Source organism: Elgaria multicarinata, chromosome 4 (genome assembly GCF_023053635.1).
Source record: "Elgaria multicarinata webbii isolate HBS135686 ecotype San Diego chromosome 4, rElgMul1.1.pri, whole genome shotgun sequence".
NCBI classification, from domain to species: domain Eukaryota; kingdom Metazoa; phylum Chordata; class Lepidosauria; order Squamata; family Anguidae; genus Elgaria; species Elgaria multicarinata.
Window position 1 is genome coordinate 86,301,620 of NC_086174.1, and position 287,036 is coordinate 86,588,655.

At 41.3% G+C, this 287,036-nt stretch overlaps 1 protein-coding gene across 1 annotated transcript; it reads left to right on the forward strand.

The window, feature by feature from the left end:
• The first annotated feature begins 361 nt into the window (after positions 1-361).
• Positions 362-239,412, forward strand: TRDN (triadin). Its single transcript, XM_063125451.1, has 41 exons — positions 362-740; positions 23,509-23,715; positions 37,476-37,613; positions 40,350-40,379; positions 43,392-43,421; positions 64,019-64,078; positions 65,466-65,525; positions 74,329-74,514; positions 79,749-79,862; positions 87,624-87,689; positions 92,113-92,172; positions 92,909-93,094; positions 102,663-102,722; positions 124,655-124,720; positions 135,457-135,492; positions 139,478-139,540; positions 139,659-139,721; positions 141,313-141,375; positions 142,882-142,944; positions 164,915-164,959; positions 168,057-168,092; positions 170,042-170,092; positions 175,197-175,229; positions 175,331-175,369; positions 177,519-177,566; positions 178,548-178,595; positions 190,281-190,331; positions 190,438-190,488; positions 196,069-196,116; positions 198,475-198,522; positions 202,928-202,978; positions 209,048-209,086; positions 212,376-212,399; positions 219,095-219,142; positions 220,225-220,245; positions 225,979-226,005; positions 226,828-226,866; positions 227,264-227,314; positions 229,538-229,582; positions 231,252-231,281; positions 238,751-239,412. Exons 1-41 carry the CDS (start codon positions 719-721, stop codon positions 238,897-238,899), a joined length of 2,595 nt encoding a protein of 864 aa, XP_062981521.1. The 5' UTR covers positions 362-718; the 3' UTR covers positions 238,900-239,412.
• The last annotated feature ends 47,624 nt before the right edge of the window (positions 239,413-287,036 follow it).

Consider the following 287,036-nt stretch of genomic DNA (forward strand, 5'->3'; position numbering starts at 1 on the left):
TATCTCAGTGGGAAACCAGTGGGGTGTGTGTGTATGGGGGGTGGGGTGGGGTGAAATTTACCTAAGTTTATTTTATTTTCTAGTCATTGTAGCTGACTTCGCTGTGCCCTCCCCAACCCAAATAAGGCCCGGAAAGAATGTGCTAAGAGTGTGCTAAGAATACACTGGAGCTTGGTTGGATAAGATTACCGTCAAGTCTATATTTCATATTTCTGACCTAGACCTCAAAAGAACTGTAATCATATTAAAGAAGCTGTAGGGGGCTTCTTTTGACCGTCCTTTCCCCCCAGCTCCTCTGGGTGATTGCTGCTTCTCCCCCACATTTTGCTGTCTGATTTGGAACCGGACTCTGAGAAATAAATAAATAAGTCAACCCCTGAGTGTGGTGCCTAGGATGCCAAAAAATGCCGTGCTAGAGATCTGCTGAGAGCCATGGCTATTTTTGTTAGAAGCTGATACTTTAGTCGGAGCTGTGAGCCTTGCCTTGGAAAAGGGGTTAGTTTCTTGGGAGGTGGGGAAGGAAGGACAGGGTTTGACAGAGAAGATCGCTCCGAAGAAGAAGAAAAGACCCCAAAGAAAGTAAGAACTGTGCAGAACTTCCCATCTTTTAATTCACCACCTCCTGCCAGAGAGCAGGCAGCACTGACCCTGTCATAGCCTCTCAGCTGCCCATATATAACGTGACCTTTTCACCGGAGTGATTCTTACTGTCACCATTATGACTGAGATTACAGCAGAAGGTACTGTAACAATTCTGATGTTATAATTGTTTTTTTTGGGGGGGGAGATTTCTGCCTTGACATAATAGACTCAGCTGATGAGCATGGTCAATGGTTTTGGAGAAAATTACAGATCTGTTGTAGGCTGAGTGTTTTGTTTTTGGTTTTTTAAGGCTAGAAGCTGTCCTTCTACAGCAGCTGGAATTTGTACTGGTTAGTTAAGCTCGATCATCATCACACACCTCTAAAAATAGCCTTAGTCACATAAGCTCAGCAACTCTAGCTTAGACAGAGAGGCTGAAGGGGTGAAAGTGAGGAGAAATGAGATGTATCGAAACTGTAGCTGGTCAAGTTTAAACCTCAACTCTGTTGCTAAGATTGTGGTTTGGCATTTATTTATGCACACCATGACAAGGCTTCCTTTGCAGAACAAACACACATTTTTAAATAAGATGATTTCCCCCCTTTAAATTCAGCTTTTACCTGTTGAAGACTTTTTAGAGAGCACATTGCATTGTGTTTCCTGTTATTTCATAAATTCCATCTTGCATCTATTATTTGAAAATGTGCCTCTTAGCACATTATGTAGCACCAAACCTGGGCCTGCCGCAAAATGTATACTCCATAGGAAAGCTGATCTGACAAGTCTGCCAAGATATAACATGATTTCAGATGTTGTTTGCCATGCACACACTTTTTATATGAATGATTAAAGGAAAAACTTATGTGTATACCTAAAAAGCAGTAGTGTGTGAAGAGGCTGTTGCTCTACTCAGATCTATGTTGACGGGGTGCAACACACTTACTTACTGTACTAGCGTTTATGTAATACTTTTAATTTTGAAATGTGCCTTACAGGGCAGAACTAGAATCATCGAATAGTAGAGCTGGAAGGGGCCTATAAGGCCATCAAGTCCAACCCCCGTTCAATGCAGGAATCCACCTTAAAGCATCCCTGACAGATGGCTTTCCAGCTGCCTCTTGAAGGCCTGTAGTGTGGGAGAGCCCACAACCTCCCTAGGTAACTGGTTCCATTGTCATACTGCTCTAACAGTCAGGAAGTTTTTCCTGATGTCCAGCCGGAATCTGACTTCCTGTAACTTGAGCTCATTATTCCGTATCCTGCACTCTGGGATGATCGAGAAGAGATCGAGATAGATGGAGATAGATGGGGTTACCCCTCAAAACAGGTACCCCACATCCTGTTCCCCACCTCTCCCAGCAAGTTTAGTTCGGGAATCATATGTCGGGATGTAACAAACAGAGCAAAATGCAGGGAACCCAACTACGAAGTGCCAATGAGTTAAAGACATGACCAAGATTTAAAGATTGCACACTATGCCTCACAGCAAATTAAACCTTTGAAATAAATTCTGTGCTTGATAAGACTACGCAATATTATTCCTGAACGCCTTAAGCAATTGATACACTCTTGGAAGCCCATGAGAGCTTTGCTTAAGCAAGGGGCTACAAAGAATGAAATCGGTTCCTATAAATAAAGAAATGGTTATCTGAAAAAGATGAATAGTTCATGAATAATTTTAATATGTCTGGGCCATTAATATATACAAATAACATTATATCCCACACAATGAAAAAGGGAAACTTTATTTTTTTTAATGCAGGCTTTTCAAGATCGAATGTTCAGTTTTACAATGGAATCTCACACCAGCCTTTTCCATTGTGGATCATTCCATTTTCCTTCCCCAAGCTTATTACTGTCCTTTCTATAAAGAAAAGGCTCTCAGATAATATTCTTTGCACTTTTTATTCACCAATCCAAGACACTGTGCCCCAAGTCACTGTGGTTATTAATTAAATATGAAAGCAAAATATGTTTCATATAAGAGGATTTGCGTTAAGTATTATTGGAGACAGAATCTGTTGCTTTCTAAAGACTGTAAAATTAATGGGGCACTGAAACTCTTCATATTCATGTTCAATAGTGCATTTGCTAATAGCATGCATAAAGCTGATGCAGCCATCTATTTTGATCAGAGTCATGGTGAACCAAATGTAGCATTTATGGAAGAAAACAGAACATTTTCTTACAAATGGTTGGATTTTTTTTAACATTGGTGGTTTACCAGCTTGGGCCTAGTGGCAACACCCTTCTTTTTCTTTTTTTAATGAAGATTGACACAAACTTTATTCAGATATAAATTTAGTGAAAAGTGATCAGCAAGTAAGTTCATATGGGAGAATGGAGTCTTGTGGGTCAGTATTCTATCCCTCCCTTCCTAAAGTCCCATTGTCAGTCAGAACTCTCTCCTCATAGCTCTCGCCTTTGGGTTGCCACCTTGAGGTTTATACTCATGAGTTCAGGGCCAGCCCCACCATAAGTAGAGTGAACTAGCTTGCTCAGGCAGCAGGTTCTGGAGAGTCAGGATCAGCGGCAAGGTGTGTGCCACGTGGCCTGCCCTTATGCCACCTGAGCTGGCCTGCTTCTCTCAAGTGTTGGGGAGGACACTGTCCCATAGCTAGTATTAAAGTAGTTTCCAACTCTCAGACAGGGTAGCTTCTATATGTGGGAGGAAGGGGTGGGTGGGATGGGTCGGTGGGTGCAATCTTACCTTCACTCAGGCAGTAAAACCTATTGGGCCAGCCCTGCCTCAGGTGTGTGTGGCCCAGAGAACCTCCTCTTGCTAATTCCTATTGTAGAATCATAGAATAGTAGAGTTGGAAGGGACCTATAAGGCCATCAAGTCCAACCCCTGCTCAGTCATGACATGAAGGTAGCTCAATTTCATCACTATTATCCACATGGATTGTAATGAAATGTAGTGACAGTTCAAAATAGTACTATTAGGTAAGGTAACACTGACATGAAGGGACACAAAGATCCCATGTCTCAGATTCAAGTAGTAGAAGTCTGGAACATGGAACCAATTTTCCTATTGAGTGATCTTTATTTAAAGTGAAACTAAATGTAAATAAGCATTCCTCTTAAAATACACACACTCACACCAACGCACAAGTGAGCTTTTGTACCAAGTGAGTTATTTCAGCTGCTTTAAATATCTACATTGCTAATCTGTTGTTGTTGCTTGGATCTTGCAATCATTCATTTGAAATCTAATGCTCTGTTAGAGTGTCCTAGTAGAGATAGGCAGGATATAAAAGGTAGAATGGAAGGAGGGGGAAGAAGGAAGGATTTGTTTTGCACAGCACTTAAGACGCCATTCAGCTGCTTTGTTTCTGGGTTTTCGCACCATGGAAAATAATGGAGGCTTATAGATGGCAATACATCTCCATTTGAGAGAAGACTGCCCTTTGGCATGTAGATCAAGCAAGATTTACCAGTGTATGGGGAAAATCTATAGTGTTCGCTTTTTTAAAACACACACAAACTTCCACTTAAGTCATTGTCAAGCGTCATCTAGGCTGTAAGAGAACCAACTGTATGAGATATTACACCTAGATAATTGACTACATAGACTGTAGAGTCTGTCACATGGCAGCTGCAATAATTTTGGACACCCGTGATGTGATGTTTTTTCCAGATAATGGCCACTTAATGCTGCCAGGTTCCTTGGCTGTTGTATTACTGGCCGTCTGTCTGATGGCTACTAAAAGAAAATGCCTTTAGGTTCTCTCTCTCTCTCTCTCTCTCTCTCTCTCTCTCTCTTTCTTGTGTGACATGTAAATGCACATGTAAATGGCTTTGAGTGCTGTTTTTCCTGGTAGAAAGGCAGGGTACAACTCCAATCAATCAATCAATCAATACAATAATGTGTTTGTCATTGCAAGCTAAACAGGGAAATAATCAATCACTCAATTTAATGCTGATGCAATACCACTGAAACAAATTGTGTGTAATAGGCATAAAGCAAAAAATAAAATAAAAATAAAAATAAGAAAAAATAAGGAAGATGCCCAGGGGTAGTATCCAATAGCATAAACCAATGCATGTGCAATGTAATAAGCATTGGTTTACACTAGTGCAGTTTTGCACTAGTGCTAGCACTTGAGCACAATTGGATACTAACCCAGGTGCATAAAATCTTAACACTGATTCTTGCTTGTAGCCTGTGAGATATTCAGAAATGTAACTATTATTATTATTATTATTATTATTATTATTATTTATTTATTTATTTATTTATATAGCACCATCAATGTACATGGTGCTGTACAGAGTAAAACAGTAAATAGCAAGACCCTGCCTCATAGGCTTACAATCTAATAAAATCATAGTAAAACAATAAGGAGGGGAAGAGAATGCAAACAGGTACAGGGTAGGGTAAGCAGGCACAGGGTAGGGAAAAACTAACAGTAGAAAGTAACAGTAGAAGTCTGCACAGCATCAAGTTTTAAAAGCTTTAGGAAAAAGAAAAGTTTTTAGTTGAGCTTTAAAAGCTGAGGTTGAACTTGTAGTTCTCAAATGTTCTGGAAGAGTGTTCCAGGCGTAAGGGGCAGCAGACGAAAATGTGTCAAGTGTCTAGATATTTAATGCAATCCGTTATTGTGAGAGGTCTTGAACTCTCGCAATAGTTCGGTTGACCTCTCCCATTAGCACTGTGGCTTGAGCACAAGGCAGGAGGGTTGGCTGGGCAGGTGTGAGAGAGAACGACCAGCTGAGTTGGCTGGTTGGCAAAACATGTTGGGTGGGAAGGAGGTGGGTCAGCTGCAGGGCTGCTTGGTTGCTCCTTCCTGCCCAACCCATTGCCTGCCCCCTTCTGCCAGCCAGCCAACCCAACTGGCCACTGTCTTTTGCTTGGTCAGGTGGGAGGGTGAGTGGGTGTCTGGGCAACGAGTGGTAGGTGGGTGGGAACCAAGAACTGCCAAGCCCTTTGGAGGGGGAGAGTGCCGCAATTCACTGCTCTTCCCATTCCATCACCTGATGGGCCTGCATCAGGCTGCATCATTATAGGGCTGGTCCTACCTTCTTTATTGTCCACAGCTGCCCATGGCAGTGGTGGAGCTGTGGCAGAGTAGTAGTTCAAACAGACTTTCCTTGATGACTCCAACTTCTAATTTAAGGCATTCAGGCCAAAGATATCTTCACATGGGTCACTACCTTTATCTTAAAAGTATGGACAGATACATGCACTGAGACATGTATCAGTTCATACGTTGGAGCTGTTGGCTCAAACGTCTGTGGGTATAATTTTTGCATGGCATCTAGCTTTGCCATGGTGTGCATGTTGTGCGAACCCAGGCAGCAGGAGATTTTTCAAAGTTAGAAAACCCTCAAATAACTATAAAACAAACCATGTCTAACCCTCAAACAAGTCCTACTGCCTGGATTCGCATGACACAAGAAACCATGGCAAGCCAGCATGATGCAACAGCCCGTCCCAGTTAAATTTAGCCATGGTGGGTTGTTGTGTTGTGTGAACCAGGTCATTCTCTCAAACTGCTCTCCCACATGGGTTGCATGCAGCCAGTTTACATCAGTTGCAGCAGAGCCTGGGAGCAAAAGTATGGCTAAAAATACTTGTGATTAAGCTCTGGCTTGGTGTTGAGCATAATGCCATTGGGAAGCTGGGCTTAGTTTGATTTAGAATTTTAATATATTTCATTTATTGTTTCATCTGTTTGTATATTTTTTAAAATTATATCTAGCCTTTCTGCTGATCAGTCTTTAAAGCAGTGTATAAACATTAAGTTTACACAGGACAATTAAAAATCAAAAGGATAGAAACAATTAAGAAACAATGTGACATCAACCCAGTAAAACAGCAGATATAATAAAAAGCCCATGTTATATCCTTCCAGAGGGTTCAGCGGAAAAATAGTTTTTATCTGGTGCCTAAAAATCTAGGTATCCAGGGAATTGCCTTGGAAATGGTATTCTAGAGTTAGGGTGCCATCACAGGAAAGGCCATGGGCTTTGCTAGACGTACCTGTTAATCCGGGCGTGTGGAAGGGCCAGCCCGTGCTGCAGCTAGCATGGGCTGTCGCTCCTAGCTAGACGTCAGATGCGATGGGGTAAAGGAAGCCCCATTGCGTCGGCCATTTTTTATGTTTGAAAGGGGCAGGAGCACTCAGGTAAGTTGTTGTTTTAAAAAAGGTTTCCCCTGCCCCCAATCTCCCTCCCCCCCCGGCTGCAATCTCCCCACCCTGGCTCCGCTCTTCCCCCCTGGCCCGGATCTCTCCCCCCGCGATTTCCCCCATGGCCCCAATCTCCCCCCCTCTATGATTTCCCCCTGGCCCCAATCTCCCCCCTGTGATTCCCCCCCCCCAGCCCAATGGGCACAGTGGCTTCTCCCAGCTACTCATGAGTAAGTCGCGTAGCCGGGAAAAGCTGTAGAATGGGCTAGACCTTCTGCGGCCCCAGGCTCAGCCCGGGACTGTGGAAATATCGAGCCAAAAGTGGTGCCAGTTATCTCGGGCCAAGGGAGGGTTGACCCCCTGGCTGACCCCAGGATCCCCTGTGTGTCATCTGGATGCACAGGGGTGAGCCCGGGTATCAGCCCGGGCTAAACCTTCATCTAGCAAAGGCCCATGTCTTGGGTAACTTCACACCTAATCTCAGAACTTGGGAGAACCCAGAAATGGGCAGAATTCATACTGGGGCAGGACAGGCTGTCCTATAGATACCCCTTAGGGCTGAATAAAACCAACGTTTTGCATTACTTCCAGAAACAAACTGGGAGCTAATGGATGTGTTACAACATTGGCTGCTGTTTTTTGTTAGGAAAGCCCTACAAATATTCTGAACATTATGAAGGCATGGATAACTGTAGCAATCCCATGTTTTCTCAGTAGAGCTTGCAGCCTCTGTATTAGCCAAAGTTTGTGACATGTGCTCTGAGCAATGGATGCCACTTTTTTGTCCAAATGCAAGTCAGTGTCAGACTCTTTTCCCATTTGGACACATTCTCTCCAAGCTCCCTGCATTCAATATCAAGACAAGTTCACCCAAATTCTCTTGCCATCTTTAATGTTGATGCCAACTAATTTTCAATGTTGCATGGATAGCAGTAGGCTCTCACAGGAGTCTGATGCCAGAGTGTGACGAATCCTAACCAGAAATGGACTTGCTTTTTATGACAGTATGTTATATCCATTTTTTCTTCCTGTTATAATTTTAAAATCTAGAGGATATCTGGCTACCTAGAGCAAGGACCAGTCTGATCAAATATATAAAGTGAGCAACCTAATCCTTTTTGTATAGGAACACCTCTTTATATATAAACATCCCGTTTGCTTTACTTGCAGGGCAACTAAATAATGTGTTTATTTATAGAGTAAGGATGGATAGAAACTGAAAGGAACTGGAAAAGGAAGTCTAAGGATAGAGTCTTGCTCCAGACCATAATAATAAATGTAACCCTATAAACCCCTAACAGTTCTTCTTCCTAGCATCACATCTGTAAATTGTCATTGACATATATTGAAAATCTATCCACTGTTAATATCTTCCTGTAACAGACAAGAATTTAAACCCCTGTTTCATTGCATTTGTTGTTAGCGACGTGAACAGTATTTATACCTTGAAGTTTTTCCTTAGTTTTATAGACAAAGTTTTAGTTTGTCTATAAAACTAAACTAAACTTAGTTTTAGGACAGCACAATATTAAAAAAAAAAAATCCTCTTCGCAAATACATTTCCATCAAGATATATAGAGGTGGCAATCAATGGTCCCTTTTTTGTTACCTTGAGAAAGCTAAATAGACTTGACCTGAAATTAAGATGTTTTCTAGACATCCTTAACTCTGAGTGTCATCACACGGAGGGAAATCAAGTTTCATTACCATCACTTCTCCTGTGCTTTTGTCCTTCATTACTTCTTCTTTCGAAAGAGGAAGTAAACAACCTGCATATGGCCCATTCAGTGGGCCGTTTTGATCGCACTGCTTCTCTCGCACACAGTTCTGTCTCAAAAATAATTCAGATTTACTGGGTTCTTTTTTTGTCAGGCAAAGAAGGCTACAAGGGGCGGGAGGCACATGGGATGCAGATGTTGTTGTGAATATGACCTGCAATAAGTGTACGATAAAATAAGCATGTCCAGTAGTGCGATAAAATAAGTGTGTCCAGCGTGCGATAAAACACTTGTCTGCTGTTGCCCTCTGTTCAGTCCTTTGCAATATGTCAAAATCTCTTTGCACTGCTGAGCTAGACAGAGCATTTCAATATGTTTGTGTTTAATCTACTTTCTCAATACATTGCACTATACTTTTCAAAGGCTAGGATGTTTCCAATAAGTTTCAGCATCACCCTATCTCAAAAGAGGTACAATACAGGAAACTGCCTTCTACCAAGTCATTAGCAAAGTAGATGTGTAGTTAATTGTGCAACTACAATTAACTTGCACTTTTGAAAACGTGTAAGGGTTGCATACCCCTAATACACGTACGCACACACGTGTATAAAAACACAGTATGCGTGTCAGGTCCCATACTTCCATTCACACTTTAGAATTTTATTTATTTATTGCATTTCTATACCGCCCAATAGCCGAAGCTCTCTCAGAATAATCTGAGTCCTTTAGGGATTTTGTTCATCAAATTCTGTTGTGCTTTGGTTTAGTGGAAATATTGTCTCATTTTCCATCTTAAATAAAATGTAGTTCTTTATACACGAGATGTACTTACACTGAATTTCTACTCTATAGGGAGTGGGGCAGGGAAAAACATATATACTCTAAATAAATAAATACCCAACAAAGTCCCAACATGTAATAAGGAGAATGGTGTGTGTATATATATTTGGATAAAATAATCTAAAAGACTGGTGGGAATCATCTTTCATACATTTCTCTGATTCTAAATCAAAGATTGCTATCTAATTTTTACAAGCATCAGTTTGTTATTGAAGAATTGCTGCTAGTGTTGATTATTGTTTCCTTTTTTGTAAAGAGCAATAAAGTATTTTTTTTATTTAAAAAAATACTTTGCTGACAGCAATGACAACAACTAAAAATCCCTTTGATGCTGAAGACTGCCTTAAGGGAAAATACACTAATAAATGTATAAAAAAATTGATTTCCAGGGGTTTAAAATTTATATTTAGTTAGCATACATTTATTTAAGATAACTTCTTCTGTAATTATTCAAGGCTGTGATGCTTTGGGGTTTCTCTTCCTCATTAAAGCTGATTGAAAAAATGTTCCTCGCCAAATTATATTTGCCATATTTTTGTTTGTCAGCTTATGCAGTCCTAATGCATTTCACAGCAAGATGTGCTGAAAGCATGCATACCTAAAGTTGTAAACATACTGCATTGCTTGGTAAATGTATTCTTACCAATTCATCTGTTTTTGCAGTTTTTATTTTTTTATTTATGTCAATGTTTTATATGGCACTTTTCGGGGTAAAAAGTTTTCAAGGCGGCTTCCACAAAACGAATTTAAACGATGAACTTCAGGACAATAAAACATTAAGAAGTCAATGTTAAAAACAAACAATAAAATATCCAGCCCGAACATACTAAAAACCAATAGAAATGTAACTAACATATTTCTAATTGATAAAATAATGCTACACAAGCAAAGTATTAAGAAAGGGGGTAGGGCAATGCAACAGCTAAGGTGGAAAGGAGTCCTAGAATAGAATTTAGCTATGTAATATAATAGGCAATCTTTTCTCTTTCTGATTTTTATTTCTTTCTTCTGTTGCACTTCATTTTGATCAGGACCACCTGCCAGGTACATGCAGAAAAAAATCTATTTGCCCTCAATGGTGCTCTTTGCTGCACTAAACAGAAGCCAGGAAGGGATAACTTCCTGCAGGAAATTGGGCCAGATCTACACGAGACAGGTTATGACAGTCTGAAAATGGCTTGAAAACTGTGTATGGAGTGTGTCCCAGGCCCCAGCAGTTGATACTACTGTTATAAACCATTTGTGTGTGGACTTGAGCCAGATCAGAGCACAATGGCTACCTTTTTCTCCAGAATAAAGTTGCTTGTTTAAGCATGCTTTTAAGATTCACATATTATGAAGTTTGGTCCACTGTGGTCTTGTGCATAGATAGGAGGAAAATCAGTTGTTGCGAGGAACAAAGCACTATAATAATCAGGGATATTAATCGCAGGGATTGTGGGACCTAGTGCTGATGCTTGTATTTATAGGCCCAAAATGTATGTAAGTATATATCTAATAATTCACACGTGCACAAACTGCCATATAACAGGCTATAAATACAAATTAGGTAGCCAGGAATGTTAGGTGGTTAAACAAAGGGAACTTAGGGTGCAATCCTATGGCTGTAAAGGCAGAGCAAAGTCCTAGAACCCCAATGCTGGAAGTTATAGGACCTTTCTCTGTCTAAACATACATAGGATTGTGCCCTAAAAGAAGCTAAAGGACACCAATCTGGCCCCAAACTTTAAATCTGTATCTTTAGATCTGTATCTAGCAGCTACATCTCTCCTCCTTGTCATTTATACTTTAGGGTATTAAAAGCGCCCCCCCCCAACCACCAGGCTAGGGGCCCAATCTGAATCAGCTCCCCTGCACTTACTCTAGAGTAAAAATAAAAACAATAATACAGAGTTAAAATAAGGTCTGTTTTGGCCCTCAGTCCTCCAATTTTTCAAAATTGCTGCAAGGCTTATGCAATACACTAACTAGGAAGGTAGGTGGACAAAAACAAAATGAAAAGGATTTTAATGTAGAAATTGTATGTTTATAAATTGTTCGCAGCCACCTTGGTCCATTAGAATAATAAATAAATAAATCAAAACGTCAATGGATAACACCTTTTTTGGGATTAACTAAAGAATGACAACATAGCCAGCATGTTCTCTAGGATTCTTCCTTTTTAGGCTTGATGATATATTAAACAGAAATAGTAAAAGGCAAAGACGGCATGGCAGAAAATTGCTGTGTAGGCTTTAGTGTATTTGAAAATACAGAAAATGCAATTTCAGAATAAAAATAGAAACTTTTCTTTTATTGCTTATAAGAGTAAATGTATGAAAGGGTATCATGGTCTATGTGTAGGTCAGGATCAATGTTACAAGTTTCTACTGGTTCCAAGAAATAGTTGCTTGAGCCCTATCAGTGGCAAGGAGTCATCACTGGTTAGTTAAAGTTATCAATGTAGATCTAACCACCTACACCTGGTTTTGGGCATATCTCTCTTAGGATGTTTCTACTCCAGCCATTTATCCTGGGATTGTCCGGGGATCATCTCCCTGGGCATCCAAATGACACACAGAGGATCCCTGGAGCAGGCAGAGATGATCCCTCCATTTTCTTAAGATAATCCTTAGGTGTAGAAAGGGCCTTAAACTATAGTGCGTACATTTTCTTCCTGACTTGTTTGCAATCTCCTTGAACTTTGCTATCAGCAAACCAAATTGGTAATGAATTGTTCATTATTATTTTGGTCTGCTGATTACCCAGTTTTACTTAAATTATCCAATCAAGATATCATTCAATCAAGGAATAACTAAGAAGCTATAAAATCCTGGTACTCATCATGAACTGTTTTAAATTCTCTAAAGAGGACACATTTTAAAAAAGAATAGTTATATGGTTTCTATGAAGACATTTAAGTTTTGTTTTGCAATTTGCAGATTACCCAATTTGTGTTGAGAGGAGAACAAGATTCCTTGTATATATTGCTGGCTACAAATTATTGTCTCCACCAATGTATCTATTTTATATAAATGTAACACATTAATGTAACAGAATACAGATAGATGGCTTGTCCGTATATACATTTTCCAAAACGGAGCCATCTATTCTCTATTGAGTCATTTCATTTTGGCTTTTTTTTTTTTTTTGGGCCAGTTCTGTTCTTTAGATTAAATTCACTTTATTTTATACTTTCTCTTCTAAGAATCTGGGTAATAAATATCCCATGAGTCAATTTAGTTATTAACGAAAACAGTATAAATAGTCCCTATTCTCAGATGTCCTTTCATCCCCTACATAAGCTTAGCTAGAGAGAAATGATATATAAGATTCATTCCAATGCTAAACATGGAATCCAATTATGTTATTCCACATACAACTTGCCAGCCCTCTTTTCTCTTCGCCTTCACTACTGGGTCGGGCTAAATGTGTCCAAGTGCTCTGGATCAAAAAGGCATGTGGATATATATATCACACACACACACACACACACACACACACACACACACACACACACAGAGCATTTTGCCTTGGATTCGGGTTACACTTCTGAAGAATTTACAGATGTTAAATGGTTTTGTGTATCTTAGAATGTCACAGTAGTTCCAAGAAAATGGCTTGTTAATTTTATGACAAGATATAGGAGTACCCTTGCCAATGTAACCTGTTCATTTTGCTTTGCATATATGACAGTCCATTTACTAATAATTAATTTTGCATCATACTTATAAATGCCCTTTATTTCCCCCCCAAATAATCTGGGTTGGGCTCTGACTATTTTATTTATTTATTACATTTCTATACCACCCAATAGTCAGAGCTCTATATGGATTCCATCCCCCCTCACTCCCAACCCATAATTAGTTTTCTTTTTCACTGAAAGGAAACAATAAAGGACAGAAGGAACAAAAATGGAAAGTCTGTAATATGACAGTCAGTGCAAGAGGCTACAGTGCTAACTGTATTGTAAATACCCAGTTTCAATGAAAGTGAAAGTATACATTTTTTATGATTATTGCTAATCTAATTAATGTCAGAGTGCAACACTATTTATATAGTAGGAAAGGAAATTCGTAAAGAAAAGTGACATGATGAATAACCACAATCCAGTAAGCTGTGAAATACAGAGAATTGGGTTGAATAAATAAGTAGATTTTTTTATTCTTATTACAAACATCAAACAGACTGATTGAGATCTGGATAACATTATTCCACTGACAAATTTATTATCATGAAAGTAATGTATTAATATTAAGAAAAGCACTTGCAACTTAACTAGGACCATAGTGTATATTTTAAAATCAAAATGGAAGGGTTTATAGACTATTTCATCTTACAGCCTGCATCTACAGGATGCACAAAATTTTGGTGGATGCAATAATGAATTGGTTCGGTTTCACTCCCAAATCCTGGACTATATCTAGAATGACTGCTCCTTATGAAATGAAAAAAATGGATACCATACACCACATAGTACTAGGCGCTACAGCTAAATCTACCATGACTGAAAGCAATCTAGTGGCATTGAAAGAAAACACTGAAGACTGATAACATAAACATTGTAAAATAAAAGGGGAAAAAAAGCAAAAATAGCTGTGTTAGCCATAAGAAAAAAATACTGTTAATCCTGCTGATCTCCTGGTCTCTGCAGAGGTTACCGCACAAAAGATGACATATACTGTGCACAATGACAATATCCCACAAAAGTCTGCTATTCTGTTCTCTTAAGTAGTTAAAACCTGAGCTTTAGGACTTTTATCTCTTCACAGTCATTTAAAATAGAAATGATGGTGTAGGACCATACAATATGCTCGCAATTGTGTGAGAGTGTTTTGACAGGACCAACAATACCGTCTGAAGACTTTTTGATGCTAATCCCCGTTCCTAGTTGTAATGCTTGAATAAAGCTGAAACTCATAAAAGCACTCCCATAAAATCTTGCACAATAGAAACAGTTGCGTTAAAAAAAGGAGGGGGGGGTCAAATGTCTTATAGAAACAATATTCTTTCATAATAAACTCAGGATGCTATTAAAAATTCTCATCTAAGTGGGCCATGAAATTGCTTCTCCAATACATTTTAGGTAGCTGGGGGAAACCATTTTTTTTTAATCTAGAAAATAGCATGGCTGTGGTCCAAATAGTTTGGTGAACTAGTTTGGACTTGGGGTGCCCTTATTTCATGCCACAGACCTCTTGTGTGGCCACAGAAATATCACTTGCATCTTTTCTACACTGTAGCTCAGAGATGGACAGATTCTAAGTTTTATGAGTTGCAGTTTATTATTAAATTGCTGAGGTCCGCCAACCAGAGCCATGTGTAAAAACAGTGGCAATGGGGGAGGGGGCAGAATCATGTGCTGAAAGGTGGGTGCCTTTGAGCACCTGATCAGCATAGGAATTTCTTTTCAGAATTGAGTTCACAGTTCTTTCACACAAATCCACTCCCCAACCTTTCCTCACCTACACACTACAGTCTAATTTAGAAAAAAGGAAGTTGGGGGGTAAGCCAGATATTTGCTGTTGCTATTCTCAAACATTTTCCATTTAGAAATCCTTCACAATCTATTGTAAATTACCCAAAGGTCTACCGGCAGATGCTGATCAACCCTTAGTCTGCCTCTACTGTAGCTTTGGGCAGGGATAGTTAGAAAATGAATCTAGTTTCAGGACTGTCTGATTCTGGTTACTTTTAAAATTATAAAAATGTGAGGCACGGAGCCCTTGAAAAATATTCTATTTAGGGGCACAGTGTGTGGTGTGTGTGTGTGTGTGTGTGTGTGTGTGTAGTCTATATAGTTTACGTTTCTCCTCTTCTTATGAAACATATTTGCATTAAAATAATATGCTTTCAAAAATAAAATTGCAGAATTCTTCACTGCTTTGCTCTGTTAAAGTAATAATAATCCTCACAATAGATTGTTATGGGAATTATTATGACATCAAAAAGACAAGATTATGACTACAGGTGGATGTAGGCAGTGGGAGCTGATGAACTCTTTAGAATGGGAGACCCTGGGCATGTCTAGATGGGGTGATATCCCAGGGATCATCCCTGTGCATCCACATGATGCACAGGGGATCCCACGAAAAGGGAGGGATGATCCCTCCCTTTCCCCAGGATATGGCCCTACACTTTAATCCCATTTTCCCCTCGGTCTCGGGATGATCCCGACACCATGGGAGGTGTGGGCCGCTGTTCTGGTTTATCCCAAGCAGCTGTTAACCAGGGACCAACAAGCAGGACACTCTCCCACCCATGTTCCCCAGCAACATATAGGCTTACTGCCTCTGATACTTCAGTATAAAGGCTTACTGCCTCTGATACTGGAGGTTGCACTTAGCTGTCAGGACTAGTAGCCATTGATACCCTCCTCCTCCAAGAATTTCTCCAACCCCCTTTTAAAACCATCCAAATTGGTGGCCATCACTACATCTTGTAGTAGTGAATTCCATAGCTTAACTCTGCACTGTGTGAAGAAGTACTTCCTTTTATTTGTCCTGGATCTCCCACCAATCAGCTTCATGGGATGACCCTGGGTTCTAGTATTATGGGAGATGGAGAAAAATGTCTCCCTCTCCACATTCTCCATCCTATTTAGTGTTTAAAAAACTATCATGTATTTAGCATCACATATCTTTTCGCACTGATTCACTATTCAGCCTACTGCATGGCTTGAGCTGGAGAGAGCTACACCACCCTCTGGTATTCCCATGACACCATATAGGGACCCAGATGAGTTTGCTTAGGGAGGAGAGGTTCCCCTCACCTTTCTATCCTTTCTTTTGCCATGGACTTGTTCTGACCAGAGTTCCATTCCTCCTTGAATCCTGTTGAACAAGAAGAATTTCTAAAATGAATTCTACTGGAGCACGCCCACCACGCTGCAGCCTGCAATTCCTTCCATTCATTTCCAGCAATCTCTCCAATATTTTATGCTACCCACCCCCCAAAAAAGAGTAATGTAAATGTGATCACACACATGATTGCATCATGGTTCTGACACACAAAATTACCTGAGCATTGGGAAAACAATATCCAAAAGCACATTGGTGTTCTTGGACATACAGCCATATCCAGTTGCCTTTTGATGTTGCTTCTGTATTCTGTTCATACTGGTAATGCAGAGAATGGGGCTGATAACAGAAAAGAAAGGAAGAAACCAAAAACTACCTGGGCATCGTTCTCTGTACATAATTCAGAAGGTGCTGGAGTGTGTGGTGCTTTTTTAGCTCCAGAGATTTCTGGACAAGGCAGTTTTAACTAGATCCATTTCAATCTGGCTCCAGGTCTGCATGTTGGACAGAGACTGCTTTGGTTGTCTGGTGTAGGATCTATGCTGCGAACTGGACAGGGGGTGGGAGTCACCCTGTGGTTTCTGCTGGACCTCTCAGTGGCTTCCAATACATCAACCATGGTATTCTTCTGAGGTGCCTGTTTGAGGCTTGTACTTTGGTTGTACTCCTAGATTTGGCCCTGAACCTGGATGCCCACATCTCGGCGGTGGCCAGAACCACATTTGTGCAACTGAAACAAATACACCAACTGTGCACATTCCTAGAAATGTCTGATATGGCTGTGGTCACACATGCCTTAGTTAAAGCCCTGTTTGGACTACTGCAATGCTCTCTACTTGGAGCAGGATCCAGGAGGTTGGCAACTGCTCCTTGAGAGAGGGAGTGGTTCTGGCTGTTTTAAAGAATGTGGTAATTAGGCCACTCTTGAAAAAACCTAACCTGGACCTAGAAGATCTTAACAGCTATAGGCCAGTTGCTAACATCTCCTTCTTGGGCAAGATGCTTGAGTAGGTGTTTATTGGCCAGCTCCAGGCACTCTTGAATGAAGTGGATTATCTAGATCCATTTCAACCGAGCTTCAGACAAGGGCTAGATCTACACTCCTGCTTTATAATAGTATTGAAGTGCACTGGTAACTGTTGGGGCACATTACTCATCCCATATACCACTTTCATAATGTTATTTCTTGCTTTTTATTCCACATTATCACTATTGCAAATATCATTGTGTGTCCTATGAGTTATAAATGCACAAGAGGGATATAGAGTTACCATGATGGGATTATAGTAATTTGACACAAGGTGTAGATCTGGCCCTGGTTTTGGAACAGAAACTGCCTTGATCCCCCTGTGGGATAACCTTTGCCAAGAAAGGCACAAAGGAGTGAGATCCTTTTGGACCTCTCAGTGGCTTTCATGGTATCCTCCTGGATAGGGTATGTGAGCTGGGTGTTGGAGGTACTGCACTACAGTGGTTCTGCTTCTACTCAGATGGCTGGTTCCAGAAGGTGGTGCTGGGTGATTAGTTCCATGGGCTGCCAAAGGGCTCTATTTTATTCCCCATGCTATTCAACATCTACATGAAACCAGTGGGGGAGGTTATCTGGAGATATGAACCCAAGTGTTATCAATATGCAGATGAGACTGCTTTATTTCTTCTTTTCATCAAATCCAGGTGAGGTAGTGAGTATTCTGAATCACTGCCTGGTAATCTCTCATTTGGATTACTGCAATGCATTATAAATAGAGCTGGCTTTGAAAACAGAATTTCAGCTAGTCTAAAATAGGGCAGCAAGACTAGCCTGGACCCTAAGATTCTCCTCAGAGGCCCTTCTCCAGCTGTTCCCTACCAAATGAGGAAAAGGCAGATCGCTACTACTTTTCTGTGGTGGCTCCCTGGGTGTGAAGTATAATCCTTTTAGTGCTAGGTAAAGACCTTTTTATTTTAACCAGGGCAGGATCTTCACTACTGCTTTAAAACAGTTTATAACAGCAGTGACGACAACTGCTGGGGCTCAGGACGCACACCATGTACAGTTTTCAAACCATTTTCAAACCATCATATCCTGCTTGGTGTAGATCTGGCCCAGGTTTTTAACCCTTGCATTTTTTTAAAAAAATCATGTTAGTGTGTTTTTAGATATTTCGCATTGCTGCTGGCTCTTATCTTGGTCCTTACTTTGGTTTTATTCTGTTTTAAATGTATGGGGTTTATATTCTGTTTTACAATGTTATTGTTAAGTTTGCTTTTTGAGCCATATGCAACACCAAAAAGAGAAGATGGATTTGCATTAAAATGTGCATAAGATAATTCATATCTATAGATGCAAATTTAGAAATAATTAATTTAAACAGAACATTAATTTAAATAAAAATATAATACATTTCGCCCTAGTGTGAAAGACCAGGGCCAGGTGACCTATGTGCCTTACTTTTTTTGCTGTCCAAGGCCCGGTTCTTTTTTCACATGGTTCTTTATTTTTAAACTGGACTTAGGCTGGATAGCCCTTTAAACAGAGGACTGCCCTTGGTAAAAAGGACATGTGGCCACCCTTCCAACATGTAACATCAGATTTGTCTCATGTAGCTTTCTCTCCACAGAAAGCGCTCCAGTTCTTTGCAATGCCTCCTCTCATTACTGGCACTATACATAACAGTCGTTAGCATCATAGTAGTCACAGAAAAAGAAGTCTGTTATGCTTCACCTGTTGCAATCTCAGTTCAACTTTTGCATACATAATACTACTGATTTGGAATTTAGCATCTTGTAGTAGATTTTTGTAGCTGTTTGTTACTTTGCAGGCTTGCCCCGCTGGAGTGATTTGACTCAACCAAAATGATGTTCAGGGAAATGTAAGAAGTGATGTCTTTAAAATGTAGCCAAAAAAAAAAAAAAGCCCTTACAAATTGCATCTAAGTATATGAGAAAGAGTATTCATGAACTGAATGCATATTTCATAAATAAGACCACATTTCATGTAAGTGGCAAAAGCAACGCAGTGTGCCAATCTTGTTCAGCTTACATGACATTACAAATCCTAAGTGTAAAACAAATTGCTTGATCAGCATAGGGATGTCTGAAAAGAACGTGAGATGAAAAGAGGACAAAGAACAGGGGAAATGGTGTACAAATGCAAAATGGGTAGAACCGCAGAGCTGAAAAGGAAGCCAATTACAACGGCTTTTGTCAGCTCTGAAAGCCATTAGAACCTTCCATGGCAATACTGAGAGACCCCGTTATTGTCACAAATGGTTGTAAGGGCACATCTGAAGAGCTCTAATTCTGGCGATGGAGGAAGCTGCTTCAGTGCTTCCAGTCTCTTCGTTTGAACAAGATGTCCCAACACCTGGATTCCTGTCAGTCCACATGGATGACTGGAAACAGTGCAAGACAGCATGGGTTGTCATGCTCATAGAGACACCTGCAGTGATCTCTTGTGGAAAAAATATCTACCTGTCTTTCCTGTAGACATTTTTCAACACTCCTCATTAGGTATGATGATACCTACCTGGGAGTGTGTACAGCTGTAATCCCATTATGCACCAAGTTATTTCGGTATAACAGGGACATTGTAGCAATGTGCTGACTCTACATTGTACAGAGAATCAAATTATGTTCCTGGGAACTTAAGCTTTACCAGGGCTATCTAATCCTAGATTTAATTATTTTTATGTTCATAGATGTACAATGTTCTACAAGGAATTGTCTCAGATTTCTGGTGCAATGTAATCATAGAAAGGAACATGTGAAGCTGCCTTAGAAGGGGTCACACCGTTGATCCACCCATCCCAGTATTGTCGACTCTGGCTGGCAGCGGCTTTCCAAGGTTGCAAGCAGAGTTTTCCTGCTCTACCTGGAGATGCCAGAGATTGAATCCAGGACCTTCTGTATGCAAAGCAGGTGCTCTGCTGCTGAACTTTTGGTTAGGACCAGTGAAGGCTGGTGGCTTTGATTTTGGTAGGGCAGTCAATCAATTCTGGATTTCAGTCAGAACCAGCCAGAAATCTAAAAGAGATATCATAGGTATGGAACCCTACCCCAGAATGGGTTCAGTGCCTTGGATAGCAACTTTAAAGTTCTAGCTGGCTTTGACTAAAACCCAGAATGGATTCACAGACCCACCAAAATCAGAGCCGCCAGTATAGATGGGTGAACTTACCACAGTCTGGGTCATGCACCACTCACTGGACACCTACTGGACACCAGACCATGTTCGTTAAGTGTGACAAGCTGCTGGGCTGTCTATTTAGACCATTTATGCTTGTAATTCTGTATATATGGTCCCTTTATGGCTGCCATTTACATGGAAAGGGGCCAAGCTCCTATTTTTACACATTTTTAGTGACTTGGCAAGGGAGAGGGATCCCAGTGCTTGCCTGACTTGGGGTGCGAAGACTTGCAGGCTGTCTCCCCCCAAATTTTGAAGAAAATTTATGTATAGTTTATGTATTTATGCCTATTTGTGTATGGGGGCAAGAAAAGAAAAATCTAAGGACTTTTATGAGAAACTTGTATCCTGAGAATTTTTATTTCAGCTCCTAGGGCCTTGCTAGAAGACGGGGTAGCTCGGTGCGAGCCCCTGGCCAGCCCCTGTGCATTCAGATGATACACAGGGGATCTCAGGCTCAGGCAGGGATAAACCTCCCTTGGCCCTGGATAACCGGCACCGGTTGTGGCCCAGTATTTCCTGCAGTCTTGGGCTGAGCCCGAGACCGCAGACATGTAGCCCGTTCTGCCGCTTTTCCTGGCTACTGCATTTACTCGCAAGTAGCTGGGTAAAGCAGTGGACAGCACGCAGCGCTCCATAGGAGCACTGCAGCCATCAGGGCAGGGGGGGAGATAGGGGGAAAATGAAACCCGGGGGGATGGGGGGAATCAGAGATTGTGGGGGATGGGGGGATCGGAGATCGTTGGGGATGGGGGAACCAGAGATCGCGGGGGGGAATCGCGGCCAGAGTAGGGAAATCGGGGGCAGGGGGGTGGGGAACCCTGTTTTCAATTTTAAAAATCCCTACCGTAGTCGTTGGTGTGCTGCGCACCTGGCCCCTTTAAGATATTGAACAAAATGGCCGACGCCACAGGGCTTTCCTTTACTCCATCGCGTCTGACGTGTGGACAGGAGCGACATCCCATGCTACATCTAGCACGGCCTGGTCCCTCCACATGCCCGGATTTTAAGGTGGGTCTAGCAAGGCCCCTAGTTGTCATTTTTCAGTGTTCAGCACTTTCCCCAGGGTCTTCCAAGTGTTACATTTCTGAGGGGTGAATGTGGATACATCTTTTCTCTAATACAGGTGCTGGCAACCCTGCTTCTTCCCTGAAAGATCTGAAGCAAGTGTGACTTGGGGGGGGGCAGTATTTCAGTCAGCTCCAGGGAGAGGGTGGAGCTAACCTTGTGCCAAAATCTGTCCTCTAATTCCCTGAAATTTCTCTTCCACCATGGAAGAGTTTTCCATTTTTTTGCTTTTCACTCAGGACATTTAATAATTTATTTTGAATGTGTGTTGGTGGTGTTTTTGACCTTAATCAGTGTAAGGTGATCGAAGGGACTGTCTATATTTTTCTTTTTATTACACATCTCACCATTGCTCTACAGTCTCCCAGGTGGCCTGCACTTCCTGAATGGGAGAAATAAATTCATGATGTCTTCACCTGGGCAGGAAGTGCAGGAAGCCAAGGAGTCTACAGGCTGTCAGAAAGATGATTGTACAATGAAAGACAGGACATTCACACACGCTCCTCAGTCATCTCCTAAGAAAAGCAAGCACAAGAACCCTGAACCAAACCCAGGAGAATTTCTCTGAATTTTTCTCTCCTTTGAATTGCCTTTCAAAAGCAATTTCTTTTCTATCATATTGAATGAAAATGGTTGGAAAATATGTGGGAGAAATTTTCAGCAGAGCACTAGTTAGGACTGATTCAAATGTTCTGTTGTAAATACTTTCAGTGTGAAGGGGTGGGGGCGGAATCTGAAATGTTTCCAGATTTTTATTTTTATTATTTTTTTATTTATTTTTTTATTTTTGTGGCCTAACGGTTTTCACATCTCTTTCCTGGCATTTGCAACCCTGACTGGCTTTTCCTTAAGACAATTTTTCATTGGATTTTCTTTACAGATTGGCTTCTTTCAACTTAGTGACAGCGGCACCATTGCATAGGCGATCAGATTTGGCTACATGACTATGAGGGCAAACCATTCATAGCAAGGGCCATACCTATTTAAGAAGCTTTGTCGTCAGTCACATCATCACGTAACCCAGTCTGAATCCCTGAAGCTTTGGTGGCATCTTGGGGAAATGTGAAAAGTACCTTCCCATTTTGTTTTGTTGCGGGGGGGCATTTAATTTTAGTAGCATGAAATATTAGATAATGAAACCAGACACTGCTATCTCTCTTTTGAACTGTGTGCAGTTTATAGAGTACTTAACTGCTGAAATGGAACTATGCTAAATAATCTGTGGTAAAGATGTAGGTATCACTTAGTCAGTGGACAGGTGGCAGCGACTTTTTTAAAAACTGGCCCATGGGATCTTCTTACTATATATGTCTGAAATCTAGTCTTCAACTTCAGCTTAGCTTGCTCTTCAGTTAGATGGTTAATATTATTCCAACTATCCAAAGATGTTGACACTTTGATTTACAAATGCAAAGAAAGGCAGTATATTGAGTTGAATAAAATGCTGGACTGGAACCAAGGAAACCTGGTCAGTGTGGAGACTAGAGTAAATGTTGTTACTGCATGATGAGGGAAAGGAAGTTAGAAGCTAAGTACCTGGATAGTTCAGAACAGTGGTCTATTTAATTCATCATCCTTTTTCCCACAGTGCCCAGTCAGATGCCCAGGGAAGCCCACAGGCATGAGATGAGTCCAATATTCCTCTCTTGCTGTTGTTTTTCAGCGACTGGTATTCAGAGAAATGTTGCCACCAATCCTGGCAGTCCTAAGCTATGATAAACCCTGGCTCCAATTAACTCCTGCAAATAATATATGTGGTTCTTCTCATAAATAAGTTGACATAATTCAGTTACAGCTTAGTCAACCTTAAGCTCTGAAGGTAAAATAAAATTACTGTGGGTCTCCTTCCTCTCCCATATACTGTTGGCTCTGAGATTTACAAGGCTTTTTTTAGCACCAACAAAATACTTATTTGTTGACCCAGACTTTTGATTGAATTTGTTTTGCTACATTGTGTAAAATGTTTTACCTTCCCCTTCTGTTTGATGGGCGGCTGGTCAATGTATGATTTTATTGTGTTTATTGGTTCTGCCCTATTTTGGGATTATTTTATAATAAAAAGCAGGTAATTCATATCATAAGTAAAAAAAAAAATTCTTAACTGTGCCATAAGTTCTCAGATATGCTGTAGCTGTACTGGGAAAATAATAATTAACATTTGGATGTCAAAGTCCAGTCTTTCTTGTGCATTCACTGCTTTTCTTTTACCTGTTTGATAGGGCCTGCATCCACCACTACTGTGATAGACAACAAGAATGGAGCAGTCCCCTTGCCACATCTGAAAGTGCCCAAGAAATCAGTTTCAGAAGACTTTGCGACGACATTCAGCTCTCCAGCAGCATGGCTCCTTGTTGTTGCTCTTATCGTTACCTGGTCAGCTGTGGCTATTGTCATGTTTGACTTGGTGGATTACAAAACTCTGGCAGGTGAGACTCATGCACGCTACAAAACATAACACCATCATGACTACAGTAGATACTCTTGGGAAGTTCCTTCTGCAAATGACTAAATGATTGCTCTCTCCAAACTACCAAAAACAAACAAAATAAACCTTAAAATGGTATAAGAACGTTTCTAATTCTAAAAGGCCCATATGCCAAATTATTATTTATGTCCAGAGTTGTTTTTTGTATTGCCACCAGCAAAGGAAGACTGGTATTTTAGGCCAGATGGCTATGAAATTTGTATTTACTTTGGAGTTTGGAGGTATATTAATGTTACCAAAGACATTAATGTTGCTGAACAGTATTTAGAATAGAACATCGTCTTTTGAACTGGAGCCAAAATAAGAACATGAATCTGTTTGAGTTAAAATAGCATTTTGTACAAGGTTTGATGTGATGCCCTGTTTCAGGTAGCATTTTCAAAAAAGTGTTTAGCTACTCCAGTGTTGATGCTTTAAACTTGAATTATTTTCACTGAAACTGGACCAATACATAGTCCTCTTCAAGATCCGACTTGGCTTCTAAATTGATAGTGTATGCTTTGCCATTTTCTACTTCACTATGTGTACACCATACAAACCCAGAGGTGCTGCCAAGTATGAAGCCCCCCCAGGCAATCTGTCTTTCAGAGGGGTCCCAGATACCCTACTGCTGCCGTAGCTGCCACTGCCCTGCCTGCCCCACCACTGGCCATTTTAAATTAACGTATTTCCCAAAGTGTGAGAACGGCAGGGAGCTGAACCAATCAGAGGCCACCTTTGTTGGCACCCAGTCAAGGAAGACACTCGAGTAGCAAGGATGCAGGCTGGTGCGGGTGCAGCACTTGCTTTTACAGCATGCCATGGCTTCCTGCCACTGACCTACTGCTATTGCTACCTGTCTTGGGCTCATTTGGGGGGGAACATCATCATCATCATCATCATCAATTTATTTCTTACCCACCTCTTCCTTTGGATCGAGGTGAAGAACAACATTAAATACAAAAATACTATAAAATACAGTAAAATACATAAAACTGATTAAAAACATATAAAAACTAATACATTATTAAAGTAACAGCCAGGCATCTTAAATTTCAACTGGGTAGTATAAAGAGATCAGTCTTTATAGCTTTTTTAAATTCAGAAAGACTGTTAAGTTGGCAAATCTCTCCCAGCAGGCCATTCCACAGTCTGGGAGCGGCAGAAGAGAAGGTCCTCTGGGTAATGGTTGTCAGCCTAGTTTTGGCAGACTGAAGTAAATTCTTTCCAGAGGACCTGAGTGTGCAGGGCGGATTGTACGTTAGAAGGAGATCCTGCAGGTAATCTGGACTCAAACACTTTATACACTTGTGAACCGCCCAGAGAGCTTTGGCTATTGGGCAGTATAAAAATGTAATAAATAAATAAATAAATAAATAAAATAAAATACTTCACCTGGAAACTAATTGGTAGCCAGTGAAGTGATTTTAAAGTTGCCAGTGTCCAACCTGGCTGCCATATGTTCCAGTCCTAGTGGTGTCACTGAATATACTATGCTATATACCATGGGGTAGACAATGTGGTTCCCAATGTTGGCACCAATGTGGCACCAATGTTGCTCTGGACACTTTTCTATTCTTATTCTTATTTGTATTTTTCCAACAGCAACATCTAAACAAGCATCACACATAATACATACACAGACATTGTACATACCCACAAAACTACGTATAACAACTACAATTACTAAAAAACATTTAAGGGTGAGGTTAGGATATATATTTCTTCCATCCTCTCCATGCCTGAAATGCCCCTTATATTCTTAGTTACCCTTCCACCCAAGTTACAGTCTTGAATTCACAGAATTTGTTTTCCCTTCCCACCTCTTAATCTAAAAACCACAAACAAATAAATCAAATAAATTCTCTGTCTCTTTCAAATAATCTATCAGTGGTTTCCATTCCAACATAAACGTGGCTGTTGACCTTTCTCTCATTATCACTGTAAGTTTTGCCATTTCTGCCAGTTCTAACATCTTCAGCATCCACTCCTCCCTTGTCGGTATTACGGGTCTTTCCAGTTCTGTGCAAAAAGTAGTCGTGCTGCCGTCACCATATATAAAAACAGAGTCCCCCCCTTCTCTTGAATTTGTTTATCCATTAATCCAAGTAAGAATGCTTCCGGTTTCCTTTCTATATTTGTCTTCAACATTTTTGGATTAATGAATGTATCTGAATCCAAAAAGCCTTGGCTTTTTTACAAGTCCATCAAAGATGATAAAAAGTTCCTTCTTCTTTTTTACATTTCCAACATTTACTTGACGCCCCTTTAAACATTTTTGCTAGTTTTACCATCTGTACATCATTTTATAGAAATTCTCTTTAAGCTTTACACATAATGTAAATTTTAAACCTTTCCCCCACATATTTTCCCATTCTTCCATTAAAATATTACGGCCCTGGACACTTTTCTTAGCACACACACTTTTCTGAGTACCCAGTGCTCCAACTTGTGCTTTTCGTTTGTTTTTAATTAACACATTTTCTTGCCAGGAGCAGGGATTGCTGGTAATAGGTTTCTTTTTTCCCTTTTTTAAATTTTTATTATTATTATTGATTAACAATACACTAATACAATACTACAATAATCACAACAACACAAGAAAAAAAACATAATACATAAATTGAATAACCTTATAACATTTCTAATTTAATATTTTAACATCATTACATAACATAAAGTGCACCCATCCACCCACCCCCCAGGATCTATTCCTGGAAATAGGTTTCTGTTGGTGCTGAAAACCTTGGATTATACAATACAAATATATAGATCACATAGAAGACAAAAGATGTTTTCATAAAAACATCTTATACAAGACAAGATCTTTGCTTTATGTAAGGTAGCAATGCAATTAGAGATAGTAAAGGTTGTGCATGGAATGGAATGTTTTAAATATAACTCGACTGCTTTTCACCGGATTCCTTTACTCTCTCCATTCAGGTTGTTGTGCCTGACTTATTGGTGGTGGTGGGAAGGGGGACAAAACATAATTTGGCTGATTATTCACTGTCATTGGCAGACTGAAAATATGCATTCTGTGTAGATTAGGTTTAATAAATCTGAGACTGTTCAATATTGCCTGAATTGTTTTTGATGTAGTAAAATAATTTGTGAGGCTAATATTAATCTCATAAATTTGAACTGTACAATGAAGTAGAAACAAGGGGATTTGGCTCAGGTTGCACAGCTTGTGACCCATGAAGCTAAATTCATCATCGTCATTTAATTTATACTCTGCTTTTCCACAAAAAGTGCCCAAAATGGCTAATGAAAGAGCAATACCCAAACAAAAAGCATGCCGATACGTCATTCCAATAGTATATTGTTACAAACATAAAGAGCTCATTTCACTAACACATACATGATAATATTTCAAATTAATTACAAAATGGGCAAAATCAAACCTCACAAAAAATAATCACTATTTTTCAGTAAACCAGAGCCCAATAAACACAATCTTTCATATGCATTAAGGCTTAAAAAATAATAATACAAACTGCAAACAACTTTACCAGGAAAGCAAAGTTAAGAAAATAGCAACTAGATATTATTATTATTTTACAGCTTTCAGCATCTGATCTCTCTCATGCTCCGCTCTCATTCTGGTGCAGTTCTCAAGGCTCTAAGAGAGACAAAGGTGGTGGTGGAGGTGTTCAGTCTCTTCCCCTGTGTTCTGTACCAGCCATGAATTCTGTCCTGCCAAATGCTTGACTCTCCTGCCCCTTCTTTATTTATTTATTTATTTATTTATTTATTTATTTATTTATTACATTTTTATACCGCCCAATAGCCGAAGCTCTCTGGGCGGTTCTTGTTCTTGCAATCCCAGTCAGATAGCAAAAAACTGAGGTATATTGTCACATACATGGTAATGACTTTCTTTGGATGGGTGGGTGACATACTGAGCTCCATCAGACAAGTGTTTTATTGCACGCTCATTGCTGGGCACTCACAGATTTTCATGGTTCCCTTTCACGATGTCGTTTGCCTCCCGTGCATGTCCCGCCCCTTCTGTCCTTCCTTGTGCAACAAAAAAACTCCTCAGAAAGTCCAATATATTTTTAAACACGGAAGTTGCCTCCATCTCCTGCTGTGTGCAGAAGAAGCTGCGCAATTATAATGGCTGACTGAATGGGCCTCATGCACATTGCTTACTTCCTTTTTCAAAAGAGGAAGTAACGAGCAACATAAACGGGCATGATTTTGCCTGTCTGATGGAGCTTGTTGTGTAAAGCAATGTCTGTGCCAGCCAGTTATCCCGGGGTTGGCTTGTGATTATCCCTGTGCATCCAAATGACACACAGGTGATCCTGGGGTCAACCAGGCATGAACTCTCCATTGTTCTAGGATAATTGGAACTGGGTTTTTCACGGTTTTCCTATGGTCCCGGGACAACTCCGAGGTCTGCGGGTGGTGAGGTGCTCACTCATGAGGTTATCCCTCCTCCCCACGAGTAGCAGGGCAACCAGGAAAGGAGCTCTGCAGCGGTGGGGGGGGGAAGTCCATGCCCATTGGAGGGGAGGGGAGGAGCATTTTCGCCATCCCTGGGATGGCTCTTGGTGTTTTCCAGCACTGAGTTTCCAGTTTTGGGTTGTTGTTGTTTTAAAACAACTTACTTTTGGTGCAGGATCACGCCCATGCAATTGTGCAACATCTCCTTCTTAACACCCCCCCCCCCCAAGACCACACTGGAAAGTTCCTCTTCACTTCCGGGATTTGGACTCTGGGGGATGATCCCAGAAGCTGGAAAGCCCAAAATCCTCCCCCCACTGTCCCAGAAGGCCTGCAGGTATAGATTAGGCCTAAGTCTTGCTCAATTGTTGCTCAGTTTTCTCAGTGTTCCTGCAGAAAATGCTACTGGATGACTAGTGGGGGGAAATGGAAGAAGGTGGTTCATGCTTCTAATTGGGATATTTCTATCTGCATATTTTGGGCTACAATCACTTCCATAGTGATTGGCTAAAGTATCAACAGGAGCATGCGAAGCTCCTGACTTGCCATGTCTCGGCAATGAATCATTTTAGTGCAAATTGTCATCCATTTTATAAGATTGTAACCAGCTGTGGAGGAAAATTGTAGACCACCAACTCAACAATTTTCCAGCCAAACAGAGAGACAAGGGAGAAGGGGAATTATACTTTACCTGCTACAAAAAACCTATTGATATTTATCCTCTTTGTGTGTGTGTGTGTGTGTGTGTGTGTGTGTGTGTGTGTGTGTAATTATTTCTTTTCCCCATGCCTATTATTTTGTTATGGATGCATAAGAACATAAGAGCCATGCTAAGTCAGGTCAAAGGTCCATCTAGTCCAGCATTCTGTTCACACAGTGGCTGACCAGCTGTTGACGGGAAACCCACAAGCAGGAAATGAGTGCAATAGGACCTTCCCACCCATGTTCCCCAGCAACTGGTGTACATCAGCATATTGCCTCTGATACTGATAGCCATCAGGATTAAGAACATAAGAACATAAGAAGAGCCATGCTGGATCAGACCAAAGATCCATCTAGTCCAGCACTCTGTTCAAACAGTGGCCAACCAGCCATCGTCCAGGGACCAACAAGCAGGACATGGTGCAACAGCACCCTCCTACCCATGTTCCCCAGCAACTGGTGCACACAGGCTTAATGCCTTGAATCCTGGAGATAGCACACAACCATCAGGGCTAGTAGCCATTGATAGCCTTTTCCTCCAGGAATTAGGCTAGCCCCCTTTTAAAGCCATCTAAATTAGTGGCCATCACTACCGCTTGTGGAAGTGAATTTCATAATTTAACTATGCACTGTGTGAAGAAATACTTCCCCAATCAGCTTCATGGGATGACCCTGGGTTCTAATATTGTGAGAGGGAGAGAAATGTCTCCCTATCCACATTCTCCACACCATGCAGAATTCTGTACACCTCTATCACGTGAGTCTTTCCAAGCCCAGCTCTGTAAACTTTCCTCATAAGGGAGTTGCTCCAGCCCCTTGATAATTTTAGTTGCCCTTTTCTGCCCTTTTCTAACTCAACAATACCTTCTTATTATTTTTTAGGTGGGGTGACCAGAACTGTACACAGTATTCTAAGTGTGGTCACACCATCGATTTGTATAAAGGCAGTATGATACTGGCAGTTTTATTCTCAATTCCTTTCCTAATTATGCCTAACATGAAATTTGCCTTTTTCACAGCAGCCACACACTTGGTCAATGTTTTTATTGGGCTGCCACCACAACCCCAAGATCTCTTTCTTGGTTGGGCACTGCTAGCTCAGATTGCATCATCTTATATTTGAAGTTTGGATTCTTTTGACTCAACATGCATCACTTCACACTTGCTTACATTTCTGTGCTTGTCAAATAATTATAACAGTCATATTATAAAATGTGTTGTTCAGGAACACTTTTCCTTAAATTTCACCCAGTTTTACTAGGATCAAACCTTCACATTCTTTGAGGTTTTGTTCATAGTAAAATATTTACATTCTTATGTACATATATAGTATTCAAAGAGTTTGGTATAGGATAGATGGTTGTATCTAATCATCTACTTAATTTAAGAAGTTTGTACAAGGTATATTGACCTTCTTTTAAATACTGTTAATGAAAAACCTGAATTAGTCAAAATAATGTATATTTTCTTCAGGTAGACATGTATGTTTTGCTAAAATCTTTTGAGTACTCTCTAATGATAAGTTTTTAATATGTTTCAGGTCTGGCAGAGGTTAATCAATAGCTTGCCATTATTAGGGAATCAGACAATATCTAATAAATAAATATGGCTGCATAAATTATTCTCAAGTGCACATTTATTTTTAAATGCACCCAGTATATTCTTCACATATAATTTTTAAAAAATCAATTGTTAAACAAATATTAGTGATCCATATAAAGCCAGTTAAAATTATTTGACAAGCACAGAAATGAACTGAAGACCAAAGTTTAATCCACAGCGTACTCATTAAGATTGGAAAGCTAAGTGATAATTTGCAGAGACAAATTTGTTAGTGATTTACATGCTACAATGATAACTAATTAGGGTTTAGCTGAACTTTTGTGATTTCAAGATTTGTGTTGAAATTTGCATATTCAGGCCAGATCTACACCGATATAGCACTATGAAAGGGGTATGAAAGTAATATATAAGAGGCAGGAGCCACACTACTGCTTTATAGCATTATTGAAGTGCTCTGACAACTGCTGGGGACCATTGACACCTACCACATACCATTTTCATACTGCTATATCCTGCTTGGTGTGGCTCCTGCCTTTTATATACCGCTTTCATACCGCTTTTATAATGAAATATCCTGCTTGGTGTAGATTAGGCCTCAGTGAGGGACAGCCTTCCATCAAACAGATAAACAAATGGCAACCTAATTTTTTCTTCCAAGTACTGTAAGCCAATGAGAGCTTTTAGACAGCGTTGATAAAATTTCCTAAAATGTAACTGTTTTGCAGAGCTTGGGAACTGTGCAATCCCTATGCTTGTCTGACTAAGGCCATAGCTAGATGGGGCGATATCCCGGGGATTGCCCTGGGATCATACCTGTGCATTCACATGATGCACAAGGGATCCTGGGAGCAGGGAGAGATGATCCTTCCCTTTCCCCGGGATATCACCCTACACTTCTAGCCTGCTTTTTCCATGGTCTTGGGATGATCCCAAGACTGCAGAACGTGTTGGCGTGCATTGCAGTTTGTCCCGGCTTCTTGCAAGTAACCATGAGGAGCCGGGCATGGGGCATGGGGCACCTAATGTGGACTGAGTCTTCGTACACAATATTGCGATTTGGCCTCATTTAGCATGATTCAGATGTCATGTATTAACCATAATCTTCACTGAAAATAAACCATCTAGACATATATCTGATAGTGGAGTAGCTGAGGCCCGACCAAAATTGGTTTGTGACAAGATCCAAAACAACAGCAGCAGCAACAACATGATCACATGTCCATCTTCTGATACATTTCTAGCATCCAAACTTTAATTCAAAATGTTGAAGTCCTGTTGCGCAGCTCTAATCAGAGTTGTTGGGTAAGCTAAAATACATCAGATTAAGTTTTAAAATAATTTGACTTGTGACCCTAAACATGTCTTACTATGGACAGGTCACATTGAGCACAGTGAGACTTCTAGTAAATATGTTAATGATTGCACTTCATGAAACAAAAAAAATGAGCCAAAATTAGTTATGAATGGAGACGTGTACTTCATGTGGCTGCTTCCTTTGGGTATAAAATGATAATTTTTGCTTTCACATTTGGACTAAACTGCATTTTGTGCAGCCAAAGTGTTGGAAAGGTACAGACAAAGAATTAGATTAATCCAATTTGGATATAATAAGTATGGAACTTGTTTTCAAATCCATGTGGATTTTCCTGAGATGCAACATTCCCTAATCCTCACAGCAATTCTTAGAAGATAAAGAAAACTGGTTGCCATACTGAATGTGGTTATCAAAGAAAATCCAACTTTCCTGCAGCAAATGGGCATCAAAAGCTCTCTAGAGGAGTGATTTGGGATTCTGTCAGGGATGGCCCAAATATTGGATTAAAGTTTCAGTTGAATTGAATTACGTGCAGTTAATTGAATGGTTTCGGTCATTAAATATTTGCAAACCTTTTCTAAGTCTGTTTTAAAATTAACTTAAAATTAAGATGGCTGAAATCAAATCTCCTGTTTTAATTGCTAGAAAAGTGAGTTTTGCAGATCTAAATCTGACTGAAAACACATTGTTTATAGAGGTCAAATGACACCCTTTATGCCTGTGGAATATTTCAGTTCTAAAAATAGTCAAGCAAATAATGGATTGGATCCAAAGTTGCCCTTGTGTGCACGGAAGGATTCCTTCTGTGAATCGAAGACCACCTTTGTATCCAACCCAGTTTGGGAATTTTACCACAGAATTCAGATTTCGGCATCTAAAAATCAGGTTTCTGGGTACAGGACTCAAATGAATATTTTGTTGGCATTATTTCAACTTCGAGTCAGTTCACATATTGTAATAGAAGTGGGTGAATGGCAAACCTTTGTAACATTTGAAACGGGCCTTAGTTTTGCTGCTAAAGGCCTTTGATACACCTGTGAATAGGTTATCAGTACAATAAAATAATTCATTTGGGGAGTTGCTTCTGCCTTGGTGGCTGTGGAGGCTCTGTAGATTAAAACCATGGGATTTACCAGGAAAATGCCAAGGACCTGTTTGGATTCAGGAAAAGAAGGTATAAAATATGTGTAGCTTAACCTTTCATCTTCCTATTCTTACTTCATGTGTATTTTGTTCTCATAGGAATACATCAACTTGATATTGACAAAGATGTGGGGAATGCTGAGATCCCTAGAGGCAAGGAACCCATTTTCTTTTTTTAAGCATTTCAAACATAGCTGGCATGCTTTTTGGTTGTTTTAAGCTGCACAATTGCTTCTTTTTTCCCTTCCAAATTACAGGAAATATAAGGAAGATCAACCCAACAGCAACAACAAATAATAATAGTAATAAATAACAACAATAATAATATCTCACAGTAGATGTTTTCAGGAGCTTTGCATTATGAGGTTAAGTGTGGGAATGAGTGGTGATCTACAGTCCAATTGAAAAGAAAAAGGAACAAAGATTTAATAATAATTATAATAATAATAATAATAATAATAATAATAATAATAATTTATTTATTACCCGCCTCTCCACTTGGATCGAGGCGGGGAACAAAATGAATACAAAACGCATTAAAAACTGATTAAAAACATAACATACATGATTAAAACATCCTTAAAACCATTAGGGTGGGTCACACAGGCCTTTGTTTATTGCTTGTAAAATCAAGAAGTGACTTGCATGTGGATATGAGTCATAACAAGTCAAACACTGCAGATGGAACCTCAAGGTTTTTTAATGTATTTTTAAAGGAGTCAATTCAAACACTCAGCAGCAATCATCATGGAGAGAAACCATGTGTTCTATGTACATATGTGAACCAGTTCAGAGTAAATAATTCTACTTAATTAGAGAATGGTCTGAAATGCGCAGTTCAAATGCTGAAGCAAAAGGACATATATATGTTGCTCTAAGTTATTTGTGTTATATGTAGAGGGTTGTATCCAATCGTTGTCACTCCACTGATGGAAGGCACCTGGCAGTGGGGAGAGAGGCCATTTATGTGCTGCTCCTTCCAGTCCTCTGTGCTCCCATCTGCACTGAAGGATTGGTCCTCTGGAGTAGATTTGGGGCCTAGTGGACTTTTGTCAATTACCAAAAATGGCTACCTTCCCAACACTGATGGAAGGCACCTGGCAGTAAACTTCTGTTAACAGAGTGACCACAATTGGATACAACCCCATACTGATTAAGTTCAGCAAGGGTAATGTGCTTGTGGAACCTGGCAGGCCTTTGTGCATTCATTCTCTTGCTAGATCCAATATCATATACACAAAGTGGTGCTATGCACGCAGTTTCCAGGACTAAAACTCAATGCCTGGAAGTGTGTGTGTGTGTGTGTGTGTGTGTGTGTGAGAGAGAGAGAGAGAGAGAGAGAGAGAGAGAGAGAGAGAGAGATGCTTGACACTGGTTTGGGAACTGCACACAGAACAGAACCTTAGTGTGGTCAGCTTTGACAGCACCAAACACCTGTCTAGAAAAAGAGGGGACCATCCCAGGATGGCGGGAGGTGTGTAGGTGCCTTCCCCTGCTTCATCCCACCTCCTCGTGAGTAAACGTGAGGAGGCGGGAAACGGGCACAGAGCTCTTCAGGGGCTCTGTGCCCATTGGGGGTGGGGGGGTTGGTGTGTCTATGTGTTTAAAAACAACAACAACAACACCTTACTTTTTTGTTGGGAATGCAATTGCGCTCATCTCCCCTATTTATTTATTTAGTTTAAAAATGGTGAGTGTGACATCCCCCTTCCTCCTGGGATGTAGCACACGCATATGAATCCAGGGGGAGGATCTCGTGAGCAGAATATCATGAGATCCTCCCCACTCCCTCCTGGAAGGCCGGGATGTGTAGAAAGGGCCTCTATCTCTGAGTTGGGGTTAATATGAGCACAATGCATCAAACTGTGTTCTCGTTCAAACTTCATTAAATCCAGTGTGGAATATTAAACTGAAGAGTTCATGTATGAATACCCTACTTTTTCCTATCTAGCAAATAAAATCATATCCTTGTATTTCTCTTTTCAGCATTTTATTTTAACCTTTCTGCCGTTTCTTGTAAAATGTTTATGCTCTTCCTAATAAGCCATAAACTATGTCATTTATTTTAATTTTCTCTCTCTATTACATTATGTGAGCTGCCCTCACAGCCTTGAGGCACTTCAGAGGAAAAGGTGGCAGTAGTAAATTAAAAACTGGTGAAGCTACTTTGAATTAGGCATTTATTATACTTAAAACAATGCATTGTAAAAAAATGATAAAAAAACTGTATAGAATTATATTAGTTAATTTTGCTACAATAGATGTCTCTGTCAGAAATAAAATCCAAGAAAAGGAAACTGTACTTTTAATAGCTAAGCTAGGCAGGGAATTTTGATAGGTGCTGGCACTTTTGTATGCCCATAGTTCTGTAGGGGTGACAAGAGCTGCACTTGGCCCCAAAGCCTAAAGCCATGGTGTTGAACTGCAGCCCCATGGGGCCCCAGTCCAGCCCTCCGGAGTTCTCCAGATGGTTACTTCCCTTCTCCTATCCTCACCCCGTTTCCCTCAATCACTTATCATTTGGCGGTTTCTTGACTTTTCTATGCCCCCCCCTCTTCTAATGGGTGAAATGCCTCTCCTAAGGCAAAGTTACTGGTGGAAAGAGCTTTAAGTTAAATTATGCTGGTGTAGTTGGAATTTTGGTCCCATCTCTTTTATCTTTGACCCCGCCTCCACTAGAATGCTTCTCAAGAGCTTCTACAAACTTGAATTTCACCCTCGGGCTGAAAGAGATCTGACAGCCCTTGATTAAAGATACAGGTGCCCTGTCTTCTTCTGCATTGGGTTTCTTTATCTGAGCTAAAGCAGCAGTTGGTAAGGTTATGAAGTAGGGGTGAGGTGAGAATTCACAGTAGGAATGGTCAACTGTGTGAGTACCTGCTTGAATTCCTATGAGAACATCTTGAGTAGATCTCCTGCTTCATTTCTGCTTGTACCCCCAAACCCACCGCCAACTGCTAACTCATTTCTGGAAAAAAAATCATTGTGGGGAAATGGGATGGGGCTTCAAAAAAGACAATGCCTCTCCTCCTTCAGGGTAGTGATGCTGGTAGCATCTTTTGACACTGGGGACCATAGCTGTAAATGAGTTCGTCATTGTCAATTGACCGAAGTAGAAGTCCCAAAGATGTCATCTTCAAGCCCTCTGCTGCTAGCTACCCCCACCTTCACCTTTCCCCGTGGTGATGGTTTTCTCTCTTGTTTGGGTGATGGAGTTGTATCAATTTAGCCATGTGAGCAATCCTTTTGAACGCTCAAAATATCCCTCAAGGCTTTTTGAGCAGGAACGCTTGAAGCACTTCATTGATTTTGGGGGACAAGCACAAGGCTATTTGCCCACCCTGCCTATGACTAACTAGTATGAGTAAATGCCTGCATATTGATTCTATTGCTAGTCATATTAGAAGATAGCAGACGACCCAAAATATAAATGTCATTCTCTGGGCTATGATGCTTTACTTTTTCTCAGCTTCTGCATCTTCTGCAGGCTCCCACATTCCCAGATTGTTTCAGAAATGGCCATTATTCTCATAATTAGCTTTTATTTTTCATCCCATGTTTTCATATAGTATTGTACAAACAGTAGTGGGGGCGGGTTCCATAGCTCAGAGGTAGAGCACCTGCTTTGCATGGAGAAGGCCCCAAGTTCAATCTTGGAATCTGCAGATGGGGCTAGGAAAGAATCCTGCCTGAAACACTGAAGAGCCACTTCCAGTCAGCGTCAACTATACTGGGCTAGTGGGACCAATGGTCTGACTTAGTATAAGGCAGCTTTCTATGTTCCTGTGTTCGCTTGAGGAATAATAATAGTTTATTCCAGTCTACTAGAAATATAGGTAAGGCTTCTAGGATATGAATAAGAACAAAGAGACCCCATCTGCCAATGGTGGGTCATATTTGATTCAGCAGCAGATTGGTATGGATTGTACCAGTCTGTGGACTGGGGAGCAAAAGCGCCTCAGAGGATTGCAAGAGAATATATATTAGAAATTGAGTTGTGGTGGCAGAACTGCCCATCTGTTAGCATGTACTGAAGCCTTAGCTAGACCTATGGTTTATCCCGGGGTCGTCCCTGCCTGCTCCCAGGATCCCCTGTGTATCATTTACATGAACAGGGATGACCCCTGGGATGATCCTGGGATAAACCTTAGCTAATGGCTTCTGATCTTAACTACTGTGAGTAGAGAGGGTGAGGGAAGGCATTAACAGCTTTCATATAGACTATGGCATTACTTGTTTGGACACTCCAGTTCTTAAAGGTATTCTTCCTGACCAGAACCAAGTTTCCTGGTGTGCAGATCTGCGGCACTGGGCAATGTAATACTCTATCTACACATGTCTGTCCACAGGCAAGGATCGGTGCCTTTGAATGTACTTACATTTTTCTAGATCAGGCTTATTGTCTGCAAACAAACCCCATGTATTTGGGATCTCCTATCAAAACTAACTTTGTAGAATATTATTTTTTATGATGAAAAGTTGGTCTGTTAAAAAGCAATGAGCCCTCTTTCCTAATAGCCTTTGTCTTTATATTTTGCATTCAGGTCAGTCTGTAGACAAGCTTGCCTCTAATCCACTGAGAATCGTATATGGTGCCGTGGAAGACACCACTGATTGGGTTTATGGCTTTCTTTCGTTACTGTCTGACCTCATATTTGAAGATGAAGATGAGAGTGAAAGAGGTACAGTCAAGTTAGAGGCATGGTCTGATGTTTTCAAGTGATTGCTTTTATACTGCTGATTTCTTGGCTTGCCATCAAAGGATAAGAAATGCCTCTCTTTAGTTTTTGACACTCAAATACATGAAGTGGCCACCTTAGCCCCCAAACTGGCTTCTTTGTGAAATTACTTTTGTATCGTATTTAATGCGCTGTTATGGGGAGGATGCCAGCATTAAAACGTTAGCATTATTTTAAACTCGAAGTGTGCTAAAGTATGCAAAAATGGTAGAATCAGGCATGTTGTTTAATTCTGTTAAGAACGGGAACGTTTGAGCAATAAACAGAACTAAATGGACGCTCGATGCATTAGAATCCTAAGCCCCTCCAGCCCACCTTGTATTTAGCAGTAGGTGGCAGTGTTGCTGGAATAAACAATAACAGCCAAGACAGGCTAAAAGGAAGTTTGAATGCTAATGTGCTACCTATGGTTTCAGTAAAATATTATTGGCTGCAATCCAGAGAAACTGCACAACTAACGTCACAAGCTCAAAGAGGCTTTTGATTGTTTTGTCTAAACAGCAATCCATGTTACCTGCTTTGAGGAGTTAGTGACATGACAGGGGCTTCTTTGAAAAAGAAATTAAAAAGCTGGTTAAGCACTAGCCCTTGTGTGCCTCTAATGGAACGCCCTAGTGCCTAACCAATTTATTAAATATATGCAGAGAGAGAGAGAGAGAGAGAGAGAGAGAAGCAGCCTATCACATAAAAATGCTCTCCAATGCATGTAGCATAGATTATTGTTTAAACAAAATAATCAAGTGCACCTTTGGGCCTGTGCTTTTGTGGTTTAGGGACTGTAATTAAAATGCATCATCCAACTGCAGCTAGCTGTTGTGGTCTATGTTCATGAAACATCCAAAAATTATCAGGGCTTCTCTAGATGAGGGGAAAGCTCTGGGATAGATCAATAGTGGCGCTAGGTCATTTATATGATGCAGCAACCATTGCGGAGCCATCCCAGGGCTTTCCCCTGAAGCTCCGAATTGAGAAGTTGGGGATTTACCCTGATGTTTTTCACTAGGAGCGAGGCGACGATGGCATCTGCTGTCTGTTGACTTGCTCCGGAGCTGTGGCGGAGGCATGCCCCAGCTGATGCTGACCCCTGATTGGTCGCATTGGCTGGACAGGAACAGGGGGCAGGCCAGTAATCCAAATTTATTTATTTATTTATTTATTTATTTATTATTAATTACATTTCTGTACTGCCCAATAGCCAGAGCTCTCTGGGCGGTTCACAAAAATTAAAACATTGAAAGTATAAAACAACAGTATAAAACCATAATATAAAATACAATATAACCATAATATAAAATACAATATAAAATGGCTGCTGGGATGCCTCCCTGTCTTCGTGCATCCTCCGGGGACAGCCATATCCTCAGAGAGAGCAACCCTTTCGCCAAGTATAATCACACACACACACACACACACACACATTCAGCTCACTTCTCCCCTGAAGCCAGAAACGCATGAGAGGTAGAGCACACCTAATTTGAGATTTTTTTTTAATGGTCGAAGGTTAAGGGGGGAACTGGGGAGGGACTGTGCCTCTTAGATATATGCTGGGAGCTGGAAAACACTCAATCGGGGAGGGACATGCCGAGGCACAGCAGCACCCATCCGGTGGCACAGCAGTGCGGCTTCTCCCTCCCCTCCTCATTACAACCCCTGAGCTCTCTCCTTCACATGGATATAAGATAGACAGTAGATACAAGATGATATGTATGTTATTCTATATTCTCCTTATGTGCTGCTTTGCATGATGCTCTCAGCAGTGGAGTCTTTACATTATATTTGTTGTTGCTTTGTAGCTTCAGAGAGTTTTTCTTTTTAGCAAATATAATTAAAACCCAGCTGGAACTAAAACATTGTTCCTGCCAAACGTATTTGTTAGTTTGAAGTAGCACCTAATTTCTACCACTGTGGGAGCTCTCAGATCAGTATTGCATGTGAATACTAACCAGCGTGCTTTTATACCACCAAGTTGTATTCTGTGGTATAGCATCCATGTCAGATCATTTACTCCTGCCCCTAAACTCGAAATGGGGTAAAATGTAGTCCTTCACAAACTATAACTTGGGATGCTTTAATTACTGAGAATAAACATGTGTGGAAGCTATAGGCAGGTACTGTTAAGATTTTAATTTCTAAGGATTCCTAGTCTTCTACTTGGAAACAACAAAAAGAAGTAATTGAAATCTCAGAAATTCTTCCTGGAAGAAAAGGGTATACTAAATGTAGTCCATGAAATAATTTAAAAGTTTCTAGATCACATAATTGCAAAGAAAGATCTGAACATTATAGAAAGCATGACCCTAAATGTTCAAAAACAAGGCAGATAAGTATCATGCTTTTGGGAACTTCACGTAGGGAAATTACAGAAGCCCCAGTTGATGAGCAGAAGAGCTTGGGTGTGTGCTCATGGGTCTTTGGTGTTGACTCACATGGTCACCCTAATCCTTTCATTCTGCATGTGATCAAATCAGCTACTACCAACACTTCACCCTCTACACATGCAAATAGAAATGTGAACATCTCAGAATCAACCTGTTTTTTATTTTTATTGTTAAATTCATCATGCTTGAGTGCATTATAACAAGAAAACAACCGAGCACAGAAAAAAAAAGAAAGAAAAAAGAATGCTAATGAATTATCACACTGCTATTCATCTGCTTATCATTTTCTTTCTTGGTTTAGGTGAAGTGGAGTCCTCCATGAAAGCAAAAGGTTGGTTTTGTTCATCTTTATAAAAGGGCACATGCTTTGTTTGATTAAGTGCGTATTAGGCAAGAACAATACAGCTTTGTACTGCTGCTGCTGTTGCTAATTATAGATCTTCTTACTCATGGGTGAATACTCTGTGTAGATAAAAATCATCTGTAAGCCATGCAGAGTAGTGTATTCCTATGCAGTGCATTGGGTACTGTTGAATGATTTTTAGCGTGAAATACACATGATGCTTAAATGAGACAAAAAGGGCATGATCCACTGAATTTAGAAGGTTTGGCAAACTAGGGATGGATGAATCTGTCAATTTCTTTTTTCTTTTTCTTTTCATTTTCCCCCAATTTCAAATTCAGCCCATCCTGAACTTTGAGAATTTTTCTAATCTCAAGTTTGGTTTGTCCCCCAAATGTAGAGGGATATATCTATATCTATATTTATATATCTATAAATCTATATATCACATTTGTATGCATTCCCGTCACATTTCTCCTAATACATTTATTTTTGTGCATTTTTTTTTGCCTAATATGCACATTTTTGCAAGCAATTTTTCCTAATGAAAACAACTTTTTAAATGTTATTTTCACCAATATGCACATTTTTGTAGGTTCTTTTCCATAATTATTGCCTTTTCATATGCATTATTTTGATTGGTGATTTCCCTTCCGAAATTTGCAGAAGTACAAATTTCAAAGGATCATTTGCTTAGAAGTGTGAAATGCAGGTTGACCGACCCTCTCCCACATCTAGTGCAAACTGCCGTTCCTTTTCATAGGGTCTTATTCTGCATTAACTTGGTATAGCAATTCCTGAACTAGACTGGCTGCCTTGTTTGCTGGCTGGGTTCCTGACTGTGTCTTTAACAGCTGCCTGGCATTTAGACCTTCAACAGCTGAAGGATTCCCCACCCTCCTTCACTTCTTTCCTATATTGGAAAAAGGCATCTTCTTGACGTCTGCCTGTCGTCCAGCTGAAAAAGGCATACAAGCCCTGCAAATGAAATGAGGGGTTGTCCTCGGTTCTGTAGATATATTGACGTGTGAATGACTAAGGGTACTTCCAGATGGATGGATCCTAGCATTAGATGGCATTATGCAGCTATTCCACCTTTTTTTCCTTAACTGATTTTTTTCTGTAAAGAAAAAAGACTGAAAGGATGGGAAAACCTGGGGAAAGGGGGTTATAAAATGGAGATGATGACATCTGCATAGTATTGGGTGATGGCGCAATAAAAGCCTTGTCAGGAAGTACCCAAGTGGCCGAAACAAATGTTAAATCTATACCTAGCAATTAAATCTTCCCCCTTTTTTTTACTTTAGAGTAAGTGCAGAGCCCTGGTCCAGATCAGGACCATAGCTTGTGGGGTTAGGCGGCTTTAAACATTTCTCTGCTTGGTCCTCAACCAGATTACACTCCCCGTGCTTGCTCTAGAATAAAAATTGGGGCAAGGGGGAGGAATGCAGCTGCTAGATACAGCTTTAAAGTAATGTCTGTTTTGGTCCTTAGAATCATAAGAGGGCTTGGCTGAAATACTCTGGCACTGATTGCTCAAGTAGGCAGGAGCTCTTCTCTCAGCAGGAATGCGGGCACAATCACCCTGAAACAACAGGCCCTGGAGCTTGATATGGGAAAGCTGGTCATTAGAGGTTCCTGTGATGAAATTGCAGTATCTTATCAGATTGGACTGCCCCACCTTGGGACAAAACACTGCCTTGTTCCCTCCTGCTACAGGACACCATGCTGAAGTGAGGCAGTTTTAAATGGCCCTGATCTGCACACACACAAGGTGACTGTGCTGCCTCTTACAGCTTACACCTGGTCTTGAGCAGGTGCCATCCTGAGATCATAGCTAATACAGGGATGGAAAGGAAATAGGGTTGCCAGGCTCAACGGGGGACAGGCCTTTTGTTCTACCATTCGTCATACGGAAAGGAGATAAGCAGCAGCACAAATATTTTATTGTGTTCTTTGAATGTTGTATTTATATTTTAACCTTTGTGATTCACCTTTGGGCTGAAAGGCAGGACAGAAATAAATGACATTAACATCTAGCGTAGCCAGTGCAATTGTTACTACCATGGCAGTAATATGACAGGAAAATATCCACTGCCTGAAAATCTTCCTCCTCCTACGTAGTTATTAATGAAACAAGCATGTTGTATTCTATGGGTGCCTCTGCCCAGTGAAGTAGAATAGGTGACTAGCAGGGAAGGGACTTTCTCAGTGGTGGCCCCCTGGTTGTGGAGTGCCCTCCCGAGAAGGGCTTTCTCCAAATTTTCTTGATAGACATTTTGATGCCAGGTGAAGAACGTTCTGTTTACCCTGGCATTGCCCTTATTTTCTCTGGAAATTTTTTGGATCTTTTAATGCCACAGAGCTGCTTTATATAAATGTAGTAAGGCTATAATCCTATGCATGCTTATCTGGGAGTAAGGTCCATTGAACTTTTGGGTAGACATACATGGGATTGTATTCTAAATACATGAAAATCCCTTCAAAAGATGAACTCTCTCCTATCTATTTTGTGTCCCATTCAAGCTATAGATGGGTATTAGAAGAGCTAAGGTGACTCAGCTACTAGCATTGTGAAAGCTCCAGATATTACAAGAGCTCCAATTTGAGCAGAATTTAACCCATCTGGAGTCCTACCATCCTTCTAGCTGGGATGCAGAATTGAGATAGATTGAAAGGGAAGACCCTTAACTATCTGGCCAATTCCCAGGAATTGTTTGTATGCTTCCCCCACCCACCCCTATCTCCGGGCATCATCTCCTATCTCATTCTTCAGTTCTTTTGAGATATTTTCATTGAAGCCAATATTAAAACAATCTTCAATAGTAAAAGGCAAAGAATTGACTGTTGGCATCCTGACCCTATTTACGTAGAAGTAGGCCCTCTGACTTCAACTGAACTTCTATACACATTGCTTAGGACTGTAGCACAGAAGAGTTTATCAATACACCTGAAGTATGAGCTAACATTACTTTATGTATATTTTTGTTTCCTGTTTAGAAGGAATCCAACCACCAGTCAAAAAGAAAGGTGAGCAAATTCCTCTTCTGTCATAACATTCCAGATTTCTCTGTGTAGGAGAATTTAGTTGTAAACTTTACTCCTGTTGAAATGTTTCACTGCTACGGACAGGAGAAGTACAGTAAGAAATATGAGAATGATAAGGGCGGCGGGGGGGGGGAAGTATCTCTCTTTGCGGAGAGGATACTTTTGCCCAATTGAAAGCCCTCAAACTCTTCTACCCTGCTTGGAAGAGCAAGAAAAAACAGGATGAAGGGCAGGTGTGACATCACCCACCAGCCCTCTCCTTCTGCTTTATTTGCAGCAGTTGCTAAATTGGCCCATGTTGCAAATTCCACAAGAGCTGCAGTAATTTCTATTCAGCTTGCCAGGCAGCTTGAGAAGGCCTAGGACACCAGCCAGAAAAAAAGAAGAAGACAGCAAGCTACAGAACATAGGGGCCAAGAAAAAGAAAGAGGAGGCAAAGTCAACTTTGATCAGAAATTAGAACAGCCGCTCACCAGCTGCAGCTCATATCTATGTTTGTACCATGTTAGAAACCATATATTTACACATTACAAATATATGGTTTCTAACATGATACAAGGAAAGGCTACAGCAGAATACAACTGAAAGTGGGAAAGAGACAGGAAACTGAGCTAATGTGGGAGTCTGGAGAAAGACAGAAATAACAAGGAGGATGACAAAAATAAAATGCCCCTAGTCAGGGAGGCTGGAGGGCTACCTCACCTAAATTTGCTCGCCCCCCTCCCCTACATTTTTTACAAATAAATAATTAAATGTATTACGGATTGTGACGTTCCTGCCAGGGTTCCACCCTTCTCCAGTTTCTGCCTCTGAAACTGAGAAGCAAACCCCTCAGGAATGCCTACTTTCACTTGGATTAGTTGTCTCCATTGACGCCCACACTTCAGCCCCTTCTCTCTCTTTGGGTTCCAGAGACACCCAATATATGTTAGTGGTTCCCTCAACCCACTACAGGAGAGGTAACAAGGAAATAGATTTAATAATGGTAATGTAATATGTTAGTCAATTTTAAAAAAAAATAGATTTATTTGGGAGTTTGTAATTTAAAAAACAAAAACAAAGAAAGATTTATTTAAAACACAAAAATATATAAATTCCCTACCTACTGTACTCCTTCTAAAATCCTATGCCCCACTTGCTAGATGTTGCTTCTTCAGTCCCTAAGCCCTATCTATCTGATTAACTGTCAGATTTCCCTTTATATAACCTAAGAATCCTCTCACACAAAAGCCCCTCCCAACTTTCACTTACTCTCTACCATACTATTAACCCTGTCTTAACTGGGTTACACTTAACAATATAAGCATATACATTATAATCACAGGTATATGTTACAGGGATATTTTAGAAAACCTTTGTTTTTCTTCTTAAAGGTACAGATGCTATTATTTTGGGGCACTGTCACAGTGGAAATGGCCCACATATTCCTAATAGTAAATGCAATTGCAGCAGAAGGAATATTTTGACTTATGTGAACAGTTGTATATGCTTTTCATGAAGGGGTGCGTTGCACACATGTATAAAGGCAGTTCTTTAAAATGCCTGTTGGTTCAATGATAGAATGGACACTTAGATGCAGTTATGGTTATCCAGTCAGACAAAAAATTCATTATTTCCATACCAGTGCATTTTGTCCTTGTGAAAAATGTTGTCATCTCAAAACTGAAGCTTTTGGATTGCTCAATCAGATCAGTAATCTTCCTTTTCCTTTTCTTACTGAGATTATTCTACAAATACTAGGATAGCTTAAACCTAGGGTGACCATATGAAAAGGAGGACAAGGCTCCTGTATCTTTAACAATTGTATTGAAAAGGAAATTTCAGCAGGTGTCATTTGTATAAATGGGGAATCTGGGGAAATTTCCTCTTCATCACAACAGTTAAAGATGCAGGTGCCCTGCCCTCTTTTAAATCTGGTCACTCTAGTATAGCTCCTGCACCTTTAACTGTTGTGATGAAGACGGAATTTCATCAGGTTCTCCATATATTCAAATGACACCTGCTGAAATTCCCTTTTCTATGCAACTGTTAAAGATACAGGAGCCCTGCCCTCCTTTTCATATGGTCACCCTATTAAACCTGTAATATCACTGCTTGAGCAGAAGAATCTGGATATTAAGGGCTTGAAACTTATTGACTCTGTTGGGACATAATTACAAGAAATGTAAAATCATACTGTTTTCAACAAAAATGTTGAAGCAGGCAAGGAAGCATGTGAATCTGCTGACAAGTCTTTGTAAACTACCTTGAACTTCAGAAAAGGTGATTTTAATAAACTCAGAAGACTACTAAGTAGGATTCCATGGCAGGAAAACCCCAAAGGAAAAGTAGTTCAAGAGTTTGAGGTGGGGGAATAATACATATCAGATTTACAGATGGCACAAAATTGGGTGGAAGACAGAAACAAAACTCAAAATGATCTTGAGAAAAAAAAGAAATGAACTGATCTAGGAAACAGAAATAAACTACACAGGAATAATATGAGTGATACCTGGCTTGGCCTTAGTACATTTAAAAAGGATCTTGGAGTTATAGTTGATCACAAATGTAACAATTGTTGAAGTTCCTTAGTGAAGAATTTACATAAACTGCTTTATAGCTGTGAATATAAGGGTTAGATAAAACAGTTTACAATTTTGCTATTAAAGCACCTGCAGACCAGATAAACTGCCTCCTACTCTTTTTGGTACACCCTCAAACTTTTAGGCTAGCTACGGGACTGGCCAAAACCAGCTGGGAAGAGATGTTAGGGCTGGCACCAACACTCACATATACACACACATTCCTATCACCAGGGCAGGATCTACACTACTGTTTATAATAGGGATGTGCTCCGCTTCTAATCAGACCGGAGAAGCAGGAGCGGAGCGGGGGGCTTCGCCTGCCCTTAAGGCGGAGGCGAAGAGGATTGGGGGGCCGGTGGAGCATGGCGAAGAGGATTGAGGTGAAGGCGGATCCTTCGCCTCAATCCGTAGCTCTGCCGGAAAGGTAAGTGGGGTTTACCGGGCCCTGCCGCTGTCGCCCATCCGGAGACGGCGGCAGGGCCCGGTAACCCCCCTCCCCGCCCTCTACCTTACCTGCCTCCATCCGCGGTCCGTCAGCGGATCTGGAAGAGAAGCAGAGCGGGGGGTCCGTGCACACCCCTAGTTTATAACGGTTTATAATGATTACGACAACTGTTCAGGCCCAGGACACATTACAAATACCGTTTTCATACTGTTTTTAAAGTGTTGCATCCTGCTTGGTGTAGATCGGTTGGGGTCTCACCAGTTATAAATATCCACTGCCTGAAAATCTTCCTCCTCCTACGTAGTTATTAATGGAACAAGCATGTTGTATTCTATGGGTGCCTCTGCCCAGTGAAGTAGAACAGGTGACTAGCAGGGAAGGGACTTTCTCAGTGGTGGCCCCCTGGTTGTGGAGTGCCCTCCCGAGAAGGGCTTTCTCCAAATTTTCTTGATAGACATTTTGATGCCAGGTGAAGAACGTTCTGTTTACCCTGGCATTGCCCTTATTTTCTCTGGAAATTTTTTGGATCTTTTAATGCCACAGAGCTGCTTTATATAAATGTAGTAAGGCTATAATCCTATGCATGCTTATCTGGGAGTAAACTCATGTTTAAGAGGTAAATGAAGCTAGAAAATGCTAGTAAAGTTATGTTCATGGGTATTGTTTGAGCACTGTTTAAAATCTCACTACAGTGACGAATTATTTATAGTTATTTCTTTTAAATACTGCAGTGTTCTCATATCTATTGCAAAGGAGTGGTCATTATCCTGCATAATTAAGGTTGCAGTCCTAGGATACAGGCCTCACTGAACTCAAAGGGAATTATTTCAGAGTAATCATGTATAAGACTGTGGTGTAAATAAGAAGATTCCATTTAGGCCCTGATACTTTTGTCCCAATAAATAAATATTGACCAAGGACCATTTAAATTTTTTAGTGCTGTGGATTGATGCAATCCATTATCCATTGGAATCCATTACTCCATTACCATTACTCATTGAAATCATTAAGATGTAAGGGCATGAAGAACTGCAGCCCCTACCTCCTAATATTTTAAGGTATAACTCCCCCAACTATAATAATGTGTTTCATAATGTAAAAATTCAGTACCAAGCAAATCCCTCCTACAGTCCCAGGGTCAGACCTTATATGAACTTCCATAAAATGGACGATTTGCTACTTTTAGGGCACAGTACATACTAGGCTTTGCCCCTGATCTGACACAACAACAAACAGTTTCCCCAAAGACACTGTATCAACATAGAAATCAGTCCATAAAGTTTAACCCCAGCAAAGTCTATGAAAACCTATCAATCTGCTGGAAGTCACTCATCAAACTCCTATATATAAGCCATTTCTACCTCAAAATAAGCACATGCCACCCCCAAACCTAGCTGTCATACACTTCCAAGTGTATCAATCATCAGCCATTTTCTGAGTATACACTGAGGAATCTATAGCCCCCTAATTTCTGCTTATAATGGCAGAATGTGATTAGTCTGAGTTACCCTTATAATACAGGTCCACAACTGTGGTCCTTTAATTACACTACGGTAATAATAGACTGGAAATGTGCTTTCTTTAGGAGAGGAGATGCAATGAATAATGTATATCAACTCTAGTTAAATCCATTTGTAAGGCTGACCTGTCAGGAACAGCCACAGGTCAAAATACTCGAACTTCACAAAAAATATACTGGAAACAAAAATATACTGGTCGTATATTGACTCTTCGCTCCGCTGCGACTGCGGGTTGCAGTTCTCTACCGCCCCCCTGGCTCATCCTCTAAATTTCTCTCTGATCTGGACTCATGGCTGTCCTTTCTCCTCTCTGACAACTCTCCTACTCTGATCTTGGGTGACTTCAATATCCATGTGGATGACCCTCACGATGCTGCAGCTCTACGATTTCGCTCCTTATCTTCCTCTTACGATCTCAAGCTCTGCTCTGAAGCACCCACACATTCCCTTGGACACTGTCTGGATCTTGTTCTCACTCGGAACTGCTCTGTCCTGGACTTTTCTATTGTTGACTTTCCTCTGTCAGATCATCATCTAGTCTCTTTCAATATTACTCACAATCCCCCTCCTTCACGTCCTGCTTCACGCCCTTGTCGTGACCTGCATTCTATCAACTATGAGGCTTTCTCTCAGTCTCTAGCCTCCTCTCTTCCTTCTGTCTTCACAGCCGTCTCCTTGGACTCAGCCGTCTCCTCCTTTAACTCCACATTGTCTTCAACTCTTGATAATCTTGCTCCATCTACAACTCGGATAATTCGCCCCTCTCAACCCCAACCGTGGCTCACCTCTTTCCTCCGCTACCTTCGCTCTTGCTCCCGGGCAGCCGAACGCCTGTGGCGTAAGACCAGGGACTTGGCGGACTTTGTCCACTACAAATTTGTTCTCTCCTCTTTCTCTTCTGCCATTTCACTGGCCAAACAGCAGCACTACTCAACGCTGATCCAGTCAAATGCTAGACACCCTCAGCGGCTCTTCAAGTCCTTCAATTCTCTCTTGAAACCTAATCCACCATCTCTCCCCGCCTCTCTGTCTGCCAATGACTTTGCCTCTTTCTTCAATGCTAAAATCCAAGCTATTCGCTCCGATCTGGCCAACTCTGCTCCGCTCCCAGCTCCTGTGCCTCACCTGTCAGTTCCTCCTGCAACTCTCTCGGCGTTCCCCTCAGTCTCAGCTGATGAACTGTCTAAAATACTGCGCTCGTCGAAGCCTTCCACTTGTTCCCGTGATCCGATTCCCTCTCGCGTCTTTATTAATCTTATCCCCGCTATCCTCCCGTCCTTGCTTCACATCATTAATTCTTCTCTGTCCTCTGGCTCATTTCCCTCTGCTTTTAAACATGCTACTGTCTCTCCCATTCTCAAAAAACCCACTCTTGATCGACTTTCTCTGTCTAACTACCGACCTGTCTCTCTGTTGCCCCTTGTCTCAAAGATTCTGGAACGTGTGGTCTACTCTCGCTGTCTTGACTTTCTCTCTAGTAACTCTGCTCTGGATCCCTTTCAATCTGGATTCCGTCCTTTGCATTCCACTGAAACAGCCCTTACCAAGATCACCAATGATCTTCTCACTGCCAAGTCTAAGGGCCATTATTCCGTCCTTATTCTCCTTGATCTAACTGCAGCCTTTGACACGGTTGATCACGATCTTCTCTTAGATTCCCTCCATGACCTTGGACTCTGTGGCTCTGTCTATAACTGGTTCGCCTCCTATCTAGAGGGTCGCTCTTTCAGCGTGTCGGCTAACGGCAGCTCGTCCTCCTCCTTTCCCCTTTCAGTAGGGGTTCCGCAAGGCTCGGTGCTTGGCCCGCTGCTGTTTTCTCTATACATGCTGCCCTTGGGTAAACTTATTCAATCTCATGGCCTCCAATATCACCTGTATGCCGATGACACACAACTATACCTCTCATCTCCGGAACTTTCTCCTGATGTCCACGATCGTATCTCAGCATGTCTTTCAGATATCTCAGCCTGGCTGCTTCATCGCCGTTTGAAACTCAATATGGCAAAAACTGAACTGCTTGTTTTTCCTCCTAAACCTTCTCCTCACCTCTCATTCTCTCTTACTGTCAACGATGTCACGCTTACTCCGGTCAAGGAAACTCGTAGCCTTGGCTTTATATTTGATTCCTCGCTCTCCTTTATTCCTCATATCGAGGCAGTAGCTAAATCTTGTCGTTTCTTCCTGTATAATATTGCCAGGATTCGACCATTTTTGTCTGTCTCTTCTGCCAAGACTCTCGTTCACGCACTGGTTATCTCTCGGTTGGACTACTGCAACCTCCTCCTCTCTGGCCTCCCCTCATCTCACATCAGTCCGCTGGTCTCTGTCCACCACTCTGCTGCTAAGATCATCTTCCTGGCCCGCCGCTCTGACCATGTCACTCCGCTTCTGAAATCTCTTCATTGGCTCCCAATTCATTCCAGAATCCAATACAAACTTCTCCTGTTGACCTTCAAAGCTTTTCACGGTCTAGCTCCTGCCTATCTCTCCTCTCTCATCTCACACTATTGCCCCGCTCGTGCTCTTCGCTCCTCTGATGCCATGCTTCTTGCCTGCCCAAGGGTCTCTACTTCCCTTGCTCGGCTTCGTCCATTTTCCTCTGCTGCCCCTCATGCCTGGAATGCTCTTCCAGAACACCTGAGAACTACCAACTCAATCACAGCTTTTAAAACACAGCTAAAAACTTTTCTTTTCCCTATAGCTTTTAAACTTTGAGTTTGTTCTGACTCTATACTGTTAGCTTCACCCTTCCCGGTGCCTGTTTACACTTCCCTGTGCCTGTTTGCATTCTCCTTCCCTTCTTATTGTTTACTACAACTTTATTAGATTGTAAGCCTATGCGGCAGGGTCTTGCTATTTACTGTGTTATCTGTACAGCACCATGTACATCGATGGTGCTATATAAATAAATAATAATAATAATAATAGTATTGTATGCCATTTACTAGAGGAGTGGCAGATTAAGGCTTTTGAAAAATACTTTGTGGGAGGAAGAGCCAGTGAATGGCTATTGTTTGGTATATAGTGGTTATCCAAAAGTGTGCATTTGCACAAGAAAACTGTACATGTGCGTTGTACACATATACCACTATAAGAGTTGTAGTGGGGTGCATGGTATGCATGAGCAAAAGAAAGAAATTGGTCTCACTGACTCCAAACCTCACCAGCTGACACTGTGCAAGGTGTGTTAATTTCTGCAATGTGTGGTGCAGTCTGGGCTCAGAACATAAGTGTCAAGAGTTATGGAAGGAGGAGAAAGGGAGGAACCAGGAACCTAATGCACTGCCAGAACAGTTTAGCCCCTTGAGAATTATACCAGTTCAGACCATGGGTTCTGATGACGCTCTGTGATATGGCTTGGGCTGTAGGGTTCTGCTAGGGATTAAATCTTGAGGAGGGATCAGGTTGAGTCAAGTTTCTCAGGAAGCAAAGCAGAAAGAGATCTGGAGACTATGGATAGCTTCAATTGATGCTGGGGCTGGAAGCCAGATCTTTTATTCCTGGAAACAGTTTGAAAACTAAAACCCACATATATTTGCTTTCTTCACATATAGCATTTTTCACCAAACACAGTGGTTGTATTTGGAATGGGCCATAGCAAACCTCAGCTTCTTCTCTCCCTTTTCTTCTCAGCCATTGGAAGTTCAGAAGGTTACACTTCCGGTATCAATTAACTGCAGCTTGTCATGTTGTTCAAACACGTCAAACTATTATTATTATTATTATTATTATTATTATTATTATTATTATTATTATTATTATCCCACATTGTAAAGGTGCACCAGGGGGATGCTTATGTAATTTTGAAATCTTCCAAAATAAAATTCTGCATGTTTTAATGTAAAGTGCTTTGTACACAGATCTACAAAATGCCTTCCAGTGAGAAGTAGTTAAGAGACAGCAAGCCCACATTAGAAACCATGGTAAAAGCAATTCACATACGGGGGTGGGGGGGCACACTGCCATATGGAGATATAAAGAGAAATCAGCTAAACTCTGAAAGCACTAAATATGCAAATACAGATATTCTTTAGAGAGGAGTGAATGGAATAACTAATTACCCAAATGGTGCCAACATCAACTATACTTGGCAAACTCTATAAAGGTTTTCAGGAGAGAGTTGAGCTATTCTAGTACTTATGTTTTAAATGGTTCTGTAGCTTGAAGGAGGGCGTTTTTTTCTTGTCGCTGTTGGCGGATTTAGCCATTTCACCCCCAAAAAGCATAAATATTACTAAAATGAAACCTGGCTACTGCCTCTCTCAATATTATTTAAAGATTATTGTAGTGAAAGGAACACAAGCTTTTCCAATGTAAGTGGAAGGCCAGGGAAAGGACCGAATAATGCCAGCTAGGTGTTAACATTTACAGGTGTGTGACACATTTAGGGTAAAGTGTTGGGGAAAGTGCAGAAGTGATTGGATCTTCTTATGAAAGCAAGGGCTTCTCTCTGTAATCCTTTACTGTAATAATTTTCCTTAAATGTCTCCTGTTAGAAACACACACACACACACACACACACACAGCACTTTTTCACTGAACAAGGGGGTCAGAATTGAGATTATCCACAGTATAAAACAACTGAAACTAATGTTTGTTCTTCTCATGGACCATCATCCTGAGAGGTCCTGACCATTTGAACTCAGAAAAGTCTCCAGAGCTGATAGGCGAAGTCACAGCTACAGAAACACATTGTGAGGCTTCCATCTTCCCAGAACTGACTTTTCCACCAGAACCCAAATGTTGGGCCCTCTTTATCCAGAGGAGGCTCCATTATAATTGTCCTCAGACTCTGAGGACTCTATTCATGAAGGCACTGTCATTCTCAACCATTCCTGTATTGTCGCAGCCTGAGGGTGCTGAGACAGACCAGGCCCCTCTAAGGAACAAAGTCCCAATGCAGAGGTGGAGCTAACCAACCAAAAGGCAAGCAACTTCCTATTTAAGCTTCAGTCTTGCTCTGGTCTTTGTTGCGCTGGTTGACTTTCAGGTTTTTAAGCAATGTGGTCAGACTCAGCAGGTTGCATTGTTTTGTCTCCTGAGCAGACATTACATTTCATGTAGCACTTCTTTATTCTGCTCTTTGTGAGGTTTGTGGAGTAGATGGAACTATAGATATATAATATGTGGTGCAGAATGGTTGTTCTTGTTTTAATTGAGCTCCAGAACTTTGGTGTTGCAGTCTTTTCTTTGGAGTCTTCTCCCCAGTTTAAGGCTCTTAGAAGCACAATCCTCAAAACACTTTGGAGCTTTGTTAAAGTTACTGGCATTTATGCTCACTTGTAGGCATTATTTTCATGCATGTGGGTTTTTTTTCTGGTTTTCAGTAGGGGGCGGTCATGGGGCAGTTTTCGGCCTTGCTCCCAAGACTGCAGGGTGCATCAGGACAATGGAAGGAAATCCCCCTTCTTCCTCTCCACTTCCTGCTCGACAAGCCATTATTGTATGCAGCTAAGTGAACAAATGCTAGGGAAGATACTTTTGGGAGTGAGAGGCTGGCAAGGATGTGGGAAGCAGGGTAACCTACCATACGCGCAGTGCCTGAATATTGTTATGAGCTGATGAAGAAGTCAAGGTGGGAGTGGAGGGGCTCCCCTCTCTTTTTAGGCGTTCTTTTGTTATGTAGGCAGGTACTGAAACTTTTCTGGCTCCTCCAACCATTGGTAGCATATAATGTAATAACATTTAAACTTTGAATTAATTGGATGTGTAGCACCTGGAAAGGGCTTTTATGACTGATCTTATGCTAGTATAAAAGTAGCAACTTAATGCAAGATATTGATGGCTGTGATCAAACAGGTAATTATTATTCCAATCCAACTAGGGTAAGCTGCACATTGGAAACAAGCTTCATGAATAGATTGCTCTTCTGGAGAAAGTGTTTGCATATAACAAGTGTGTGTGTGTGTGTGTGTGTGTGAGGAGGTGGAGAACCCTGCACCTGGGGATACTTGCATAGTGTTCTTTGATGGGTTGGGGCCATTTGTGCCCTACTCAGCAAAATGTTGGTGTTGTCTGTGACGTCTTGCCGTCACCTGTGCCACCCACAGGCTACCTGACAGGACTATCTACGCCACTTGCACTCAGGACTTCACTCAATCCCCCCTGTGCTGATGACGCTTGTGAGGGTTTAGGACTACCACTGCTGCTCCTGTCTCGCCTTTCCTCTTTTAGGCCCCACAGCTCCACAGCCCAGCAACCCAGCCCTCCGTTTCCCATTCCACTGCCACCATTAACTGTTCCCTCTTCAGGCACTCTTCCACACCAGTTGTTTTAATTAATTGGAACTTATTAACATAAGTAATTGCATGTAAATAAGCTTAATGGTTTCCTCAGTTGCAGTGTGTATAGTTACAAGGTTTCAATGCATATTGGTTTCAGTAAATTCTCTCTTAATAGGTTTCTTTATAGAATTCTACTATCTATATTCTCAAATATATTTATTCTCAACACAATGGACATGGCTAGACGAGGGGGTGGAGGCGACGGTCTCATGATTTTATGATCATGAGATCATCGCCCTCATCTACACGTGGCATGTGATCTCCAAGGAGGAAGAGGACATCATAGCTGCCATTTTGTTTTTTTGTTTTAATCAGAGAAGAGCGCAGGAGCACTCCTGCACAAAAGGTAAGGTGTTGTGTGTGTGTTTCTTTAAAAAAGCACCCCTCCCCTCATCCCACCCCTGTTGGGCATAGAGCTCCTGAAAAGCTCCATGCCTGGGTCCCGGCTCCTCGCAGTTACTCATGAGGAACTGGGATGGTGGGCCACACGTTCGACGGTCTCGGGATCATCCCGAGACCGTGGAAAAATCAGAATAAAACTGTGGGACTATATCCCGGGGCAAGGGAGGAATCATCCCTCCCTGCTCCTGGGATCCCTGTGCGTCATGTGGACACACAGGGATGATCCCGGGGCAATCCCCGGAATATCGCCCCGTCTAGCCATGCCCCTTCTCTCACACCAATCCTTCTTATCTAGTATCTGCCCCTCAGGCTCTTCACACTCTACAATCCAACACTCTCTTCTCCTACCCTCTCATATATCCCTTTACTCCCTCTCATCTATCTCTTTTTTCTTCTCATCTATCTCTTTCATCTCCCAACTCCTGTCAGCTCAGACTATATATACATAGAACACATTTTTCCAGTTCTGCCACTCTCACTCTGCCAGCCAATCCAAGCACTCCCCCGCTGCCATCCAATCAGCAGTCAGGCATTCACTCCCCCTTCTGTTCCATACTTACCTGACCTGTAAGTACATTTAGGCCTACTTACTTCCTGGAACTGTATGCATTTTAAAACCTTTTAAAGACATGGGATGTGCTCCGCTTCTCCTCAGACCGGAGAAGCAAGAGCGGATCGGGGGGGGCTTCGCCTCCCCTTAAGGCGGAGGCGAAGAGGATCGGGGTAGCCGCGGAGCATTGTGGAGCAGATCGAGGTGAAGGCGGATCCTTCGCTTCGATCTGGAGCTCCGCAAAAAAGGTAAGGGGGGCTTACTTGGCCCTGCCGCTGTCGCAGCCGCCCATGCGGCGACGGCAGCAGACCCAGGTAAGGGGGAGGGGGGTCTGACCTGCATCCCTCCGCGGTCCCGCAGCTGCTTCAACTCAGCCCGAGGACTCAAATAGGAAGACTAGTCTTCCTGGTTGAGTCCTCGGGCTCAGTTGAAGCAGCCGCAGGACCGCGGAGGGATGCAGGTAAGGGAGAGGAGGGAGGGGGGTTACTTGGCTCTGCCGCCGCCCGTGTGGCGATGGCGGCAGAGCCAGGTAAGGGGGCAAGGGGGAGGGGGTATTGCCTGCATCCGTCCATGGTCCCTCAGCTGCTTCAACTGAGCCCGAGGACACAAACAGGAAGACTAGGCCGCAACTGCGGCCTGGTCTTCCTGGTTGAGTCCTCGGGCTCAAGTTGAAGCATCCGCGGGACCGCGGACGGATGCAGGTAAGGGAGGAGGGAGGGGGGGTCTTACCTGCATCTGTCCTGGCCCATCCCAGCTTCACTAGAGCCCGTGGCTCAACCAGGACGTGTAGGCTGCAATTGGGGCCAACAGTTCCTGGTTGAGCCACGGGCTCTAGTGAAGCTGGGATGGGCTGGGATGGACACAGGTAAGGGGGAGGAGGGAGGGGGGCCTTACCTGGCGCCACTCCCCGCCACTGCAGAGCTCCGATTCAGAGCCATTGCTCTGCAGCAGAGCGGAATTGCCCCTAGGCAGATCGAGGCGGGGCGGCAATTTGCGGATCGGGTGCGAAGATGAGCGGGGGGTCCATGCACACACACCATGACTTTACAAATATTTACATTTAAGGTATCTAAACATCACATTGTTAACTCGATAGTGCTGCTGATGAACTGATTCAGTGGGGAAACTTCTTCCAGAACACACCCTTTCCCACTAGTTAAGGGTGATGAATCTAAAGGTGTTCAGTTGGGACATCATGGAATTGATCAGGGCATGTGTAACTGTTTGCTAAACATGAAGATCTCTGGATAAGACCATAACGGGACCCTGCCTGATGAGACCAAAGTTCAATCTAGTCCCACATTCGTTTTTCAACAGTGGTGAGTCAGATGCCTCTGGGAACCTCACAAGTAGGGCCTCTTGTGCGCTTTTTGAGAATGTCAAGTGAGTCGCAACGCGAGAAATTGCCTCTACTTGTTTGAAAGAGATGTTGTCTCTATATGCAAAAAAGACTTAGAGGTTTCCGTTCTATGTGTGTTGCAAGGAGCTGTAATGTTTGTTGTTTGCCAACGACACATACTGGAAAGTGATCTTAAAAGTACTTTCATGCAGTGCTCCCATTTTTGTCTTATTGCCCAACAAAGGAATAATCAAAAATAATATCTCCCAAATCAAAATACCTGCTGCTGAGGGAAAGAAGGGACGTGTTTGACTAGCCTGCACTAATATTTTCATCACTGAGGGCTTCGGTAGAGCTACACCCCAGTGGGAAAATCGCTTAAAATTCTCAGCAGTGAAGCCTTAATCCATGCTAAGTCTGTATTGCTCTCTTCCTGCAAACAAAATAGACTTATATTTGAATGCATCATAAAATCAGGCCATTTCAACGATATGTTTGGTAAATACAGAAGTGCTGGTTTTGTAAGACCTGAAAGAGCTTGTTTGCTTCTCAATGGCTCCAATTAAGTCAGTCTGTGCTGGGAGAAATGTGTCTGGTTTCAGGACTGCTGCACAATATTTTTTTAGGACTGTTAAGATTCTCAGACACAGTGTTTCTGTTTAGCATAGCACCCAAAACAAACAGCTTGAAATTAACACCAGAGGTGTTAGCAATAAAAAGCCACCCATTGATCACAAGCTCCAGTCATCTGTATGTGGTTCCATTTTGTGTGTGGGATTTTGTACAATTTTGTACAATATTGAAGCAATTGCAGGATTGCACCTTGTAGTGAAGTCTCTAGGTTAGTTGTTGACTTGCATTTATCTAATGAGTTTTTTTAATTGTGCGCTCGTCATTCCTCACTCATGGTGGTTTATGGGTGTTTTAAATGAAGCCATGACCCCCCTCTTCTGTTTTTAAGAGCTTTTCTGTGAGGCTGGGGCCTGGAGTTGAAAGAGGGAGATTCAGTCTGTTTTTTCAACCAAAACTAAAGTGCAAGTCCCGACTAGTGCAGTTGGGTTACTCCACTAAACTAAGCTCCACCTAGAGGAAATGTAGTGGAAAGTACTGAAAGGAAGGAAAGTGCAAGCTCTTCGTGTAGTCATCCTATTTTAAGTCTGCGACAAAACCAGAAGTAGATACAGTGGGTTAACAATCTTGTCTAGAAAAGCTTGTTGTTTTTATGTCACTTGCCTGCAAATAGTTTATCTATTCTTCTGCTGCTTCTTAGACTTGCTGTACTGAAATTACATCCCGTAGGAAGGTGGGCTATTATGGTGCGCAAAAACACACACAACCCCATTATTTGTTAGGGATTGAGCAGCTATTCCATCATTTTTTTCCTTAACTGATCTTTTTTGGGTAAGAAAAAAAGATGGAAGAAGTGGTGGGAAGACACTGGAGGGCTACGAGTTGAGGACAACATTGTCTGGAGCCCCCTGTAAAATTCCATGAATGAGGTGGGTGATAGCACAATAAAATCCATGTCTAAATGTTTAAATATATTCCGTGAATTCAAGTCTATCTATTATCAGGTTGACAGGCTTATTAGTTTAGCTGTAAATACAGCTATATCTGCACATTCCAAAAACAAAACAGAATCACCCGCCCACACCATCACACACACTGGCATTGTTTGAGCCTATTTCTCAGTTTCTTTCTTAAAGCTCTTGCTCTTCCAATTATTCCACACATTATTTCTCAAACTAACTTTACTCCTTTCTTTTTCTTCACCTTACAGACACGTGCTTATATCCTGTAAATGCTAAGTGCCCAATCAACACTCATGCAGCACATGCCCCGTACCTCCTTTCATTTGCTTGGATGCTTTGAGTCGAAATGGTGCACTGATTGATTGACCAACTTTTTTTTTATCATACTTGAAATTAACAAAAGATTTTGTATGTCTCTAAACCACAGGTGTTGGCTGCATTGTGTGACCATGCACACTAGACATTTATTAAGTCCCCTTGAAAATGCTGAAAGGTCCAACTTGGAAGACCAAGGAGAGAAGAGCAGTGACACCAGCAAATATGTGTAGGACAGCCAATTGGGTCCAGGAAGAGGCAAAATCTGCCTTCCCGTTTTTCTAATTTGAATGGTTGACTGTCATTAATATGGGGCAATTAGTGTCTGAACTGATAGAAGATTGGACTTCAAAGCAGCAAGCAGGCAAAGAAATAAAGCCTTATTAATCTGTGGTTAAAACTACAAAAGGCTTTGCTAATTAGACTGCTGAAGATGTTATTTCCAACTCACTGAGATCAACATTTTTGTAGTTAGGAGAGGGAGGCAAGGGTTAGCTGAAAGTGTTCCCATCGCTGCATGCTGGCTTCTCTCACACATACTTTCTGTCTTCTGGTTTGTTTCTGTCTTGCTGAATGAACTACACGTGGTATCAAGGCTCACAGCTACAGGAATTTTTCTATCCTTAAATATGAGCATTAAAATGAAATTGGTAATCTGACATTTGTGCAGGTTCTAATCAATTGAGATTATATTTGCTGATTTGAAATTAAACCGCTCCATGTTTTTGTAAAGCAGAAACTGGAACAATGTGCTTTTGAGTTGCATTAATGTCAGTGAGACATTAAGCACATGTCCTCTAGCCCAGGGATGGGCAGCTTGGGGCCCTCCAGATGTTTTGGCCTACAACTTACATGATTCTTCACTATTGCCTATGCTGGCTAGGGCTGATGGGAGTTGTAGGCCAAAATATCTGGATGGCCACAAGTTGCCCACTCCAGCTCTAGTGGAATGGACATTACTGGCAGAAGAGATACCCTTCCCCTGGAGTCCATTATGCACCCCCTAAGTCTGCTCCAGAGCTTTGGGGGACAGTCTGAAGCAGACTGGGAAATGGAAAGAAGAGGAAGGGCAAATCCCATTGTGTAAGCAGAAATCTGCTCACGTGACATTGGATGTAGCCATTGAAATTGCTGAGACTGTAATGCTCTTGAGTAGCTGAAATTCCATTCAAGCCAAAGAGACCAAACAGTGCCAAATCATACTCCTTGTGTAGTGGCCATATGCGAAACATAATATTTCAGTATAAGGTTTTTCTGCCCATTCACTCTTACACACTAGCATTTACAATTATTCAGAGAAAGAGTTCAATCTGTATGTGTGAATGATATTGTCAAAATTTGCCAATTAAGTGCCTCATTGTTGGGGATTCCAAATCTGGCAGCACAAGGCTACACTGATCTGCCAAAAATGTAGGGAAACATATCTCATCAATATTTTTAAATGGTTTTTGAACAGGTCATTGGCTTTTCTTTTTATTATCAAAGATATACATAATTATTTGACTACAGATGATGCGTATCTTCATATCATCAGAAAAAGGTGATATCCACAACTGAAGAAATAAAATCTAAATTGTTGCAAAACCTGCAATCTAGAAAGCTGAGGATTTTCACCCCATTTCCTTGGTAGCTAATGAAATACATTTTTAAAATACATTCTCCATCGCAATAATTTAATAAACTGTGCTGTCATCTCAGGAAGAATCAGCATGGTTGCCTTGGTGACAGAGATTATCCTTGCCACTGCTGGATTCCGTCAGTTTTCTAAACACGAATTCATAATATTTTGGATTTATTAACAATATGCCTCTGTGATGGAGATAAATTGCATCCTTTCAACTAGCCATGTAAGTTCTCTATGAAAATACAACTGCTTTGGCAACTCAGCAAAAAAGATTTGGTATGATTAGCAGAAAATTAAAGCTATTTGTCATAGAGAATAAGGCAGAAGCCATAAAAAAAATGAAAGGAAGCCTTGAAGAACATTTCCCCCCTTTCTAAAATGTAGTGAGTTCTTTAGGACATATTTTCAAGCCATAAAACTGGCACCATCAAGTAGCAGCTACTGTGTATTCAGGGACCCCAGTGTGCTTAAACCCCAGGGCTTAAATCTATGCCTTCCTGATAATGATGATCCTGGGAGTGGGAGCATTTGTCCCTTTCCCAGTAGTGTTGCAAATTGCTCCCTGTATACTTTATCTGTATAACTCAATAGCAGTCACTTACAATAAAGTCAACTTCTATCTAGGCTAAGCTTTGGCAAGCTCAGATGGGGCCCACCCTGTGAGCTCACGAGGCCCCACTTGAATGAGCCAGGCCATGCATGCCTTCGCCGAGCAGTTGATAAAGGAGGCTTTCCGGGCCTCCAGAAAGTGCACAATTCTCCTGGCCAAACAGTGGGGGGGAAGGCTGGTGAGCACTTGGGTGCGGACCCTCCTAGCACCGGGATGGGCCACCTGGGTCCGTGAGGGTCAGATGCAGGGGCAGGGCCGGTGCCAGACTATTTTGCGCCCTAGGCAAGGTGAGCTACTTTCACCCCCCTACAACCAAAAAAATGCCAACTTTGATTTTTAAGAACATATGCTTCCTGGAAAAAATAAGAAGCACAAAACTTGAAACTGCTAAATTTATTTTAAAGTGCAAGTAGGGGGGAATCCGCACGTCGTACTGAGACCGCTTCTAAGCGACCCCAGTGCGACGTGAAAGCGATCGTGTAACTTGCCTTTGGAAGAGCCGAGGAAGAGACGTCCATGCCGCCGCCACCACCACCCACGGACCTCCTCGCCGACTGGCGAGGAGAGCTCGGCTGAAGAAGGCGGGGTGGAGAGCGGAAGAAGCTCTCCACCCCGCCTTCTTCCCAGGAGCTCTCCATCCCAGCCGGCGAGGAGGTCTGTGGGTGGCGGCGGCGGCAGCGGCATGGACGTCTCTTCCTCGGCTCTTCCAAAGGCAAGTTACACGATCGCTTTCACGTCGCACTGGGGTCGCTTAGAAGTGGTCTCGGTACGACGTGCGGATTCCCCCAAATACGTCATGCCAATTATAGCAAACAAATTGGAAAGGAACGTCTATGGGTCTAAAATGCATTATTTAATAGGAATATCACCTCCAAATCATCCCCCCCCCAACTCACACACGCGCGGCATCACTCACTCCAAACAAACACACGCATGAACACGTGCATTCACTCAAAGACCCCGTGCATCCCATTCACCCATACATTATCTCTCTCTCTCTCTTCCAGGCACATTCCGGAAGTCCAAACATGGAGCCACCCCACCCCCGGTCCCTGGCTTTGCTTTGGCTGGCAACGGGTGCCATCTTGCCTGCCCAGGCCCGGCAGAATCCTCGGGCCGGCTCACAGCCAACGCACATGAGTGCTGTGCTGTGCCCGGCGCCCCTCTTAGCTTGGCACTTTAGGCGGCCACCTGAGTGGCCTCTATGATAGCACCGGCCCTGTGCAGGGGGCATCCACTGCCATCACGGCCCCAGGCAGATTTTCACAACAATGCTAATCTAGGCATGGGGATGAAATCAAAAGAAGCTGCAGCCTGACAATATTTGGTTTGCAGCCAAGAGCATCTCACTGATCAGAATCCCGTTGAGATGGATTCCATAAACCATCCTGCTAGTCGTGCTAGTATGTGACATTGAAAGCTGGCAATTTTATGGGAAGAGAGTCATCTATTTAGTAGCTCACCTTCAATTTTATTTCTTCAGTATTAATATTAATAGGATGTTGTTGGATTAAGTAGAATTTCATGCAAGTTAAAGTCAAAGTCTAAAATATTCAGATTTTCTATTGTTTTTAGTTGTACTGGACCTGTTTATGTTGTCAAGATGAATATAGATGGGTATCCTTTACCAGGAGATGAGATCATTTTATATTAATTTAGGAAGTTGAATAGGTTTGTGAAACAGTCACTGTGGTAAGACTTTCATCAGCACTTGTTTCTCCATCTACTTTCAAAACAACGAAAGCATTATGTTTAGTACATTTTCTTGACACTCCTCCACTTTTGATACTTGATAGTTGTTTGAGCAATTGTGTGATTGCTTGTGAAACCATCATCACAGAGTGGCCATCTCAGATAGAGTGTTCTGAACATGGCAATGACTTTCTCCTCTACCTTGATGATGTTTTTATTTGGCAAGAAGAACCACGTGGGAGCTGATCACAATGGTAGCTTATCACAAGCAGGTAACAAAGTTGTCATTTATCTTGTGGAAGAAATCAAGCCATTTCACATTGATTGACCTGAGTGAGTTGAGCTGCACTGCAAGACAGACAATGAGAGGTAGAGGTTGTTCAAGATGAGGAACTTTTCTGCAGCAAAGGTAGTCAATGGGCTGCTTGTTGGATCCAGTGTGTTTTGTTGTGTTCTTGATACTGTGCTGAAAAGATGCAGGAGTGTCCAGTGTGTGTGTGTGTGGGGGGGATGAAGACAGTGAAAATAAGTTAGAAATTGCTGCATTATACAACACATTGACAAAACTATAACTACATATTGGTTGCAAAATCCATGGCCAGATCGTACCTTTATTAAGATGAACCAGATATGCACAAAACTTTTAACCAGGCAAAAAGTGGAATGGCGGGAAGGGCTGTAAGAGGAGAAAAGTCCAGCAACGTGTGCCACTTGAAGCTGGAATCATGAAATCTGCGATGATGAATGTCTCAAGATGGGATAGAGGAAGTGTCATAGTAACTACTGAATTTAAGATTTTCAAAACAGATGGAATCAGCCATTAGGTGTATGTGTTTGTCTCAACAAACAGAAATATAACCTGGAAAATGCATGATGGCACCTAATAGAGCTTAATCCGTATAAGTCTGCAACCCACCTTCCGTTTCATCTTAAGATTTTGACCGTGCAAACTTCATGACTTCAACATTGTCAGCACTTCTTTCTCCTCTTCCCCCTCCCACTTGTGTCTTCTAACATCTAGAGATCGCAATAGCTTGCCTACAATTTTTTGTGTATTTGGTTGGTCCTAATAAAGGCATTGGTTGGCTGTGGAATTTGTATTTTTCTTATGGACCAGCAAAGATTACTTTTTTTTTTGTATATTTATTGTAAGGCCTTTCATTAATTGCATGTGCAATGTAGAACAGAGTCGACATTGAAATTATGCCCTAAGCTAAATTCTAATCAAACCTGGGGTACTTTTGAAACAAAACATCTGAGGAGTTTTGAGGAAAGCCAAAGGAGTATTGATAAGAATGCTGAAACTCGTCAGGGTGTCTCCGCTGGTTTTCACTGAACATAAACTCTGAAGTGAATTTGAAGATTCCTCCTTAGGCGAAACATCTGTTTTGAGTAGATTTAATCTTCAGTTTTGAAAACAGAAACACTGACAAGAACAGTGTCTTATGTATGAGCCAAGGTAAAGCAACTTGGAGTTTTCCAGGTGTTTTGGACCCACTGCACAATCCCTAACCATTAGCCTTGCTGACTGGGGCTTATGGAGGGCAGTAGATTGCCTACGCCTGGTATAAATAATATACTTTTTATTCATAGTTTCAAATATTCCCATCACAAACTACTCAACACTGATATATTTGGAATGTACTTCATTCACTGGAAACAGGTTCTTTTTCAATAATTAACTGGGTCCTTTTGCTTCCAGAAATCCAGATAGACAAGCCTGAAAAGCAAGAGAAAATTGAAAAGAAGCCACCAGTCAAAGGTTATTCTTTAATTCATAATGAGCATGTTGTATAGGTTTAAGAATGTGCCACTCTGCTTTAAAAAACATCCTGCTTTAACCCCCCCCATCCCATACAGAGGTCTGATTTTGAGTTGAATAATCTTACCCACCAGTCAGTGTAATGTGTAGGAAATAAAAGGGTTAGGATTAGCTCTGCCAGATCCCTGTAACTCAATCAAAGGTGAACTTGGCATAAAAGGTAGGCATGGTTGGGAACCTGCCAAGGTCTCACACCCCAACAGGGGCCAACTGACAAGAGCTCCCTCCATTTGGTCCTCCTCATCCCTGTTGCTCCTGTTTGTTCATTTTATTACACTGGTAGTGAGACAGAGGAGCAGTTCATGCCACTGCTGAATTGCTCACTGCTGACAAACAAGCAAGTGGTGGTAGCAATGATGAGAAAGAGGAGGAGAAGCAATAGCAGCTAGAGACAATGGTGATGAGAAGGTAGACTCATTGGGGGGGGAGGCCCATTGAAGGTGTTCTGCCCAAGGACCCTCCAAAACATGGATCCAGCACTGGTAGCAAATGATCTTACCTTAAAAGTATCCTGCTCAACGATCCTTCAAAACCTGGAGCCTGCACTGGGTCCAGGGGAGAATTTCATGATGTGGGTGGGACCTATCAAACACTGATCCAAACTATTGTACAGCAGCACACAGAAACAGACAGCCATCCGTTTCTCAGAAAGAGGAGGCAGCGGCAATCCTAACCTGTATCTCAGAGAGCACCAATATTGAAACCTCTGAGATATTAAAGGCCTTGCAGGGCTTATAAAGACACAGTGGAAATAAGGGGAAGAACAGCATTTCCACCCCCCTCTTCCCTCCCTGACCACAACTTTGCTCTTTAATAACCTATTCCCTCCCATTGAAACCAGTGGGAGAAAATAGCTACAGGACTGGTGCAGCTTACCAGCCATCTGGGGGATATGAGCAACTTCAGCTCCACAGCCTCTCCTAGACCTCCCTTTTCCCCTCTCTGACATCACAGTTTCAGCATCAGAGAGGAAGGGGTACCTGTGTTTCCACAGGGGCTGAGAAAGGCATCAAAGATCAGACCTTCTTCTCTGAGTGTGAACCTCTCTCTCTCTCTCTGCCCCAAAGAAAGGTCTGCCCTCAGAGAGAGATTGTCCCAGGGACCATAGGATTGCATCCTAAATTATGGATATTAAAATTGGAAACAGATATTGAGGACAGCGACTGATGCATGGACAATCTATTTGGCATTCACAATTTCAAATATTTCAGTTGAAAACTTGTCAACACTGATGTGTTTGCAATGTACTTTCTTCACTGCTTTCTTATGACAGCTGTTTCTCTTCCAATAACTATTGGGTTTTTTGTTTGTTTGTTTTTGATTCCAGAACTCCAGATAGACAAGTCTGAAAAACAAGAGAAAATTGAAAAGAAGCCACCACTCAAAGGTCATTATTTCTACTTGTTTTATTATGGGTATGTCCTGTGCATAAGAATGGGCAGAATTGCTTGGAATCTCTTGAAAACACACTGAGCTGGGACTGAAGAATCTTATTTATTTATTTAAAACATTTCGTAGCCGTCTTTCAGGGCAGGACCCCTCCGAAGGTGGCTTACAACCATACATAAAAGACTATAAACATTAAAAGCAATAAATAACCCATCAGTCCAAAGCTCATCAGTTGATGCAGCAGTCAGCAGGCAATGATTAGGAAATGGTGCCTTTAGGATTGGCTCAGGGAAGGTGCTGGGTCCCTGTCACTTGGATGGAATAGAAAATCTTTGTAATGAGTGAGATTTACCAGGTGCTTCTTCAGCACTATCTCCTATTCATCCTAATTGGGCAAGATGGTACAGCAGCACATGGAAATGGCCATTCTCATCCATTAATGAAGCTAATACATTTCAACCTTCTGCTCAAGCATATGGCAGTCTTAGTCTTGTCACTGGAACTTTTGCTGGGCAACAAGACAGCAGTGTCATCCAGGCTATTATTAGGTTACCTAACGTCATCAATAACAATGGAAGAAAACCTAGCTAGTCCCATTTGAGCCTGCAGTAGTCTGCCTTTCACCCTGGATTGCCTCAGGCTGACCCAGTTGTGCCAATGCCACCTGTTGCTGTTCGCTATTTGCTGAGCTGAGCCCAGATTAACTTTTGGCACTTGTTTGCAGCTGCTCACAAAGCTGCAGTGATTGTGATTAAGTGCCCAAGGGCTCAATTTAATGTGGGCGTCAGCATGCAGCATGCAAACATTTCTGTTGGGGTAGAATTTAGTCCAGGCTGACAAAACAACTACAACAAAATGGTTGTCACACGCTCATACTATATTATGTGAATAAGCTCTTAACTGCTGCTAAAGGGAATGGGTTTTAAGTAGGGCTGTGCACGGACCCCCCGATCCGCTCTGGATCCCGATCTGCAACTTCCAGATTGGGTCCACTCCACCCCATGTCGATCCGCCTATGGTCTGCTTTGCTTCACTGCGAAACTCTGGATCCGGATCGGAGCTCCGTTTCCCCCCCCCCATAGACTTGCATTGAAATCCAAACACCTATAACTTTTTTTCTGTTAATGGTAGAAACCTCAAAATTGGCACCATGAGAGCTTATCCATGTATCCATATTCATGCCAAGCTTCAAGCAAATCCACACATCCACTGATTTTCAGCAAACATTAAAAAATCCCCCACCCCATTTTCAGAAATGCTAATATGTCCGACATCTTTACAGATACAAACTTGCAAATGGGCAGCCTCACAGATGCCAACTAGATCCACATTCATGCCAAGCTTCAAGCCAATCCAAGCATGCCCTGATTTTTAGCGATTTTTAAAAACATTTTCAGCATCACCCCTAACCCCAATTCACACTCCTTTCATTGTCTCCATCACTGTAAATGTTAGAAACCTCAAAATCACCACCATGAGAGCTTATCCATCAATCCACATTCAGCCCAGTTTGAAGTCAATCCGAGCCTCCGCTGATTTTGGGGGAATATTTTAAAATCCCCCACCCCATTTTCAGAAATCCAAATATCTCAGGGATTTTTAAAGCTGCAGTCAGCTAAATGGGCTTTCCTTTTTCATGGGCATTTCAAAAGAAATCCCAACATGCCATGAATTGGGGAGTATTTGAAGATAAACCTAAATATGAATCTTCTTCTTCCACACTTCAAAAATTTACTTGGAACTTCAAGAAGTCTAAACAGGGTGAGCACAGGAAGGACTAATTCCCTAAGTCAAAGCAAGACGGGCGCCTGCTGCCTTTTCTCATGATGAATAATTATTATAAATAATAATAATAATAATAATAATAATAATAATAATAATAATATATTATTTGGTGAAATAGGACAAGTGTGTATGCTTTGCACAAAGTTTATTTGAATGCCTCAAACTTTATTTGAAGGCTTATTGCACTTAACAGGGCATGGCAAACACACTCACACACTCACACACAGTCCAAAGAAACACACACACACACACACACACACACACACACAGAGTAAGAGAGAGAAATAGAGGATATTTTTTTTTTGGTATTTTTTAAATCTATTTTTATATAGAAGAAAGAAGGAAGATGAAACACAGTCACAGAACACAGGGTTTAAAAGAGGGAGAAGGGGTTGGGGGTGGGGTGGGGGTGGGAAACCAAACCAACAAACACTTCAAAAATGAAAAATAAAAAGTTTATATAAATCAAAGTAAGGGAAAAACACAGAGCAAGCTAAGCAAACAGTCAGAAACACACAAACACACAACCCAAGCTAAATCCTAATCCTAATCCTGTATCTCCTCGAAAACACAGCTGCAGCACAGAACTAACTCCTATCTCCATGAAGTCCAACCCCACAAAGAGAGAAAGGAAAAACTGTGTCTGGGTGGGTCTGCCTTAGTCCTCCCTCCAACATTGGGATTGGAGGATGCTTCAACTGAGGTGATCACTTCTCATCATGATTGGGAGTTGAATCTGCCTATCATCGCTTCAAAAAACTGTTACCCCCTCCCGCTTTTAGCCATTCTAAACAAATTAATAGCACCACTCTCTAAGCACAGTAAGTTTCAGGGGTGTGGGTTTCAAAACAAAAAAGTTATATGCTAATCTTTTCCTCAATGCAATCCTATGGGGAAAATATCCAAAATGGTGGGCGGAGCGCTTCGCGAAAAGCGGATTGATCCGCTTGTGGTCGCTTCTCTTTGCTATGCTTCGCTAGCCACCCGACTCGCTTCTCCTCCACCTATAACGGAGGCGAAGCACCCTGCTCCACTATCGCTTCTAAGAACTGAAGAGAAGTGGAACACAGCACTAATTTTAAGGCTGCAATCCTATACATACTTACCTGGGGGTAAGTCCGACTGAACTCTGTTGAGTAGAGAATTTTGTTCAGTTTCGATGAAGAACTTACTGAGTTCACACTTCATGTATCACTATGTGAACCAGGATGCAATGATCCTTGTATTTGCATTTCTCCGAATTTTGCCATGTAGTTCTCTGAACAAAAATATTGTACTAAAATGCATATATTAGTTAAAATTGTGTACAAAATTAAGGGAAAGCATGCACAAAAATGTGTATATTAGTAAGAAAAAGCACAAAAGAACATATATCAAAGAAAGCAGGTTTCTAAAACCCCATATATTAGGTAAAATTGCATACAAAATGTATAGATTAGGAACAATGTGCACAAAAATGCATTCAAATTTCCATGTGGACCTTTTTAAAAAGTAGTAAACTGATGCAAAAACTGGGCAGAATATACTTATGATGGGAAAAATGAGAGAAACTAACAGAGGTTTCTCCATCCCTATTTATGAGTAGATATACATAGGTTTGCACTGTAGATTTTTCAGCTTTATGACAAGTTGTATATATATTATCAGTGATTATGCAGGTTCATATACTTCTGTATTAATAGGTTGTTTTTTTAAAAATAAAAAAGCAGTATGTTAGAAAGCAGACTTTTTAAAATGACAGTTTCTATACTTGTAAGTAATAACTCCTTAAAAAGCAATGCCTTATAATCCTTTTAGCGGCTAATAACAGTTTCCCAATAAGCACCCCGTTAATGAACCCCAGTAACAAATTATACATTCGGCAGCAGTGTGAAGTGGCCCTATGTGCACAGCACAATACATGTGTAGTACTCCTCTGAATAAGGAGGAAACCTAGGGCATGGCTAGATGACTGTTTATCTCGGGGATCGCCCGGGGATGATCCCTGTGCATCCACATGACACACAGGGGATCCTGGGGGCAGGAAGGAATGATCCCTCCCTTGCCCTGGGATAACGGGCACCACTTTTGTCCCAGTTTTTCCTGCGGTCTTGGGATGATCCCGAGACTGCGGGAGATGTGGGCACCCATCCTGGCTTTGTCCTGGCTCCTCACGAGTAACAGGGCATGGGGCACGGAGCTCCTGAGGAGCTCTGTGCCCATCGGGTAGGGTTGGGGGAGCGGGAGATGTTTTTGTTTTTAAAACCCTCACTCTTTGTGCTGGAGTACTCATCTTGAATAAAAAACAAAATGGTGGGCATGATGTCCTCTGTCCTCCTGGAATGTCATGTGTACACTGGGGTGAGGATCTTGCGATCACCGTATCGTGAGATCCTCCCTCCTCCACGCCCCGGTCTAGCCATGGTGCTAGAACAAACCAGAACATCTTCACTGAGGTAAGGAAATGATGGCAAACAAAGTTGGGATTTTTTAAAACAAACAAACAAACAAACTTCTTCACCCTCAACGCAAAAGGTTGAAGTACATCATTACTGGCCTTTTTTTATTATTATCATTTAACAAATATTGGTATGTGAGGGGTTTTATTACTTAGTCAGCATCTCTTTAGTTTGCATCAGCGTTAGGAATGCTACCTCTGCCAGAAGAAAATCATTGTTCATTTGCATATTCTAATTTATTCAAGTGTTTATAATTGAGACCTGCATATTGAAGCTCAGCTGAAAACTTGCCATGGTGGAGTGGGGGATAAAACAAAAAATCAAGCTGGTTTCAAAACAGCCATACAGCAAACCCAAACAGAAATATTTACTATGGAAAAGACTCCAAGGGTGTTCATTCCAAACATATACTTTACAATAACAGGAGTTCACCGTTAAAGGTGTTTATGTTTATATATCCGAGGGGTAAGAATATGCAGCACAGAGGTCTCTTTGGTGCAATAAATCAGCTGGCTAAAGAGAGAGGAATGTGGATAAATTTAGAGTGTATTGACGTGATGAACAAATATCTTTTCCTACCGCTGAAGATCGGGTGAAGGAATGTGCTAATTAGTTTGCCAGCCCGGCCCTTTGAGTCTTGACATCCTAGAAGCAGCAGAATACTGTATGCTAATCTCAGATGGTAGGAAGGCAGTGACCAGGGCTTCCTCATAAGGACATGGAAAGCATGGTGGCTTAAGGCGCTATGCTTATCTGTGAATGCAGGTGTTGCCAAAAGAGGAGACTTCAAATTCTAGGGATGATTAAACATTTTGATATCTCTTCCTAGGTGACAATGAACATTCACAGGCCATGGAAATATGTCGAGGTTTAAATAGAGTTTAAGTGTGTCGTGAGTTTGCTTGGAATATGTCCTTGAATATGTTGTTCTTGTTATTTTAAATTAAATTATTCTATTAAAGTTTACTGCATTTTTATAGGGTTTTAACTTTTACAGGCTGCTTTGGCAGCTTCCTCTAAAAAACAGACTAAATGATAACGAAAATGATAGCAACCGTCAACATCAGATCACACCAAATACTCACATGGCATCTGAAGCCTAACAAATCCATCGTAGCGGACTCTTTCATGGACTGAGACCATTTGGTCAGAATCATGCAGGATGTAGGGCTGGATCCACGTTTCTCCCCCCTCCCCCCCGGAAATTTACCACCCAATTTGGAGAAGGTAAAGTGAGACGGCATTTAATTGACTGTCAGCAGTGGGGCGATTAAAGTGTTTTGGCAGCAGGGGGTGAGTTCTGACACTCGCCGGCTTTTTAAAGCTTTTTTATTTGTAAAGGAAAGGGAACAAGAAAAGGGAAGTAGTTTAATATGGGCAAACAATTCATATGCAAACAATTCCTTGTGGGTAGGTCTTTGTAATCCCCCTCTGCCAGAAATAGTGCAAATCACTTTGAAACTCCCCCCTTCTCTCCATTTCTGGATCCATATGAAATGCCCTATCCAAATTGGATGAATCCTAACTCAGAAAGATATTAGCATTGGGTTAAACTTTTACAATCCCAAAAGTTTAATCTGCTTTTGAGGAGGGTTGCAGCAAAACAAGGGCAATAGCTAGACAGGGCAAAATCCCAGGGTGTTCCCTGGGATCGTCCCTGTGCGTTCACATGACGTACAGGGAATCCAAGGTTCAGGGAGGGATGATCCCTCCCTTGCCCCAGAATCTCGCCCTACCCTTTGAGCCTGTTTTTTCTGAGCCCAAGACCACGGAATGTGTGGCTGGGCGTCACGGTTACTTGCGAGGAGCCGGGATCCGTGCACCATGTGCAGAGCTCCTCAGGAGCACTGCGCCCATCGGGGGGTGGGGAGTGGGATTGGGTGAGCGGGGAAAACAAGTTTTTTTTAAAAAAATATTTATTTATTTATTTATTTATTACATTTTTATACCGCCCAATAGCCGAAGCTCTCTGAGTGGTTCACAAAAATTAAAACCGTAATAAAACAAAAACCTTTATCTTTTGTGCACGAGCACTCGTGTGCATCTTCCCCTTTAAAAAAACAAAAACAAAATGGTGGGCCCGACGCCTCTCCCTCTGAGGTCGTTGCATGCAGCGTGTAAACACAGGGGGGATCTCGCAATAAAAACATTGCGAGATCTTCATCCCTCCGTAGCGCAATGACAGGTAGGTCTAGCTAAGGCCAAGGATACAAACCTGCTTCCTGCCATTTTTTTTATTCATTTATTTTTATTTTTATTGCTTTTGGGGCACAAGGGGGGCATATTTTGAGGCTCGTGGTACAAAACGTACTGGCTTCCCCACCCTGGACATAGCATCATCTCAGGCATAATGGGGGGTTAAATATTTGAAGCAGTGGCAGTGAGGATACAGGAGGAGCTCTGATGACTTTTACACTCCTACTTCAAACTTCATCCCCAGCCCAGAATGATAGCCAAAATGTCCCTCCTTTCATTGCCTGCAAATGGGGCTGTAAAACAGAGGGGTCTTGGTCAAACTGTACACATAAGACGTAAAACTGTCTGAGGATTGCACTTGGCTTTTCTGGCAAGGGCATAAAGCGAAACAAATAAACACACAAGTTAGAAAACTCAGTTAAAGAGGCAGGGAATACAGCACCATTTCTTTACATTTATTTGCTGCACAGAATGAAATCATCCTCTCTCGTAATAAGGAATATTGCTAAATCTTGAGGAAAGAATAGAAAAAGAGCTTGCTTTTCTGTGGTGGTCTGCAAGCCTTGTTTTTTCCATAGTCTCTGGTGAGGTGAGCATTTTTCCAAGTAGTTTCTGAAGACCTAAAGAGCCTTTAATATCAGAACATGGGTTGCGGCGGTGTGAGGTAGCAGCTGTCTGTGGGTGTTAATTCTGTATGTCTGCAGAAATCAGGCCATGAGCGAGCAGTGCTTAAAAAATGCAGAGCTTCCTGAAGATACATGCTTACTAAAGGAACACACCATTGCTAATTCATCTTCTTGCTGCTGAACTAACTTCCAAAAATAAAAAAGACTCACTTGGCAGACGATGTGTTTTTGTTAAGAATAGAAAGTTGCACTGTTAAAGGGCAGGGTGCAGTTTTCCACATTGGGTTATGAAACTGGCTTACTTAACATGAAAAATTAGACAATGTAAAATAGGTTAGGTTTGTAGAATAAATAATGGCATCTAGAATAATCACTTGGAGGGGAGACAGGATGGTCACACCATGCACCCTCCAGAGTAGGATGCATGAAAAGAAGCACCTATACATGCATGTTCTACAGGAGTCCTGTGTCATTAAGGATCGTTGATTGTGTGGAGCACTTATGCATGTGCAACTGGGTATGCACAGGCACACCACTGAATTTGTGGATATTTGGCCCTACTTCTGTGTGATTAATGTATGTGTATTACAAAAGAAAAATCATGATATTTGAACCCTTTAATCACTTATCTAAAACTTGATGTTTTAGTGATGTACTGCAGGCATGCAGAACCTCAGGCCTGGACACCAAACCTGACCCTCCTGGAGCCCCCATCTGGCCCTCCGGTCTTCCTCAGATGGCCACCCCCTCCTCCTCGGCCCACCCACTTTCCCCCCAATCATTCATCATTTGGTGGCTTCCTGGGTTTTGTGCAAGTTTCTCCCCATTCTAAAAAGTTGAAGTACTCCTCCTAAGGCCCAGGGCCTTTCTACATCTAAGGGTGCAGAGGGACACAGGGGAGATGATCCCGGGATTTCCGGCTTCTAAGATTGTTGCCCTGCGTCTAGAGGGCCGCACGATATCACGGAAGTGAAGAGGGATGTCACACCCTTTGTGGTCGCCATTTAAAAAAACTTGGAGTGCACTTGCGCTCCAGTGAAACGTACGTGGTTGGTTTGTTTTTTAAAAAAGGCACAACCTTGCTTTACACCCAACCCCTGATGTCTCTGGACTGCCCTGCCCAACTCCTTCCCTCTGCTGACCCTCGCTACTCGTGGGGAGGAGGGAAGAAGCTGGGATGGGTACCCACACCACCTGTGGTATTCGGGATTGTCCCGGGGCTGCTGGAAGAATTGGGTTTTCCCAGGGTTTCTTTATCCCTGGGAAAACCCATGCCCATCCCCCCTGTCCCCAGGAGTCCCAGTACATCATTTGGACGCACAGGGAGCACCCAGGAAAAATGGCCGGTGTAGAAGCAGCCTTACTTACTGGCAGTAAGAGGTTTAAGCTAAGGTATGCTGGATATTTTAGTATTTCAGCCCCACCCCTTTTGCCTTTGGCTCCGCCCACCACTGGAATGTGGCCCTCGACACCTTCTCTGAAGTAGAATTCAGCCCTCAGGCTGAAAGAGGTTCTGTACCTCCGATGTAGTGATTAAAATGTTGGACTTGGATTGTGAAGACTTTGGCTCAAATCCTAATTAACCTGTGAACCCCTTTTGGTAACCTGAGTAAAGCATGAATAATTTACTCTTCTCAATGAACTATTCACCATAGGGCTGATTTTTTGCATGTCGTCAAGTTTAGTATTAAAAGAGTAAAATCAAAATATATGTGTTTCTGAGAATATATGAATATATTACTGTTGCTATTTTTAGTAATTCACAAAGAGAAACCTGAAAAGCCAGCGAAACCCGAAAAGCCAGCGAAACCCGAAAAGCCAGTGAAACCTGAAAAGCTAGCAAAACCTGAAAAGCCAATGAAACCTGAAAAACCAGAGAAAGCTAAAAAACCTGAAAAACCAGAGAAACTAGAAAAAGCTGTTAAAAAGGACCTCCCTAAAGGTAAGTCATAATTGGACAACATAGACTTGGTAAACAGGTGCCTCTGTGGCCTCAGCTAGACCTAGCGGTCTAGCGGGACAGAGGGGTGAAGATCCCGTGATATTTTCATTGCGAGATCTCCCCCTCTGTTCACATGCAGCGCGTGACAACCTCAGAGGGAGAGGTGTCATGCTCGCCATTTTTTTTAAGAGACAGCAGCGCACGAGCGCTTGTGCGCAAAAGTAAGTCCTTTTTTAAAAACAGCAACATTATTTTCCCTGCTCTCTCCCCACTCCCCCCCCCCGATGGGCGCAGTGCTCCTGAGGAGCTCTGCACCTTGTGCGTCGGTCCCGGCTCCTCACAAGGAACTGTGAGGAGCCAGGTCAAACCGCAACACCTGGCCACATGTTCTGTGGTCTCAGGCTGAGCCTGAGCCTGTGGAAAAACTGGGCCTAAAGTGGAGGGCGAGATCCCGGGGCAAGGGAGGGATCATCCCTCCGTGATCCTAGTATCCCCAGTGTGTCATGTGGATGCACAGGGACGATCCCGGGGATTGCCCTGGGATAAAGCCCAGTCTAGATAAGGCCAGTGGCTCACCTTTCAACAGAGTCTATTTATTTACATCACCACTGAAGAATTTAAGCACAGGTAGGGTGCCAGCCAACCTATCTTATACAGGACAGTCCTTTCTCTTTGCACCAAAATATATAGTTTTATCAGCTAACTGAGAAGACAATTTGTATTATATTTGTATTATAAATACAAATGACAAGGGAGAATGCGGAGGTAATGCAATTGCCCCCTGCCCCTGCCATGACTCATAGAACATAGATGCCTAAGGAGAAGCCTACACATGCAGGCTTCCATGCAGTCTGGTACCCTGACTGCACACTTTTCCAAATCACATGGAAGTATGTATGCGTAAAACTTCTTCAGATGTACATTGATAGAGAAGCATATGACACCAGCAGGGAGGACAGCAGTCTTGTTTTCCCTTTTACTAATGGAGTCCTCTTCACACATACATGAAGGGGGCTATAGGCAACCACATTCCATACAGCAGAACCATCACAATGGGACCCCTAGTGGGAAAGGTGGGGGGAGGAATTACGTTTTCACAGTGACAAAATAGGCTGCTTGAAGGCTAGGAAAATGCTGTTTCTGTACAATACTGCTTTAAATTAGTGCTGTGCCAAAAATGTAGATTCTTCCATTTTTGGCATTTTGTGGGGGTCAGCGGGGCAGGAAATGAAAACTCTGGTGAAAAATGCTGGGAGATAAGTTTGAATAACTTTCTCTTTGGGGAAGAGGAGAGGAATTCAGTTTACCTTTTTAAGTGTAGGCAGTGGCTGAAGGGTCTTCTTTCTTTTTATTTATATTTTTAAAAATACCCCCTGTACTTGCAGGATCCCAGGACTGTTTTCCAGCACAGCAGCTCTTTCTGAACTCCAAGGAGACCACATGTCCTCACCTTCTTCAACATTCAGGAAAGGTGTTGGGGCTGCAGAAGCTTCTTTGCAAAGCAGAATAATCAGAGCTTTTAGAGCTTTAGTTAAATGCTGTTCTTCCTTGCAACAACACAGAGCAAGCAAGATAAGCATTTTTCTAAAGCTCCAGAATCTCATTTGTTCTCTGCAAAGGAACTTTTTGCAAAGAAGTTACTGCAATCCAGGAGTTCTTGGAGAGGGTGAAATCGCATGGTCTCCTGGGAGTTCATGTAGTGCTGCCAGGCTGGAGAAGAGTCTCGTGCTTAGCGTGTTTTTCAAGTTTTTTTTCCCTTCCAGCCACTTCTGGTACTTAGGCCAGAACTACACCATGCGGGATATGGCACTTTGAAAATGGTTTGAAAACTGTATAAGGAGTGTGTCCTGGGCCCCAAAAGTTGTCACTACTGTTATGAACTGTTTTAAAGCAGTAGTAGATCCTTTCTTGAAAAGGTATGTGGAAACTCTCCCCAGGTGAAAATTCTTCAAAAATTCTCCTTCTCTTTGCAAATGAGGCAGAAAAACCAATGCCTCTTTTGCGAGAAGGGGGGGGGGGAATCCAAAAAATAAAGGGGCAGGATTCAGCACAGCACTACTTTAAATAGAGATGTACTAAACTTGTCCATTTGATAGGATCAAAACAAACAAGTTGTTATAGTGGGATAGTAGACCCTCAATCAGAGGTGCTCATCAGGCTTGTGAAAAAGCACTGCCACAATGACAGATCAGTGTTGATGTGTGTAGGTCTCATATGGAGGTGTGGGTTAATACAATCAGTGTCTCAACATGGTGACTTGCTGTTGGCCCACAGGGAATACTGTGGGCCCACTAAGGGTCCAAACTGAGCTGCTATAATTAATAGCATTTATACCAGAGTTTGCCCCTCATGAGTCCATTTTTGTCTCAAAAGTAAAGTCTCTGGTGGGGGCAGGTTTCACCCATCTTCACCCCAGCTTACCGCATTCATTGCTTCCTGTTTTGTGGTCCTGGCAGTCATGAGGATTGCACTCCTGAAAGCCAGGAGGCCCTGCTTATTTTACCCACAGCACTTCAGAGTGAGGACAGGATAACTTGTCCTCATTCCAGTGTAGCTTCAGACACATTGCGCTGTCGTGAAGCCAAATGACTGAGAGAATATTTCTTGTTCTTAGTCTGGAGGTTTCTGGGTTAAAAATATATATAGCAGCAATCAATAGCCCACACTGTGGTTGCTGCTACCTGAGGTATGTTCACTCCATACTTTGTGTCTTCTTTGTGCCCAATCTGCCAAATCATCAAAATTGCCTCCTAAACATCACAACCTACAAACAGGGCCACAAAAGATGCCCTGCCCCCAAAAGGCAAGGGTCAACAGCATCACATATTGGGAGGGCATTATGAGTCAGCACATCTTACCGGCTGTTTCCAATTGTTGAAGACTTTCCCCTAATGGACAATACCACTAAAAACAAAGGTTGTTATTGCCCAAACTCCAATACAACTTTGAAAGCATTTTAGTTTTTCAAGCTGGGGTATCGGAGAGCCTAGTTCATTTTGCCAGGACCGGCCCTTCCATTAGGCAGACTGAAACAGCTGCTTCAGGTGGCAGATCCTGTGAGGAAAGGAGCTGTAGCAATTTGCTAAGAGGGCAGAAGTGCCCTGCATGCCCCAACCAAGCCTGCTTCCTCAGTTGTGGTAGAGGATGCCATCCCATTGCAGGGCTGAAGTAAGATCCAGCTGCCATTCTCTATAACTTTGTACACAGAGTAGGAGGGAGCACCATCTTTTCCTTTGCTCCCAGAAGCAAAATACCTTGAGCCGGCCCTGCATTTTGCCAGGGGCATAATTGAAAAGTCACAATACTGTGTACTTTCATAAAGTTTGAATCAGCAGAGAGGAAACAATATCCTGCTTTAATTACTCATCAATTGAAGAACTTGATGAGAGGGTATGAAAACAATTACTGGCATAGTTTCAGAGAGTAATTAGTTGCCCCCATAAACATAAGTCACTTGGTTGGTTAGAAGCAGAGTTCACATTCCTGCATGTTCTGCACAATCCACATCCTGTTAAACAGGGGCAGAGACTGATTCCCATCTCTTGCTTTTGCTTTGATAGGAGAACAGTCTCCCTTGGTTTGGCATAGCTGGACAAAGCAGTTTTGTATAAACATCCTACTACCATAAAGACCTTGACTCCAACAAACCCACCCACTGAAAATGGGATCCGTCGAAAATGGCATGCTATTTTTTGCCGCCACCATCATGCTGCAGTGCACAGGATAATTCATTAATGGAAACAGTTATTGACATTTTAAACTGCTTTCCTGAACCAAGACCCGACTGACATTGATTTAAGTCATTGGAGAATATGTTGGCCATTATGCCATCTTTTTATTCCATTGCACTTGCTTCAAATGAAAAGGCATTTGCCTTCTCTTTTGAGCCTCCAGCAAGCAGGCAAAATAAAGGTCTTGTTTTAAGACAAGATGCTAAAACAAAAAGCTGCAAGTGGTGGGTTATATAAAGAAACAAAATGCAGATGTTAAGCTAAAGCTTCATCACTTGCAGTCATTGAATTCAGTCCTGCTCAAAGCAAGGCTACTTAAAGCCCACTGATGTCAGTGTAGTCCCATTGCAATCCACAAAAGCTACTAGCCAACAAGTGCTTTAGTTCTCTTGCATAGATAACCTGAAATGGAAAAGGATCCAATTCATTTCCAGTTTATAAAGCTTGGACAAGATTCTTACTTGCAGTCAACAGGGCTGGAACTTAAGTAAATGCCTGTTGCTGATGATGATGTTTTTAAAGAAGTTGACCATGATGTAGGACATGGTAACTATTTTCAGGGCTGACCTAATAATAACAATGGTTGATATTCTTACTGCATCGCAGAGTGAAGTAGAAGTGCGACACTTGTTATACTAGAGACTCAGGGCTAAATCAAACGTGCATGGATGCATTTAATATGTCCTGTTTTTTGTTTTGTTTACTTTTAAGAGAATAGCTGCCAGGTTAGGCAGCATGATCGGGATCCATGAGGCAGGGGAAAGGGGCCTTAACTCTTCTTCCACACCAGGGGCCTGATGAGAACAGCCTGCACCCAAGCTGCTATTAATCTTGGGAGGGTAAATTACATTGATTTCAAAGGGAGCTTTCCTCCTGTGCTAAATATCAGTTTCTGGGTGATGATTTTCATCAATGCCAGCCTTCCCCACCTGGCACTTTCTAGGTGTGTTGGACTGTGATGGCTGGCTGGGGATGCTGGGATGTGTAGTCCAACCCATTGAGAGAAAAATAGGTTGGGGAAGGCTGGTCAAGACAATAGTGTTAAGTTGGTTTTGGCCCTCAGCCAGTTTCTACTGGAACTATAACACTCACATCTGCTGGATATATTTTATATATAAAAAAGTAAAACTGCCTGTCAGTAGCTATTTCTGTCAGTAAAATGGTTGCCTCAAGCCAATGTATTGTCAAAACAGTTTATGCAAAATGGCAAACAAAGGTAATTAGCTTTTCTTTTTTTAAAAAAAGAACAGCAGGCCAACAAAATAAAGATGGGAGATGAACAAATCCCACCAGGCACTGCTGCTTCACAGCATCTTAATTTCAATCAGTTTGCATGGGGATCCTGCACAAGCTTATTAAAATAAAAAGAAGAGGTGTTGCAGTAGTGCCTGAGAAAGGGAGGGCTGTGTCCACAGCTAGTCTGAAAGTTTCACTGGGTTTTGATACCATTGTGCCAAGCTGCCATATTCAATTTTAGACCTAAATATGACTATTCTTTTGTAGTGGTACATAAAGAAAAGCCTGAACGACATGAAAAACCTGAAAAGAGAGAAAAGCCCGAAAAGAAAACCAAAACAGAACAAATGGAAAAAACAGAAAAGAAAGAAAAAGCCACAGGTAATTGTTTTTCATGAATTCTGCAAAGAGCAATGCAAAGCCCTGACTTGTGTAGTAACCACCGGGGATACAAAGAAAAGATTTGTCCCACTACTAATTTTTGTTGAGAATATAAGTATACTACTTAACTTTGCCTGTTACTCCTAGTTTCCCAGCAGCCAGAAAATTAGTTATAACCACCAGACAATGAGGAACTAGTCTTTTTGGAATTACGGAAACAGGCCCATTACTCAGAAACTAAAAGCTCCATCACACCAAGGGTTAACACGCTTCCTACCTTGCTTCTCCACCCATGTTTTCTTCCCTCAAGTTACTTCCTCTTTCAAAAGAGGAAGTACACAACGAGCACAAGGCCCATTGAGTCCACTGTTCTAATGGCGCTGCTTCTCCTGCACACAGCAGGAGAAAGCAGCAATTCCGAGTTTAAAAATATATCGGACTTAACCGGGGGGGGGGGGGGGTTGTGGTGAAAAGAAGGCCAGAGGGGGCGGAAGGTGCATGGGAGGCAGACAATGTCATGTGAGAGTCCTGAGAAAACTCTGTGAGTGCCCAGTAACAAGTGTGCAATAAAATGCTCGTTGGATGGAGCTTTAAATGTTGGACAAGGCTTTCACATTTTCCCATGAGAAGATAAATACACTTGTGTGACACTATGGCTTAGTTCAGAATCATATTAGACCATGGTTTGCACTAACTGCAATTAGTAACCAAACCATAATCTGAGCAACCAAACACAATAGACAAACTATAGTTTAGAACTTCTTGTCTGCTTTTGTTTATCATCCTTCAAAGTTCACTCTAGTTTCTATGGTGCAATAGCCTCTGCGGACAAAATAATAGCTATAATTATAAATTTACCAATTTAGTCCTAATGCTGAACTAGTTATGAATACAAATAACCATTTGCAAACCCTCTTCAAATCATGGTTACTCATTCTCATTTGCCAGCCAATAACAAGTCATGGTTTGTCAATTCCATGGCAAACCTAAAGCAGACCCAGTATGAGGTCATAGTTAGAGTTTCAGACTAGGACTGAAGAATCAGGTTCATATCCTCACTCAGCCATGAAGCTGGGTGATCTTGGGCCAGTCACTCTTTCTTATTCTACCCTACCTCACAGTGTTATTGTGAGGATGTGAGGGGGCACCATGTATGCTGCTTTGAGCCATAGCAATCACCATAGTCCACCATGAAGTTGGACTAAGCCAGTCTGAGTGATCTAAGGTAGGGGAGAAAGCCATGGCTCTTGAGGAAGTTTTTGAATGGTGAGGGGTTCTGGAAGTGGTGGGGTTTGGGGAAATATATTAAATTGGGAGATAGTGAGCTGGAAATGTAATGAGGATGAAGGCATTTGAATAGGTTTGGAAGATGAAAGACTAGTGGATGTAGAAGGCAGTGAAGCCAGGTGAGGAAAAATGTGTCCCTTGGAGGTGGAGAAAGGAAAATGGAAGCAGTGGGAGAAGGAATTGATCTAATCAAGTCTCTAATAGAGTGAGAGTTAAAAACAAACAAACATCTCAGCTCTCCTGGAGCATTTTCATAAGGGATGAAAGAGGAAATGACGCCTTTTCTACTTCCCACCTGTCACATCTTCTCTCCCCATGTATGTCAATGAAATGTCCAGCCCTGAACCTGACCAATTTAACACTATGTAGCACGGCAGTAGGAAGTTTCAGAAGGGTGGGCTAGAAATAAGAGGTGGCCTCTTTCCTTTCTCTCTTCTTGAGGACCTCCCTGTACCTTGCAAGTCCCTAAGAGCACTGCAAGGCTACTGAACAGGGGCTGGGGACACACTGGAGCATCTTCTTCAGGCCTTCACTTCTATGGATGACTGTTCTTCATGACAGGATGGAAACCCTCCCCTGCCCCCCCCCCCCGGGGGACTTCACTGTTCTGTCTAGGGATCAGTCCACAATGCTGCTTTGCATAGGGAGCAATTGCTGGACAGAAGAAAAGGCTGAGCTCCATTATTTTCATTTTTAAAAATACATGTGTGCAAAGCCTAAAAATGCATCTGATTAGTTTCAAGCTTTTGAAATTTGGGGAAGGGCAGTGAGGTGAAAAAAATGGAACATTGGTTTTAATTAAATAAGATAATGAGCCAGCATGGTTGCAGCAGAGGCAGCAGATAGAAAAAGACTAATTAATTTAGTGATTGCTGAATTGTTTGTAGATAGTGTTATGCTAAATGTTAACTACTTTATTCTTTAGGGACTTGATTAACAAATCATAGGTTTTCAAAGTGTAAGCATGCTGTCAATAATTTTTTAGGGCATGTGCACACACCACATCCATTCAGGAAAGTCAAACATTTCATTTGTGTAGAGCAAGATTACGGTCTTATTGACCAAAGGCACCAAGAATGTTCCCTGCATGAGCCCTTCTATCGGAATGGATGGAAAATGTGGCAGAATGTGAGCTGAATTGATTCCTCAGCTTTGGAGCTTTATTTGGAAAATAGAAATAACAGAGATGCTCTTCCAATGATTCTTACAAAGACTCATGGAAAGAGAATTTTATTTGCTTAAGACTCTGGCAGAGTGACTTTAAAATATTCAGTCACTTATTGACAGATTTTGATTCAATGGGGGTAGAAATCAGAAAAGCAAATAATAAATAAATAACTGTTAGGGGCTTAGCCAGTGTTATGGAACAGGTTCAACAGAAATAATAATAATAATAACAATAATAATAATATCCATTTCCATACCACCCCATTGCCGTAGCTCTCTGGGTGGTTTACAAAGATTAAAAACATTAAAAATACAATATGCAAAATTTTAAAACATAGAAAAAAAAACGAAAAAAACAGTGCACACAGAAACATATATCTAAAAACAATTTTTATCAATCAGCCAAACCATAAGACAAATCCAGGATCGATTAAAACTCAATCCATAGGGGCTACATCTGAAGTTGTCCATGTGGATTTTCCCCATCCCCTGTTCTTCCCTGGAGCCCCCAATGGACCCCAAAATCCCGGAGTTCAGGGGGCTGCAGGGAAGAGGGGCAACACTTGGTTGACAGATGTTCCTCAGCAGAGAGGCACAATTGGATTTCAGCCATTATGATTATTCCATGAAATTGCCATGAAAATTACGTTGCTCTCCCAGGCACAAAATCCACTTGTGCACTACTTCCAAGGTTGATGGATGATAATAAAAAACTAATTATATTGTACTTGCCTGCAAAGAAAATGACTTGCTTAAGGCAAGTGGACATATGGTATTTGCAGGAGCACTTACGGTCATTTTTCATTTTAGTGTATTGAATTTAAAGTTTCCTTGTGGCATAATCACATTTTAGTATTTGCACAGTGGCCAGTTGGGTTAAGGTTCATACCCTGCAGGAAACAGAACTATCAATTGACGAAGCTGCTGTTTTCTGAAATAACTTCAGCTGATAAAACCAGGCTTTAAAAGGATTGACAACTGTCATTATCCTGTGTGTGTGTGTTATGGATATGTTAACATCCATAATTGTTGTGTTGATCTCAAAAATGTAAAGAATCCTATTTGATATCTGATTGTTTTGAATACACGAAGGTGTGACTAAGCACCAGTAGCTTTTAATGTTGAAATTCTACCACATAACTAGTTGGCAGAAAAGGGGAAGCAAGTCAGATTGAATCCACACTGTCAACCTTTTTGGCTATTTTTTAAAGGTCTATGAGTGTAGAATCAGGTGTGCAGCACCTGTTTGCATGTATAATTCATATCTAGCTTGCAGTGGGCATTTGGAAGTGTGGCTATAGCTCCTAGTGATGCTAATATTCGACATTTGTCCACATTCTTAGAAGTCAGTCCATGGAAGAACTTGTTTCTAAATCATACATCTGAGGTATAAGAAAAGGATCTGCTTTCGTCTTGGTCTAATAGCATTTCATAAAATCATAGAAGAGTAGAGTTGGAAGGGGCCTAAAAGGCCAGGAATCCACCCTAAAACATCCCTGACAGATGGTTGTCCAGCTGCCTCTTGAATGCCTCTAGTGTGGGAGAGCCCACAACCTCCCTAGGTAACTGATTCCATTGTCGTACTGCTTTAACAGTCAGGAAGTTTTTCCTGATGTCTAGCCAGAATCTGACTTCCTGTATCTTGAGCCCATTACTCCGTGTCCTGCACTCTGGGATGATCAAGAAAAGATCCTGGCTCTCCTCTGTGTGACAAGCTTTCAAGTATTGGAAGAGTGCTATCATGTCTCCCCTCCATCTTCTCTTCTCCAGGCTAAACATGCCCAGTTGTTTCAGTCTCTCTTTATAGGGCTTTGTTTCCAGACCCCTGATCATCCTGGTTGTCTTCTAACTTCACACTGAAGTTAGAACTATTTACAGTTAATGTCAGAAGAAAAAAATATTCATTTCAGAATAAGGTTGTATTTTATATGTCAATCAATCAGTTTTTTCTACCACTCCACAATATGCAATTATCAGGGCAGTTTACAATCAACTAGAAATAGAGTAAAAAAAAAACCCCAAACAAACAGTAATATACATAAAATACTATAGTTGCAAATGGACTTGGAAAACTTTATTGAAATAAAGTTGCACTTTATTTCTAAGTAAATATACTTATGTTTAGAACATAAGACTGACAAAACTAAAACTATGAGCATCATCACACGGGGGAAATCACGTTTCCTTACCGTCACTTCTCCCACTTCTTCATACTTTTCAGAGGGGAAAGAGGAAGTAAACAAAGACCACGTGGCCCATTCAGAGGCTGTTTTTATCATTAAAACAGAAAGACGGATTAAAAGGGGTCTATTTTACTATGGAAAAATGAGCAGGAGGAGCGGGAGGTGTGCGGGAAGTGGATGTTGTCATCTAAAGGACACACACACACACACATATCCATAATGGGTAGTATTGAGTATGCGATAAAATGCTCATCTGATGAACCTCTATGTGTATATTCCTGAACAACATTCATTTTGCTATCTTAACAAATATTTTGCTTTCCTTAAAAAGGACAGCCAAAATTATTCTTTGCTTCAAAGAGGTTTGTGCTTTCAAAGACAATCAGAATCCCTTCCCATCCAAATATAAACTCTTTAGTCCCAGAAGGCAGTTACAGATTTTGGAGAAAGGGGATCAAACTTCCAAGCAGTGAGAAGTTCTAGAGATAGCACACTACCAGAATTAGTTCCCTTGGATGAAAAAAATCACTGAAATCATATGGCCTCCTTTGCAATACGCATTCACAAATATAGGAGCAACACATACTGAAGGAAATTTTAGTCCTGTAAACAAACAGCAGAGCCACTGATTTTGCGTATTGTCTCCTGAAAGCCACTTCGCTCCAAGGATCTTTAGCCAACTCAAAGCCCTTTGTGTCTCTGTTTCTTTTTACATTCCAATGATAAGTCACTTCAAATTGTTTCTGTCCTTTCCCCCTAGCTGGAGAAGGTGTCACCTTCAGCCTGATGGATGCTGCATTCCAGAGGCTGGAGAGAGATGTTCAGTCAGAAGGATAATAGTGACAATAGCTCCCACTAATGAAACATCAGGCTGATTGTCCAGGACTATTGAGTCATGTCCAGCCCACCTGAAAGAAGATGTGTGGGTGTATGAGTTGAGGTGGCCTAAAACATATTACAGATTCCACCATTCAAGTTTCTTGTTCTTTTCTAGGTATTTTGGCTACAATAGACATGGTTGCACAAATTTGAGAAAGCTTTGGCTGGACAGGACTCAACTGCATCTTGTAGATGGACATGTGGATGCATGATTTGGGATGGCCCAAATCTTATTGTGGGGTGCATGGCACCAGTTCCTCATTCCTTTCTTCTTATTTTTCTATTGTCAGTGTGAGTGCACCAATTTTAGAGTGCCGTGTAGACACAGAAGGCTTTGGGTTGGACAGAACTCAATGCCATCTGATAGAAGACACTCTCCTGGATGTGTGGGTTGTTTTTCTTGCCAGAAGGAATGAGGAAATGTCTTGTTTTCCTTCCATGTTCTTTCTGGTGTGGCTGCTTTCCCAGGTCTTTCCCCACCCACCCCCCATCAACTATAAGCAACAGCCGAGAGAACAAGAAAGGAAATCAGCAGGCACTGTGGATTTTTCTTCTGACAAAAGAAAGGGAGGCACTGTTGTGAGAATGAGGGAGTCGGAGTGGCTCTCTCCTTGACAGGTGAAGGATGGAAAGGGAGCTTTGAGCTGCAGGTGCCAGTCCTGGTTGTTGAAATTGGTGGCTATTGCAGATGCATAGAGGTTTCTGGACATAGCATCTTTCATAGGCCTATGCAGGCATTTGCTCACACAGTGTGTAGAGCTAAAGCAGGGATGAGATTTGTGCACACATCCACAGGGTACATGCCAAGCATCCACACACTCCCAGTTACCTCATAGATCTTTGTGCATTGAGTGTATACCGTCTGCACAGAGATATTGGCCCTGTTCAGATGACATGCTAAGCCATGTTAGTAAAGCATTTCGAGCTACACATTATAGCGTAGCAAGTCATGTGAACCATAACTTAGTATGTCATGCAAACTATTCCTAACCATGGTAACTACATAACCATGTTTTAAGCACACTCAATAACCATTTATTTATTTATTTATTTATTTATTTATTTATTACATTTATGTACTGCCCCACAGCCAAAACTCTCTGGGCAGTTTACAACAGTTAAAAATAGTAAACATTAAAAAGTATACAAGATTTAAAAAACCATCAGAAACATAAAAACAGTATAAAAACAACAGTATCCATTTTAAAACAACAATTCTGGGGTCCATTAAAAACAAACTTAACGTTATTAAATGCTGTTAAAATGCCTGGGAGAAGAGAAAAGTCTTGACCTGGCACCGAAAAGATAACAATGTTCGTGCCAGGCGAGCCTCATCAGAAAGATCATTCCACAGTCGGGGGGGGGCACCACCGAGAAGCCCCTCTCCCTTGTTGCCATCCTCTGAGCTTCCCTCAGCGTAGGCACTCGGAGGAGGACCTTAGATGTTGAGCGCAGTGTACGGGTACGTTCATGTCGGGAGAGGCATTCCATCAGGTATTGCTGTCCCAAGCCATGAAGGGCTTTATAGGTTAAAACCAGCACCTTGAATTGGGCTCGTAAACGTATAGGCAGCCAATGCCTATAACCATTTGCTGCAAAAGGGTTAGTGACCTAATGATGGCTTAGAATCTTGTCTGAACAGGTCCACTGGGTGATTGTGGACTAGCAACAATTTTCATATATATTCCAGTTCAGCTGTGGAGAGGAAGCATCTTACATACTCCAGCATGTCAAAAATTCATACCTGAAGGGAAAAAAACCAAAGAAACCACAGGTTAAAACATACAAGGATCATTTGCTGTTGAAGGAAGTGTATAAAATAAGTATACTTATGAGTGGTCATAGATGATCTCTAAATGTGAAATAATCATACTACTTGAATGTGTCATATAAAAATCTTACACTTATATCCCATCTTTCCTCCAAGGAATTCAAGGCAGCGTACAAAGTTTCTCTACCTTTATCCTCACAACAAAGTTTCATGGCTCCAGAGATTTCAGCCTGCGTCTTACCTTGCTAACCAGAAGATGATGGGAGTTCCAGTCCAATGTATCTGGATGGCACCAAATTGGGGAGGCTGCTCTAACCACTATACCACACAACCACATTAGCTATGACTCTCAGGCTCATATTTCCCATGACCTCCCATTGGTGCTCAATAAACAATCTTCCCTTGCTTTTCCTTTTGCTATTCGCTTCCCCTGTTTTTGTCTAACTACTGTATCCATTTCTATTCCTTTTTTAGTGCCTCCCAAGGAGAAACCTGCAAAGCAAGAAAAGCCAAAAAAGAAAGCGCCTCCTTCTCCCAAAGGTAATGTAAACTGTTGGATTCCATGCAGAGATGGTCCCACAATGATAGTACATAGAGAAATGACTGTCGCTTGAGGTAGTAGATTTTGGATGCTGTTAAAGGTAGCAAAATGGGAGCCAATGAGCTCCAAAATTGGTTCCAGGAACAGAATTCACAGAGAAATTGTCACCCACAAGCCCCATTGAAATGAACAGGAGCAGCCCAAGATGCAAATAAATAAATAAATAAATAAATTCAAACGACGAAAGTAGTAGGTCAGCTCTCATACACACAGGCAGCTATCCCAGTGGATTGCGCTTTCTGTTAACTAGTGTGTGAGATGGATGCCATTTTAGATTTTCTGCTCGAAGTCCCAAAATAGATTAACCAAGATTTAATGCTCTAGATTTGGTTTAATTTGTGTTATGTTTTGCTGAAGAGTCATTATCCTTTCATTACTCACATTTATCTATTATAATCAAATAGTCTGTGGCACTTTAAAGCGTAACAAATTTATTGTGCTACAAGCTTTCCTGGGCTAGTGCCCATTTTTAGATAGGATGTATGAGATTTGTCTGTAGTTTACGAACAGTTTTTCCTTCAGCACTAATACATTTGTGTAACTGCTTCATAGAGAGCCTGTTCTTAGGGAGCACAGAGCATTGCAGAGTTTTCTAGTAAGGCTGTTGGTATTGTATAAGAGGTGGTTCTTTCCCTTTTTTCTCCAAAATTGGTTCCAGAGGTATATTTGTAACAAAATTCTTTACCTGGGTATCAGTTTTTTTATTTTGTGAAGATCAGGATATTTCTGAGCTTGTTTACCAAAGTATGTGACTTTCATTCCATCTAAAAATAGACATTCATTTTGTCCTCCTTTATTTACTGCACCAACTTTTTCATTCTGACAAATTATGTGTGTTTCTCTCACTGACAGTTTCACTTTTATTCTACAACAAGGCAAGAAAAGATGCTGGATAAGATGCTTATATCTTGAAATTACCACACATGTTCTAGGGTAGTGGGCTGTGAGGAGGAGAAGTGCCATTATTCTTTGTATTGACATTCTATTTTTAAATATACTTTGGGGAGGAAGTAGCGAGAAAATCTGTAGGTTCTGTTCTGTCTCATTTTCTTCAGCCCAGCCTTCATGGGTGTGAAACCGCTGGGAGAGATCATCCGGAGGCATGGGGCGGGGTGCTATCAGTATGCTGATGACACCCAAATATATTTCTCTATGCCTTCAATAATAGAATCAGCTAAAGATAATGTGTCTCCTCTGAATGAATGCTTGGAGCCGGTAATGGGCTGGATGAAGAAAAACAAACTGAAGCTGAATCCAGACAAAACAGAGGTGCTTGCTGTCAAGGGCTCTGATCTAGGTTTGGAGGTCAACCAGTTCTGGATGGGGCTACACTCCCCCTGAAAGACTGTGTTCACAGTTTGGGGGTGCTCCTGGATCCGTCGCTCCAAATGACAGCCCAGATAGATGTGACGGCCAGGAGTGCCTACTATCAGCTTCGGCTGATATCCCAGCTGCACCCCTTCTTAGAGTCAGAAGACCTAAAGACAGTAGTGCACGCGCTGGTAACCTCAAGGCTTGACTTCTGCAATGCGCTCTACATAGGGCTACCTTTGTGCCTAGTCCAGAAACTTCAACTAGTTCAAAATATGGCAGCCCGGTTGGTCACCAGTACATCTAGGGGTGAGCATATTACCCCAACATTAAAATCACTCCACTAGCTGCCAATTAGTTTCCAGGCAAAGTACAAAGTGTTGGTCATTACCTTTAAAGCCCTACATGGTTTGGGTCCAGGTTACCTGCGGGATCGCCTTCTCCCATACAGTCTGCCCTGCACACTCAGGTCCTCTGGGGAGAACTTACTTCAGTCAGCTAAAACTAGGCTGACATCAGTTTCCCAGAGGACCTTTTCTTCTGTCGCCCCCAGATTGTGGAATGGCCTGCCAGAGGAGATTCGTAAAATTAACTCTCTGTGTGATTTTAAGGCAGCTTTGAAGACTAGCCTTTTCCGGCAGGCCTATCCAGATCAATGTAAAATCAAGAATTTTTAAGATGTATTGATTCCTTTTCTAATGTTTTTCTCCGCCTCGATCCAAAGGGAGATGCGGGTAAAAATAAATTATTATTATTATTATTATTATTATTATTAATAATAATAAAGGTGGGGTTTTTAATGTTAAATGCCTATTACAAATGGATGAACTCTGTCCCAAAATTATTAATGTATTTGTTTTTAATTTAAGGCTAAAATCCTATACATACTTACACAGTAGTAAATCCTATTGGATTTAATGAGAGTTATTTTTGAGTAGGCATGGGAGTAAGTCCTATTGAATTTAATAGGGAGTTATTTCATAGTAGGTATGGTTGTGTTCTATGGGATTTATGCGACATTTCCCCTCTACTCAGCATGGTGCACATAATAAACATACCTAAAAAGGAGCTGGGTAGGGAGGAATAACTTCTAACTTCAACAGGTCATCACTTGAGGGCAATTGCATTAAAGACTGCTCTTGGAAGTTAAAGTTCTAACTTGACAAAGTAGAAGTATGCAGAGTAGAGCCTGATCAAGTTACTTTAGATGGCATAGGGATTGATATCAGGAGAGGTGGTCCCTGTAGACGAAGGTTGGAGTCAATCCAACCTTCCTGCAAGGTAGGCCCCCAGACCAAACATCTTTTCTTCCCCGGCCACCCCTCGCCCTCTTCCCAACTGGGAAGAGCCAGAGATTCCTAGAATAAAAACACACATGCTCAGCTAAGGGCCAAAACAAGTTTAATACCATTCAGCTAAAACTAACACATAAGGTTTTGGCCGAAGGTAGCAGCAAAGGGGAGAGGGGAAAAGAAGAGGAAGGGAAGGGAATCAAAGGAAGGATGACAAAGGGATAATGTACAAGGAGCCAGGGCTCCTTCTAAAACCTTCAAACACACAACCCACCCCCAGCCATAAAAGCAGCTAGCCTTGTCTCAGGAAATCCAGACACTTAAAAAATAAACAAAAGACCCTAGCTTACTCCAAGCAGCCAATCCATGCTGACTTGGGTTTTCTTCCACCAAACCAGAACAGAAGATGATCATCCCAAACAGGATACCCTTTTTATCCCCTTTTGGAATTTAAGGCCCCATGACCTCCCTGAACCAACCCCAGCTCTGCCTGGCTCCTAACAACCCTCCCCTCATAGGGAGGGCTTCACCCTCTTTCTCACAACTGAATCCAATTATCCTAATGACCAGGAAGATAACCTGCAGGTGAGAGGTCCAATCTGACCTTGGAGTCTGGCGCCGAGAGCTCCACACTCCCACTTCACATGCCATCATAGCTACATAACACATACCAGAACAGATACAGAACAAAGAATAATACAATTAAAGAGCCAGTACAGCCAGCAAGGCCCCATGTCCTTCACAGTCCCTACATTATGTTCCTCCAGACCATGAATGCTTCAGAGGTAAACACAAGCATTGTGAATTGGTCTCAGATGCTATCAGGCAGCTGGTGCAATTGCTGCAGCACTGTTTGAATGTGCTTACATCTCAGTCAGGAGCTGAGCATTTTGTACTAGTTTCAGTTTTTGAATTGTCTTCAAGGGCAGCCCCACATAGGGTAGTCTCCAATTCAACATGGGTGCTAATCTAAATTACAATGCACTAGCGTAAATCTCCTCTAGCACAGCACCAATTTTCTGGGGAATTTCATCATGCCAGCGGACACTGTTGGCATTACAATAGAGGTCCCTTATGCTAGTTCAACATGATTTGCATTACCGGTCATATTGATTTGGATAATGCCCATTGACTGTATTAAAGCCTTTCCACTGATGGCCAAAATTAAGTTGTTTAAGGTCCTGCTCCTTCTTTGAGCGGTGTACCTCACTCCATTCTGAACTTATCATGGAAGGGTCTGTGTCTGTACAATTAAACTTGGACTGATTGAATGAATTCTCATTGCATTCTGAACCTAAGATTCGTTGTTGAATGTAATACAACCTAAACTAATCAAAAGTCCATAAGAACAACAAATATGCCCTACTATCTAGTATTGGTTGTAGGAAGAGTATTATTGAAATTGCAGAAGTAATTCAAATCTAATTTCTGTAAAATATAGCTTAAGTAACCAGACAATAAAAATACTCTCATAAGACATCACCTTTGCATTTTCAAAGGAAATTATCATGTGATTAAATTGCCAATTCTGTAAGTTCTATATACTGTATAAAGACTTGCTGAAGCAGTGTTGAAGTCCTTAATAAGTCTTACATAGAACTAATTGATCTATAAAGCTCTTCAAAAGAAGGGAAATCAGTATTAACATTCCACAGACATGGAACACTCAATCCATGTCAATTCTTTTGTCTAAGCTAATTAATATTTATGCATTTATATAAACTTCAGTAAAATAAGGGTAATTTTTGTTTAATTTCAGTAACTGAAAAGGTGAAACCTGAACGGCAAGAAAAACTTGGGGAAAAAGTTGCTCCGAAAGGTATTTCCTTTGCTTATTCATTAATATTTTTCAAGTGTTTGTTGTGAATAATTAAATTCCATGGGAATTTTGGGTGGTTATTGTTCAATAGTTAATTTGGGGTTAGGGTTGTCTTAGAACAATTAAGAATTTATTTTAGCACATCTGAGGAAGCTGAGGAAGTCAGGGCTAGAGTTCAACATTTACATGTGTAATTTCACTTTTGAATTGATATATGTTTCTGTACATTCAATGGAGAAAGTAAATGTATTGTGTATGTATATTGGGGTTTTCTTTTAGTGAATTGTTTCTGAGAAGACCTATATTGTGTTTTTAAAATAAACTCTAACACAACAAACCTATGCATGTCTAGTCAGAAATAAATCTCACTGATTTCAAGGGAATTTACTTCCAGGTAAAAAGTAAGCAGAATTCTAGCTTACATGGAAATGCTCAGTCCTTTATTTCAGCAGGTGACTGAATAGTGAGCCAGATAATTTCTTTAAAGAGGCCAAAGGATTTTTTTTTTAAAAAAAAAGCTTATAAGGTTTTATTGTTTGACAGTTTTATTATCTTTAATTATAAATGTGTTATTGTTGCTGATGACTGTTGATTATAATTATGTGGGCTGCCCTTGATGGCCTTTTTAAGAGCATGTGGCAGGTTATAAATGGAAAATACAAAAACGTTTGTAGATAAAATTATATAAAACATTATTTGGACTTTCTTTTTAAAAAAAATACCCAAAAACCTACAGACAAGAAGAGCATCAAAGTTGAAGAAAAGGCTAAAAAGGATGTAAAAGAAAGAAAACCAGAAGCTAAGGCACCTGAAAGAGTGAAACCTAAGGAAACCAAAGGAGAGGAAGTTGCACTAATGAAATCAAAAAACAGGACTAAGGAGGAGACAGCTCTGGTGGTTACAGAAAAGTCGGAAAAGAAAGGTAAACAATACCAGGAGGCAGAAGTTAAGCCTTTTTGAAGTGCAGGGGGAAAGAAACAAAGACAATGACGTTAGAAGTGACCCAGACCTAGGATCTACACTACTGCTTTAAAACAGTTTATAATAGTTTTGACAACGGTTGGGGCCCATAAAACACTCCTTATACAGTTTTCAAAACGTTTTCAAAGTGTTTTATCTAGCTTGGTGTAGATCTGCCACCCCCACCCACCCTGCTCCCTTTAAAAAGAGTAGTGGCTTAAAGCCAGAGTGATGTAGTGGTTCTCAGACATTTAAACGTGTAACCAGTCTGCATGCAACCCGATGGACAATTAGGCTTCTGTGTGCAACTGAGCATTGGAATTGTCTTGGGATAGATTCTGATGGGGCAATGTAAATAGAGTGACCTTCACTGAACTTGAGAGGTGTGCAGGATTTTTGACTGGGAATCCAAACCAGCCTCATTCCTTGCCCTTCTTTGACCTGCATTATTAACACTGGATTACATTGCTGGGCTGCTGTAAGCTACTCTTTCTCAGCACAGCACTCCAGCCGTTCATAGGGGTATAACCATGAACCACACTGCAGACTGTTGTATAGTACTCCCTCAGCCCAGGGAGGGTTAACACTGCAGAGTTAAACTATACTCTCAGATTTAACTCATCCCTTCCTGCTATTGGTGTTGAATATCTTTGGGCAACATTCAGAACCTTATCTGCAGTGCTCAGTGTAAACTACAGTACAGGGCTTTCATAAGCCATTGCCTCCCAGCCACAGCCCCTTCCAACTTACAATATGTGGCCAGTGAACACATTTGCTTTGGAATTTGCATACCAGGGGTATTTCCTAATGTCTCTTATTAAGTAAGAACTGAGTTAGAAAGAGGAGGAATTATTCTCTTTCCTGCTACCTTTGGGGTGGGGTTGGAATGGGTAGAACCCTAGTGCCCAATCCTGGCTACATTAAAATGTTGGATATTTCCAATTATTTCTATGGGCAGCGCTCATTTCTACCACTGGGAACATTTAAAAACAGCTTAACAATGTGAACCAGGAAGTGACCTATCCAGACAATGAAACCATTATATCTATACTTTTTATATCGAAGTGTGTGTGTCTCTCTCTCCATCATCCTTTTCTTGTTTATGTCAGAAGGGGTAAAAGAAAGGCAGAACCAGGAAGTGATCTATCCAGACAATGAAAAATTATCTCTATACTTTTTATATCTATGTGTCTCTCTCCATCATCTTTTTCTTGTTTCTGTCAGAAGGGGTAAAAGAAAGGAAGAAATAGAGCAAAGGACAACAGAGGAAGAGACACAGAGATATATAACTGCTCACCTCCCACTCTCCTCCTTAGCTCCTTCATGCTGTTTGCCTTTTCTCTCAGCTAGCCTCTCCTATCTGCTGATCAATGGCATTTTTCAAGTTCTGGGGTGGCTGTAGTCCTGTGCTCCTCTTCAATGGCCATTTCCAGCCAACCCATTCCATCCCCCACCCCATGGTTTCTTTTTCATTTGACTCAATTCCTGTTCAGGTTTCCTTCCTGCCAGTCATCCATGCCCTCTTTAAAGATACTCCATTCCACTTCCACTCCTCTTGGTTTTTCATTCCCTCCCCAAATGGTCAGTCAGCATTCCATACTCACTGAGTATTCTCAGTCCTCATTGAGATATTCTCAGTTCCCCCCCTTAGGCCCCCCCTCAATATTTTTGTTGTACTTCTGCAAACCTTCTCCCAAGCCTGCTGATGGTTGTCTCTTCTGTATGGATGGTGCCATTTTAGCTACATAAGAATTCACAATAGGAAAATGCATTTGTTTTTAGTATATAGGATGAATATCCTTTCGATGACTGATAGAGCCTTGAAAAGTCCACAGTAACCCTCAGTCTGGGCTGCCTATAACTTTAAATAAAGAGAGAGAGAAAACTTTTCATCTGCACAGCTAGGGATTCTGGCCATGCTGTGAGTTACAAGTCGTTATAGTTTCTGTGTCAAGATGTACTGAAAAATAATTACTCATATATAAAAAATAAATAAAAAGAAGACATGTATAGTCAGGTTTTTCAATCCTGAGTTTTCCATTTCTTAGAAATTTCTCAGCATGACTACTTGGGGAAAGATAACAGACATGCATGAGAATAAGATTTGCGCACCACACATCAGCAATGATTTAACTCTTGTTTCTATTAATGACTACATAAAGTATCAGCAGGTATAAGGATTTGGACACCTGTGGACCTAGAACCCACGCCTTTCATTCTCAAGTTCCTTCATGTGATTTAATTACATCATAGACGTATGTTTCAGTAAGATGCATTTGCTTAATATGAATCTTTAGCCACGGTTTGTTAGGAAATGATTGCAATATCTTGTTTTTATTTAAAATCTTTTGTACCTGATCTTTCTACTGTTGTAACGCTATTAAATAAGAGAACATGATGATATTCTTACTGTCTCTCCACATTCCCCCCCCCCCCCCTTGAACTGTAGCATTATGTCTCTCTTTTGGGTAGATATTTCATACAGAAATTTGGGGGTACATGTGCAGTGTTCACATATAGATGGATAGTCTCCCCCCCCTCCCCATCATTGTCAGCTCTGAGTTGAGTGATTATTACTGTCTGAGAGAAGTGATGGATAGGGTTAATATTGACAGCTTGCATGAACCTAACACTCCCTGTAGTACATGCAGAGGTTAGCAGGAAGAAAGAGGTCTCTGTTGAGTGCTGTGGCAATCCCTGTTTGTGCAGAGACTACTTCTGTCCTAGAATGGGTCACACCAATCATGCATAACAACATTGCACATGCTTTTTCAGGACTCATTTTCAACGTTGGTTCAAGTTTTAGACCTTCCCTTCTTCCTTATAATTACTTATTCCCCGCCTCTACGGATACAAAGTCTTCAAAGGCGAATAACAAATAAAATCAAAATATATTAATATTAGCAGAGTAAAACAACATCAGAATATAACAAGGCATCAGGATGCCTCCCAGAGTGCAGTAGTTATCAATTGGTTCTGCTGTGATGGGAGAGAAAGTCCAGCTGGACTGAACTCTGAGGTCTTCGTTGCTTGCCTCTGTCCCTACTTTCTTCTTCCATTCTTTTCTATAGGGCAGTTGTGATACGTTTGCGGGTATTGGGGGCAGGGGGGGGGGAGAGACCTGTGCCTGAGGTCTTTTTTAAGAAGTTAAAATGAAACCAACATAAAGAAAATAAGTCTAAACTGTTGGTAGATTGCCTAAGCTTAAAAGAAAACCTAATTTCCTCACAATTGATGTGGGATTTTTTCAGTCCATTAAATAAAAGTGAAAATGCATTTAATTTCAGCTAGGACCGCATATTTGGTAAATCTGTGGACATTTTTTTCTAATGTCTTTCATGTAATTTGGATTATGTCTTTAAATATTAGGAATCGCCTGAAGCTAGTAAATACAGACTTCGGGGCTTCTTTCCTAAAATTATAGGAGCTCTGGAATGACATCTATAGATTATTTTTAGCAATCTACACAGGATGCAATACATCCAGTGCTTCTGCTCCACAATTTTTATTTGCTTTAATATGCATTTCATAGAGAATCTAATGCAAATCCCATACAATGTGCAATGCTAGTCCTTTGTTATCCCAGCTCTTTCGTATCAGCCAAATGTTCTAGAAACTCCTAAATCCCTGTGTGGACAAAGTACTTCTCTGAAATTATCTGTTAAAAATCAGCAACTAAACATGAGTGGAACATGCAAGATGATGGTTTGGGGGTTTGTTTGCTCTGTCAGAAAACTGCTGGTATAAAACAGTCTTTCCCCATTAGGGATACTGTGGTAAATGAGGGATGCTTGGGGAATATGATTTATGTGAGTCCTGATGCAAACTGATTTTATCCACCCTTCCCAGACTAATATGTGGATTGGAACACAATAATCCTTCATATTTCACACTTCTATGAAGTTTGTGAAGCATTTCTTGGCTCAAAAATGTAACAAAATACATTAAAATGCATATTTTGGGCTAACATATATTTAGAAATGCATTTAGATAAAATGTATTCGTAAATGCATATTTTATGGGAAAATACATTGACATCTGTATTCCAATATGTATTTATATATTAATTTGCAATTTTAATAAATTGGCTGTTGATTTCAATGAGACAGAATGGGCATATGCCTGCACACATGTGAAATTGATATGGTCCAGAAATAGAGTGATTTGTCCATCCAGATATTGCAGATTCACAAGAACAAGTATTCTGGACTCTCCTTATTTCTGATTCTATAAAATTTAATTTAAATTGGGATAAACTATTTATTAATATATGGATTTATTGATCTATTTGATATTTGGATTTATTGATAACCACCTGCTGATCAGAGGGGGAAAAACATATTTGGGGCAAAGGAATGCACAATTGGCACTGAAAAATGTAAATCATAACCATGAGCAATGATGCGCCATATAAATCAAAATAAATAAATAAATGTGTGTAATATATCTATTTTACAGGCACACAGGCATAATAATATGCATATGTTAAATACAACCAAGTGTGCACCAGCCCTCCACTATAATACACATGTATTTGTACAATTGCTCCTTTTTTATTTCCCCTCCGTCTGGGCATTCCATGGATATCCAAGAATATTGGATGGAAACTTGGAAAACTCAGAACTAAATGTGATGGTTTTATATATCCATAATGCAGATTAATCACAGGATGCAATTCACAAACCATTATTTATACTAAAACCCATGCCTTTTCAGTGAGATTGGTGCAAAAGTAGTGCTTAATGAAATCTCCTATGCAACTATGATCTCTCAGAAAGACAAGCTTGAACTAAATTCTCCATCTCTTGACTACAGCAGCTTGGTTATTTTGTAGCACCCGTATAATTTTCTTTAAAAAAAAAAACATTTATTGAATGAAATATGAAAATGAATTCAAAAGTCCATAACATATCACTTCTGTTACATGAATTATCATGCAGTTCATTTTATGTTGCCTCAATATGTTTAATTCTCAATGGTCTATATAAACTTGTTTAGAAAATTCATAACCCGATCACAAATTCTGCCCAAAGGGAAGTTGTTAGCTGTGGTAGATAAGAAAGCTAAAACTCAGCTGAAGTGACCAGTTGCAAACTCTGCTGTCAGTTGAATGGTCATTGCTGATTCCAAAACTGTCACCTATCTCTGCTAGATAAATGAATCAGACCATCAGCAGTAGCGTACAGGTAGTGCATCAAGTCTTGGGGGCACTGATATGAAAACAAAATACATTAAGACCCCAGGGCAGGCAGGCTGGCTGGCTTTCTGAAACAAACAATTTCACCCTGGTGCATATTTATTCCACCACCAAGTTTGTTACCATGTGAGCCCATACAGTCATGAGAAAAAGAAAGTACACCCTCTTGGAATTGTATGATTTTACATATCAGGAAATAATAACAATCATCTGTTCCTTAGCAGGTCTAAAAATTAGGTAAATACAACCTCAGATGAACAACAACACATGACATATTACACCGTGTCATGATTTATTTAACAGAAATAAAGCCAAAATGGAGAAACCATGTGTGAAAAAGTAAGTAAACCTTATGATTCAATAGCTTGTAGAACCACCTTTAGTAGCAATAACTTGAAGTAATTGTTTTCTGTATGACTTTATCAGTCTCTCACATTGTTCTGGAGGAATTTTGGCCCACTCTTCTTTACAAAGTTGCTTCAGTTCATTGAGGTTTGAGGGCATTTGTTTATGCACAGCTCTCTTAAGGTTCCACCACAGGATTTCAATCGGGTTGAGGTCTGGACTTTGACTGGACCATTGCAACACCTTGATTCTTTTCTTTTTCAGCCATTCTGTTGTAGATTTGCTGGTGTGCTTGGGATCATTGTCCTGTTGCATGACCCAATTTCAGCCAAGCTTTAGCTGTCAGACAGATAGCCTCACATTTGACTCTAGAATACTTTGGTATACAGAGGAGTTCATGGTCGACTCAATGACTGCAAGGTTTCCAGGTCCTGTGGCTCCAAAACAAGCCCAAATCATCATCCCTCCACCACCGTGCTTGACAGCTGGTATGAGGTGTTCGTGCTGATATGCTGTGTTTAGTTTTCACCAAACGTGGCGCTGTGCATTATGGCCAAACATCTCCACTTTGGTCTCATCTGTCCAAAGGACATCATTCCAGAAGTCTTGTGGTTTGTTCAGAAGCAATTTTGCAAACCTAAGCCATGCTGCCACGTTCTTTTTAGAGAGAAGAGGCTTTCTCCTGGCAACCCTTCCAAACAAACGATACTTGTTCAGTCTTTTTCTAATAGTACTGTCATGAACTTTAACATTTAGCATGCTCACTGAGGCCTGTAGAGTCTGAGATGTAACTCTTGTTTTTTTTGCAATTTCTCTGAGCATTGCACGGTCTGACCTTGGGGTGATTTTGCTGGGACGTCCTCTCCTGGGAAGATTGGCAACTGTCTTGAATGTTTTCCACTTTTGAATCATCTTTCTCACTGTAGAATGATGGACTTTAAATTGTTTGGAAATGGCCTTATAACCCTTCCCAGATTGATGGGCAGCAGCAATTGCTTCTCTAAGATCATTGCTGATGTCTTTCCTCCTTTGCATTGTGTTAACACACACCTAGATGCTCCAGACCAGCAAACTGAAAAAACTTTGACTTTTATAGAGGTGGTCATACTTGCTGATGATCAATTAATCATGGGCATTTGATTAGCAGCACCTGTCTGCTACTCAGCATCTTAATTCCTATGGAAGCAGTAAGGGTGTATTTATTTTTTCACACATAGCTTCTCCATTTTGGCTTTATTTCTGTTAAATAAATCATGACACGGTATAATATGTCATGTGTTGTTGTTCATCTGAGGTTGTATTTACCTAATTTTTAGATCTGCTAAGGAACAGATGATTGTTATTATGTCCTGATATGTAAAATCATACAATTTCAAGAGGGTGTACTTCCTTTTTCACATGACCGTAGCTTAAGGCTACAATCCTAAACCCACGTATCTAGGAGTAAACCCCACTGAGTAGCCAATGGGACTTACCTCTGAGTAGAAGTGTATAGGATTGCACTGCAAGAGTTTCTTCTCCCATTTCCATTTCATACATAAGAACCTAAGAAGTGCCAAGCTGGATCAGACCGAGGGTCCATCTAGTCCAGCACTCTGTTCACACAGTGGCCACCAACTATTGACCAGGAACCTACAAGCAACGCTTGGTTGCAACAGCATCCTCTCGTCCATGTTTCCCAGCAACTGGTGTATATAGGCCTATACAGGAATATGCATACTCATTTATGAATATATGTGCAATATGAAAATGGCTCTGTCAAGCTGTGTGCTCTTGCTTGCATATTAATTTATTTAAAACATTTATATATTGCTTTTCTGTTAAAAAGGTCAGGTGTATTGCTCAGTTCAGTAAACATACCCTGAAGTCTTGAGTATCAGTAATATTTTACTCGTGTTGCTGTGAGATTTATTTAGCATACCTTTCTGCATTTGAACTTGCATATTGGTTAGCACTGTGCTGAAAATATCTCCCACTTTTCTTTCGCCAATTTCCATTCAGTTTGATGAAAAAGGAATTGTTCTCAAAAAGAAATTCAACAGTGAAGAAAATTTTGGAGAAATTCTCATGGTTGGGTTCAGGTTTCTTGAACTTACTTTACATATGAAGTGGCTGAAGAGTGTTTCCTGTCTTGCATTGTACAGTCATCTCTCTGGCAGCCTATAGCCTCTGGCTTCCCACACTCCAATTAAAGCCCAGGGAAAGACACCATGAGGTAATTCCTCCCAAAGGGCTCTTTCAGATCAAGAAGTGGAGGCAGTTTGGAGAGATGTGTAATAGATCGAAAACACACACGCTGTGCCCTCGGTTGCCTTGCAGTGATTAGATAACCTGAAAATTATCACAACAATAAATTATAAGACATCCTGAGAATGAGGCAGAACAATGGGAGCTTCTTTCATGGGGGAAAGGATTTTTCAGGACACCAGAGGACAGATTTTGACATAGGACTAGCTCCATGTCTTCCCTGGAGCTGAACACAACACAGCCCCCTAACACCCGCATTGTGTTGGATGCAAAATGGGGGCCAGCCTACCAACATAGTTGATGGGATTGCTACTTGCAGTGGCAGCAGACAACACCCCCCATAAAACCTTTTGAAAAAAGAAAAGGTGTGCCACCCCCCACCCACCCCCCTGCCAATGCTGAGTCTACCTGTGAGAAACTCTTGAGAATTTCCTCCTTTCCCTGGAGAAATTTGGTAAAATGGTCCTCCCAATTTCTCTGCCCACGAAGATGGTGGAGACTTTTTAGAGGCTATTGATGCACAGCTTTAATATTGCAATATGGAACTGTATATTAAACTTCAGCAGCAGCCCTCACATTGGCACTGTCCACTTCATAATTTCAGCACAGGGTTGTTGTTTTTCCTACACTGACTTGTCCGTTTATTTCTTTACATTTTGTTAGTTGGTTGTTGTTTTTTACTGCATTTCTACGAAAACATCCAAAGTGATATACAACATCAAACCACCTTAAAATGCAATAGAATATCTGATAGAATATCTGGGGGTTTGTGTGTTGTTGCTGTTGTTGTTGTTTACAATTGGAGCCTGCTGCAAAAGACATATATTTAGAATGAAAGATTCTCTTTGTGTTTGAAATTGTATTGAGTATCAGAAATGGATGGAACTCATCGTCTTTCCGCACAATTCATTCCAGGTTACCCTAAGCTTTCTTAATTTTGGCAACATAATACAGGGCACATGGGTGTCATGCAGATGCTACTTTTGTTAAATAATGGAGGGTTGGAAATCCTTGTCTATCTACTGTGAATCCGCCAGAGATCTACTGGGAGATCCAAATTTACCTTCTGCCCACCCCGTTGACTGCCTTCCTGTAGTGGGGGCTTCCAAATGAATATATAGCACTGTGTGTGGGACAGGGGAGTAGATAATGGCCTAGACCAGCCATCCTAATGCCCTCCGATAGTCATGCTGGCTAGGAATGATAGAAATTGTAATCCCAAAACATCTGGAGAGCACCTGGGGGGGATCTACACTGCTGCTTTTAAAGTGCTTTAAAGCACTTTGAAAACGTTTTGAAAACTGTATATGCAGTGTGTCCTGGGCCCCAACAGTTGTCAAAACTGTTATGAAGCGCTTTAAAGCAGTAGTGTAGATCCCTCGCAGGTTGGGGAAGACAGACCTAGAGAAAAGGTCTAAAAGTTCGGTTCTCTGGCTGTATTTGAGCCATGTCTTCGAAGTTTAGTCCTGGAGTTATGCATGATTAGACACTACCAACCATCAGGGGGTCCCATCATTGTACAGAAAGCCAGAAGGCATTTCTTATGGTAGGACGTTTTAGAAAGAAAAGAACAGAAACATGAATTTCACAAGCTGTTTGGTTATTGATTGCTTTAAGCAGGAGATGAAAAACTGCCAAAGGTTTCATTTTAGTGCTAAGTTCTCTCTCTCTCTCTTGTGCTTGATTTTAAAAGTCCTCTAACTGTGTCTTATTACTCTTTCCCCCCTTTCTGTTCTGCTAGATCAATATGCATTCTGTCGCTATATGATTGACATGTTTGCGCACGGGGATTTGTATACAGGTACTTAAACTGAACTCTGTCACTGAATTTTTCTGTTTCTCTGAGAGCTTCTGCTTTGTTGTGCTCTTGGAATGTGTGTGCTCTTTTTATTTGTTAAAGATTGAAGTGACGAGTGTGCAAACAGAGTTTAAATAAAGCATATCAACTAATGGCTGCACCATTAAAGCTTCTAATACTCTTTTCTAAAATTGCATGCATTTAAATTAATGGTAATATAAATGTTAGAAACATAAGAAAGAAAGAATGAAGCATTTTCCTATCATTTGGGATATGTATTTGTCTTTTGCTTACGTTTATGCCATAGAAAGAATAAGATATTTACTTAAATAAGAAGTGTTTTCGTTTAAACATTTTTATATTATTTTCAAATTGTAAAGAAAATGAAAAGGGCAACCAAAATTATCAAGGGGCTGAAGCAACTGCCCTTTGAGGAAAGTTTACATTCGGGGCTTTTTAGCTTAGAAAAATGGTGATAAAGGGGAACATGACAGAGGTGTATAGAATTATGGATGATGTGGAGAAGGACAAAATTACCCTAGAACCTGGAGTCTGTCGATGAAGCTGAATGTTGGGAGATTCAGAACAAAAAGAAGAAGAAAGAGAGTACCACAGAGCACATAGTTAAACTGTGGAATTTGCTACCATTAGATATAGTGATGGCTACTAACATGGATGGATTTAAAGGGGGATTAGACAAATTCATGGAAGTTAAGACTTATCAATGGCTACGATGTTCTTGATCAATGTTTAAGTTTACTCTTTTATTGCATGCAGATAAAAGTCCATGTGAAACAGATCTGTGAAAAAAAATAAGAATAGCATCTTTAGCACAATAGATATTCATAATATGTCACCAGTCAAGGCCAAAACAGACATTACTTTAAAAGTGTTTTATTCATCATCATCATCATCATCATCACTATCACTGTTTGTAATATTTATATACCAATGGTGGTTCATAATAAGTTGTCTAGCTGCTGTGCCTTCTCTAGAGTAAAAATGAAAAGAAGATGTAGCTGCTAGGCACACATTTAAGGTTATGTCTGTTTTGGCCTTCACTTTGTGATATTTGTTGGTTAAGAAGGTTTTGTATTCTGGAACTGGCAGTGCAGAAAAAAGCCCATTAGTAACTAAAAAAAATGGCTAAGGTTATCAAGTGGAAGCCCAACTCTTCAGGCCAAAGTAGACATGATGTTTTCCATGTACTTTACCCTAGCAAGATTACATTTTATTAATTAAATAGTTGTTGTATGTGTGTGTTTGATGGCCTCTCAAGTTCATTGTATAATAAATGTAGTGGTGAGTTTAAAATATTTTCCTCATGTTGCAAGAACAGTATAGCAATCTTGATTTCAGTGGGACCCCAGGCTGGCCAGGTTGCTGTGGAATGGACTGAAAGCTGGAATGAAATCAAAAGTGTCAGATGCCTATAGTTAAACTAAATTTGGGCAAAAATTAATAATTAGTTTAACTTTAGGCACATTGTTCTACCTCATGTAGGACCCATATACGATGTTCTCTGCTGTTGTGGCAAATTCCTTCATATCCTTTTCCCAGCATGTTTTTCAAAGCAAGCATTAATGAATATTCTCTGAATGTTGTCACTTTGATAGATCAAGGCAACAAATGTATTGCTTTTATGCAACGGACATTTCAAACAGAATTGCATGCTCTGTAAAAACTGAAGTTAAACAAATGGCATAGACAACAAAGAAGTTAAGGAAGAAGATTAAAAATAACAATTTTATCGATTCAATAACAATGTTTAAAAATAATATATACAAAGCATTCTATCACATCTGCAAAAATACAATCAATCTATCAGACAATTTAACAAAGAATGCTCAGTAAAGTTGTTTCCATTGGCTTCAATATTTTATTTATGATGGACCCCAGAGAAAATGTGGGGAACCTGACGTTGTTGGACTACAATCCCTTCCAGATGTGTTGGACTACAACTCCCATCATTCCTGACCATTGGCCATTTTGGCTGGGGTTTATGGGAGTTGGAGCCTAATGACATCTGGAGGGCCACAGGTTCCTACCCATATCCTGGAAATCACTTTAAACTTCAAGATAAACCACCCAGAGAGCTTCGGCTATTCGGCAGTATAAAAAGGCAATAAATAAATAAATAATGAGATGTTTACACTGGGCCCAATGTAGGAAACTTCTATTTTTCTGGAAATGCAAAATTGGTTTTAACTGGTTTATGGATTTTCTGAGTCAGCCAGAAAGAACTAGCCTCCATCTCATTGACTGGGTGCAGTAAGTGATGCGTGAATGGAATCAAATCATTTCCTACTTCTGGACATTGGGGAAAACAACTACACACTATTTTGTTGCAAGATGCAACAGTAAATGTTTGGCAGAAGAGACCCTATATTCCTTGGGGATATCGTCATGTTTTCATGAGAAAAGGAGCCGTTACATGGTCCCCATTTCCTATTCCCGCCATAATGATGTGGAAACTGAATCCCTAGAGGAGCTCCTACACTTTTAGTTGCATCAACTTGGGGTAGTATGTCACAGCATCAAAGTTGGAAACTTCTGGAAGAACAATACCTACTTTTACTGAACAGTGGGCAGATTTTCATTCACAAGTGTTATTCCATAGCTACATCTGTTCAGTGCAAAATCCAAGGTGCAAGGCCTGTGCCAAGAAATAAGCATCATTCTCAATGCAAGAAGGTTGTAGTAGAGCAAGTGGAAGAGATTTACTTTGTTGACCGAGATGGAAAGGACTGGCCATCAGGTGTAACTTCAATGCTATTTTTAAGAACTTCTCTGTCTACAGAGGCCCAACAATGTAACTACTGTAACAGGTAGTAGGTATGGTGTGTTTCACACCCATAAACCACAAACCTACACCAAGGCCACCACTGCTTATTCTTCTAAGCCTTGTGGGGAAGTCCTTCAAGCACTTGGATCTTGATCTATGAGACACCCATCGCTGAAGATCAGTTTCATATGGCTTCAGTGAGAGGGGTCTTTAAGATAGGAGTATTCAGGTGCAGCCCATATTTCCTTCAAGTCTGCAAAGAAAAAGTGGTTCTAAGACCAGTTTGTTTGTTTTTTGGTATAATGGCATTTTGGTATGCCACATAAGCCAAGATATTGTCTTACCGGATTTCCTCCCATGTCCTTCTAATGGCACAGAAACTTCCACCCGTTGTCAGAAGAACATCTCCTATTTCTGTAGAATGAAAGAGTTGCTAAATTCAGCTTCTTATTATCACTGGGGGAAAGGAGATAGAAAAAGGACCCTTCCAGTTTTATCTTAGAGACCACCAGAGTGGATCAGAGAGCATGACACCATCTCTTATCAAGTATTCTTATCTTTCATGGCCTTCTTTTGAGGAGAGGAATCCAGTACTAGAGATGCATAATATAGTCACACTACTATCTTTGTGGGCCACTATGGAAGAAGAGGTCTGTTTTTTCCCCTTTTCTTTGTGGAGAGATATCTACATACTTGTTCAGGTAAGGAAATGTGCTATTCTGGTAAGCTCATATCTGAGACTGCACAAAAACAAGAGGAGAAGAAAACAGAATTGTATTCCTGCTGTAACCATTCTTTGGGGTGTGTTTGTATGATTCACATTTCAGCCCAAAAGTGCTCCCAAGATGACTAACAATTTAAACCTTTAAAACAATGTAAAAATGTTTACAAGTTTTAAACATTGTAACACAGCATATTAAGAACAGGAGAAAGTAGATCTTTTAAAAACAGGGAGCAGAATTAATACCTCCAATGCCATGTAGAACAAACACTTATTGAAGGCCTGCCTAAAACTAAACAGAGAAAGGAACAACTCTCAACATAAGACCCAAGTTGGAAGGGTTAGGTAAGATGTTTTCAGTAAAGTGTTTTGCAAACTGGCTACAGTAGCTTGCCAAGAACTGTCCCTCAGTACTCTGTCCCAGAAATGAGCAAGCCCATTACAACCTGAAATAACGTTGCTGAACAACACTGTTATGATGCAATGGTGGTAGAGAAGAACAACTTCTTTACTGTCATCACAACCATGGAATAGGCCTTGAAATGGGTCTAGCCCATCCCTGGTTAGATTTGTCTTGAGTTTTCTCCAGGCACACCGATACTACATAAGCATTCATTGCCCTAAACTTCTCAGAAAACCAAGGAGCCTGAGCTCTGCAGAACTGGAGAGAGTACTTAGGTGCTATCGGGGCACTGCTCCATTCAACATGTCAACCAGGGCTTTGACAGTCTAGCAGCTGAAAAACTCCCAGAGTATTCAGGAATCCTCCTGGATCCATTAATCTCTCTAGGTAGCAAATTTAAACCTTATTAGTGAGAGATCTGACCATGACAACATAGTTCTTTTTAACTCCCCTACCTATAGATCACTTTCATCCTATCCAGCAAAAATCAGGTCGAGAGGATGCCCTTTCACATGTGTTGGGCCAGATATTAATTGACACTGGCTTATGGGTGCAATGTAAGCGATAAAACCTTCAACTGCTCCTAATGAGGGGGTCTCAGCATGAATACTGAAGTTCCCCAATACAGTCAGTTTGGGAGAAAACAGCATCATCTCTATCAGCTCAAACCGGGAGAGCTGATAGAGTTTGGCCCAGTTGAGCCAAACTGACCAGCCCTTCTCACCCAACCAGGTTTCAGTCTCACAATTTGTATGCAATCACTTCATGCTCTCCTTTTGTGCCATAGGCCCCTGTTGAATGTCTGCCTGTCGTGCAATTGTTAAATGGACACACAAATGATAGGGGAAATGGTGAGCTTCCTACTGCAAACATGTATATGAATATGTACATATATGTGTATTCTTAGAGAAAAAGTTTCATTAAGTGTTCTTCCTTTTTCTTTATTTATTGCATTTATATCTCCACCTTTTTTCCTCTTGTGAGGAACCCAAGACAGTTTACATAGTCACCTCCTTTCCGTTTTGTCCCCAAAACAACCCTGTGAGGTAGATTAGGCTGAGATGAAGTGAATGGTACACAGTCACACAGTGAGTTTCATGGCCAAGTGGGGATTAGAACTCAGAACATCTGAGTCCCAGTCCAGCAGACTATTACACCACACTGGTGTCCTTAAAAATGCCCATAGCTATTCAGGCCCTAATAATATGAATTGTAGCTTGCTATGGGAGAGTGATGCTGATGTTGATTAGTCAAAGCAAACGTAAATTGATAGGCTCAGCATGCTGGATTAATGCTATGTTCAAATTATCTCAGATTAAATGATGACTTGGGTTGCAGGAGGTGCTTCTCTAGATCGTATGAGAAATATGTATGATGAGTCTGAAGACAGCGTGACTTCAGGTTATTATTTGCCATAGTTTGGGTATAGTACTGGATATGAAGGGTTGGCCTTTTATCCAACTTTTAATTTAGGCTATTTAGGGTGAAATGAATGGAACTTAAGTTAGTATGGACCTGCTCTAAGTAGCACTAACATTGGCTACGACCCCTGATCTCCACAAGCATGGTGTTTATTAAAGCATCCATATCCCACTCTACCCCAAAAAGCTCAAGATGGCTTTTGTGGCTTTATATTATCCCATTTTATTTTCCCAACAACCCTGAGTAAGAGTAAGCTGAAAGCGAAGCCACTGAAAGGGCTTTATGGCTAAGTGGAAATTTGAACCCAGATCTCTTCAATCCAAAAGGAAGCACTGGCTCTGCAGCATTCTTGCTAAAGCTCTCTTTCATGTGATGGTCCCTGCAGATTACAAAATTGGCACATATTTGATAGCGTGGCATTTTGCCTTGTATTCCTCTAATATCCTGCTGGGCTTGTTTCTCAGCACGTTCTTAAATGTGTCTGAAAGGAAAGACATAATACAGAGTAATTTCAAGCACCTCCTAGGAGGAGCACATAAAATTAAGGCTTAATCATTTCATCATTTAAGTCTAATCAGGTATTATTTATCATGAGCCATTCTTTTAGTAATTATGTCTGCCGTCACTGGAGTTGTTTCTTTATATTTCTACTCAGTTCTGCAAAAATGTACCCCAAAGTGACCCACCATGTGACTACTCCATGCTTTGGTCACAACTCATCAAGCAGTAGTTCTGTGCAAGCCCCACTGTGGTGAAATAGAACTCCCATTCATTTCAATGGGGCATGTGCAGGAGAAGTTCTCTTTGAATTGTGCCCTTCCCTTTCCCTACATACCCTGTTTCCCCGAAAATAAGACAGTGTCATATTAATTTTTGCTCCCAAAGATGCGCTAGGTCTTATTTTCAGGGGATGTCTTATTTTTCCATGAAGAAGAATACGGTACACATTTATTGTTGAACAAAAAAAAAAGGTCTTATTTTTGGGGGGATGCCTTATATTACAGCGAGAGGCAAAACTGGAAGTAGGTCTTATTTTCGGGGGATGTCTTACTTTCGGGGAAACAGGGTAGCAGAACTGCTTTGACACTGATATCTTGCGCTGCAATCCTATACCTGTTAATCAGAAGTATATCCCATTGACCTCAATGGGGCTTTCTCCCAGAAAAGCAGGCATAGGACTGTAGCCTTATTTATTTACTTATTTCACACATGTATATCTCAGTTTTCCTTTTAAAAGCTGAAGGTGGCCAGCAACAATAACTTAAAAACAAAAACAAACTAAAAGTAAAAGGTTACAAAAAGATAAAAGGCAGCCATTGCAACAAGTGGACATCTTCCACTTGTGCAGCAAGTTAAAACACGAATTGGTGCAGGATCTGAAACCAGCACATCCCCAGAGCCCTCTAACAGGAAGGTTTCAGCCGTCCGGAAGGAAGCCATTGAGCAATATGGGCCTCTCTCAGGACTCTGGATGCTGTCATTGAAAAGGCCTTCTCCAACTAAGCATACATCGGAGAACATGGGGATATGCAAGAGTCCATCTTGCCATGAAGATCTTAGGTGGGCAGGCTCATATGGCAACTGGCAATCCTCAAAAATCCTGAACTGAAAGGCTTCAGATGTGAAAGTGACCTTGACAGTTTAATTCAACTAGTTTTATATATTTTAAATAGTTTTAGAGCGTCATCAGTTGGGTAGATTTTCATGTATCCCTACCGTCGCTATGGCCTCCTGCTGTTGTCCCATATAGCGACAATCCCTTTACATGGGGAGAGAAAGCAACAACCACGTGGACCATTCAGGGGGCTGTTTTTATCGTACCACTTTTCCTGCACACAGCAGGAAATGGCAGCACAATCCGTTTTTGTTTTGTTTTTTTAAAAGATGGATTAAAAGGAGTCTATTTTGCAATGGAAAATGAGCTGAAGGTGCATGGGAGGTGGCCGTCATCATCTAAATGATGTGCAAACATCCATAAGTGGGCACTAGCAAGCATGCCATAAAACGCTAGTCTGAAAACTGTTATGCAAATCTATAGTGTGACCACACTTGTTATACTACATACAGATCTGGTAAAAAAGGACATTGTCAAGATGGAAAAAAATGCAGAAAAGAACAACTAAAATGATCAAGGGGCTAGAGCATCTCCTCTATGAGGGAAAGTTACAACAGCTGGGACTGTTTAGCTTGGAAAAAAAGCAAGTGAGGGGGTGCCATGATAAAAGTGTGCAAAATCATGCATGGTGTGGCGAAAGTGGATAGGGAGCCATTTTTTCTCCTTCTCTCATAATTCTAGAACTCGGAGTCATCCCATGAAACTGGTTGGCAGGAGATTTGAGACAGATAAAAGGAAATGCTTCTGTGCACAGCACCTAGGTAAAATGTGGAATTCACTTCTGCAAGATGTAGTGATGGCCATCAAATTTAGATGGCTTTAAAAGGAGGTTGGACAAATTCCTGTGTAACCTCTAGCAGTTTTCCATTCTAAAAGCTTTGAATGCCTCTCCTATGGCTTTGCTATTAGCAGTCAGTGCTTTAAGCTAAATTATGCTGGTATTTATTTTTTAAAAAATGACCATTGCCTTTGGCCTCCCCACCACTGAAATGCAGCCCCCAAGAGCTTCTTTGAAATTCAGTTTGGGCCTTGGGCTGAAAGAAGTTCCCCACCCCAGCCGTACACGGTGAAGCCTGCCTTCCCTCTCCCCCAATCCAGAACAACTGGCAAGCATATAAAAAGGCAGAATGCAGAATACACGGTCTTCTTTCAGTACCACACATGGGCTCCCTTTGTTTGCGATCAGGTCTTAAGGCAGCATCAGCATGATGGAGTGCACTGCTCATTAGGGCTCTGCTGTCAGCAAAGAAGGCAAATGGAGTGCCTAGAGGATGAAGAGAAAGACACCCTGTGGAATATATATGACATCCTTTTGTCATATTACATTTCTCTTGTTAGGAGTCATGAAATATTTTCTAGCTATACAGAAATGTTCCCTACTTCTGCATCTACGCCTGTCGACAATCGATCCAGAAGTAGTGTCATGAAGAGTTGCCCTAAGTTATGTTTTCCTTGAAAATCTCGTCTTCCTTTTTAAAAAAGGAGTTCATCTTCATTGCCTCTTCTGTTTAGGACTTGAAATACTTTGGCCTTATGTGCTAACTGTGAAATGCCAGCTTTGCTTAGTAAAGCTGGCATTTCACACCGGAGCAAGAGAGTTGTGCGAAATGGTACTTAGATGAAACCTGTGAACTGCAACCCAAAATTCTGGAAGGTTGCAGTTCACAAGAATGAATGACATTGATGCACCACTCAGAAAATGCATTTGCAAAGGTGTATCATGACTGGAAAACAATGCAATGTAGAAATTGACTTCATTTTTATCTCTGTGTTTGAACTCTGAACATATGAATGGCAAAGCATATTCATAGAATTCTTTTGAGTGTAAGGTTCTGATCCAGCTCCGATTGAGTGCAACTAGTCACACACAACAGCTAGTGATCCTGAATCATGGTGCATGTATCCATCCACATCAAAGGACTCATCCAGACATTTCAGTTTGGTCTGGGTGGGCACTGCGATCTGCATGTCTACTGGGTGCTCATGTGGGATCCAGCGTCCGCATGCTGATCTCTCTAAATCAACATATTTCAAATAGTTGGTGTGTTTTTAATTGTATTTTTTTATTATTTGCAGAACATTGGCTTAGTGTAATTCAAAAACTCACATGTCCAAGAATTTCTTTTAAAAATCAACTGAAGCATACTGACTATTTTGATGGTAAATGCCTAATCCCTCATATAGAGACAGGGGGCATCCTATTAGTTCTCTCTGATAGATAGCCAATGTACTAGATTATAAACATGTAAATGATTAATTGCATTGCTGCTCATTATAGCTTACTAGTCCTATTACAGCATCCCAGGACACACTGACCTCATGGTACGTTAGAGGCTGAAATACTATATTATCAGCAACAATCTTTTTAATTAAGCATTTGATTCTGAGCTGCATGGAACACTTGATTGCAATGGGAGTTGTATCTACTCTGTGCCTCTTAAGATACCTGTAATTATGAGGTCCTCATTCTTCATCCACCATTCTACTGTTAAACACTTAGAATATCCTGCATAATAATTAAAAGCTGAAAGCTGTAGAACACAAATTTAGGAAGAAACTTACAAATCACTGTTATTTAAATATAAATTTAATATCAGCTGAAAAGTAGACTTGGAAGCTTTGTCAATTTGGTGACTCTTTGAGTGTATTACATTGCTAGATTGCTAGCAATGGGAAGAAACCAACAGCATGCTTGTGTCTCTACAGATTCCTTTCTGTCCGCTGATTCCCTGCTGCAAGCGGTGGATCTCACCAATTATGTTGCGCAACTAGAACCCATCACTTACACAAGGCAGATTTAGCATTTCCTATGGGAAATCATGAAATAAGTGGAAATGCGCATTTCCAGAAGGAGGGGAGCTCCTCTGACCCACCTCCTTCCAGAAACAAGCATTCCCACTTATTTCAGGTTGCCTCAGAAGCACCAAATTGCCATCGCATAAGTGGTAGGGGTTGCTTGTGCAACAAAATTGGCAAGGTGGAAGAAAATCTGTGGAGATGTAAGCACCCCATGGGGTTCTGGTCAATGGTTTCAATGAATACAATGCTAAAGAATATATTCAAGCCATGTTTTTACATCTAGGTAGCAATAATAACACAGGGCTACATTGGCTAAATAGTTGGAATTGAGAACACAACATCGATTCTAACTATCCCTGGGGGAAGAACATGGACATATGTAGAGCTCCTAATTTCCTAATAAGTAGGCAATTGCTGATTTCTTATTTCTCCAGGGAAAACTTTCCCTGTATTCGTCGATCTTTGTGTATGTTTAAGTTATACATTCATTCTAAGTAACTTTGGAGAAAGAATCAGCAGAAAATATATTTGTTCTACTGCATTATTGTTGATATAGTTGACCAGCCTCTTTTCTTTGGCATCTACCAGGACTGAAGCTTTCACATCTCTGTTCTAACTTGGTTCTTCTCTTCATTCACTCTTTCCACTCTGGGAAGATGCTCCCCAGCCTTCCACTGTCTGTTTGGGTTTAACAGGGTCCTATTTTTGGTCCCCTATTTATTTATTTATTTATTTATTTATTTATTTATTTATTACATTTTTATACCGCCCAATAGCTGAAGCTCTCTGGGCGGTTCACAAAATTTGTTTTGTTTTTTTAAAAGATGGATTAAAAGGGGTCTATTTTGCAATCTTTCTTTTTCTATGCATTGTCAACCCAGCTGTGCTTCTCTGAACCAACCTTCCATCCTGACCTGCATCTCCAACGGCCCACCTGATATTTCTGTTTGGAAGTTTTATCACTTTCTTCTTGAGCTTAATATGTCCAAAATGGAACTTCCTTTCTTTCCTTCAAAGCGCTCTTCTCCTCAATGACTTTCTATATCCATTGATATCCCAATCCACCTGCAAGGCCTTGCCTGTGATTCCTCATGTCACAAACCTGAGCACCCAAGATAGGGGTGCCCAAATGATAGATCTCTAGATGTTTGGGGTTTCAACTCTTAGTAACCCCTGCTAGTATGGTCAATGGTCAGGAATGCTGGAAGATGCTGGTTCCTGACTTGGAGCTGAGCAGAAGCAGGGAAGAGCAGCTGGCCCAGCTCAAGTAGGAGCTATAAAAGTAAGCCAGATTCCCAGGGAGCGAGCGAACAGGAAGAGCAAACAGGAGTTTGACAGGGGGAGTTCGGCAGGGGAGGCCAAAGGGGAGGCCTCTTAAAAAAATAAAAAAATAAAAATAAAATAAAATAAAAAAGAGGTGGGAAAAACAAAGAAAAGCATAAAAAAACCCCACAAAACCACCACCAAAAACAAACAAACAAAACCCCCCCAAAAGATCTTACTTTCCCTTAAAACATACTCATATAGTTGTGTACCTTCAGAGAGGACACAACAAAGCAAAGGCAATTCTACTATAATCAAAAAGGAAAAAAAACCAAAGCAGAAATCGACAATATGGATGGAAAGGAGTCCCTAGAGGTGGTGACCTGCAAAGGGTGTGCAATGTTCGTGTTTCTGCCTGAGCTCAACATGGCGTATACCTGCAACAAGTGCAAGCTGGTGGCACTTTTGGACAAAAAAGTGAGAGGACTTGAGCGGCGAGTGTCCACCCTCCAAGGAATAAGAGAAGTCAAGGAGTTCTTAGACCGAACGGTGGAACTGCAACAGCAACAAGAAGCACATGAGATTGAAGAACAACAGCCAGCTGAAGCAGAAGTGGAGTATGCTGAGGGGAGGAAAGCCAATGAAGAGGAAACTCCCTGGAAAAGAGTGACAGTTAGGAGAGGAGGAATTAGAGGGCGTTCTGCACCGGTGGAGCCATTGGAGTTAAGCAACCGCTTCCAGCTTCTGGAGAATGAAACTGAAGGACAGTTTGCAGAGGAGGAAGTACAGGAGACACCATGCAACAGTGACCAAGAGGCAGAAGGTAGGTCAACCAAGAAGAAGAGAAGAGTAGTCGTTGTGGGAGACTCCCTGCTGCGTGGGATTGAAACCCAAGTATGTCGTGAAGACCCATGGACTCGCCAGGTGTGCTGTCTCCCTGGAGCACAGATTAAAGATGTGACTGAAGGGTTATCGAAGCTCATAAAGCCCACGGACACATACCCCTTTCTTCTCATCCATGTGGGAACAAATGATGTCGCCAAGCAGAGCTACAAAGAAATCATTTCAGACTTTGAAGTTCTGGGAAGGAAACTGAAGAACTTTGGGGCCCAGGTAGTTTTCTCATCCATCCTCCCGGTTCTTGGAAGAGGATTAGAAAGGGAAAGAAAAATACTCCGGATGAACGACTGGCTTCGAAGGTGGTGCTGTCGTGACAGTTTTGGATTCTGGGACCACGGGCTATGCTACTTGGAACATGGACTGCTGGTAAGGGATGGGTTGCACCTCACAAGGGCTGGAAAGAATGAGTTCGGCCACAGCATGGAGAACTTCATCAGGAGGGCTTTAAACTGAATCTTACGGGAGTGGGAGACGTAAATTTTGAGGCAACAATGGATGAAGGCCAATGCACCACAGTACAGAGAACAGCTCCAACAGTGTCCCAAAATAGTGTCTGCAACAAGGTGGGAACAAAGCCAGACTATAAAACACATGGTCTTCGATGTCTATATACTAATGCCCAGAGCATGGGAAACAAACAGAATGAACTTGAACTCTTATTACATGAAGGCAAATACGACTTGATAGGTATAACTGAAACTTGGCGGGATGACTTCCATGACAGGAATATAGCAATTGAAGGATATAACTTGTTCAAAAAGAACAGAAGAAGTAGAAAGGGAGGTGGAGTTGCATTATATGTTAAAAATACCTATCCCTGCACAGAAATACAGGCGGATGAGACTGGGAGCCCCGTTGAGAGCATCTGGATTAAAATAAATTGGGCTAGGAATAAAAAGAATATGATAATCGGAGTCTACTACCAACCACCCAATCAAGGAGAAGACGAGGATGAAACTTTTGAGAAACAAATTGCCAGTGTTTCAAGGAAGTGTGATGTAGTAGTGATGGGGGACTTCAATTACCCTGATATCTGTTGGGAGACCATTACTGCCAAAAGCGGCTCTTCCAAGAAATTCCTGACATGTGTGGGTGATAACTTTCTCCTACAGAAAGTGGTGGAAGGAACTAGAAGATCGGCAATCCTTGACTTGTTATTGACCAATAGGGATGACTTAGTGGATAAAGTGGCAGTTACGGGAACTGTGGGAGAAAGTGACCACGTCATACTTGAATTCTTGATTATGAAGGAGACAAAAGTCGAGCGTGGCCATACACGTACTCTGGATTTTAGGAAAGCTGATTTTAATAAACTCAGAACTATAATAAGTAAGGTCCCGTGGCAAGGGAGCCTAATGAGAAAAGGAGTGCAGGATGGGTGGGAGTATTTAAAAAATGAAAGTTTAAAGGCACAGTTACAAACAATTCCAACAAGGAGAAAAGATAGAAGACAACAGAGGAAACCAATGTGGCTCCACAAAAAGCTTAGAGATGACCTGAAAACCAAAAGGGATACATATAGGAAGTGGAAGGAAGGCCAGGCTACAAAAGAAGAGTACAGACAAGTGGCGCAGAAGTGCCGAAATGGCGTCAGGAAGGCTAAAGCTGTGAATGAGCTGAGATTAGCGAGGGATGCTAAAAGCAATAAAAAGGCTTTCTTCAGATACGTGAGTAGTAAAAGACAGAGGAAAGAAATGGTGGTTCAACTGCTTAATGAGGATGGCAAATTGATAACAGACGACAAAGAAAAGGCTGAAGTGCTCAATTCCTACTTTGCCTTGGTCTTCTCCCAAAAGCGGGTCTATGACCCCCCTGGAAAAAGTGAAGCAGAAGTTGAGGGGGCAGGATTGCAGTTTGAGATTGATAAACAAATGGTCAAAGAACACCTAATTTCCTTGAATGAGTTTAAATCTCCAGGGCCCGATGAACTGCATCCTAGAGTAATGAAGGAGCTAGCAGAAGAACTCTCAGAACCTTTGTCTATTATCTTTGCAAAATCATGGAAGATGGGTGAGGTGCCGGACGACTGGAGGAGGCCTAACGTTGTCCCTATCTTCAAAAAGGGCAAAAAGGAGGAACCTGGGAACTACAGACTAGTCAGTCTGACATCCATCCCTGGGAAAATTCTGGAGCAGATTATAAAGAAGTCAATCTGTAAACACCTTGAAATCAATGCAGTGATTACTAGAAGCCAACATGGATTTGTCAGGAACAAATCCTGTCAGACTAATTTGATTTCATTTTTTGATAGGATAACCTCCCTTGTGGACTGTGGGAATGCTGTAGACGTCATATATCTTGACTTCAGCAAAGCTTTTGACAAAGTACCACATGACATTCTGATTAACAAACTAGCTAAAAGTGGGCTAGATGGAACAACTATTAGGTGGATCCACAGTTGGCTACAGAATCGGACTCAAAGAGTATTATTATTATTATTTATTTATTTATATAGCACCATCAATGTACATGGTGCTGTACAGAGTAAAACAGTAAATAGCAAGACCCTGCCGCATAGGCTTACAATCTAATAAAATCATAGTAAAACAATAAGGAGGGGAAGAGAATGCCAACAGGTACAGGGTAGGGTAAGCAGGCACAGGGTAGGGTGAAACTAACAGTAGAAAGTAACAGTAGAAGTCTGCACAACATCAAGTTTTAAAAGCTTTAGGAAAAAGAAAAGTTTTTAGTTGAGCTTTAAAAGCTGCGGTTGAACTTGTAGTTCTCAAATGTTCTGGAAGAGCGTTCCAGGCGTAAGGGGCAGCAGACGAAAATGGACGAAGCCGAGCAAGGGAAGTAGAGGCCCTTGGGCAGGCGAGAAACATGGCATCAGAGGAGCGAAGAGCACGAGCGGGGCAATAGTGTGAGATGAGAGAGGAGAGATAGGAAGGAGCTAGACCGTGAAAAGCTTTGAAGGTTAACAGGAGAAGTTTATATTGGATTCTGAAGTGAATTGGAAGCCAATGAAGAGATTTCAGAAGCGGAGTAACATGGTCAGAGCGGCGAGCCAAGAAGATGATCTTTGCGGCAGAGTGGTGAACAGAAACCAACGGACTGATGTGAGAAGAAGGAAGGCCAGAGAGAAGAAGGTTGCAGTAGTCCAACCGTGAAATAACCAGTGCATGAACAAGCGTCTTGGCAGAAGAGACAGACAAAAATGATTGAATCCTGGCAATATTATACTTATCAATGGAACCTTCTCAAACTGGGGAGAGGCAACGAGTGGGGTGCCGCAGGGCTCAGTCCTGGGCCCAGTGCTCTTCAACATTTTTATTAATGATTTCGACGAGGAGGTGCAGGGAACGCTGATCAAATTTACAGATGACACAAAATTGGGTGGGATAGCTAATACCCTGGAAGACAGAAACAAACTTCAAAGTGATCTTGATAGGCTGGAGTGCTGGGCTGAAAACAACAGAATGAAATTTAATAGGGATAAATGCCAAGTTCTACATTTAGGGAATAGAAACCAAATGCACAGTTACAAGATGGGGGACACCTGGCTCAGCAATACTACAAACGAGAAAGATCTTGGAATTGTTGTAGATCACAAGCTGAATATGAGCCAACAGTGCAATATGGCTGCAAGAAAGGCAAATGCTATTTTGGGCTGCATTAATAGAAGTATAGCTTCCAAATCACGTGAGGTACTGGTTCCTCTATATTCGGCCCTGGTTAGGCCTCATCTAGAGTATTGTGTCCAGTTCTGGGCTCCACAATTCAAGAAGGACGCAGACAAGCTGGAGCGTGTTCAGAAGAGGGCAACCAGGATGATCAGAGGTCTAGAAACAAAGCCCTATGAAGAGAGACTGAAAGAACTGGGCATGTTTAGCCTGAAGAAGAGAAGATTGAGGGGAGACATGATAGCACTCTTCAAATACTTAAAAGGTTGTCACACAGAGGAGGGCCAGGATCTCTTCTCGATCCTCCCAGAGTGCAGGACACGGAATAACGGGCTTAAGTTAAAGGAAGCCAGATTCCGGCTGGACATCAGGAAAAACTTCCTGACTGTTAGAGCAGTGCGACGGTGGAATCAGTTACCTAGGGAGGTTGTGGGCTCTCCCACACTAGAGGCATTCAAGAGGCAGCTGGACAACCATCTGTCAGGGATGCTTTAGGGTGGATTCCTGCATTGAGCAGGGGGTTGGACTCGATGGCCTTGTAGGCCCCTTCCAACTCTGCTATTCTATGATTCTATGATTCTATGAAGTCCAAAACATCTGCAAAGATCCACCCCAACTTAAGAGGTTTTAAGTGCCCCTTAAAATCTGAAGTCTTGAGGATTGAGACTAAAGACCTCCTCCGCTGGTATATGCCAAAAAGGTAATTAAATGCCACCAGGAACCCTAAGTGACTATTTCTCCCCAAGAGAAATTCACCTTCACCTAAAGAAGGTGAATTTGGGATGCACACTTTCTACGTGCACTCTATGTAAGTGGTCTTTTTAAGTTGAAGATGTAGGCAGCTGACTTTTATTTGAGATGTTGGTAAAACACATAGAGAAAAGGGCATACAGCAAATTACTCAGATGGAGCAGGCACAATGAGTCCAACTGCCCAACTATGCCGGGTAAATTTGCTTGAAGGCTTCACAATATCAAACTAAGGTCTATTCCAAAGCGGCTCTGTTTGCTAGTAATGAAAAATAAAATGGTAATATAATTCTAAGTTCTCCACTGAAGTTAGTTTACTGAGCAGCCCCTAAAGACTTTACAGATTTATTAGTCTAAGAATCAGCACACTCTATCATCTGTCTGTCTGTTTGTCTGTCTCTGTACCAGTGATAGACAGCATTTTCCCCTCAGTCTTTTTAGATTTAGGACCAGCCAATGCAGAAGTTAGTTTTAAACATGGCATGTCTTGGGGCCTTCCTAGATGAGGCCTTAGCGCGCTTTGTGGGCCGGTTTCCCTGCTGTGCGTCCAGATTCCAGGGGAATCCGGCGCCAGGCCACGCTGAAGCCTCCCCTAATGCGCCATAAGCAAAGTCGCTTATGGCGCGCCTTTTTCGCAGCCCCGGCCTCAGGCCGGAGCTGCGAAACGTCTAGCTACTTCCGTGGCTTTTTGCGGCTACTCGCTTATTCGCGAATAGCCGCAGAAAGCCGCGGACTGGCCACAGCGCTGAGCGCTGTGCCCATCAGCCGGGGGAGATCCCAAGGGGGGGGAGAGGGGCAGGGGGAAGGCCAGACCCACCAGGAGAGAGGGGGGGAAGCCGGACATCGACGATGGCAAGGGAGGGGGCAAAGATCGGGGATGGGGCTGCTGAGGGAGGGGGGGCAAAGATCGGGGATGGGGCTGCCAAGGAAGGGGGGGAGAAGATCGGGGACGGGATCGGGGATGGCGGATGTGCGGAGGACAAGCGAGCAGGCAGGGGCCTATGGGGAGGGATCAGCAGCAGGTGGGGGGGCTAAATTTTTTTAAAAAACCTTACCTTCTCCGCAGTCTTCGGGTCGCACATGGCCCCTTTAAACTGAAAAAAAAATTGCGGATGCTGCAGGGATCGCGAGGTCCCTGCGCGTCCGGCATCTGGAAGCTCCGGGCGCGCGCGCTAACGTCAGCGCGCTGTCGCCCCGCCTCCCTGCCGGCTTATACCGGCAGGTCTAGCAAAGCGCTTGGTGTGTTTTCATTATCCAAGGCAAATGAGGCAGAATAGGAATAACGCTGTTAAAACAGAAATATTGCTTAAATGCCCAGTTAAGTAGCGATAGTGATCAGATGGGTAGAAAGTGTGCTAAGATTAAAGAGGGAGTGAATATGAAAATGTGCCCCTGAGACACACCTGTTGTTTCCTGCAAGGTGACTCATCAGTCTGCTCATGGAAATCTCACAACCAAATTGAATTCATTGGGCCTCAAAATATAACCAAAAAAGGAGATCTCTTCATCACACTACCTTCTTGTGTGTTTCCTATGTTCAGTCTGTCACAAAATCATTGCAAACACACACCTCACAGGCCCTTATACCTGGAATTTCTTCCCAGAATGCCTGCATAGTACCATCTCTCTCTCTCTTTTCAAATCCATTCTCAAGGTGAAAGCAGACATTACATTAGAGATTACACCCTTTCTAAAGGTCAAAAGAACGGAGCCAATTTCTTGAGGGAAATAGTTTGGGATCAACGCAAGAGAAAACCCTTTTGAGTGCATAACAAACAGACCTCTGTGGGTAAGGGCCCCCTCAAAGGGGCCTGTCCAGCAGATCTTAATACTCAGGCTGGTTCATAGCAAGACAGGCAGCCCCTTAGATAGCCAGGTCTTAAACTGTTTATTATTATTTATTTATTTATTTATTTATATAGCACCATCAGTGTACAGTGTTTAGGGTGTTAAAGGTTAAAACCAATACCCAGAATTGAACCCAGAAAGCAAATGGCAACCAGTCCAGGTCTTTCAGGACAGATGTAATATGGTCCTGATACCATGCTGCCCTCTAGTATAAGCGCAGGTGCCCAAATCTAGATGAATCACTATTTGACACTATAAATTGCAGGTGTGTGTGAGAAAGGGGGTACATCTGGATCAGGACTGCTGCAGGGAGAGGGTAAACACTTAAAGCCCCTATCCCTATGCTAGGGTTCAAATGGATCAGCCCACCTGTGGTTGCACTAAAAAAGAACTAAATGTAATGTCAGCTTTGGCCCTCAGATCCTACTGAAGCTGAGAATTCTAAGTTCCAGTTGAGTCTAGGGAAAATAGTCAAAATATGTAAATAGGGTCTATGAGATTTTCCATAAATACTACCATACATTTAAAGGGCTTTAAAAATGTCTCATCCACTTGACCTACCATATCGATGTGTGACATACTGTATGGCTTTTCTCTAGAGAGCCCATACCCATGGACTGCAACACAACAAGACTGTTTATGCAGAAATGTTTCTGTTAGGAGCCACTGCTGGCTTATATATTTCAATAGGCAACACCTTTTAAAGCAACCTGTAACTTTCAGATTTATCAACATTGCTGTGTGTTACTTGGGGATGGTGGAGAAATTTGTTCAGTTCACTTACCTAATTTTGCAGTTGTGAACCAAGATGTGAACCGAAACTTAGTTATCCTTTGAAATTTGCACTTCAACAAATTTTGCACTGGAGCACTATAATAATGATGATGATGAAAATTGGATATGAGGCAAAAATGCATATAGAATGCATGTAATAGAAGAAATGTGCACAAAAATGATTATGAATTTTCATGCAAACTTTTAAAAAGACATTTTCCAAGTTCAGAATGACTCAAACTTCAGATTGCAATAATGAGAAATGGAAAGATGAGAGAAAATTGTCAGACTTGTCCCTTCCTAGTGTTCCTAAGGTTCTAAATAAACATGTTTTCCAGAAGTGCCTGCTATAAAGTATAATAAAGATGACAGCCACTCATATTTCCAATAACTACCTGATTGACTACAGTCTTATCACCAGAGGGATTACTGGGGTGGTCTACCTGGAAATCAGCCTTGTACTTGTTATAAGGTACAATGATAACAGCTCTACTGATGGACTTTGGATTTTACTTTCTCAATTCTCAGTGCAGTCAAGAGATCATTTAAAATCATGCTTTGAACCTGTGAGGAGAGGGCAAATTGACATAGGGCACCCCCTTTAACATATTTAATCAAAAGAATGGATGAAATATTAATTCATCTTTTCTATTCTGTGCCTCTTCATCAAAGTGAATAGAGAGAAATTTAATAACACATGGAAACATCAGATAGGCTTTTTTCGGGATAGAAGAGAACCTTCTCAGAACAAAGGGGTCTTTTTCATCTACTGAGTTGAAGTTTTTCATATTTTTAAATGGTTGTTTGTTTGTTTTAATGCTCTGACCATTTAGCAAACACCCAAAGATGCCAGAGCAGGGCCCCATGTTGTAGCCACATCCTGAGGAGGTCTGTAAGGCTTTAATGATCAGCCATCTATTTTGCATTATTGGTCCACTCAACCTTATGAAAGTCTGAGAGTCATCCATACAAGATCCTTCAGAAAAAGCAATTAATTCTAATTGCATAATTTGTCACAGCCTTCCACTTGGCAATGGGCAAATTAATTGGACTTAAAACTATGTTTAAAATATAAAACTATATTTTTAACTAGCTCAATTTTCTTATTAAAACTTTCCCTGAAAGTTGTGTGAGTCACCTGCTTGTCAGTTCTTACCTATCTTGGGAATGGTTCACACATTCCTTATAGATGACAGCAAACCAACCAACCCCCTTCCCAATCCTTTAACCTATACTGGTGTTGCTGTACTATATATGCAGGTGGACACAAAGCTGAGAGAGATCCACTGCACTCATTTCATCCAACCAGGTCTTGGTGATCATACCAGTTAGCCCTCTCATCTGTGATTAGAAAATGGATGATATATGGCTTATAATAGACTGACTTGGCATTTAAAAGCACTACTGTAAGGCCAGAGGACAAGTTGACAGGGCAATGCAAAACCGAGTGAACAGTATTCTCTCTAGAATTGTTGTTCAGGGAGAAGCTGTTTCTTCCAGTTCTATTTATTTATTTATTTATTACATTTCTATATTGTCCAATAGCTGAAAATATCTGGGTGGTTAAGGCACCAATGAGTAAGGCTACTGATCATAGTATAATAGAGTTGGAAGGGGCATATAAGGCCATTGAGTCCAAAGTGATAGCCACTTTCTACTGACATGGCTGCTATAAGAGGACTGTACAGTAATGCATTACTTGCATGGATAAATGTGTGGTTGCACTGTGGGAAAAACATGACTCCCCCCCCCCCAGCATATTATTCCACAAGTGTGGCACCACATATCTCAAGTCTACGTTTCCAGGTAGGATCAGTAAGACACTACACAATGGGAAAGAGCTTTTAAAGTGTGTGTGTGTGTGTGTGTGTGTGTGTGTGTTGCACTGGATGTTGGTCAATTAGAAGAGGCCTTCATGTTACAAACAGATTAATTATTTTAATCCAAAAAGGCAGGCCATGGATGTGTAAACATTTTATTATACTGATCTTTTGTGTTTTTTAGTTATGAAAAGAATCTAAATGGTAAAAAATAATTCAGCAAATAGCTTTTTCTCATTGGTTAAAAACTAATCTAATCTAAAATTGTAGACAAGGTCAACTAAAATGATCAAGGGGTTGGAGCAACTTGCATATGAGAAAAGGTTGCAGCATCTGGCACTGTTTAGCTTAGAAAAGGAGCAGGTGCAGGGACAATATGAAAACTATGTAGAAAATTATGTGGAGAATGTGGATAGCTAGAAATTTTTCTATCAGTCTCATGATACTAGAATTTGGGTTGTCCCATGAAGCTGATTGGTGGGAGATTCAGGACAGATAAAACAATTTTTTCTGCAGAGTGTATAGTTAAACTATGGAATTCCCTTCCACGAGATGTGCTGATGGCCACCAATTTGAATGGCTTTAAAATGGGACTTGGAGAACGCTACCAGTCCTAATGGCTATATTGTATCTCCAGTATCCGAGGCAGTATGCCTATGTACACCAATTGGTGGGGAACATGGGCAAGAAGGTGCTGTTACACTCATGTCCTGCTCTTCAGTTTCCTGTGGGCAGCTGGCTGGCCACTGTGTGAACAGAATACTGGATTAGATGGACCTCAGTCTGATCCAGCATGGCTTTTCTTATGTACTTATGATCCAAACCTATGAGTTTTGTTTGTCTGCCATTCCTCCCCATTTCTCCTAGGCACTTTATAATATGCATGAACAGAATATACATATACAGAATATACATATAAGAAGAGCCATGCTGAATCAGACCAAGGGTCCATCTAGCCCAACATTCTGTTCAAACAGAGGCCAACCAGCATCTTGTCATGTATATAGGCATACTGCCTCTGATACTGGAAGTAGGAAATAGCCAGTAAGACTAGTAGCTATTGATAGCCTTCGCCTCCAGGAATTTGTCCATGAAAAGAAGAGAGTCCAGTCTGATGAGATAATGTTAAGGAAAATGAAGTAGGTATCACTTACCGTAAAATATTTTTCTTTGTTTGATTATTAATGCTCTGTCACTTCTATCTTATGTGCAGGACCAGCTCCTCACCTATTCTTACCACAGAGCCCAGCAATCACACCTGCACTCCCAGCTGCTGAAGGCAAGTTAAATTTTCCTTCTTCAAAGAATTACTCATAGAATTATTGTTATGTGTGACTGTATGGAGAATTCTTACTTTTTAACATGTTAATCAGGTTCAAGCTAGGCATGTAGAAAATTGACCAGTTTGCTGTCGGGGTACAAGATCAGCAGATTTTAAATGTATGGTGCATTTTAAGGGATTTGAACATTTGTCAATCAATTATTTTCTGTGGAAATTTCAGGCGGATGTATCAGATGGAGATCTTTTATTTATAGAAGGCAAGGGGAGGTGATTTTTTCTGATTCTCCTTCCCTCTGCATCCCCCTTTGCCCCCATCCAAATTTGCTCCAAAGCAGGAGAAAGGAAGAATTCCCAAAAATTGTCTCCCTGCCCCTCTCATTCAAAGTAGCCTCCACTTCCATGAGCAGAAGGATGGCATTGGATACAACCCAATAGCAACCATCATTGGCTTCTTCATATTAACTGCAGAAGTGAATGATATTTCTGATTTTTTTTCTATTTAATGGAAGCATCCTGGTTTGAATCCAATGGTTGCCTTCCATTAGTGGGACAGACACCTCTGGCGGATTGAGTTCTCCTTTCTCCCTGCAGTCCTCACCACATACCCCAAATCTGCTGCAGAACATTGGAGGAACCCTCTTCAGCAGATTTTGGGGGAGCACAGGGGCATAAATCCAAGGTGTAACTTTGAAGTTAGTCCCCTGGAAATAAACTGTGCCAGTTAGTTCATAATTCACATTTGCTTATATTTCTTTGCTTTTTTTCTTCCCAAATCAACATCTACGCTTAAAACAGAAAGAAAATCAGTAAAACAAAAAGAAAATTAGTAATCAGAAAAGCAATATGCAAAACCTTCTGTAAACACAAGCATAGCTAAAAATCCTATATTGATTCAGTAGGATAGTCTTGCTGATCATTTGGTGTGAAAATATTTTTAGGGGTATCAATGAAGCAGCATATGCAAGTTAAGGCATGTTCCAGCTTTTCCTGCAATATTTCAAGTACAGAACTCAGATTGTGAAGAGCAGTGAGTTTACTTTTTGGTATATATGGAATCATTCACATACAGCACACTTCTTTAGAAGTTAAGTGTCCCTGTCTTCAGTGGTGCTTCCAGTCTGCATTGGACTGCTGCCCTGGACTAATTCCTGTCCGGAGACAGAATATTTTCTGCACCTAAAGGAGATGGACCATTTCATTAATACAAGTAATGGTGGCAGTAGTAGGGGGCAAAAATTCTCACTTTCAGATCTATTGAATACATCCTTTTTCCTTTGTTTACCATCTTGCCTGATGGTAAGAATTCTGAATAAAGCCTGCACCAAGTACCTTGTAAACTTTGAGTTGGCCTAATAAAGGTACTACGCTGATAAAGATTTTAGCCTTTGTGTGTGTGTAGGATGTCTCTTTTAGCCAACACAGTTGTCAACACCTTTTGTGTTAAAAGCAAACACCAGTATATTTTTAAGAGCATTTGTCACAGCTATTTTTTCTACACTTCATTGTATATCAATGTTGTCAACACAGTGTAGCAGTCACCCTTCTCTGAAGCAAAGGGATTTGCACATAGCACATAAGCCTATTTAACTGATTCTAATAATAGTTGCTAAGTATGTAGAACCTGCTGGACAGAAATATGGGGTACTTCTGGAAAATAAACACATGCATTGTGAAACATAGGTGTTTCCCGACTGCCTAAATGGCAATCGTTGACAACTCTCTCCTACAGCACCTGACCACACCAGATTCCTCCCCAACTTTTTCTTGAAAACGCCTAAGAAATGAGATTCCAGAACTTCTTTATACTAATGCTGAATAACTCTTGTAGCTATGAAATGTCTGCTAATAATTTGCTGGAATCTGTAGTGTTATCGTTTCAATCTATTGCTCCTTGTCCTGTCCTCAGTAGGTGGGTTGAGCATCTCTTCATCTTTTCTTTTTACTATAACTACCAACATATTCCCCCTTAAGGTGCAATCCTATAGTCCATCAGAGGGCATCTGAACGCCTGTAGGATACTGCACCCGCCCCACACTTCACATACAGAAAAGGAGGTCTGCCTGTGGGGGTTCTCCCTGGATGGCAATGGAGTTTTGTGCCTTAGTGTTTACCATGCCTGCTCTGATGGAGGTAAGGACAAAAAGAGGGCCTTCTAGGGCCATGCCAAGAGCATGCCAGGATCCAAAGCCCCTCATTTCCTGAACTGCTGTAGTGAATTTCTCTCCCATTGGAGGTAATGGGAGGGAAATGTTCAACAAACTAACAAGAGAAGGGAAATTTTTTTTGTGGGGGAGGAGTCTCCCCTTCCCTCCTTCCCCTCTAGGATTACTCTGTTAAGGTTTTCCTCTATACTAGCACATACAGCTCTTTCAGTGTTTCTTGATGTGATGCAACTTCTAAACCTTTTATCATCGTCATAGTTCTTCCGACTTGTCAGATAATCTTCTTCCCAAACTGTGCTGCTCTGAACTGAATACAACACTTCATATGTTACTTCTTTCTCTCTTCCCTTCAGCCTACTCCCTGCCTACAATTTCTCTTTCCTCCTTTTCTTTAGATTTTAAGTAATATCTGTGAAACCACTCAATTCTATATAATGTCCTCAGGCATCATCTTGCACCTTACACAGCAGTGGTATTTCTAAACGTCTTCTACACCAAAGGCTAATCTTCTACACCAGGATGCAAGTGCTGGGGGATATAATGTATATACTGAGATTTTTGAAAAGAGGGCAAGTTAAAAATGTAATACTTTAAAAAAAAAAAAAGCTTCACAAAATGCAGTGAAGATGCTATATCATAGCTTGGCAGGAACAAAGTTTCTGTTAAGACAAAACAATGTAAATAGCTGAATGTCTAAAATATGGTAGATGTAAAAGTGGAAAAATAGGCCAGAGTGCATGGTAAGGTGTGTATATATATTAGGGTGACCAACTGTCAGGATTTCCCCGGATTTGTCCTGGTTTTTGTTCTTTCCATGGTGTCAGGGGGGATTTTCTATAATTTTCAATAATGTCCTGGAATGACACACCTTCCCCTTTAAGGCTGCCATTAGCATGGCAGGAGGGAATGACATGCGTTCTTGAGGCACATCATTCCTCCACCCCGAGCTCCAATTGAGGTCTTAAAGGGGAAAGTGAGTCATTCGTGGACATTATAGAAAAGGCCCCAATTGGAGTGGATGGTGGTGGTGCAGAATGAAATCCTTTCCCCTCCTCCACTCCAATCGGGTTCTTTAAGGTGGCGGGGGAATAACGTACTTTCTGCAGGACTCAGAAAGCTGCTTCCCCACACACACACTAGGTGTCCTCTTTTTTGGTTTCCCAAATATGGTCACCCTAATATATATATATATATATATATGCTACTTGTAATAATTACCATCCTTTTAAGAATATCCAAACATGTCCCAAGTGCATTTTGCTTAATGTACCCTCTGTTTAGGCATACTGTCTACTAAGCAGTATAATGGGCAGAAGCTGCATGGAGGAAACTGTTCATTAATGTGTTAAGAGGACCCATGGCCTCCATGGCAATCATGGACTTGTTCAAATTATATATGGCCCAACACATGTAGCAAGGCATGCTCTGGATTTGCTGTTCTGTAACAGAACAGGGGAAATGTTTTGTGGCTGGCTGCCAGTGATGGCTCCATTGTCATGGACAGATCATTGCCTGATCAAGCTGTAACTTCCTCAAAGATGGGTTTGTATTATCCACCCCTGGAGACTGATAAATCCAGATTGGAGGAATCTCCTTCAGTTTTAGCCAGTGGTCCTGATGAGCCCTTGGTCACTACGTGGAACCCAGGCCATTGTTCTTGAATAAATCACAGAACCAAGTCAGCTTCTTGCTATTCTGAGGAGCTGAAGGCTATGGAATGATTGGATCAATGACTAGAGACAATTAATGGCAGGAAAGCTGTAGTGTATATGACCAAACACAAGTGAGAGCCCATTATCATGCTTACATTGTAGTGATGGTTGCTGGGAAGAAGTCTTATTTCTCTTGCCAGATCTACACCAAGCAGGATATAGCACTATGAAAGTGGTATGAAAGCAGTACGTAAGAGGCAGGAGCCACAGCAAGCAGGATATAGCACTATGAAAGTGGTATAAGGTATGTGTCAATGGGCCCCAACAGTTCTCAGTGCACTTCAATAACACTATAAGCAGAAGTGTGGCTCCTGCCTCTTATATACTGCTTTCATCGTGCTATATCCTGCTTGGTGTAGACAGGTCTGGCGCTGCCATAGAGGCAACTCAGGCGGCGGCCTAGAGCGCCAAGCAAATGAGGGCACTGAAAAGCGCACCCGGAAGCCACTCTCCTAGAGCGGCTTCCGGGTGCACTGTTCCAAAGCCGCCACCCCGGCCGCCGCCCAACCCCAGCGTCCTGGCTCCTTCGAAGCCAGGACACTGGGGTTGGAGGTGGAGGCTTCAGTATGGCGCACCAAGCGCGCCACTTCAAAGCCTCTGCCCTGCCCCCCAACCTTAGTATCCTGGCTTCAAAGCCAGGAGCGGGTGTGGAGGGGGCGGGGCGGAGGCTTCAGTATGGCGCACCAGGAAGCCACTTCCAGGTGCACCACTTTGGAGCCTCCACCCCGCCCCCCAACCTTAGCATCCTGGCTTCAAAGCCAGGAGCGGGTGTGGAGGGGGCGGGGCGGAGGCTTCAGTATGGCGCACCAGGAAGCCACTTCCAGGTGCACCACTTTGGAGCCTCCACCCCGCCCCCCAACCTTAGCATCCTGGCTTCAAAGCCAGGAGCGGGTGTGGAGGGGGCGGGGCGGAGGCTTCAGTATGGCGCACCAGGAAGCCACTTCCAGGTGCACCACTTTGGAGCCTCTACCCCGCCCCCCAACCTTAGCATCCTGGCTTCAAAGACAGGAGCGGGTGTGGAGGGGGCGGGGCAGAGGCTTCAGTATGGCACCAGGAAGCCACTTCCAGGTGCACCACTTTGGAGCCTCCACCCCGCCCCCCAACCTTAGCATCCTGGCTTCAAAGACAGGAGCGGGCGTGGGGGGGGGCAAGGCGGAGGATTCAGCACAACGTGCCAGGAAGCCACTTCCAGGTGTGCCACTTTGGGGCCTCCACCCCACCCCCCAACCCCAGTGTCTTGGCTTCAAAGCCGGGGGCAGGAGGGAGCAGGCGAGCGAGCGGGTGGTGAGCGGGTGAGCGAGGGGGGAGCGGTGAGCAGACGAGTGAGGGGGTGGTGTGCGAGCGGGCGAGCGAGGGGGGTGGTGAGCGAACGGGCGAGCAAGGGGGCGAGGCGGGCGAGGGGGGCGGGGCGGAGGCTTCAGAACGCGCCTGCCTAGGGCACAATATAGTCTGGTGTATTTTTAAATACTGTATGGAACCTATTGTGGCAATGCAGGACCTCAGCAGTACTAAAGAACTTTGGTGTAAAAGCAGCTTTCATGAAGTTGTCAATGGGGAGGAAAAGATTCAGGATCCAATTTCTGGCATCTCCTACTGATATCCAAAAATCAACTGGCTAACCCATTTCCCTTGCATTATAAGATGCACATCTCAGATGTGAGTCCCTGGGTTATGCACGGATCCAATCCTCAAGGTCCCAGCAAATCTGTAAAGTAGACTTTGATGCTACCAACTAGCAAGTGGATACATGCTACACATTAAATTCATGCACTTTGGCATGTTTTTGAAATAGGTGCACATGGTTCTGACAGCTTGCCTGGGATCTTGCGGAGGTACCATTTCTTTGAATCAGCACTTGTTATGTTATATTGATGTAATGCTTCCCATCGAGAACTCTAACTGTGTGGGTTTCTGACCTAACCATGTGGGATCTAATTTTGTGTGAAGCAGTTTGTGCAATTTTAGCCGTGTCAGAAAAACTGAAAGGAAGGGGAAGAAAAAGATGATGTGAAGAAAATAAGATTAAAAGCCAAGAGACAAGAGTTATGTTGCTTGCACAACTGAAGATGGGCTATGAATCTTTCTTCTTCACTTGAAGGGTGGTGATGATCACCCCAGGCCCAGACCTAAATACATTTACTTGGAAGTTAACTCCCACTGGTTCTGAAAGAAAACATTTTTAAATAAGGATTTTAGGGTTGCAGCTTAATTGCCTGAGCAGCAGTGGCCGAAGAGCCTGAGCTTGTAAGTCCCGCTTCTGCAAATATTGTTGGAGGAGGTAGGGAAGCCAATTTCCTTTTCCTAAAAACTATTCATCATCTCTGGCCCTTCCTAGAAGGGGTTTTAGCTAAGGCAACTGGATTATTGCAGGGCATTTCTTCTACACTTGTCAGTATCTTCTTTGGTATCGTCTTTAAGATCCACAATACTGAGACACCTGACTTGTAAGGATGGGTTTGGAACACAGAGTGGAAACTGAAGATCCTCCTTGTTCTTGTCAATCAATCATTGTTATCTTGTTGGAGCAATATCATGCCTGGCTTGCCTTCCAGGCCCACTTCATTCATGTCCAGATGCAAACAGGATCTACATACATAGATTCCCAAAACACACAGGCCCAATCTGTGTTGGGTTGGATCCAGACTAAGTTAAGTTGAACTTCGTTACCATTGAAATCGATGGGACTTGTGTCTTAACTAACTTGTCCTGCTGATTATAATGGGCCTACTCTAAGATTGAATTAGTCTGGATCAAACCCATGGTCTTTAACTTCCAATTTTTAGGGCAAGGCTTGTTTTAATGAGATTTATACACTTTTATTACATTCACACAGAGTGGACATCTATGCATATTTATCCTATTTAGGCATTATGTCCAACCTGCAGATATAACATGGGCCTAGTAGTAGGAATGGCACATCCTAGGGTGTGTGGGAAGCATGATTTGACTTCCTTGTCATACATATACTCTCCACCCTTTTAAGTATATGTGAATAATTCTTTAGGAATGATGGCTGCATTTTGTGTGTGCACTTATTAGTGAATGCCATGGGCAGTAGCTTGATCTCATTCAGTGTCAGGAACAGGAACAGGAACAACTACATTCCTTGGCCAAAGCTCACATATTCCCAAGATTGCTATTTCATTCAAACTATGTGTTTGCTAGAAAAATGTGCATGCACCAGGGATAGATAGATAGATAGATAATTATATTAAAGATACCTTGTTTGATCATGCGAACTGGCCAAGTATCTTCTGGGAACATCTCCTATATGAACATAAGTAAAATGAATTAGAGTGGTCCCAAAACAGAGTTCTGTTTAGCACAATGTTTACCAATGGAACCTGTGCAAGAGCAGCTCTGGTTGAAGGTGCTTTTCAATCAGCAGAATCTATAGCAAAAATCTGCTGCAAAATATAACAGTCAGGTATAAATGGTGACGCTGAAACTGCTGTTAGTAAGACAGCCTAGGCAGCGTGGCTTGCCACCTATCTTTCCCACCCTGTCCTCTGTTCTTTTTACTGTTGGAATTCACTCTCAGGGCTGCTCCCTTCTGCATTCCTTAATGAGGTGATGTGTAGTCTCATGTTGTGAACAGACAGTTGTTAGACTTACTCAAAACTGTGAAATGGGAAGACTGTAATCTCCTCAGGAGGGCAAATTGGAATGCTGACAACAGGTCACCCTGAAGACTCACAAAAGCTTTAGATCATATGAGTGCTAGAACATTAAATGTGTCTCTTTGTTGCCATCTACTGAGTTGCTAAACAGCAATTTACCGTAGGCTCAAAAAGACAGCAAATGATTTCAGAAGGCATTTGGGGTGGGCGGGCGGAGAGTGCTTTTGTTTTGTTTTTTAGACACGGAAACGTAGATTGTGCTTTGTCTCCAGTGTGACCTTTGTGACTCATTATTCCTTAGCTTGCTCAGTCACAGACTGTGCCAGTAAAACAAATAATAGGCACTGTGTTTAAAATCACCACATTAATTTGCACCTGATTACCGTACTTAATCTTGGCTAGGCATGTTTGGTGCAAGTCATATGGAAGGATTTCAGAATGAAAAAGTAGCAACTCTTAATATCTCAGCTCAGTTTTATTTGCTTTTTCTTGACTTTTATAAACTGTTTGATTAAATCAGGACAGTGTAACCATAGTATATGGAGGAATCTAAACAGAAATCTCATTTAAGGCGTGTTTAAAGGGACCTTGTCAGATGAGATGTGCTTACAGTGAAGCTCTAATATGCTGCGGATATAATTTCTAGTCCCGTTTGAATCTAATGAATGTTAATACTTTAAGGCACTCAGAAATGGACAACAGCCAATATTGAAACATTTTCATTAAAGAGAGAGAGAGAGAGAGAGAGAAAAGAAGAAGAAGAAGAAGAAGAAGAAGAAGAAGAAGAAGAAGAAGAAGAAGAAGAAGAAGTATAGAATGTCTCTAAGTGCAAATAGAATTGATTTAGCCCAAATGAATTATAAACTTAGTTTGGGTTTTAAAAAATTATTTAATGCTGAGCTATGTCTCAGTGTCATATTAACACAATAGTGGGAAGAGATGGTACAGATATGAGGTATAATATAAGAACAATCATCTCAAGCAAAATCTGACTTATATTGTTGATTAGTTTCGAAAAATCTCTGTTAATAATAATGATGTTAGTTTTCTACTTTTTTTTTTCATTTTAAACTTGAAGGTAATATTTTATGAAAAGCCAAGTTAATATATTGGATATCTTTCCCAAAACGTCTTTCCTGGGATTTTGATAAGAACCTCTTGATAAGCATTGGCTGCATCAAAAGCTTAACTGAACCAAGCCAACCTTTTGGCCCTTTTGGCATTCCCTCCTGATAGTTTTTTTTTTTTTTTTGCTTCTGGCTATTCCCCCTCCCCGCCCAAAGCATATTGATTTTCAGCACCATTCTTACCTCCTCGTCTTGAAGATGATGGATGGGCAGGCAGGCAAGGTCTTTCCAAATCAGCACTAATGTGACTTACTACCTATAGCATCTTGGAAGTTAAGTGTGAAAATACAGAGCCTTGAAGCGCATATCTCCAGAGAGGGTCTCATTTGTGTAGCACCATGCCTTGTAACTCAAGTGCATTGCTATATTTAGAGTTTCCCATCCCTGGCAGATCAACAGGCTGTTGTTACACTCAAATCTACTTTGAAGGACACTTGGCTTAAAGCCAGTGTGGTTACGTCCCTCCTCGCTTCTCTCTCTTAAAAGATACTTGACATCATAGGTGGAAAACATGAGATGTTTTAGAAGTCATTGAAGACCATTCAGCACAATAAGACTGACCTTTTTAGGCTTGTGTTAAATCCTCCTTATTTTTCTCATCACATCTTTCAATCCTTTACTCCTTTAGAAAACCAGCTTTTTGGGTTCAGGCAATTTCTGTGGAACTTACTCCATAAACCTGGGATTGTGGGGGGGGGGGGAGGGGGAGTTCTGAAGAAGATGAGGTTGAAGGGATTCCATTAAAATGCATTTTGGACATCACAAAAGGTATCATGGCTCAGTTTGCCATGTTATAGGCCTAGATGAGTTGCACATATCATGGCAAACTAAGCACCCACCAATTCTTTAAGTGAATCATTAAGATTGGTTTTATTTTTCTCTAGTAATACATTTTGTGTGTCAGGCTAAGGGTGGGCATATTTCAGGCTTCTCTCTCTTTCTCTGGCCATGTTTGGACAGTCACAGGAGAGGATGGGAAAGAAACCACTGTAGCTTCTTTTCCCCACCCTGCGTGTGCTGTTTGCACAACCGCCATTTCCCTAATTACCTGTGACACAATGCATGTTAATGTGCTGTCCAAACCAAGTGAGATCCCATGGGTTGTGGAGTGGTCCAGAATCCGTCCCCGCCATGCACCTCACCAGCTGCAGTTGACACACTAACCTGCACCATGGCCAGATCTACACCTTGTTCAAATCTTCATGAATGTGGAATAAAAAGCTGGACACTGTGGAAGTCGCGTATATATGGAATGTGGATTGTGCCCCAACAGTTAGCAGTGCACTTCAAAACTGCTATAAAGCAGGAGTGTAGATCTAGCCTGTGTTGCGGATGATTAGAGAAATGGCAGTTGTACACGCAGCATGCATATGGGTGGGGGAAGTCATGGTGGCTCATCTCATACAAATTTTCTCTCTCTCTTGTTACTAGAATCTCAAGATCCACCAACCAAAGTCACATTCGAAATGGTGGCACAGGGGGGTCTCTGTACACTTAGAATTAAGGCCTGTCGGACCACATGCTCAGCCAATGAATTTTAGGACCGGCACTTATCTCAGGGCTTCCACACATAAATCCAAATTTTGTGCAGATATTTAGCACAATCAGACCTGACTTTATTTAGCATTTGTTAGCAAATGTTTGCACAAATCCAAGCGATTTTTAATCCCAGGCAGCATCCTTTGCACATGCTGAAAATATCTGACCTATGGTTATACTTGTGCAGGAGTTGGTTCGTGTGCTATCAAGTGCAAGGAAAAATGTCCTAATATAAAGGCGCCACTCTCTTGACTGAACAGTTTAACAGAGATCCCATTGCATTGTGGATTATCACTGTACTGTCTTACAGGCAGAATCAGTTCAGTTTAGTGCAAATCTGTCATGTTTGTAAATCAGCCCCCTCCTCTACCATGTGGATTGTGTTTATATTTCTGTAATCAATATGGGAAAAGGCTATGGAGTTCCTAGCTTTTAAAGAAACATCTGTTTTATAATACTCTCAGTCACTTTTGCTGAGGCTTCTGAGAACATGCTGTACTTTTTCAGCCTTTGTAATTTTATTTTGTATTTCTTGATTTAACATTTATTTTTAATATTATTTTGCTCATGCAGTGGGAAAGCTTAATGGGACCGCTCCAAAACCGATAAGTAAGTAGTATAACTTTTTCTTGTGTTTGTTTTTAGATGATTAGTGATACCTGTTCACATGACAAAACAGGGTAGATGATCCAGGGCTGCACTGACTAGCCCTGCCCTCAACTAGCCCCACGTTCAACCTCTGCATGTACAGCTTGAACATCTTTGGGAAACACACAAAGTTCCTGATTGCAAAGAAACTTCATGTCTACTGCTGTATGCATGAAGGCCCTCTTCCCACAGCCAATCACATTGTGCATGTTGACACTGGAGGAGGGGCTAGTCAGCTCATGCTATGTTAGGGATAGGTCTAGTCCATACAGCCCTGGTATCCCCTCACTTGTTGGCAGAATGTGTGGTGTGTTCTTCTGAATAGACGGTGTGTGGGTGGGTGTGGGTGTGCGTGCGTGGGTGTGTGTGCAGAGAGAGCAAGACTTGAGCAGCAAGCTTGTCCCACAACCTACATATCTCTAGTTGGTTACATGAATAGATGCAATCAACATCTATTGTATCCATGTTAGTTCTGCATATGATTGGAGACCCTGTTTTTTGCAGGCTTCCTGAACATATGTACATAGGGTCTGTTCGCATGTACGTATGTACATAGGGTCTGTTCGCATGATTAGCTAAATATGAGAGGATATGGGGCAGGGCTTTCTCCCTCAATCCATTTTCCTTCTCCCAGTGCATTTAGGCCAGTTTCGTAAAGAGAGCTTGAAGCGGTAAATATTTTAATTTATTATTTATTACATTTCTATACTGCCCAATAGCTGAAGCTCTCTATACGCTCCCTGTGGTATCTGCTGTATCACTTCAGATTTCAAATGGGAGTTTACATGATTGACTATTTCTGCCATACAAAAGCCCCTCCACAAAGAAAACTAAATATCAGGGAGACAGATTTTGGCCTAGTCTTCGCCTTCCTCATTTTCTATATGCAGGGATTATATTTCTGGTATGGAGGAGCATTCAAGCATGTTGCCCATTATCTGAAACCTGAAGATGTGCAGCTCAGACACAGGTTGAGACAGGAGCTAACAGGCTTTCTTCATCAAGTCTGTTTGAGAAAAACAACAGAAAATCAATCTCTTCTACTTTGAAAAGATAATGTTGCTGCTATTCCTATATTTCTCCAACAGGACAATATGGTAAACAATCACTTTTGCTGACCTGAACAATAAAATAAGCTCTTGGGGAACATAGCCTAATCCAAACCTAACCATGTGCACCACTACCCACACAGCATTCTCAGGTGGACAGGTCATCCTATTCATTTCAGTGGATCAATGAGAACAAAGCCTTTTCTACATGAGGATTTTAACCCGCCACTTTAACAAATTGTCTTTTCCCCAATTCTTTGCAGGATTAAGATCAGCTCCTTTACATGTGTATTTTTCCAGGGTTTCTCTTTTTCTTCCTTTCCTTATGTTCCATTATGCACTCACAAAGTGGTGCTGTGGTATAGCAGAATTGCACAATTACACAAGGCTTTATCCTGCCATTCATAAATAATACCAGACTTCCCCCATTAGGGGAAAAAACCTGCTAAAATAGTTGCAGAGCATGGGAGAAGCCCTAGAAGATGACGATGTCATGTAAAGGATCGACAAACTGCCCTAAGTGAGGAATCATGAATGCACAATAAAAGCCTCGTGTAGAAAGGCTCTAGATCTACAAGTGTATAGAAGTACACACATACAGTTTATTATTGTAATAATAATTACTATTATTATTATCATTATTATTGCAAATACGTAGAGAAATATATTTAATGAGGCATTTAATCAATGCCATAAATAAATGTAATTAATAAATGGAGTTCATCATGAGATCCTCCATAGCCACACCCCAAGGAGAATCCATACTAATGCCCCCAGGAACTTCTTTTGTATTATTTGTGCTCAAATAAACTTACATTCTGGTTTTAAACCCCATCTTAACACACAGACATCCAAAACAAACAAGCAAGCCTGTAATAAGATCTCTTTATGGGCATGACTGCAATCTTATTTATCTGAGAGGAAGCCCAGTTGAACTCAGTGGTGCTTACTTCAGACTGCACAGGTCCATCTTGTAAAACACATTGAGCTTTAACAAAAGGCCTTTAGTGGGAAGTGCCCACAGGAGGCAGCAGAGCAGGAAACAGCGGCAAATTCAGCTGCTCTGCCCACTCTTCTCCTGCCTAGGAGGGCCCAGGGCTTCTTTCCTGCTAGAGCCACCGCCACCTCCTCCCTCCCTCCCTCGGCCAGAGCTACTCCCTCCTACAAGCTGCCCCAGCAGACCTCTCGCGGTAGTTGCTGCACAAGGCGGGAGCAGCAGCCCTGCGGCGGAGAGGAAGAGCATGTGGAAGATGGTGGATGGCAGAGCAGTTGCCAAGAACAGCAGCCGGCCAGCTGGGTGGGGAGCAGGACTGCTTGTGCTGCTGCAAGGTATCACCAGGCTCCCTTCTCCCGTCAGGAGTTGCATGTTGGGGCCATCTCCCCTCTGAGCTGCTGCCCTCCTGTCCTAATCAGCCCGGCAGCTATTGTGAGACTTGGGAGGAGGGGGGGTTGGAGAGAGAGAGAGAGACAGAGAGGGTCTTGCTATTTACTGTGTTATCTGTACAGCACCATGTACATTGATGGTGCTATATAAATAAATAATAATAATAATAATAATAATAATAATAATAATAATAATAATAATGTGTGCTCCCACCCCGCAAAAAATCTGGACTACAACAGGAGAGAAAAGAAAAAGGGGAGGGAGAGAGAACTGCAATTTTCCAGGTCCTTCCTGGCTAAAGAAGATTCAGCAGCACCTTTTTTCAGAATGCTTGCTGAAACAATTCCTATCTGCCCTTGCTTATTTCAGGGTGTCCAACCCCCTTTTTTCAAGCATTCTTTTGGTAAACATGGTATGTGTATATCTTGTGTCACCATAAAAACAGAGCTGCAGCACAATCCTAAGTATGTCTACTCAGAAGTAAGCCCCCACTGAGATCAATAGAACTTACTCTGAGGTAAATGTGGATAGGATTCAGCCTGAAAATGAAGAGAGGGTGAAGAAAAGACAGGAGAAAATGAATTGTAGAAATAGAATAGCAAGGTAACTGTAGGATATTTAACCATATTTAAAGACAATAAGTACAATAAAATTAGTGCCCCTCTACTTCAGTCCCAGCCAGGTTTTCCATAGGAAAACTCTGTACCAGGTGGCAGATAATTATTTTAAAATTTTAATTAAAATACATTATCCTTTCCTATAACAAAATGGTGCTTACTCCTAAGTAAGTGTGTTCCACTGAAGAAGGAAATCCTATTTGATTCCTGCTAGTGTGACATGATAAGTTAAAGGCACAATTTTATGCATGTTTAGACAGAAAATAGTCCTTCAACTCCTAGAATCCCCTCTAAATGGGAAGCACCCGCCCCAGGCTTGCCGAGGGAGGGAGGGAAGAGAGAACAAACGCCTCTGTTTGCAGCCAGCATGGCAGGGCACACCAACTGGATTTTGAAAAAAGTATTCTATTAATTGTTACTGTTTTGAATTTTATTGTTATTATCTTCCTTGGTGGGTCGTTGAAAACCGCTATTCTGCATAATGGTTTTTATAGTGTAGGGTAGGGGGCACTGGGCATGAGTTTGTGGAACCAAGGGGGCGGTTACCTGAAAAAGTTTGGGAACCACTGGTGTAGCACATAGTATTGCATTCTAAGGCAATAACTCACATCTTGTGTTGAAGTATGCCTAACCATACTGTACTTGTAAACTGTCCAGAGAATTTCGGCTATGGGGTGGTATAGAAATGTAAATAATAATAATAATTAATAATAATAATAGGCTAGGCAATGTTTTCTACCTTTGGCATTGTTTATTCTGTGTTTAGGGCCTGTTGAGTTATTATTTCTCTCAAGTGTGGAAATGGAACCTCAAAAGAAGGGTTCTGTCACACTGACTGGTAATTCTTGAGTGAGAAATACACAGTCAAATAATTACCATTTAAAATCTTTCCTTAGAAGAAGAACAAAGAAAAAAGGTTGTTCAAGAAAAGAAAGCTATTCCTGAAGTTAAAAAGAAAGGTAGGGTATTTATTGTTTTAAAGTGTGGGAAATTATTTACCTGATCTTCAAAGGAGTCTGCCCATTGTAATTCTTTAAGAAACAAAGCCAATTCATCATCTTTTCATTCATGTCTTAGAAGCAGAAGAGAGGAAAAAAGTAACCCAGGAGAAGAAAGTTATCCCTCAAATTAAACAGAAAGGTAAGCTATTTGCAAAAGTCTTTCATTGCTTGTGTTTTACTGAACTGACTTCGTATGTTGAATACTTGCTTTATGGAGGGCATAAAGGTCAGGATAGATCCAAATAAGCAAGCAGCTGCATGATGACCACTCTAGATTTAATCAGATAGAGACTGTGGCACACAGGAGCTCTTTGGGTATAGTGGCTGGCTATAATTGTGTGGTTTTGGGCTGCAAATTTATGTATACCTACATAGGAGTTGGTCCAACTGAAATTAATTATTTGGACTGTTTTTACTATGTTTTATATATCTAATGGACATTTTGCATGTCGTTTATCTATTTTTTAAAGAAAAGCAGGACATAAAATTTTAAATAAACAAATTCAGTGTGAACTTGCTGCAGGTAAACATACATAGGATTGAACTATTTGTTCCTACTGGTGGAGGGGAATCACATGAATTGGGGGTGTCCCCAATTTTCCAACAACTGTAATTCTTGTTTTTATTTTGGTTAGTTTTTTTTTACTAAGCTGAGCTTGTATGATAATCACTGTTTGTGGTCAGTTTCATAGGGTGGATTCAATTGATGGAATCCATCCAGCCACAGGATGGATCCTAATCAGACTAGTTTGGACATCATGATAATTCATGGGTTGTTTAACCCATGGATTGTCAGGCGCAAGAGGAAGTGCTCGTTGCTTCCATTTTCAATTAACCTATGATTGTTCCATTCATAGGTTGCTATAGTGATCTCCATACCTGAACATTCTGAGTTGTTTAGAGGTAAAACAACCCAGAGTTAAGCCACGTTTTTGTTGGGTTAATCCTGGGTTGTTTAACTCCTGAACAACCTTGTGTGCAGGGCTTGATCTATACTAGTGCTTTTTATCAGTATTGAAGTGCACTGATAATTATTGGGGCACATTACACATTCCATTTTCCCTTTTCTAGTATTATTTCCTGCTTTTTATTCCATATTGCCAAAATACTGCAACAGAAGTAATTGTGCGTGCCGTGAGGTATAAATGTGCAAGAGGTATGTAGTGTCACCCTGATGGGATTGTTTCTCTATGACACGAGGTTTAGATCTGATGAGCATGCCAGAGGCAGTACACTCACTTACTCCCACTAGATTTTGTCAGTGTGTGAGTTAAATAACCCACCAATTGCCATTACATCCAAATCAGGTCAAAGACTGCTCCAGGTAGAAACCATGTATGTATCGTAGCTTACGTTACAGACCACCTAGTAATCATCATGCTTCAAAAATCTTTATAAGGGATGGCTTGCAATGGTGAAATGAACAATGAAAATCATGCAAATGTTATTCACAAATGGCTCTCCATGTGGATCAGTTATACGTGACTGGATTTAAAGCAGCAATCATGTACAGTATTTCTTTTATGCTTTCGTATGGTTCAGTTCAGATATTTTCCCAGGCTAAAGATTTTGTTCCAGTGGTGGAGGATCAGTCAAGCATGATCCCTGCCACTGCTCTCATAAGCCTGATATGCACAGAAGACCAAATTCTGTCGGATTGGGCCTCTCCCAATCAGTTGTGAACTGTTAAGTTCATAAAATATAAAGCCACCATTTTATTCATGTCTTAAAAGTGGAAGAAGGGAAGAAGGTATTCCATGAGAAGAAAGCTGTTGCTGATATTAAAACAAAAGGTAAGCTTCTTGAAGGTGCTTTTGTTTTATTTCATTTTTAAAAATATAATTACAGGGGAGGGCGTGGGTAGGATCCAACTGTGCCCTAGATTGCCGATCCCCAATGTGTGCATGGCTGCCCTGTCGGCAGTGACACATGGGTGGCCCCTACCACTGGCACCGGTGATGTAGTGCTTTCAGGGTCAAGCCCCTAAACAACTGGAAATGCGTGTTTCTGGAAAGGGCAGGTCATGCCTCTCAGAAATGAGCATTTGGGGTCATTTGGGGGCTTGCCCCCAGAAGTGCTACATTGCCCCCCACCAGTGGCAGGGACTGTGTATGCACCAGGAACGGCAGTGCTGGCCACCAATGTTAGGGCACCATTGGATCCTACCCCATGTTCCCTGCAGTTACCATAACATAATGTATGATGGACATTTGCATGGAAGGCCACATTATGTGATTTGTGCCTGCTCCTTTATGAAGAGTTTTTCATTAACTAGACCATTGCCCAGTCAGCTGTTTGTGTGGCCAGTGATGTAATCTTAATAGTGGAGGGGTTTCTCTTCCACCATGCAAGCACTGGAGCTGAGTGAAACACGTATGAAATGAGGCACAGGTGTACTTTGTTGGGAACATTTTAGGATGCCCCTTTAAGAATGACAAAAGGCCTCAATCCAAAATTCAGAGCGCCTTTACTCGTCACCTTCCTGTTTTCTTTAGTTACCAACTGTTAACATTTTGTAAAAAAAAATGCCTCAGACACTCTCGTACTCTGCATTTATGAATCTGGAATTCTGAATGAATAAAGGGAGACTTAGTTGAAGCTGGCTGCACCATTACTGAAGGCAAGGGAAGCACTCGCTCACAGCACCTCCATGTGCTTATTGAGGCACATATAGGCCCAAGCTAGATAAGGTAGATAAACAAGCAAACCAACTTGTTTAAATCTAGGTCTGCCCAATTATGTTAAAGCAAGGAATGGGCATCTGATTTTTAGAGCAAAGGGGACAACATTCCCGGGTGAGGAGAATAGAATCCTCTCTCTGCTCATTTACCAACCGTGTGTCTTTCTTCTTCAAGTGCCTTTTCCTAGCCAAACTCATTTCCAGTAGAGGAAATAGCTGAGGAGAAAAGAACCTGGAGACACACTGCAGGAAGGTAAACCTGGCCAGGAAAGCACCGCCTGTGTGCTCCAATACTCGAAAGAATCCCCACTTTAGGCAGGCCAGAGTTAAAAACAAATAGGCCTCCTGCCATGTTTGAACCAGAGAGCCTTATTCTTTGACTAGGTAAATAAAATAGACCTATTGAAATCAGTGGGACTTAAGTTAGAAATCGCATTGATTTCAGTTGGTCTCCTCTAAGTATGACTAAGTCTGAATTCAACACAACAGCTAGAAAAAATAATAATAATTTACAGCAGAGAATGTCACATATTCTTCCTTGTGCTTGACTGAATGCACCTTGAAGTGTGTGATTCATATTTCTAGCATTAAAAATGGCTTTCTTTTAATTAATTTTTAGAAAGAAAAGAGGAAAGAAAGAAAGCTCTTGAGAAGACATCTGTCCCAGAAGTTAAAAAAGCAGGTAAGAAATATCGATCTGTCACTCTCTTCAGTGAAATTCATTATTATATGTGCACATTTTTAGACTTCAGACATTTAAACTAGGTGGATATGCATATTATGAGCTCATTAAATTCTGATTATTTTAATGTTATTAATTTAGCATTTATGACAGAAATGAATCTCATTGTTTCATACTTTATAGCTAAAACTGCACTTATTGTATTCATTTATTATAATCGGTGTTTATTGTATTGATTTTGCATCCCCTCACCCACATCTATAGAAAAGGGCCATCAAGTAGTTTAATCAATGATCCAAAATAAAGGGTATTTTTGCTTCAAAACATCTTAGTAGCATTTGACAATAGTTAGGTGTCTGACACTAGTCTGAGGTCTGTATCTTTCTCCCTCATCCTGTCTGAATGAACCAATGTCCCATGTTTTCTACTACCCCACAGAGTTGCTGGTGGGGAAAGTATGGTTACAATTGGAAGCACTATATGGACCTGGGTTCATGTAGAGGAGGGAGGAAGATGTTGACCCCCAAACTAGTGTGTTGTGCCTCCAGCCCACTTGGGCCCCTGTTCCCTGAAAGCAGATGGAGGGAAAACCAGTAAGCAACTTGCAAAGCAAGGAATTGGATTTATTTTACATTGAAGGGGGAAGGAGTGGATGGAGATGCAAAGCATCTGTGCACAGTTCTGGTCACCATATTGCAGAGATGAAAAGGGGCAGAAAAGGACAACTAAAATGTTCAAGATCTCAGCGTTTCACCTATGGAGAGAAGGCGAGTAAGGGGAGACATGATAGAGGTGTACAAAATTATGCATGGTATGGAGAATGTGGATAGGGAGACATTTTTCTCCCTCTCCCATATTACTAGAACCCAGGGTCATCCCATGAAGCTGATTGGTGGGAGATTCAGGACAGGTAAAAGGAAGTTCTTCTTCACACACTGCATAGTTAAGCGATGGAATTTGCTGTCATAAAATGTGGTGATGGTCACTAATTTGAATGGCTTTAAAAAGGGCTAGACAAATTCCTGGAATAGAAGGGCTAACAAGGGCTACTAGTTCCTGATGGCTGCAGACTGCTTCCAGTATCAGAGGCAGTATGCTTATGTACACCAGTTGCTGGGGGACATGGCTGGGAGGGTTCTGTTACATTTGTCTTCCTTGTGGGTTTCCATGGGCAGCAAGTTGGTCACTGTGTGAAGAATTCAGGACTACATCTGATCCAGGGTGGCTCTTGTAAAGCAACCATCCAAATTAATAAATGATTTAAAGTAATAAATTTTGGAGTTTAAAATACTATCTTCCAAATAGTACTGACTTCTAGAAGGCAGATATGTTTGATGTCTACATGGTTTGGGCCTCTAGTATTGTAGGCATAGGCTTTCCAAAGTGTAATTGCAGTCTCGATTGTCTTAACGATAAGATGCTTTAAAATACTTTTACTTGTGGCATGGGGTTGGGCTAGAGACTTTCAAGTTTCCCTCCAACTCTGTTATTCTGTGTGGATGGTATTGGTTGCTAGTTGGGTACATGTAACATGAATTAGGGGCTTCAGTTGTGTGATAGCTTCATCTGTTCGAACGAAGAGACGAATCTGGGACTTAGGTCCACCACTCTGCCACTGACAGCCATCCAGCTCCAAGGTGGTGGTGAAGCTGGAACTCTCCACAGCATAGGATACCATACCATATGCGTATCACCAAATAACAAGTACAATTTCCCAGGACCTCCAAGCTTGAGTGAACGCAGAAAGCCCTCAACACAACAGGTTAAACTGAAAGATCTTTTGTTTATTGAATTTTTGTCTGTGTTTGCACCATTGCCCTACATTTTTCTTATTTTTTATTGTTTAAAATTATTCTTGAGTTTTGCTTTTGCAGCTCAGATATATTGCCTAAACCTGCACAAACCCCAAACTGTCTTATTTTATGCTATTTAAATAATATTGATTTGGAGGGATGGCAGTGAAGCTGCTGATCTATTGTGAAGTCAGCAAGGGGTGCCCTAACCGTGTCAGTTCAGGTGTGCTTTTTCTGGTGACTATTGTTGTTGCTGTCCCAAATGAGATAGCATTGTAAAAGCTGGTGGGGTGTGTGCTCATTTATTTTAATATAATTTATGTGTAAAAAGCCATCTAGGGGCTGGAACTGGTCTCCCAAAACAGATGTTACAACAATGGTGTAAAACTCAAGCTACTCCACACCCAGTTGATCTAATCAGAAAACATCTTGTACATGAGGAAGGTTGGGGCTGCAGTACAATACTCACTTTTCTGTGTAAGTCCCATGGAACTCAATGAGCTTACTTCTGAGTAGACATTTACAGGATTGTATAGTTACTGAACATATGCAGCTATCACATGTACAAGGCCTTTTCCATTCAATACAAAATTGAGCTCAGCTCCAGATGAGTACCCCCACTGCACACACAGAGCTTTCTCCAACATTTCAGTGAATGAGGAACTCTTTGTGGATATAGCAGCTGAGCTCTCACAGAGATCTGGGCAGGATCTACATGAGATTCCTTTTTACAAAAAATCCAATTACAGTGTGTTGATATAAGGTCATGCATGTTGCACAAAAAGGATGTTATTGAAAGTGCATTTGAAATTCCAGAAGGCAAAATATTAAATTGAGAAATGGCTTTTGTAGCATTATTTAAATGTCATATATAAATATTATATTATAATTTATAACATCATGGCTACTAGGCATATATAAAAATTGGTTCTTCTGTGTGGAATGAATTCTTTTCTTTTTTCTTTTCGATTCCTGTAGAAATAAAGAGCTTCAATTGTGACAAAATAATTCAGCCTCGCAATTGCTACTAAGCCTATGGGTGTGATTTACAAACAAATAAAGTCAGTGTGTTTACATTTAAGCAATAATAAGCTCCAGTCTTAGACATGATTTACCTGGATTTAAGTTTCATTGGGGTGGGGGGAAGAGATGTATTTTTTACATGCAAAGAAGCTAAGGACTCCAAGCTGTAAGCATTCTCCCCCACCCCCCATTTATTTGGATTTTTTAAAAAAACTCATCACAGGCCTGGGTTCCCAAAAATGTAATATTTGAAAATCAATGGTAATTGGCCACATGCAGCCAGTCCAGCCAATTATGTTGTGGAAGAAGCCCCAACAGTTAGCACCTGATCAAGAGTTAGCACCTGGACAACAGCTGGCTGAGCAGGTACACAAGTCACCTGGACACAGTCTTCCCCATTATGGGGAGGTGAACTTCATATTACACATCTATTTAAATTATAGTACTGGAGTATGCTGGAGGAATATGGCAGTCCATGTGCCCATCGATTGCAGAAGGTCTGCACTGCTTGATGTGGCCTCTGAAAATACTTCCATCTTTCTCCTGCTCTTTCATCTGCCCAGGGACTCTTACAAATTGACCAGAAAAGTTTCTGGCAAAATATTTGGATCAGCACTTGGTAAAGGGTTCCATTCTCCCAATGATTAAAATAGCACCCACTGAAAAGTATGTTGGGGAATATAATACTGACTACAACATGCTGCATCATCATCATCATCATCATCAATTTCTCAAAGAAAAGACTCAAGAAGACTTACAAAATTACAAATTAAACTTATACATATTTTAAACAATTTGAAGCAGCTAAAACAATACTCATTATTATACCACGACCTCATCCATCAAATTGTTTACATTGGAATGGCCTCACTAAATTGGACTAAATGGGATTATGGCATTAGAGAGCAACTCAAAAGGTAATTTACTGGTCCCTCAATTCCAACAGTAGAACACACATATGCATTAGTTGAGAATCATCCACTTCGGTTGCCTTTTTAAAAGTACATTCACAGAAATAAATACTAATCTTTATCTTGAGATTTTCTAGTAATATTATACTGGGAATAATATAAGACTCTCGCAGTAAGAAGAAGCAAAGCACTGTGGCACCGTAAATAATAAGGGCTCTTAACAAAAGTGATGTAGATAATGCATGTTGTTATAATCCATACCTACGACAGTCACAGTATCTAAGGTGGAAAACAGTTACATTAAATTCAAGTGCTACCTACCTAGCTGTTTCAATCACATGATCTAAGTATTGCACATTTTTCGGTGCCAGTAATAGCCACAAACTTGAAGCAAGAAAATTAGCCCCACTACTGAAAGTGAAATGTTTGGGTTCTCAGGATGGTGTACCAGTTCCCTAAGTGAAACATGATATTATTATTATTATTATTATTATTATTATTATTATTATTATTATTATTATGTGAATGGAGGCAGGGAACTAACATTAGTCATCACAGAGTACTCTAAATTAAAATGTCACTTTTGCATTACCAACATAAACTAACCCGGTTATAATGGCATGAATTTACATAGTTAATTAGATGCAACAGTGGAGTGTTGGTTTATTTCTCTAATCTGCTTCATAATATATTACTTCATTGGGATACTTGGGAAAATATAACTTTCCAAAACTGAATTGTATTCTGAAAATGCATCACTAGAATCAGCACTTTACAATTTATTTTATGACTGCTACTATTTATTAAAATATTTACAATCCACCTCGTTTTTCAAAAGTTGTATTACCTACCTTTCAGCCCAAACAGGACCCCCAATATGGAGCACAAAAAGGGAAAGAATGTTAAGGCTGCAGTCCTATAGCCAGTTACCTGGGAGTAAGCCTCAATGAAATTTATGGGACTTACCTTGAGTAGGTATGCATAGGATTGCACAGTAAAACTTTAGGAACCTGATTGCATTGAGTAGTCTCCCTGCTCCAGACTTGCAACAGGATACAACAGAGGAGTACAGTAGAGTTATAAATCACTAAAAAAGAGGACATGCATCTCCAAAAAAGAGGACAGAAAAAGACACATATCTGCGTGCAATTTGCATGTGCTAATTCATATGCATAAATGAAAATTTAGAAATAATTATTATAATTTAAATCAGGATATGGCTAGGTACTTAAAATATTTGGGGCCCAGCCCCACGAATTGGATGAAAATTTCAGGGTTAGTTGCCCATCTGAGGAGATCATGTCTGCTAAATTGTAGAATGATAGCCAGAGGGTTTTGTACAGAAGCAGCGTTTGATGGTCTACAAAAGAGGACACAATTATTTCCCTATGTTCCTTGTGGACCGTTGTTCTAAAAATTACAGATATCCTAGAGTTTTCCCTAAGCAAGAAGCCAGCAAAGTTTCAGAAGGATAGGTGCAACAGTTCATGTGGAAGAGGAGTTCTCCGATTTGGTTGGTAATGGGGAATGATTTGCTTACTCTTCCTTTCACACACACACACATACACACATGATTTTTGGTATTATAATATTTTTTAATGAAAATTGCACAGGTCCTGGAGGTGTCCCCAGGTAACACTGCAGAGAAGTCAGGGCCAGCCCTTGACAATTGTAATCAAGTGAGGGTGAATGTTTGAATAGGACTGGAATGTTTGGAATATTCCACATCAAGAACATAATGCAATGCAGAATAAAACTACTCAAGTGTCTCCTTTTGCAACCTGTTACTAACAGCTTATGAGTCATCCTCCAGATGACTGCCAAATAAACAATACAAACCAATGCTGCAGATCTATGTTTTATTAGCTTCATAAATTATAGCATTTCTTTAAAAAAAAACTACAGGCTGCACATATTTGTCATTTCATTTATACTTTGAATATTCTCTTTTTTATGGTTGACTTGACATCCACAATTATTGTAAACCAACAATAATTGCTGCATTTGTGCATCAGATAAGTGCAGGTCATAGTGCACTTATTAATGTGCGGTCACAGTAACTGGGAACAGTGGGGATTACATTCTCCTCCTCCTGAGAAGGCTTGCAGCTCCTGCTAGATAAATTATTGGGTTTTATTTGCAGCATTTTGCTAAAAACAAAGAAAATCAATCTGTCAAACACCAAATACGAGCACTGCTTCTGACAGTGACTCCACTTTAGACACTCGTTAGAACTCCTTCAGTTCTTCTCTTGTTTTTGTGCACATCCTTTGTGACTACAGCACTGCTAAAGGATTATTTGCCTGTATCCATATTCCCCCCGTTCCTTTACACCATTTCAAAAATCAGGTCATTTTTCTCTACAGTGTGAGGGTACAAAGGGTCCTTCTATATATATTAAAAGTTGGTTGCCATATTTTATACTTAAGCTGGATTTTATGGTTTCAATTTTTGTGAACCACCCAGAGAGCTTTGGCTATTGGTTGGTATACAAATGCAGCAAATAAATAAAAAATAAAATAAGATGTAAGACCCTTGAGTGTTCATAGGAGGGCAACGAGGATGATCAGGGGTCTGGAAACAAAGCCCTATGAAGAGAGACTGAAAGAACTGGGCATGTTTAGCCTGGATAGGAGAAGATTGAGGGGAGACATCATAGCACTCTTCAAATACTTAAAAGGTTGTCACACAGAGTAGGGCCAGGATCTCTTCTCGATCCTCCCAGAGTGCAGGACATGGAATAATGGGCTCAAGTTACAGGAAGACAGATTCCGGCTGGACATCAGGAAAAACTTCCTGACTGTTAGAGCAGTGCGACAATGGAATTAGTTACCTAGAGAGGCTGTGGGCTCTCCCACACTTGATGCGTTCAAGAGGCAGCTGGACAACCATCTGACAGGTACACTTTAAGGTAGATTCCTGCATTGAGCAGGGGGTTAGACTCGATGGCCTTATAAGCTCCTTCCAACTCTACTATTTTTTATTCTATGAGTGCCAACGTTCTACCCCGTTGTCCTTGTATTCAGTCATACTTTATTGTGATCAGGAAACGGAACCCAGGATGGAGCTATGCAGAGGTGAAGGCTTGATCCATAATGGTTGGAGTTGGCTTGAAGAGGGAACAAGTTTAGCTCTCATCCCAATGGTGCATCTTTATATGCACTCCTATTTTGGGGATAATCTATGAAAAGTGCTGGGCTCCAGCTCTACTGTCTTTCTGTGACTCATGTTCTTGTCCCTAATGCTAAGTGGTTAGCTCTAGGCCTATGCTACCACAGCCCCATGAATTATTTTAAAGCCCATTTGATCAGGTTCACAGGGCTTCTGCCACAAACATTCTTCCCAGTCCTCATGGGGTGAACCCCATCATCTACAAAGAGTCCTTCATATAAGTATTGTAGGCCATGGCCCATTAAACCTAACCTTTCCCAGTTATACTCTCTGCATAGCGAGCTTTTCACATTCAGTATCCTCCTTCCCCTATCACAGACTTTCATACCAGCAGGCTGAGTCAGATATCTGGCAGCCAAAGCTCCATCCCCTATGTCAAGAAATCCCTTTTTCTTTTGTGCTCTAGTTGCCTGTAAAAAATCCATTTTATGAAGATGGGACTGCATGTGCGTTATCTTGTGCTGTGCTGTTCCCAAGACCCTTCAAGGCCAGAGCAGAACCCTTGTCAATTGGACTAAATTTTCTCAGCTGGGCTTCTGTGGGAAGTTCTTGCATTCCATCCCCACATGAGAATATTCAGCAGCTAGTGATTGGCTAAGGAGGCTTTAGACTCCACACATGTCAGTCTCCCTAAAGCCAAGCAAGTTGTCTGAGGTAAGGACACATAGATTCCCGCAGTTTCACATGCAGATCCAGGGAGGGGTTGAATTTCCCTTATTGCTTAAATAAAGAGGCCCTAGTTTCCATAGGGTGGGTTATCATGTGGCCTGAACACAATGCTTTTTCCATAGGGTGGGTTATTGTTTTAGTTAAATTCAGTGTGCTTTCTGCAGTGTTGTTTGCAATGTGGTTTTTAATCACCCTGAACAACCCAACAACAAGCCATGGGTTTTCAAGGTGGCTTGTTCGAGTAAAATAAACTGTACTACATGGTTAACCCTGTGGAAAATGCAATGCATTAAGACAACACGAAAATTCACTGTGTGTAAAACACTGCATTCAGACAACACAATAACCCATGGAAAGTTAGCTTTTTGTGAAGCCAGCCATAGGCTCTGAAAAGAAATGCAAATCAACATGTGGAGGTTGTGGTGAGACCACAGGCATGATTCGCAAACCCACTCACACACGTACATACATGGCAAATATCCAAAGGATATCCCTCCATTAAGTCATTTGCACAGAATTAATGCAGTGAAAAGTGATGTGCAAACCTGGAAAAATAGCTATGATAAGTAAGATGTGTGCCGTTGTATGACAGCAAAAGTGCTTAAGCAAAAGTACATTGATGGTGCTATATTGCTATATAAAATAAATAAATAAATAAATAAATAATAATAATAATGGTTTATTGTTCCCCAGGATTTCTTCTGCATACGAATGGGTGTGTTGTTGTTTTTTAAAGATGAGATGGTAAGAGTGGTCAGGGATCTAGTGTCCGGCATGAAAAGTGATTGGCCTACTTTTCCTAGAACAGTTTTGAGAATGACAAATGTGCAGGTTCATCCAGCGCAGTCTCCAGATCTGTGTCACCAGTTAACCTCTAATCAAATACTGTGTCTTCTCTTAGCCCAGTGCTCTCCATATTTATACTCCTTACTGTTAGAGCAGTACGACAATGGAACCAATTACCCAGGGAAGTAGTAGACTCTTCCACACTAGAGGCATTCAAGAGGCAGCTGGACAACCATCTGTCAGGGATGCTTTAAGGTGGATTCCTGCATTGAGCAGGAGGTTGGATTTGATGGCCTCATAGGCCCCTTCCAGCTCTACTATTCTATGATTCTGTACTCCTGAATTAGTGTGCATAGGAGAGAGACAACACATATATGGGTCTAACAAAACATGCACCACTTTCAAAATATAGATAAACTTACCAGGTCCTAGATCGATTTTTGTTTTTGCATAACTCATGTATTGGGTTGGAGAAATCTGCAATTTTTTGCTTCATTTACCTATCTCAGTGCACACAGAATTGATGGATGCATTAGTTTAAAAATAAGAAACCACTTGCTGAGGAGAGTACCACCTTTAATTTGACATCTGTACTTAATTTAGTACATCTGTACTAAAGATAGAAGATGCAGTGTCTCTTTGAGGGCCTTCCCTCTGTCCACAAAGCTTGTAAAGAGTGTGGGCACTGGAAGAACAGATGGGGAAAGAACAAGAAACATCTGTGATATAAGTGAAGAGAGAGAGAAATTGAATGAGAAGAGAAGAGGTCGTTACAGTCTAGCTTTGAGAGGGGGAGGCAGATATCTACAAACAGAAAATCTATAAAGGGAAAGAGATGAAGCTTATTCAGATATAGATAGATATATCTTTCCAAAAGCTAAGGTGCATGAAGGCAGGAGCCCTTATTTCTTGCCTGCTTGCTGCTGCGATCTCCTTCCCATTTCCCATATATGCTTGTTGGTTCTATGAGTTTGTACATTTCATACATTGCTATGTTTCCTTGGAAAATATTAGCCTGTTTTGACCAGCAGTCGTGTAAAATCAAAACAAAAACAAAACAGAAAAGGGTTTGTAAATATGCTTTCAAAAACCCTCCACAATCACCCTTCCATTTTTCTTCACATAAAAGGTCACTCTTTTGCAGTCTCATTAAAAGGGTTCTCTGATTGCCAAATACAATTTTAGATTTCTGCCAATTCATGACTAGCGTTCTTTTATCCACAGTGCATTACTGAACTAAATCCCTGTAAATGGGATGTTTCTTTGCATTTGTATTCATTCTTTTTCTGTTTTGCTCTGTTGTCTCTCATTTGTTGCAGCATAAACTAATGTTGAGTGTTTCACTCTTTAAGACAAAATGGACCCGACGATTGTTTGTTCGTGTGTGTGTGTGTGTGTGTGTATGTGTATATATATAATTGGTTTGGAGGAAACAACAGCAATAATTCTGTTTTCTCTTTTGTTTTTATTTAGAAGTCTCACTGAAACAAATATGACTAGCAAAGCAAATATCGGGCATAATCCTATTTGACACTCTCCATAGACCAACCTTGGTCTGCTCTGGACATGGTATCACAGCTGCACACACTTGTCTAGATGGCAGCTTCATTCGCAGCTGGTTTAGTGCTTAGCGACAGCTAGTCAGGAACCAGAGTAGTTGTTTGCTGTTGCTCCAAAGGGCAGAACTAGAAAGAAGGGGTTGAAATTGCAAGGAAGCAGATTGGAGATAACATCTTACAGTGCTCCTCACCCTACCAATTGAGAGAGAGAGCAGTGAGCAAGGGCATCTTTCTGGTTATCTCCAGTCACTTCCCTGGATTCCTCTCCCTTCTGTAGGAACTTCTGTGGGCCACATTAGGCCCACGGGCCAGAGGTTTCCAATCCCTGAATAAGAACATTATTCCAACATCATTTTCACTAAGTCATTTTTCCAGAAGCTGTTATTAGTACTTAATTTATTATTGTTATTTGTGGGGGAGTTGTTCCATCGTAGGTTTTAGCCACCTTGAGCACCCCTTTTTGGAGATGGAAAGGCAAGATATAAATAGGTCAACAAATACAAATGAAGAAATAAATCAGAAAGCAGGGGGAGAGGGGTATGTCACAGGAAAAAGATCTCAGCTAGTATTTATTTATTTATTTATTTATAAAATAATACTTATACACCATTTAATATAATAAAAACTCTGTGGGTGCAATCCTATGCATGTTTAGACAGAAAAACTCCTAGCATATCTGAGCCAGTATGGCTGGCTGGAGGGATGCTGAGAGTTGTAAGACCTTTTTCTGTCTAAATAAGCATAGGATTGCACCCTAAGTGAGTTTCTGGAAGAGTTTCTTTGTTAACTGGGTGAATACTGATCCTCGTGATGTCTCATTTGGTAATTGCACGGGACTTGTATGGCAATCATCATAGGGCATTTGGTAATTGGACGGGACTTGTATGGCAATCATCATAGGGCATTTCTAGACCTGCCAATGTCCCGGGGATCACTGCAGGTTCATCCCTGTGCATCCACATGACGCACAGGGGATCCTGGGAGCAGGGATGGATGATCCCTCCCTCTCCCCGGGATATTGGCATACCCTTTAATCCCAACTCTTGTGGTCTAGGGCTTATCCCGGGACCGCGGGACATGTGGCAGGGTGTCCCATTTTTGTCCCAGCTCCTCATGAGGAGCCGCGAAACGCCGGGAACCAGGCATGGGGCATGGAGCTCTTCAGGAGCTCCGTGCCCATTGGGGGGAGGGGGGAGCAGGGTCTTTTTTAAAAATAAAAATCTCACTTTTTTCGTAGGAGCGCTCCTGCACTCATTTCCGATAAAAACAAACACAAAAACAAAATGGCGGGCGTGACGTCCTCTTCCTCCTGGGATGCCGTGCGCCATGTGTAGACTGAGGGGGAAGATCTCATGATCATCATATTGCGAGATCATCCCCCTCCACCTCCCTCGTCTAGCCATGCCCATAGTTTACTTGTAGCTCTCAGAATCCGTACACCTGAAACCTGAAAAACTTTCTACTTGGAAGCTCCCTAAGACTTGAAGGAATAGCCCTGTAAGGTAACATTGAACATGAGTCAGCGAAAGTCCCATTGGTCCCAATGGGAGAGACTGGCCATGCTGATGGGGGCTGCAACAAACACATAATATGTGGGCAATGCACACACACACCTACCTTTATAAGTGCATCAGTGTAAGTATTTCTGGGGAAACCTAATTGAGGCAGCTTAACATGAGTGGTGCAATGGGGTAGGATCCAATGGTGACCTACCACTGGTGGCAAGCACTGCAGCTGGCCCAAATGGCAATGACACATGCATAGACCCTACCATTGTCGATGGTGATGTAGTCCTTCTAGGGGGGGGATCCACCAAATGACCGGAAACACACATTTCTGGAAGGCATGACCTGCCCTTTCCAAAAACATGCCACACACACACTTGTAACTGTCAGTGTGCACCGCCAGTGTTAGGTCACCATTGGATCCTACCCATGGTGTTTAAAGATGCATGCAGACTTCTTGTGTCAGCCACATGTTACATGTTTGCTACAGGAAATGATGGTGGAATACTGGCATTTTCCAAAGCAATAATAATTTGTGGTGCTGCCCCTGGTTGTTTGCATGTGTGTTTATGTGTAGGGGGAAAGGTCTTAAAATAATAATGGGGGAGAATTAATTCATGTGATCCATTATTTGTAGCATGAAGTGGCACACAATCCACGAACTGTTTTATCACATCATGACCTGTTAATCCAGACCAGAGCCCAACAAGTCCTGCTACTTGGTTAGGTGGTTAGACAATAGATATGGCTGAACAAGGATCAACGGTATTATAGTGTCGTGAAAAAGGAATGGGCTTTGATGACAAGGCTCTGTTTGCAATCCCTGCTGCCTTTTTGCATAGCATGACAGTGGGCATATTGTCATCAATACTGGGATGTTTAAATGCCAATCTCTAAAGCTTTCTAAAGGGCATTGATACATGGGAAATGAGGAGAAAAGGCCAAGCCATTCTCCCACAAGCTGGCCTTTGTGAGTCTCTTTTACAGACAAATTTAAAAAGAAAGGGGAACCCTATGATAGTGTTAAAAACTTCCTGATGTTTTGAATGAGAAGCAAAATAAATAAATAAATAAATCTCATTTTTGTTGTTCCTCTCACCCATATTTGCCTCATGTAACATTCATTAAATGAATAGCTTTGATTTTTGTTCACCAAAATCATGTTGGTGACCCCTTGTGGCTAAACATCCATTATTCTCTTTCGGTTTTTCTATTTGCCGGTGTTATTGCTTTTCTCCTATTAAATATCGCAAGCATTCTATGAAGAAGGGAGATCAGTCAGTTCATGCAATGATCATGGATGTCTTCCCAGTGCTCAGCATCAAAAGGAGATTGGGTTATGGGCTTTTGTAGTAATTACAATTTCAAAACGACAAATGTCAAAGAGCTTTTTGATTTATTTATTTCGCTCTCTGGATTCCTTGATGTACGAAACCTCTGAGTTTTAGCTTGGAGGCAGCAAACTGATCCATTGCAATTTCATAAATAACTCCCAGCATATTAGCATCTTCATTCCCTCCCACCTCCTGCACGCACAAAGCATTCCTTATGACTCATCTGCTGCTTCCTGGCATCCTCCAGCATTTGCTTCTTTCCTCCTTCGGATATAAGCAAATGCAGGAGACATCTTCAGGAACAGGATACGAGTACACAGATACACCCAGTTGAAATTGGTCCCAAGGGTACCGAAAGTATTTTATTCTGCACTTTCTTTTCGTGCACTTTATGTCCCAAATCATCTATTGGTTGCAAAGTTTTTAAAAGTGAACAATTTGTGATCGATTACAAAATAACAAGTCTGCTCAATAGGTAGAAATATTTAATAATTCTCTCTCAAGATCCTGGCAGCACTTCCTGGATTATTCCACTTCAGATCTCAAGTGAGTTGAGGGTGCAAGTATTTTTCTTGTCTGTTGTGTTTTATTTATTTATTTATTATTACATTTCTATACCGCCCAATAGCCGGAGCTCTCTGGGCGGTTCACATGGTGGAGCATTCAAACATGCAATTCCCCCATCCACACCCTGAAGCACCACTGTTCGGCATAAGCTACTGCATTGCATGATTTTGTGGAGCATACAGCTCAGCTCAACATTTCTCTTCCTCAGAAGTTGTTAGAGAAAAGTCTTTACTACTTAGTACCTTCCAATTTGGGGGATCATGCACACCTGAGATCAGGAGGTGGGTAAGACTTTGCACTAAGATCAAAGAAATTACGTTGCATGAAGAGGGGGAGCATGTTTGTAACAATTCATATAAATGTACCCTTTTACTCTGGATTAATTGAGGAGCCTAATTTGGTCCATAATAATGACTGAAAGAATAGGAAAAAGCTACCTTTTTACCATTCTTGAATAAACATTGTAGTGGCTATAAGAAAGGGAGCAAGTGTCTTCAGACATTACATAAATTACCTTTTATGTTTCTTTATGTTTGTATTTACGTGCATCACTATCTAAGAAATTTCGGTGAATATAATACCTTTCTCAATTTAACGCTATTTGCAAATATATCCTTGCCTGGTAAATTCAAGATCCAATGTAGAAATATGGAAATGTTAATTTTTTCAACAGATAATGATGTCACTACTTCCGTTTTGTCACATGGTTGTGCATGTATAAAAACAAGTAAACATGCAAATACTGACCACCATTTTGCAACTTGTGAAATTGCTCAATCTATTGCTCTTATGTGTGAAAGCTTGTTGTAAAAAGTGCAGAAGTTGTAAAAGTTGTAAAAAGTGCAGAAAAGGGCGATCAAAATGATCAAGGCTTTGGAGCAACTCTCCTATAAGGAGAGATTACAACACTTAGGAGTTCTTAACATAGAAAAAAGGCAAATAAGGAAGGACATGATAGAGATGTAAAAAAATTAGGAATGTTGTGGCAGAAGTGAATAAGGAGTTTTCCTCCCTTTCTCATAATACTAGAATCCAAGGTCATCCACAGATGTTAAATGGAAGTACTTCTTCACACAGTGCATAGTAAAACTATGGCACTCGTTACCATAAGAGGTAGTGATGGCCACCAAGGAATGGTTTAAAAGGGGATTAGACAAATTCATGGATGATGTCAGGATGGCTATTTATTACACCCCGTATCAGAGACAATATCCTCCTGATGCCCGTTGCTGGGAACACAAGCAGCGGGGTGCTATGGCATTTCTATCCCATTGTTGACTTCCTGGAGGCAAAGAATGCTGGACTAGAGAGGCCTTTGGTCTGATCCAGTATGTCAGTATGTTCTTATTCCATCCCTAATTACATTACTATTAGAATGTTGTCTAGGCTTAGCAAAGCAGTATGACAGTTCTCTTCATTTTCAAAATATTTTATGCAGGACTTTGAGCTGTTAAATTCTACCAAGTGTTGTGTAATGACTGGCTTAAAATTATATGCACATGTTCTTTAAAGGGAGGGCAATAAAAATGTGTAGTTGAGCACTTATGAAAGTGTTGTTATAATTATGTATAAGACCAGGTGATAGAAATCGTATTATTCAGACTTCTCTTTGTGTGAAGGTTTTGATGAATACACAATATAAACGTTTTGGCAAATTATCATGATCGATGTTAAAAATACACTCCCAAATTATGTTAAAGTGGGCAACTTCTTTAAAGTTATGAAACTCCAAGCCCTTTTAAATTCTGAATAGGCTATAATGAGCAAACAGACATTTTAGATGAACGTTGAACTGCCCCCTATTTGTGGACACACACAATCCAGGTTGATGTGATCAGCGTGATCTGAAGAGCAAAACTTGTGGTGCAGAAAGAATATCATTCATAATGCTTATTTCATGATCAAAGCGTGTTTATTGCTTTAATGAGACAGCTTGGGATAGAATGCACTGAAAGCCATAATTATTGCATATTCTTCTTCTGTGATGGCTAATAGGCACAGTAAAGGCTACACTACACTTTTAACAGAATCCTTAATGAGTCGACTGTAAAGTCCTAGCAGAAAGCAATCAAGTCCAGTGCAAATGAGAAAACATCAGCAGGTATTTGTTCTCTTCCTGATCAAAAGGGTACCATGGAGTTCCTTTCCTGTTGCAAAATCAAGCCTTCATTATTGCAGCAATCTTATGCAAACTTATCTGGGAGCAAGGCCCATTGAACAGAATGGGACTAGACATATACAGAGCTGGGCCGTTTTGAAAGTTTAGAGATGTAAGAGAAGACTGTCGTTTGATATAGTCCTGTTGGCTTTAATGAGGCATTGCCTGAGCAAGTGGCTGCCATGTAGGCTTTATTACCTAGCACAAGGTCTTAAGTTCGTTTCATGTGGTAATAATAAAACATACACATCCCTCTACTTGCTTTCCACAAGCAATTTATTGACATAATAGGAGACCCTTAGCTCCATGTGTCATAAACAGTAGAGGAAATATGGACTTTATTTCACTGTTATTTTTATTACTTTTGTTTTTGACCCAGAATCCTTTGCATTCTTGCTTAAGCATTCTTATTCTGGCATCTTGTGCTTTCTCACATCTTATAAGACTCCTGCTCAAACAGTAAGAAATTTAAACTCTCTCTCTCCTATTGTTGGAACCAATGAGGGGGGAGTCTGATGTAGTTGAAGCCCCAAATCTAGGGTGCCTTGGGAACCAAAGGGGCTTTGGATCCAGCAGTTCTATAGCCACTCCCCCAATGCCCACATTTTGGAGCCTAATGCCAGCTACCACTAGTGGAAATACTATCAGCTTTGATATAAGTATTCATATTTAGATTTAAAGTTGGTTAATAAGAAAACATTTTGAACTTTACTAGCAAATACTTTAGTAACTTCTTTTTGAGATACTCTATGAGCTTAAGACTTCTCTTCATGAGTGATTAATTGCACACTCATGACTGGTCACTCCCAGAGGTTTGAGGGTCCATTTCATGATGTCGTCAACCTCTGATGTCTCTCCCACTGTTTTCAAGTGGGAATCTGCCATTTTATATAACCTTGAAAATGCTATGATAAAGCGAAATCACACGTAGGGTGACCAACTGTCAGGATTTTCCCGGATTTGTCCTGGTTTTTGTTCTTTCCATGGTGTCGGGGGATTTTCTATAATTTTCAATAATGTCCTGGAATGACACACCTTCCCCTTTAAGGCTGCCATTAGCATGGCAGGAGGGAATGACATGCTTTCTTGAGGCACGTCATTCCCCCACCCCGAGCTCCAATTGAGGTCTTAAAGGGGAAAGTGGGTCATTCGTGGACATTATAGAAAAGGCCCCAATTGGAGTGGATGGTGGTGGTGCAGAATGAAATCCTTTCCCCTCCTCCACTCCAATCGGGTTCTTTAAGGTGGCGGGGGAATAACGTACTTTCTGTAGGACTCAGAAGGCTGCTTCCCCACACACTAGGTGTCCTCTTTTTTGGTTTCCCAAATATGGTCACCCTAAAATAGTGCCATCTGCTAGTGGTTTCAATGAAACATATGGGAAGGTTATGGCAAAAACAAGGGGATGAACACGTGCATTGTGCTGATCATTAAACCTGTGAAGACTCCGGAAGACAAAGCCTCAATAAGACTGAATTTTTTGTTCAATGTGGAGAAGCCCTAAGGCGCCACCATATTACCCATCTGTGGTGTTGTACAGACTGGGGCAACCAACTAGTCTTGTTAACCATTATATAGAACAGACTATGCTTATGAGTTGTAATGGAACGAATGAAAAACATTATACAGAGACTGAAATCTTTTTGACATTTTACTGTACCTCATTTTTAAATGTAAAGGCCCATAGTCATGACTAAGTCCTATGGAAACCAATGAATGAAATTTGTGAATGGATTAAAGGCCCATTGCTTCCAGTTGGATTTACAGTACCAACCTATGCCAGGAGTAATCCACACTGACCTAGTTATTTCTGAGTTAACATGCATACAACTGTGCTATCAGGGATAGCTAATATTAGGTAATAAATGTATATAACGAGAAATAGCAAGATACAATTTGGCTAGGGAAACCCTTAAATGTTGTAGAATTACTACAATCAAGATTTCACTTATTCACAAACTTTGTGTTTCCTTCCTACATCCATATGGTGTTGTAAGACTTATTATATAGCATTCTAGCTTATTCATGTTCTAGCTACCTTACTCCTAAAATTAGATCAACATAGCTTGTAATTTTGTGTATAAGATATACTTCCCATGAGATTTTATACACACACCCACACACACCACACACCAAAGAGCAGCAGCACATTCAATTTACTAGGATCATGCTTACGTCTGACTGCATAGGTTCAAGTTGTAAAACACACTGAGCTTTAACAAGAACATCAATCAGCTAAAATGCAACCTTTTAGATTTTAAGTAGAAATGCAAACAATCTTGCAAAGTTGTGTTATCACTGAAACTGCTAGCTCTTTCTGACTTCCTCAATGCCAATCTGTTGCAAATTGTAGTACAACTTGAAAAAATCATGATCTTCTCATTCACTTGCCAGAGCAAGGACATTCTATCAGTTACTGGTGCTCATCACAGCTCCTGCTCTGAAAACAGTTTAAAAGCTGCACTTTTATGTTTTCATCTCCACTTCCAGCAAATAGCAACATGAGCGAAATTCAGACTTGGCTAAATTAGAAGTGGTTTTCTTAGTGGTAGACATCTAGAAAGCATAGTTTTGGTCTGCCTATATATGGATGATATTTTTTTGTGCAGCTTTTGGGGAGCTCTTTTTTAAAAACTTGTTTAGTGGTTTTATGTGATTTAGTGTTTTAGTGGTTTTTCCTTGGGAAAATATCATCATTCAAGTTGATTTAACTTGCATACATTTTTGAAGACTTTTCATAGGGCGTGGGATCTCATCACATATAAAAATGGTTGTTAGAATCAACACTCTTAAGAATTTTTGTGTTATTACTCTCGGTGGAGCTTTGTCCTAAGAAAATGTGCGAGGAAACATAAGTTCATTTCATTCATGCTCTGCAAGTGATGTAGTGCTGTCACTCAGCAATTGGAAGGGAGGTGGGTCACTATCAGTATTTTGGGGAGACATCTGAGAATGACAGTAGTCGTTTGGTGTCTTTCTCCATCATAATTTTCTTATCATTCATGAAGCTTCCCATTCACTTTAACTGAAGGACAGCTTTCAGTGCACAGAGATGTGCATGCAGAGCTACATCTTCCACTGAAGTGAGTAGGAAAGCCTTGGTATGCGAAGGAGCTCTGTGGCCTGCAGCTCTGTGGAATACACCGGATGGTTCTTCAAAGCATGTACTTGTACAGTAAAATGTTTAGTCAAGAGATGTGAAGACCTGGAAAAATCTAAAAAAAAAAAAAAGAGGGTGGAAGGTAAAGGACTATTTTGAGGGGGAGTGGTTATAGGTGATTCCCCCCCCAAGGGTTTTTGGAAAATTTGAGCAGGAAATATTGTTTTTCTGATCCCCCCCCCCCCGGTTTTCTTCTGTTTTTTTCTCCAAGCCTCACATCTATAGCATAGCCTACCACATTTCCTAGACTCTAAATAGATATTCGTAGATTGAAATTGCCTGCAAAAGATCCAGTTAAATCCAGTTAAAATTCACAATCCAAAGAAACAACAACAATTCACACATAACCTCAAGTGTATACTGGATATACTTGACTCTCCCTCCTGTACCATAAGTTAATCTCAAATTCTGAAAGACAATCAGATATACATGTTGAGTTCTGCTGTCCTGGTAGTGCTTTGAAAATGTCATGGTTTTGATTTAATTTTAGTTCATTCTTGGCTTTGGTCAGATGGCTATTTTGTTTTTAGATCTTTGGGTAGAGATAAAGCAGATTGCTCAGCAACTAGTATCTGAAGTCTGGCACACCTACTATTTGAGACTAGGCTATACTAAGAATTGTCTCTCATTGATTAAAATACTCCGATGGTAAGCTATGTTTTAGACAACTTATGCCACCTGCTGCTGCTTTTACTTTAACACATTTGAACACTTTGCTAGGGGCAGCAAATGGAACATTAAGTACCATCCATGCATGATATATTGGTTTAAAAGCCTCCATTAATGTGTCAGATGTGCAGGAAATGATTTCACACATATGGCTGGCATACTGTATCTAGAAACCTTCTGCTTATTTAGTTTCTTGGAAGCAGTGAAGTCAGTATGGTTACACTAGATTTATATATCCAAGTAAGTGGAAACACTGATTGGTCTGTAGACATTGAGAGCAGAAAGTCGGAAAAGACCTTGGCTATTTCATCGGTCATTTATCTACAGTAAGTCCATAACAGGCTAAGGCTGAAAACCTAATCACACTTACTAGGGAGTGCATCCCACTGAACTCAGTGGTGCTTCTGGGTAAATTAGCTAAAAGTTGCACTACATAGCTGCAGATCTATGCACACTTGAAATTAAGTCCCATCAAGCAGAATGGGATTTATGTTCAAGTAAATATGCATAAGATTGTGATGTAAATCTCTAGCATATGGTTGAATCCAGATTTAGTTATGCTTATAGTAGACCCATTGAAATTAACAGGACTTAAATTTGTCATGAGTAGGTTAATTCCCACTGGTTTTAATGGGACTATTCTAACTATGACCTAAGTCTGGATCCAAGCTATGAATTTAAAATAGAAGGGAAAAATCTCTTCTTCTTCCCTTCTTCCCACCCAATGAAATATCTTGTATAATTTCTCCTAATTTCTAGCATTTCCAATTTTCCAAGATCATCTGACACCCTACAATATGAAACAGTGAATAATTGGTATAACTTTCATAGAACATGGGATCCCTAACAGAGGTGTGCAAAGTTGCACATCTACATCCACTGTCATCCTAGTTCTCCAGGCTTAAAAAAACAATGTTGCTATCATGGAAATAAGGACAGTCTTATAAATGCTACCAACATTGAGGTACCAATGGAACCTACACAGGAATTTGGCTGGGCTCTGAGCCCAGCTGGATTCTCACCAACTATTATTATTATTATTATTATTATTATTATTATTATTATTTTATATAGCACCATCAATGTACATGGTGCTGTACAGAGTAAAACAGTAAATAGCAAGGCCCTGCCGCATAGAGACTTGTAACAGGGCAAGAACATTCTGTGTGCATTCAGGAAAAACAAAGAAAAAACGGTGAATGGAGTTTTAGAAACTTATTTGCCCAGGCAGACTCAGAATGCAAAATGGATAAGATCATATGAAAAGAACAAATGAAAATAGAGCAGTTTGTATATATGTTAGGACAACAAGATTCTGGTATGTTTGTTTCATAGAGTGGAAGGTTCAGCACCTTGAATAGCTCCTTTGGAGTTTTGACTGGCTCTGAATGAAACCCAGAGTGGATTCACAGCTCAAGGGCATCAGAGCCACAAGCCTCCGCTGTATAAGGAACAACCACTGGAGCATTTTCTAATCACACAGAAATAGGTAAAAGGAAAAAAGGGTATTGCCAACTTCCTATAGCAGCAGCAGCAGCAGCAGTAGTAATATTTTTATTATAAGCAATGGACCATTAACACAAAATACAAAGTGACAACCTAAATTAAGCTGATTATAAAAGTTTACACACCAAGAATTGGCAGTCATAACAGGTCTGAGAGATTAAAATGTTTTAAGAAATTGCCTCCTGTCCATTGATAAAGGTATTAGTCTCCTCATGAAAAATACTCAGAGGGTCTCTAAAGGCCAGCCTAAAAACAGCCTCATGACAGGATAGATTATAAATTATTTAGCCCCCTGATAATAACTACAGGTAAACAACAACAACAACAACAACAACAACAACAACAGGTGACTGTTTCCACTTTAGTGTGACTACAGGGGAAGCATCTCTCTTTAAAAGGAATCATAACAAATCTGCCATGTAAAAAGCTTGACAGGGGAAAAACCATTAAAATAAACAATTCAAAAGTTGTCTTCTGTATTTAGGTATTGTTAAAAATAATTAAAGAAGGTGGACAATAAATAAATAAATAAATAAAGTAAACTTAGTAAAGGCAGACCAAGGCAAAGCCTGTGACTATGGGGTACATGACCCACAGGTTGCTACATGTCACTCCTGCAAATCCATTGGCTATCTCCAGTAGAATATGACCATCAGCAGAACAGACACCAGTGTGGAGTGGTTTCCCTTTCCCCTACTTGCTGTTGTTTGGCCCCCAAATCATCTACAGAGGACAGATGGAAAGACAGTCTGTAGTCAACCCTAAATTACATACTCTGAAAAGCTTTTTTTGAGGGGGCAGCGGGAGAAAGCTTGTCAAGTTGTTGTACACATTAAATCTGGAATTTAGTTCAGCTCAAGGTGTATGAAAGGCACAACAGGTGCCTTGTTTTATCACCCTATGTGTAGTTTAGATGTTATTTGCAGCTGCTGTATTACTGCTAGTTTATTTCAAAGGAATGTTGATTGAGACCTGAGGTAAAATGGAGCTTCTAGTGCTAGGAAGAGGTAAAGGAATGACACTGAGACTGTGCTTTGCTATTTCTGTACACACACACACATCACACACATCAGTATATAGCTGGATCATATTTGTTAAAATATTTGCTTGTTAATGTAAAGAAATAGAAATGTTTACCTGTTTGGCATTCCTTCTCCAGGACCAGTAAAAGAAAAACCTTCTCCTCCACCTGAAAAGAAACATGGTAAGCTGTTTTTTGTTTTAAATTTTATTGGCTACTCCTTTACATTGGCTACACACAGAAGAAATGTCTGCATTCATATCTCCATCTCTTTCTATAAAAGCCATTTCCCAATGTTACATTACACTTTTGCGTAACCAAGAAACAGAACCCAGGATGTGAATATGCAGGTGAAGGGATGGGGATATGTAGGCAGAAGGCTTGGTTTTCAGTTGCTGAGGTCAGCCAGGACAGGAAGCAGGTTTATCCCTACCCCCAATGGTTGCCATTTACACTTATAGGGAAAAATTAAGCACAAAGGTAGGTAACTTGCTTTCCAACCTTCACTCTGGGAAGCATGGTCCTGTCCCCACCCCCAATAGGGTGATGCAAGGTGACAAACTGAACTTGAAAAACTCCTTACAATATATACCCCCTCCTCAAACACACATCCTACATGTCAAAATGACTGATACTTTGCTAGCCCGCTTATTATAACTACAAAATGAGTAATTAGCATCTCCTCAGAACTACGACATTACCGCTACAATTTCTAGATTGCAACGTTTTATGATCCCCTCACAGAAAGGTCAGTTTTTAATTTCATATGTACCCAAAGTTCTTATTAGGATCATGGACTTAATTAATTCTACTACTGAGGAATATATTATCAGTCTGTCAATTGCCACTGACAGGACTGCCCCTTTTGGGGAGGGAAGGCCTTCCCGTGTCACCCCCTCTCATTCCGTGAAACCCAGGTGAGTGAGGTGAGTTGGCCACACAGGTAATCCTTATCCCCCTACTGGGGCCATAAACCCCTCCGGAGGAGGCCCTCAGAGATCACCTGTCACTGTCATAGTGCCACAGAATGCCCACCATCCCTGAATTCCCTGATTGTGCCCACCCCCCCAGCCTAATTAACTTGTGACCAAATTGGCCTAGCATTAAATCAACCAACAGTTTAACCTAAGACACTACTGCCCCAATTTACAGTGTGAAGTAGGCAAAAAGACCTCTAGTCATCAAATTAAATAAGAATAAAAAAAATCCTACTCGGCCCCCAAAACGATGAACAGAAAAGCCCACACTGCATCAAGGGAGGAAGGGAGGGAGCTGCAATCCGAAGAGGCTGAGGAAAGGAGTCAATGGGCTAATACACCCCAGAAGACTCCTCTCCCAGCCTGTGGCACCACTTTGCCTCCACAAATGGAGGTAAGTGAAATTGCCTTGTTCTCCCCCCCCCCCCCCATCGCAATGGGCCTCTCCATGGCTAGGCAAACCAGACGTGGGTTGTTATGGCACTTCCTTGAATATCTTTATAGTAGTTGGTCAGGCAGTTGTACCTCATTGCTAGCCCATTTTTCAAAACTCATCATCCTGTTTCTCCAAGTAATCACATACTAAGTAGATACCCAGGAGTGCATGTGGATGGAATTTAAGTGGGGAGGGAAAGGGGGAGGGAAAGAGGGCGTAGCTTTTCCTAACCTTTCCTGGCAACTTTATGTGCTGTATTTAAGACTCTGCATAAATATTCCTGGGTATTCATGCAGTATTTGATCACTTCCTTATTTGACTGTTTCGCAACATCAGTGTTCAGTTTGAAAAATAGGCCACCATTGAAATATAATTCTATAAATCTATATAATTCTATAATTTAGTCATAAAGAAGGCATTTGAGAAAAGGACCTTCTTTTATTTAAAATATACCCCCACCAAATATCCCAATATATCAGAACATCTTTTACGGGAGCTTGGGGTATTTAATTGTAGACCACATCTGCTGTTGTATATAATGTTGCCGGTTGCATTCAGGTTTTATAGCTTCCAGTAATAGCAGATTATTGTGATAAATGATTCATATCAACTACAAGTGACACCTTTTAAAATTTCCATATCTGGCAAGTATAAAGCGTTTCTTGAATGCTTCAGCAGACCCCTATGGCTGAAAGCTGCTTTATGATTAATTTCATCTCAATGTGGTAATTAGCATGCTTTGAAGTGATTCCTGGAAAACATGCTAATAGAAGCAGCAGATTAACCCAGAAATATTTTTAGTCCAGAGTGCAATGTACGTACACCCAAGAATAAATGAGTTTCCCCTTGAAATTTCTAGACTATTGCTTTTGATCAAAGAAAGGGTGTTTAATAAGAATCTTGCAAAAAGGGTATGAGACTCCTAAAGAGTGGAAAGTCAGAATAAGGCATTCTGAAGAAACAGTCCTCATTCAAATAAAAGCAAAATATTGGTAGGGACAACACAGGAATTTCTAAAAGAGATTCCAGGGTAAAAATCTACTGGAAATCTGCATCCTCTGAATTAACAGCCTTGTTGCCTTAATCCCAGGGCCAAACTACATATTCTGAAACTCAGAGTAGTTGAGCCTGCTAGTTTGTTTGAAAAATGTGTGTAAGTGTGTGTGGTCCCAATCTGGATCAGGACCATGGTGCTTCAAGTGATGCAATTTTAAGCTTTCCCCCATTCAGTATTTTCCTGAAATATCTCACCCCCACCACTGGAGTGGTGGTAGGTAGAAATGAAAATGTCTCAACTAGAATGAATGAAGGCTTTCTCTCTCTCTTTTTTAAACACCTCTCGATGGGTGGGTGGGGTGCAATTTTAGAGGGAAATAGATGGAGGGAAGCTTAAACCCTCCTCTCCCAAGGCACCAGGGTCCTGATCTGGATCAGAACTGCATGTGCTTACATGAAAACAAAGAAAACTAGCAATCTGAACTATACTGATTATTAGAACATGTAGTTTGGCTCCCAGATATCCAAGAACTGGTGAAGGACTTTGTACATATCTTCCAGGGCTACAGTCTGGCACTGGAGGTAGGTCCCAGGAAGAATCTTGGTACTCTGGGGCCTTGGAGCTAGAAGGGTAACATTATTAACTCTCTGAGGGAATAAGTATTTCTATCTGCCTTTGTGACAATGAGATTAATTTTATTGGTTGTCTCTCTACCCAATATTTTGTTGTGTTGCAGAACAAAAGCTGAAAAGTCGAACATATGTTCTTCAGCTTTTTTAGAATTATGGAATCATTTATAAATATATATGGTAATATTTCATACAATGTAGCTACTTGCTAATTCATGTGTTTATTATAATACTCCTACAGATAAGAAAGAAGTGGTTTTGACCAAAGACCTGAAAAGTAAGGCTTATATTTAGTTATGTTTTTACACCATATTTTTCATCTAGCCCTGTTTCAAGACAGCTTGTTTCAATACACTGGAACTAATGGTTATTAAAGCTGCAATCCTATACACCCTCATCAGGGAGTAAGTCCCTTTGAGCTCACTGTAAAAAGAGAAAGATGCAAATAAGGAAACGGTGACACCATTTATAATTCTAAAATGACATGTTTAGATTTCAGTTGCCTCTTCTATTCTAAATCAATTCACACACTATTTCCAATTCCACATTCCTGTTTATGACTGACAGTCATTTCCTCCCCTTTCCATTTTTTTAATTGCATGACTTGAAAAAGCAGAGATTTCATAGGGATTGAAATGTCAACTGTGATCTTAGCTGAATGCGTTCCTGGTATCGAAGAGCTGGATAGAAGAACGGAGAAGGTTTATACATCTGGTTTCAATATAACAATTGCCCACCAAGTCTGTCAAACCCTTGAATAAATGACAAGTCGCAAACATACAGGATGTGATCCACCAAGTTGGCTGCATTCTGCAAACTCCATTTCAGTGGGCCTTATGGAGGAAGCAAGTTGCTATTCCTTTCAAGATTATGTGTCACTTATCCACACATAATACTTACAGGTTGGTTCCAGGATCTGCTTTCCATGACAGGAAGGAACATTCCATGAAAAGAAGGCTTTTGCTCATGATAGGCGCCTCCAACCAATTTTCAGGGATGTGTCATCCCCCCCCACACAAACACAAACACATCAGAGCCCACCCCATTCAGCAGGCTCTCCTGTCTCTCTTTGTAGCATTTTCAGGTGGCTGGAAGGGTTGCTATTGTAGGGAGAAGGTGGTGAAGTCCACTTCCATCAATGCAGTTGATTCTGCAATGATCTGGATCTAGTCCTATGTCTCTTAGCACAATAGAAGGGCATTTTATTCCCAACTTTGCAAAATGCAAGGGACTGATTGCAGTCTTGCACTTGGAGTGGTGGAAAAATAGTCTTTGTTTAACCTATTATGGGAGATATGCATTCCAGCACTGGACAGCGGAGTTCTCCCAATACCTGCAAAAGAAGAAGAAAGAAAACTGTAACTAAAATGAGGAGTATATAAACATCTTTTGTTTCATGTTGCAGTGATGTGAGCCTCGCAGTCCAAAGTGCCTCTGACACAGCTAAATAGGCACAATACTCATTATTGCAATAATTCTGATCTCAGGGTAGAGGAGAAATCGCAATTCTCCTACACTAGCTCAAACTGCAACACTGAGTTGATAAGGAGTAGATGCACTGAAGTCGAGAAATGTCTGGATCCTCCAGAACAACATAGGCAACAATTGCATATTCCCATAGCAAAGCACTATAACCGAAAAGATCCTAAGAGTCATGATGTTACTAATCAGACAGATGCAGTACTGCTGTTGCTTGGTGCTGCTTTCAGTGGTGAGTTTGGGTGCTGGAACCCAGTACACATCAGAAAACACTTCAATATGCACAGTCTAGCGTAGAAGGTTGGTCTAATCTGGATGCACAACTCCAGGAAAACAAAAACTGATGTTGAGAACTCAAACACAGAAGCTTTTTTTTCCTTCTGCAATAAAAGCACTTCCCCAAGAGGATATCTGCCACACTTGTTTTTGCATGCAGCTTGAAAAATGACTAGTAAGATGTAATGGTGAGTGATGCAATAAAATACACACACACACACACACACACACACACTTATTAATGATAGTAATTATCAAGTGATTCCAAATAACCATTTTTGCTCATTACTTTTTCCATGCCTTTGATTTAGTAACATACCAATAGGCACTTTGTTTTTAATAATCTTCATTTTCTCTTCCCCGAAAGAGAGATGCTAAGGGCAATATTTTTCATCTGCAGTTTCCCTGGATTTCTCTGCTTTTGTTCCAGAATACCTTGTAGTGATTGCTTTAATTTGTTCTCATTTTAAGAGCCAGCAAAAGCTCCTGCAGCCCAACCAGCTTCTGTAAAAGTAGCACCAGGTAAGCAAATTGCCTTCTTTCCTTTTGCTTCATTTTCAATGTTATTTAATCGCCCCCTTTTGGTACATTACATGCATCCTTTTTGGTTTCATTGCACCGTAGCACCATCTGCTGGGCTAGACAAGTGTATGTTCTTTTTGCTCTATATGTCAGGTAAAAATGATGGTGAGCTGTCCTAGCTGACAGTATGTGTTAGGGGTTCCTAACATGTGTGATAGCAAGTCAACAAAGAAAAGCTGCCCCCAATATAAGGTTCTGTGTGCCCATTTACTTGAGCAATTTGGAAGTTCTGGGGACAGTGCTTACTTCTATTTGATTTCCTTTGGAGGAAGAGATCACTGGAGACTAAGGATGTCAGAGAATGAGTTCAGATTTTTATGAATCCGACCCATGGGTTCCTCTGCGAACTGGCTCTCCCCTTGTCAGGTGGTTCCATGAACTCATGGACTGTTTCTCTAACCTTCTGGAGTTTGGGGTACATTTCATCATGGAAGAATATGCAACATTCTTTAAAACTATCAAAAAGATGCATTTTTTATAATTTTAAATAGTGTTGCATATTTTGAGGGAATTTGCACATTTTCACACATGCACAAATTCAGAAACTAATAAATAAATCCAATTATCTAAGTGAATAGATGATGGAACGAAAGGTACCCGACAATCCATGAAACATGGATGGAATGGATTTTACACAATTCGTACATCCCTGCTGGTGACTTACAGCCCTGTCCAATCATTGGAAATCTGAGTTTAGTAAATCTGTGAAGAGGGAGAGTGTGCTAGACTTGCTCCTTTTGTCCCTATTTCTGTCACTCTCTACATGTGAAGGGTGACTTTTCGAATTTGGAACTGTGGAAAATCACAGACAGTCCCTTCCCCACCCCCACATGTGCAGAGGAAGATGGAAACAGTGGTAGAGGGGACAAGGACTATTTACTGGAGTTTCCTGAATAAGGACATCTGGACAAGTTGTTTGGCCCACAGTGGATGCACAGGGTGCTAGATGTCCCCATCCCCCAAATCCCCACCCACACCATCACTGCTACCACAAGTGGGCTGGGGAAGAGGGTGTGCGGGGATGACTCCACTCATGAACCCTCCTCCAGCAGAATCATACTCCTGACAGACAGCCAAGCAGCACCAGTATCTTTGACAACTCTAGAGTAAGATAATATGAGTATTAATGAGCTGCAGTTCTGCTTCTTCTGCTGCCTGCTCCATAGCAATATGCATGCTCCACTTACTACAGCAGGTATAAGAGGACAGCAGGAGCATGGAACTCTGCAGTGCCCCATATCGTTGTCACATACTATTTATTTTTATTTTTCAAAATGCCCACTCTTAAAGCAATACTGGCATTCCTTCTGGATCATGGCAAACTTAAGTGTGCTGTTATTTAATGGCTCCAAGGGAGGAAACCCAGGAAACAATAAACTAGGTAAAAGAAGTGGCTGAATTCTTGGTTATCCTTCAAATATCCTGGTCCCAAACAATTCAGGGATTTTAAGATCATCACCAGCACTTTGAATTGTACCTGGAAACAAATGGGGAGCCAGTGCAGTTGTTTCATCAAAGCTCGCTGCAATGCTCTCATGTTCCCTGTATATAGTTCCTGTTAACAATCAGGGTGCTACATTCTGGGCCAATTTTCTGAATAGTCTTCAAATGCAGCCCTATGTAGAGCACACGGCAGTAATCCAGTTGTGATATAACTAAGACATGTGTTATGTTGGCCAGGTCTGCATTCTCCATGAATGGACATAGGTGTATCAGCTTCAGCTAGGCACAGGCACTCCTCTGGCCACTGCCAAGACCTTGACCATTCAAGATCAAGGCCACCTGCAGATGTATCCAGAAACTACAAGTGTGTATTGTTAAAGGGAGCACGACCCATCCTACACACTTTGATGCCCACTTCACAGATCAGTTCCACAGACCAAGAGCACCTCTCTCACATCTATTTCAGTTGTTTTCCCACATACAATCAATTGCAATCCCCAGGCAGTTCAGGCCCTCAACAGCGTTCCTAGAATGAGATGAAAAATAGGAAAGGAGAGACAAGAGTTCAGGGTTATCCATATATTGGTGACCCTTAGCTCGTGTTAGCCCTGGACACCCCTAGGCATGTGCATGGCAGTAACTAAGGCCTAACAGAGACCATACTATAGTGCCCAGTACAATTCTACTAACCTTGCTGTTTTCAGAAAGCAAGGGAAAGGGGGAAGGGTTCATGTTTCAGCACCATGGAAAGTACCCTATGCAGACATGATTCAGTGGCTGGGTTATGCTGTAGGATGTCTTGAGCACATTCAGGAGCTTTCGCTCATTCCTACCAATTATTTATAGTGTGTGTGTGTGAGAGAGAGAGAGAGTGAGTGTTTTGGGAAAAGGTGTGCCCTGCCTCAAACTTTCTTTAAACTCTAAAGTTTAAAACTCTGCTTCAAAACATCATTCTTATCCTATTGTTATATGCATGAATAAGAGCAGTTGTAATAATCGTCAGTAGTTGTGACATCACAATTCATGCTTTCCAACAATGAGACTTCTCCATGAATCAGGTAGAGGGAGCAAGCAAGCTTTGGGAAGAAATTTGAAGCATATTTCAGCAAACAATGAGAAGTGATTTACCAAAGCTATAGAAATAATGTTCATCAAATTTTGACTTGAATATCTTAAAAGAAAATTATTATCTTTATCAACATCATCATCATCATCATCATCATCATCATCATCATCATCACTACAATAAGCGAACATGCCTTCTTCCATGTCTGAAGATTGCTCAGTAATGGTTGAGTTGTAAACGTGATGTGCCATTTAGAAAAGCAAAGGAAATGACTTAATCCATCACTATTTAATGTACATGTCGATGCGGGGGATGGCTCAGAACCACATTAGCATAATGGCTAAGGGCGTTACTAGACGAGGCTCTAGCGCGCGTTACCTTCCGCAGTCACGTCGAGGCTTCCAGATGACGTTCACGAGGATCCGCCGTTATCCCGCGGTGAAGCCTCTTTCTCCCGACTTTAAAAAAGTGAGTTTTAGGACGCCTTTTCCTGCTGTCCCGCGGTAATTCGGAGTACGTGTGGGAGGATGTGAGGTCACTGCGGTCCGCACTGGGCAGGAAAAGGCGTGCTAAGGGGGAGTGGTCAGCGGCTTCGGTCAAGCCGCCTCCGCCATTTGCGCGCAGTCCGCCAGCTGGGGCAGCGCGGCGGAGCGGCTTTTTTTTTTATTTCCCCAGTGACAGTTTGCGCAGGAACGGAGGAACGGAAAAGTGGCTGGTGACTCCTTGCGGTGGGCAGCTACCGTGGCCGCATAATGGCGGTGCTGTACGCTGCCTGTTAGTGTGGGTACCAGGCTGGCAGAGGGCAGAGCTGTTTGTGGGCTGCTGCCATGGCTACGGCCAGATGTGGGTTGGCTCCTTGGGATGGGGCAGAGGGCACAGAGGCGATCATCGCCGCCGACACCTCAGAGGCATGATGGGAGATGTAGGCACAGAGTGGCCATGCAGACGATTGACCTCGGGTCATATGACACCCGCCACGACCCCCATCAGGAAGTGAGCGCATCAATGTTGACCCTCAACAGCACCAGCAGCACTTCAGCTGGCACTGGCACTGCCGCCGCTGCCGCCGCCAGGGCCGGCGGCGGCATCGCTGACGGCTGCGCAAGTTTGCGGTCTTTCGGACGTGCGCAAACCGTGCAGCGAGCGAAAAAAAAAGCCGCGGCAATCAGGCCGGTGTGGCTGCGCAACCGTTCTCGCGGCGGCAGCAGCACAACCGGCGCAAACTTCCGCCACAAATCGAAGGCAGGTGTGGATGATGAGGCGTCACGGCTGAACGGGAAAAGCCGCTTTCACCGCTCCTCAACGACGGAACACCCGGTAGGTCTAGCAACGCCCTAAGACTGAGCTGTGAATTAGGAACTGTTTGGCTCAAATCTGATGGCTGCCTCCTATAGTGAGAGCCAAACACCTCCCTGACTTCCCACTGAGCAATCCACTGAAAGGCCAGGTGGAATTGTGCCCCTTTCCCTGTGCTGCCAGTTCCCTCCCTTTCCCCTCCCTCTTCTCAGGCAACAGCAGCAGCAGCAGCAGCAGCAACAACAACAACAAAGGCAGAATAGCTACACAATGTATTTTTATCAGTAGCCCTGTGATCCTTCTGTCTGGGAGCACCCCAGGTTTTGGGCAACCCCTCCAATGCTAGCTGTTGCTCTTTGCACGTTTCCCCACTAGAGAATCACATGGATTACCAACATGATGCCACAGCAGGAAATGAGGCACTGCATCTCATTTTCTGCCAATGAGAAGCCTGCAAATATCATTTGCTGCAGGAGGGGTGGCCCACTGAAAATGTCTAGTCTTTGTTGGAGTCCTTTACCTTGGTTCTATCGGCAGGGCTGAGAGACAGTAGAGGGTAGGGTGAGCCCAGTCAACAAGGGTCTACTCCCCTCAGTTGTTCCCAGCCACTGTAATTCAAGTAGTGCTGATAACATGGTCAATCTTAATCAAGGGCTATATCATGAGGAAAAATGTCAAACTAATGTGCAATAACAGCCAACAAAATGCTTGAGTGCATTCTAGCAGGTGCAGCCAAATACTTCATCAGCATCAGTTAATGCAACAATAAATGGAGCTATTTCTCAAAATTGCCAATTCTTTAAATGTAGCAAGCTAGAACTGGGCAGAGATTTTGCATTGTCCACGCAGCAATATACTAATTTACTACATACAGGCAGTGGAGGCTGTTGGCTCCTATGTTAGTAGGGCGGTGAATCCTCTCCAGGTTTCAATCAAAAACATTCAGAATTCTAAAGGAGCTATCCAAGGTGCAAAACAGAGTTTCTTTAGAGTTCTGACTTAAACCCAGAGTGAATTCACCACACCACTGACATTGGAGCCACCAACCTCCACTGGCAGGGCAGGGCGCTAACCAGCATTCAAGATATTATCTCCTGCCTGTATTCTGAAGTACAGTTGAGAATTCTACAGCCTCAGTCTACTGCCTCAATCTGTATAATGTGTACAATAGCTCTCATGTTCATTATGAACTTCAAACCACAGAAATAATTTGCTGGGTTTGTTTCTCTTATTTTGTAGAACCACACAAGAAAGAAAAGCCAGTAGAAACTGGTAAATATTTAGTTTGCTTTGTCCAAGCATACCAATATATTATACTACCTCTTCAAAATGTGTCATAACTAATTATTTACCTTTTTATGTATGTGTTTCAGCCAAGCTACCAAAGAAGGAAGTGCCTGTAAAAACAACTGGTAAGGCGTGAATAAAATTATTACAGAAAATTGCACTTTCTAATTTTAGCTTTAAGCATAAATTAACTCCATGCTATGGAAATGAATATATCATAAAACAAGTGACTAATCAGTGAATTAAATGGGGAACATAGCTAGGGATAATTTAGAGTACATTCTCCCCGGTATTTGGAGTACATTCTCTCCCCTGCCCTGTGCAACTGCTTTGCAAACATTCTGTTAAAAAGCAGTATATACATTCTGTAAACAAACAAACAAACAAGATTTCTCATGTTCATCACAATTGGTTTCTCAACCACAGTACTTCAAGCAGGCCAGATTTTTCAAAGCATGTTAATTATATACAGCTAAGATATGCAAATAAAATTATGTATGGTTTCTAAGATAGTTGTCAGTGCTGAAAGTGTTGACTTCTTTGGCTCAAAATAAGTCCTTTTGAAGTGGAATGCTTTCCTGATGAATCCATTGCTCAAAGCATTTCTCTTGATACTTGTGGTTGGAAGAGAGCTTTGGTTTGGGGCAGCTGCGTAAATGCCAGTTAAACAAATGGGATTTCTATAAGCAAGTCTTTCTTGTTTTCTTTTATTTTGCAGTGACACAAGAAACTCGTAAACCAAAAGGTCAGAAATTAAAGTATATCTACATCGTCTTACGATATCACATCTCACATGAAACAACGTTATATTGGTTCAGGCAATTGGTCCATCTAGCCCAGTATGGTCTATTCCACTTGGCAGTGGTTCTTCGAGGTCTTCAAAAAAGGCTTTTCGCAGCCTAGCTATCAGTGCTCCTGTTTAAAATGAACGAGGCCATGGGCCTTCAGCAGGCAAGAAGTACTCTACCACCGAGCTCTTGCTGCGTCCCTTAAAGCAAGGCCGATGAACCCCTTTCAGCCGAAGGGTCAAGTTCCATTTGGAGAAAGCACCCCTGTCTTAAAGGGAACCTGATAGAACTTGATACTGCAACCCTTAAATACTTCTCAGGAGCTCACAGCTTTGCCTTTTGCCTCCTAGAGGTCCATTATACTCTTGGTTGCACTGCAGAGCCCCCACTAATTGTTAAAAACGGTTATACAGTAACCTGCTAGGAGAAACAACTGTGGCCATACCTGAAAAAAACAAGTTTTAAGATTATGGTGCAAGCAATACATTATTTTGTGTTACCTGCCCTTCTTTTTGTAAAGTTAATTTATTGTACAGTTGTTTACATGGAACTGATTCTCCAGAGGGTGAAATGAAACATGGTGGTTGAGTTTTCTCAATAGTATGATTTTTATTTATTTATTGTGGTTCAAAAGTATAATAGGATGAGGGATATATAGCTCCCATAGAGGTTTTGGTGTGGTATTTCTCCTCTCAAATGTACGTAGTGTTGGGTGGCATGAATTGATATTGGGGTTTGGTCAGCTGCTAGGCATAATGGGGATATATATATATATATATATATATATATATATATTTGCAAGCAGAAAGAAAAATTTCGCACTCTACATCCTGAAGCACAGATTTAAAAATGCACTTTGAAGCATTTTACAATGAGGTACACTTTGAAGCATCTTGATATTTTCTTTTTGAGTCACCTTATGTATAAATAATTCCACTCTGCACTTCATTTCCTTCTCTAAATGCTTTAGGATCAAAATTAAATTAAATTCTCAAGTGTGTTGTGAGTTAGATGCTAACCATTTATGGGAAGCTTTGTATTCCTGACTAAATTCAGTTACCTTTTTTGAGGGTGAATAGTTTTGTTATTATTTTCTTTTAATTCCTTATGTCTATTTTCATGCTCCAGTAATGGAATTCACATTTTATACTTGGAAAAGCATGTTATATTTGGAAAGATACTATTATTGCTTGGACCTTTGTACAGGATAAATGAGAATGGCCTTAGAGATTATTTTTTTAAAAAAAGGAAATGTAAAATTGTGTTTTATATTTTATTCGGTGATCTTTCTACCTTCATTACCATGTGCATACATGCTGGATCATCAGTAAGATTTTAATAGAGAAAAGCGTTTCTTTTGCAGCATTCTACACACACTCACACACACTGTTGTCCAATACTATTTTAACCATGTTTGTAGTGCAACTATAGTCCAATCTGATTTATAATTTGCTTAGTCCATTTCACTCATATTCTCATTTTTCAGAAGCTGAGCGTGCTAAAATAGAAACTGCTAAACCTTTGGTTAAAAAAGGTAAGCCTTTCCCCACCCACCCTTTCCACACATATACTTTAACAGAAAATAAGATTTCTGTTTAAATCCGCTTATGTGGTTAATGTTAATGATGAATAATGGAAACAATAGTTTACGGTTCTGGTTTGTTTTTGCTCATTTTAGTTAAGATTAACCATGGTTTAAGATTCAAGTATCAAGATAAACTGTGGTTAATCTAAAATGAATGCAGAAGCTTACAGTCTCTTCATTGTAGCCATGTCACAAGGAAAAAGGATAGGGGAGCACATGAGCCTAGGGTATGTATGTGTGTGTGTGTGGGTAAGTTTTGCTGGTTCTCATGACAACCATGATTTGGCATTACATCTGATGCAACCAGATATCAGTAATTCTTACAACAACATATCTAGAAAGGTAGAGATTTCATAGATATATTGAGGCCAACTTCTTCCCCACACTGATCTCTAGAATTTAAATATTACGGAACTGCATGGAATAGTCTCTATTGTAGCTCTATCCAATAGAACCATGTAAGGGCAGTAACTACACTGGTCCAACATTACAGCTGACTAAATCATATGTAAAACAATTTTTCAGTCACTGAATATGAAGCATATATAGAAGGTCTAAATACTGAGCCATGTTCCACTGATATCAATGGGACATTCTTCCAAATAAATGCATTCAGGATTTGTTTGTTAGACTGAACATAGCCTATCAGGGTTTTATACCAGCATCTGTAAGGATCATGTTGGGAAGCTGTCTTTTCATGATACTTGTTACAGCATTACAAGACTCCAGCCTACTTGTAGTTTTCTTGGAAGACAAGAATCACTTAACTATACAACTTTAGAAGTTCTATTATGGAAGTAGATCAGATCAATACTGTGATAACACCTCCAAATAAGCCATAGACTTTTTGTAATGCTTTAAAAAATATTTGTTTGTCTGAGCCACTCTTGTGACTGGAAGTGTGACATAAACCTTATCTTTGTTTTGCAGCAGTGCATGAAAAGAAAGAAGACAGACCACAGAAAGCAGTGGAGGAAGGTAAAAAGAAACTCAGTGAAGCTGATGTTATCTAAGGAGAATGCAATAGAAATAATAATAATACCACAAGACATTTTTTTTAAAAAAAATGTGGACAGCCTTGATTTTATCTACTATAAGTAGTATTTTCTGTCTGTCAGATAATTCTGGAATAAATTTCTGATGTAATTCAATTCATATGTAAAAATATGCAGAGATAGAAACAAATTAGTTCAATAATATTCAGTTTACTTCCTTCATAGTCCTCATTTGTGGCCTGAATTCTTTTAACTGATCTAATTCGTGGCATGAATACTTTGAATGATGAAACTTCTTAACACAAAAGGTAGAATACAAGTGCTTCCAGATGAATGGCTCATAAAGCTACCAATCAGAAGCCATTCTGGGTCCCCCCCCCTTCCTTAACAGATTTTCTGTGGTAAGAAAAAAAGACAGAAGTGGTGGGAGGGTTATGTCTGGAAGATGACAATATCTTCCCCAATAAAATTCTGTGATTGAGACGGGGTGATGCCACAATAAAAGCCTATTCTGGGTGCACCCTGTGTTAGTTTATGTGGCATTAGTTATTCTTTATTTATATTTTAAAATGTCTCAAAAGATATGCTCTCTGTGTCTACTCAGAGTTTAGTGGGCACAGGAAACTGGGTATAGAATTGCAGCCTTAGACATCTTTCTGTTTAGATGGCTATGGCAGCATACAAAATTAAATGAAATACAATATTATCCTGACCATCGGTCAGTATAACAAAAGAGCTCTATAAACAAAAAAGTAAATTAATAGCAAAAGTATACTTGCAGGAATACAAACAAATGCATCAGGAAAAAAAGTGTGGGAAAATAAAAATAAAAAGTTATAGTTTTAATTCCAATGATATTACTTTTATATAGTTTGTGGTTTATTTTACATTAAAGGATTCATTTTGGCTTTAAAAAGATGTTTACCTTGTGCCAAAATAATTGAAAATAATAATGATAATAATAACTATAATTTATTTCTTACCCGCCTCTGTGATTGGATCGAGGCGGGAAACAACAACAAGCATAAAAGATAATTATGATGACAACGGAACAGTGGAATGAATCATCAAAACATCTGTGAAGCTATCAGCTCCCAATGTAGAAGGAAAATATTGATAGTCATCTGCTGTGAAAATTCCCTAGGGTCCAGTCCTACACATGTTTAGACAGAAGTGGTACAACTCTAAGCATTCCCCAGATGGCATGGCTGGTTTGGGAATGCTGCGAGTTGTAGGACTTATTTCTCTCTAAAAATCCATAGGATTGCACCCTCAATTCTTATACTAGCAGCTTCTTTGTACCCACAAACACACACTTGATCTTGGCCAAAAGGCCAAGAAGCGATGTACCCACAAACAACCAAGCCCACTTTTTTGTTTGTTCTTGTTACACAATCAGTCCAATCCACAGGATTGTTTCTAAGTTGAAAAAGTCGCCAGTTTATATATCGTGAGACACCAATGAGTCCTGATAGAACAACGTCATATCAACCACATTCAGGAAAAATTGTGCACAATGTGTTATACAGCACTCTCTCAAGGAGTCACAAGCTGTGTTTCACAATAAATTGTCTCGGGCAACCATCTCCTTCGCTGGCCCCAAAATGAATCAGGCTGTTCAACATACAGAATGTTAACTATTTTGTCAAATCCTTCAGGTATTTAACCCTTGAACAGCCCCATTTCTCCCTCCTCCCCTCTCTTTCCTGCCAGTCTCTCACTTCCTCAAGATAAAAAAGAATCCTTACCATGTGGAAAGTGGGTAGAGGGCAGGGGTCCTGTGCCAGTAACTTTCCATAGGCCAGGACAGGCCCCTTGCCTGCCTCATGATCCCCAGTTGCAGATGTTTGAAAGCTCCACATGTACTCTTCTGGACTAAATAATAATAATAATAATAATAATAATAATAATAATAATAATAATAATAATAAGAACCCGTCTCTCCATCTGGATCAAGGTGGGGAACAACATAGAATACAAAATATTATAAAATACATAAAACTGATTAAAACTTATAAAAACTAATACATTATTAAAATTACAGCCAGCAAGACATCTTAAAATTTGACTGGGTCGGCCTGCTGGAAGAGATGAGTCTTTATTGCATTTTTATATTCAGAAAGACTATTGAGTTGGTGGATCTCTCCCAGCAGGCCATTCGACAGTCTGGGAGCAGCAGCTGTGAAGGTCCTCAGGGTAACAGTTGTTAATCTTGTTTTTGCTGGCTGAAGTAAATTCTTCCCAGAGGACCTGAGTGTGCGAGGTGGATTGTATGGGAGAAGGCGATCCCACAGGTAGCCTGGACCCAAACCATGTAGGGCTTTAAAGGTAATAACCAACACCTTATACCTTGTATGTTAAATTGTATGGTGTTTGATTGGCGTGCTGGTTGTTATACTGTAATAAACTTATTCATTCATTATACATCACCCGGAAACTAATTGGCAGCCAGTGTAATTATTTTAAAACTGGTGTAATATGGTTGCCCCTAGATGTACTGGTGATCAGCCAGGTTGCCATATTTTGCACTAGTTGAAGTTTCCAGACTAGGCACAAAGGTAGCCCTATGTAGAGCGCATTGCAGAAGTTGAGCCTCGAAGTTACCAGTGCGTGCACTACCATATTTAGGTCTTCCAACTCTAGGAAGGGGCACAGCTGGCATATCAGCTGAAGCAGGCACTCCTGGACATCGCATCTATCTGAGCTGTCATTTGGAGCGATGGATCCAGGAGCACCCCCAAGCTGCGAAGGCATCACAGCGAACTACCGAAGGCTCTAAAATTGGGTTCAGGGGCGAAGGTGCCTGAATTAGACCCCTCAACACCCTGAACAGTTCTGCTGGATGTGAATTCACAGACGCAATGTGTGCAGAGAAGAAAGCTTTCTTCACTATACGTATTGCCACCCCATAGGAATGAAGATGTTCTCTATATCATGTCTTGTCAGATATGAGTCAAATTTTCTGCCATTGGTGCTCCAGTCATCGTTCTTCCCACTTCAGTTCCCTGAGATCTTCTGTATAGCAGGGTGCATCCATGGATTATTGGCCTGTCCAGCTCCGCAAATATCAGCTGCAAATATTTATGGAGCCAGTGTGCAAGCCTTAACATTTATGGAGCCAGTGTGCAAGCCTTAAGTCCAGACAAGTTCAATGGTGGACATGCATGTGGGTTCCTGAACATATTTAGAATCCCCCTTCAGACTTTCCCACTCAATGTGGGAAGTTTGGTGATGGAGCTGGCATGGATGTGAACTTTGGGGGCAGGTCTGGGGCATGCACACTAGAGGGCAAAGAAATTTAAAGCTACCTAATTTGCACTTCCAAAATCAACATTCAAACCAAAATGCCATTATCCTCCAATATTTGCACTTCTCTGAATTTTGAGATGCAGTTCTTTGATTAAAAATGCATTAAAATTTGAATATTAAGGGGGTTTTTGTCAAAAATGCATATATTAAGAGAAATGTGCACAAAATGCTTGTGAGTCTTCACAATGATGTGTTTTAAAAACAAAAACAACATGCAAACAGGTCTAACAGTTTTAAGATCGGGAAATTTATTCACCCCTACCCAACATCCCTTCCACACTTTATGTCCACATGCATTCTTTGAAGATATGAATAGGACTTGAGTCTTCATCAAAATGGAGCCACCTTAATTCATGCAGGGCTGGTCCATTACCTCTGTGTCCAATAACTGCTGCATCTCTAACCAAAATTGTAATGGTCATCTTTCCCTTTCAAAATTGGTTTTGTGACATGTACCATGGATAATAGAAATAAAATAAATTGAGAAAAAAATTGGCCTCCCTTTCATTTCAAGAAAAATGTCATTGTACAACATTAGAAATCTACCAGGCACCATCTCCATCAAGTCAGTTCAGTGACGCTCAGTGCTTCTTGGGAATTTCAAAGTATTCAAAGATTATCCATAACTGACTGAAGATGGCTTAGAAAATACTGGACTTAATCCTAAGTGGTGCTGCCCAGGACCTAATATGAGAGGTAAATATTGTTGAACCAATCGGTAACCGTGACCACAGTGCTATCAGATTCAATATATACTTAAGTGGGAAATTGTCCAGGAAATCCAACACATTCACCCTTGACTTCAAAAGTGGAAACTTCTCTAAAATGAGGGAAGTAGTGAAAAGAAAATTGAAAGGGGGAATCAAGAGGGTTAAATCCTTGGAAAATGCATGGAGCTTACTCAAAAGCACAATAATAGAAGCTAAACTAAAATGTATTCCACAGGTTAGGAAAGTCCAAGAGGTTACCAGCATGGTTAACAAACAGTATCAAAGAAGCTATTGTAGAAAAGAGGGCTTCCTTCAAAAAATGCCCAAGTGAGGAAAATAAAAGGAGCATAAGCTGGCACAAAGAAGTTGCAAGCAAACAATAAGAGATGTCAAAGAGCATTTTGAAGAGCACATCGCTAATAATATCAAGTCCAACAATAAAGAATTCTTTAAATATATCAGAAGCAGGAAACCAGCTTGGGAAGCAGTTGGACCATTGGATGACAATGGAGTTAAGGGAGTGCTAAAGGAGGACAGGGAGATTGCAGAGAAGCTGAATGAATTCTTTGCATCAGTGTTCACAGCAGAGGATACAGTACACATGCCTGTGCCTGAACTGATGTTTTCAGGAAGGGAGTCTGAGGAAAAGAGGCAAATAATGGTGACATAAGACGGTTCTCAACCTTATTGACAAACTGAAAGCAAATAAATCACCAGGCCCAGATGGTAGAGTTCTCAAAGAACTCAAATAGATGACGTTCTCAACCTTATTGACAAATTGAAAGCAAATAAATCACCAGGCCTGGATGGTATCCATCCTATAGTTCTCAAAGAACTCAAATATGAAACTGCGGACCTCATCACAGAAATATGCAACAGGTCCCTAAGCTCAGCCTATGTACCAGAAGCCAGGAAGATGGCCAATGTAACACCAGTTTTTAAAAAGGGATCCAGGGGGGATCCAGGAAATTACAGGCCAGTTAGCTTGACATCTGTTCCAGGTAAATTGGTTGAAAGCATTATTAAAGACAAAATTAGTATGCATATTGAAAGGAAGGTCCAACGGAAGAAGAATCAACATGGCTTCCACAAAAGCAAGTCCTGTCTCACTAGTCTTCTAGAATTCTTTGAGAGTGTCAACAAACATGTAGACAGGGCTGATCTGGTGGGCACTGTTTACTTAGACTTCCAAAAAGCTTTTGATAAAGTCCCCCACCAAACTGAATAAACCTAGTAGTCATGGAATAAGAGGAGAGGTCCTCTTATGGATCAGTAACTGGTTAAAGAACAGAAAGCAGAGAGTAGGAATAAATGGTCAATTCTCCCAATGGAGGGAAGTAAATAGTGGGGTTCCACAGGGATCAGTAGAGGGACCAATTTATTTATTTATTTATTTATTTATTACATTTCTATACCGCCCAATAGCCGAAGCTCTCTGGGCGGTTCACAAAAATTAATTCTTTTCAACTTGTTCATAAATGATCTGGAATTAGGAGTGAGCAGTGAAGTGGCCAAGTTTGCTGATGACACCAAATTATTTAAGGCTGTTAAAACACAAAGGGATTTTGAGGAGCTCCAAAGGGATCTCTCTAAGCTGGGAGAGTGGGTATCCAACCGGCAGATGCAGCTCAATGCAAGAAAGTAAAATGTGATACATAGTGGGGCAAAAAACAACAACAACTCAACTTCAAGTATAACCTAATGAGATCTGAACTGGTGGTGACCGAACAAGAAAGAGATCCTGGGATTGTGGTGGACAGCTTGATGAAAATGTCCACCCAGTGTGTGGCCACTGTAAAGAAGGCAAACTCCGTGTTAGGCATTATAAGAAAAGGAATTGAGAATAAAACGGCCAGTATCATACTGACCATATTCAAATCTATGGTGTGACCACACTTTGAATACTGTGTACAGTTCTGGTCACCACACCAAAAAAAGGATATTATAGAGCTGGGAAAAGTGCAGAAAAGGGCCACTAAAATGATTAAGGGGCTGGAGCATCTCTCCTGTGAGGGAAAGTTACATCAACTGGTGTTGTTTAGCGTGGAAAAAAGGAGGCTAAGGGGAGACATGATAGAGGTGTACAAAATTATGCATGGTAGGCAGAATGTGGAGAGGGAGACACTTTTCTCTGTCTCTCAAAGTACTAGAACCCGGGGTCATCCCATGAAGCTGATTGGTGGGAGATCCAGGACAATTAAAAGGAAGTACTTCTTCACACAGTGCATAGTTAAATTATGTAACTCACTACCACAAGATGTAGTGATTGGCCACCAATTTGGATGGCGTTAAAAGGGGGTTGGATAAATTCCTGGAGGTGAAGGCTACTACTATCTCCAGTATTCGAGGCAGTAAGCCTGTGTGCACCAGTTGCTGGGGAACATGGGTGAGAAGGTGCCATGTCCTGCTTGTTCATCCCTGGCTGATGGCTGGTTGGCCACTGTGTGAACAGAGTGCTGGACTAAATGGACCCTTGGTCTGATCCAGCATCAGGGCACTTCTTATGTTCTTAACTTTTATTTATTTTATTTTATATAAATCAATATTTGCTGTTTGTTGGTGAGTGAGGGACCAGGATGAAGCAAGGATGTTATTTTGCAAATATTTTCACTATATTATGTAAGTAAATGATTCTCATTCCTTAATTTCAATAAATTATCTCTTCATATGATATACTGTTTCCTTTAGCTATCATAACATTAAATTTGCTGTTATGTGAGGACAGGAAGGATTGTTACTTTATATCATTTCTTCTTTTGCAGATAAATCAAAGCCCAAAGAATCAAGTAAGCCCTGTGATATCATTGTCTATAAAAACTGTATATCACTCATCTAATCACCTGTGTCTGTATAACATTTGTTCATATTTCCCACCTTTTAAGATAGCACAAATCAACACAAACATACGCTATGATTAAAACCAGAGGACAACACAATAATTTTTAAAAATTAACCATTGGTTCAATAAATACTTTAAACTGAACATTTCAAAAAGAAGAAGGAAGAAATATCACATAGATTGCAACATACATAATTATGAAAAAATGGTATAGGTTGGAAAATACATACCACCACCACCCCAAATATGTTTTGCACAGATACTTTTCTCTTGTGGATTGATGGTTGTGTTTTTATGATAAGGACCAACAGTTGGAGAACTGAAATTTATATTTTTATTTATGATCACACACACACATGTTAAACATTTTCAGAAAAGGGAACATATTCAATGATCAATGCTGAGAATACACTTCAGATTTAGATAATTAGATTTTTCTTCATATAAAGGTATTGTGGGGTGGGGGGGCTGGATTGATTTTTATGTGTGAACATTAAAGGGATGTGTTATCCTTAATAAGAAATCCCAGTATCTGTGGCCAGAAAATGTAAATTGTAATTTGGGTTCATGAAGTACATTTCCATTTATAGTTCAAGGACCAGTGTGTCCTGTCCTAAACAGATTTACATTTCTTTAAGAGAACTTGCTTCAAGTAAAATGTGTAGAATCTTGCTTAAATAATCCTAATCCTAGTAGTTCACTTTAACTGAATGATACCTCAAACTGTTAGTTTTAGGTGAGATTATTGGCTATATATTCCAATGCAGATATGCAAATACAAAGAATGCCCCCCCCCAAAAAAAGCAACTTAATATAAATTTGGTGTTATTGCAACTGCAATAAACTACTTTTGCACTTGCCATAATCACAGTTTTCCAGTTCCTCAGCCACATTTGTCTGGCATCTGTATAGCACCATCGCAATTGCTAAATTGCCCCTGAAGATGACATTAGCCTCTGAAACATTTCCTGAATGATTTTCTGGCTTATCAGATCAGCTGGGATTTAAGGCGACATCCGTAATGAGTCAGGCTCTGAAAGTGTTTGATCTGTTCAAATCAAGTAATCAGTATGACGTCTTTTGAAATATTGCTGTAAAGCTCTTCTTAGAAATGGCTGTGCGGATTTCCTTTGGGTGATTAGAAGCAAAGTTCTGAATCAATACATTAAGCATTCCATGATTCTAAATATTGACATTTCCAGAAATAATTAGGAAGCTTCACTTAAATGTTATGACTCATGATGACAAAAGTAAGGCAATAACATCTTGAGCAAAAAGCATACTTGCTTTGAAATTAGTTTAGTTGAAATCAGTGGGACCTATTTCCAAGTAGGTATCTGTAGGATTACTGTATAAGACTCCTGCAATTTTTCATCAAGGAAGCTAATTGCATAAATAATTTTAATACTTTTTTTGTTTTTGTTCATTTCCGCAACAGTTCAGCTGTACTAATTGTGACATTTAAGATAGTTGGTTTGGATCCACAGTTCCTTTGAGTTCTTCCTGCAAGAAGAGGGAGGAGATGGTTTTCATCTATTCCTCCTTCCCTTGCAGCCTCTCTGAACAGTGTGGGAGGTGTTGTGAAGGGCTGCCGAGGGGGAATCACTTCCCCACTCCTCAAGTGCCTCCACTGCATCTCAGTCCCTTCCACAAATAGAATGAGCTCTTACATTCATGGAAGGACAATTCTATATCCAACCCTGGAGAATTTTGAGAAGAATGTTTGGAAGGAAATTTGTTTTATCTGGACTACGGTGTAATAACTAAGTGATCAGTCTTTAAAATAGGTGGACATTTCCAGGATCTGGCTTGTATATATTGAGAACAGTAGTGGGGAGGATATGGAACAGGAACTGGGTAGAAAAGAAGTATGTTTTCTAGGTATTTTGAAGAGCTAGAATAAAGTCATTCACCATGCTCCAATGAAGCAGACCCACACACAGTAGATCTAAGACGGCTTCTGCACACGGCTTCCATGCAGGATTACGCACTGCACATGTAAATCACCTGCAGATGATGCAGATTTGGATCTATGTTTGAATAGCAACAAGCATCTGCATTCAAAGCATCCAGTGTAATCCACATTTGCTCTCCATCTTGCAATGCACATTCTAGTTCACTTTCTCTAAGGCTTGTTGTTCTCTCTCTCTCTCTCTCTCTCTCTCTGTGTGTGTGTGTGTGTGTGTGTGTGTGTGTATATATATATATATATAGAGAGAGAGAGAGAGAGAGAGAGAGAGAGAGAGAGAGAGAGAGAGAGAGAGAGAGAGAGAGAGAAAGTTTCTGCTATGTGAAAATGAAAGACAATTAATTTGGGTTTGTTCCTGATAGATCACAGGTGATCTCTAAAAAGAGAATGGGAAACAGTTCCAGGTTTTTGGAGGCCTGTGGATGAGATGATCTTGGACTTCCTTCCCTGACCATGCTCACCTCCTTCTCTTCACTGTTGCCACTTGCCTCTCCCTCTGAGTCCATTCCACAGCATTTCCAAGAAGGAGAAGGTGTACATAGATTACTGTGACTTCTTGCTCCTCTCACTCCCTCATGAGAAAGGGCAGGTAAACAGGCAGCAACAGCAAAGAGAAGGAGGAGGAAGAAAGTCAGGAGACTTCAAAGATTGCTGTGAGGCCCCTGTTGGGCAGTGGACCTCCCTTGGTGTCCAACAATGCCAGCCCATGACACCTGCCCTGCAGGAGTTCATAATGAACAAAACTCACAATGTGACTTTGTTGCTGGACAGAAGCAACTTTTTGTAGGGTATGTCAAAGTTCAAGCTCCATTACTTTCATATGCCCTGTGCATATAATGCTCAGGTTCCAGGTTTCACAAAACAAACCTTAACTTTTTCTTTACACAGTTTGAAAAGGGGAAAAAACTGAAATCTCCTGCTGTCACAAAGAATAACGATAAAGTTCAAATGACATAGATTATCATAAACAACAACAATTAAAAACAACCCTTCAAAGGCAAATGCCTGAAGTCCTTAAAACAGCTTAGCAAGACCTTTGACCATTTTGATGGGTTCCTAAAACTTTCTAATTGGACATCCTTACTAGCTGTGTTCAGTCATTAAGCCAAATACAGATATGCCTAGGCAGGTGTAAGAGTACGGGCTGCACATGCTGGGTCCCTGACTGGGCAGAGAGTTTTACTCATGTTCAACTAATGTGAATTGAACTTCTATTCAAACCTTGTTGCTCAACATGGCAAGCTTAAAGCTGAGGGTGCAGGACCAATGTGCATGGACCTGTGGCCTTATACATGCATTAGCAGACACTGTTTGGGCTTAACAGGGCTACTGTTTTGTTAGTTTTCTGGAGAACCTTAAAAAAAAAGAGCTTACATTCTCATTCATTCTCATCTAAATCACCTCTCATTATCTGCCTTTGACTATAAGCATTCATATTTAAACAATTTGCTTGAAAATTAAGACAATGATGGTGGACTTTTTTGCAGAACAAGTCAAAGAGAAAGAAGCAAAGCATCATGTAACACCTAAAGACAAAGGTACTGCTGTGCTACTGAACATAAATAAACGGGAAAGCCATAATTCAGTATTAGATTCATAATCACTAGCTTTGACTGATTTTTAAGAATGGTTCTTCTATAGAGGGCCTGTGAAAGAAAAGATGCAGTGTGCATGGACCAGTGGCCCTGTACATGCATTAGCAGGCCATGTTTGGGCTTAACACCTGAACAGGGCTACTGTTTTGTTAGTTTTCTGGAGAGCCTTAAAAAAAAGCTTACATTCTTATTCATTCTCATCTAAATTACCTCTCATCATCTGCCTTTGATTATATGCATTCATATTTAAATCATTTGTCTGAAAATTAAGGCAATGATGGTGGACTTTTTTGCAGAACAAGTCAAAGAGAAAGAAGCAAAGCATCATGCAGCACCTAAAGACAAAGGTACTACTGTGCAACTGAACATAAATAAACGGGAAAGCCATAATTCAGTATTAGATTCACAATCACTAGCTTTGTCTGATTTTTAAGAATGGTTCTATAGAGGGCCTGTGAAAGAAAAGAAACAGTGTGCATGGACCAGTAGCCTTATACATGCATTAGCAGGCCATGTTTGGGCTTAACCCCTGAACAGGGCTACTGTTTTGTTGGTTTTTCGGAGAGCCTTAAAAAAAAAAGCTTACATTCTCATTCATTCTCATCTAAATCACCTCTTATTATCTGCCTTTGACTATATGCATTCATATTTAACTCATTTGTCTGAAAATTAAGACAATGATGGTGGACTTTTTTGCAGAACAAGTCAAAGAGAAAGAAGCAAAGCATCATGCAGCACATAAAGACAAAGGTACTGCTGTGCAACTGAACATAAATAAACAGGACAGCCATAACTAAGTTTTAGATTCATAATCACTAGCTTTGACTGATTTTTAAGAATGGTTCTTCTATAGAGGGCCTGTGAAAGAAAAAAAACACAGTGTGCATGGACCAGTGGCCCTATACATGCATTAGCAGGCCATGTTTGGGCTTAATTTATTTATTTATTTATTTATTTATTTATTTATTTATTTATTTATTACATTTCTATACTACCCAATAGCCAGAGCTCTCTGGGCGGTTCACAAAAATTAAAACCATTCAAAGTACAAAATAACAGTATAAAACCATAGTATAACACCTGAACAGGGCTACCGTTTTGTTAGTTTTCTATCGTTCATTCTCATCTAAATCACCTCTTATTACCTGCCTTTGACTATATACATTCATACATTTTTATTTCTATTTCATTTATCTGCAAATTAACAAAGCAATGGTGGGTGTTTTTTTTTTTTTTTTTTTTGCAGAACAAGTCAAAGAGAAAGAAGAAAAGCATCATGCAACACCGAAAGACAAAGGTACTGCAGGTGCCACTGAACGTAAATAAATGTGAAAGCCATAATTCAGTATTAGATTCATAATCACTAGCTTTGACTGACTTTTAATAACAGTACTTCTATACAGAGCCTGTGAAAGAAAAGCTGCGGAAGACCCCAGAAGCCCCTAAGGAAAAGGGTAATGATATACATTTAAAAACTTCCAGTTTTACCCCTTCTTGATCCTGCAAGGATAGTTATGAAACTTGGGCAAGGTCTACACTAGTACTTTTTATTAGTATTGAAGTGTACTGATAACCGTTGGGGCACATCACACATTCCTATACTGTTTTTCTAGTGTTATTTCCCACTTTTTATTCGATATTATTCAAAATACCACCACAGATGTCATTGGGCCTTGCTAGACCCGGCCGGATAAGCCGGCAGGGAGGCGGGGCGATGGCGCGCTAACTTTAGCGCGCACCGCCCAGCCTCCTAGACTGCCGACGCACAGGGACTACGGAAGCCCTGCAGCGTCAGCCATTTTTTTTTTTTAAAGGGGCCACGTGCGGCCCGAAGACTCCGGACAAGGTAAGGTTTTTTTAAAAAAAATTAGCCCCCCACCCTTTTTTAAAGTAAGCCTCCTGCCCCCTCTTTCCCCGCCCTCCCTCCCTGTCCCGTCCCCTGTGTCGCCCTCCGCCATCCCTCCCCATCCCATGTCGCCCTCCCTTGTCGTCCCGTGCCACCCTTCGCCCTCCCTCGTCGTCCCGTGCCGCCCTTCGCCCTCCCTCATCATCTCATGCCACCCTTTGCCCTCCCTCGTCGTCCCGTGCCACCCTTCGCCATACCTCATCATCCCGTGTTGCCCTCCCTCGTCGTCCCATGTTGCCCTGCACCCTCCCCCTCTCCTGCCAGTCCGGCCTTCCCCCCCCCCCCGCTAGACGTTCCGCAGCCCCGGCCTCAGGCCGGGGTTGCGGAAAAGGAGCGCCATAAGCGAATTCGCTTATGGCGCGTTAAGGCAGGCTTCAGTGCGGCCTGGGCCCAGATTCCCCTGTGCGTCATCTGGACGCACAGCAGGGAAACCGGGTCTCAAAGCACGCTAAGGCCTCGTCTAGCAAGGCCCATTGTGTGCACTACGAGGCATAAATGTGCAAGAGGGATATAGGTTACCATGATGGGATTGCATTGATATGACACAAAGTGTAGATCTGACCCTGGAAACACATATTGGAGAAGGAATAGTCCCTGGTAATTGGCCATTTGATGTAGCCAGATCTTTCTACATTACATGGAAGATTAAAAACACTCACAGTTATTGATACTGTGATCAAATTACAAGTACAGCTAAACTTAACCTCCAAAACTGTAAAACTTCAAATTCCAGCTTTAAAATTGAACTATTCAAATACTTTAATGTGTGTGTGCAACACAAAAAGTGAAAGGTAATGTTGTGCAGCCAAACATAAACAAACAAACAAACATTAAATCCATAATTATCATAATTTAATCTGGGTTTTACCTCTCCCAGCATATGTGTGAATATACTTCTGAACACATGTGAAAGGTTTAAAAACAAGGCAGTATAACCCATTGATGCAGTCAAAGAGCAACATGTGCATTGGTGTGAAGGAATGATTGAGACTGACATGCCTTCAGGGCTTCATAAAGACAGAGGATAGAAACACCTTGCTTCAACCATTTCAATACTTGAATCTATTATAAAAAGCAAATCTCCTTGACATCTCCCTTTCTTTCTCATTTAAATATAAAGTCTCTGGTGAGCATCCTTGGGCCATCTGGCTAGTTGGTGTCGAAGACCTAAAGTGCAATTCCGTACTATGCATGTTTAAGTTAAAGTAAGGCCTATTACGTTCAATGGTACTTACTCCCAGATAATATACATAAGAATTTGCACACTTATTTTGGAGTAAGAAGCACTGTGAGTAAACATGTATAGGACTTGGCTGCTAGAGCAGCTACACAAAATATACATGAGAGGGGAGTGATTATTTCATGAGTAACCTGTGAAGGTGAGAGATTCATGAATTCCAGACCTGTGTGGACTTCTCCTTCCTTGCCTCAAGTGGAATTCATGGCTTCTTTCATATGTTACACAGAATGGCATAGGTGAGAGGCATGGGCCATCTGCCCCTTTCCATGTCCTCATTTGTTTGTAACATGCCAAGCTGCCAATGCTGCTAAATGAATCTTTAGTCTGACCCAGCATAGTGGATGTAAAGCAACTAAGATTTTTTTGTCTATCTAGTTTACATGGAATCCTATCTTGGCAAATAGTAACTCCAGCTAATTTGTTTAGCCTGTTCAAGGCCTTTCAGAAGACTTGCATTCAAAATGCCACATCAGGTCAGGCAGCTGATAATTGGATGCAATTAGGACTGCTACAAGCTAGAACAGTCTTTCACTCCCACCAAGTGATATTCAAGAAGGTCTGAAATGATTTTGCAACTCTCAGGCCATCTGTCCCAATCTATTCCTTCTTACCAAAGCATCACTGATCTCGGCATGTGAAAGGTCAATGGTTCAGCACCAAGAGGAAATGACATTCAGCAAGATTTGAACCGCTTGTTATTTATTCAGTGGTGAAACCTGCAGAGTCAAGACATAAGGTCAAGACAACTGAAAGGCCAAAACACAGTTCCAGCATTGGTCAATTTTCAGTCTAGGTATTATACTATACTACAATAGAGGAGGACTATAATATAAAGCTTGAGCCCCAGCCAAGCAAAATGTAGAGGGCCCTAAACACTCAAATAGACTTTAGAATAAGACTTTATTTTACTAGATTTTGTAATCTGATTCACTAGGTATTTACTTTCACTCCACATTAACACATGTTACAACAGAGAAAACATTATTATTATTATTATTATTATTATTATTTATTTATTTATATAGCACCATCAATGTACATGGTGCTGTACAGAGTAAAACAGTAAATAGCAAGACCCTGCCGCATAGTGGGGAAGTCTGGAGATTTATAGGGTGGGATCCAATGTTGTTGCTCCATGAAAAAGGAGAATTGTGACCACAGAAGTGACCACAGGGCTACTGTTTTGTTAGTTTTCTATTGTTCATTCTCATCTAAATCACCTCTCATTACCTGCCATTGACTATATACATTCATACATTCATATTTCTATTTCATTTGTCTGAAAAATAACGCAGCGATGGTGGGGTGTTTTTTTTACAGAACAAGTCAAAGAGAAAGTAGAAAAGCATCATGCAACACTGAAAGACAAAGGTACTGCTGTACAACTGAACATAAATAAACATCAAAGCCATAATTCAGTATTAGATTCATAATCACTAGCTTTGACTGATTTTTAAGAATGGTTCTTCTATACAGAGCCTGTGAAAGAAAAGGACCAGTGTGCATGGACCTACGTCTCTACACATGTATTAGCAGACCCTGTTTGGGCTAAACACCTGAACAGGGCTACTGTTTTGTTAGTTTTCTATTGTTCATTCTCATCTAAATCACCTCTTATTACCTGCTTTTGACTATATACATTCATGCATTCATATTTCTATTTCATTTGTCTGAAAAATAACACAGCAATGGTGGGATTTTTTTTTTTTTTTTTGGCAGAACAAGTAAAAGAGAAAGAAGCAAAGCATCACGCAACACCGAAAGACAAAGGTACTGCAGGTGCCACTAAACGTAAATAAACGAGAAAGCCATAATTCCGTATTAGATTCATAATCACTAGCTTTGACTGACTTTTAATAACAGTACTTCTATACAGAGCCTGTGAAAGAAAAGCTGCAGAAGACCCTAAGGAAAAGGGTAATGATATACATTTAAAAACTTCCACTTTTACCCCTTCTTGATCCTGCAAGGATAGTTATGAAACTTGGGCAAGGTCTACACTAGTACTTTTTATTAGTATTGAAGTGTACTGATAACCGTTGGGGCACATCACACATTCCTATACTGTTTTTCTAGTGTTATTTCCCACTTTTTATGCTATGTTATCCAAAATACCATAAAATAAGTCATTGTGTGTCCTACGAGGTATAAATGTGTAAGAGGGATATGGGTTACCATGATGGGATTGCATCGATATGACTCACGGTGTAGATCTGACCCTGGAAACACATATTGGGGGAGGAATAATCACTAGTAATTGGCTAGTTGATGTAGACAGATTATCTTTCTTCATTACATTAAATATTAAAAACACTCACAGTTATTGATATTTAATCAGATTACAAGTACAGTTAAGCTTGACCTCCAATACTGTCAAATTTCACATTCCTGCTTTAAAAATGTAACCCTTGGAACTATTCAAATATGTGTGTTTGTGTGTGTATAAAGCAATTGGCAAAACATGAATAAATGTATATTAGTTATTTTTCACCAAATGTTTCAGCTTCCTCCTTTGTTAATGACAGCTAGTACAAGATATGTCACTAAAGTAGCTGGGTTAACAGTTACAAAATCTTAGTGCTGTGGATGGAATTCCCAGCTTGCAAGTGGTGGTGTTATCCTCCAAGTTCAATGTGTCCAGGCTATAAATCCAACCGTTTTTCCTTGTTTCAAGGATTTATTTATTTATTACATTTTTATACCGCCGAATAGCTGAAGCACTTTGGGCGGTTCACAAAAATTAAAACTATGAAAAGCATCATGAAACAACCAACAGTCTAAAAACACAAATACAAAATACAATATAAAAAACGCAACAAGGATAAAACCACACACAGCAGAGATTATTATAGATTAATATAGATTGATATAAATTGCCAGATTAGATGGTTGTTCTATCGTTCTGCTGTTACACTCTATAACTATGGGTTGATTCTTAGAGTAAATCCCATAACTGCTTAACGTAAAGGAGTTTCTATCACTTTGCCAGCCACATCACTTTCTTGCAGACAATTTCAAAAACATCTTGGAGTGTGCATAAATGTTTAGTTTTCACCAAAGTTACATTTATCCAACTTCAGTGTTCATGCTGATTATTTTGTCATTGCAAAGGGTATTAGAAATAATTCTGTCTGAAGTACAATGTGGGCTGACATTCCTTAGGATATGCATAGAGCCTGAACTTCAAAATGTATAACACCTTAGGTAAATACTAGCATTATTATATTTTGTAGAACAAACTTACATACATACATACATACATACATACATACATTTGAATAAATCTAAAATAATGGAAGCAATCACTTACTATTATGAGGTAAAGCTATCCACTGTGGCTTCTTTTTGCTTCTTTTTGTTTTTAAGCTACTACACCATCTATAATGATCTCCAAACTATGAAAACTTACTAGTTTTTCTCTGCATTTGTTTTTCACTTATCAAGGAACCTGTGTTTCACCCAAGGATAGAACCATTTCAAAGTACTCGCAAGGAGCCAGGATGAAAACAGGACAGCTGGCCACGTCCCACGGTCTTGGGATCATCCCGAGACTACGGGAAAAGTTGGGATAGAAAGGTAGGGCGATATCCTGGGGAAAGGGAGGGATCATCCCACCCTGCTCCCGGGATCCCCTGTGCGTCATGTGGATGCACAGGGATGATCCCGGGGCAATCCCCGGGATATCGCCTCGTCTAGCCATGCCCTATGTCATGCATTAGGGGAAGTTGAACAAAATATTTCTGAGGCCTCTTAAAACTCACAAGTGGCTTTTATGAATCTACACCTGTGACCCACAATACCCTTCTTTTTTCTTCCTCTTCATGACAACTTCATCTGGATGCAGATGAGTGCAAATTCTTCTAAATCACTAATTAATATGTTTCCTAGATGTTGCAAAAGAAAAAGTGAAGTCTCCAGCTGCTGTCAAAGAAAAAGGTAAGAGTCACTTGTAAAACAGCACGTTCTTTTAAGGTCACACGTTCTTTCATTGAGGAGAATTGATAACAGCCCATTTGTTGTTTTGTTGTTGTTATTTTACTAGAACTGTTCTATGATATTTTTATTTTTAAAAAGCCGTTTGTTTATGAGGACAATGAAGGCACTTACAAATTCATTTATGCACCAAGAAAACAAGGAAATTCTAAGTTAAGGCACCAGACCATGTAAGTTAAGGCCACGTAAGTTAAAGCAGTAAGCAAGTCCTATAATTTTACATGCAATTAACAGATAAAAACTGTCCAAATAAGAACTTGTTGGTTTCAATTAATGCAATTTAATAATTTTGCAACCAATTTGCATAACATGTCAGGGTCAATAAGAACAATTATGACATTTGAAAACTATTGTACTGAAGAGTTTAGTCAAATAAAAGGATTAGTCTGGGCAGCTTCAGACATTCTTGGAGGAAACTGATTATCTGGACCTATTTCAATCTGGTCCCAGGCCAGGGCACAGCATTGAAACAGCCTTGGTTGCTCTGACTGACAACCTACTCTTGGTGAAAGACAGGGAGAGTGCTACCCTGTTGATCTTCCTGGATCCCTCAGCAGCTTTTGATACCATTGATCATAGTATCTTACTGGATTGGCTCTGCAAGATGGGAGTGGGGTGTGTGTACTGTGTTACAGTGGTTCCACTCCTACTTGCAGGGCTGATTCCAGAGAGTGGTATAGGGGGATTCCTGTTCCACCCCATGGCTATTAAGCTGTCTATGCCATCCCCCATGCAGTTTAACATCTATTTGAAGCCATTGGGTGAGGTCATTAGGGGTTTTGGGGTTGGGTGCCATCAGTATGCTGATGATACTCAGTTCTATTTTTCCTGGTCGTCGAAGTCAGCTGGGATGGTGAAGGTGCTAGACCAGTGCCTGCAGGCTGTAATGGGCTGGATGTGGGCTAATAAACTGAAACTGAATCCTGATAAAATGGAATCTCTGTGGATTGGTGGCTCCCAAGTCTGGGAATTTGGTAAGCAACCTGTTCTGGATGAGGTTGCACTCCCTATGAAGGATCAGGTGCGTAGCTTGGGAGTACTCCTAGATCTACCCTTGTCACTGGACACCCAGGTAGACTCTGTGGCCTAGAGTACTTCGGGCCAGCTTTGGCTGATCCACCAGCTATGGCCTTTCCTGGATAGGGACAACCTCACACAGTGGTACATGCACTGGTAACTTCCTGATTACACTACTGCAATGCACTCTATGTGGGACTGCCCTTGAAGGCGACTCAGAAGTTGCAGCTAGTGCAAAATGTGGCAGCTGGACTACTCACCAGAACATCCTATTAAGACAATATTAAAAGAATTAAAAGAATTGCATTGGCTGCCTATATGATTCTTGGCAGAATTCAAGGTGTTGCCAATGACATTTAAAGTCTTAATCAGCTTGGGACCTCAGTACTTGAGGGAGCGCCTTTTCTTATATATGCCTGCATGTGATTTCAGATCTGTTGGAGGAACCCTCCACTGTGTCCCACCAACGTGAGACATACATTATGGTGGGACATGGGAGAAGGCTTTCGTTATTGTGGCACCCCAGTTGTGGAATATGCTCCCCTTGGAGGCCTGACTGGTGCCAGCACTGCCTTCATTTTGGTGCCAAGTTAAAACATGTTTTTTATCAAAGACTAAATTATCCATGATTGCACATAATTTTAATTGTTTTTACTGGTGTGGTTTTTTTTAATCTAAGTAATAGAGTGGATGAGTAATATAACAGGACAAAGGGTAATTCCAAATGAAACTCTATTACTATTCCCATTGTTTACTGGAGAGAATGAGAGACTGCCATAAAGAATTCTTAATGTATTGCTTAGACCTGAATATAGAACATGGGCCTCCAATTAAGCAGCAGGAGTTTTGGAGTACCAGATTCTGCTGAGATATAGCAATTGACCAATTAATAATATATACAATATTCTAAATGTGTTATTTATAGTTTTATCAATAATGTATGTGTGTCACTGTATTTGTTAGTGTAAAAATATTAAAAATTAAAAGAAAAAGCCCTGAAAGGAGGATGGGGATTGTAAAAACCAGCCCTTTCCCATTCTGTTGATGTATACATTCCATTAGTGGAGGAACACTGATTGAATATCTCCTAACTAAAAACTATGCTGTGAATGAGGGGGAAGTTGAACAAAATATTTCTGAGGCCTCTTAAAACTCACAAATGGCTTTTATGAATCTACACCTGTGACCCACAATACCCTTCTTTTTTCTTCCTCTCCATGACAACTTCATCTGAATGCAGATGAGTGCAAATTCTTTTAAATCACTAATTAATATGTTTCCTAGATGTTGCAAAAGAAAAAGCAAAGTCTTCAGTTGCTGTCAAAGAAAAAGGTAAGAGTCACTTATAAAAAAGCATGTTCTTTTAAGGTCACATGTTCTTTCATTGGGGAGAGTTGATAACAGCCCTGTTGTTGTTATTTTACAAGAACTATTCTATTCTATTTTTATTTTTTTAAAAGCCATCTGCTAATGAGGGCAATTAAGGCACTTAAAAATTCATTTACGCACTCAGAAAACAAGGAAGTTGTAAGTTAAGGCACCTGGCCATGTAAGTTAAAACATTAAACAAATCCTATAATTTTACATGCAATGCTCACTTGCATACTGCTTGGCCCTCACACTCACATACAATGCTTCATCCACACTCTCCCTTAGACTGGTCCATCTCCTCCTGGTCCATCTCCTCTCCATGAGCTTGAAGAATACATAACAAGTTTACACCCAACACATCTGTGAAATATCCCTTAAATTATACCTCTCACACGGTAGCTTTTCCATGACAGAATTTCCTACTGACAGGGCAAACTGACTTGAATTTCAGATTTTATGAATTGCTAAAAACAAATTTGCCTTAACTGTGAAATTGCTCCCATGAGTCTATAATAGAAAGAGTTGTGGACATTGGTATTTAGTAGCCAACTGTACTATTACACACTTTATGCAAATCAATATCTAGCACAAGTCCACAGTTGTGCTGCAATAACTAAAACAATATATTATGGTAAGCTAGTGAAGCAGAGCTATGACACTTTGCCCCACTTGCCTTTAAACAGCTGTCAAATCCCTGGTCATATCCAGTGGTGGCTGTCGACCAAAGGAATGGAAACTGCTGGCAGATTGGATTTCCCCTTCCCCTTATAGCCTCCTGCACCTCCCCAGAGCACATTTGGGCCATATCGAGAGTTGCAGAGGGCAGGAAATCAAGGGGAAGTCCTGTTGTGTGAAAGAAAGTCCACTCATGTGATGTTGGATATTTATTTATTTATTGCATTTATATACCACCCCATAGCCAGAGCTCTCTGGGCGGTTTACAAAAGTTAAAAACAGTAAATATTAAAAACAAATATACAAACATAAAAAGCGTAAAAACAACAGTATCCTTATAAAAACAGCTATTCTGGGGTCCGTTAAAAACAAACAAACTCAGCTCATGTTGTTAAATGGTGTTAAATACCTGGGAGAAGAGAAAGGTCTTAACCTGGAGCCAAAAAGATAACAATGTTGGCGCCCGGCAAGCCTCATTGGGGAGATCATTCTACTATAATTGGGGGGCCACCACTGAAAAGGCCCTTTCCCTTGTCGCCATCCTCCGAGCTTCCCTTGGAGTAGGCACTCAGAGGAGGACTTTAGATGTAGAGCGCGGTGACGATATTGGACCAGTGAAGGCCTGCAAAACTAACAATCGACTCCATTTTTTTCTTTGTTGGAATGCTTTTGTTTTAATTTTGAATATGTACAATGTTCATAGTTTAAATTAGGGATGTGCTCCGCTCCGATTAGGAGCGTAGAAGCAGTAGCGGATTGGCCTGCTCCGCCTTACCCAGAGGCGGAGTAGGAGCGGACCGCGGACCCCCTAGAAGCAAGGCGAAGAGAAGCGGCCATTTTTCGGAGCTCCGAGTTCAGGCGGAGCGCTCCGGTCGCCATCTTGAAAACATTTCGCCATAGGATTGCATTGCGGCAAATAATCGCGCATAACTACGTTGTTTTTGAAGCTATCATTCTGAAAATTCTTGTGCACAGAGAGTCGTGGATGGGGGTCATTTTGAGACCACTCTCACCTCTCTGCATCGTACGGGTCACGGGCTATATTTTTGTGAAAATCGGGTCAACCGCGCGGCTCAAACTGCGTTTTCGGCTTTTCGCCCATAGGATTGCATTGAGGGAAAGAATCGGGGATAACTGGGGGGGGTTTAAGCTATCATTCTGAAAATTCTTGTGCACAGAGAGTCGTGGATGGGGGTCATTTTGAGACCACTCTCAACTTTCTGCATCGTACGGGTCGCGGGCTATATTTTTGTGAAAATCGGGTCAACCGCGCGGCTCAAACTGCGTTTTCGGCTTTTCGCCCATAGGATTGCATTGAGGGAAAGAATCGGGGATAACTGGGGGGGGGGTTTAAGCTATCATTCTGAAAATTCTTGTGCACAGAGAGTCGTGGATGGGGGTCATTTTGAGACCACTCTCAACTTTCTGCATCGTACGGGTCGCGGGCTATATTTTTGTGAAAATCGGGTCAACCGCGCGGCTCAAACTGCGTTTTCGGCTTTTCGCCCATAGGATTGCATTGAGGGAAAGAATCGGGGATAACTGGGGGGGGTTTAAGCTATCATTCTGAAAATTCTTGTGCACAGAGAGTCGTGGATGGGGGTCATTTTGAGACCACTCTCAACTTTCTGCATCGTACGGGTCGCGGGCTATATTTTTGTGAAAATCGGGTCAACCGCGCGGCTCAAACTGCGTTTTCGGCTTTTCGCCCATAGGATTGCATTGAGGGAAAGAATCGGGGATAACTGGGGGGGGGTTTAAGCTATCATTCTGAAAATTCTTGTGCACAGAGAGTCGTGGATGGGGGTCATTTTGAGACCACTCTCAACTTTCTGCATCGTACGGGTCGCGGGCTAGAAGTTTTTTAAAAATCGGCGGGAAAAATACCTTTTTCAAAGGGCTGAGGGGCAGAGTCAGCTCCCGGTCATGATGATCCCAAAGTTGGAGGAGGGCATAGGCAAAACAGGTAACTTGGGATTCTGGGAAACTTCTCTTTCTTCATCTGAACGGGCTTTTCCCCGTGTTTTTTAACACACCTCGCAGGGATGTTGTGTGTGGGGTGCCCGATTTTCAAAAATTCGCCAAAAATCAGGGGATGATGGGATTGCTTTGAAACTTGGCGTGCGTGTGTATATCCCCATGAGGTGTCATGGTGCCAAACATGAGGTTTCTAACTTGAACAGAAAAAAAGTTGTATAATTTTTTAGCTTTCAATGCAAGCCTATGGGGGGGGGGAAACGGAGCTCTGGATCCGGATCCGGAGCTCCGGGCGGAGCGGAGCGGAAGTGGGAGGAGCGGGGGCGGGGCGGAGCGGCCCGATCCGAAAAATGGCGGATCTGCAAGTGAAGCGGAGCGGGGGGTCCGTGCACACCCCTAGTTTAAATACAAATAAATGCAACAAGCAATTAAAAACAACCCACAGTACATACAGTTCCTTTTGTATCTAATCCCTTATAACACAAGGTTCTTTGATTAATATTTGTTATAATGTGCTCCCTTCTTTCCTGATAAGTATATATTTTCCAGCAAGAAGAATTCTGTAGACGTGGAAAACAGTAACTATATTTTGATCAGGGCTGGGGAACATGTGGCCTTCTAGATTTTCCTTGTGTGTCATGTCTTTATTAGATTGTAAGCCTGAGGGCAGGGACTGTCTTTTTTGCTAAGTGTAAGCCGCTCCGAGAGCCTTTTTTGGCTGAGGAGCGGGGTATAAGTATGATAAATAAATAAATAAATAAATAGATGTTGTCAGATTGCAGCTCCCATCAGCTCTAGTCAGCATAGCCAATGATGAGGGATACTAGGAGTTGCACTGCAACAACAGCTGGAGGGCCACAACTTGCCCAGCCCTGATAGATGCTCTCTGGGTGATTTATTTGTATTGAACTTGTTTAGACAAGAAACCGATTAAATGAGGCACTCCTTGCATGTTGATTAAACACTTCAGTATTTTGTGAGGAGAAGGCAATATTTTAACTTAAATGGGTAGATACTTTGGACACAGGTTTCCTATGCATTTGCAACAATGTTCTTTCCAACAGTACTTCTTAAACTAACCCCCTCCTAAATGAAACCACAAATCCTGTAATGATTTAAATACAGCTGTTAAAACGAAAGAAAAAATCACCTGGTTTGTTCATTGTGTGGTTGAAAGTAAATCAAATGTGGGATCACTTTTGGAAACAGGAGAATATGAAATATTCAAGTTGTGTCAGTGGTAGCTATCCTTGTCAAGTTAATTTGTTGTTTAAAACACATCTGAGGGCTATTTCATGTATTCTACACAGACAAACACAAGAAGAAAGAAATGGAAAGAACATTGCTGCAAAATGTACAGAAAAACTGTGTCTAAAGTATTTACCCATTTTATGTTGAAAGCCTTCCTGGGGACAGCCTGACCATAAGCCTAAGGTGGATTTTAATACTACCAATAATTATTATTTTTTTACTTTTCTCTTGAGGTGTGTGGGGAAGAGCTTTCTCGATATGTTATGACTGCTTCCCCCCTCCCTTCTGCTGCCTCAGAGAATGGAAATTGATTGGTAGAGGGAAATTATCTTTCTTAACTTTAGGAATGCGTCTTTTTTCTCAAGCTCTTTTTTTTAAAAAAAATGGAGACCTGTAAATTTGCTTGTAAGCCAAGGCACACTTAAATTGCATATTTGCAAGCTAAGAAAATTTGATTTTTCAGAAGCAGTGAAACCAAAGGAAGCAAAGACTCCCATTGCCCAGAAACTGAAAGGTAAATGTCATCTTATACTGTATGTTAGTCCAAACACTAGTTCCATGTATTTGTTTTTCTTCTCTGTCAATTTCAATTAGATCATTTCATTCCAGAATATGTGAATTTAGAGTAGATGATGGTAAGGAGGGAGTGCTATGTTATTACTAGAGATGCCAGCAATGTTTTCCCAAGCCAGTCTCAGAAAAGCATTTCAGGAGCTGGTTAAAACCCACCTCAAAGGAGAGACATGTTTTACAAGCTCACAAATTCTTCCCCAGTTTAGGCTGAAATCTGAATTGGAGAAGAATTGTTGGTTTCACCAACACCAGCTTTCCCAAGTCCTGGTACCCTCCATATGTGCTGGACTGCAACTCCCATAATTCCCAGTTAGGGAAGGCTGCCCTGTGCAGTGTCATGGAACTATGTCACTCCAAGCCTAAGGGCAAGTTCAGACATTGGGCATAGGAAGAGAAGGCCTTATGAATGAAAAGAATGGGTCAAGGCCTTAGGAATATCTCCACCTGTCCCATCACAAATCACGTCACATGTCAGCCAAAGAATTCATGCCTACGAACATATGCAAACCAAGGGCCCAATCCTATACATGTTTGGACAGGAAAAAAAGACCTTCAACTCCCAGCATTCTGACTTGGAATGCTGGGAGATTTGGGGGATTTATTTTGGTCTGGATATGCCTCAGTTTGCGCCTATCATGATTCTAAGCCCGCCTACTGGTATGAGTCAATAAAGATGTCTGCTGTGTAATCCACAAAGCTTTATTCAACAAACAAACTTCTCTTCTCACCTAAAGGGTGTGTGAATGCTAGGAGCTATGCTCTATGCTTAATTTGACTAACAAAGCTAGGCAGTTGCTTTTAACTCAAAGAGGACAGTTCCCACTCCGTCAGACACTTTTTATCAGAGAGGGTTTTTCTTGAGAAGCTACCTGAAAAGATTGTCTCCCACCTCCTCTCAACTCCGCTCTCTTGACTCTGTGGTGGACTCTGGGATCTGTCCCCTCCCCCTCAGAGAAAGGATGAGTTCCCAGAAGTGGGGGGATAGTCTCTTGGCCATCTGCATTCTCGCATATAAGCTGCTGGGAAGATTCACCCTTGACTCCAAAAGAGTTTTGGAGAATTTCCTGCCTCGCTTTCTGTGTTAGCTAGTAAATTTCTGGTCCTTCTTCTTCTTTGGATTCTGATTGACACCCACCCACCCCCATGGCTCCTTTCCCCACACTAAGGAGAATCTTAACAGCACTCTTGGTTTGTCCAGTAATCAGGATCCTTGGGGAATGGAGAATTTCACATATATTGAGCAAATCACTCAAAGTCACACATGAATTCATTTATACAGGGGGATGAGTGTGCACTTTTGAGGCCATCCCTGCTAAATGCTGGATTTTAATGCTGGATAGGGATGGTGAGAATCTTGTTTGGTTTTTTGTTTTGGTTTTTTAGAAGAACTTTTCAGAAGTTGAAAATTCCTTTATAAATGGAAGAAAAAGAACTTGAGAGTTTAAAAATCTTGAATGTGAGGGAAACCAAATCTGGCTTGGAGTGCTTAGCTCTTAAAAAGAGAACTCTAAGAACTGCTGTCTATTATCTTTGCAAAATCATGGAAGATGGGTGAGGTGCCGGATGACTGGAGGAGGGCTAACATAGTCCCTATCTTTAAAAAGGGCAAAAAGGAGGAACCCAGGAACTACAGACCAGTCAGTCTGACATCCATCCCTGGGAATTTTTTTGGAGCAGATTATAAAGAAGTCAACCTGTCAAATTATAGGAAGCCAGATTCCGGCTGGACATCAGGAAAAACTTCCTGACTGTTAGAGCAGTATGACAATGGAGCCAGTTACCTAGGGAGGTTGTGGGCTCTCCCACTCTAGAGGCATTCAAAGGCAACTGGACAACCATCTGTCAGGTATGCTTTAGGGGGGTTGGACTCGATGGCCTTTTAGGCCCCTTCCAACTCTCCTATTCTATGATGCTATGATAAAAGTCTGGGTTTGAATCCCTGCACATTCAATCAGGCAGGCAGGTACAACGTGTTCCTCTCCATGCTGGTGATAGCTATACCTATTGAATTTGGCCAGTGAAGATAGGTGAGAACTTCATTTTGGTTCATTTTGATGAGAATTTACCAAAGCTCACAAATTTCTTCATACCTTGGGCCAGAAAGAACTTGAGATTTTTTTAAAAAATATTTTTTTACAAAAAATCAAATGCAGGAGAAAGCAAAACTGACAGATCCATCTCTTCCTACTGCTGGCCAGAGATCTGAACTAGCCCTCAGTCATTTTTTTTTAATATGCCAGTATTTATATAATGCAAAAACAGTATTTTCCAGAGCAAACTGAACGTGAACTGTGATGTTGAAAGTGTGTGACAGGACATTGACATTTTGTCAGAAAAACATGACCTTTATGTGTAAATTGGCTGCAAGCGCCCATGTGCAGTGCTGTGCTTTATTAGACCTTCCTTTCTTTTTTAACAATAATAAGTGACATGTCACACAGATCCTACAAACTAAGGTCTGGGAGAAGTCACTGCAAAAAAGAATAGTTCTAGTGACTGTAGAGATTCATTGCCCTATGGGAATCCATGGAGAGAAATTTGCATTACCTTCTGATACTTCCTCTGACAATAGGCAACAAACAAAAACCTTCATTAATGGGCATTGCCATTTAGATGAAAGGTGTTCCATGGTTTGCTCAGCATATGACTCTTCATTGAGCATCGTTGCAATCAACCTTCCCCAACCAACTGCCCTACAGATGAGTTGGACTGAAATTCTCATCAGTCCCCGCCAGAATGCCCAGTGAAAAGGGATGGGCCTATGGCTCGGTGGTAGAGCACCTGCTTTACATGCAGAATTCCAAGGTTCGATCCCAGGCATCTTCAGGTAGGGCTGCGAAAGTCCTTGCCTAAAAGCCCTGGAGAGCTGCCAATAATACTGGGCTAGATGGACCAGGGGTCTGACAAGGCAGCTTCTTTGGGATGGTAGGAGTTGTAGTCCAAAACACCTGGTGAGTACCAGGTTGGGAAAGGCTGAAGTATTTCCCATTTTAAGCCTGGATCCATCTTTGTCACTGGAGGCCCAGGCGGACTCTGTGTCCCGGAGCATCCATTATCAACTTCGGTTGATATGCCAGCTACACCCATTCCGGGATAGCCTAGCCACAGTCATTCACGCACTCGTAACCTCACAATTATATATATAAAAAAGCAGGCCTACCCAGTCAAATTTTAAGATGTCTTGCTGGCTGTTATTTTAATGATGTATTAGTTTTTTTTAATGTTTTAATCAGTTTTATGTATTATTATTATTATTATTATTATTATTATTATTATTATTTAGATTACATAATGTGTTCTATGTGGGGCTACCCTAAGCTGTGGCTAGTGCAAAACACAACAGCTAGGGTGCTCATGAGGACACCTAGCTCTGCTCATATAAAACCTGTGCTAAAAGAACTGCACTGGCTGTGTGCTAGCTACCAAGCTATATACAAGGTTATATTATTATCCTACAAAGCCCTAAACAACTTGGGACCAGCATACCTAGCAGACCACCTTCCTTTATATACATTCAAGTGACAGTTATGATCTTCAGAGGAGGTCTTGCTGGCTACTCCAAAACAAACAGAACGTCATCATGAAGAACCTGAACAGCAGGCTGCCTCTTTAGCGGCACCCACCCTCTGGAAACCCCCCCCCCTTGTGCATGTAACACTGCAGCTTTAACTGTTGTGATGAAGAGGGAATTTCACCAGGTTCTCCTTATATACAAATGACACCCGCTGAAATTCCATTTTCAATACAATTGTTAAAGATACAGGAGCCCTCTCCTCCTTTTCATATGGTCACCCTACTACTGGGCAGTCTAAAAATATAATAAATTAATAAAAAAGTATTTATAAAATAAATAAATAAATAAATAAATAAATAACAACAGCCCCAGCATCCCATAGGCTAGGATGCTGAAATAGAAGACCATCACATCAGGAGGGCACCAGGCTGTGTAAAGGTGCTGTCGAGGCATTCATCAAAACGTTGCAGCACTAGGATTTCAACTGGTGATGAAATCAAAGCCAAGTGTTCATTTCCTCCTAACGTCCCTTTCTTGCCCTGCTGTAAAATCTAATGTTGTTTCCAAAATAGATAGCATACCACCCAAAAAGGTATCACGCTTCCTTCACTTCGCACATTTTAAATAGCGCTGTTTGATTTCTCATTCACACTGTGCATTCTGCAGGTGCCAAGCGCACCAGGAAGCCCTTTCCAATTACACTTTCTCATTTAAATACACACTTGACCCGAAGCAAAGGAAGAATTGGAGCAGGGCATGTGTTAAGAAAAGTACTCAAGCAAAAAGAAAAGCACAAAGGCAGGCTGAAGCTTCCCAGTGACAGCATGCTCAAAAGCTGCTGTGTATGTGCCATTCAAATGAGGCCTTGCACTGACAGGGCAATCCTGTACAAGCCTACTCTGAAGGAAGTCCTGTTCAGTTCAGTAGGGCTTATTCCTGGGTAAAGGAGTCCTGTCTTAACTGCTTCCTCCTATGTAAACCTCTCTGCGTGTCGGACAAAACAGATGTTACTTTAAATGTGTGTCTAGCAGCTTTCTTTCCCCCTATTTTTACTCTAGAATATGCACAGGGACCCTGATCCAGAACAAGACCGTAGTAGGAGGGCTTTAAGATCCATATGGGGGCCTGCATCTACTCTAGAGAAAAAATGGGGGGAAATAACCCTGCTAGACACACATATAAATTAATGTGTCTTTTGGCCTGAACACATAAGAAAATGTGGTGTGTGTGTTCCATGATTGGGGGCCACTGCAGAAAAGTCCTACTCATGAGTAGCCACCCACTGAATCTGGGTGCCTGGGACACTTGGAGCAAGGTCTCCTCATTCTACATGAATTGACCCTCTTTTCACATTATACTTGAGGCAAGAAAAGTGCTGCAAAGTCCTTTTCACGCCAGAAATGAAAAACAAGAAACCTGATGGTTTTACCACTTCTCCTTACAACACTAGAATGGAGGGAAGCCACAATATGTTACCTGCATGGTATGGGAAGGAACCATGGTGGAGCAGTTCCCTCACTGTAAAGGAGGTCTCAGTCTACCACCTCACTCTGTAATTTGTAGAGGCCGTTGTCTTCACTAGGGCAAAAGCAACTTGAGTGTAAGTAACTCAGGATAGGCTCATGTGACCAGATTCTCCACCATGTTGGTTCATGTGGTCAGGTTCATGCTAGAGTTTGATAGCTTACTGAAAGAGTGATGATTTTATTTAATTATATTTATTTATTACATTTATATACTGCCCCACAGCTGAAGCTCTCTGGGCAGTTTACAACTGTTAAAAATGGTAAACATTAAAAAGTATACAAAATTTAAAAAACCATCAGAAACATAAAAAACAACAGTATAAAAACAACAGTATCGGTTTAAAAACAATAATTCTGTGGTCCATTAAAAACAAATTTAACGTTGTTAAATGCTGTTAAAAATGCTGTTAAAATGCCTGGGAGAAGAGAAAAGTCTTGACCTGGCGCTGAAAAGATAACAATGTTGGCACCAGGCGAGCCTCATTGGGGAGATCATTCCCCAGTTGGGGAGCCACCACCGAGAAGGCCCTCTCCCTTGTTGCTATCCTCCGAGCTTCCCTCGGAGTAGGCACTCGGAGGAGGACCTTAGATGTTGAACACAGTGTACATGATCGTGGTGGTTCCTCACATATTGGTGGTGACTTTTCAGCATTCCTTCTGATAACAATAGGAATCTTACCATGTGGTGACATAAAGGTAGCTGAATGGTGAAGGGGAAACATGGTCATATGAATTCATCCTCAATATTATTTTTAATGTATTGACTAACTTATGAGATAAGCTGGCAGTCTGTTTCATAATTTTATTTAATGTATGCTGTATAATGTAAAGAGCATTTATTTATTTATTTTTGAGAGAGGGATGCCATAAAAAGTAGGAGCAATTATAAGAAAGAAGTAATTAATACATTAAAATGAATCATGTTAGACATTCTAACTCAAAACTATTTTTTATTGTTCTTTTACCTCAGAAACTGACATAAAAAAAGAAAGAAGTCCAGCTAAAACAGGTAACAGGATGACTCTTAAGTAATTTAATACTTAATTTTAAGTAATTTTAAGTAATTCAATACTGTATTTTGTGCAGACTATGTTACCCCTTTCGATGCATTGCACTGTTAAAGTTGAGCACAATTTGAACTTGAAAATGTCAATAGATCTTAATTGTCTTTTTATTCAATAATATTCCATTTTTATTATCTCTAGTGGGAGACCTTTAAGCCTCTCAGTAATAGTTGCATGAAAACTGTATTGTCCAAAATAAAAAAGCCATGGTTGATGTGTTACTATATGCTGTAACTCAAATGTATTGCTATAATGTCAGCACACAAATATAATCCTTTTGCTTAGCTGTCAACCAGTGTGACATTTTAAAACACTGTAGTATTGACACAATGTACAAATTGGCCCAACAAATTTTCCTAGTGCGGTTATTTTCCAAAAGTGGAAGAATAGTTATGCAAACAAAAGTTTCCCAACTGAATTCTAGTACTTTGTGATTTTAAAGGTAAGAAGACACATAGACTTCATTTATGTAATTATATAGTTTTATTGTATAGAACAGCGATGTTCACTAATTTCCATGCAGGAGGCACTATGGTTCCTGGAACCACCACTGAGGCTACCTGTGGGCCTTTCCTGGGTTCTGGGGAGGCTTATCCATTTGTTTGACCCTACATGCTGTGTTAATAGAGTAGTACTTGTTTACCCCATGCCTACATGGCATTCACTACCATAAGATGTAGTGAGGGCCACCAACATGATAGCATGATATGATATATATCATATCACGAGACATGATAGCACTCTTCAAATACTTAAAAGGTTGTCACACAGAGGAGAGCCAGGATCTCTTCTCGATCCTCCCAGAGTGCAGGACATGGAATAATGGGCTCAAGTTAAAGGAAGCCAGATTCCAGCTGGACATCAGGAAAAACTTCCTGACTGTTAGAGCAGTACGACAATGGAATCAGTTACCTAGGGAGGTTGTGGGCTCTCCCACACTAGATGCATTCAAGAGGCAGCTGGACAAGCATCTGTCAGGGATGCTTTAGGGTGGATTCCTGCATTGAGCAGGGGGTTGGACTCGATGGCCTTGTAGGCCCCTTCCAACTCTGCTATTCTGTGATTCTATGAACTTGGATACCTTTGAAAGGGGATTAAACAAATTAATGGAGGAGAAGGCTGTCAATGGCTACTAGTCTTGATGGCTATATATTACCTACAGTATGGTTTTGTATACTGGTTGTTGGGAAACACAAGCAGGAGGGTGCTGTTGCACTCATGTCCTTCTTGTGGATTTCCCACAGGCAGCTGGTTGACCATTGTGTGAACCGAATGGTGGACTAGATATTCCTGTGGTCTAATGCAGCACGGCTCGTCTTGTGCACATGGGAAGCTGCGCAAATCTGTGCCTAGTGTCATGGTTTGTGGGTCAACTATCAGCTTCAACTAGTGAATGCTGCCTCATGGAGGAGGGAAGGCTCCTGGAGGTCATTGCAAGGTGGAGGCAGCAGAGGTATGGAGGCTCCTACTTCATCACCATGCATACACAAGATTTGCTTGTGACAGCTCTAATTCTAAGTGCCCCTGTCAATTTCATCTCACCTTCCCTAATATAGACATGCACAAATTGTGACCAAGGGCTCATCTACACCAAGCAGATATTCCACTATGAAAGTGGTATGAAAGTGGGATATAAAAGGCAGGATCCACACTACTGCTTTATAGCAGTATTGAAGAGCACTGACAAGTGTTGGGGCACATACCATATACCACTTCCATACCACTTTTAAAGTGTTATATCCTTCTTGGTGAAGATGTATTAATGCCCCCCCCCCAACAGTTGTCAGTGTACTTCAGTAAGCAGTAGTGTAGTTCCTTCAGTGCACTTCAATGCCACTAAAAAGCAGTAGTGTGGCTCCTACCTTTTATATACCGCTTTCATACCACTTTCATAGTGGAATATCTGGCATGGTGTAGATGAACCCCAAACAGAACACAGCCCATCTGCCATGTATGGCAGCCAACTCGAAACTGTAGTAAATATCCTGGTTTTGCTGCTTGCTTGTTACTGCAAAAATAGTAGGGCTGGGCAAGCATCTTTCATGCCACACTACATAGCTGGTGGCCTCCATTTGGTGTTATAGGTCACATTGTAGAACTGAATACTAATGAATGACAAATGGCTGCTGGTTGTTTTGGTTTAGAAATGTAATATTTGATGGAAACCATAGTAACAACTTGGGAGCAGGATGAAACCACTAAAAGGTCATACTAAATTAAGAACTTTTCTTTTTGAGTGCATGTAAACTTGAGAATTAAGTGACAGCTCTGAAACAAACCAATCAATTACATGTTCAACTTGTCCCTTTTTGAGAGTAAAATGGATGGCTGTACAACTGCTCTTCCATGTCATAACAAACTCTTTTTCACTGTGTACACACAATCATCCATGAATACCTGAACACACACACACTGTTAAATGACAGCCATTCAAATATAAAAATTGACATGCTGCTATGAATCAGAAAACATTTTCTGTTTTTAGCCCTATCAGCTTATGGTTCGCTTGGCTCAAAGAATTTTATTCCGAATGGCCCATTTGCAAAAATGCGCTATGTATAATTAATACCCTTGTGGTATACTGAAATGCAGGCACAGCTTCATCATAACTTGAAATGATTATAAAAATTAAGTGATTGGTGACACCAATATGGGGACCTTGATAATGAGAGCGTCAAGCACTAATAACTTGCTATAAAAGAACCAATTGTTTTAAGATACATGTCTGCTTCTAAAAAAAAAAAAGCAAACAATTTCATTGCATTGTAGGTTGCAAGAGCAACCCCCCCCCCCAAGTCCATGCCCTTGTATTCTCTAACCATTTCAGTGGGGCTGACACACTATCATCCACTTGTGTGGTCTCTGTGGAGCAATATTGTCAAATATTGCTCCATGGAGACCATACAAGTTTATCTACTAGTTAAGCTATTTTATCATTAGTTGTGCACTAATGCAAAAGCCTTCTTTAGCAAGGGATAATTGCAGATAGTTGTAAAAAATGGGAACTGTGTGAATGAATGCACTGCTCATTCAAGTCATATTTGCAGCTATACAAGTTGCTATAAATATACTTTTATTACATAACGCAACACTGCTAGAAAAGGTGCCTCTTTTGTCTACCATATTACAGCTTTCAGCTACAGAGTTCAAGTGGGTTTCAGTTGCTTTCTTTATTTTTCTAGAGATTATGAATGAATGAAATTCATTGCCTCATATTGCTTTGTATTGTTTCAGGCAAGAAAGTGGAGCATAAACCAAGTAAGTTGTTGAACTACTAGCTTAAAAAACACACCACATGGACAATTGTCATAGATTTTATTGTTTGGTCAATGAAATTTTCCATGTTCATAAAGCAGGAGCACAATTCTTTGGAACATGTAATGCACCATGTTTATAAACAAGCCCTTTAAAATATCCATCCATTTTCTCTAAGCAGCGTATCAAACTGCTATTCTTGATTTCTCACTTGCTAAACAATAGCTCTGGGAACCCCTGCTTCTTCTTGGCCTCAGTTCTTCATTTTTCTTTCCTGCTTTGTTCCAGTGTGACATCCTATTCCAATACTGTCTCTTTAATCCAATGTTAAGATTTACCAGGTTCAAATGAATGAAGTGTGATTAAATATGATTGCTACTGGAAATATGATTGCTACTGGATAAAGGAAGATCTGTGACGATTTCCATTTTATGATTGCTGTACAGCAGAACTCCACATAAAAAAGCAAAAACTGGGCTCCCCACTAATGCAGGGGCGAGGGACAGGCTGAGTACATGAGCCTGCAGCAGAGGTGGGCAACTTCTAGCCCTCCAAACATTTTGGTTTATAACTCTAATGCAGCACAGTCAATGGGGAGGGCTGATAGGAGTTGCCCACCCCGACCTACTACCTGTGCATGTTTGCCAATGAGTTCTCCATGATTCATGCATATTATGCTTATTAGATTGAAAAATCTCTCTTGTAGCTAGCTACTTATCTTTGCAAATAAAAACAGCTGCTTAGGAAGAACACAAAAAGGCACACACTACCTTGATATGATCCACTTCATTTCTGCCTTGCATTATGCAAAGATGGCAAAGAGCACTGAGCAGTTGTTGAAGCAAGTGGGACCAATATACCTTAAACTGGAGAGACCATGAATGGGGCTATTTCTCTCTCTCTCTTTATATAGGTACACCAGAGAAATGCCATATACATAGTAAGTATATTGTGTAGAACTGTCCCTTGATTTGCTATTTGGTCTTATATTTATTGCCTAAAGGCCTTTGCGGATTTATTTTTCTTATGTTTCTTGTTGGAACCCTCGGGAGACATACATTTTAAATCCAAATCTTAAAGGGGTGTGTTATATGTTGAAAATATACCATATAGAAGTTGGGAAGTCATTTTGCATCTAAAGTGTGTGACAGAAGAACTTGTCATTAAATATAATCTGTTGATCCTCTATAACAAGAAACATGAAACTGCAAAACAGGAAAAACCTATTTCATATTACAAACCAGCTTTATTTTTAAAGCATTATTAAAAAAAATCTTCTGGGTAAAATCCAGTCAGTCTTTGTACTTTTGAGGATTATGCGTTGCTTCATTTCTTTGCATGCAGGACTATGGTTTTCTTTTTTAAATGTGCATTTTGGGACTTGGGAGGAAGGAATAGAACTTTAACCTTGGAGTCAAACTACACATCATATAGTTTGACCCTAGCTCTGACTTCATACATTGTTGAGAGGATAAATTGAAAAAGCCGTTTTGAATTTGTGCCATCTGCTCCTCAATTTGCCAAGCTGCATCCAGGTTTTCATTAGAGTGTGGCCATAAGCCCAGTTCCACCACAGAAAGTGTATGTAGCTGCCATATTTCAGTACTTTTAGATCCTAGAGAAGACGTCTTCACTTCCTACACATGAATGCCACAACAGATCCTGGACTACAGGAGAAAAGCCCTATGAAGACATCAGTCTGGGAGTTTTCTGGACAAAATACATGAGACAAATTGAATGTATGTTATGCCTCTAGGTGTGCAGTCTTGGATGGTCTATCTGGGTTGTTGATCTGCAGTTGATACATTTATTCAGTCTGAATATTTGCCTCCATAGCATACTATTAATCCTGTCTTACTGACTTCCCAGACATCACCCAAATGCCATTACAGACTTGCGTCGCTGAAAAAGCAACTTTCAAAACTTCTCATAGAGAAGGCAATTATAATAATAATAATAATAATAATAATAATAATAATAATAATAATATATTTATTTATTTATTTGTTACCCGCCTCTCCCTCTGGATCGAGGCAGGGTTCAACACAAATGCAAACACCATAAAATACATATAACTAATTAAAACATTTAAAAGTAATACATTATTAAAAGCAGCACATTATTTAAAAAGGCATCTTAAAATTTAACTGGGTAGGCCTGCCGGAACATGTTGCAATGCAGATATGTAAGAGGACTAGACTTGCACAACTAAACAGCCAAGTAGAACACCAAGATTTATTTATATTTTTAAATGACAGCAGCTCAAAAAAAGGTTTCTCTTGATAACTAGCAGTATGATCCTAAGGCACTACTTTGGCAGCAGCAGCACAAACAGAATGACCTTCTGCAGGATAATTAGGTCATCCATTTCTCCCTGCACAGGCCTCTGTGGTGACACAGACTCACAGTGTTTCCAGACAGAGAACCCTCCCTCCCTAGAAGACTGTGTGAACCCAGTCAGCCACTTGTAGGCAGAGACCCAGAAGTGCTGCCTTGGCATCCTTCCAGAGCTGGTTGCCAGATTTAGTTTTTAAAAGTCCCCACTTCCAATACTCATATTTGTTCTTCCCCAAATGTTGAGAAGTTAGAGGAGTAAATTGTGAAAATACAATATAGTATTGTCAATGGGGCAATTTCTTGGCAGAGCAGTAAAGAGGAGCAAAATTGGAAACCACAGATAGGGTGTTTGAATTGTCCCAACTCAACCCTATGTCATGAGGACGCTGGCTGATGGTGAATTTTGTACAATATCTGAACTGAGAGTTTAGGTTTACCGGCAGCCATTCCAGGTGGGATTGAGTTTCCCTGCAGTACACTTACAGTTAAGATTCATATTTAAATCCATGAGAACGTCCAAGTTCAGATTAGCTTTGAAAATTTGATGTAATACCTTCCTCCGTGTAATCATCCAAACTGTTTAAGGTTCATTGTTCTCTTTCTTCCATTTGGAAAAATGCATATAGTCCGAAGGTAAATCGAAAACGACTGAACAGGCTAGTGAATGTTCTGAAATTCAGTTGACATATGACAAGCACTGCAATATGTAAAGCAGCTGCTTCTCCACATTCTGGGCTGTGTCCAATCTGCCTTGTCAGTTACATACACAGCTGTGCAATGGAGCTGAGCATGCAGGTTTCTGGCTTGCAGATCTTTCAGTCAACTGACAGCTACATTAGAAAGAAGAACAAACGTAACTCCATCCGTGAAGAATTAAAGAAAGGAATCTAGAGGAACAGAAAAGCTTTTTTCCATGTTGGTTAGAACATGGTAATTTTCACTTTTAAAACTATTAGGGAGGTTGTGGGCTCTTAGGGAGGTTGTGGGCTCTCCCACACTAGAGGCCTTCAAGAGGCAGCTGGACAAGCATCTGTCAGGGATGCTTTAGGGTGGATTCCTGCATTGAGCAGGGGGTTGGACTCGATGGCCTTGTAGGCCCCTTCCAACTCTGCTATTCTATGATTCTATGATTCTATGATATTTTTGGAAACTTAGGGGGAATCTACACTACTGCTTTAAAGCGCTTTATAACAGTTTTGACAATTGTTGGGGCCCAGGACGCACTGCATATACAGGTTTCAAAACGTTTTCAAAGCGCTTTAAAGCGCTTTAAAAGCAGTAACGTAGATCCCCCCTTAATTGTGTAACATTAATATATCATGTTACATCTAGAAGCAAGAGACACTTATTTTATGTTGTTTATTGAGAGAAAAACTGTGCTGTTTCCTTTGAAGCTAAGGTTGAACTAGACGAAACGCCAATCATGCAGTTAGCAATTGTATGATTAGCTTTTTTTTTTTTTTTTTAAAAAAAAGCTAGTGCAGGGCAGCCTGATCCAGATCAGAACCACATGGGGGAGGGGAGGGTTAAAGCTATTCCCACCACCAATCTGAATCGGGTTCCCTGTGGCTGCAATTTACTATTAAAAAGTCAATCACGCAATTGCTAATTATGTGGATGGCACCTTGGGAGGGGGGAACACAGCCTAAGAATGCAATCCTATCAGCGTTCGTGGGGGCAGGGGGGGGGGGAGATTCAATGGTGGATTCCCCAGATGGATCTGCTCACTTTCCCTGATCACGAATGGTGGTTTCCCCCCATTCCAAAAGGTTAAAATCCTTTTCCTAAGGCTTAATTACGAACAGTAAAAACTTTAAATTACAATATACTGGTATTTTGTGCCCCGTTTGTTTTTCCTCAGGCCCTGCCCGTTGCTGGCCCCAAAAAGTTTCTCTGAAAAGGCCAAAAGAGGTTAATGCTCTTGCTTTAATATATAAAAATGCTCTTCCTGTAGTTGCTACTGTTGGTTGCTTGGCCTAAACCAGTGTTGTCTATCTTTCAGTGGTCCTTACGAGCTAGACATGAATTCTGATTAAAAACAGTCATTTGCCATTCCTAATTGGCAATCCATTATAATTCCCCACAACCAATTAATTTGAAATTTGCCTTCAGTAACTTGACTCTTACATTGCAAATGTTAATATAGAGTTTAACTATGAAGGAAGCTCAACAGCCTCCACCATACAGATTAGTGTTCTCTAGCCTTGGTTGGGTGTGCACTGATTGTGAATTGCAGCTTTTGGAACTTCAGAGCTTAAATGAACATTTGTATTAAAATGGAAGCATTAAATGTCATTACCCCATTAATGTGATTAGCTGAAACACTAAACGCCTTTACCCCCATTAAGACAGAAAGAAGGGCTCCATTTACAGAAAAAAGCTTTAGCTAATTCTTATATAAAACGATGGTTAGGTTTTTTTTTACTTTCTGTTTTAGTAAACAGTTTCTGGTTCCAATAAATGAACACCAGGATTATAGAAATTATCTTGCATTTATTTTGTATCCTGTAAAGTTATAAATGCTTCCACTGGCTTCCACTGGATCAGGGATAGGAGTGGTATAAGGGTAGTTTGGTGGACACCAGGGGTCATCAGCAGCCAAGAATGCCTTTTCATTAGGGCTGTGCACTGCCCCTCCCATGCATTTCAGAGGCTGATTTGGAGCTTCTGAATAGGGTTTGGCCCACTTCGGCCCAGATCCTCCTGACTTCAGATCCAGAGGCAAAGCAAAATGTCAGAAGTATTTGGATGTCCTGAAAGGTAGATTTAAATTCTATTAAATAAAGTGTTTTAGCTTCATTCAACACCATATGTGTGAACTTCCACTTGAGCAACAGGACTTCCCTTCCCTATTCTCCCTTCTGCACCTCCATGTACAACCCCAAAACTGATCTGGACTGTCCCCCAACTCTCTAAGAGCAGACTTGGGGAGGGGGAGCTGCAGAGATGAGGGAGAATCCATTTTACCAGCTGTGCCTGTTTAATATCTAAAAATATATTATTATATTTTATCTATATTCCTTTGGGTGGCTTGCTGTCCCAACAATATCTTTAGGTTGATTAATTTCGCCTTAGACAACACTGTACTGTCAAGGCAGCATACAAATCTACAGCAAATAAAATCACAATATAAATTAATATAAATACCAGTTACAATCATCAAATCATCACATAGCCAGTGAGCAATAACTACAGTTAGTAAAACCGTTTAAACCATTACTCAGCACAGCACAGAAATAATCCGAGAATCCAATAGCCAGCAGTCTAAAAATACTTTAAAACCTTGCAGAGGCATTAATAAAATCATACTAATTAAAAGCCATTTGGATCTAATGACTCTTCAATACCTTTTTGATGTCTGGGACTGACAGGGCCAACTGCACATTCCTTGGGAAAGAGATCCATATGAGAGGGACCACCACTGAAATGGCCCTGCCAATCTAACTGATCCTAATGGTGGGTCAGTGAGCAGGTCCTCTGCTGCCTATCTTAAGGCCCGGGCACATTCATATGAGTGTAGGCAACTGTTTAAATCACCTGGCTCTAAAGTATTTAAGGCTTTAAAAGTGTGTGGTGTGTGTGTGTGTGTGTGGGGGAAACCAAAACATTCACTACTTATTTTGTTTCAGTGGAGCTAGCTGAAAGGCAAGCCCCCTTTGTACATGAATCACATGAAAGGAATATCCCAGAAGTACTGGGAGCTGTGACATGCTGCTGGCTCCAATCCCAGGTGTCCACTCATGGGCATGGATTTACACAGCAGCACAAATTTATGTTTTGCCTATGCAGACAGTTGATGCCAACTTGTGGGTGTCTGATGGCAGCAGAACCTGCAGTGCAGTTAGGGCAGCTATGAATCTTACTTTAGAAAAGTTAGTTTTCTCTTTGAAGGATTGTCTAGTCCAAGTCCAGTTTAAAGGTAAAGAATAATAACGAGAAGAGAAGGAGCCTTGAAGTTGCTGAGTAGGTTGGACTAGATGATCCTTGTGATCCCTTCCAACTCCACAGTTATATGCTATACAAGTCACCTGGTCATACACATCCCCACTATGGTGAGATTTATTGAATTACTATTTAAATTAATTATTTCCAAATTTTAGGATATGTAAATTTTATGCAGATCCAAGTTCTCTTTTTGTGGTGATGCCTTTCCTTCTTTTTGGCGATGTGCAAGTGGGCTCCTTAAGTGCAGCCCCACTCTCAGTAGTCCCATAACGCCCACCTCACATGATCATATGGGAAGGGGTCTTCGATGACCTCAAGAACCCCCATTCTTGCAATCATCACTGAAGACTCATCATACATATACATTCAGTGGCAAAGCAACGTTTTGTTAATTTTGTGTTACTTCTCTCTTGTAGAACCAGAAGCTCTGAGGCATGAAAAAGAAGTTCCTCAAGGAAAACCAGGTACATACTCTATTTGAAGTGCTCATCTATTCCAAATGGCATCATCTGATACACACCACCAATAACACAGTTACACACAACCCCTTGGCAAAGCAGAAAAAACGAAGCTGACAAACTCAGCAGAATAATTTGGTCTTGAGCATCTGGCATTATTCCTGTCCTGCATTTATGCCAAAAATAAAAGCTGTGAGCTGAACATCCCTTCCAATGCAACAGACTCATTTGTGAGTGGAGAAGGAAGCATGAATAAAGACACAGACACCAGAGATTGGGGTAAACTAGGGCCTCTTTATTTAAACAAGGGAACTTCACCCCTCCCTGGATCTGCATGTGAAAGTGCAGGAATCTATTAGATCCTTTCTTCAGGCACTTAGCAAGAAGAAAGCCACTCTTCAGAGCCAGGAGTCAAGTAAACCCGGCCCCTCTCTTATGGAACACTTTGAAAGTGTGGGGAGACCGGCCTGCGTCATCCCCACTCAGTGCTGCAGAGCTCTGAGTAGATGAGACAGGAAGGTCCCCAAAGGCGAACCATATCCTGGCACAAGAGCTGCACAACCCCTGAGGAGCAGGACCTCTGGATATGTCAATCACCAAAAGGTGCCAGAGGGCTCCATCCCTATTGTAATATGCAAATTCCAGCACACCCCTGTCAATCCAATCTAATCCTCCACCTATTTACTCACCCTCTGCTAATCGTAATTCCCGTATGGAGTAGGCAAAAACCTGTGGCAGGTAAAATTCTTACTCAGCCCCCCCCCCTCCAAAGGGTGTGACTGGATAATCTGGTGGGAGCTAGAAAGTGAAAGAGGCTGAGCTTCAGCGAGGCAGGCCTTTATAGGCTCTGCCTCGCCCATGCTTCACACTGCTCATGTGTCCTTGCACGTGTGGAGTCTTTCTTCCCCTCCTTCCCACCCACAAAAGTCGCCCCCATCCAAGCTGTTCCAGCTAGGCGGGTAGTGGGCATCTTATACATCTGCTACATCAGCCAAGGATATGCACATTACAGTAACTTCAATTAATACAACGTTAACTTTTTTCATTCATCTCCATTCTGATTATCTTCTTTCTTCCTTACTTCCCAGCCAAGCCCAAAGAAACAACAAGTATGTACCACAATAGATTTATACCAGTTGCAGCTTAATTTAGATCCATGTATCTTAGCGTGTGTGTGTATGTGTGTTTAATTTTCAGCACTCTAAACAATCATACTGACCCTGGTTGCTGATTATGCAAATTTTTTATTTTATTATTGCATTTATATCCTGCGTTTTTTTTCCTGCAAGGAACCTAAGGCGGTGTACATCCTTCTCCTTCTTTCCACTCTCCAGTGGTGACATTGCTATTATTATACCGTTTCTGAAGTTATGATATTTATATAGTACATGTTTTTGACTTTATAACCACATTTGCTCAGTGTAATTTGCTAACTATTGTTAACAGAATATTTTACATAATTTGTAGCATCATGCAGAGGCAATTTATGCAGTGACCATTTTCAATATCATGCCCTTTATCTTGTTTTAGAAAACAATGAAAATTATCCAGTTTTTCACACATTGGGAGCTAGTATTGTACAGCTGATAGACCCCCAGCCTTCAACTTGGACTGGGACTACAGAGTTTTAGGGTTAAAACCCGACTTGGCCATGAAGCTCACACAATAACCTTGGGCCAGTCACCATTGTGTGACCCAGCCTACCTCACAGGTTTGCTGTAATGATCAAATGAGCAACTCCTGAGATCCTTGGAGAAAGGGTGGCTTAAATACAGTAACACAGCCTACAGCATAGATTTAGAATTCCTTGATTCAGTAGGGTGACCATCTGGAAAAGAGGGCAGGGCTCCTGTATCTTTAACAGTTGTAGAGAAAAGGGAATTTCAGCAGGGGTCATTTGTATGCATGCAGCACCTGGTAAAATTCCCTCTTCATCACAACAGTTAAAGCTGCAGGAGCCCTGTCCTTTCCAGATGGTCACCCTAGATTAGGGTGACCAACTGTCAGGATTTCCCCGGATTTGTCCTGGTTTTTGTTCTTTCCATGGTGTCAGGGAGGATTTTCTATAATTTTCAATAATATCCTGGAATGACACACCTTCCCCTTTAAGGCTGCCATTAGCATGGCAGGAGGGAATGACATGCTTTCTTGAGGCACATCATTCCCCCACCCCGAGCTCCAATTGAGGTCTTAAAGGGGAAAGTGGACATTATAGAAAAGGCCCCAATTGGAGTGGATGGTGGTGGTGCAGAATGAAATCCTTTCCCCTCCTCCACTCCAATCGGGTTCTTTAAGGTGGCGGGGGAATAACGTACTTTCTGCAGGACTCAGAAAGCTGCTTCCCTCCCACACACACTTGGTGTCCTCTTTTTTGGTTTCCCAAATATGGTCACCCTACCCTAGATTCAGTTTCCAGTAATGAAAGTCCATGTAATACATATAATTTCCTGTTCCCTTCCAGAAATTAATATTAAGTAAAACAGTAAGAACTGGTCACATTGCAATGTAATTAATTTGTTTTATTTTATTTATTACATTTTTATACCGTCCAATAGCTGAAGCTCTCTGGGCGGATCACAAAAATTAAAATTATGAAGAGCATAAAAGTGGGTTTGGAGAGATAGGAAAAGCTGCAAAAGGCATATCTTTTTATGATTTATGCAGACCGCCATGTTTTAAGAAACAGTGTGTACCCATTAGGGAATTACTGTGGTCAGGTTTCCGTTTGCAGCAAAATAAGTGCTTAAATACTGAGAGCAGAATGACTGATGAAAATTACTGTGGTTGTCAATGGGCTTCCTGCCAAATCCCTGCAAGTGTTGCTCTGCCATTCCTAAGGCTGCCAGCAGGTAGCAGCAGTCTGTCTGCATGTTGGTTTAAACAGCATAGTAGTACCGTTACATGATTCTTTAAATCCTACAGTCTCTGTCGTGCAGCAAAACAAATTTGATTCTCTCTGAACCCATCACGGCCATACCATCACTTGAGGTTGTTTGTAGTCTAGTCTAACAATCTTAGTCTAACTTAAATCACATTTATTTCAATGGGTCTATTATAAATTGGATTAACATTAGATACAACCCTTGGTGATGCATCAGGCAGTACAGGAGAGGGGGAAAGCATGCATTATAACAGTAAAAAATGGTTCTCCCCAGCAGAATTTACTTTCATATTTTCAATGCACCAAAAATGCATACTTTTTTTCTGACTTATCCTAGGAGGAGCACATTGCATATGATTATAAGTTCTTAGTTTTATATTCACTGGTATCACAACTAATATTTGTATAGCTTAATCTAAACTTTTGCTTCTCATGGAATGAGGTACACCAAGAACTGAAAGAGTGCAATTTCACAAGAATTCAATTTACACTGTTCTGGACTGAATGCAATACAAGGCTGATAGGCACAAGCATCTTGTGGCTTAACAACAGACATTCCTAGACAGCATGGAAATTCCAAATGGATTAAGTTAATTAATTTTGAATTAATAATCTCTGTGTAATCTTTGTGCTAGATCATGCAAAGATATTAACAATACACTTAAAGGAAGCCCTAAATTATCTACATGTAGATGATAATAGCAATGAAGGAAATTAATTGGCGCTGTATTTTTTTTAAAAAAATGTAATTAGTAAATCATCCTATTTCCATTTATCTTTAATTAATTGCCAGTGGTAGGATTTGATCATTTTGCAACATCGGAGGCTTCATTCACTTTAGAAGAATTGGTAATACATACTGATTGTGTTAAAGGAATTTATGTTACGACTCGATGCCTAAAACAGGAGGATTCTACCCCCCTCTAATGAAACAGCAATTATCCCATTATCATAAAGATCTTGTTGCTGATGTTAGGAATATTTTGGATGTAACATTTGAACAACCCAGCAATAGATTACGTTTTCCCCAATGAACACGAAGGTGATGAAGATGAAGGTCTTCCATTGTGTGGGAAATGTGTTACGAACCAAGGCAAAATGCCTTACTATAGCATAGGAAGAAATAGTTCGAGTGAGAAGGTTGACCCATAAGTTACATTCCCATAATTTACATAGGTGTGGATCCAAACATGGTCTCGTGCTAACAGGGACAGTTCTGTTTACACAAGGTCCTGTCCTGCCAATTTCCACTTAGTTCTCCTGCTCATGACCAGTCCCCATGCCACATCCCATACTGTTCTGGAGGCTTCCCTGACTCTCAGCTTTATAGGGGGCTAAGGTTGGCAGGTCAAGTGGCCATGTGCCCTATTTTACAATGAGCAGCCCTATATTTGAAAGCCCCAAGAAAGATTTAACAATAAAGAACCGTAAAAAGGGAGATCTGGGACCATGAAGCTTACCATCAACGGTTAACTCCAGAACTACAGACTGAGCAGCCACACAGGTCTCCAGGCCATAGTCTTCCCCACTATGGTGAGACTGATTGTGTTTCTCTTTTAAGTTGTAGTAATTGTTTCTACATTTGCATCCATACATATAAATTAGCATGTCCGCATTTTATGGAAATTCCTGTCCTCTTCTTTGGTGATGCATTTTCTTTTTGGGGGCCATCTGTAAGATGGTTTGGAAGCTGCAGCTCGAGCAAAATGTAGCGGCCAGATTGATTTCAGGAACCAGAAGTTTCGACCATATAACACCTGCTCTGGTCTGCTTGCACTGGCTGCCTGTATGTTTCCGAGCCCAATTCAAGGTGCTGGTTTTGACCTATAAAGCCTTACACGGCTTGGGACCACAATACCTGACGGAATGCCTCTCCCGACGTGAATATACCCGGTCACTACGTTCAACATCTAAGGTCCTCCTCTGGGTGCCTACTCCAAGAGAGGCTCAGAGTGTGGCAATGAGGGACAGGGCCTTTTTGGTGGTGCCCCCCAGACTGTGGAACGATCTCCCTGACGAGGCTCGCCTGGCGCCAACGCTGCTATCTTTCCGGCGCCAGGTTAAGACTTTCCTCTTTGCCCAGGCATATGGCAGCACATCTTAATCACCCACATGTTTAGTTTTTTTTAATGGTTTTTAATGCTTTATGTGTGTATGTTCTGTGTTTTAAAATTTTAAATTTTGTATACTTGTTTTTATCTCAGTTTTAGAATTTCTGTAAACCGCCCAGAGAACTCTGGCTATGGGGCCAGTATATAAGTTAAATAAATAAATAAATAAATAAATAAATAAATAAATAAATAAATAAATTGGACCAGACAGAAGACATAATCATGGACAAGCTGGAGGTCTGATACTGGATTGGATAGATGAGGTGGGGCAGAGCAGGGCATGTATGAAACTAATGAGACAACTTGCTCAGACTGCCAGATCAGCCTAGAACTAAGAGTTTTCTGGGGCCTGTATCCTCTCCTTTGGGCTGCAAGGGCAGATGATCACCTTCAGGCTAACAGATGATCACCTGCAGATGAACAGCCAGTTTGGCAGCCTATAGAACCTGGTCTGATTGGCTGGTCAAAGGCACAAAACACTGGTGGCGCAGGAGGTAAAGCTCCCCCTGGTCTGTTGGTGTCTTTCCATCCTCCTCTCATACCACTTCTTACATTTTGGCCCTCACACAGATGCAGCTGAGAGCTGCTTTTTCATGATGACACTCAATCTGCAGGTCACATCGGTTGCAACCTCTTATCAGCTGGGCCAGTGTGGTTGCAAATAATAATAATAATAATAATAATAATAATAATAATAATAATAATAATAATAATAATATTCCGCCTTTTTCCAGTACTGGAACTCAAGGCGGTTTACAAGATTAAAACATGTACAATTAAAACATTGACTAGCAGGGGTTTTCCAGTCCCACTAACTGAAATCCTTTCTAATTGGAGATGCCAGGGTTTGACCCTGTAATATTCGGCACGCAAAGCGTGTACTCTGCCATCAAGCTTTGTCTCCTCCCTAAATAAATTGTTATATTTATATACAGCAGCATCTATATGAGTGATGCTTTACAGAGTAATATAAGCACACAAGAAAGACACGGCTCTGGATCAAACTAAACTTTCTTCAAATCATGCATAGCTGGATAATTTGCTTTGGTGTAAGCATGCACAGTCCGATTTGGATTGGGACCATGGTGCTCTGAGGCCGGGAGATTGAAACTTCTCTCTCCCATTTTCATACCAAAATTCCACTCCACCACCATGGAATTGCTTGCCACATGGTGCTGTAACTAACATTTCAAATGTTTCTGCTAGTCTGACAGAATGCAAAGAGCCCAGAAATAACCCACAGGTCAGGAATGTCAGGCTAAATCTACTAATTCCCTCCATCTTCCTATCACATAGGACCATTATATCTTCCCCACACCTTCTTTTCTTCTAATTTAAGTTCCATCTTCACTTGCCTGCTCTCCTTACTTTGGCCCAGCAGAAACTCTGCCTAGTTGCTCTCAGCAATTTAACAATTACATCTTCTGTAGTTTGTCAAAATAGAAGGCATAGAATAATGGATGATTAGATGGTAAGTTTTAAAATTTTGTTAGCTTGAAGAAAAATGAAAAAATTGGAAATTCTCATTAGAAAATGTCTATGCTTTCTGAAATTCCTCATTCAATTTCTGCTTGTCTAAAAGGTTTTGATTGGCACAACTGTGACAATTGCGAGATAATGCTGTGTGCTGGCTTGTAATAATTCAAAGTGTAGGGTTTATCTTTCAGGCGTGATGTTTTTATACATGCACCTAACAAAAGTCTTTGTTCATTTCCAAACTGATATATTGTGTACACGACGCTTTGAAAACCTGACAAAACTGTCAAGGTATGCAATTATTAAGATATACTGCTTACTTCTCTTCCTCTTTTTCTAATTCTTTGTTCCTCCCCACTTTCCCACCACCAAAGAACCATCAGCTGAAATCACAGTAGCAGGTAAATATTATTAAATATAAAATGTTTATCAACAACGATAATTCAATGTGAAAAACTGATGGAGCCTAAGGTACTCAGATCTTCTGCTCATATAAACTGGCATATCCACTAAGCTCCATGAAAACTGATTAATTTGGCCTTGGCTTTGGCCTTCTATTCCCACTGCTTATTTTTTTACCAAGATTGCTGCAATCGTAAATCGCTTACATGGAAGAAAGTCCCTTTGAAATCAGTGAGATTTGCATCTGAGTAAACATGCATAGGATTGGATTATTATTACTGCCTGGGAAGGTGATCTAGGTTGGGGTGATTAGTGCTGGCCTGCTCACTGCTGAGCAGATAGCTTTTGTGCTGGAAGACATTGAATGAAGCTGTGGTCAAGTGAGCTGGATCATAACTGGGCGAGGGGAGGGGAGGGGAGAGAGAGATGAACAGTTCTAAGGCAGACTGCTGATAGTGGCTGCTGTTCTCAACAGGGAATATTGGAAAGGCAGAAACGCCTGGAGCACTGCACCTTAGTTAATTTCAGTCTGTCTTCTTCTGTGAAGTCACAGCTGATTGACTCTATTCTTGGAGGCCTGAAAAAAGGGGTTGCTGAAAAAGACATACTGTGTATATCCAAATGTCTGAGATACGACTCAATGGAAGTCTATATAATGAGTGTGCAGCTAGAGTAGCTGCTCTGCTTCTGGCCACATTCACCTTTGCTGCTGCTGAGGGAGTGAAACAAGGCATGTGTTTCTTCCACGTGTTTTCGAAACCGAATCTTCAAATATCTAAGGCTGCTAAAGTTTAATCCCAATGCTTTGGAAATCTTTCTAGACAAGAAAAAAGCAGGAAAGCCTTTGAAGGAAAAGGATGGTAAGGATATCTTTTCTTTAAAAGCCATGCCTAAGGTTACCGTATTGTTAATTTGCTATAAAAGAAAATTACCCCACTACCAAAATATTAAGAGTGTGGCATTATGTAATTTGCTTTTCAATATGTAAGTTGAGCATACTGGGACTTCTGCTTGTGCAATGGGAGCTTCCCTTCTCCTCCTCCCCCTGGAGCACCCTCACATCTTTTCTGGAGGTTCCCTTAAATCCTCCAGATTTGGGGCATCCAGTGGAGGGCTACAGGAGGGAGGGGAAATGTTTTACCACCAGTGTCCATTCTACTGGCAGACAGACACCTATGTCCACTCACCAGAAGTGTCTTTTCTATTGGTGGAGTGAGTACCCATTGGTCCTGATTTTCCTCTTCTTGATCTATGCAGGAAAAACACAGGAGAAGAAAGATTTGAAAAAAGAAAAATCCAAAGCCAAAGGTAATATAAGGAAGTCTATAAAACCTTGCAAGCCATAAATCAAGAGTTCATATTTCGTAGAAGTACAACAAATGTCTGGAATAACGTGGAATAATCAGATTTGCTTAGCTTTTCTATAAAGCAATTTTAGAAATTGCTTTAGAAATTGCCATACATAAGATGGCTAAATCACATCAATTTCTATGCTATCTGTACTTAGAGGAATTATTTGGCTACATTCTAATATTTCTTTTCATCATACTGGAGATGTTAAGTATCAGGAACATTTTGTACATTTTTTAAAACTGCATGGAGAAAATGTCTATGTAGAGCAAAGTGTGTGTACCAGGATGGGGAATGTCTATCACTCTAGATGTTTTGGATTTCATCTCCCATCATCCTTGCTCCTTGCTGGCTACAGATTATGGGAGTTGCAGTACAGCAACATCTAGAGGACCACTCTTTTTGTGGTGTACACCATCAAAATATTAAGTGCAGCCAAAGTGTTCCCTGTATTGTGTATATCAAAATTATGCAGCTACTGTGCATGTTGGTGCCCAACCTGCATTCTCTTAGCAAAAAAGAATCCTTGTGCTATATGCACATGATGGTGTACATGCTTTTTGTTAGACTGGGGTTCTCTTTGTGTAGGAAAAGTGTAATATATAAAATAGCCCTCAGTTAATAGAGCGTATTTCATATGCAGTTAGATCAAGCCATGCTCAGAGAGTCGTATCCATGCCATCAGAACACACTGAATTCAGACTAAACTGGTTCTTTGCAGACTTTATTGTGATATTCCAAAAGCTAACCCAGGTTGAATTCAAAACATGATGTTATGGCTCTTCGTCACTAATCTTACAGCCCAGATCTTCAGGAAGTAAGACCTACAAACAGGAAACTTTTAATTAACATTGGAAAGGACCTTCACTTAATAGGACTTACTTGTTATTATATAATACAGAATAATCTTGTCCATAGGGACAGATATTGATGGATATTTATTTGGGGTTTTTTTACATACAACATTTGTATACTGCTTCACATCTAAAGCACCACATCTTAGGTTTCCCTGAGTTGTCAACTTTGCACTCTTTGAAACCTTAAAAGTTAATCTATCTGCCTATAAGATTTGTATCCCATTTATCTACACAGTAATGTTATGCATTTCCTTCTGACTAGTGTTAGATATCTAGGATCTGTATGTAATTTGCATATGTATTCAACAAAAGATTTGACCTGGTAAAAAATACAATGTTGATTCATGACACTTGGGCCCAAATCTAATTGAAAGACACTAACTATCTATATTGGAACACGGTTGGTTTCATAATTTCTTGTGAAATATCAGAGTGGGTCCTTTTATCTGCAACCAGATTCACAGATGAATGTCATTGTATGTGTTTTGATTTTAGTTCATCATTCAGTTAGATGCCTAATTCCACTGATCCAAGTATTTTAAGAGTTCACCTGGACATGTTCATGTTTTAACCCTTGGTGGAAAGAAAAAGATATGGCGTCTATTTGGTTTGAGGTCAAATGTACTACAAGAAAAAAACATAAAAATAAAACAGGTGGGGATGGTATTATGCATGACTGTTTAAAAAATTACACCTATCACTGAGATCTTTCCTTTTTCAGTAAAACAACATGGTTGCAAAAGGGTCATCTGGGTCAATAATATTTCACAATCTAGTACATAACACCTACAAGAACTGTGGGGGGGGGGAGCTCTAATTGACCGCACAGATATTTATTTATTTTCTCAGTTAGAACCTTCCTTGTGACCCAGCAAATCCATTTTGTTTTTCTTTTCATAACTCTAGTTACAGAGTTCATGTTGAGCAACACTTATTCATTCTGTTTTTGCAACGATTTTGACCACACTTGCATCTGCAAATCAGCATTGCATTGACCCTGAAAATTGCAAGAATAAAAACTATAGATTTTTCATTGGATTGGTAGAGTGGGGGCATGAGAATTCATACCTCATTATGGCTCAGTAAAACTATAGCATGGAGCAGTAGAAGCTTTTTTTTAACAAAAGTGTTAAAAAATAAGCAACTGCTGAGATACATTTCACCCCAAACATTGACTGAGATTAAGATATTATTATTATTATTATTATTATTATTATTATTATTATTATTATTATTATTATTTCAAAGTAGTTATTTGTGTGTTTTAATGATAAATTGCCCTTTAGAACCTAAGTTAATTCAATCTGCCTATTTTGCTTAACAGTTCCAGCAGTGAAAGAAACTCACCACCATCACAATGTGACAACAGGTAATCAATGGTTACTTGCTCTAAGGCCGGATCTACACTACTGCTTTAAAGCACTTTATAACAGTTATAAAGCGCTTTAACTGCTTTAAAGCGCTTTAAAACTGTGATAAAGCGCTTTAAACCAGTAATAAGTTTCCCAAATCAACTGGTCCGAATGCCTACCTGTGCACTGCCCAAGTTAGGAGTTGAATAAGCATGGATAGTTTATATGGCCACTGAAATTCTTGAATTGCATCTGTGTCCTTAACATTTAGAGGCACCAGCCCAAAGAAAATTAGTTCTCCTTACATCCAATGGAAATTAATAGGATCTATTATTAATTATTCATGATGGGGGTTTAAACAAGTTAGCCATAACTAAAGTCCCATTGAAATAAATAGTAAAATCAATGGTAAAATGAGGTACAACTAACTTTTTGTTGATTTGGGTCAAGGGATATCATACATGACCATTTCCCAAGTTGTAACTTTCCACAGTGTGTAAGGACCTGTTTGGAATGCTCGTCACCTTTACAGTCCTGGCAATTAGAAATCACCACTCCCCTACTTTACCAGATTGCTGCTCAGATGCAAAATTTGATAATCTTTGTTAATACTTCGCAGCACTATACAGCTGACTAGCTTTCGAAGTGATTATCTGCACAAGTTGCTACTGATGATTATCTTTACTGGTCATCTTGATTCACCCAATATTATTGACCAAGTCTGTCAACTGAAGTTTTATATCATCATGCTGGAAACATACAAATTCTTTATGTCCTGCTGGATTTTAATCACCAAATCAAATTTATATGGAAAATGTGCCTAATTTTCTCTTATATCTATTATTTTCTCTTATGAAAGCACACTGCTGATGCTGTTTAGAGTGCAAGTCCATGGATTCCATTATATCTTATTGGCAGGAGCCAATCGCTTCCCATACATGACGATTTTATGTGCCCTGCTGCCTATCGTAGTGTTGAGCACTTGACTTGAACAGAAGCATTAGGTAGACCAGCCTTCCTGAACCTGGTGCCCTACAGATGTTTTGGTCTTCAACTCCTATCGGTCCCAGACAGCATGGCCAATGGTCAGGAATGATGGGAGGTATAGCCCAAAACATCTGGCAGGCTGGGAAAGGCTGCAGTAGACAAATGTCTGATATTGTAATCTAAATCTTAATTATGTTGAAATCATATTTAATGGTGTGTGCACATTTTTAAATCCATATTTCAACATCAAATTGAATAAATGATATTTCAGTAACATTTGCTGCATAGTTGTAGAACAGAATAACTTGGTCTTTATTTTAATAAGGAAAGCCATACCCCAGGGAAAGATGAATTATTATACACCAAGGAAGAAGAGTCTTTGTTGTGAGAATAGCTGTGCATCTTGCTGCAGCTCATCATTTTCAAATACATTTACCCTTTGCACCCACATTGGTAGATAACAGTATGGCTTCTTAGATGTTTGCCTGTGTAAAGAGACATTTTCCAATCATATTATCAAAGAAGTTGTTCAAGGGCAAAGTTGTTCATTGCTTGATCACTGCTCATCAACTTCACAAACTCAACTGAATTAACTTAATCAAAACCTGCATTAATAAGCATAGAGAGGGGCTGTTAGTAGCAAGTTATTCAGTTGCCTTTCAAGTTGTCTCTCTGACATTCGGCTTTCTTTCCTTACAGATAAGATTTCAAAAGCTGCCAAAACAGCAAGTAAGTTCTGCTTAGGGTAAAGACATTGCAAATTACTTTGATTCTCAGGTGACATATAGTGCTTGTCAGTATTGTACAAAACGTAACTTGGGTATCAAAAATACTGTTATTCATTCTGTCAGATTGAAAAAGAATGAAACATTTGCCCTTGAAAACCAGCCTTTGGGAAAACATTATATATTTTTAAGACAAAACCTTAAATAAAATGTACTATTTCTGATGCTGTGATGCTGTAAAAAAGAAATGTTAAACTGGAATCAAAAAGGGATTTGGTTGTTGTTTTTGAGGAGTGGGGGTTTGACACAAGCACAGGAGGAATAATGGACAATTCTAGACACTGTGATTTTCATGTGGGTCTATTTCAGTACAACAGATATTTGCATTTAGTCTAGTTTTCCAGTAAGACTGCAGTTATTTGGAATAAAATTCCTAAATTTTGCTGCTCAGATGAGTGGATTAAAAGCAGCTACAACTGAAAACGTAAGCCAACAGAAACAACTTTAATGGAAGACACAGGTAATTGAATGTGAAAATGATTATATTGCTGGAAAACCCACAAATCTTCATGTAATGTATTATTTCTTTTTCTGTTATTGGTGTGTAAAATGTTTATACTACTGGGTTAAGAATGTTTGAGTTACATTCATTTCAATGAGTAGTTCAAGGCAAAAGTAAGGATTCTAAAGGTAGAATCCAACACCCCTGCCAATTCTCTTCTTCTCTTACAAGTGTGTTGAATAAGCAGCGCCCGTTGCTTGTCCAATGGCTATTTATTGCAACCCAAAAGGAGCCTAAATGTTCGTTCCTGGAAAGAAGATTGGCGGAGCTTGCATAAGGCAGCTTCACCAACTTGCCTCCATCCAGAAAGAAGTGTTTCTTGACATTTTGGGTCTTCCCCAAGAAGTGCTAAATTTCCCTTATGTAAGCATTAGGTCCCATTTGAATAATACAATCAGTGGGACCCACCAATTCCGGAAGGGAATTGGCAGGGCAGAAAAGAATTGGCAGGGGCATAAGCACCTTGTTGGATTTTGCCCCAAGCTACAAAGAAGAGATTTGAAAGATAACATCTGAATGGTGCAGTACAACCCAGTGATGAAATTTTAATTGATTTGAAATGATTAGAATTTCATTCATTCATATCTTTTTTGAATAGTAAAGGGGAGTAAAAACTTTAAAAAGTAAAACAAAACAAAAAATTAAAATTAAAAAGCGAGGCAAAATACAGTAGGGAGGAAACCAGGGGGGACCTATAGCTATAAATTCCATATACATATATCATACACCAGTCTTCCCCAACTTTGTGCTCTCCTGATATTTTGGACTACAACTCTCAACATTCCTGCCCATTGTCCAGGCTGGTTGGGGTTGATGGCAGTTGAATCCAAAACATCTGAAGTTGAGGGAAGGCTGTTATATACACTGGATTCCTCATGTAGAAGCACTCAAGGAACTTGTGCTAATTAGTGCAGCAGCATTATTTAGAAGACACTTTTAATACTTTTGGAAAACAGGCCATACATAAACACTTTAAGGCTAGTAATATTTCTCATTCCAAATAGATGTTGGGATTAATGATTATACAAATAACCTTATAGGCTACAGTCCCAGAAAATTAGTGGGACTTGCTTTAGTCCAATTATCTGGGGATAACTTTGTGTAGAGAGTGTACAGTTTTGTTTCCTTTTGGACTCCTTCAAAAATTTGACTGCAGCTCAGAATCGTTGTGGTTCCTTTATTATTTAAAAGGGGAGAAGTGGAAATGTTTCTGGTTGTGGGAAAACATTATATATTGGCATTTGGCCTATTTGCAAAGGAGAACAGCAGCACTCTATGGATTAGTGAAAACAGTGGAAAGCAACTGCTTCTCTCTGCGTTTGTATGAATGTTTTCACGTGCATTTAGCCCTCTTCACTTTCCACCAGAACAGTGTGGGAATCACTTCCCCATGGTGTAATCCCATAAAATTCTAGGAACATGTGTGCGAAGGAGCCACAAGGGTTGGTCCTACACACACATATATCACACAGCTTGGAAGGCAGTGTTGACAGCGGCATAGTTCTGTTTCTGTTCAGATGTTTAGTGTATTACATTGGCCTTGTAGGTTGACTTTACCAGCTAGAGTCTAGCCACTAGTGGAGAGCAATGTTCATTGGGAAAGTTTATCTTGGGGGATAACTTGCTTTGTGAACCATTCAGTTAATTTGCTTAAAAAAGCAAAAAAGGGGGGGGGAAGGAAACATAACATTGTAGTGCCTCAAACCTTTCTTTATGAGGAATTAATCATCTTGGCTATATGTTCTAAGGCTTGATTCACACAGTCAAGCTGCAAAAGGATGGCCACTTTATGCGGTGTGTTCATTGGTGTGTTCATTGAACATGATCCTCATGTAAACAGCACAAAATTAAGAACTGCCCTCCTGCATGCTCCGAACAGAAGTGCCTAATGCTCCCTGCCTTTCTTTCAGAGAACAGAGAAAGCCTTATATAACCATAGTCTGACGAACCGCAGTTACGGGGGCTGCTTCTGCAGCATTAGCCAGCCATCCGCGAGCCAAACCTAAGCAAAATCCCTGCCAGCATAATGTCATAAGATACTGTGCTTCAATTACAAGCCATCAGTTTCTATTAGAGATGTGTTTCTTTCATTGCACATTCTAGATAGAAAAGAGGATAAAGGGGTTTCTTCAAAATGGGTGGCTTTTTCTGTTTCTAGTAAAGTTGTGACACTGACATTCCTAGGGAGTGCCACTCGGATGGATGAATCAACTAGGAACCTTGTTTCCCTTTCTTTTGGGTACATGCATAGTAACACTTCCTCCTCTTCCCCCCTAACATTGTGGAATATGACAACAATTTCCTAAAGGAAGCAGACTTTTTTTTGTTTTGTTACTCCTGTGAAACCAGTGAGCAATAAATGAGCAATAACTCCTGTAGGACCAGTGAGCAATAACCAGTGTAGTGTATTAAGATCTCTTTCAATGATGCATGTCGCACTGTATGTTCAATGAGCCTGTTTTACACATAAAATTTACAATCTTTTTGGGGTGGGACTAGTATTCCACTTAGGAGTCAAAACATACCCTCATGCTGCCTGTTGGTCTATGCAGGAGGACAACCTGGAATATAATGGATGAAATCCAATTGTGTTCATCCACTGAAAGAATAACTTCTGCCAGAAAAGAAGATTCCCTTCTCCCTGCAGCTCCCCACCCCCAACTGCTCTGGAGGGTTAGGGGACCCTCTGGAATAAATATTAGGGTCAGAGGACAGGAAAATCCCATTTATGTGGCAGTGGATATAGTCCAATACTTATGAATGAGTATAATATAACAGCACAGTGAGAACCACCTACCCTTACAGTTTGCTACTGGAAGGCAACGATGGAGGGAACAGGTGTAGAGAAGGAAGACTTCCAAGTTACAATCATATGGCCACTAGACACTGTTTAGAAGGGCACAGGATTTTTTTAGTTTCTGGAATCTGAGCTCAGAACCAGGGCTTCAACCTTGGAGCCCAGAAACCACACTCCCTGCTCCCTCCCTGCCCCCTCATAGCCAGCATGGTTCTCATCGTGCTGGCTACATCTCTGCACTCATAAACTGGGGAGAGAGGAAACCATGGAAATTGCTTTACACAGCTCCCACTCCAAGTTTCCTGGCTAGACAGAAGAAATCGCCTATTTAGCCAAAAATGAAGGGCAGCTGGAGCACAGAAGTGAGGATCATCTCCATACTCCATCTACCCTGCATTGAAGAGTCGAGGCTTCTGATTTTGGAGGCTGATCCCTATCTCCATAGCACTGCACCCTCCATGACACTGCATCAGATGCCACACGTTCTTTAAAGTTATTATTTTATGAATTGTTGTAAACCACCCAGAGAGCTTCAGCTATTGGGTAGTACAGAAGATAAATAAGAAGTGGGAAAGTGTGATGGCTATACCGATTTTTCAGTGGCATATCCATGGTGGGTGCAATGTGTAGCACACCTTCTAGAGTTCATAGGCTTCAGAATACCAAAATACAAAATACTAGCTTTTTAAAATCTGCCAGTCATTTCCTAGAAGAAGAAGAAGAAGAAGAAGAAGAAGAAGAAGAAGAAGAAGAAGAAGAAGAAGAAGAAGAAGAAGAAGAAGAAGAGTTAATGTCCTCTGTTCTTGATCCACTTCCTTTTGTGCAGATGCCTCCTCTGTCCACCATTTGAAGAGCTCAAGGAGGAGATAATATTGGGTGAACACCTTCCTTCTGCCAGCTGGGCTACCTCATATCCCAGGCATAAGGCAGAGGTCCAGAGAGTTTTTTCTGCCATCACTAGGTGTTCTTTAAAAAAAAAAAAAGTTTGTTTTGCTAGAAAACTGACTTAATCAAAATAATAATTTTGATCCAGTTTTCAGTTGATCAGTTAAATTTAAAATAATAAATAGTGGTTCTGCTTTTCCGCATACTCTCCTAATGAAACCCCATCTGCAGTGCCATTTCTGCCAAGCTACTTTGCTTTGATGAAAGATGTCTGTCTGGCGACCTGCTTCTGACACACAGGCATAACTCATTATATGTTTTGCCCATGATGGAATTGCATTGAGTTATTTCTAATTAGCAAAATAACAGCTTTTTATATTCAGGTCAACATCCGTGACTTAGTGGGATTTTTTTTAACAGTCCTTCGTAGGCAGATAAAAATTACTTTGAAGCATCAAACAAGACAGCCAACATCAAAAATGTGTTCAAGAAAAAGTAGTTCCCATAAGAGCAAGCATTTAATTGGTTTAATAAAGGTTCAGGGCTGCTTTGATAATATATTTTGTGCTCAGGTACAGTTACCTCCTCTTTTTTCATGTCTGGAAAAGTATCAAGTACAAGGCAGCAACCAATGCTGCCACTGTAATAGCATAAACCAGTGTTATGACAATGTCATTAGGACTTGCTGGGCAAAGGGGGGGAAATTATAGTTTGCCACCAAAATGTGGTGGCAAATCACTGCAACTCAGTGCATGGCATAATTAACACTAGCACTATGACAGCATTGGATAATTCCCATATGTGCACATATGGGAATTAATTCTCTCTCTCTCTCTCTCTCTCTCTCTCTCTCTCTCTCTCTCTCTCTCTCTCTCTCTCTCTCTCTCTCTGCGTGTGTGTGTGTGTGTGTGTGTGTGTTGAGAGAGAGAGACAGGGATAGACAGACAGACAGTAGACATTGGTGTTATGTTGTGCCTATCAAACATCTTTCTTTTTTAAAAAAAGTTTTCAAGTGCAGTCCTGTCATCAGCAACTAGAATTGGGAACTGAAGAACTGTAAAACATCTGCATTGATTCCTGTGGCCTTCTGCTATCTACCATAGGGCCATACTTGATTCAACCCTGCTGAATATAAATAACTAACCAAATATTATCCAAATATAATCAAATGAAGTTTTTTAAAAATAATTTAAAAATCCATATGTTAAATGGCATCAGATGATATATTACACACACACACACACACACACATATTAAAAAACAAATAAACACAAACCTAAAAATCATGCAGATTGTACTTTCTAAGTGAGGAAAACACATCACATATTAGGCCCCCATCCAATGATTGCAAGAGGCCCATATGGCCCATATGGCAGAAAATACTTGCTCAAATAAGTTGAACCTAGGCTTTTGAAACCTTTATAACTGTATAGCCTCTTGTCCAGGGGTGGGAAACTTGTTTTGGCCTACAACTTCTATCATCCTAGCCAGCACAGTCAATAGTGAGGGGTCATGGGAGTTGTAGGCAAAAACATCTGGAGAGCTAACCTAGTCTATAGCGTTCGGAACTGTACCTAGAAGCAAACACGTGTAGGGATTTAACTTGTGCTGGATGGGGTTACACTCTCCTTGAGGGCACAGTTTTAGTGTGGCGCACAGTTTGGGTGTGAGCTTGGACTTAGCCCAGAATCTAGATGCCCAGATCTCAGTGGTGGCCAGGAATGGGTTTCACAGCTGAGGTAGTACACCAACTACATGCATCCAGATGTTGGACACATCAGATGTCTCACACCTCCCTCTCTGCATTTTATCTAGATGAGCCATTTCACCCATCTAGTAGAGAGTTCAGGGAAGGAGGCTGGGGTGACAATAGAAAAAGGGCCTCCTCCCCTCCCTGCCCCCAGGAATGCCCCATTTCTCCATCTCAATGTTCCATATTGTAAGTGCGGAAAGGTAGCAGGCACAGTTCTCTCTGCTCCAGCTATGAGAGGTCAAGGGTAAGGACGGGGAGCACGGTTTCCTGGCTATGTCTCCCAGATGCTGTCTGGTGGAGATAGGGATCTGTTCCCTTAATCTATTTTAAATAGTTTTGAGTGCTGTTTTTTGGTAGAAAGGTGGAGTATAAATCAATCAATCAAACAACTGAATGAATGAATAAATAATGCAAATGGGCAAAACCTGTAACTTGATTCCGTGTCCCATATTTTATTCCCATGTACCATTTTTTGCCTTTTCTTCTATCGTTGAACTAGAAATGCAAGTATTAGTTTCATTTTCTATTTACTTATACAAAGGAAGTTTACATTAACTACACTTCTTTTTTCCAGAGGGATACTCTGAAATAAGCACAACTAAGAAAGAGAAATGTGAATTTGTAACTGGCATCTTTTCTTACTGTTTGTTATTTCTGTTAATAAAAGGACTGTAATGTGTGGCATTCAATTTCAGATTTGATTTGAAAGGCCATCTCATATCCAGGTTATAATTTTATTAGATTTGTCAAGTCGACCTCAACAAATACCCGGGATGTGTGTGTGGGATGAGGGGTGGGGCAGCATTTGCTTGAGTATGCTGCATGCTGGTACCAGGCCTGACTTAGAGCTCCATCAGACGAGCATTTTATTGGATGCTTGTTGCTGGTCACTCACGGATTTTTGAGAGTCCCTCTCAAAACGTCCCCTGCCTCCTGCCCCTTCTAACCATCACACCACAAAAAAACATCCCAATAAGTCCACTTATAAACTTCCAACATGGAAGTTGCTGCTATCGCCTGCTGTGTGCAGGAGAAGCAGCATGATAAAGATGACCCCCGAATGGGTCATGTGCACTTTTTACTTCCTCTTTCCTCTTCCTAAGAGAAAGAGGAAATATTGAGCAACGAAAGCAGGGGCGGAGAAGCCACAGGAGGCTAGTGTGATTTCTCCCCACCTGATGGAGCTCTATGAGGGAAAGAGCCAATCCTGATAAAGTTATAGGTTTTAGGGGAACAATCCGAGCATAAAAATATATGGAAGGGTGATATATAATTAAATTGACAATGAGCCATATCCAATGTTAAACTTCTCCCATTCATTTCAATGGGTCTGCTCTAAGTAGGACTACCATTGGCTAGAACCAACTGACAATCTACACTTTGGTAAATTTGATGCTTGCTCAGTTGGCTGCCTCAATAATGCAACAGCGAGTACAGCTAAGTGTTTGACCATTCTTTTTACTTCTTTCCTCCCAGATCCTGTCCGCTACTATCAGTGCGTCTTCGTAAATGGATACAATGGGTATACATCACAACAATACCCTGTTACTCCAGCTCAAGGCTCCAAAGGGAAAGCTGGACAGTCAAAGACTTCTGGGCACAAAATCAAGACACCAAAACAATAGAGTCACGTCACACCTGCAACATTATGACAATTTTGCACTTTATGCTCTCAAAAGAGGGTCATGTGGAATCCATTGGCACTTGTGATAATAGAAATGTGATCCAATAGATCACATGCACTTGAGAAGGTTGTCTGGTCATCACCAGAGCAGACGAGATAAGGAGAGGGGGAGATACAACAGGGTTTGAGAGATTATCCAAGTAACCCTTTCCTGAAGGAAAGCACGATGCTGAAATAGTACTTGACTGGAAGTAAATTTGTGTGTTGGTGTTCGTACATTTGTGCGTTTATTTTATTTTTTTTTTCATTTTTTTTCTTCTTATGCTCTTTCTGATTTGTTTGTGTTTTTTCAAGCCTTGTTGGAATGAAAACCATTTTCTGTGTAATCAGCTTAAGGACAAATGTCCCACTCTAAATCACTGAAGAACAAGAATCATAATTTTTGACATTACTTGGAATCTGTGTTAGCATTCAGTTGGGTCAGAGATACAGAACTTCAGAGCAAGAGGCAAAGCCCCCCTCCAGGGTTGTCTAGATGGCCGTGCTCCCCTTTTGCCTGGGGGAAAGAGGGCCCTTTCCACCTGACCGACAACAATTGTTGTGTTGTTTCTCGGCATCTGTGCAGTTTTTTCCCCATCTTAGAAGGCTGAAATGTTGCCAGCAGTAAGAGCTTTAAGTTAAAGTATGCTGTTAGTTACTTTTTGTATTTTTGTCCTACCCGTTTTGTCTTTGGCTTCACCCACTGCTGAAATGGAATTCGGCCCTCAGGCCAAAAGAGGTTCAACATATTTATTTATTTATTACATTTATATCCGGCCTTTTTTTCCTCCAAGGAACCCAAGGCAGCATACAAAATCCTCCTCCTCTCCATGTTATCCTCACATCAACAACCCTGTGAGGAAGGCTGGGCAGAGAGTCTGTGACTGGCCCAAAGTCACCCAGTGGGTTTCCATGGCTGAGTCGGGACTAGAACCCAGATCTCCCGACTCCCAGTCCAACACCTTAGCCACTACACTACACTACACTGGCTCTAGGTTAAATCATGGACTGATGCTAAAGTTCTTCGCTAAATCGTAACCCACTTTCAGGAAAATAAATAAATAAATATGCCCTTAAAAAAATCACTATAGAACAATAAGATGAATTGCTTGGAGGCAAGCAATAAAAACCTTTAATATTTTGCTTTTAAGTATCTTTTAAGTAACATAAAGCCCTTATTTTCCTTTTTTTAAAAATTGGTGGGGGGAGATCAGGGTCTAGAACTACTGCTGGACCTGACAAAGATAAACTAGTAAGATGCCTAAATATTATTCCAGCTGTCTGTCAAACTAAGTCTTGCTTTGTAAATAATAATGTGTCCTTGAAAACGTAGTTGTTCCTTATTATATTAATGCATTTCATCTGTGTTGTTTTATACTTGTTTTACTATTTACACTGTCAAAGAAACCTCATGAATTTTTGATTCTTGAAACAAATCAGCTTACACATGTAAATCTTTATTGTGTATAGATTCTGTTTCCAGAGGAGGATGACATTACCATGGAACTGGCATTTACTTTGATGAGATGGCACAAGACTTCAGGTCACTGTGCCCAAAGAGACTTGACCAGTTCATAACAGTGTTTAGACCTCACTCCTTTTCCCCCCACCTCTAGATGATGCTAGAAGTGACTGGGATTCATTACTATCTGATTACTGCCGCCTGTGGAAGGGATGAAGTCCACTATGTGTTGGACTGGCACCTAAATCACAAAAAGGCAGTCTTTAATAGAAGTTGAACTATGTAGTAGGTTGTCTAGTGAAAGGAATAGCCCTTTGGAAGTACCAGCTTACATTGCTGCTTCCTTTGCTATAAACTTTTCCACGGACAAGTAAAATGAGTAAGGATGTAACATTAAAGCAACTTTCACAAAATGACAAACCAAACCAAAGTGCCTGTTTAGTGCATTTACGAAAGATATTTTTTGATATGTCTCAGCACAAGCTGTGTGTATAGATACAGAGGTAATTGGCCTTTTTAGTATCACATCACGCTTGATGAAAGAATACAGACTTTTTATAAATGATACCTCATAAGAAACACTAAGACTTTTAATTGTGCCTGATCCTGTGGTGAAGCTGCAGAGTTGGCATTGCATTAATTTGTCATCAGCCCACCTAGATCAGGAATGAACTGTCAACAACAATGGGTGCAGAGGTTTCAGAAACCAACTATAAGGATCTGGCCTCTTATAGATGGGTGACACCTACCTCCAACCTTACCCCACACAGAAACCTTAAGGTTCTGTCACTTTTTCTTTATAATTTCTCTACTGCTTGTCATGCTTAATATAGTTGAATTGGCTTTCCAAAGACAAGCCAGTTTAGATGTTTTATTTAAGTCAGGCAATTAGCACAATTGTCTGTGCTAACTGGTATTTTGTTTAAATATTGCTTATTATAGGGAAGCATTATTTAGGGTTGGATCCAGATTTACATTGGATCAACTGTTCTAGTAGAAGTGGACTTCCCTGCCCCCTCCTTCTCACAGCAGATCCTCTGCCCCACCCTGAAAATACTACACAGGGAATCAGGAGCCCCTGCTGAATGGGGTGCAGGGTGGTGCAGGGGACCTTCCCCAAAAATCAGGTCAAGGGACTGTCCACAAATGGAGCTCTTCCTCTTGTGGAAGATCTGTTCCTCACACAGGAGGTAGATCCTGGGTTCAACAGTGGAGGCTTTGTTTTTGTTTTTAGTTTCCTGATTTGAGCTTACTGAAATGTTGTTCACTTTCCCAATGCCATTTAATTGGAGAAAGTACAACAGTGTATTTGAGACCCCGTTTTCCTACATTTTCCTTCCTGATACCAGGATGGTGGCTTTAATCACAATGTCAAAATGGTATAAATCAGACATTGGCTATTTCAGAAATATTAACTGCTTTGCTTTACAGATGAGCTAAGTGTTGCTTCCCTTCAGAACCCAATTAATCTGAAACCTTGATATACCATTACTTGAATTGCATGTCTTTATTCAGATAAACCTAACTCTTAAGGAAAGGTATATTTTACTGCTACCGGTTTTGTAAAACAAAATGAGCAAAGTGTCTCATAGTGGCTATGGCATACTTTTTATCAATTTGACATTTGGGGAGGGAAATGCATTAAAGTGGTTTTGTTTGTGTATGGTTCTAAACAAATCTCATGTCTAATGTAACCATGAATTAAAAATGAATTAGTGTCTTTCTCCATGGGCCATGCTCAATGTGCAGTTTGTCATAACTCCACTCAACACCTTAAGCCAAATCCCATTTTTCCAGTTTTACTCATACATGTTTCTGTGTGAGAGGAGAAAGACCATGAAAAAGACATTTTCTACTTACCAGTCTGATGTTAATAAACAAAATCTTCATCACAAAAATACATGACCCAGTGTTTTAATAACAAGTTCTCCTGGTTGAATTTCTATCAAGAGGTAGAAATTAGAAGCTTTGTTATACATCAGGCAGAGCAATCCTATGGTGGCAGGGAAGAAAGAATCCATGGTGGAAGAACTACCATTTCCTAAGTCCTGCCATGCCCCCAGCAGCCAGGGCAGAAGGGGGCAGCTCTTCTTCCTTCCCCCTTTTTTATTGGCACCAGTTTTCCTTTTATTAATTTTCCTTCATAGTGGTTTCAATGGAAGGGAAAATAACGGCAGCAGAAATCGCCCTTTTGGCCATTATCAGTGGCAGGGCAGCCACCCTGGTGGAAAGTTCCAGGGCTAGCATAGTTTCTCCCCCCATTCCAGTCCAGTGGATCCAAAGCCTACCCTCATATGTCCCTAACATGCCCCCAGAACCTTGTCCCTGCCACAATGGTGGAAAGTTCTGCTTCCATCCAGGGAAGATCTCTACAGTTGGACCTCCTTGTTTGCAGGTAGACCTTCCTCTTTGCCCACAGAAGGGGAGGTCTGCAGTATCTTATGGCCCCTGGGACACCCAGATGAGCTAACCAATCAAGATTGGTTGGGCCACTCACCTAAATCCACAACAGTTAAGAACTTCTGCTGGTGATAGATTTTAACCTGAAATACATGTCATTTTCCTCTTGTCCAAATACAGGGATTGAATTTGTAAATTCCATAATTCTAGGTTGGTTTAGTTGTTCATCTACAGAGTAAGAAGTAATCCCTAGGAAAAGAGGGGGGAGTGAAGTTCATAAGAAAAGTGAAGTTCATAAGTGTTCTATTCCACAATGTTACTGAGTAAGCATTAGAACTTAAGATCAGTTACCCAAGCTGCCCACTGACGCTGATCTGTAGTGTGGATCTTCTAATTGCCTAAGTAACAACACATGTCACAAGCACTAGGAATTGGAGTAGGTCATAGCTAAGCAAAGAGAGAGACTGGCAGGAACTGGTCAAAAACAAAGGCTTGATGCATGTGCATACAAGTAAGGACTAGGCTAGGAAGCGGAGTATAAAGAAAATATGTTCTGGGATTGGTTATCAGATGTAGGGTGGGGGGAATGGCAGGAAATCACATTTCCTTACTGGGGACTCTCTTGCTGCTTCTCTTCTGCTTTCAAAATGATCACTTTTCACTGAGAAGAGACCAGCAACTAGGGCTGTTCATGGTCCCCCTGATTTGCCTCAGAGACTGATTCGGAGCCCCTGAAACAGCCCCGACTCACCTCAGGGTGCTTCAGGGGTTGCCTGCCTTAGCACCAAAGCAAGATTTGGGGGGGGGGACTGAGGTGACTTGGCCTTGTGGGTTCCTGGGTGCCAGTCATGCAGCCAGCACCCAGGAAAGCTCGGAGTAAAGTCTGGGTAGGAATCCATTGGACTCCCAACTCTGGGCTCCCTCCCTCCCCCCCTCGCCTCCCCAACCCAGAGCTGCTGCCACTGGGACTTACCCACTTACCTGCCACTGCCCTGCCACATCACCACTGCCACATTGTTCCATCACTTCCACCATCCCCCCATTGCTGCCATGACCAGAAAATATGGCATCTTCCTGAGAGCCAGGCTGAAATTTCAAGGTATCACAGGGGCTCTGTTTTAGTACATCTATGGCTGCAAACTACGGTTGCCACAAAAGGCCACTTCCCCTTTACCGCTGCTATAATTTGCAGCCCAGAGACTCCATGAAATCTTGAAATAGCAGCCTAGCTCTCAGAAGGATGCTGTGTTTTCCTGGTCGCAGCAGTGATGCAGCAGCAGTGGTGGTGGCAGGTGAGTGGGGTCCAACACCATCCACAGCGTTCCGAGGTGTCCTGAAACTTTGGTACTAATCTGCTTCAGCCTTGGGCCACCTCAGAACTGCATCAGCCCACATCGCCTCAGTTTTAGGGATTCGGCCTGAGGGAGCGCACAGCCCTACCAGCAACCATGTGACCTGTAGATTTCCATGGAGACGGTGCCCTCTAGTGGGCAATTTATAGCACAACCTCAGAAGACTCAGATTAAAACAGGTTTTTTTTGTCATTCTAAAACTGAGAAAAAGAGTGGGAGGTGCATGGGAGACAGACATCATCGTCAAAGGGACCCACAAAAGAACACAAGTGTCCAGTAACAAGCACACAATAAAACACTTGTCCGATGACACTCAGAGGAAACAGAAATGGGGATGTTTTATAGGTGGGGAATAAAGTATTTCTTAGAATAAAGGCAGAAAAAGTGAGCATACATGCGTAGGGAGAACCAGACGAGACTTGGGAAAGTGAGGTTAGGGGCAAGTGCTGATGAAATTTTACATAAGGTGCAAATGGGATGCAGTCATCAAGAAGAAGCAGGGCAAGAAATAAAATAGTTTGGCATTGTGTGCTGAGAGATAAGGCCAAGTAGACCAAATAATAAAGAAGCAAATAGGGAATGTTCCCTAGAAATTAGAGAAATCACTATGGAAGAAAACTTAGCAAGAAACTTGTTGGTGCTCTTGCATAGTTCCTATGATGGGTTTATACCTGTGCGTGTTCTTACTACAGTGCCTAGTATTAAAGAATGTTCTAGCCGTTGTAGGCACAGGGGAACACATTGTGTTTCTTCCAAGGCACATTGCGCCCCAGGCGATGAAGGGAAGAGGAGACCGTGCAGGTGTTCCTCATTTCTGCCCAGCCTTCTTCCCTCTGTTCAGTCATCATGCATGAGGTCCAAGGTTAGTTCCTTAACCAAACAGAGGAGCTGTTGTAGAAGAGGATATGTAACATGCACCCAGGTCTCCTATTCTCTCTATCAATCTGGTGCACTCATGTGCTCACCTGTGTGCACCAAGGGGAGAGGGAGGAACAGGGATCTTTTATAACTTAGGGCAGGAGCAGGCAACTTCAGGGGCCAATTTCAACCTCATTGGAACCCACTGGGGCACACACTACCACCCAGCGCTGAATTTCAGTGGAGGCAGCAGAAAAACCATTGATAGTTGGCCACCATATTTAGTGACAAATGACAGTGGCTTTAAAGGGCCAATTTAATCTTTAAAACAAGGTGTGCATCTCATTTGAAAGCAATATTTGGCCTTTTTTAGGGGCCCCAACGACTGTTTTGTGGATGCTGTCCATGCCATAGCAGTCAATTCTGTGGGTGGGGGAGCAGAGGGTGATGGAGGTAGCACTTAAGGTTGGGAAAGTGCATAGGTGGATGTTGTACTCATGGTAGGACTGCATCAAGACCAAGGGACTGTCTTCATCATGCCGAATTGGCACTGCCTCCCTCTTCAACCCTGCATTTTCCCTCTACTGGGGTGCCATTAGGTAATCCTAACACCAAGGAGGGAGCACAGGGTTTCTGGGCAGCCATCCTGGTCCCAGAGCCGCCCCTGCCCTCTTCCTGGTGGAAGGCAATCAATTACAGGACGCCTTCCACCAGGCTCCACCCCTGGATTGGCCCCAGAGTGACGTGTTGACGACACTCCATTTAAAAAACTAGGGGTAAATCCCTGTCTTTTTCAAAACACAGCATCGCAGGGAAGCCCCATGGTAGCTGCGAACCTGTGCTTGCGTTGCCTAACTGACGCAGTGCAGATCCACAGCCACCGCAGGGCTTTCCCTGTGTATCAACAGCCCCAGTGTTCACAGCTCCCTGTTGTGTAAACTCACTTAATACGCATGCGCAAATGCAGTCAACCTAGTAAGGAGGAGAGGAGCAGGAAGGACTTTGAGACAAGGATCCTGTGGCCAGCTTACCAGAGAATTCAAAAGCTCTTCAAAGCAGATTGAACAGCAGAAAAAGTGCTTATTGTTTTATCATGCGGGATCACTAATCTTAGCTTCCAATGCCTTTTAGGCTGCAATCCTATACACAGTTGCTTGGGACTAAGTCCCATTGAACTCTGGGTCTTAAAACAGGCTCACTTTGCCTTAGCAGGAAGTGCTTGGAAATGCTGTTTAATTTCTTCCTAAGGTAAGCTGTATATGTAATTGGACTTTATTCTTTAGACCCATTTTTCCATTCATTTCACAACTGCATTTATTTTTTGTACACCTGTTGAGCTGCACATTAAAACATGGGATCTTATTGTGATGGAGATTGGATCTAAAAAGCTTTTCTAAATAAAAAGGAAATCAAGGACAGGAACATTTTGTTTGCTTTTTATTTTGGTGTTTGAGTTCATCCTCCATTTACATTATAATTTGCTAAGTACCATAGCATACAACTACTCAAATGTTTCCATTTCAACAGTTACCCACTTTATATTTTTGCTCTTCAAAATACATTCATCCATATAGCGGATATTATCATGAACCTACTGCATCCTCTAAATGCTGTAATTACTTATATGATACTTTAAAGACTGGAAGGCACATAATTAAAGTATATCTTTAGATTGCGATGCATGTTCGAAAGCTTAAGTCAGACTTTTCCAGAGGCATTTAACAAATAAATGTTCTATTCAGTTTATGTCAAACTTCCTGCTGCTATAAACCTTGTCAGTGCTTAGATTTTAGAAGACATAACTAAGTCTTTCCAATAAAAGAGAAATTGTTTCAACTCAAGTGCTTTTGAGGTTTTTCATTGAATAACACTAGTTCTTGCTGCTATAAATATTTTTATTTGGTAATGACGCCGTTGTCGAATTCACAATCTGCTTTGGAATGCAACCACGTCATGCTCCTAAGTTTGGATCTTCACAATTAAAACAATGGTAGTACAATCCTATGCATGTCTACTCAAAAGGATGCCCCATTAACGGATCCCACAGGGAAGGGTGCATAGGATTGCACTGCTGGTATATGTTCTCCCCCCCTCACTTGTATTATTTATCACAACCTGACTGACTCTGAATATGCAAAATCACCACCACACCAAATCCAGGGGGAAGCAGGGTGGGGAGCTGCTTTTTTAAAACAACAACAACTGACTGTCTGTTGGAGTGCACATGTGCTCAGCTCCTTTAAAAATATATATTTAAAAATGGTGGGCATGACACCCTCCTTTCTCCTGGGATGTTGCACCCACATTTAAACTTAAGGGGAGGATCTCGCAATCAGGATCTCACGAGATCCTCCCCCCTCCCTCCCTCTACACCAGGCTGGTGTAGAAATGGCCAACGTCTTACCAGCTCCTAGTGCTTTGTGGCCTGGTTTCCTTATGATTGAATCTCTGTGCTACTACTGACCTTGGACGCCTGCTTGACTCTGCTTCTGGACTGTGTCACGTATCTGACTGCCTGTGTTTTGACCTCTGCCTGCATTCTTGACCACTCCTGTCTTAGCCTAACCCTGCGTACCTGATTGATTGCCTGTGTTTTGACCTTTGTCTGTTTCATTACCTTGCTTTGTGGTCAGTCCCTTCACTGAGTCTGCCCCAGCCAATGTAGGGCAGGAATGTAGGTAGCAGTTGAGAGCTTCTCTAAAATGGAGTTCAGCATTTGAGCTGAAAGAAATTCTGCAGCCCTGCTACATGTTCAGTGGGGGGAACCTACACTCACCAACCTTCACAACAGTGTGTGCGCAAGGGCCATGTGTGAACTAACCTTCACAAATGCACTGTAGCACAAGCAACACACCTCCTGTTATGGTCATCTACAATATGTGATAGTGACCTTCGAGTCCCAATTGTAACTACTTCAGTTTCTCATGTACCCACACCCAGCCTATAGGGATGGTTAGATCATGAATTACTTTAACCTCTAAGGTTTGGGAGATTCCCTTCAGAAGTGTAGCTCCAGTCTTAATGACCACTATTTGCTAGTACCTGGCTCATTAGATCATTCCATCCTCTTCTCCCTTCAGTCTTGAGGTCAACAGTACTCTTTGCTTCCTCCACTTTTCTTTTCCCCATGACCATTTTATATCCTTGTGAACAGCTCCAGCAACAGTCATGCTTCTTTTACCTGCAACTAGCTCAATTTTGGAGCCTCCATGTATAGAGAGGTTCTGCCTTTTTCTTGTGGGCAAAGATGTCTTCTTCTTTTACCATTTGGAGAAAGGATCTCTCCTATGAGTCAGGACCAGGAGAAGGAAGTCCAAGGTTGCACTCAGTGGGCATCTCCATCACTCTACAGTCTTTTCAGCTTCCAATGACCCCAGTATAAGCAATGAGAAAACATTCTGTAATTGAAGACCGAAGAGGAAATTACTGTGTTCAGGAGGAAACAGAGGAGAAAAATTAAATTAGCAAGCACATTCAATTACAGATTTCAGCCACTGTGAACGTAGCAAATAACATTTCTTTCCCTTTGCTTTACTCCAGGTTTTCAAGTGCTGTTAAAGAAAAACTTTTCTAGGTCTAGTCTGTTCTTTGACATAGCATAAATGAATTATGCATTAGAACATGCCTTAGGTACAAGCCGTCAGAAAAAATCAATGGTTTGCATTTGCAAGCATACTTATACGTTTCCTAAATATTACATATTGTTAAGTTATGGAACAAATAGCCTTAAATTAAAGAAATGTGTTTGCTTCATGATCTTTTAAAGGGTTTTTTTATATCTCCCAAACAACTGTAATTCACTATCTCCATTGGGTCTGATAATTAAATATTCAGGTATCCAGTATGATTCCTTGCCGGCGGAAACCTAAAGTAAAGGTGAAGTTGTAAGCAGAGATAAGAAAGTCAAGGCAACATAAGAACATAAGAAGAGTACTGCTGGAACAGACTAAAGGCCTATCTAGTCCAGCATCTGTTCATCCACTGGCCAACCAGATGCCTATGGGAAGCCACAAGCAGGACATGAGTGCAATAGCACCTCCCACACCCTACACCCCACCGCTTATGTTCCCTGTTAATTAGTATTGGGAGCCATACTGTGTCCAACACTGGGGGTGAGATATATCCATCATGACCAGTAGGAAATGACAGCTTTAGCTCTTGTGAATTTGTCTATCCCTCTTTTAAAGCTATCCAAGTTGGTGGCTTCACTACCACTTGTGGAAACAAATTCTCATAGCAAAAAATGAGATCTACATGAAGAAGCGCTTCCTTTTGTCTGCCCTGAATTTAGCTTCGCTGGATGACCCCCAGGATCTAGGATTCTGAGAGAGGCCTATCTACTTTCTCCATACCACTCATCCTTTTTTTTTTACAGAGATGGACAAAGCAAGTGGGAAAGGAGGTGCTGTAACTCATATAAAGCACCTGCTTGGCCTGCAAAAGGTCCCAGGTTCGATCCCCAGCATCCCCATGCAGGGCGAGGAAAGAATCCTGCCTGAAACTCTGGAGAGTCGCTGCTGCCAGTCAGTGTCGACAATACTGACCTAGATGAATGAAGGGTCAGACTCGGTATAAGAAAACTTCCTACATTTCAAAGAGCTGTGTGTGGTGTGATGGAAGCAGAGGGAAATACTATTGGGCAGCCTAGGAAACTGTGGAAATAGAGGAATGGTTGGAGCTACTGATAATTTACAAGGTAGACCACTTTTATGTGTTTGCAAAGAACATTGCGCAGTACCTCTGTCCCTCTTTTCATTTCCAGGGGGCAGTTTTAGTGGCAGAGGCACCAGCTCTTGTGCGCACTGCTACTGTTCATGATGATCCATAGGATCAGTCTGAAATTGGGACCCTTTTTACTTGTGACTTTACCTCTGTCCTAGGCTGGGCAATCCACTCTACAAATAAGAGAAGGTTTCGATATAAGATGAAGAGGTGTTTGTGATTTGCCCGACAACGAAGTCAGTTTAAGGATAGCTACGAGTGTTGACGTGACACGTGCAAGGCTGCTTGCCCTCCAGCAAGGAGTTCAGAGCTTGCATTTTTTATCATCCTGTCACTGCCATTTGGATTTGGTTTCTCCTTTCTTTTGTGGGTGAAAGAAAGAAAGAGAAAGACAATGACTTTCCAAGCAGGGAGAGTCTGTATTCCGGGAACGATGTAGGTGGGAAAGTAGAATGGGAGACACATTTTAGCAATAAATGTTCTCCTGAGAGATTGGAGTGGGTGGGTGGGTGGGGAGCAGGAGTTCACTATCAATCTTACTAGGTTGGAGCCTGGACAGTAACCCAACAGTCATTTTAAAACAGGAAAATCCATCTCAAAAGAAGGGCCTCTTGTGAAGATCTTAAGACCTGGGCAAGCTCATATGGGAGAACAAGATTTTTCAGCAAGCCCGGTCCCACACCATTTAGGGCTTTATAGGTCATAACCATCCCTTAGAATTCTGCCAGGAAACAGACTGGTAACCAGTGAAGCTGTTGTAAAAAGGGAGTCATGTGTTCCCTGTAACCTACCAAGGTCAACAGTCTGAACAGTTTTCAAAGGCAGCCCCAAAGTAGTCCAAAGGTGTTGTGACTATGAGGGCTGCAGCTTAGACTCAGTCTAAAGTAGGGCTGTGCACCGCTTTAGTTCTGGATTTGAATCCCAAACTGAAATGGGTCGATTCGGACCAAAGTGGGCCAAATCCAGAGCAGGCTGGACCACTTCAGACTGATCTGGATGATGGTGAGCCACTGCCCCCACCTGCCGAGCCATGCTTTATTTACTTGGCCAGGACTTGCCTGGGTACTTGCTTCATGTGAGCCTCCATTTTGAAGGAAGATGTGGATTCTGGGTTTAAGTAGATCTAATGTTGCACACAACGGTGGCCGTAAAGGGCCATTTCTGGAAGTGCTCGGGTCAGACTGGGTCCAAAGCAAGCCAAGGTGGATTGGGGATGATTTGGAAGTTCTGAACTGGCCTCCAAAGTGGGTTGGGGTTTGTGCACAGCCCTAATCTAAAGATGGTGACTGCAGAATGAATGAAATAGTCACTAGGAGTCACTGCAAAATTTACTGAAGTTTTGACAACTATGGATTTCAAGTTGTTGTTTTTTCACAGATCTACACAACTATCTTTGCTTTTATTTCCCTACCTAGTTTCCCTCATTCTACTTTAACCACTGGGGTAGTGAACCTCATGCTCACAGGGATGCCATGACAGCAGTTTTTATTAGCAGCAATGCTGAAGTCATGTGCCACCCTGCCCCCTCCATTCAGACCTACATGTTTCCACTGAGTTTAGCTGCAATCCTCACACAATTGCTGGGGAGGGGGCATTCATTTTCCCAGCAACATATATTGTTCCCTGCTGTGCTGCAAAGTATTTGAGAAGCTTGGCCTTGAATGGCCAATTAAAACTCATTAGCTTTACCAAAGAACTGCTTCTGGTAGGGATGAAAATGGCCAGAGGACACCATGGACTTCCACCATACAACCTGTTTTCTAGTACAGGCTAATATGGTAGTAACAAGTTGGACTGGCATCACTGCTCTTAATTAAAAATGAGGGGGGAAACAACCGATGGCAGTCCTTTGAATGTAATTACATGAATGAACAATGCCATTTTATTGTTCTTGTTAATAGGAAGGAACAAATAGTGTGTCTTAATGGAAATGGGCACATCAATATGCATGTAAACATTAAAATGTAGTTATCATCACTGTATAATACATAACAATTAAAATAGTAATTGCTTACAGCTGACTTATATGTAGTAAAACTCTATATTTCAAATGCAGGGACTCCGGAGCTTCTGAAAATAAATCACGCATTCATGATAAACTTCATTTCCACCTCCCTTTAAAACAGGAACAAGAACCTAATGGCCTTGCATATGGGCTCTCATCAGCTCCAGCCAGCCTGGTCAATAGTCAGGGATGATGGGCATGAGAGGCCAACAGCATCTGGATCTCTACTACTATACTTTAAAATAAAGCCCCAGCACTCAGGGATGCAGCTGGTAAAAGAGAAATGGCAAGAGGTGAGAATAACAATGATGCCCCTACCCCAAATGATAGGAAGTTCCATGAACAGCCTTTTAATGGGTTCAGTTCTTTTGCAAGGAGAGAGAACTGGAGGCTTAAAGAACTCAAACATAAAATTGTTGAAGTCAAATATAAAATATGTAACATGTACCAAAGATCAGCCTTTGTACCAGAGGACCGGAGAATAGCCAGTGTAGCACTAGTTTTTTAAAATGTGATCTGGGAGGGGTCCAGAAAATTACACCAAATTATTTAGGGTGGTTAAAACAAAAAGGGATTTCGAGTAGCTCCAAAAGATCCCCCCAAATTGGGAGAATGGGCTCAGTATAAGCAAAGTGTAAAGTGATTCATTTGGGGGGGGGGGAGGGAAAATCCCAACTTTAAATATAAGCTGATGAGATCTGAGTTAGCCATGAATGACCAAAAAAGAGATATTGGGGTTATGGTGGACAGTTTGAAGAACATGTCAACCCAGTTTGTGGTTGTGGAGGAAAAGGCAAATTCCATAGGCATACAGAAGCTTCATGGTCTTCATGATGCTATTTGTTTAGATATGCTCTCCAACAAATTCTGGGGCCTTACAGAAGTATTTTATTTGAGATCATGTGACGCTTGAATTGCACAGGTGGGCTCCATTCAACTAATTATGTGACTTCTGAAGGCAGTTGATTGCACCAGAGCTTATTTAGGGATATCATAGCACAGAGGGTGAATACTTGTGCAATCAAGACTTATCAGTTTTGTATCTGTAAATTGTTTTGTAAAACATGTAGATTCTTTTCCCACTTCAGCATTATGGACTATTTTGTGTAGATCAGTGAGAAGAAATCCTAATTAATGCCATTTTAATTCCAGGTTGTAACACACACACACACACACAATGTGGACACGTCAAAGGAGGGTGTAACTTGAAAAGGAATTGAAAATAAAATTGCCAATTTCATCCTGCCTTTATACAAATCTATGGTGCAACCACACTTGGAATACTGTATACAGTTCTGGCCACCAAAGGATATTGTAGAGATGGGGGAAAATGCCGAAAAGGGATAGAGTGTCTCCCCAAAGAGGGAAGGTTACAACAGCAGGGTCTGTTTAGCTAGAAAAAAAGGAGGGTAAGGGGAGACATGATAACGGTGTACAAAATGATGCATGGTGTAGAGAATGTGGATAGGGAGACCTTTCTCTCCCTCTCTCATAATACTAGAACCTGGGATCATCCCATGAAACTGGTTGGTGGGAGATTCAGGACTCATGAAAGGAAGGTTTTCTTCACACAGCGCATAGTGAAACTATGGAATTAACTACCGCAAGGTGTAGTGTTGATGGTCGCCACTTTAGATGGCTTTAAAAGGAGATTGGACAAATTCCTGGAGGAAATGGTTATCGACGGCTACTAGTCCTGATGGCTGTGTGCTACCTCCAGTATTAGAAGCAGGAGAGTGGCCACTGTGTGAGCAGAATGATGGACTAGATGGATACTTGGGGCAGTATCAAATGGCAGTCCTATGTAAACTAGGCTCATTCGCTTCAGTGGGTCTACCTTTTGGAATAAACTGTTACAAGCATGTAGGTTGAATTGAGGAAACTCAAGCACCACAAAAGTAGTACTAATCAGAAGCAACTCCAATGTAGCAGCAGGCAGCTGAATTCTAACCTTAAGGTTGGATTACTGCAATGCACTCTATGTGGGGCTGCCTTAAAGGTGCTCCAAAAGCTGGTGCTAATGCAGAATGCTGCAGCTTGGCTGTTGGCCGGAGCTGCCCCTTTCCAGCATGTAACTCCTTTGCTGAGGGAGCTGCACTAGCTGTCTAGTCACTACCAGGTCAGGTTTAAGGTTCTTGTACTAGTGTACAAAGCCCTAAACAACTTGGGACCAGGATACCTGAGAGAGCACCTTCTCCCTATCAACCTGCTCAATCACTGAGGTCATCTGAGGGCATGCCCCTGGTGGTTCCACATAGACCTATTGTTCAAATGGAATCCACCAGGGTAAGAGCCTTCAGTGTGGTAGCCCCCTTCCTATGGAATTTCCTGCCTCTGGAGGTCAGGCAGGCACCAATTTTGTATTCCTTCCAGCACCTCCTGAAAATGTGGTTCCCTGAAGCCTTCCCTTGATGACCAGCCACAGTTTATTTTGCACTTTGTTTCTTTCGAAAATGCACTTTTAATGTGTTTTTATTCTGTTTTTAGTATATATTTTTGTCCACCACTCCAAAATTCTGAATGGGGAGCAGTATATAAATATTGTAAATTAATAAATAAATAGCTGTTTCAATTGTCACTCTGCCAGCCAGAAACCATCTAACAACCTCTTCTTGAGAAAGCTACAAAGACTCTTGTTGCACCGTACAGCAGTCTTCACCAGCCTGGTACCGTCCAGATGCTTTAGACTACAACTCTCAGGAATCCTGACCATTAGTCATGCTGGTTGGGACTGATGGGAGTTGAAGTCCAAAACATCTGGAGGGCACTAATTTGGGAAAGGCTGCCTTAAAGACTAACACATTTCTTGTTGTAAAAGTCTTCATGTACTACAGTGGACTTCATTACACCTTGAAGCTCCTCTTCCCATCTGTCTGTCTGGATTCGAGACTACAAAAGCTATTCCTTCACCCCGCTATCCCATGTAGCTGGCGTAATCCTCCTCTCTTGGACTGGGCCACTTTTAACAACCAAAAAGCACATTTCCATCAATGCCATTTTATTGTTCTTGTTATTAGGAAAGAACCTATTAATATTTAGTGCTCAAAATTCACACAATGTTTTCCATCAGGAACAATCCAAAAACAGAAGCTCAGCTTTAATTGTTTTCTTCAATATTACAGAGCTTCTCCATGACGTAACAGTTGTTGGGATATAGGGAAATATGTGCACTATGTACAACCTCAGGGATTTCCCCCCAGTTCTGTAGCTCCATGTTTTTACAGCCAATAATTAGGTTGGGAAAGATATTTTCATTTTTTTTATGACAGAAAAACAAAGATCTTTAGAAGATATGCTTATTTTTCTGTGATTGTCAAGATGCATGCTTCAGTGTAAAAGAACCAAAGCTAGTCATGAGCAAGGCAATCACATTCTCCCTCCCCCCTCCAGTATGTTAGGTAACTTTATTGGTAACCTGTTGACTGAGGCCATGTCCTCACCAGTGCTTCCTCCATGCCTTACTTCATATGGCTAATGTGACAGTACTGGAGAAACAGAGAGCAAAAAAGCAAGTGAAAATAGAAAAACAACCTATTAAAGGCAAGAAAAGCTCCTTTGAACTCTCTCTCTCTCTCTGTGTGTGTCCCCTATAAGCAAAATGCCACCCTACATGGCCTACTTCTGGTTAAAGATAGCCACAGCTTTTCCAAGACCCTTGTGGCTTTTATTACTCTTTTAAAGATAGATAATTGAGACTACAAGAGAAGGATTTATTCAAGACCACACACCTGCAGTGGTACTTTAATCCCCGTCTCTCAAGATCAGGTCCCTTTCTCTCAGTTACAGAGTTCCTGTAGAGTTAATGATTGTGTAGATTGGGAACTTCATCAGGTGCATCTTTTACAGACTCTTGCATAACAAGCTGCCAATATCCTAAAATCTCAGAAGCATGGATCTAATTAAGTTTCTGCATTGCAGTTCTCAGATTGCCTTTACAAGTAGCCAAGTAAAATGCTAAGTATAGCATTAGCATCTTTGTAATAATATGCCATACTGTGCCATTTTATACTGCTTCAGTCCCACCTTTCCAAGAGGATGTAGGGCCTCTGATGGGCTGTTTTTACCCTGGTAATGTTGGTGGCCACTGGTCTTGCTAGAGGGATAGATGTTTGTTGCACAGAAAATTTAAAAATGAACTGAATGGTGGGGATTTGAATCAACCTTCATTTGTTATGGAACAACAATATGAGGCACAATTGGGAGTTCATTTTCATTTCCCTAGTCATACCCATTAATCACTCATTGAAGGGGTGAGCAGTTTACCTTCTCTGGAGACACCCTCTCAGCAGCTGCTTTCTAGTAGCTGCTATTTTATTTCCCCAGATTACCCTTAACATTGCATCATTCTGGGGTATTCTGAGAGAGAGAAAATGGCAGCAGCTAGTGAGAGGCACTGTGTGTGTGTATTTGCATGCCATTTACCCCCAGAATATTCCATAACAATGCAATTTCCAGGGAATTCTGGAAAAATAAAATTGTGACTACCACAAAGCTGCTGCCAAACTCAGCTCTGATTACTACGGATAGAGGGAAAAGAAGGAGCAGGGAAGAAAAGCCATGACAACAAATGTGGGAAATGATAAAAACAAATTAAATAATACTGAATAAATGACAACATGCGTGTGATTTTAATGAAGGAGTAACAGAATACATGAGGTCTTTAATAACAAAAGTGATTGGAGTAATGAAAAACAAAACATACTCTTGCATACTATTTGGATCTACCTACAACTCCCAGCATTCTGGCTGGAGCTAATGGAAGTTGAAGTCCCAAACAACTGGATAGCAACAGGTTGGGGAAAACTGCTCTACCATGTCAAATACGTGTGTTAAAGATATAGAGCCCTGTTCTCCTTTGCATTTGGTCTCCCTGACTTTCTCTACACTAGATGACATTAACATGGTTTACACGTAATGACTAACTATGAATTAAACAACTCACAATTAGCATGGGTGGTGTCAGAGCAAGAAAGCACACTGCCTCCTGTGCCCTCACTACTTTCGCATTACAACTGCTTTTGCAAACAACCCAGGAATGCCTTAAACCTGGGTTGTTCATCGTGATGTGCACACCCGGAACTCTGAGTTGCTGAGGAACAAACAACCCACAGCTTCAACACAACAACAAACCAGAGGTTCAAACTCTGAGCTGTTTGTTCTCAATAACCCAGAATTTGATGCAATTCCTGGGTTGTTTGACAAACAGGATAAAAAGTGGAAGTGGCTAATGAGTGGGAGGCAACCTGGCTGCCTGCTCGCTCCAGCGTGGCCCCAACTAACTATAAGTTGTTTAAGCCTTAGTCATTACTTGTGAACCAGGTCATTGATTCTAAATTCTAAACATACATTTCCTTTCTATGTTCTTTATAATTCGGCATTATCTTACTGACATGTTAAATGGCAATGCAAATAAACACTTCTTCCTTGCCTGTGCTGTGAAGTATTGGTGGATATTGGCATCAGTGCTAACGAGACGGCTTAGATGAAATGTGCAAAGTTGTCTGTCGCAGATAGTCATTGTCTAGTGATTTCTTTAACATAATTTATACCATTGCAACATTTTCAGTCAGACAGCTGCCATCTTGTTACTCTGCAATAGATAATATAGGTCATCATTGTATGATTGATGAAGGAGCCAGAAAATGAGAGGCTTTTTAGAACCTCTTTTACAAATAGGATCTGCAAGGTGGCTGATCTGCAACTGGGATGGTGTGTGCATCCCTTTTCCTCTGAAGGTGTTATTTGCCACATTATGAAAAATATATGCGTTATCAAGCCTTTTTTTGATCCTGCAGGGCTCTTCTTATATTCTTATTAAAAGACAATTAGACACATCATGGAAAATAAGCTACCAGTCCTGATGGCTATATATTACTTCCTGTATCAGAAGGTTGCTGGGGAATACAAGCAGGAGGACGCTGTTGCACTTTTATCCTGCTTTCTGGACTTACAGGCATCTGGTTGTCCACTGCAGGAACATAATGCATTACATAGCTCTTTGGTTTCATCCAGCAGGGCTCTTCCTATGTTCTTAGGTGTCAATGGAGAAACAGCATGGGAGAAACATTAAACCCCACTCCTGCTACACCACTGTCCCAGTTCAGATCCCTCCCTGCCAGACTATTATATAAGGATAAGGAGAAGCCATTCATGTATTTCTGGCATCAGGTTTAACTCAGTTTTAGGGGAGGGTCTATGGCTCAGTGATACAGCCCCTGCTTTGCATGCGGAAGGTCCCAGGTTCAATCCCCGTCATCTCTAAGCAGGGAAGGGAAAACTCCTGCCAAAACACTATAAGTATGAGAAAGACCCTGGAAGATGACTATGTTGTGTAAAGCATCTGCAAACTACCATGAGTGAGGAATCAAGAGCCCACAATAAATGCCTCATGTAGAAAGGCATTTAGTGATCTAAGTCCTTGCCATAATAAAGGCTGGAGTCTTTTGAGCTGGTATTTGGGAGTACACCCCACTGAGAGATTTCAGCATTTCTATTTTTTATTCTGGACTATGTCCATTCACATAATTACAATTTAGTTTCCTGGTGGTGTAATAGTTAAGATCCAGCACTTTCACTGCTAGGACCTGAGTTTGATTCCCGGTCAGGGATGCTTGCTTGGGAGGGGCTGTAGCTCAGTGGTAAAGTATCTGCATTGCATGCGGAAAGTCCCATGTTCAATCCCCAGCATCTCCAAGCAGGGAAGGGAAAACTCCTGCCTGAAACCCAGGAGAGCCATTGCTGCCAGTCAGTGTCAACAATACTGGACTAGATGTACCAAGGGTCTGACTCAATGTAAGGCAGTTTCTTATGTTCCTTAGGGTGACCATATGAAAATAGAGGACAGGGCTCCTGTATCTTTAACAGTTGCATAAAAAGGGGAATTTCAGTAGGTGTCATTTGTATATATGGAGAACCTGGTGAAATTTCCTCATCATCACAACAGTAAAAGCTGAAGGAGTTATACTAGAGTGACCAGATTTAAAAGAGGGCAGGACACTTGCAGCTTTAACTTTTGTGATGAAGAGGGAATTTCACCAGGTTCTCCATATATACAAATGACACCTGCTGAAATTCCCTTTTCAATACAACTGTTAAAGAGACAAAAGCCCTGTCCTTCTTTTCATATGGTCACCCTAATGTTCCTAATATAATGTTAAGACTACTTTCCTATGCTGTTACTTGGGATCAAGACCTATTGAACTCAGTGGAACATATTTCTGAACTAATATATATGGGACCATTAAGTAACTTTGATCCTATTCCCCTATTGTTTAAATGATCATTTGTTTATCTCTCTTTCACTAGCTAACATACATCTAAGCCAAAAAAACTGACAGCTGAATTGGATTTCCCATAAGGGCACCTGTTATGTTCTCTGGAGGCAATGGCTTGGCAGTTGAATTATTTTTTTAAAAAAATAGCTCCTGTCCACACCACCAGGATCTTATTCCACTGTGATGTACATAGGCAATACATAGTGTCAACCAACTATTAGCCTGACTGCTTCAGCTGCGTTGTCCTGAGCTAAGAAAAAGCAATCTGAATCAAAAGTCTTAAGCAAGACCACTTTCCTTCTGAACAGCAATCTAAATTATTCTGATAGGACAAGGCAGTGTTGGCCCTACCATTTATGTAGAGTGAGACAACTGCCTTAAACAGCAGGCTTTGAAGGCCTTTAAAGGACAACAAATGATTTCATATATCATTTATTGTATTGGCAGGTGTGGAGGGGAGACACCATTTGAGTTTAGGCCTTCGTTCCCAAAGATGTCTTTGGTTAAAAGTGGTACAAGTACTTCACCTTAATGGAATATAAGGAGGCTCAGTGGCTGAAATGGTTTTCAGCTTTCTGCCTGCACATGAGTAGGGAGGATATGAAGCTAGTTTTCAGTGTGATGTTAGGAATTTTTCTGGAAAGCAAACTGAGATGCTTTTGGTTGAGGTGCCAAAAGAGCTCTTAAGTTTGAGAAACTTCCATAGTAATAACACACACAAAAGGCGGCCACGAAGCAGGATATAACATTTTGAAAGCAGTTTGAAAACGGTATATGGAATGTGTCTTGGGCCCCAACAGTTGTCAATACTGCTATAAACCACTATAAAACAGTAATGTAGATCCTGCCAAAGTTGCCATGATGTTTCATTGAGCAAATGTTTCCTAACCCTCCCCTGCGACCTTTAAAAGCCCTCTGGATCCTGTTGATTTTCTTTTAGTCACTTGTAATCATAGGATTCTGTGTAATGTGCTCCTTCTTCGGAATGTCTTTGCACTGGAAAACTGTAGTCAGTAAGGTGAGCTCTCCACAGATAACCCTCAGCTTCCCACTGGTTCCTGTGATCCCGTATGCAGAACATGTGTCTGGAAAGCTGCAGCTGCATTAGAGCATTCCTAAGATTGCAGTCTTAGGAACGCTCTAAGACTGCAGTCCTATACACACTGACCTGGGAGAAAGTCCCATTCTACTCAGTGAGGCTTACTTCTGAGTGGGCATACATAGGATGAAAGTGTTTTAAATGGCACTAAAGTGTTGAAGCTAACAACCCATCCATGCAGTTCTAGCTATTGACCAGATTCAAATACCTTCTTTGCCCTCCCCACTCCATTATGCACTTCCTCTCTAAAATTAGGGCTTAAGCCTGCTTGCAAATTGCTGAACTGCTTGGCTTTTCCCTACTCAAAGATGTGGAGTAAATGGTTATGGTTATTCAGAACAAAGACATGGTGCACTTGCTCAAGGCACAATTCTTCATGAATTCTTGTGGTGGTATTGAGAAGGTCTGCTGGGTTTCAGCCCCACTAACAGTGTAGGCAGCTTCTGTCTGAGAAGGAAATCAAAGGGGGGGGAGACCATTAAACTCAATATTCTTTTTTCCCCACTTTTACCTTTAAAATATCCATATCCTGGCACCATGTTCTTGCTTTAAAATGTGCAACCAGCCTTCAACCTTTTGACATTGCACTAAAATAATATTTGCATGCTAAATAATAGTTAAAGCCTGTTTGTTGTTATGGATGCAATGCTTCAGGAAGGATCAAATTTGGGCATTGTTATGCTGACAAAGCATTTTATTCAGCTTTCAAATCAGCTTTCCTGAAAAGGTTTTGGAGGGCATGTTTCATGACAGCTTTTTTGCTTTTCCAATGCCAAGCTCCTAGAATGGATGCTGAGGGGCCTTTCTACTGGCAAAGGGGGAGGTCCACAGTAAGAGAAGGAGGGTCACCAGAGGCCTCGTCATTGCTGCTATGGAATGAGTCTGAAATAAGTCCAAGTCTGAAATGAATCCATATTAGCAACAACACTAGTGAAGGCTTCCTAAGGTCTTTGTTCCCTTCATTTGGTATTAACTACTTTGAAGTGGGGAGCATCAGCATGAATAAATATTATATATATATATATATATATATATATATATATATATATATGTTCCATGGGTTCTTCTTCTAGGCCTTGATGCATGCCAAGATATATTGGCTATAAGATTACTAAAACTAGTTCTCTAGGAAAGAAAAGGCAGGAGCTGCTCACAGAAATTTAACCTTCATAAGCCTTTTTCGGATAATACCAAAACATTCTCCTTTCTACTCTTAATTTTAAAAACAAATCTTAACTATTAAAATTTATTTACATTACCAGTGAGCCTAGCAAAACTGAGGCATCCAACTGGATGGCGAGATAGCTATAATCTTAAAGAGTAAGGTATGGGAAAAGTAAGCTGAAATATTCCTGCTGTTGGGGTAAAGAGCTCTAAAGAAATATGTCTGGAGTAGAAAGCAGAACATGCAAAAGCACAGCTGCCTGAAGGAAAGAACAGAACTAGACATCCATTAAATAATTGAATTAACCTCTACTCAGCCTTTTCAACTGACGGCAATTTACTTTGATAACTTGCTGTTTGTTTTCTTCCAGGTTGGCACACAATATTCAAAGTCCCTCAGCAGCTGCAAGAGAAGTTGAAGCCAGTATCTTGATGTTGTTGGTAAAAGGGACCCTGACTGAAGTAACTGTATGAAGGAAAATTAAAAGATGACTTCTTATTGTAGTCTAGGGCAAAATGTTCTAGTATTCCATAATATGAGCCCATTCTCATAATTATCAATCTTTTTAAAAAATATTTTATTATTTTTCCATTAAACAGATAAACTAGGGTGACCATATGAAAAGGAGGAGAGGGCTCCTGTATCTTTAACAGTTGCATAGAAAAGGGAATTTCAGCAGGTATTATTTGTATATATGGAGAACCTGGTGAAATTCCCTCTTCATCACAACAATTAAAGTTTCAGGAACTATACTAGAGTGACCAGATTTAAAAGAGGGCAGGGCACCTGCAATTTTAACTTCTGTGATGAAGAGGAAATTTCACCAGGTTCCCCATATATACAAATGACACCTGCTGAAATTTCCTTTTTAATACAACTGTTAAAGATACAGGAGCCCTGTCCTCCTTTTCATATGGTCACCCTAAATAAACCAAAGTTTAAACAATACTTTGGAGTATAATGTATAAACATCCACATTCAGTTCTGTAGTACCAAAGTTACTCTATTTCTGAAGCATAGCGCAAAACATATATTCAAATCTTAAAATATTACATCTTTTCAAAATAATCTGTGTGACTGGAGGTCTGAAGTAATTTTCTTTCATGTTAACAAAAGCAAAAAAAAATGGAAACCATATCTTTATAAAACTATCTTGCTTGGTCTTGCACTTAATCCATCTCCTCTGATTGAGCTTCTCAGCAATAATTAATCATAGCATACAAACTGCTGTTGTGGTAGTTGCTGTTTAACATGTCAATTTCTGCAGTCACAATAACTATTTTTTCAGTCACAAGACCTTTTTCACAGCCATTGCATTACCTTAGGGGCAAGAAGCAGATTTCCAGTATTGCGCGAAAAATAATTTGTAACAAAGCATCATGAACCATAACATCATCATTATCATATCATTTTGAAACTAATGTTAACGTATCAAATTTCAGTCTAACACCAACATCTAATAAATAACTAATTACATGATACATTTCTACCACAGGACATCTCTATCAATATGACAAAAGCCTACATGTCCAAGCTTTGTCATCTTTACCTCAATTATGTGTCTGGAATAGGTAATTCTCCGTCTTTACAAATGGGGAATTGCTCTCTCGCTTAGCTAGGATACAGTGACTATATCTCATGGCTGAAGAGAAGTTATTATTGCTACTATTTTACAGTACTTCTAGGGTGGGGAGGGGATCCACAACACCAGGTATCCTGGTATTCTGTGAGAAAGACAGGAGCCATGAACCAACATAGACCTACAAATTAGATCGGAAATAGATGGTCCAGTTTACTGGATACTTAGGTCCATGTTGTATCTCTTCTTTCAGCTTGACGTTGTTTATGTTGTATACTTCCTTTTAGAATCATGAAGTGTATCTAATCACTTCTACCAACACTGAGATTCCCAACTTTTTCTTTAACAAGATATTGAGGAGTGTATTTTACAAAAGTAAGCAATCTCCAGTGAAACAGGATTGAGATAGCTCCAATGGTAATGCCTATTTGTAGTACTAGTGCAATTCCACTGTTGGGACCTCAAAACCCTATTTTGAGTGCTTTCGAAGGGTAAACTTTAGGTTTAAACTGTAAAAGTGCAACTTGGATCCATAGCGTAATTCCAGAACAACTCCAAGTTCTTCAATAGGACTTCAAGAAAACTGTACCTTAGTAGTGCACCATAACATTATTCTAAAATTATTCTTAAGTCTGGCAGCTATATAGGCATTTTAGGCTGTAGCACTACTTACTAAGTTCCATTTAACTCAGTGAGACCTCTGAGTAAACATGGGCCAAACTACACATTGCAGTTGTGTGTATTGATAACCTGAGAGCCCCTTTTCTACTGGGAAGGGAGTCTCTTACTGTGAAAACTGGGTGCTATACAGATTGGGGAGGACCTCTTCATTTATCAGATATGCAAAGTAATATTTTCTGGCTCAACTGACCAATGGTGTTCTACTGCTTTTCATGTAAAATACAGAAATGTTTGGTGCCAAATAGCTCTTTCTAAAGCTTATTTTCCAAGGGATGTGCTATAATACCCTCATATTCACTTGGGTTCTCTGTTGTTTTCATAGGCCACACTGCAGACATACCTAATAGTTATACTAATTGCATGTAGGGAGGTGGCTGTGGTAGTTTTACCTCCTGTCTCTCCTGGAGAATAATTCTGGGTCTATCCAGACAACTGGTTCAAAGTACGGGGAGGAAAGCTATGTAGCTACATCTCCACCCACGCACATATGGCGTGCTAGCACTGCATGAGTGTGTACTGGTGAACCAATGATTCATTGTGAGGAGAAAATACAGAAGCTTTTCTCCCTCTGTTTATGAAAACCCAGTCATCCAATGAAATTGCTTAGCAATAGATACAGGACAGACAAAAGGAAGTATTTCTTCACACTGCACATAGTTAACCTATGGAATTCCCTGCCTGTCACCCAATGTGGTGATGGCCACTAGCTGATGTGTCAGGAGAGGGGAATCTGTGGCCCACTAGATACTGTTGGCCTGTAACTCCATTATCCCTCACCTTTGGCTTGGGGTGATGGGAGTTGCAGTCCAACATGTGTTCCCCGCCATGGTTACATGGCTTTAGAAGGGAATAAGACATATTTATGGAGGGAGGAAAGTCTATCAATCTACTGGTTGCAACAGCTATGTGGAACTTCTAGTTTCAGTGGCAGTATTATGCCTCTCAGTTTGAGCTACTAAGCAGCAGTAACAGAAAAGGCCTATTGAATTCTCACCCAGCTTGTGGTCTTCCCAAAGACATCTGGTTGTCCACTGTAGGAAAAAGAATGTTAAACTAGCTGGACTTTTGACCAGCATGAGTCTTCTTATGTCCAGTCTGGGGTCAGTTTTGTTTCATGTGAAAGTATCTCATGCAGTGTAGAGTTTAGGTTTTTCAGAGCCCTTCAGCAAGACACCCTCAATAGGATCAATCCCACAGCGAGTGTATCTTCTCACCGTCCTTGTCAGCTGATGCTATTGTTCCTCATTCTCTTTCTCATCATTGTGTTGCTTGCTTGACTGGCATAGAGCCAGTGAGCAAGTAGGTAGTGGCATCTGCTGCTGCTCCTCCTTCTTTCCACCACTGTAAGCTGGGCAGAGAGAGAGAGAGCAAGCAAACAAGAAAGTTGTAATGGTGAAGATGAGGAATAACACCAAGGGGCTCTTGAAGACAGTACACTGCTGGGATGTGACTCTCAGTATATGCCTGATCAGGCCCACGCTTGACACTGGGCCTGATTTCAAGGGTTCAACTTAGAAACTATTTATTCTACAAAAGTTCTATTGAACTGAATAAAGGTATTCTAGTTGATGATATTCAGCTGATGTTGTGTAGGCTCTTTTTTTTTTAATGGTGCAAATTGTACTTCAGAAAAGAGTTAAGAACATAAGATGAGCCATGCTGGATCAGACCAAGGGTCCATCTAGTCCAGCACTCTGTTCACACCTGTCAACCAGGAATTCACAATCAGGACTCGGGGGCAACAGCACACTCCTGTTTCCCAGCAAGTGGTGTACATAGGATTACTGTCCCTAATACTGGAGGTAGCACATAGCCATCAGGCCTAGTAGCCATTGATAGCCTTCTCCAGGAATTTATCCAACCCCCTTTTAAAGCCATCCAAATTGGTGGTCATTGCTACATCTTGTGATAGTAAATTCCATAATGTAACTATGTGCTGTGTGAAGAAGTCCTTCCTTTTATTTGTCTTGAATCTCCCACCAATCAGCTTCATGGGATGACCTCAAGTTCTAGTATTATGGGAGAGTGAGAAAAATGTCTCCCTATCCACATTCTCCAGAATATCACATCCATCGAAAATCCAGAATATACTACCAACACATAATTCTGGTAGTGTAGTGGAGCCAGGGCTCACAGGAACACAATGCCAGCCCTTTTTGATTAGCAGGGATGCTGATCCTATGACATCTGGATGCTGCTGCTTCTGCCAGGTCCAAGGCATCAGGATTGATGACTTGGACCTGGCACAACCAGAACCAACACACTGACATCAGCTGCCACCCTTCTCAGAATTCCCTCTTCACTTTGAGCTTAGCTGAAATCCTCACAGTAGCTCAGGGGAGAATGAAATTTCCCAGCAATGATATATAGTTCCCTGCTGTAATGCAAAGTGTTTGGGGGATGGTGTGTTCTCAAATGGGAAATGAGCTGGTGTAAATGAGCTGGTGGACAGCTAAGACCCATTAGATCTACAGAAGACCTGCCTCTGGTGGAGATAAGAACTGCCAGCACTGGTTTGTTGATATGGGTCAGCATAACTGCCAGCACTTTTTGACTATCCTTGGGGGAAAGGCTGTGGAGACTGTCACAGTGAGTTCCTGCACTTGAAAATTTACCACTACCCCCATTGCACATAGCGGAGAAGGGGCACCCACAGCCCACAGCCAAACCCCACCCATGGGCATTTCCTTTCCAGACACTGGAGGGTTTCATTCCCTCTGTGTGTCCCACCCCCTGCCCAAGCCCCCCAGTGTCTCCCAGGGGGTTGGAAGGGGCAAGAATCCTCCTGTTATCTCTGATAGTTGATCAGAGATAAGGGGATTCTCCTCCCTGCCCCCCCCCCAAGCCTCCCTGGAGGAATCCCCATACTATCCCTGATCAATTCTTGGAGATACCATGGGGCTTTGTGCCACTTTCCCTCCCAATTGGGAGGTCCAGTGGTGCGTTAAGTGCTTTGCCCCCATTGCAGCTTCCACCATCAAGGAGGATGCATCACAGGCAAAGCCGCCCAATGCAAAACACCATCTGGGACTCTTGCTAGCACTTTATGTCAGGGGACCTATGACATCAAGGGTTGGGGATGCACCCCATTACATCATCCAGCCTGAACAGGGCTGTGGGGGAGGCATCAGTTCCCCTCCCCTGCTTTGTTTAAGAGCAGCTTGCTTTCCATCAGCACCTCTTCCCTTTAGATCCTAAGGTCCTGATTGTATTGTTTATGCCTTATGGCTAGGCAGGTTTTACGCTGCCTCCTTCCTGTCTTTTCCCCCATCCCCACTTGGTTGCAGTGCACAATAGAGGACATGGGTTGGGCTTTCTAAGTGCCCCTCAAAAAGAATTCTAATTCAAAGCATGTGGGGCCAATAACATATTTCCGTGCACCCTTTGGATTTCACCTCCTCTCCTTTGTGCCTGCCACAGTTGCCTTCCCTCCTTTGCTTTCTCTCTTCCACCCTATCCCCCACCTCTCACTCCTTATTCCATCCTCTGGACTGCCTTGCTGAACGCAGGCCCTCCAGCAGCAATTAATATCTTTGAATGCATTTAATTGCAATTAGAAAGTAACACATTAAATGCTACATATGCATCCTAGAACGTGCTGGTGCTGGTGCTACAGCCTCTGCTTTCTGCCCTTGAATCTGAGGACCTCTCTTGTCTTTCCTGAAGGTCACCGGAATAACGTTAGCAGAATCAAAGCCCCTTAAGGAGATCTGTGTTATTTTCTGATGTACAGCAAAACCAAAATAGCTTTGGCTGCACACAAAGCATCTGATCATAATGGAAGGATCCTGGGACAAAAATAGATATAAAGCCACAGCCTGGCCAGGTTCCTGCTTCAGTTGAATGCATACGTGGTGATCTCTGTTTTCCCCCTATCAGTTTTGAAATGGTGGCCTGATTATTATTATTATTATTATTATTATTATTATTATTATTATTATTATTATTATTATTATTTTGGCCCCAGTTCAAAGAAGAGCTGTGGATGATGCTGTGGATGAGGAATACCCCACCAAACTGAGGATTTGTCCAGCACTCTATTGTTTGGGGACTCAGTCCAAATATGCCAAATCCCACCACACCACTGATTGGCCATGGTTGAGTACTGTGGCCATGTGCTTCTCCTGTGTCCCTCCTCTTCCTGCAGCTAGCATCATCCCTTGTTAAGGGAGAGAATGGGACTTGCTTCTGAGTAGACATAAGACACTCCACACACTTACTTTGGAGTAAGCCCCATTGAACTAAAAGGGGTGCTCTTGGTGGGGTGGAGGATAATTTTTGCTTCCCTTTAGAGGCATTTTATCCTCTTCTCCCTTGGTCACAGACATGGGAAAGGCTGCTAGCACTGATTACCAGAGGAGGGTGTAAACAGTTGGGATTGGTACCACTGACCAATGATGTAGCATCCCTTGTTAAGGCCAATTAATGAATTACCAGTTAATGAATTACCAAACATTGAGGCTAGCTGATGAGTCTTTGGGCCTTCATTGTATAATGAAGCCCCTGGTGAGAGACATTACTGAGAATTTCCTCTGTGTGTGTGTGTGTGTGTGTGTGTGTGCGCGCGCGCGCGCGCGTGCTTGCATGCATGCATGTCTCTCTATGTGTGTTTTATTCTTCATTTGATCATTGCTGTTGCTTGATTTTCAATTCAATCCAAGATATGCCTACTCAGAAGTAAATTGTTTTGCAAGCAATGAGTCTCACTTCCACGCACTAATTGGAAGGGGTGTGTGGATTTTGTTGTAGTTATCTCTAGAAGTGCTGATTATTTAGGGACCATGGCTTTTTGAGAGTGAAGGGTTTAAGCTTCCTCCCCCTACCACCCAATTTCTTTTTTAAAAAATCCCATGTATTTGATTTTTAAAGAATTTTTATTCCCCAAGTCCCTATCTGACTTCATAGTGCAAAGGAGCCACTTGTGGATATAATCATTAAACTTCATAGTGCGAAGATCCCCATTGCACTGGGAAAGTGGGTGGGAAGGAGTAATATTTCAAAGAAAGTTTTCCCCTCCTTTGCCCACCCCACTCTGGCAATCCAGTTTGACTGGGAATCACAATATGGGTATATAATGCTCAAGCTCTTATTAGCTATGATGGGTTTTAATGTTGATAACTGGGAAGGAAGATGTAATGTAGGGAGAGGTTTGAGGCTGGGGAGTGGCATTATTAGATGTAAAAGCATTAGAGGTCCATTGTTCATCTTCTAATGTGATGTACTGAATCCCTTAATTTGGCAGCAATGCCCTACTGCATTCTACATAGGACAAACAACCTAGTTTTTGCACAAAAGAGCCAGAGTGGTGTACTGGCTAAGGTGTTGGACTGGGAGTCGGGAGATCCGGGTTCTAGTCCCCACTCAGCCATGGAAACCTACTGGGAGAATTTGGGCCAGTCACATACTCTCAGCCCAACCTACCTCACAGGGTTGTTGTTGTGAGGATAACATGGAGAGGAGGAGGATTATGTACGCTGCCATGGGCTCCTTGGAGGAAAAAGGGCGGGATATAAATGTAATAAATAAAATAAATAAAAAGAATAAATGGACACAAATCTAGCCTCACAAATGGCAATGTTTAAAAATCAGTGGGGGGACAAATCAACCTCCCAGGCCAATGGCCTGAAGGTGGCCATTCTTGAACAAAGGAGATTCAAAGACAGATATCAATGGGAAATTGCTGAAGTACAATTCATCAAGAAATTCAGCTCTGAAGGCACATGACGAGCCAACTTGCTGAAACTAAACAGGTCTGGGTCTGGTCAGTGCTTGAAGGGGAGACCACCTGAGAACCACATAAAGCCACGTTGAGTTCCACAATAACAGAAAGGTGGGATATAATAGACTCAGCTGTATTTCCTGCGGTTTAAAATAAGGACATTTTTTAAATCATACTACATATGTTAAACAGCTCACCACTGCAATGACATCTTTGTTATCACCCAACAACATTTTATGAATGGCAATAGTTAAGGTAATTGTAACTGCCTACACTTTTTGCACTTCTCCCTGACAACACAGTTTACATACCTGCTCACCCCCAGGACGTGGATATAATCTGCCAGCTCCATGAACATTTATGCCAGAATTCATTTGTTAGTCTTTGAGGTGCCACAAGACTTTTGTTTCATATATTGGTGCATACTTAATGAACCCGTTCTGGTTAAATTCTTCTATCACAGGGACTGAAACATTTTTGTTCCTCTACTTTAAAAAATATAGAAACTACTCAAAGAACAAAATGTCAGTGCAACTGATTGCGGAATTTAATTGCTTAAATGTTTCTGCTCTGTCGACTAGGTGGATCAGAGAAAGAAAACAACAGAAGTAAAATAAATTAACTTAATATTGCTACCCCATCTGTGCAATATGAATTTAAAAACAGAGCCACTGCCACTATTCAATACAGAATTGATAGTGATGTTAAGATAGTGGCTACGATTTTATATTCATTACATTTGCTAAAACTATATTCAAAAGTTAAAATTGAAGGAATTCTTTAAAACTAGTCTTCTATGTGTCAGTCCCCCCCCCATATTATTTTAGCAAATAACCCAAAGTGAAAATTGTTGTTTTGTGTAATATAATTGGTTATAACATTGGGGGTATCACATCTAAAGCAAGTAACATGCTATCTCTTTGCTGTGGCATGCAAAATAGAATAAAGTTGCATAGTTTGTCTATATCATATATAAAAGAAAACCTATGGGGCCAATCTAAGCAACAAGCACATAAAAACATAAGAAGAGAGTCTTTCTGGATCAGAGCAAAGGCCGGCTTCATGAGCAGGCAATGTGATGCCTGTGAGCACCTATGTATCTCTGGACATCTTTCTGAATGCCCATCAAGGCGCCCTATGCCTTCCACTTTTTTTTTTAACTAACACATTTTCTTACCAAAACCTTGGATTGTTATGAAATAGATATCTGTTGGTGCTTAAAACTGTGAGTTCAAAGGAGTTGTTTGGTGTATCGAGACTCACATCTCAACTATACCTAAACCTAGTCTTCTGGGCAGATTACTTGTCCTTTGCTGCACCTCTCATGACAGCCATTTTGTGACACTGCACAGGACAGTTTCTCAAATTGCCAAATGTGTTGATGGCCCAAAATGTTTGCCTACTTTTGGCGTACTTTGTCTAACATCCTATTTCTCACAATGGCTGTATAGATACCCCTGAGAAACCCATAAGCAGGACAATAACCTTCTTTCACAGGTTGATCCCCAACAACTGGTATTAAGAGGAATGCAGCCTCAGATCCCAGAGCACCTTTAGGTCCAATTGATTAATTCTCTTCCACTAAAACCAATGGGAACTTAAAAAGTGCTTAGCTTTGGCTGCATTTTGCCTGATAAACCCAGAAAACTGGTATTAAGGGAGGACCATTTTGTATTGTCAATATAAGAGATCGCAGCTGTTCCTTTCCTATTTGGAAGCAGCCATTTCCTAGAAATTTAGGACTTCATAAATGCTTTGGTGACTCTCTGGGTAATGCACAATTAAAACCATAAAATCAGCAAGTATAGATAAATTTAAAATGTTAAAAGTTAAAAGGGGCAATATAAAACCAGATAAGTTAAAATCCAGGGAAAGCCAAGGTGCCACTACAGAGAAGGCCCGCCAACAAGGTTCTTCATGGTGATATTCTGTTCATTTTGGAAAGGCCAGCAGGACCTCCTCTGAGGTCTGTAACTGTTGTAAATCATTTTAACAGTGAATTCTGGATAAACAATAGTTTGAACCCTTGCACAACTCTCATATGCCTTATTATTTACCACTAAACATTTCCTTATAGTTGTGTAACACAACACTAAGTCAAAAAACTTTATATATGAAGGAGAGAAATAGGGATAAATTCAGTTGTAAGTCTTCACAGAAAGGGGCCAACACCCTCCGCCACTGTGATGTTGCATATTCACTTGTGTGAGTGGCGGGAGTGGGTGGGTGGGATCTATGCAATGCCTTCCAAATAGGCACACATATGTTTTGGGAGCATTCCTAGTGCTAATAATATCCCTAAGGATACAAAACCAGTGAAAAGCAGGCCTTACAAAGTGGTTGTAATTGGGCGCTTCCATATACGTTGCCTTTTTAAAACAATCATGTGGCTTTCTCCTCACAGATGTCAGTGGAGCAGAAATGCCTCCATTGTGACACCATTACATTGGTGGAGATTTGATGTGTCAGATTTTATCTGTGTCAACAGCAGCCTTGTGAAAGCAAAACCCTCGTTATCATTTAATTGCCTTAATCCAGGACAGATATGATCTCAGAAAGGGGATCCTGCTTCTTCTAGTATAATCTAATCAAAACCAGCATTTGGTCATGGGATAAAAATAGATTGTTATTCTTCAGTGTGTAAATTAATGCTTCCAATCATCAGGATAAGACTGATGGATTTGGTATGTGTTTTGAGAAGCACTCCTGTGCAAATCCATTTGATGTTAAAATGCTGTTTTTAATTATGAAAATTTCCAGAGATCTAAAGAGCATTGAAAGCAACTCTGGGACAGTGGAAGTGTTGGTGTATGTATGTTGCAGGCAATGCCTTGGAATATAAGTGCAGAGTGTTACGCTCCAGATTCTCTATGAATGGGTTAGACCATGATAAAATCAGTGGTTTTCTTATTGCTACAGTAGGACATTTCTATACTGCCCAATAATTCAAGTTCTTTCCACACTCTCATGCCATTGTGACCCTCTGTCTGATAGATGCTCATGCACCACGGTGTGCTAGCCATTAATTTTAAGAGGAGGCCCATGTGTATCTCCCATATATACAGGAAGGAAGGAAAGGAACCTCTTGTGCAAACACTGAGTCATTACTGACTCTTGGAGGGATGCCAGCTTTCGCTGACATTTTCTTGGCAGGCCTTATAGCGGGGTAGTTTGCCGTTGCCTTCCCCGGCCATGATGATCTTTCCCCCAGCTAACTGGGTACTCATTTTACCAACCTCAGGAGGATGGAAGGCTGAGTCGACCTGAGCCAGCTGCCTGAAACCAGCTTCAGCTGGGATCAAATTCAGGCCGTGGGGAGAGTTTCAGCTGCAGAAACTGCTGCTTTACCGCTCTGTGCCCTGTTATTCCCTCCAGGAGATGAGCCTTTAGAGCAGGGGTAGGCAACTTGGTGCCTACAATTCCCATCAGCCCTAGCCAACATGACCAATGGTCAGGGATTGTGGATGCTGTAGTCCAAAACATCTGGAGGACATCAGGTTGCCTATCCTGCTCTAGAGCATGTGTAATGTCCAGGCAGGGGTAGAAAATGGAAGATGGAGATATATCTAGCATTTTTACCCTGGTCTTCAGCTGAAAAGGCTCCCAGAATGGCCTAGAAGCAACAAGATAACCCCTTCCCTCAGGCTTGCAATCTGAGAGACCTGACACAAAATGAAAAAGAACTGGGAGGGAAGAAGAGGAGCTCAACTTTGCTGGTCTCTCACCTGAGCCAATGGAATGGCCTTGCTTCCCTTCTCTCCCACACTGCAGCCTTGCATTATATAATACAAGACTCACAGGCCTCATCAGATCCATTGGTCCATATTCCAATTTCCTTCCCTGGTTGCTTTCCCTTTATGTTCTGCTTTGTTCTTTTCGTTCTTCTAAATCTCTTCTTCTGTGACTCCTTTTTCTTCTTTTTATTTTCCTTACAATCCAGCATTCATACTTGTTCAGCTCTTCTCTCTCTCTCTCGCTCTCGCTCTCTCCTTAAGCCTCCAGAGTCAAGGGTTCCATCTTATTCCCCATGTTTTTTTTAATATCCATATGATGAGGCCCCTGGTAGAGTTTGTCCAGAGATTCAAAGTGAGGTGCCTTCAGTATGCTTATTTATTTATTTATTTATTTATTTATTTATTTATTTATTAAATTCATATACCGCCCCATAGCCGAAGCTCTCTGGGTGGTTTACAAAAGTTTAAAAACAGTGGACATTAAAAAGTATGCAAAATTTAAAACCATCAAAAAATATAAAAACAACAGTATACAATATCCATTTTAAACAACAACAGTTCCGGGGTCCAATAAAAAACAAACAAACTTAGCATATGTTGTTAAATGCTGTTAAATGCCTGAGAGAAGAGAAAGGTCTTGACTCCCAGTGCTATTTCTCTTTGTTGTCAGATGCAGATGAGATTGCACAGGCATTCAGCTGGTGCCTGGACATGGTAATGGGTTGGATGAGGATCAGTGAACAAACTGAGTCCTGAAAAGATGGAGACACTCAGGGTAGATGGTTCCCATGTCTAGAGAGTGGACCATCAACCAATTCTGGAAGGGGATGCACGCCCTCTTCAGCAGCAACAGCAACAATTGGTCACTGGAGACAACTGCCTTGATGGCACAGAGTATCTTTTACTAATTTTGGCTGGTTCACTAGCTGTGGCCATTCCATAAACAGGGATAATCCAGCAGTGATCTATGCTCTGGTAACATCCCAGTCGGATTCCTGTAATGCATTATGAGTTCAGAATTTGGCAAATGGAATTCTAACTGGTACAGCCAGGTTTTCTCACATTACACCCATTTTAACCCTTCTGAGCCCAATTCATGGTGCTGATGCTTATCTTTAAGGCCCTAAATGGCTTGGGACTCCAATACCTGAAGAAGGATCTCTTCTTATACCAGTCTGCCTGTGCCTTAAGATCTTCTATGAAGTGCCTTCTCCAAGTCATTTCCTAGGGGTGGTATGTTATGTATCTGTGATAGCTCTACAATTTTGGAACATGCTCCAAAAAGAAATATGTCTGGAACCAACCGTGCCATTTTTTCAGTGCCAGGTTAAGATTGGTTTCATTTGCCAAGCCATTTCAAATGTAATGTTGTTTCTGCCTACTCTGTGATTTTTATAATTGTATCTTGGTTGTGCTAATCATTGCTGACATTTTATTGTATTGTACTGTATTTATATTGGTGTGATAAAACATGTTTGTTCACCTTGGCTAGATATCCTATGTTTTCCTCCTGGTTTGTTTATTTTAAATAAGAAGTTGATATCTCATCTCCATTTCCATAGTTCTCTTGCTTTGCTTTCCTCCCCTTTTCTATCACGTTCATGTCTTTTCTCTCCTTTTCCTAATTTTTAAATGTTGTTGTATTGGGAGCCTGCAAGACAATTGTCTTTTCATTGCCCATACACTGCCAAGCTTTTATTTAGTTATTTTCTGATTTGAACAAAGAATAAATATTATCATATTGCATCTAATAACACGATTTATTAGGAACATGTACCAGCCAAGACCCAGGTCTAGTTGTGGGCAATTAATTACATGAAAGAACCAATAGCCATGGATATAGTTTTACTTCCCCATTTGAAGATACATACAGAGGGTTCAATATGGTCCAGGGAAGCATCACAATGCAGATGGACTTGCAACTGCACTAGCGACATGCTCCGTTAGGACAACTGTATTTAAGAGCACGAAAACTTGCAAAATTGGCTCTTTTACATTTTGAAGTTGAACTTTCCAGGCCAATAACCTGAACTAGTTACCTGAACAAACTGTTTGGATCCAACTAGTTCTATTTACTTTAGAAAGGTGGAATAAAGGCAAATTTAGACAAATTTTGTAGGAAAGAGTAAATTTACACAGTGAAATGAACTTTGTTGTTGTTGTTCCCCAGTCCATGAGTGGTGAGAAGTTTTAGAAACACAGCTGCATGTTTAAGAATACTTTGGATGAGAGAGCACTGGAGAATTACAGATTTCTCAATACTTGTTTTATTTACAAATATATAAACAAGAGCAAACAGACATGCCTACAGCAGGAAGCAGAACAACTAATCCTGTGTAAGGTTCCTGGAGATGCACTCTTTCAGCCTTCACTCTAATTTCAACTAACTAGAAACTCTCTATCTTGGATTCTGAGTTGCCATTCCAGAAATGAGAGGGCCTTTGATCCAGCTACTGACAAAAAAAGGAGGCCATTTTCAGTTATTCCCCCTTTCCCTTGCAGCCACCCAGCCTCCTGTCCCAGCCCTCCAGGACAGATTTTTTTGGCGAGGTAAAGAAGGGATCAATGGAAATCACCTTCTCCTCTTCTGTTTGTGGGAGCATCTCATGAGCAGTGTTCATGGGATAAGCAGAGTTCTGCCTATGGAATCTCAGGATTCAAGCCTTTGCGCACCTCTCTTTCTGTCTTGAAATTTAGCAAAATTGGCTCCAAATGGGGGTTTGTTTTCTGACTCATCCTCTAGCTGGCAGATGCTCCTTTCTAAAGCCAGGAACTTCCAGGCCATAAGAGAAATATCTCTCCAGCCATTTAGTACATGAATAATGCAATCTAATACATGTCTACTCAGAAGGAAGCCCACTTAGTTCCATGGGACTTACTCCGAGATTTAGGGTTGCAGGCTACAGTTATTTTGTCAAATATTTGACCTCCATCAAATGACAGATTAGGCAAAACTATAGTCATTGATCCATTCACATAATCAAGACAACTCCTCCTCCTCCTCCTCCTCTTCTCTTCACATTACTATTACTACTACTCAGATCATCTCACACTTCCTTACTCCTTCTGTAACCCTTACTGTGTTTAAGTATGCAAGAATTAAGAGGTTGTCCTTTGTATTTATTCAGTTTATACGCCTTTTTGCACAGTAATCTTAACAATATATTGGATTTGTACGATAAATATGATATAAACTGTGGCAGCCCATGAATTTTATGATTGCTTTTTCCTTTATTCATGAGATCTATATAATTTACTGTGCACACACACATTTCCATTTAGGCGCCTACACAGCATGAAAGTGGTTTAAAAAAAAAAAAAAGTAGAGCTCCAGGTAATTCACAGAGGGTAGATTTTCATGTCATTTGGAACAAGGTCTTTGCAAGTGCATGGTTCATGTGCAAATGATAGGCATTCCTTAGCCAGCCATTTGCACTAGCCTAAGATATGTACCCAGCAGCCCCAGGCATGCCAATATTTGAAAGAGTCATGTTCATCTTAAATTAAACATGTGCACATATATCTATCCATTGGAAAACAATAGCCAAAGATTTAGCTGCTATCGTATACATACTTACCTGAGACTAAACCCCGTTGAACACAGTAGGACTTACTTCTGAGTAAACATGCATATTAAACAATATGTGAAATTCATGTCCGTGCTACTTTCCCTGTTCCTTAGCTGTGCCCAGCCCTCAGCAGTTCAGCTTATGTATTATTTTACACCAGTTCCTGACAAGGAGCACAAAGCTCTTCCTGGCCTCTGAGATCCTTGCAAAGTTTTTCCCCAGTCCAGCTAACCTCCTATGGCCTGTCCTTGTGATGCACACTCTTGAAATGATTATTAGTAGGGATGTGCTCCGCTTCTCCTCGAACCGGAGAAGCAGGAGCGGAGCGGGGGGCTTCGCCTGCCCTTAAGGCGGAGGCGAACAGGATTGGGGGGCCGGCGGAGCGTGGCGAAGAGGATCGAGGTGAAGGCAGATCCTTCGCCTCGATCCGCAGCTCCGCCAGAAAGGTAAGTGGGGTTTACCGGGCCCTGCCGCTGTCGCTGTCGCCCGTGTGGCGACGGCGGCAGGGCCCGGTAACTCCCCCTCCTCTCCCTTACTTGCCTCCGTCCACAGTCCCTCGGCTTCTTCAATTGAGCCCGTGGCTCAACCAGGAAGTCTAGGCCGCACTTGCGGCCCAGACTTCCTGGCTGAGCCACGGGCTCAATTGAAGAAGCCGATGGACTGCGGACGGAGGCAGGTAAGGCCCCCCTCCCCCTTGGTCCCTTACCGAGCTCTGCCGCCGTCACCGCACGGGCGGCGACGGTGGCAGGGCCCAGTAACCCCCCCCCCGCCCTCCTCTCTCGGCCTTACCTGGCGTCACTCCCTTGCACTGCGGAGCTCTGATTTGGAACTGGAGCTCCGCGGCGAAGAGGAGCGGAGTATGAGTGGAGCGGCGTGGAGCGGGCCGATCCAAAATTTTCGGATCGACCCGCGGGGCGGATCGGGGGGGCCGTGCACACCCCTAATTATTAGAATCATCCAAATCCAAATGGGAGCCACTAAACACATTTGCCTCCCCAGATGCCTTATATCCCCAGCAGCTCGCATGAGGCAAAGCAAAAGTGGATTGAGTTCCTCTAGCTTTAATACAGCAGTGCATAAACTCAGGTCTGAGAACCAAATCTGGCCCTCCAGGAGTCCTCAGCAAACCCCACTCCCTTTGCTTAACCACTGATGATTTGGTGGTTTCCCAGCTTTTGTGGAAATTTTCCTTATTCAAAAGGCATGAAATGCCTCTCCTAAGCATCTCTACATGAAGCAAAAATCCCATACCCTTACCAGGGCTTCTTCTTCCACAGTCTTTGCGGGATTATGATCAGCACAATACACATGCTCCCACCCACCCACCCTTTTTTTGTGTGTGTGTCTGTTTCCTTTGTGGGCAAGTTCCATATGTTTCATTTATACAGCCAGTAGATGGCAATTGATATTTATTACTGCACTTTTGGCAAATTAAACGAAAGTGGAATAAAGCTTAAAAACAGCGGGAGAGGCACTGGAGGTTGATGATGTAACGAAAAGGACCCACACTTTTAATGTACACTCATGTGAGTCACCAACCATGAGTGCACGATAAAAGCCTCATGTGAAGAGACCCTAAGGCTCTTCACATGAGACCCAAAGACCTGAGACCTAAAGACCCTAAGGCTTAGTTACTGGCAATAAGAACTTTGAGGTAAAGCATGCAGGTATTTTATTTTAGGCTTATGGCCTCACTGGAATGCAGCCCCAAAAAGCTGCTCTGAAATGGAATTTGACCCTTGGGCTGAAAGAGGTTCTGCATGCCTGCTTTAATAGCTGTGTGAAGGAAAAACCTTGTCATGCAGGAATGGGAATGCTGAACATACTGAATCTCCTGTACTGTGCAACTACTAGAGGCATAGAAAGCCTGGATTCCTTTACATCTTTTCATCCTCTTTGTGACAATTATACCACTGGTATAACATAAGAATGCAGCTTGACTGATTGTCAAAATTGTTTCCCCTCAGGAATTTGTGCTTACTGAAGGATCATCACAAAATTTTTGACAAGACTGTTCGTGAACATTCTGCAACACTTTCGCAGTTTGGGCTGCCTGGTGAAGGGAAGAGCGACTTACAGATGACAGGCACCTAAACTGTCGCAAATATAGAGGGAGACTTAATTTTAAATGTTTAGATATGTCCAATCCCAGCTATAAAATGATTGGCATGACAATATTTCCAGACGTGCACAATCATTTGTATACATCCCTGAAAATGTTGCCAGTTAAGTTGCTACTTCATCAGATAACTGTTTAAGATTTGGGACAACAAGCACAACCATCGACTCACAATGCATGCTGATTGGTTTATATTCAATAGAGAGCATGATGACTTTGGCACTGTGGAGAATGAATATTCCACCAGGGGCAGAGCTTCTTTAGGATCCTGATGAAGTAACAATCGCACCAGGTTTGTTCCTTTCCCAGATTTTATTTAGAGAGAGGAGTAAGATAATGAACAGTAAAGAAAACATGGAAAGGAACAGGCAAGTACAGAACACCTCCATCCCTTCAGTTACTGGGAATCCCATTACAGTAACAGATGTGTCCTGGGGCAGGTCAGCTTTGATGCAATCTTTGCCCACAGAGAGGTTCTGTGTTATGAGTTCCTTTGGAAAAAATTTTTAATACTGTGTCTCTATCATAGGCTCCAATCCATCTTCCCAACTCATGCCCACATCACTAATTTACTATCAATGGGGGTGTCTTGATGCCCTTGCTTTGCCACTCGTTCCTTCGAAAACCCATGGCAAATCTCCATGGCAGGAAGGAACACGGGGTTTCCAGGCAGAGCTGGCAGCCATTCAACTTATCGAGCCCATCCCTGTTCTCTGCCTGGCCCTCCCGCATATTTCCCGACTTACCGTGAGCCTCAATCTATCCCTGGAATGCCCCCAGACTCAATGCAGAGAGAGGTCACCACCAACAGACGAAGCAAAGAAGGTGGCAACCTTGGCGTAAGGAAAAGGTCGTCAGTGGCTTTTTAAGTACGCAGTTTCAGGGGGAGGGGAAGCCTGTGGTGGGTGTGAATTGGTGGCTGGGTCTTATAAACTATGCAGTACCACTGCACAACCACCACAAGGTATACAGGGCGTATAAGTTCAAATAACACCTGTAATCTGGCTTTATTCTCACTGATTTTGCAAACTATGTAGTAGATACTTAGGGCTTTGCTAGACCTGCCGGGATAAGCCGGCAGGGAGGCGGGGCGACGGCACGCTGACGTTAGCGCACGCCACCTCGGCTTCCAGACGCAGGACGCGCAGGGACTTCGGGATCCTTGCAGCATCCGCCATTTTTTTTCTAGTTTAAAGCGGCCATGTGTGGTCCGAAGACTCCGGACCAGGTAAGTCCGGGTTTTTTTAAAAAAACGAAGCCCCCCCTCCCTGTCCCCAGCCTTGCCCTGGCAGCGCCGCTCGCCTGTTTGCTCGGGCAGCGGCGCTTGCCTGGGCGATGCCGCCCCCCCCCATGCCAGGCCTTGCCCTGGCAGCGCCGCTCGCCTGGTTGCTCAGGCGGCGGTGCCAGGCGCTCTCTCTCTCACCCGCCCTCCCCCCTTGTCATCCCCCCTTGCCATCCTTCCCCCTGCCCCTCTCTTCCCCCCCCCCGGGCCGATGGGCACAGCGCTCGTATGAGCACTGTGCCAGGTCCGTGGCTTTTCGCAGCTACTCGCAAGTAAGCGAATAGCCGCAAAAAGCCACAGACCTTCCTAGACGTTTCGCAGCTCTGGCCTGAGGCCGGGGCTGCGAAAAAGGCGCGCCATAAGCGACTTCGCTTATGGCGCGTTAGAGGAGGCCTCAGTGCGGCCTGGGCCCGGATTCCCCTGTGCGTCATCTGGACGCACAGCAGGGAAACCGGGTCTCAAGGCTCGCTAAGGCCTCGTCTAGGAACGCCCTTAGTTTCAAGGTCATATACAGTACATTAATCATGAGTAATTTGATAACGGTATCTCTGATTAGTTTATCTTTATACCTGCCTATCTTGCCTAGAACATCCTCCTATACACCCAAAGCACATGGTTGACCTTGAGGATAGGAAGAGAAGAACCTTTGTAGACTAGTTTAAAGTGACAAAAATGCAATGTGGTTCAGGCAATGAGGGAAGTATTGCTGTACACCATCTAACTGCCTTGATTTACCAATGGACTTCCAGTATGGTCCTACTATACTTAAACTAAGGCCTTAGCTAGACCTAAGCTTTATTCTGTCCCCATCTTGGGGTCGTTCCTGCCTGCTCCCGGGATCCCCTGTGTGTCATTTACATGAACAGGGATGACCCTGGGACGATCCTGGGATAAACCTTAGGTCTAGAGGATGAAATTCCTGATTGACTAGCAAAGACAGAACCCAAAGAACAAAAAAGATTCTTTCACAAAGACAAAATCCATCTTAGTTACTACTAGTTTGTACCGTTGCATCTCTCATCATGCCAATAGGCAAGTAAACTACCAATTAGCTGCAGTCTTGTTTTTGTTTCTCTTTGAACACTCCAAAGTGCTTTATAAATGCTAAATAGTACTCGTATTACTTGATGACAACTTGGGATGGCATTCAATTTGAGGTAGATGGTATGATGAGCCCCAGGTGATAGGCAGGGGAAAGGGCTGTCAGCCCTTTCCTTGGGCGGCAGTGGTAGAAGCAGGAAGGCAAACCTTCAGATAAGTATTTGGCTGCCTGTCAATTCCTCTTGCTTATAATGCTTCCCACTATCATAGAGCAATAGAATAGTAGAGTTGGAAGGGGCCTATAAGGCCATTGAGTCCAACCACCCCCACTCAGTGCAATTACCCAAGGGCCAAAATCACTATGGAGGACTAAGCTATCAGTGTTGACATGTTGCACTCACAAACACATAAGAACATAAGAAGAGCCCTGCTGGATCAGGCCAAAGGCCTCCAGAGTCTATCATTCTGTTCCCAAAGTGGCCAGCCAGATGTCCATAGGAAGACTACAAGCAGGACATGAATGCAGTAGCACCCTCCTGCCCATGTTCCCCAACAACTGGTGTATATATAGACATATGTCTCTGATAGTGCAGGAAATATAGAGACAACATGGCTGGTAACTATAGTATTGATAGCCTTCTCCATTAATTTGTCTAATACCCTTTTAAAGCCATCCAATTGGGAGCCATCACTACATCCTGTGGTAGCAAATTCCACACCTTAACTATGTCCTGTGGGAAGAAATATTCACTTTCATCTGTCCTGAATATCCTGCCATTCAGCTTTATTTGGTGACCCCACTCCCCTTTCTCCATATTGTGTATCATTTTTATACACCTCTATCCTCTCCTTTTTTGCTAAACTAAAAAGCCCAAAATGTAGTACTCTTTCTTCAAAGGGGAGTGGCTACAGCCTCTTGATCATTTTAGCTGGTCCTTTTCTGCACCTTTTCCAATTCTACATAATGGGTTTTTCACAATTCCTACAGCTGCTCCTTGTAGATCAATCTAAGCTTATGTAATAATTTCCTTTTCCTTGTGGCAAATCTCTCTTATATTGGTCACTATATTGATGACATACTGTAGATAGATCTGTTTCTTGGTGTCCATTTTAAAAAGTATGCCAAAACACATTTTGGAGTCAGCCTAAGAGCTTCTGTACACATAAGAAAAACCCCACAGCCTTACCAGGGCTTTTGTCCTCCACAATCTTTCCATGTTCACAGCATACCCCTTTACACGTGACCATGTGATTTTGAATTGAAAACTTCCCTTCTCAGCAAAGCTCTATTGTCTCTAATGAAACAACACCATCTAGTGGTACAATGCCAACTTTACACACTAGGGAGAGCCTGTGATATCCAAGTGATAACTTTAAATACCACATTATCTCTGATCTTTTTAAAAATAAGATTGCTTGGGAATAGCACAGGAGATGTCCTGGATGTTGATGACATCATGAAATGGACCCACAAACTTCTGTGAGTGGCCAATCATGAGCATGGAATAAATCACTCAGTTCAAGAAGCTCTAAGGTTTATGTGTATTTCTTATTTGTCGCATGTCAACAAAAACCTAACTATTTCTAACCCTTCATCTTGCCTATTTAGTTATTGCCTATCAACTTTGGTTGTTGTGTAATGAATTAGAGGAACAGCCTAAATACTGTTACCATATGCTATGATGTGTCAAATAACCACTGTATTGTTCTAACTGCTCAACACTTAAGAAACCATAGTTCAAGGTATACTTCATTAGCACAGACAATGATAACCCTATAAGCCTCTATGACTGGCTATTCACAGGCCTGCCTCTTAAGCTATTATTTGGTCCACTTCATGCAGAGAATGGGATCTGCCCAATCCTAAATTCTTTCCATGTTAAAGCAGGATTCTAGTTCCTAAGAAGTTTAGTTCTCTCCTTCTCTCTTTCTCTTATTTTGTTGCCAACTGAAGGCTAAATGTGGCTGGAGAAGCAACAGGCTTGGGAGAGACCAATCAACATATTATCAGCACCATCTTGAATTCATTGAAACACACTGAACAAGGGCTTTTAGAATCCAGGTAGTGCAGTCTTAAGCATATAGTCAGAAGTAAGGTCTACTGATCTCTCTGCGGCTTACTCAGTTAGTTTGTTTAGGATGGTACTGTAAAGGATATACCTTTCAATATCTTGGGACCAAGACTTTTTTTTTTTACTTTTCAACGAGATTACTACCATTTCTAGTGAGGTTTCCCATTTTAGTTGTGGGTGGAAGTCAAGGTTCATTTAGGGTGGGAAGAACCCCTACTTGGCCCAAGGTTGCCCACATAATCCCAAAGATTGCCATTACAATTATTCTTTAAATACCACCATAACAATGCAGCAAATTTGAATTCTAACACTGGCACAGCCTGCCCTGAGTATGTATTTTCTGGCCAAAAATGTCTTAGAACTTTTGGGGGTCTGTTGGGAAATAAAACACAGTAATACATTTGTTTCAGCTAATGAATGTTGGACTGTGCAAGGACCAAAGTAATCTTTGGAGTAATTCTTATTACTTTGAAACACGTTTCCCTTCAGCATTATTTAGAGACTGTAATTCCCTGAAGATACAGCCTCTGACAGCCATTCTAAATTCTTCAACACCTGGGGAGTCAAATTACAATAAATCTCATAAAAAAACTAGCTCTGAAATTGAAAGGAATAATGGTATTTAGAAAATGTGATTTAGATGTCTGGATAGATCCGCTCGTACGTTCTAATAGCCTCCCACAAGTCCGCATGACATTGCTTGCATGCTGTTCTTTTGCATAATATAACAATTCATTTGGGACTAGGCTAAAAGTTATTTCTGGACGATTAATATTTATGGGATTGGTGAGGCTATTACTTTTCGTTTAGTGGAATCTGGAATAGCAGAACATTTGAAGGACTAACGATGTGATGAAATGCTTTTGTATAAAGTACATAGGTTTCTAAAAACATATAGACACCATACAGAACTACATCACTTCGCTTGTTTCCAAATTCTAATTACCCTAACAAAACCTTTTTTCTAAAAAAGTATGAAGGAATAATGGCATAGCTTTTACAACATAATGTTTGGTCAAACCCTACTTTTTCCAAGCTCAACTTCTCATACTGCTACATCCTAAAAGCAGGTTTGGGTGTAATTCCTTAGGCAGCACAGGTGACTGTGGTTGGATGTGTAGAGAAGTGAAATAAACAAACAAATAAGGGCACAATCCTATGCATGTTTAGAAAAGACTTACAACTCTCAGCCTGCCATGCCGGCTGGAGAACACTGAGAGCTGTAGGACTTTTTTCTGTCTAAAGATGCATTTGATTGCATTATTATTCTATATCAGCCTTCCCCAACATAGTGCTGTCTCTGAACTACAACTCCCAGGATTCCTGACTATTGGCCAGTCTGCTATTGCTGACCACTCCCTTACTAACAGACATCTCCCATGTGGAGATTTGATTTGAAAGTCAAGAGGAATCTTTTGCAATGTCTAACTTGACCTCGTTTTTATACACGAGAGTAGATATTGCTGAAAAGTCCAGTTCTGCCAATTTTCCCTGCGATTATCTCCTTTACTGCTCACAGTTGGAACTGCAATGTAAGGAATTTCCAATTTTTGTAAATAGTTCCCATGATACACAAGGAGGAACAAAACATTGCTATATTGGGTCATCACGCAAAGCAAATAGAAAGCTACATAAGCCCTGAACACACACACACACACACACTTTCCCCCTAAACATCTCCTCCGAACTTCCTTTCAGCAAATAAATTTTACAAACCATACATTTTATAATACTTTACTTCCTGCTACCTTTGAAAACCTTGGTACCTGCCTAATATTTCACAGGACCTTTGTTGATATTGTTTATGTTTATGCTCAAATCAGAGGTACTGAATGAAACTATAAGTAAATTTCACTAAATGAAAAAACCTAATTACCAAAATAATAATAATTTTGAGAGTTAAAGACATTTCCCCATGATTGTGCACAAGTAATGCTTTTCCTCCACTTATTCTTCTGGACACATGTTGCATCCAGGTGTGCTTGCGCTCTCTCCCCCCTCCCCATTCTCTCTATCCCCTTGCTTCCTCAAGGATGACCAGTGCTTCCGGAGTTGGCATTATCAAGAGGATGTGTTTCCCCCATGCAGCAGTATTTGCAGGGAAGTGCGTTGTTATATAAGGCTATTTCTGGTCATTGAGATTAGAATGTTTATGAACATTATAGAGCAATTCTATGGTCCCAGGGAACATAAGATTCTTGGGAGGACCCCACCCCAGAGGCCATGGACTCTGTATCCAATCCCGTTCCTCTCCCCCACTCAGCCATGGAAGCCCACTGGGTGACTTTGGGACCATCACAGACTCTCAGCCCAACCTATCTCACAGGGTGGTTGTTGTGAGGATAAAATGGAGAGCAGGAGGATTATGTATGCCACCTTGGTTTCCTTAGAGAGAAAAAGTGGGATATAAATGTAATAAATAAAGATGATGAATTCTATGACCTCTCCAGTCCTAGCCTCGCCCCCATCAGCACACTTCCGTGAGACAGACCCAGAGGCCCTTCTTTAGTAAAAATGCAACAGCTGGAGCATGGAGCAGCAAAAATTGCCTCCATTACTCCTCCTGGCCTGCTGACAGTAGTCCAGCAGGGCATTGGATTCATGGGAGCCTTCTGAGTTTGGAGGCTTCCATCTAATGAGGGTGCAACCCATAGGTTTGTGCTGTAAGGGTAAGGTAAGGGTTAACTGGAACTTGGGGCTGCCATATCATTTAATGTGTAAATTTTATGGTCCATAGGAGGGAGATAAGCAGCCCAGCTGCATGGGGGAGACGGCCGGAGCCAAAGACCGCTTGTGGCATGTCCGCTTGGCCTTGAGAGAAATTAACATCTCAAGCAGAGGTGTGAAAGGATCTACCCATCAAAGCCGAAGGGAGGGGGGAAGGAGCATGAAAAGATAGTATAAAGTCTACTTGGTGGGGGGAATAATTGCGGTCGGCTGGACACCAAGGTTGGGTGACGTATGATTTGTAGTTTTAATCTCTAGCTTGCTCCTTCTGGGTTCTTACATATATATGCATGTTTTTATAGTTTTAGTCTGCTAATCCCATGTATCCTACCCGTTTCCTAATAAAAAAGGTCTTAAACCTCAAATTCTGAGCTGTGAGTGTCTGTCCTGGGGATCTGTACTAAATCCAGTCAAGGAACCAGCTTTTGCTGGGGTGTGCTTCCTTTACATGTGCCTTTAGTCAACAGTGGGGCTCTTCAAGCAGTACCTTAACTGCACAGAGAAACCTTTCCTGTGAGTGGCTACCACACAGCTGGAATACCATTTAATTGACCCAAACAGGGCAAGTCATGTGGGTCCATATGAGTAGCCCCATCCAGGTTACTGGGTCATTTAAACTTTATCCATGCCAAACAGGAGCTGCTTAGAGGTGTGTGAGGCTAGTTAATATTTAAAGGACTCCAATGTCTTTCTAGCTTTGGGGCTTAGAGGTTTCCTGCTTCTCTCTCAGAAATATTTGGAAGTTTTGAGCCAATAGCAGTAGGTTGAGGTAGATTTTATACTGCTCTTTTATTTCTAAACTTTGCAGGAGGCCTATTATTAAGGGGAAGTATTGTGGGGCTGGAAAATGTCTTCTTCTTTTATCCAGGTGATTATATAGCTGGAGATTTATTACGCCAGTTAACACATTCACAGGTAGGTCACGGCTGAGCCCATATTATTCAGCGATTATCCCTCGGGACTCTTCCATCCTTCCTCTTTTATAACTCATTTCTGGCCATCCTTGTTAGAGAAAACCCTGGCTTCCTGCCAGACTTCCCCAAAGCAATAACTCTGCTACCAGCGGGAACGCCTGGTGATTACATCGTTCCATAGACTTCCCATTTTGTGCTCAGTTTTTCAAGTCTATTAATGAGTCCTATAGATGCGCTAGCCATTGCCACCCTCAGCTATTCCTATGGGGCATGAGGAGGAGACATACATGCCGTGGAAAAAGAAATCAGTGGAAACCAAGCAAGA

Excerpts from the sequence above, each read along its gene's own strand:
- TRDN (XM_063125451.1), top strand. The coding sequence starts at position 719 with ATGACTGAGATTACAGCAGAAG. Across the intron at positions 65,526-74,328 it reads AAAGAAGCCACCACTCAAAG|TAATTCACAAAGAGAAACCT; the intron begins GTCATTATTTCT and ends TGCTATTTTTAG. Across the intron at positions 190,332-190,437 it reads TGCAACACCGAAAGACAAAG|AGCCTGTGAAAGAAAAGCTG; the intron begins GTACTGCAGGTG and ends ACTTCTATACAG.